General features: G+C 40.6%; 4 protein-coding genes, 1 long non-coding RNA gene and 1 pseudogene across 10 annotated transcripts; 4 read left to right on the top strand and 2 right to left on the bottom strand.

Moving 5' to 3' along the window:
* Positions 1 to 14,307: 14,307 nt before the first annotated feature.
* On the top strand, positions 14,308 to 24,108 carry LOC119867936. Of its 2 annotated transcripts, none has more exons than XR_005385233.1 (4): positions 14,308 to 14,932; positions 18,129 to 18,302; positions 22,050 to 22,147; positions 23,534 to 24,108. It is a non-coding gene; the product is annotated as an uncharacterized LOC119867936 (long non-coding RNA). The 2 variants fall into 2 exon arrangements; XR_005385232.1 differs by having other exon boundaries at positions 18,118 to 18,302.
* A 43,104-nt stretch (positions 24,109 to 67,212) lies between these two features.
* On the bottom strand, positions 67,213 to 150,049 carry CDK15 (cyclin dependent kinase 15). Of its 3 annotated transcripts, none has more exons than XM_038585378.1 (14): positions 149,386 to 150,049; positions 148,552 to 148,701; positions 148,244 to 148,341; positions 141,365 to 141,444; positions 130,492 to 130,586; positions 129,683 to 129,745; positions 124,563 to 124,686; positions 122,210 to 122,330; positions 108,987 to 109,080; positions 104,270 to 104,333; positions 89,421 to 89,469; positions 81,983 to 82,122; positions 71,362 to 71,504; positions 67,213 to 68,900 (listed from the first exon to the last, which is right to left on the bottom strand). In XM_038585378.1, exons 1-13 carry the CDS (start codon positions 149,515 to 149,517, stop codon positions 71,395 to 71,397), a joined length of 1,320 nt encoding a protein of 439 aa, XP_038441306.1. In that variant the 5' UTR covers positions 149,518 to 150,049; the 3' UTR covers positions 67,213 to 68,900; positions 71,362 to 71,394. The 3 variants fall into 3 exon arrangements, with proteins under 3 accessions (XP_038441306.1, XP_038441307.1, XP_038441308.1); XM_038585379.1 differs by having other exon boundaries at positions 148,244 to 148,338; positions 149,386 to 150,047; XM_038585380.1 differs by having other exon boundaries at positions 149,295 to 149,431.
* A 16,377-nt stretch (positions 150,050 to 166,426) lies between these two features.
* Positions 166,427 to 167,603, bottom strand: LOC100856135 (non-histone chromosomal protein HMG-17-like). Its single transcript, XM_038585100.1, has one exon. The coding sequence runs from the start codon at positions 167,511 to 167,513 to the stop codon at positions 167,241 to 167,243; it is 273 nt and encodes a 90-aa protein (XP_038441028.1). The 5' UTR covers positions 167,514 to 167,603; the 3' UTR covers positions 166,427 to 167,240.
* Positions 167,604 to 173,376: 5,773 nt separating this feature from the next.
* On the top strand, positions 173,377 to 243,169 carry ALS2 (alsin Rho guanine nucleotide exchange factor ALS2). Of its 3 annotated transcripts, none has more exons than XM_038585377.1 (34): positions 173,377 to 173,512; positions 186,210 to 186,289; positions 187,451 to 187,605; positions 190,443 to 191,377; positions 194,453 to 194,810; positions 197,250 to 197,418; positions 198,260 to 198,356; positions 200,203 to 200,280; positions 202,974 to 203,156; positions 205,244 to 205,415; positions 207,399 to 207,579; positions 210,053 to 210,118; positions 214,675 to 214,837; positions 218,497 to 218,628; positions 219,055 to 219,183; positions 219,539 to 219,609; positions 220,018 to 220,084; positions 220,426 to 220,628; positions 220,736 to 220,801; positions 221,862 to 221,960; positions 222,533 to 222,697; positions 223,818 to 223,929; positions 224,138 to 224,215; positions 227,679 to 227,812; positions 228,708 to 228,872; positions 232,744 to 232,861; positions 233,636 to 233,793; positions 235,851 to 235,973; positions 236,930 to 237,106; positions 237,955 to 238,000; positions 238,207 to 238,268; positions 239,061 to 239,210; positions 239,424 to 239,520; positions 241,521 to 243,169. In XM_038585377.1, the coding sequence occupies exons 2-34, from the start codon at positions 186,270 to 186,272 to the stop codon at positions 241,557 to 241,559; spliced, it is 4,968 nt and encodes a 1,655-aa protein (XP_038441305.1). In that variant the 5' UTR covers positions 173,377 to 173,512; positions 186,210 to 186,269; the 3' UTR covers positions 241,560 to 243,169. The 3 variants fall into 3 exon arrangements, with proteins under 3 accessions (XP_038441305.1, XP_038441303.1, XP_038441304.1); XM_038585375.1 differs by having other exon boundaries at positions 173,378 to 173,512; positions 228,705 to 228,872; XM_038585376.1 differs by lacking the exon at positions 173,377 to 173,512 and adding an exon at positions 173,918 to 173,959 and having other exon boundaries at positions 228,705 to 228,872.
* On the top strand, positions 181,386 to 181,583 carry LOC119867973 (annotated as a pseudogene).
* An 11,683-nt stretch (positions 243,170 to 254,852) lies between the features above and the next one.
* MPP4 (membrane palmitoylated protein 4) lies at positions 254,853 to 287,468 on the top strand. The gene is made up of 19 exons (XM_038585900.1): positions 254,853 to 254,960; positions 257,024 to 257,104; positions 258,265 to 258,396; positions 259,531 to 259,612; positions 260,740 to 260,825; positions 262,352 to 262,423; positions 262,859 to 263,055; positions 264,243 to 264,307; positions 266,783 to 266,800; positions 269,509 to 269,547; positions 271,547 to 271,567; positions 274,546 to 274,560; positions 276,259 to 276,300; positions 278,310 to 278,483; positions 279,851 to 279,931; positions 283,770 to 283,863; positions 284,253 to 284,361; positions 285,300 to 285,434; positions 286,640 to 287,468. The coding sequence occupies exons 1-19, from the start codon at positions 254,853 to 254,855 to the stop codon at positions 286,829 to 286,831; spliced, it is 1,743 nt and encodes a 580-aa protein (XP_038441828.1). The 3' UTR covers positions 286,832 to 287,468.
* Positions 287,469 to 288,358: the final 890 nt, after the last annotated feature.

Below are 288,358 nucleotides of genomic sequence, written 5' to 3'. Positions count from 1 at the left end.
AACCTTGCCTCCCTGCTCAGCAGGAGTGCCCACGCCAAATGGTCCAACAGAGCAGAGCTGGCTCCCCTCCTTCCTTCCTGAAGACTCTGCTGTCAGCCTTTCATTTCCTGTTCGCCATGCCTGGATTCTGGCCTTCATCTCTGGGTTGCCCAGAAGAAGCTCCAAGCCCATGCAGCCCCTCTCTCACTCATGCCAGAAGGGACTAAAGCAGAGTAGGAGTTTTTATATGAAGGAATACAACTCAACAATGACAAAGACCACGCTACCCCTCCATTCAACTACACGAACCAGTGTCCCAGGCAAAATGTTACATAAAAAGAAGCCAGATGCCAGAGTATGTACTGATTGCACTCATGTGGGGTCTTAGAATAGGCAAAATTATCTATGGTGACAGAAGTCAGAAGAGTTGTTCATTTTGGAGCTTGATGTTAACTTGGAAGGGGTACAAGCGAGCCTCCTAGAAATATGCTATGGTTGATGTGTGCGTGGGGGGCTACATATCTGTAAGCATCTACAAAAATTCATCAAACTATCTAAGGTTTGTGCACTTTATTTTTTTTAAGATTTTATTTATTTATTCATGAGACACACACACACACACACACACACACACACACACACACAGGCAGAGACACAGGCAGGGGGAGAAGCAGGCTCCATGCAGGGAGCCTGACATGGGACTCAATCCTGGGACTCCAGGATCACGCCCTGGGCCAAAGGAAGGTGCTAAACTGCTGAACCACCCAGGGATCCCAGATTTGTGCACTTTAATATGCACAAATAAAAAAATTTTTAAAAAAGGACTTTAATATGCACAAATAAAAAAATCAATAAAAAAATCAAAAAGCATAAAGCAAACAAACAATAGGCTGTGAAACAGGGTAGGCATTGCCTTCCACCACCATCTTGAATCACTTGTCCTGACTTTTCTCAACTTCAAGATGAGTATGAGCATATTTCAGAGATTACTGTTCTAGGCAATCTCTTTATTTTTTTTTATTTTTTATTTTTAAAAGATTTTATTTACCCATTCATGATAGAGAGAGGGGCAGAGACAGGCAGAGGGAGAAGCAGGCTCCACGCAGGAGCCCGATGCGGGACTCAATCCTGGGACTCCAGGATAACGCCCCGGGCCAAAGGCAGGCGCCAAACCGCTGAGCCACCCAGGGATCCCCAGGCAATCTCTTTAAATGTACTTTTCTTGGGGTGCCTCTGTGGCTCATTCAGTTAAGCATCAGATTCTTGGTTTCAGCTCCAGTCGTGATCTCAGGGTCATGAGATCCAGCCCCATGTCAGGAGGCTCTGTGCTCAGCGAGAAGTCTACTGGAGATTCTCCCTCTCCCTCTGCCCCTCCTCCCTGCACTCTCTCTCTCTCTCTCTCAAAATAAATTAATTTAAAAAATAATAATAAATTTACTTTCTTAAGAGTTCTGACTTTCCAGGAACACCTGGGTGGCTTTGTTGGTTAAGTGTCTGACTTCAGCTCAGGTCATGATATCAGGGTCCTGGGGTGGAGCCTCATGTTGGGGTCTGTGCTCAGTGTGGAGTCCTCTTAGGTTTCTCTCTCCATTTCCCCCACTCCCAAGCTGCGTGTGGTCCCTCTCTCTCCCTCTCTCTCTCTCTCTCTCTCAAATAAATAAAATCTTAAAAAAAAAAAAAAAGAGTTCTGACTTTCCAGGCAGCATACTCTTCAAAGGAGTCCTTTTGTACTGCTGGATGTGTGAGGCGGGCCTCTAGGAGTGAATCCAAGTGAGGAACGCACAAATCCTGTCTTCTAAATTGTCACTCCCTCCTCTAGCCTGGGCAGAAAATTGTAGTGCAAGGAGAGGAGTCCTGGGTATCTCTTGTGAGGGGGAATTTGTGGGTTCCTGGTTATAAGAACAGCTACTTGTGGGGGACGCTTGGGCATTCTCAATTCTCAAATCCTTGATCATTGCTAATTCACAGACTTCTCACTCACTAGGTTTTCTTTTCTTTTCTTTCTTTTTTTTTTTTCTTTTGAGAGAGAGTTACTGAGCAGGTGCAAGCCATATTGCTACACGGAGTATACATCTGGCTTCCCCTCCTTGGCCAGCTTTTGGTGGGGCCAACAAGAGCGAGACAGACGGGCAGCTATTAGAGTTGGGGTGGTTATGGAGAGAGTGCAAGAGGCTCAAGTGATCGTTCCCAGGCATTCATTTCTCTTGAGTAATTGGGTGCTCCGTGATTAGGAGGGAGAGAGGGGGATCTGTCATTAACTTGTGTTTCCCAATAGCTGACCCTCTCACGGCTGCCGCAGAGGTGTTGGGAGGGCAGCGGAGTTTCAGGTGAGTTCCTGCCAACTGTTCTCTTGGCTGATCCTGTGGGGCAGAAGAAGACTGTAACAACCTCTTCTTCAAAGCTAGAATCCAACTAACTCTGCCTCAGAAAAGTGCTGACACACAGCCCGGATGCGATCAGACACATTTCTCCCATTTTCTGCTGCTCTCGGTGAAAGCTACTGGTGTTTGATGAGCGGAAACAAGCCGCCCTGCTGAGATTTCCTGCCAGTGCCAAGTGTTTCTGCCAAGAGTGCTGAGCCTCGCCATGGTGAAGAGGTATCTTTGTGCGGTCGGGCTCCATGAGACGGCCTCCCTGCAGGCTGGTAGGGCTGGTGGCGTTTCCTGACCTCTGTGTAGACGCCGGGGCTAGAGCGGAGGTGTGCATGTGCTCGCACGTGCCCATAACACACACACATCACGAGCTCCCAGGCTTGGGTGGAGGGTGGAGAGTCTGACCCTTTCAGTGCTGCCCTAAAGATTTGCTTGGAAATACTTTCCTTACCTGTCACATACTTTGCTTGGAAAACCTAAGGCCTGGGAAAAGAATAATTCCCCATCGAACTGTATCTTCCCTTTATTTTGGGGGTTTATTTTCCTTTATTTCTGAAGAACCAACCCGCAAGACTCCTACAACCATTTCTTTCGCGGCATTTCTTCTATCGATAATTCTGTGCGGTTTTCTGTTGGAGACAGGAGATGCTATTCATTATCTTTACAGTTCTGTGGATAACCCAGAGGCCTCCTGCTGTCTGTGGCAAAATGAAAACCAAAGCAAAAGAGCCCATGGATGGGGCTGGACACACCCTCCACTCGCATAGTTGGTGGCACATTAATAACTGTGCTAATTGCACCCACAGTGGTCCCAGCAACAGAAATTTCTCTGGTGCACCCCGGGCAAAGCCTACTAGTGCAGTGATAAAATGCTGTACAATTGCAGACTTTTCTGGGACTTCTAGGCTGAGTTGTTGCAAACCTCTTCCTGCCAGCCCTGTCCCTCCCCCACACAGAACTGCCTAGGTCCAAACTGCCCTGAACCACACTGACTTTTTCTTTTATCCCCTCTGATCCACTTTTCTTGAACAGCCATAAAGGGCTGCGAAAAGAAGACCTTAAACTCTTTTCCCTTCATTCTATCACTGTAGTATTATTTTATAATTCCTTTAGAATGGCCCAGGATGGCAGAGAGAAACAGGGAAGAGCTCTGCCCTTTATCTTGGCATCACAGGAATTTCCCTGTGGAACTTGGCTTATGCCAAAGCCCAAACGAAGAGGACAAAGGCCAAGCCACACAGCAGCAGCACCACTCCCAAACTTCCCAGAAGTTACCATGGATAGAAACTGGAATCCCCATTGGTTTTTCTTTCTAAAACATAACTTTCACTAAATACTATGAGTTGGCCACTGCTAAGACAATGGACCTGTCCAAGCATCTTGTCTAGGAATCAAGGGGAGAAAGACACTGTGGGGCCCAAGAACAGATGAATTGCCCCTGAGAATGGAAAACAAATGAGCCGAGGTACAAATGGATGGAAAAACAAAAGGAAGAGATTCCCTGAACAATGCTGACCATTGAAGGGAAGGGGGCCGTGGACGGAGGCCCAGGTCGTGGGACCAGCTGAGGAGTGGTGGGGAAGGCTAGGGTAGCTGTCAACACACAACGGAGGAGCAGTGTCTTCTCACCCTTGCCTCGTCATCCATGAAAACGCTGTGCTCCTCTTTCTTGCCTAAACCAGTATCTGCCTGTTGTTAGAAGGTTTTGTAGCCCTAAAATAGATAGTGATGCCAGTTTGCCTCCTGCCCCACCTGCTCCCTCTCCAGCTGGCTTGCGTCATGTGTTTACAACGGGTACAGGTATTTTCTGATATTGGGCACCAGGGAGGCCTGTGGTGATTTTTCAGTGGAACATAGGGACTCCAATGGAACTTGACCTCTTTGTCTCTGTGGACAGGTTTATAATGGAGCCAGCGGGGACACAATGGTCCTGGCCTCCCGCACCCCCCAGCAGGCGTGGTTGAGGGTGTTTCTTTCTCTCTAGAATACATGATCACCTTGCCCCTGGGGCACATTCACAAAAGTCATTATGTGGGGATGTTTCTGTAGATGTTGAGGAACGGGGGAATGCAGGGAGGAGTCTCTTCCACCTGGAAGCCACTAAGACTCAGTCCTCTTGCAGAGAAGTGGAGCCCAGATGGGGCAAGATTTGGAGGATCCCCTCCTTACCACCACAAGATTAGCCCTGCTGTCCACTAACAGTTTCTGGAAAGTTAGCCCGGCCTATGGTGTCTTCCTTTTGTGGTGGTTGTGGACTTGGGATTCTTGTTCTGTAGTTAATGCAGACTCTCTGGGAAGACTCATGTCTGGGACAGGAGTTCATTAGAGATAAGGTCAAGGCTTCTCATTTATGGCCAGAATGATTGGAGGTCTGAGATGGAGGAGACTATAGAGAGCTCCTGATTCCAACATCTTATGTCACTTGAAAAAACAAGGCCCCGAGAGGAGGGTAAGTGAATGATCGGGCCATGGTCATACAAGGGGTCTCAGAATCCGGAGTAGGGCCCAAGTGTCCCTTCCAGGGTACCATGTAAATCCCCATGTAGTGGGGCAGTTGTTGAGGAGGCTGGCATCAAGCTGCACCCTGTCTATAATGCGGGTGGAGACTAATGGTTTATTCTTGCTTATGTGCATATAAAGTGACAAATGCCTTTTTTTTTTTTTTTAATAAAGAAATAGCTGTCCATCCAGGGAGAATTAGACCTAGCCTCAGAAGGTTAGACTAGAGCCTGACAAAATTAGAGCAAACTTGTCAAAGGGCAGTTAGTTTACTCAGCTAGTTCTTATTGTGTGGCTGTAGCTAATACCCACTATGTAGGATTAGCTTTCTTTTTCCCTTAATGGGATTAATTTTCTCCCTGAAGGCAGAATGAGCTTCCCTCATTTTACCACAAACCTTTTCTTCCCAGGCTTCCATATGCATTTTTTCCCCCTCATGATCATTCCTTCTCCACAGAAGAGGCCACTGGGGCCCAGAGAGGTGACTTTCCCAAGGTAATAGCAAGAAGCAGCGTCAAAATTCAAATCCAGCTCTGTCAGACTCTACCACGTGGGTGTTCTCTGTGACATTTCTTTGTGGTCCTGCTGCCTTAGGCTACAGAGGCATTGGGAGGCCAGGCAGGAGACAAGAAACCTGAAGCAAGGAGTCCTGGAGGTTCCACATACCAGTGCCAAATGGCAACCTGGGCGTTCCCTGCTATGTGACCCAGCTTCCCTTTAATGCTGAGCCATCCCCAGTGTTTCTTCCAGGTCCCCTGGGACACCTTCTCACCTCCACTTGTCTCCCCCATATGTTGTTACTCTGTCCAGGCCTCAAAGTACTCTTAGGAGAAAACAACTTTTCATTATAACCAAATGGGTTAAGTTTGGTTCTGTATGCTCATTATACAAGCTCATCCCCAAGTGACCCAACTCCTGGGTATTTAAAAATACACAAGTGGACACACACACACACACACACACACACTCCAAAATGGCATCTCTGCTCAGAAATAACAAAAAATAAGAGACACAGCAGTGTTGGGAGCAAATTTTGCTAATTCCTACCCCATCGGAGGAGCAAGAAGTTTTCTACACACAGAGAATGGGAAACTGCATTTCAGAAAAACTGAGCGTTCAAAGAAAACCAAGGGAGCATAGGGCAGTGTGAACAAGGGAGTTAGTATCAAGAAAAGGAGAAAATAGAGGTGTGAAAGGGAAAGATAGTGTTAGAAGGATGGGAATAAGTGGAGGAAAGCCAGTGAATGTTTATGTCTCCTCAAGTTAAATCAGCATCTGTGATCCTAAGTGTGGACAGGATGACTGGGATCCGGAAAGCAACTCTTAAATGTTCCTCTTTGGAAAGATGATGGTTATGGATGAAATATCTTAGTAATGAGTCATGAGCAAGAAAATCTGAGAGAAATCCCTTCTAAGGCAAGAGCAGCTGGGTCCTACAGCCATCATCACTTTTTGGTTAAAAGTTAATCGAAGTGTTGGCTGGAGTCCCATGTGGAGAAAGACCAGCAGTGAGCTGGTGCAGCTTAGGGGCCTGGTTGGCTGTTCCTCAGTCTATGTGCAGGAAGGCTGTGGGGCTGGGGTGCCTGGGTAGCTCTGTCAGTTAAGCACCTGCCTTCGGCTCAGGTCATGATCTCAGGGTCTTGGGATTGTGCCTGGAATTGGGCTCCCAGCTCGGCGGGAAGTCTGCTTCTCCCTCTGCCCCTCCCCCCTCAAATAAATAAATAAAATCTTAAAAAAAAAAAAAAAAAAAAGGAAGACTGTAGGGTTGAGGAGGGGCAACATGACTGTGGGCCTGGAGGGGAACAGAGATACAAAGTGTAACACATACACACAGACGCTGACTTTTCCAAAATCTATAGCCATTTAAATTGGTAGAATGATTAGAAGTTTGCAAAATACTTTTATATCATTTCACTTAAAAACCTTACCATAGGGCAGCCCAGGTGGCTCAGCAGTTTAGCGCCGCCTTCAGCCCAGGGCGTGACCCTGGAGACTCAGGATGGAGGCCCACGTCGGGCTTCCTGCATGGAGCCTGCTTCTCCCTCGGCCTGTGTCTCTGTCTCTGTCTCTCTCTGTCTCTCATGAATAAATAAATAAAGTCTTAAGAAACAAAAACAAAAAAACCTTACCTAGGGGCAGGGCAAGTGTGGGAAGGGAAGGAGCATTTTTTAGTTGAGGAAATAGGGCTCGGGTCGCTAGAGTGACACCCAGCTCACATAGTTTGGAAGAGTTGGGGACCAGGGTGGAACTGGAGATTTCAAGTCCACCCCACTTTAGACTAATATAGGTTTTCTCCTGGAGCTGGAGCTACAGAGCTCTTCTCCCTGCAAATGGATACCTAAAGGAAATTGAGTTTCTGTTAGTAAGGAAGAAAGGGACAGATGGTGATGAATTGGCAGCCAACAGATGCCCAGCACATATTCAATCAGTCCTATACTGAGGTCGTCAGGCTGTTTCTAGTTTTTTGCTTGCACACACAACACTGCAATAAATACTCTTGCACACGTGTTATCGCCCTCAGGTGCTCTCACTTCTGTGGGTTAGGTTTCCGGGAGGGGGACAGCTGGGACCAAGGGCATGTACATTTGAAGTTTCATTAGGCACTGCTTGATTCTTGACAGAATGATGTAGCATTCACGCTCCCCAGCAATGAGTGGGAAAGCCAGTCTCCCCACATCTCCAGCTTCTAACTTATTTTCCCACCCTTTTGGGCATCATTTGCTGATTGCCAATCAGACATGCTTATAGTGGCCCACTGAGTTACTATTAGCTAATTGCCTTCAGACACTTGACTTCTAAAAGACATCTGTTGTTTAAAAAAATTTTTTTTATAGATTGTAACTTATTTTATTATCTATTATTAAAAAAATCTGTAAATTCCAGGATAGTTAGCTTACAGTGTTATATTAGTTTCAGGTGTACAATATAGTGATTCAATCATTCTATACATTACTCAGTGCTCATCATGGTAATTATGCTCTTAATCCCCTTCATCTATTTTGCCCTCACCGCCCCCACCGCCCCTCTGGCAGCCATCAGTTTGTTCTTTATAGTTAAGAGTCTGGTTTTTGGTTTGTCTCTTTTTTTTGTTTGTTTGGTTTCTTAAATTCCACATATGAGTAAAATCATACAGTATTTGTCCTCCTCTGACTGACTTACTTCACTTAGCATCATACTCTCTAGATCCATCCATGTTGCAAATGGTAAGATTTCATTCTTATTTATGCCTGAGTAATATTCCATTGTGTATGTATGCCACATCTTTATCCATTCAGCTATTGATAGATACTTGGGCAGCTTCTACATTGGCTATTGTAAATAGTGCTCCAATAAACTTAGGGGTTCATAAATCATTTCAAATCAATATTTTCATATTCTTTGAGTACATACCCAAAGTAGTGGAATAACTGGATCATATAGGAAGTCCATTTTTAATTTTTTGAGGAACCTCTATACTCTTTTCCTTAGTGGCTGCACCAGTTTGCATTCCCAACAACAGGAGGACACAAGGGTTCCTTTTTCTCCACATCAAAAGACATCTGTTCTTTTTTTTTTTTTTTAAGATTTATTTATTTATTTATTCATGAGAGATAGAGAGAGAGAGTGAGACATGGAGACATAGGCAGAGGGAGAAGCAGGCTCCCTGTAGGGAGCCTGATGTGGGACTTGATCCCAGATCCAGGGATCATGCCCTGAGCCAAAGGCAGATGCCCAACCGCTGGGCCAGCCAGGTGTCCCAAAAGACATATGTTCTTAAACAACAAATGAAACTGGCCTGGAGTTGTGAGATTTCACCAAAGCTGCAACTGCCATAATCTCTGGAACTTGAGTTTAGATTCTCAATCTGCTGTTGAGGTGGTTCTTTCTCTTCATTTACTGGTATACACACTATAATGTGGCTTATCCTTGCTCTGTGGTCCTAAGCCACTTCTTAAAACATTCCCCCTATTTCTTGCATTTACCCTTAGAATATCTTGGAAAGTTTTTGTTTTCTTTCTGTTTTTGCCTTTGACCAGTTCAGAGAGAGATGCCAGGCCACTGCCATGCTGGTCACACCTGTCTGGCCAGGAGCAGCTGGCCTCAATAGTAATTGCCTCAATGTTGGGGGAATTAGTTTAAGAGAAAAGACTGAAGTTTAGACACATATCTATGTTGCCAATTCAAAGCCTATCTTGTAGGCCATGGCTAACGGTCCTTTTCAGCAAGATGATACAGCTTCTACGTGTCATTATGCCTTTGTTCCACACAGCAAGTGACAATGACAACTGCCTGGTAAACCACAAGCCATTCAAGATCCCAACACAGTTCTCCAATATCCTTTGCCTCAGCACCACAGCCTGTATTTGCATGCTTATGTTAACAGTGGATTTCTTTATCACTGGTATTCTTGTTCCAGGGATCAGTTCTTGGATGCAGAACATATCACATTTTCTGGGATCATATTAAGAATCTGAGTTTAAGAAATTCCTGGCAATGTTTGCAAGGCTGTTTATTCCAAGCGTGTTGTTGTTGTTGTTGTTTTAATGAATGTAAATGCACCAACTGCTGGAAATTTATGTCTGAATGGGCATAGATTACAGTGTCATCAACATTTTACCATCTGTTAATTCAAGTAGAACAAAAACTTTGCTTTTCAAATATGCACACTTATGCCTTTCATCCAAGTTTCCCTCTTCCTAGCTATCTCACTTGTGGAGCTCGCTTCATGAACTTGAGGGTCTTAAATTTTATGCACAAATCAGATTTTGGTAATTTAAGTACTTTCACTATATCTTTATTGAGTTCCTCCTCTGTGTGAAGCCCTCAGCAGGTTATAGTGAATCACAAGAACTTTCTAGGTACAAGAATCCTGCCACTGAAATCTTAGGAAAACCAACACCTATTCCATGTAACTTGGCGGGGGCGGGGGTTGAGAGTTGGTTGTGGCACTAAAATAGAATAGATTTTCTTTAAATCTTGCCTCTAACTGCATGACCTTGGGCAAGTTCCTTTCCTTTTCTGTGCTTTGGGGTAATAATTGTACTTAACTCATGGGTTGTGAGGATTAGATGAGATAATCAACATAAAGTTCTTAGGATAGAATAGTATCTATAGTCAGTGCACAATACCAATTGTTATCATTTTTTTTGTTATCATTTTTGAAGAGAAGGTAGTTTTGCATAGAGGATATTTCCTTCCTCTGGTTTAACTGTGCTCATTGGCGGGAAAGAAGATCAGAAAGAAGGCAAGTAGAGCCCAGAGAGGTGTCCAAGTGTATGTGTGTATGTGTGTTGAAAATGTAGACCAAAGGGGGGTATTAGACTGTATAAACTATAAAGAGCCAACAGTGGTGAGGAAGTGGGGATATGGATGGTGAGTGAGCAGACCATGTTAAGAGAGCACCATGCTCAGTGTCTTGGGAGGAGAAAACTGAAATGTGGTCTAGCTACAGGTATAATACTGGAGAAGAAAGGTCATCAGTGTGGAGGAGAGCATAGAAGAGGGTTGGCAAGGGACTGAACAGGTTTTTTTGTTTTTTGTTTTTAGATTTATTTATTTATTTATTTATTTATTTATTTATTTATTTATTTATTTATTTATTTATTCATGAGAGACACATACAGAGAGAGGCAGAGACACAGGCAGAGGGAGAAGCAGGCTCCATGCAGGGAGCCCGACGCAGGACTCAATCCCACAACTCCAGGATCATGCCCTGGGCTGAAGGCAGGTGCTAAACCACTGAGCCACCCAGGGATCCGCTGAACAGGTTATTGACATGAAAGTTGAGGGCACCAAGGATGACAACAGGGAAAAGAGAAAATGTGAACCAGGAAGAATCAGAGACCTGGAGAAGGTGGTGTGACCGGATGATGAGGATTTGGCATGACTGACCGTACAGACTTTTTTCTTTTTTTTTTATAAGATTTTATTTATTTATTCTTGAGAGACAGAGAGAGGCAGAGACACCGGCAGAGGGAGAAGCAGGCTCCATGCAGGGAGCCCGATGTGTGACTCGATCCCGGGACTCTAGGATCACACCCTGGGCCAAAGGCAGGCACTAAACCACTGAGCCACCCAGGCGTCCCACGACCACACAGACTTGATGTGCTTTTCCTTCCTCTGTGTGTTGAGGACTCTGGCAAAGGAAAGGCAGTGAGAGGCAGGATGTTGATTAGTGTAAGCAGGTTGCATAAGATGAGGGAAAAATCCAGAATAAATGGACAATGAAGTGGTTTCTACAGGGTACTGTGGAAAGGTGGGGAGTCAAGAGATTTCCCCCCCTGAGAAAAAACAAGTGGGAGATGAAACACAGCTGGCTGGGCATGAAGATTTGTGTGGGGTGGAGATGCTGTGGGGGTTCACACACATGCAGTCAGCATAGGTGGAGGAGCTGAGACATAGTAAAGGGAGAGGTAGTTTATTATTTATTTAAGATTCACCTATCTTTATTTTAAGATTTTATTTATTTATTTGAGAGAGCAAGCATACATGAGTGGGAGGGAGGGGCAGAAAGGGAGGGGGAAGCAGACTCTCCATGGGGCAGGGAGCCCCAAGCAGGACTTGATCACAAGACCCTGGGATCATGACCCGAGCCCAACGTAGACACTTAACCAACTGAGCCACCCAGGCCCACCCCCCCTTTTAAGATTTTAATTATTTATTTGAGAAACAGCACCTTTCTTTATTTTAGAGTGAGATATGGGTGGGAGGAGAAGGGAGGGAAGGAGAGGCAGGGAGAGGGTCCTCAAGTAGACTCCCTGTTGGGTGGGAGCCCTGAGATCATGACCTAGAGGGGGCCGCTCAGCCGACTGAGCCTCCCAGGCGCCCTGGGGAGAGGTAGTTTAAAAATCTCTCTCCTTGGAGAGTCTATGGCTCTGCCACAACAGGCATGAACAGCACAAAAAATATAATATAATATAATATAATATAATATAATATAATATAATATAATATAATATAATATAATATAATATAATATAAAATAAAATAATTAAATTAAATTAAATTAAATTAAATTGAAAAGAAAGAAAGAGGAAATGAATCTACTGGATTACTTTCAACTCCAAGGAGGAGAGGAGTGTTTTGTTCCCTGGAGGTCTGTGCAGCCGACCCAGCCTCTCCCTCCCCACAGCCGTGACCCCCACGCCACCCGCCCTGTGTGGCCCTGCAAGCCAGGGGCTCCCCGATGTGGGACCCACCTGGCCGAGGCTCAGGCAGTCCTGGCACCAGCAGGGATGCGAGCTCATCATATCATTAGAAGAAGAAAGGTAGGGATCCTTGGGTGGCTCAGCGGTTGAGCGTCTGCCTCCGGCTCCGGGCGTGATCCTGGAGTCCTGTGATTGAGTCCCGCATCGGGCTCCTTGCATGGAGCCTGCCTCTCTCTGTGTCTCTCATAAATAAATAAATAAATTAATTAAAAAAAAAAAAAAGAAGAAGAAGAAGAACAGTAAACAGGGATAGGGGAGGTGAGCAGGCCTCTGTGCTTGCTGCCTCCCTCGCGTCTCTCCCGGCTCCCCGCTCCCCTCCTCTCGGCCTGTCCACGTCCACGGCTGGCTGTGGGCCAGCGCCTCCCCCGGGCCCTCCCGCTGCTCTTTCCCCAGCATCTGAATCGGAATCTGCAGGGCTTCCAAGGGCCTTTAGCCAAAGATAAAATCGTCCTTCCTGATCTTGATTTTCACACTCTTCCTTCCCGAGTCCTCTGTTTTCTCTGGCTCGGTTTAACTCTCGCTCTTCTAGGGCCCAGTCTGGGAAGCTGCTCTCTGAACCCGCGGTGCCTTCTCTCCCTCTGAGTCATCGCCTGTCTTGTGGCACCTGCCGGGAAGGTACTCTGGCTTCACCCCCCAACCGGCCTCGCCCCCCAGAGACGCCAGAAAGCACATCAGTTGCTCGCCTGTTTCTGGTGCCTTCAAAACCGAATTGGCGACACCCTTCAGCTCCCTTCACTGCTGGCTCCACAGAGACACAGCCTCTCTCCTCTGTGTTGTATAACTGCCAACTCCTCAGTGTTTCTGGGTTTCTCTTGTCAGTGGCCAGTTAGGCCCTCGCTTCCAGGTTACTCTCTTAGGGAGGCGTTCTGTTTCTTATACAAATCAAGCCATTTAAAATGTTTAACTGCCCCCCCAACATTTTTTTTTAATTTTTTATTTATTTATGATAGTCACACAGAGAGAGAGAGAGAGAGAGGCAGAGACACAGGCAGAGGGAGAAGCAGGCTCCATGCACTGGGAGCCAGACGTGGGACTCGATCCTGGGTCTCCAGGATCGCGCCCTGGGCCAAAGACAGGCGCCAAACCGCTACACCACCCAGGGATCCCCCCCCAACATTTTTATATCTTCCTGCCTTGCTTTATTATTATTTTTTCTTAGCATTTTCTTCTTCTGAAGAAGAAATTAGATATTAGGGTCTTATTTTACTACATATTTTTCATTTATTTACTTGTTTATCACCTGTCTCCTCCACTGGAATACAATATCTGTGAAGACAAAAGATTTTCTCCATGTGGTTGTCTGTGGCACTTCCAGTGTCTAGAAGAGTCCCTGGTCCTCGTAGGCATTCAGGAAATGTTTACTGGATTTACTGGATGGATGGATGAATGGATGATCACACCCATGCCTTCTCCCAGGATGGGGCCCTCCTACCTGTTTGCTTAAGTTTTGTCTCTGGACCCTCCTCTGGGGTTAATGGGTTTGTAAATTTGACTCACTAACTGGCAGGGCAACTGAGGACTTGGTGCAGAAAGGGGTCTGAGGCCCAAGAGGAGCCCCTCTGAGGGATGAGGAAAAGCAGGCCCAATATTACTTGGGAGCAGCTACTGCTCTGAGAAACAAACTGGGTGCTGCTAGGATGAGACTGGGTCCTGGGGCAAGTATCCTCATCTAAAGAGAGAGCCGTCAACCTGTCTGGGAGGGGCCATTTGGTTCATGAACTGTCATATGTTGGCTTTAATTTTTAAAAATATTTTATGTATTTATCTGAGAGAACAGGGAGCAGCAGGCAGAGGGAGAAGGAGAAGCAGACTCCCCACTGAGCAGAGAGCTCGATGTAAGGGCTCCATCCCAGGACCCTGGGATCATTACCTGAGCCAAAGGCAGATGCTTAACTGACTAAGCCACCCAGGTACCCTGGCTTTAATATATTTTTTTAGATTTATTTATTTATTTGAGAAAGAGAGTGAACACCAGAGGAGGGGCAGAGGGAGAGGGAGAGAGAATTTCAAGCAGACTCCCCGCTGAGGCATGGAGCCCCACACAGGGCTCAATCTCATGACCCTGAGATCTTGACCTGAGCCAAAATCAAGAGTCAGTTGCTTAACCGGCTGAGCCACTCAGGCATGTTGCCTTTAATTTTAATAATGTTCAAGGGCCAGAGTTTTTTAAAAGATTTTATTTATTTTTTGAGAGAGAGAATGAGGGAGAGAGGGACAGGCAGGGGTAGGAGCACAGGGAGAGGGACACTCAGATTCCCTGCTAAGCAAGAAGCCTGACTTGGGACTTGATCCCAGGACCCTGAGATCATAACCTGAGCCAATGGCAAACACCTAACCTACTGAACCACCCAGTCACCCCCAGTCACCCCCAGGGTCCAGAATCTTCATTTCAGGGGCAGATAAGTTGCAGATGGCTTGGTTTAGCTTCTTCTGGCCTCTGGAAGCCCACCTGGCTCAGGCTTGGACCTTTGTGGAACCAGTGACAGTGTGGGTTAGGCTGAGAAGGAACCAGCTGGAAAGCATGTGTACTGCAAGGGTTGGGGCTGGGAGGGACAGGCGAGTAAGTATGGTTGCAGGCTGGGAGCCAGATGGGACTCATTATTCAACAGTTCAGGCTGAATCCAGGATGAGGGTGGAGCAAGCAGTTGATAGAGAAGCAGACTAGGGCCTGGCACAGCACCGTAGCATGAATTAGAAAAAGGCGTTGCGCTGTGTGTGTTAGAAGAAGACAACAGGAAAGGATGTCCCCTCACAACTGCTGCGGGTACCCTGGTAGGGACAGGAGAAAGCCAGCCAACCCCCAGGACAAGTCAAGGACCTGGTGCGAGATTACCCAGCTGGAAGACACTGAGCCCGGAGGATGAGAACTCTGGTCCATCAAGGAATGGAGTCCAGGTGAGGAGCCTGGTCATGGCAGAGCGAGGCTGGGCCCAGTTACCAGGTAAAAAGGCACCAGAAACCCAATTCGTGGGAATTGATGTATGCCCAAGTATGTCAGCAGTGGGAATAACTCTAGGGTAATGAAGAGATCCCAAATCCCTGCCCGCACACAGATGGCTCTCCGCACGGGAGAGCTGCCGCCACAGCCGCAGGCAGCCAACAGGCGGGGACAGCAGTCCTGGCTTCTAGATTTGTCCTGCAAAGATCCACTTGCGTGGTTGACTGTAGTTTGGTGACTCTGCGAGTGCAGTCCCAGGATTAGCAGAATCCTGTCATCTGGGAACTTGGTAGCCGCAAATTCTCAAGTCGGCCCCAGACCTACTGAATTAGTAACTCTGGGGGCGGGGCCCAGAATCTGTTATTTCAACAAACCTCCCAGATGATTCCGATACACTCTAGTTTGAGGATGCTCCTACAGCAGGAGAGCTCAAGCTCCTGTTTGAGAGGCTGAGGGAGTAGGAGACTACCAGGTCTTTGCAAGACCAGTAAGGCAGACGTTTATGGGAAATGTCTCCCCTGCAAAACAAAGGCAAAGATTCTGGGTTGAGGCTTGGAGAACAAACTTGTGGCTGGAATTTCTTCCCCCTTAAATAGCTCCGGGGGAGCTTTTCCGTAGCCCTGATTCTAAGCCCAAGGTATCCTTCCTTAGAGGGAGAGGCTTAGTATTGAAGGCTACCAAATAACTATTATTTATTTTGTTGGGCATGATAATAGTATTGTGGTTGTATAAGACATGTCTTTATTTCTTTTGGAGATGCAGATTGAAGTGTCTAGGATTTAAATGACATGCGATCTTGGATTTGCTTTAAAATAAAACATTTCAGCAAAGGTGCAAAAGGAAAAAGCAAATGTGGCAAAATCCTGTTAATTGTTGAGTCTAGGTGAGGTATATAGGGGGGTTGATTATATTACTATCTCTACTTCTTTACATATTTGATATTTTTCATTATAAAAAGCACAAAGATCTAATGTAAAATATGACGATGATAGTCGATAACACTCTATCATGTGATTGAAATTTGAGTAGAGAGTGGAACTTAAATGTTCTCATTAAAAAAAGATAAATATGTGATGGGGCACCTGGGTGGCTCAGCTGGTTAAGCGTCTGACTCTTGATTTCATTTCGGATCATGATCTCAGGGTTGTAAGATCAAGCCCCTCGTTGGGTTCTACTTTCAGTGGGGAATCTGCTTGAGCTTCTGTCTCTCCCTCTTCCTCTGCCCCTCTCCCCAGTTGTGTGCACTCTTCCTCAAGTAAATATGTGAGATGATGGATATGTTAGTTAACTAGCAGGGGGAAAATCTTCTCATAGTTTATTTGGATACCAAATTGCCATAATGTACACTCTAAATACTTTACGATTTTGTCAATCATACCCCAGTAAAGCTGAATTAAAAAAAAAAAATCATGAAATAGGGACACCTGGGTGGCTCGTTGGTTAAACACCTGCCTTTGGCTCAGGGTGTGATCCTGGAGTCCTGGGATCGAGTCCCACATCAGGCTTCCTGTATGGGGCCTGCTTCTTCCTCTGCATATGTCTCTTCCTCTCTCTGTGTGTTTCTCATGAATAAATAAAATAAAATAGCATGAAATAAGCTAAGAGGCAAACAATTGTTAAATGCCCAGCTGAAACCAACCTCATTTTCCTCAGCTGGCTACGGCCTTAGGTCGGGTGCACTAGAGAGGCCTGTCTTCTGGAGTGCAGTACAGTAGCAAACCGTCAGCCTCTGCTGCCCACTCAGCCTCTTAAACCCAGAGGCCCCTGCCCTGCTTGTGCTCCAAATCCCAGCCTGAAGCTTTCACAGCAGCACGGAGTGGCTCAAACCTGCACACACCTGTGGGAACCAGAAATGGCCTAGCTTGAGCTCAATATTAGGGGAAAGGGAAGTTCTGCATCATTAAATTACTTAGGCCCCAGGGAGGTGGTCAAGTGTTGCAGAAGGAAAGGAAAGGAGACCTGTCTCCCAGCTCCTCACCCAGCTGCTGGTAGCAGGGGTTGCCTCCCCTCAGGAGAATGCTGGCCGGGCTCAGCCTGTCTTTTGGGACTTTTCTGAGGGTTGCTTAGTCTTTCATTCCATGCCATTTAGTACTTATTTATTTATTTATTTGAGACAGAGAAAGAGGGATAGCACAAGCAGGAGGGGCAGAGGGCGAGGGAGAGAGAGAATCCTAAGTAGATTCCACGCCAAGCACAGAGCCTGACACAGGCCTCCATCCCAGGACCCTGAGATCATGACCTGAGCTGAAACCAAGAGTGAGACGCTTAACTGACCGGACCACCCAGGTGCCCCGGGCCCTTTAGGATTTTAACATGTAGGGCTTTGTTGTTGTTGCACCATACAAAGTGGACTGCCTTATTTTCCTCATTCTCTAATTTCTCCTTAGGGATTTCTTGGTGGGTAATTCAGAGGCCTGGAGGGAGCTCCAGAAATTGAGCAAAAGCTCAACATTGGGTCCTCCCATAAGAATTTCTACTGTCTTCTGGAAGAGCCCATCTTGTTACTGTTGACTGGGAGAGTTCATTTCCTTCCATAGACTGCCTGTGCTACAAGCAGAGCGTGAGCTTTATCCCAGTTCTTCAAGTCTCTCACGGGCACAATAAATCTCACAGAGCATTTATCTTTATAGATTGACCCTAGAAACCTCCAGGCTGAGAGACTATTTTCCATCTTGATGTCCTGGGCCGCTTCAGCATTTGCTCATGGAGTAGAACATCCATGCTGGTTTGACGGGGGAAAGCTCTTTATTTTCCCATTAAAAAAAAATTAAGGATCTTCTTTCATTATGGAGGTCAGGGAACAGACCACAGTTAATTACATTGGCTGCATTTTTGCATTCTCTGAGCATTTTAGAGTTCCCATTGCTAATTGCCCATGATGTTTTGGTAAAATAGGCCACAGGTTCACCCCTTCGTCCCAGAAAAAGAAATAGGAGCATGAGATTAGTCAACAGAACAAGGATGCCAGGAGTTCTTAGGCAGGGATGTCTGGGGGCTCACATTCCTTTGTGTAGTTCTTCGTTTGCTTATTTTATATTATTATATTTAGTAATCTCTACACCCAATGAATGCTCTTCCTACTGAACCATCCAGGCAAACCTGTGCCTTATTTGTGCCTTATTTGACACAATTTTTTATTGAGTTTCCACACAGGTCGGTCTCTGTGCTAGCCCTCAAGATGCCCAGGTGAGAAGATGTGGACTCTGCCCTCAAGTTGTTCCCAGCTGAGAGAAAACGGAGAAGCCAACACTCAGGATGTGCTGGGATGGAGCTGGCTGTGGAGTGGGTGGGTAGACAGGACTCCCACCACACCTCCCTGGGAGAAGGGTATGTAGGATACCACCTGGGCTCTGAGCTCTGCTTTTACTAGTTTCTTAACCTCTGTTTCTCCCTCTGTAAACTGGGGATAAAGCAATGGTGACCGGATAGGCGTGATGGGAGGATGAAATGACATCATGCAGGTAAAGTGACTTTGTATTATTATTAATTAATTACTGTATTTACTACCTTGTGTCTTGTTCTGTGTGCATGATTTCAGAACTTACTAGTTTGTAAACTCCTTGAAGACCACCATCCCAATCCAACCATGTCATCCTTCTAAAAAACCCTGTAGGCTCCTCCTTGTCTTCCTAATTAAGTACAAATGTCCCTCACAGACCTCTGAAATATAGTAACAATGACTAACGTTAACTGAGTACTTACTGAGTGTCAGGTGATTTCTAAGCACTTTCACATGCTTGTTTCATCCTCTTTCCTCCTTTCGTGTATTAAAATCTTAAATTTCCAATATGCACCAAACTTTCTACAGAAGCGGGTTAAGGGAAAAGTCCTTAACAGGGGAGTTTGAGAATCACCTTGGGCCACCCCCTACCCCAACATTAAAGGACCTGGCTCAATTATTCTCCTGTATCCATTTGAATGGCAGTTAATACTGGAAAGAATTTGGCTTCAGTGGCCCCATTGCCCCAGGCGGGTTCAGATAAGAGATTATAATTGTTATGGAGCCAGCCTAGTCCCCAAGATTGAAGCAGAGATAATTCTTTGCTCTTTAACATGAAGCTGGAGTCCTTTGGAGACAAACTGGAGAAAGAGGAGTGAGGAGCAGGGGAGAAGAGAGACCTGTTTAATCTCTTTATTTTCAGGAAAACAATCCTTTTAATGATTTGCCCCTTTAATTTATAAAACAAACACAGCTGTGTCTTGATGCCCTTTATCTAATTTCAAAGGTGCTAACCTTTCAGCACGGGGCTCCAGAGGGGCATCCCAACGGGGAGACTCATAGAGGTCCCACCACGAGCTCAGAAATGCTGCCAGGAGTTGAGAAGCAGGGGCTGGGAAACCCATCCACCCCAGCACCAAGGCCCCTCTCACTGATAGCCAGTGAGTGTGCACCAGAGCTGGCACGTCTGTTTGCAAAAGGATTCAGACTCAAACCCACAGTCCTTGGTCATAAAAACTCCTCACATCTCAGTAGGACAGGGCAGACAATAAGCCACTGTCCCCACAGTGTCCTTTATATGCCCATAAACCAGGGCTCTGGGGTTCAGGGGCTCTCCAACACATAGGATGATGCCTGGCACTTAGTAGGCCTCATGAAAGATTCAATCAAAAGGCATGTATGTTGGGGCATCTGGCTGGCTCAGTTGGGAGACCATGTGACTCTTGATCCTAGGGTTGTGAGTTCAGCCACATTGGGTGTAGAGATTACTTAAAAATAAACTTTAAAAAAAACAGGCATATGTGTTAAGTGCAATGTGGAATCATGGATTGGACATTGGAACAGTAAAAGACATTGGTGGAAAAATGGGTGGCATTTAAATCAAGTCTGTATTTTAGTTAATATCAATGGCTAACATTTTAATGTTTTTTTAAAAGATTTTATTTATTTATTCATGAGAGACACAGAGAGAGGCAGAGACACAGGCAGAGGGAGAAGCAGGGAGCCCGATGCAGGACTTGATCCCAGGACCTGAAGGCCACACCCTGAGCTGAAGGCAGGCGCCCAACCACTGAGCCCCCCAAGCCTCCCAATTTTATTGGTTTTAACCAATGTACTGTGGTTATGTAAGATATTAACATTAGATGTTCCTGTGTGGCTCAGTCAGTTAAGTGTCTGACTCTTGATTTTGGCTCAGGTCGTGATCTCAGGGTTGTGAGATGGAGCCCTACATCGGGCTCAGTGCTCAGCACAGGGTCTGCTTGAGATTCTCCCTCTTAACCCTCCCCTCACCCGCACCTACTCAAGAGTGTGGTCATGTGCTCTTAAATAAACAAATAAATAAATAAATAAAATCTTTAAAAAATGATGTTAACATTAGTAGAAACTGGGTATACAAGTAAAGGGTGTACAGGAACTCTCCATACTATCCTTGCAACATTTCTATAATATTCCAGAATGAAAAATTTGTCATTAAAAAAATTTTAAGTTTAGAAAAAAGACAGTTATGGAAGCACATGAAGAAATAAAACCTGACATAAAGATAATATGATCCCCGTGAAGCTTTAATAAAAAACATGTATTATCAGAGTTGCTGTGGGAATTCAATAAAAGAATAAATAACTTCTCAACTTCTACGGAGATACCCCAAATGATCCAGAGAGACAGGTTCCTATTTCAGGATCCTACGTCAAGGATGAACTCTTTGACGATTTTACCTTTAAAATCCTAAATATTTCAATTCTTTTCTGTATTTGTTTTATATAAAGTAGTGATTCTGTCCCCACAATTTCAAGTAAAAATAGATATTTGGGGAAGCCTTTCCAGTTAATTTTGTGGTTTTAGGTACCCCTTGGTTATACACTTGCGCATCCCGGAAGTATGCAGCCCTGTGATGATATTGAACTTAAGTGAAGCCCCATGTTCCAGGAAACAGCAACAACTGAGAAATCCCTTCCCCACCCTATGCCCTGGAAATGGCTAACTGCAAAGGATCACCCTGTCTGCCCTCGAATATTTCAAGATAATTCTTCTGCTTGACTCCTGTAAGACTTAGGGTTGACTCCCTTGTCTACCTGCCTGTAAAACCTCAGGCCTCTTCCTTTTCTTTGATATATTCCTCATTAATAAGCTTTCTCCCTGTTTCAGTAGCCTGAATAAAATCATCTTAAGTGTTCCCTGCAGTTTTTGGATGCCTCTTTGAAAAATTAGAGATGTATGAGACAGCCTATCTCAGTGGTTGGTTAATAGTAGGATGGGATGCCCAACTCAGGCCTTCCTTTACCTGCTGAAGCATCCTTCCCTCTTTATCCCCTTGCATCATATTCTGGGACTGGCAGTGTCCTGAGAGCAGGGACCCCTGAAGCTGAATTATCTCTCCAGGACCTAGCAAAGTGTGTGGCATGCACTAGGCCCCTAATCATTGTGTTTCAAATGAATGTGTGATCTAAATTCTTACCTTCTTCTAGAAGTTTGAAGAGTGATGTTTCTAAAATTCTTCAAAAAAGACTTCCAGCTAGACTGTAAATCAGCACACTTTATACTGTCTCTGGCCCATGGGAAAGAAAATGGGCTGACACAATTCTAGTGAACAAGTTTTCTCTGGAATTCTCAGGGACTTGAGAGCAATATGATACCCTGTTTGGGACTCAGGAGGTCTGTTTCCTCTGGCTTGCGTGGGATAGGGGCCATCTGAAAGTTGTGTGCTGGCTGCTGGATGAGTTTATAATACAGGGATAGGAAACACAAACTCAGAAGCCAGACTTCCAGGGTATGAGAGCCACCTCTGCCACCTTACTAGCTGTGTGAGCTTGGGCAAGTTATTTATCCCTCATGAGCCTCAGTTTCCTCCTCTGGAAAATGGGGATAATGATAATATACTTATCTATTGGGTGGTGTGTGTGTGTAAGTGCTTGGAAAAATATCTGACACTTGAAAAGTCTGTACAAATGTTAGCTTTTATTATTATATTTTATATGGAGACAAAGCAAAATGACCTCCCCTATGTATCTTTTTTTTTTTTTTTTAACTTCTCTGTTTTCTCCTAGAAACATGCAGAAAGCCAGTAGAGCCTTGGCTCCAGAACCAACCAGCAGAGAAAGTATCTCCCCTGACTTGGGATATCTTCTATCTCACAGGGAGAAGACACTTTGAAAGTTCCTCACAGACCTGTCTATTGATGTTCTTGGTTCTACTCTTCAGATCTCAGCCAGTAATCAATCAGGAGTCCCCACTGGTAAGAAGGATCACCTGTGAGGAAACTCCGCCCTCTAATCCTCTCATCTTTCTCTGCTGTGGCTGGGGGAGCATCCACCTCCCCAAGACCAGGCTTTCTCTCCTCTCTTATAAAAGTCAGTGCCCCTCTGGACCAACATTCCCTTTGGTTTATGTCAGCATCAGACTCAAATTCTCCAGAAGAAATTGAATAAACACAGGGACCCAGGATGTAATCCAAGAAGAGAAGTTTCTATTTTAACTAAGAGCTCCTGCCCCAAACCAAATTGCCTTCTGTGGCAAGGCCATTTATAGTTGGGACCAGGAGGGGTAGTTAACAAGCATGAGAGAAAATGTCTTAGACTTGCTTTTATATGTGAAAGGGATAGAATAAGTGGCTAGAATGAGACAAGTGTCCTGTAAGGAATGATATATTTATGAGGCACCCATTTGCTTCCAAAAATGACTTTAGGATGTTTAATATTAAGTAAATATGTACAAGAAAATCATATGTAAAAAGATACTTATACATAGATAACCATAGAGATATGGGAAATGATGATACATATAAATAGAAGAAAAGCCAAATATATACATAGATATGGTAGATGGAGATAAAACAAAAGAACCATCTATGCTAATATATTTGTTGCGATTGACATATTAAGTAAATATGGCTCTGGAATTTCTTGCAGCCAACACAAAAAAGGAAATACAATGGGATATATAACTTTCATCTGGTAAAAATGTGTGAAATAATGGGATTGCCAAGACCCACAAAGAGATATTAGGGAGAACAAATTTCTATGTTGCCAAATAATCCTACTAAAATAATTCGGAAAAAAAAATAAAAAAATAAAAGAATTCGGGTCAGAAACACCTCTGTTTGTACCTTCTTGTCACATTGGTTTTTGTGTTTATAGTTGATAAAGTACCAGATATACTATGTCTCAGAGTTAGAAGTGGCCAAGATGAGAGGTGAACAGCATCGAAAAGGATAAAAACCTGAAGGCATCCCTCACAGGCCAAACACTGAAGATATTAGCAGAAACATATCATCTTTCTAGAACGGCTTCAGCAATTTGTCCATTTAAGCAAATAATAAAGTCCTTGAGATGGCTTTGAATTCCATGAAGGATCCATTTCCAAAGACATGGATATCTCAATGTAGGCTCAGAAATGCATCCTTTGCCCAAAGAGAATACAGAGCCAGTGTAAAGTACTGTCCCCTGAGCTGAACAAGCCTTAAAAGACTGGTAAATGTTTTTTCTTTGCAAAAAAGTGAGAAGGGACACCAAAAGGAATTCTTCTAAAATAACAACTTATGCAGGCCAGGAGTATAACCGATACGGAGGTCAGCCTGACTCACATCTACACAATTCTCTTTTGACCTCTGCTCACCTCCTAGGTAGACCTAGATCCTGCCTATGTTCTCAAGAACCATGGCCACTGGCAACTGAAATACAGCTTAAGTGCTTGCTAATGGAGGAGCCCACCCCCCTTGGCCCAGACCCTCCCCCACCCCGGTGGGGCTACAGCGCTGAGAATCTATGAAGAAAGGCCAGCTTGCCCGCTCACCTCAGTTTGGGGGGGGAAAGAGGTAAAGAACATTATCAGGTCAATTGAAGAGAGGATTGTATTAATACTAAATTTACTGAAGTTGATTAATATACTGTGGTTATGTAAGGGAATATTTTTGTTCTTAGTACATACACACTGATGTATTTAGGGGTAAAGAGCCATGATGTACCATTTTCTTTCCAAAGATTCAGAAAAATGTTTTATATAACATATGGATATTTGTAAACACTTATTTACATATATGTCTACATATATAAAGAGAGAGAGCAAATGATGAAACAAATGGGCAAAATGTTAATAGGTGGATCTAAGCAAGATGTAGGTATTCTGTGTCCAATTTATATTTCTGCAACTTTTCTGTGTATTTGAAATTATTTTCAAATAAAAATTCTTAAAATTTTATGTTCTTAGATTAACAACTCTTGAGGCTTTGTTACATAAACTGCCTTCTCTCCTTTTGATTTTTTTAAAAAGATTATTTATTTATTTATTTATTCATGAGAGACAGAGAGAGAAGCAGGCTCCATGCAGGGAGCTGATGTGGGACTTGATCCTAGGACTCTATGATCACACCCTGGGCCAAAGGCAGGCGCTAAACCGCTGAGCCACCCAGGGATTCCCTCCTTTTGACCTTCAAACGTCCTGAGAGAGGAGTCAGCCCTCCCTACCTCATTTCCCTGCCTGTAGGTCCTACCTCAATCCAGCAGGACTGTCCTCAGCCCACAACTCTCACTTCCCTGTCACACCTTTGGTCCCACCCCCAATGTGCCTCCACCCCACCCTGTAGTCTCTCAATAATCCAGATCCTTATCCTTTGTGAAGTGACCTCTCTATAGCATGCACTGTCATTGTCGACCATCCCTTCTACTTAGAACTCTTTCCAGAGCTTCTGCCCCATGATGCTCTGATGATGTCCCCTCACTCATTCCCTGGACCCAGTTCCAGTAAATGGAGGCTGCCTCAAGATTTGGTTTTGGGTTCTCTCTTCTCTTTTCACTTTCTCTCCCTTCTTTTTCAGCACTTGAACCGGAAGTGTGAAGATGGCAGTAGGAATGACTTCCAGAATCCTATCTTTAATCTTACTGTTCTCCCAGACTTCAGAACTCCATGTCCAACTGCCTTCATCTCAGCCCATACTCTTCCCTTTCGACTCAGTCCATTCTAAGGTTATTTTGTAGATCATTCAGACTCATGACCCCAACATTTTTTCTGTATCCCCTTGTCCCATGTCGGATCTTATTGGTCATTCTCCTCTGTAGTAAATCTCTAACCTCACCCTTCTTTTCCATAGCCTCTTCTCTGATCTAGTCAGGCCCTTATCATTTCTGTTTTCACTGTTAGAAAAGCCTGTAACTATTCTACTCACCTCTTATCCCTACATTTTTGACCTGCTAAGAATCTGTATTTCTAAATCTCTGATTGGATCACTCCTATGGAGACATCCTTTCATGGCTTCCCAATACCAACAAAATAAAATCCAAATATTTTAGCATTCAAAGTCCTCCATTAATTAAGGACACCTGGGTGGCTCAGCGGTTGAAACGTCTGCCTTTCGCTCAGCGCATGATCCCGGAGTCCCCAGATCGACTCCCATGCATGGAGCCTGCTTCTCCCTCTTCCTATGTCTCTGCCTCTCTCTCTCTCTGTGTCTTTCATGAATAAATAAATAAAATCTTTAAACAAAACAAAGTCCTCCAGTATTTAAATACACTCTGTCATTCTAACCTTGTCTTAAAGCACTACACACTCCATGCTGCTGGGCTGGTCACTGTGCCTTGAATCCCCTTTGCTTCTTCCTTTGCTTATAATGCCCAACCTTCCTATCATCCAAAACCAAACCCCAATGCTGCCTGTATTAAAGAGTTCTCTGGGTCCTCCCAAGTAGAGATAATCTCTCCCTCTTCTGGGTTTCCTTGTCTGGTTTTATCTCTGGTGTTTCTATTCTCCATGTGTCTTCATCACCCAAACCCACCTTCAACAGACTGCTCCCAAGGTAGGCTCCACACCTCTTACCTTTGGCACCTCACTCATTGTGGAGGCAATCAGTCTATGTCTATGCCTTGTCAGAAACCTCTGCAGACTTAGAATCTACGTTTGAGAAGTAAAAACTTTCTCCAGCCTTTTCCCCTTGTTGATTAGAACATCTCAAGTTTGGGGATCATATTTGCTTTTCTGGGAGTCTGGGATTTGAAGGTAGAGACTTTAAGGAGGTAATTAAGGTCAAGTGAGATCATATAGATGGGGCCCTGGTCCAATTATGCCTCTTCTTATACGAAGAGAAAGAGCCTCTCTCTCCCTCCCTACACAGAAGAAAGGCCACATGAGCACAAAGTAAGAAGGTGACCATCTACCAGCTGAGAAAAGGATCTTTACCAGAAACCAACTCTAATGGCACCTTGATCCTGAATTTCTAGCTTCCAGATCTGTAAGAAAATAAATGTCTGTTGTCTAACCCACCCACCCCCCACACACTCCCCAGGCTATGGTGTTTTTTTCTTTTTTTTTTTTTGACAGCCTGGACAGACTTGACAGACTCAGGGGAATATAAAAGGGTAAGGAAGCAGAATTGGGTAGGGAGAGCCTTGGAACATCACAGACCTGGCCAAGTCTTAGCCAACCCAACAGGGAGCTCTGCAGCAGAGGCTGCCTGTGAGGGGAGTCCCAACTTAGCAGAGTCCGCCAGGTCCTAGTATTCCTGGGTGCTCAGTCACTGCCTGAGTTGGCCTCAGAGCTGAGGTGGGGCCTGAAGGCTCTAACACCTGGAGACTGTCGGCTCATGCACTCCTTGCAGCTCAAAGGCAAGTTGTCTCTTGAGGGGGAGCTCTGGGAGGCACCCTCACAGCTGCTGCCGATGCGCGCTGGTGAGGTAGACTGGCTGGAGTCCAGCAGGTGGGGAGGCATTGTTGTCTCCTCTGCCCCCAGAGCCGCTGATCCTAAGCTCACAGGTCTTCTGAATATGGTGCTCCAGGTGCTTTAGGAAGAAAGTGTGGAGGGGCCCAGGGCTCCCTAATCACGCTGGTGGCATGCTGGTGGCATGTGTAGAGAGGAAAGGGACATTTTCAAACTGCGTGAGCTCTCTGTAGAGTGTAGCCCAGGCTCCTGGCTCTGGCACTGTCCCCCAACCCGTTAATGATAGGGCCCCGAGTCTGGTTCTCTGGCTTATTTGGAAATGTTTCATTCAACTGACAAGGCCCTGTCCCTTTGTCATCTGCCTGCTGCCTTAGGGCTACAGCCAAGAGACAGACTACCCCTCCCCAACTGTGCTGTGCTGGAAATCACTGAATCCTTGATGCTACTGCCTCCTTAAGAAAGAAAGAAATGGGAGTCTCCTCTTGCCACTCACCCTCCCCTCACCGTCCCATTCTTTCTCCCAAACCCAGACTGGTGAGAAACTGCTGAGAAACAACATCCACAATTAAGTACGAGGTCACGTTTAGTTCAGCACCATTGGCTGCTTAATTGGCTGATTCTATTGCTGCTCCCCTCATCTGCCAACACAGCCTCTAACGAGCTGCTTGCAGGGCAATTAATCCTCAGGTTCCTGAGACCCGGCTGATGTAAGGATCTATTCCCTTCCTGGGCATCCATTTATCTATGAACCTGTTGGGTGGGGGTCGGGGAGTAGGTTCTCATCCAGAGGTGCTGCGTTAAACTTAGTGGGATCCAGGGGCCCAGTCATCTCAAGGAGGAGGTGCCAGGATCCAGGAAGGAAGCTCTAGCCTTTCTCTAGGGCCCAGAGAAGGTAGGCCCGACTGTCCCTCTTAACCTGCTGGAGTCTTCCCTGCAATCTGGCAAAGGGAACAGAGAGGCAGTAAAGTTCAATGGTTAGAGAATGCACAGTTGTGCAGGACCTGGCAGTTTTGAAACCTGGCTCTGTCTCTTATTAGCCATGTGATCTTGAGAAAGTTATAGTTACTAATCTTTTCTGGGCCTCAGATTCTTTCCATGTTAAAATGGGATAACAACAACAACTCTTATTATACTGTCACCTACAAATAAGGATTACATAATGTTGTATATGTAAAGCGCTTAGCACAGTGCCTGGTGCTGATCATCAGGGCCATAATGAGACCGGAGAAGCGAATGAAATCATACAGCCAAAGACAGATGTTTTCAATCCTCAGTTGGCAGAGGGAGCTGTAAATGATGGGCAATGGGACGATGACATGTCCCTCAGTGGGGATGAGAGGCAGCTGTGAAGTCAACCAAGTTTGAGCAGAGTTGGAACTTGGATTTTTATGGAGCCAATTACCCACACGAGGGAAGGCATCCATGGGTGCTCCAGTATGGGATGTGCCCTGCTCCCAAGTTGACTCACTTACTGTCTGTGGCCATTAGAAGGCAGGCATGTATGCTGGCATCATGATTGTCATTATCAGGATCCAAATTTGGAGCACAATTTGCATACATTTCTGTGCATTAGTGCATTTGATCCTCAGATCAACGCTGTGAGGTTCATTGGGGTTCACATTTCCAGATGAGAGAATTAAGGCTCAGAGAGGTTGTCACTTGCCTCATTTGGCCACAGGGCTGGATGCAGAAGTGTTCTGGAGTCCATTTTTTTCTGTTTTTGAGCCCAGCACCGCATTATGCTGCCATGATAACAATCCCCACTACGTTGCCAAGGACATGGGTTGCTTGAGACCCTTCCAAACATTGCTAGGAGAGGTTGTCAATGTGGGACTTAACTCTGCCTATAAATGTGCTGCCCACTTGGGCCAAGCCACATGGCCAGGAAAAGGAAGTGGCAGTCCTGCTACAGACTGTGTATGTTGCAACAAAATTCATAGGTTGAAACCTATTCCCAACGTGATGGTATTTGGAGGTGGGGCCTTTGGGAGATGATTAGGTCATGAGGGTGGAGTTCTTATGATGGGATTAGTGGCCTTGCAAAAGAGACCCCAGAGAGCTCCTGTCCTCTTCTTCCCTGTGAGGACATAGTGAAAAGCCAAATAGACGACCAGCTATGAACCAGGAAGTGGGCCCTTGCTAGACACCAAATCTGCTGGTGCCTTGATCTTGGACTTCCCTACCTCCAGAACTATGAGAAATAAATTTCTGTTGTTTATAAGCCACCAGTCTATTTTGTTATAGTTTCTGTTCCACCAGGTGTGGTTAGGAGAAAGACAAATCCCAAAGAGAAATAATGTGTTTTTAGATGTTGGGAAAATGTTCTTTGAAAAATAGGAAAGATACCCTTTTCCTTTTTGTTTAAATTCTGCTGAGGAGACCAAAGCCCTAGGAGATCATCACCATTCTAGTCCAGCCTACCAGAGTTAGAAGGGATCATTTAGATGTGAGTGGTGAGTGGAAATGGTGGCCAGATGCTTAGTGCAGGTGATGGGGGTACTCTGGTTTGCTGGGAGGGGTGCTCAGTGGCCCCACCTTGCCCATGACCCCCTTTACTTTGTTCACCTGATTTAGCAAGGACTACTATGCTTATCTGATTCTTATTCTCTAGGAAACTTGAGACATGGGGCCTGAATTCTCAATTTAGGCAGCAGGGTTGAGTTTATCCCTCCAACAGATCTCAAAAGCAATTGTCTTGATTTAAAAAAAGAAAAAGTTTATTTAAAGAAGTTATTGAGATACAAGGGAAATGAGAGAATAGGAGTAGAGCTATTTGAAATGTCTGGATGTCTAAGGAATGTGCCTGTTCTGGAGAATTCAGCTTTTTTCACTGTGTCTAAGGAGGATGAGGGTAGAGGTGGAAGGGCCTTTGAGAAGGGTCAATAAAATTATCACAGATCATAGAAATTCAAGATAATCTCATGCCATCATTTCTTTTCAATTTCCTCCTCAAAAAATTTTCCAGGGTTGGTAAGTTGCTAAACTGGCTGATTTAAGTTCTATTTTTTCTTTTCTTTTCTTTCTTTCTTTCTTTTTTTTTTACCCTATCTTTTCAGGCAGGCTTGTTAATGAGCAGGGGGATGGCTAAAAGGCAGAGAAGAGAAAGGAGGAGTCCTGATAATCCACAAACTAGATAATTGGCCTGTGATTAATCAAGGGCAATATTTCAGCACTACTTCTTTTAGGGGAAGCACAGAGAGGGAACAGAGGGAAGAGCTGACATCTAAAAGCTCTGTCGCCTTAATGAAGATGAAATCTGTTCATTGGAGTGTTAAGGAGTATGTGATATCATAAGTACCCAATTAAGGAAGCCCTTGCAAGATTATTCATTTCAAGGAAGTATTAAGAAGGGTAGAAAATTTGTTCATTTAAGATCAAAACAACAACAACAAAACTCTATCAGTCTTACAGACATTTCATAGACATTTTGGTTGGTTCCCCAGTATCTATCCATTCTCCCCTTCCCTTCTTAGTAACATCCCCAGTTTCTCGCTGGGACTTGTCTTTCTTCCCCTTAGCTATGTGCACCTAGATGATTCCACCTCCAGTCCTAGATAGGGAGTGTGCGATCTGCTTTCAACCATCAGTGCGTTACATTTCTCTTGGCCTTCTTGGTTGGCTCTCAGTTGGGAACATAATCCTTGTCAGAACATTAAGGCCAATAAGACTGAGTTTGGGGTACTAGCAGCCCTCTTGGGGGGTGATGAGGAGAAAATATCATGTGGGAAGAATCTGAAGAGGAAATGAAGATGAGAAATGAGAGGGAAAGAAGGTCTGGTTGCATCGTTTAAGGCACTAGAACAAGCCTCCCTAGAAGCCAGCCCTACTCCTAGACTTTTCAGTTAAATGGAGCCAATAAAATGCCTTGGTAATTTGAGCTGATTTGGATTGGATTTTCTGTTATTTGCAACTGAAAGCATCCTCTCTGAAATAACAACAGACCACAAGGGACACAAAGTCAGCATCATCTCTGGGCAAGGACAAGAAGAGAGGAATATCCAGTAAGAACCCAACAGAGCCTGTCTGTTACACCCCAGGTACAGAGCAGCTGATGTAGGCCCAAGTTTTAGGTCCTGTTCTTGCCTCTCACAGAGCCTGAGGTGATAGAAGTTAGTCCATGCTAAACTTTGGATCAAGTTTAGCAGAACTGTTCCCGCCATAGCCTATATCCCTAAACTGGCATTAACCAACACTCATCCTTGGTGTGCAGGGTGTGTTGGGGCCCAAAGGAAACTTATTTATTTACACCTCCAGGAAAACTCTCCGATTGCAAACCAGTGGTTTCCCCTTGGCATGAAGAATCTTGATTCCTCTTCCCTCTGTTCTGACAAGTCACCAACAAGGCCAAGCCTTAATTCCTCCTTGGTAAAATAAAATTATTCTCATTGTGGTTGTGCACAATCCTCTGTTCCAGTTGTCCTTGCCTGTGGTGAGTGATGGGCCTTTTTTTTTTTTTTTTAAAGATTTTATTTATTTATTCATGAGAGACACACAGAGAGAGGCAGAGACATAGGCAGAGGGAGAAGCAGCCTCCCCGTGGGGAACCCGATGTGGGGCTCCATCCCAGGACCCTGGGATCACGCTCTGAGCTGAAGGCAGACGCTCAACCACTGAGCCACCCAGGTACCCCAACACGGTGGCTTCAAATAGCACACATGCACTGTCTCAGTCTCCAGGTCAGACGTGCCACAGCTCGTCTCCATCCCAGCTTCTGTGGGCTAGATTCAAGGTGTTGGCTCTTAACTGGGAGGCTATGGGGAGGACTGTCTTCCAAGCTCACTCATCCATGCCCTTGGATGAATTTGGTCTCCTGTGGCTGAGGATTGAGGGTCCTTTTCCTTGCTGGCAGTCAGCAGGGGCCACCTTTTTGCCCCCCCCCCCCGCCCCCCCGCGCCCCCCCCTCCCGTCCTCGCGCCTGGGTCCCTACATGCGGGAACCAGCAACACACCAAACCCTCCTCACATTGGAGGCTGATTCCTCTTGGGGGGAGGGGGGAGGGGAGCCGATCTCTCTGATCCCAATCAAAGAAAGTTGTCTGCATCATCCAGAATAATCTCCACATGGGCTCACTGCTTAGTCAACTTAATGCCATCTGCAAAGGCCCATCTGTCAGGTAAAGTAACATTTCATAGGCATAGCCCCAGAGATTTGGGTGTGGGCATTGGGGGCTGTACTATTCTGGCTGGTAGAGCTTCTCTGCTTCTCTACAGGAAACCTGTAGACATCGCACAATAAATAATTAGGTGTGGGGACCATCATCATAGATGGGAGCCCTGGGTTCTAAGAAACTGGGAAGAGGCCCATTGCCCAGCCTCAGTGAGCAGGTGTGGGGAAAGAGAGGAATATCAGGAAAGACTTCCCAGAAGAAAAATGAGATTATCCAATGGAACCTAAAAATGAGTGAAAGTGAACGGAAGTGTCACCATCAGAGACTCTTAGAATGACATGTTCGGGAGAGGCCAGAAGCTACAATGAACTCCAACGAAGTTGGTCTAAGATGTGGACAGCGTAGCAGGAGCCAGCCTAGTGATGGGCTTTTTAGAGGGAAATGCCCACATAACTTGTCTTGTGAGTGTTCCTGGCTTGTAAGTGACCTGAGGCAGGAGGTCATTCTTTCCCCTTGGCACAGGACCTAATACTGGGAGGTGCTAATTCATTTAGTGAATGAATGGATGGATGGATGAATGGACTCCTTGGAACTACAGCCATAGCAACTGCCTCATCTAATCTCTTACTTTGGAAGATTCCTAAGGAAGGAGTACGCAAGGTCGGGTGTACAACTGAATATCCCTGGGGAACTGCTGACCAACTGTGTGACATTGGGCAAGTGAAGTCTCTGAGCTCAATGTCTTCATCAGAAAATGAAATGCTAGCATCTTTGCTTTGAGGGTTAAGTAAGAGAATACGTGAACAGTGAAGCACACGTAGGTGCTCGATAGAGGACAGTGTCCTTCCACCATCCCTGCTGTGAACACTCCTAGCATTGCCCAAAGATGTGGTGCTCAGGCTGTGGGAATATCTCCTCAGACCTGCACTGATGCTCCTCTCTGTCATTCAGGAGTCCCTCTGCCATAATGGGAGACCTTGCAGCTGAAGCATCCCCCTGACCTCCACGGGAACTTTTTGAGTTTCCTATTACTACTGACACAAATGGCTACACACTTAGTGGCTTAAAACAACATACATTTATAATCTTTTGGCACTTACTGGAGGCCAGAAGTCTGAGATCAGTTTCACTGGATGAAAGTCAAGGTGCTAGCAGGACCGGTTCCTTTAGGGAGCTCTAGAGGAGACTCTTCCTTTGCCTTTTTCAGTTTCTCTTGGCTGCCTTGTCATTTGGCCTGTGGTCCCTTCCTCCAATCTGCTTCCGTCATCATATCACCTTCTCGTCTGGAGTCAAATCTCCCTCTGCCTCCCTCTGATAAGGACACCTGTGATTACATTTGGGGCCCACCCAGATAATCCAGGATAATCTCCCCATCGCAAGATCCTTAATTTAATCACACCTGCCAAGTCCTTTTTGCCATATGAGGTAACATTCACAGGCTCCAGGGATTAAGATCTCGATATCTTTGGGGGCTGTTATTCATCTCCCACAGGAATCAAATCCTGGGAGCGCCTGGTTGGTCCAGGCTGTACTCCGGGGCTTGCTTCTTTCTCTCTGGGTGATAGCTGTGCTAGTAGGAGAGCCAAAATACACTTCTCAAAGGGCTCCATGGCTGCCCTGAAGGTTGTGTTTTCTTTGCTGGTGAACTCATTCTGCTAACCATCGTCATTTGTCAAAGGCAGCAGGCAATAAAAGTCCTGGCCACATTCATCTTGCCCTTCTCCTCCCCCTCCAGGATGCAGGTCCATGCGAGCTACTGTCCCCCTGCAGCCCCCCAAAATACCTCTGCGGATGATCAGTTGTTGGACCTGGCTCTGCTCCAGGCTGCCAGCCCATCTGCTCCTGAGGGGCAGGTCAGAGCTCTCTCCAAGATTTCAAAAACATTGTTCTACTCGTTGGGTGGGACTGGCAGTGTCCTGAGCCTGTGGTAGGTGTCCACACTCCAGGAAATCTTTCTCACACAGGCCTGGGCTGGGCCTCACGGAGGAAGGACACTCCTGTCAGTGAAAACAAAGTAAAGCTGCAGGCCCTGCTCGGTGGGACTTTGTTCTGCTAAATCCTTCAGGCCACAGGTCTCTGCCCTGCCTCCCCTCTGTTGGGACATTCTGGTGTGGCTTTGCAAGAGCCATACAGCTGGTTTCCAGGAGGTGTGAGAAATGGCTCCAGGGGACCATCCTCCCCCAAGGGTAGGCTAAAGGGACAGCAAATTCTCCTCGGTACTGAAGGTGGGAGATAGTTCTTGTCACCATTAGGATTAAACTGAGATGTTGCTCTGGCTGTTATTTCTGAGTAACTATTTGGACTAAAATATTAATTTTTAATAGCAAGAAGGATATACCTGTTATGGCCACCTCAAAATAAAACAGACCTAGGAAAGAATAACCCCAGATGCTGGGAAATGGCATTTTAAAAATTCTATTTCTCATGGATGCATATAAATCTGTGTGCTTTAGCCAATGTCCTCATCTGAGCAGAAATGAACATGTTTTACTAATTCAGATTAATTGGGTGGGAGGCTTAAGTGAGATGTCTGAATTACTGACTTTTTAAACAGAGATACAGTTTTATTATTTTCAAGAGCTTTCAGTAACGAAGCTAACAAGATGTTACCTAGGAGACATATTTACAGATTTATTCTTGAAGTAAAAAAGGCTCCAATTTAGAATTCAGCTATTGGGAGGGCAACATTGGTAAATTGAAGTTCTTACTGCAGGTGGGGATGTGTTGGTGTGTTTTGATCTACAGTAAACATGAACTTGTTTTGTTTTAATCATCCTAGACACTGGTGCTGCAGATTGAGGCCCTGCCACTGGGCACACACATGCCGTACTATATAATTCTGTACCACAGAACAGCCGATGGCGTATTAGAGCAGAAAGAGACCTCTGCAGTCATCTGGTCCACCACTGTCTCTCAATCCATGAGGAGCTTGAAGGCCAGAGATGTGAGGTGACATATCCAGCAGGAGCCTACCTGGAGTGGGTGCAAGAACCAGAATCGGCATGTGAATTTCCTGCTCCCAGGTCAATTCTCTATCTTCCTTGACTACTACCTCTCAGGCATCCACAGCCACATTAAGGAAGGGGAGATAGGAAGGGGTGAGAGAGAAGGGATGAGGCACAGATTCTGATAAGACAATGAATCATCTGACTGCAAATTCTAACTGGATTTGGAGCGTGGCGCTGTTTATGTTTGCTCCTCTCTGCTGGGAAGCAGACCCGGGAGCCCCAGTAGTTGCCATTTACACAGTGCTTGCTCTTTGCCAAACATTTCTAAACACTTTACATGTATTAACTCATTAAATCCTTAGAACAGCCTCATGAAAGGGTGCTTGGCTGGCTCAGTTGGTGGAGCATGTGACTCTTGATCTCAGGGTTGTGAGTTTGAATCCCATGTTATGTGTAGAGATTACCTAAAAAAATAAAATCTTTTAAAAAATTTATTTATTTAAAGATTTTATTTATTAATTCACCAGAGACACAGAGAGAGAGGCAGAGACATAGGCAGGGGCAAAAGCAGTCTCCCTGCAGGGACCCCGATGTGGAACTTGATCCTGAGACTGGGATCAGGCCCTCAACCGAAGGCAGACACTCAACCACTGAGCCACCCAGGCGTCCCATATTTACTTATTTTTTTAAAAAAAAAGATTTTATTTACTTATTCATGACAGACACAGAGAGAGAGAGGCAGAGACATAGGCAGAGGGAAAAGCAGGCTCCATGCAAAGAGCCCGGTGTGGGACTTGATCCCGGAACTCGGGGATCACGCTCTGAGCTGAAGGCAGACACTCAATGGCTGAACCACCCAGGCATCCCAAAATCTTTTTTTAAAAAATGACTTTATTTATTTGAGAGAGAGAGAGCACAAGCAGGAGGAGCAGAAGATGGAGAAGCAGGATCCTCACTGAGCAGGGAGCCTGATCTGGGGCTTGATTCCATGGCCCTGGGACCATGACCTGAGCTGAAGGCAGATGCTTAACCAACTGAGCCAACCAGGTGCACCCCCCATCCCCAAATAAAATCTTAAAAAAAAACAAAAAAACAAAAACAGCCCTATGAAGTACTGTTATTAACCCCTTCACATCTGTGAGCAAACTGAGACAGTGAGAGATTACATAACTCAGCCAAGGTCATAAGTGACGAAGCCAGGACTCGAATCCAAGCTATCTAACTTCAGAGCCCTCTCCCACCGAGCCCTGCTCTACCCTAGCCATTTTGCTCTACTCTAGAGCCTCTCAATATGTGCTACAAAATACTGGCCTTTCAGCTACTGCATATCCAGCCAAGGTCTGGAGTGGCTGGAGTCACCTGGCTGGTGGCAAATAACCTTATCTATTTATCCCAGATTGTTATCTTTGTGTTATCATTATATTGCATTGTTGTATCCGAGTGCCACGTATGAGATGTTGGGAGACACGGCTCTATCCTGTAATATAGTCTTGATGGATGATTCAATTGCTTATTGTTCATGCTGTCTGGCTAGCTCAGGATGAAATAAGGTCATAGGCTTACCCGTGCAGGCTGGTGATTCAGTACCCCCAGCCTCCACTCACTCATCTGGGAGCCATCTCATAAACATAAGGGAGAGAGGACGAGAAAGTACGTCTGGATTTGTGTAAACCCATCGCCTCCCAGAAAGGCTGTGGAGCACATGACCCCTGGGTCAGCAACCTGAGTCAGCAACCTCATCTGCATACATGAAGGACAGGATATTCCAATCCATGGAGGAGAAAGCTTCAAAGTTCAGGATCACAGAATGTCCTTATTTCTCTGTTTCTTGGGTGTCATTTCCATTTCTTTAAACTCCTCTCTCTGTCACATAGGGGCACCTGAATTTTGTACCAATATTGCAATGGTATGTTCTTTGAAGAAGAACTACCTGTTCTGGAGATGTTGGGGTTAGAGGAGTCAGCAATTATGAGCTTATGAGATAATAACATGTGTGTTTAGTATGATGGCAAATTATAACATAGAAAAAAATTTTAAGATTCAGAGTAAACTATTTTCCCATATAAACTTACTGCCTCAGGAAAACTGTGGTTAAAATTATAAATTACCAGGAAACTTCAAATTTCCCCCTGGAGAGTCAAAATAGAAATACAAGAAGGGGCATTGTTGAAATCATCCCAAATTGGAAGCAATGATTATTCAATTAAAAATAAGTGTAGTTACACTTTCTGTTTATATGGTGTCTTCTAGCAGTTTTTAGCCACAAGGCTCAAAGGGAAATCTAGTAATCCTACACCTCAATCTTCTCATCTTCATGATGGGTATGCTTCCCTACCCAGCGGCTAACCTCTTTCCTACAGCTCTCCAAAGAAGTAGCTTCCTCTCCTCTTTCATATGAATCTGCTTCAGCTTCTTGTGGCCTTCATGGTTAGAAGGTTCCTTCTAATGCTAATCCTGAATTTTCCTGCTAGGATTTAAACCCACAATTTCTTGCTAGTCCTAGGGGGAGATGACAGACATAGTTAACCCTTTATATCCTTAGAGACTATATAACTAGGTCAATCCCTGACTTCTCCCTCCACCTACAAAGACAGCTAGCATTTGCTTCTCCTTGCTTCCATACGGGAGGGAGTTGTCTCTGGGTTTTCTCCAAACCCACATCATAGCGGAGTTCTAGGGTCCACACCCGAATGCAACGTGGTAGTGGACGGGGTGGTCTCTGTGGGTTCTTCCAGTCTCCATGATTTACTGCTTCAACTGCAGAGTCAAGGGTTGGCCAGTGCCTAGTGTTATGGGAGGATAAACTTGTAGTTGCTTCATTCCATACACACCCAGGAAGTGCAGGGTCTGCAGGAAAGAGTAGAAAATCCACCATTCTAAAAGGGAAAGACTGATCTGGATACCAGTACATGCTGGCCTGGGATCCTGGGCAACTTAGTTAAGCCTTCTGGATCTCTCAGCATCCTCATCTGTGTAAGGGAAAATGGTACCTAACTCATACAACCTCACAGGATGTCGTTAAGAACAAATGAGATGCGATGTGGATGTTATTGAAAAGATTATGGTTCCTTTAGCTCAGCCGGGAAAGGTTAACTCACTCCCTTTGGCCAGATCCCAGTGGCTGAGCCAGCTGGAAAAGAAGATTGGGTTAAGTCTGGAACACAGAAGCCCAACCACTGGGCTACGTCCTATTGAGTTAAAGATCTCTGACAAGTTTACAATTGTGTGATGCCTCCCCTTTATTTCATGTGGCCGTGTGTGTGACAAGTCTACATAGGAAGGAAAGGCAGTCATCCAGGGCATTTAGGTAATTCACCACACGAGACCTGAAAGTCTCTGTTACAGTAAATCCTCTGGGTGAAGGCTAGTCAACAGAAGCCCCCCCGCCCCCCCCATCCAAATACAAATATTTTATCTGGGAGAGGTAACCCACTGATAGCTGTTTCTACATTGTCACAGGTAATTAAGCTAATTCCCTAGCAGATAGCCCTGGGACATGGGGCATGGTAACTGTTTAGGGGGCATGAGGGTGCTTACCCTCAGAGTGCTGGGTAGCAGGAAGTTTGGAGAGGGAGAATGAATGTTGAACTTCAGTCCCAGATTCATCATTTGTAATTGTGTGACTTTGGGTTCCTTAACCCCTCAGGGCCTTAGCTTTCTCTGGAAAAAATGATACTACACATACACCCTACAATGTGGATTGAATAGAGCGTGGGTGTTTGTGCTTTATAAACCAGGAAGGAAAATGCAAAGTTTGGTTGCTGTCGTTACCATGACCTCCATCTGGTGTCCCAGGATCCAGGGCCCATGAGAAACAAGAGTAAGTTATAAGCTAATCACTGTGCTAAGGGACTCTAGGTGTGTCTGGCATGGTGTGCGCAGGGCGGTCCGTGAAGGGCACCAGACACCAGGGTCAACATGACTATGATCATTTCATTATGGACCCCCCCTGGTTGCCAGGCACTGTGCTAATCACCTATCCACCTTCCTTTGAGCCCTCATAACAATCCAGTATTATTAGTATTTGTGTTTTTTGATGAGAAAACAAGCTCAAAGAGGGCAAACCATGGGCCAAGTTCACACAGCTAGTGAGGCATGAAAATAAGACTCAAACGTGGGCTCCAAGGCCCATGCTCTTTGTATTCATTCCCCTATACATCTTTTCAGATTATGCACCCCAAAACCTTCATCAGCAAAGCACCCCTGATTTAAACAGGAGACAGTTTTTTGTTTGTTTGTTTTTCTGTTTTTTTGGTTTTTTTTTAGGGCTCTTTGCAGGTGGACTTGATTTGAAGTTGCATCAAACCAGCAGCTGTGGTTGCTGCAGCTCTGGCTTTAGCTTGATGATGTTTCCTTTGGCCAGAAACGCTAAGTCACCTCCAAATTCAAAGCTTTCGGCAAACGACGGCAAGGCACAGCCAAGGAACTGGACCTCTGATTTCCACGACAAGTAGGAGGAGGTCCTGTTAGCCAGTAGAGCCCTTGCTGTGTTGCCGCATGGACATATATACACAGCGATATGAACTGGAGTAGGATGGAAACGGTCCCCTGTTGGCAGTCACCCCAAAGCACTGGAGAGATCGGTAATCATCCCAGCTGGTGTAATACTGAATTGCTTCAAAACCAACTTGTAACTGATGCCAAGTAAAAGCACTGGGTGCCCATTAAAATACGCTATAATCGGAGAAATAAAGTACATTTGAAATCCTCAAGCAGGAGATGGGCAGATCCCGGCCCCGTTGCCACCCTGCCAACAGAGGCAGCAGCCTGACCCCGCCGTCACTCTGGCCTTCCCCGGATGTGCACTGGGAGGGCTGGGAATGGCAAATGAGAAGTGACCATCCTATGTTTGATGTCACCCCGAAGCGCCTGTTCCTCATTTGGGGCATTAGTGGTTGCAACAGAAGTAGTAATATTTCAACAACAGTGGTGATTAGTTACAGAAGGAGCCAAGTGGCTGCTCATTTCCATGTAAAAAGCACGCGGGGCCCTTGGGGCACCCGGGGCAGTGCTGTCCCCTGTCAACCGGGTGTGTCTTCCCTGCCTGGAGCCCAAGGGGCAGCAGCAGTCACACTTCGACACAAACCCCTTCAAGCTCAAAGTGTTTCGGGGCAGCCCGGGTGGCTCAGCGGTTGAGCGTCTGCCTTGAGCCCAGGGCGTGACCCTGGAGACCGGGGATCGAGTCCCACGTCAGGCTCCCTGCATGGAGCCTGCTTCTCCCTCTGCCTGTGTCTCTGCCTCTCTCTCTCTCTGTGTGTCTCTTGTGAATAAATAAAAAAATCTTAAAACAAACTCAAAGTGTTTTGTTTGTTTGTTTTTTTTTTAAACTCAAAGTGTTTTAAATCAGCCTGCAAGAGAGAAGAAAGTGGCAGCAAGGGGAACACAGCAGCCAGCGAGTGGGGGTGGCCAAGGCCCCCCAGAGGGAATTGGCCCTGTAGGCCACGGGCTCCAGCTCCCCGCTCCCCTACTGAGAAGGTGGCAGCAGGGAGGGGGCGAGGAGGGGGAGACACAAGCAAGCAGTTGGAAGCCCGCACCCCTATTTGCAGATCCTGGGGGCTCAGGCCAGCCTCGACTTGCTGCCACTGCTTCCTAACTCTGCTGGGCTGGGCTGGGCTGGGCTGGTGTGACCCGGGAAGGGGAAGAGGGTATGATCTGTTTCAATCGCATAATTCTTCACCCACAGGAAATGGAGAGCCTGCGGGTTTCCTCTTGGGGCCCCCCGAACCAGAAGGCCAACCTTGTAGGTGTGCAGTTTCACACCCCGGCGTCTACCGTCGGGGGACCAGCGGGGCAGACGGCAAGGAAAACATCCAGGCCTCCGGCGGGGGTCGCCTCCCGCTCCGTGGGAGGGTTGGGGACCAGCCAGTGCGGGAGGGCTCTTCCTGGTGGCAGGAGCCAAGAACAAATGTGGGTGAAGTAGATGAGGTTTAATTTAGGAAGGGAAGGGCCGTAACTGTCTCTGCAGTAACCACAAGGTACAGACTCTGGGAAAGATGACTGTCTGCAGGTCCTTATTTAAAGATCCGTGTGTACCCAGGAGTATTAAAGTATTAATAATGTAAACAGGACCTTTTTTTTTTTTTTTTTTTTTTTTTGCTTTGGTGCTAAGATTTTTGGCCTAAAAATCACTTTCATGTTGGAGGTCTTTCTGAAGTTATCCCGTTGAACTCGAGGGTGAAAACAACATTTTTTTAGTTTCCTAATCTCTAAGCTCCCTCTTTTCCTAAAGCTCGGATCATGCCCGTGCTATAGTTTCTGCACATTTTTCTCAATCATTCAACAGTCTTTATTGATCTAATAGACACCTCCAAGCCCATCGAGTGTCAAAGCCGAGGGTGTCTACATTGACACCAAGTGACCCCTGTGCTCCAAGCGATGAGATAAAAACAATGTACACAAGGTAAATGCTGAGATGACCCCAAGTCTGGCAAGACCCAAGCTCCCTTCTCTGACCCCCAGGTGCTTTCTCTGTGACATTCTTAGTGACTTCTCACATTTCGTCTCATTTACGTTCTAATGTTTTATAATATTAATGCCCATTGCTAACATTGAGTGGTCACCTGTGCAGGCCTCCCACTGAGCCGATTACTTACATTTTTTCTCTTTATGTTTTCTTGGTAAGCTAGTACTACTCTCCCATTTTTCAAGTGAGGAAATAGAGGCTCAGTGGCATCAACTGACTGGCTTGAAGGCACATGGCTCATAGTTTGGTGAGGCCTGCACTCAATCCTCCTTGGCACCTACTCTCCAAATCCCATGCACTTTTTACTGCACAAATACCCCTCTGTAGCAACTCTGTGAAGCAGGTATTGTTCATCTTGTTAGCCAATAGGGAAAAGCTGAGGCTGAGAAAGTCCAAAGGATTGATGGCCCAAAGCTTTACCCCTGGGAAATAGCAAAGCTGGAACTGGAACTTGGGTTTTTTGACTCCAAAGTCAGTGCTCTTTCACTGACCCTTGCAGCAGCCCTGGGTCGCTGGCAAATTAAGAAAGGAGAGAAGGGTGAGTTTGTAGTTCCTCCAGAGACTCTGCCCTTGGGCTGTCACTACTTATGCCCTGAACTCAGGTACCTGGGCCTTCTTAGCCCTTGGCTGAGCAAGCTAAGTCATAGGACCCTCTAAGGCACCTCTAAGGCTCAAAACCACTTTTTAGTTCAATTTACCCACAAGCATTAACCTTGGTTTGGCTCTAGTATTTATTTCTTAGGGTCCCTCCAGAGTCCTTTCCTTTTTTTTTTTTTTTGAAGATTTTATTTATTTATTCAAAAGAGACACAGAGAGAAAGAGGCAGAGACATAGGCAGAGGAAGAAGCAGGCTGCTCACGGTGAGCCTGATACGGAACTTGATCTCAGGACCCAGGGATCAGGACCTGAGCCAAAGGCAGATGCTCAACCACTCAGCCACCCATGTACCCCACTTCCTGGATCCCTTTCCATTAAGATTCCCCTTCAAAGTCCCACTTCTCCTGGGGGCCTTCTTTCTCTCTTTGGCTCAGATTACTCTACTTGAAACCATCTTATCAAGTTGGCTGTTGCCCCTTCACTTTTCTTTTTTTTTTTTCCCCCTTTACTTTTCTGCCCTCAGTCATCCATGAGATTCTCTGCTGGACGTGGCCTCTGCACACTGCAGAAGGCCCCAGCTCCCCTGTGAAGACCTGCATCTCTGGTGAAGTAGATAAGCCAGTGGCATTCCCCCCTGCACATGCTCTGGCCTGTCCCCTACTCCTGTTACTAGCACTCTGGGTTCACCATCCTCCTGAAAAGGGTTGGAGGTGGTGATAGGGTTAACACAATCCAACTCTTACCTGGGAGGGAGACCTGGCACTGGTTATAAACCCCCTCACTGCTAGGGCAGCCCTGTTCTCCATCATTCCTTGCTCCCTCTCCCTAATAAAATGACCCATTGAAACCAGATTTTTCTTATTAACAAGCTTCCTACTAAATGGCTTCAGCTGTGCTTGTTGATTTATAGGGCTTAGAAAGCAGTGCTCAGCTGTGCCCCTCCCTGTTGGTCCAAGGGCCTGACCGAATCATCTTGTCCTGGTGACACTGTGGGAGGGCAGAAGCCATTCTCCAAGTGGCAGCTCCAGAAGAGCCTTGGTTTTTTATTCCTTAATATTTTAATTTTGGAAATATTCAAACACACAAAATTAGAGAAAATAATATAATGGAGCCCCTTGAACTCTCATCTTGCCAATCTCGTTTTATCTCTTCCCTGTTTCCAAACTGCCCCCACCGTCAGCTAGATTCTTTTCAAGTAAATCCAAAACATTTTATCAATTCACCCATTCCAGTATTTTTTAAGAGATAAAGTCTATCTGGTCTTTTAACATAACCACAATACCATAGTCATATCTAAAAATATTGATAATTCCATACTATTATCAAATATTCATTCAGCATTCAGATTTTCTTGATTGTCTCATAATTTTAAAATATTTGATCACTTAAGTCAGGATCTAATCAATGTTCCCAGGTGCATTTGGTTAATGTGACTCATGTTTCTTTTTAATCTGTAACGTTTCCTCTCCTTTCTCTTTTGTTTTTTTCAGGGTGTCTTGATGTAGACAAGTTCCTCAAACCTGTGTACACGGTGCCATCTCCAATAAGGAGATCCTAAAAGCATGGGTTATTTATTCCCTTGGGTATGACCCTCTGCTCACTATCCCTCTGAACATCTTAAAAACGTTAAGTCATCTTATCCCAATACTGCTTGCAATAATGGGAGCCCCAAGTACTGAGCAGTTACCAACCCATTCACCCCAATAATAACTCCTATTAGCACATACAACCCACTAAGACCGGTCCTTTACTATCCCTATTTTCCAAATAAGGAAATAGAGAGATAGAAGAATCAGTGGATTGGGCTTTGACCAGGCTGTCTGAAGGGTACACCCACTCGTCTAACCATGGAGAGCCCATGCGCTGTGGTGCCAGGTTTTATTTCCCACCAGGGACTTTGCTGGGCTTTCAGGCTCCTCTCAGGCAGCACCAGCTGTAAAAGATGTGTCTTGATCTGTAGGATGTGCTTGCAGTTCTGGGAAAGGTGTTGGGGCAAGGAGGCAGCAGAGAGAGCCAACACGGAGCTCGGGATCTTCTGTGGATTCCCTTTGTCCAAGCTGGGCCTGTGCTCATCGCCATGGATTCCCAGAGGGAGGCTGTGAAAGGTCTCTCCACCTCCTCTCTTTCACAAGTCCACACAAACCCTCATTACCACACACTCTCAAGCCCACACAAATACCGCATCCACATGCCCTCAGACCCACACCACTCACCTCCCAGACCAGCCCCCACAGGGCTCATTCCTACAAGCACATACTTGCCTGCACACACACCTCATTGTGCTGAGTAAACACAGACCCTGGAGGTGGTGGGGGAGGGAAGGTGGGCTGGTGTTTTCTGAGAGGCAGCCAGAACTGACGGCTACCTAACTTTATTTATTTTTAAAGATTTCACTTATTTATGAGAGACAGAGAGAGAAAGGGAGAGAGGCAGAGACACAGGGAGAAGCAGGCTCCATGAAGGGAGCCCAACGCAGGACTTGATCCTGGGATTCCAAGATCACGCCCTGGGCCGCAGGCAGGCGCCACACTGCTGAGCCACCCAGGGATCCCCACTACCTGACTTTAAAAGATAGAAAGGTTGCCTATCTATTGTCTATTATCTATGTATCATCTTTATTTTTTTAAGTTTATTTATTTAGTAATCTCTAAATCCAATGTGGGGCTTGAACTCACGACCCCAAGATCAAGAGTCTCAGGCTCTTCCAACTGAGCCAGCCAGGTGCCCCTCTAGCTATCATCCCTAATGGATCTTCTTTAGTTTGGGAAGATGCAAAGGCTTTGGAACTCCTGTTTCTCTGCAAGTCCAGGGAGTACGGAAGGAGCTTAAGGATGAGTGAAGCCAGGGTGGGGAGGCTGGAGTGGGGTGCAGAGCTGGCCAGTTAAATAGGGATAAACCAAATTCCCCCCATCTGAAGGTGGGGAGCTCTCATCTGTGCTTTTAAGAGATAGAAAAACACCAACTGCTAGCTAGATAATCCAATTTCCTTTCCTCCTCCCTCTGAAGGGGACTGCCCTGGCCCTCCCGCTTCAACTTCACGCTGGGTCTCAGTCTGGCTGGAACTCTTTACCCCTCCAGCAGAATTCATATCAAAGCCTCAGCCCCCCAGGGTTCATTAGGAGGCATTTATTTCTGCATATTCTTGGAGAGCAAGAGGGAGGATAACTTGATTCGCAATGCAAATTGCTTGGCCGCAATTTCAACTCTCCCTCCCTTCTCACAGGGAGGTTTTGCAGGTCATTAAAAATATATGATTGCCTCCAAAATAGCAGTGACAGCCGCTCTGCTGGGCAGGGCCAGGTGCTGGTGCCCGAGGGCCACTGAACGCATGTTCCAGCCCCTGTGCTCCAGATGGCGGAGATGGTGGCCCGGTTCCGAGGCTAATCTGGGTACTCAGACCTACTCCGTCTCCAGTTCACTTCTGCCTTCGACTGCTGTTGGGCATCAGACTCTTCCTTTTTCCATCACTGAGCTCTTGGTTTCCTCCTCCCTAAAAATGGGGATAAAGGAGGAACTGGACCTAGAGCAGCTGGCATATAGTGGGTGGGCAGTCAGCTCTGTAGGCTAGGCCCTTCCCACTCCAGACTTGCTGGCTGCCTCAGTGACACCTTTCTTTATCCCATCGCCCTCCTCAACCTCAGCTTCTGGGACCCAATCATCAAGGGAGTATGGCCCGATCTTCTGTTCATGATGAGGGTCTCACTTGGTGTTTCCTTCCCTGTATTACTTCGGGAAGTCAGAAGCCCCCCAAAATGTAGGCCTTTACCTTCAACCTAACGGATCCCATAGACGTTGATCCAGTGTTCGAGGGAGGGAGGATCTAAGGGACGTGCGTGTTGATCAAAGCCAATATCTCTATATAAAACCAAGAAAAGATTTTAGGCCAGGCAGGAAGGAAACTACTTCTTCATGAGTCTGAGACACTAACCTGGGATTTCCCCTGGGAGGATGGAGATCCCTTTCATCTTAGCCCCACTGAGTGCCATGAGGCTCCAATCCTGAACTGCAGGAATAAAACATGTCCTGCTAACATACAGATATAGCTAGTTTTTATATTGGAAACCACAAGAAGGAAGTTTCCCTGGGGCTCAGCCCATATCAGAAATCCAAACCCAAGTCAGCCTGTGCTTACAGAATATACCTCACTGTCAAGGGACTCTAACCCCAGTCACAATCCTCCAACTCAGCCTTAGCTAGCTTACCTTACCCTGGGTAGGGTAACAGGACCTGCTGGCCTTGTAAGGAAACTCCCAACCTCCTCCCCAGTCATGCCCTATTTCCACGATGCCTCTGTTGCCTCTAACATATGGTAAAACTCGCGCTCGCCCCAAATCCCTTGGGAAGAGTGCTCACTCCACTGCTTGTTAGGCACCGCGCTCCTCCAACCCACGGATTGTTTTCCCTTGAATAAAAGACATCAACCTCATTACTGCATGGTTTTAGTTTCGCCATTTCACAACGATAAACACACAACCCTTGAGGAGCACAGATTGCTGTGTGCGATTGTAGAGGAATGTCATATATTTTGAAGGTTTAAAGTTACCTTTAAATTTAGATTTTAAAAGGTATCTGGAAAAACAGTTTGGCAGTTCCTCAAAATGTTAAACAGAGTGAGCATATAGCCCAGCAATTCTACCTCTAGGTCCATACCCTGAAGAAATGAAAACATAGGGCCACATAAAAACCTGTATATAAATGTTCATAGCAGCATTATTCATAAAAGCTAAAATGTGAAAACAACCCAAATGTCTCTCAAAGAATAAATGGATAAATAAAATGTGATGTCTCTCTCTCATATGCATGCACACACATGCACACGCACACACACACACACACACACACACACACACATCCCTGCCTGTATTCGTGGTTCAGTTTTAGCAGTTTGATGAAAAATGCAGGAATCTTTTCCACAGAAGGGGTCTGGAGCCAGGCTCACCCCAGGAGTCTGGGAAGAGAGGTCCCTTCTTCCAGCTTCACTTCCTGCTGTTCTCTGATGACATTTCTCCAAATCCACCTTATGCTTCAGCATCTTCAACTTTGCCATTCTGGAAGCCTTCTGTGCCTTTGTGCATCTTGACCATGGACTGCCTGTCTCCTGCTTCTCTGCCCATTGGCTCCCGCATTGCCTTCCAGAACCTTCCCTTTCCCTGGAGGCAGTTGAATTTGTTTCCTCCATGGGCGGTAGGAGAGTTTGTGACTTTAAGCCTGCTGGATGGAGTTCCTCAGGCACAGAGACCGTGGCTCACTGGCTTGAATCCTGACAATGCCGGACATTGAATACAGGTGTTCAAGGGATGATGGAAAGAAAAAAAGAAGGTACAGGGATAGAAGGAAAAGGAAATCACTTTCATATTATTTCTATTCTTATATGATAACACTTAAAAAGAATAAAGGAATTAGTTGCAAAAGGTCTCTGAGATCTTTAAGGTAATTTTTTGCTGGTATATAATTTAATTCATTAATAGTGTAGAAAAGGAGAAATTCAGACATATTTTACATTCTGATGAAATTCAAATAAATTTGAGAATTTAAAAAATGGTTATCTTTTATGGTCAATATTCATTTCTTGCCTATAGAAAAATCCTATTTCTCCCCCAGAATGACTCTGGGGTTTGATTGAACTAAGGACTGAATATGGAGCTCCTTTTCTCTTTGTTCAAGTGGAAAGCACACACACAGTCATTCCCTTTCAAATCAGAAGGAGCTTAACTTCTTTACTTTGGTCCAAACCCGTCCTGCTCTACACTCCCTGTGTACAAATGCATCAAGTTTGTGGACTTCAAAGGGCGTTCCACATGATAGCTGCAGATATGGGGGTTCAGGAGGTGGGAACGGCCCCCTCTTTATTAGTTAGCATTTACCAAGACTTTATAATCATTAACTAGTTAACCCTGATGAAGTAATTCCTGCAGGCATTGATGGGAATTGGCTGAACATAGCAGGAAAGAAATTGACCCTGTTGACTTGGTTACACTATCCCTGTCCCTAAATCGACCCTTTATGAGGCACTTTACAGAACTGGGGACAGTATGGTGCAGAGGAAAAAACATTGAACTGATTCTTGTTCCAACTCTGATAATTAACCAGCTGTGTGACCCGGACTGTAGCCTCAGCTGTTGTATGGCTGGCTTTAATTAGAGAAAGCAAATAGGAAGCATAAGTGCCACCATTGATACCCTCCTGTCACCAGGGCAGACATTGCTAATCAATCCCAGCCCTTTCTCTGAGCCGGGACGGAGCTCCATGATCCCACATACCCGAAACCGATCAGCCTGAAGTAAGCTGTGAGTCACAGCTTACTTACAATGCCTGGACGAGATGGTCGCTTTACTGACCCTTCCAAGGCTAACATTCAATAATTTTAAGTATTATAGCTATTCATTTTGTTGTGGCAACCACCACCAACAGACTCCATAAAATTGTGCTATTCTATTCCAAGGATCACACAGAACTTCCCTCCTCAAAACACTCCTAAGAAACAGGAAAATAAACGTTCTATTCCAACCATCCCAGAGATCGAGGCGGCCTAAAACAAAGGGGGTGGCCTGGATACTCTAAGACAAGCTCCAAGCAGGCCTGAAAGCAAAAGCAGCCACAACAAACACTTCCTACTTCTTCCCTCAGGATTAAGGGCCAGGAGCCAGTCCTTCAATCCAAAGGGGAATTCCTATAGGAGTTAATGAGAATTTGGCGTTAAAATGAATAGGTTCCTCTCATACACTGGTGGTGGGAATGTGAAATGGTGCCACTGCTTTGAAAGACAGTCTGGCAGTTTCTCAAAATGTTAAACATAGAGAGATACCATATGACCCAGCAATCCTACTCCAAAGTATATACCCAAGAGAAATAAAAACATGTGTCCACATAAAACTTATACATGAATCTTCATAGTAGCATTGTTCATAGACAAAAAGTAGAAACAATCCCACAAAGGTTTTAGATATACATATATACATACACATATGCATATGTGATAGCCAAATAACTGTCGTCTGATCTTAAATTTACATATTTAATAAACACATATATTTACCAACATGTATATAATGTATTATATTATATAACTGTGATGATATTCACATATATTCTAGTATTCCCCAGCAACTTAAAGAGTCTCACTGTGTATTCCTACTGTCTTCCCACTCTGCCCCCCTCATTTCCATATAACTTAGCACAATTCCAAGAAGCAGAGTTCATTCTCTCCGCTGAAGGATGAGAAAAAGAAGGCTTAGTAGGTTAAAGGCACAGCCCCAAGTCCCTGTAGCTAGTAGATGACATTCCTAAATCAAGTCTCATGTTCTCTACCCACTGCATCTGCAGGAGAGGGTGTCAGGGGTGGGTGAGAAGAGTCTGTGAGAAATCAGTAGGACAGCTACAAGTTGCGCAGAGCCAGAAAGCTGCGTAAATCATTTAGGAACAAATAGGAGCTGATCCTCATTCCCCCGCTGAAAATATCAGAGCATGCTAGTGTAAGTGTTCCAATGAAGCATCTCCGCTTCATACAATTCCAGGGCTTGAAACCTTATATGCGGTAAGCAAGGTCTGATGGAAAAGCAGCCTTCTGGGGTATATATACAGAATAAGTAATGGCCCCATAAAACATGGATTTCTTTAATCTACTGAGGGAGTACCCCTGACAAGACACCACGAGGGCACAGCTGTGTTTACTCCAGGGTCACCTAGTGTTATTTATAATAAATGCTTTCGCTTTTGCACTCTGGTGACCACCTTCTCCTTTCCAGGATATGAAATATGTTGCCACAGAACCAGACATTGTTAATGGACCCACGCAGCTATGAACACCCCCAGCCAGTCCTCGATTTTATAGCATCCATCACAGGACACCAGGATTCTTATTAAAGCAGAGAGCTTTTATGGCATTTTTCAGAGCACCATATTTTCTAGATCCAACCTGCAGGGAGAATGCTACAATGACTGATCTTGCGTTACAGGCCGCTAGACAGGGTCTGGGTCACGGCTGCGAGGGAAGAAAATCATCAAACGGTATTTCCTACCTGTTGTCCCGTGTTGCTGCGGTGCTAGGGGCCATGCAAGGTAAAGCAGACCGACCTGAGGCTTTTCCCCTGGGAGCTGCCACTGGGGAAGAGAACACTGAGGCACATGTAAAATTATGACCCATTTCACCACGTACAATGCAGAGCAAAAATATAATTAACTTTGATTTACAGTGTGTAGTACAAACCTTGATCTACTCCACCCTCTGGGCCACCAGAAGTTCTTTCTCATTTCAACCCTGTTTAATATCTTATCATTTGGTCTCAGGCCCCTTTTCCTATTTAGGAAGCAGAGTTTACCGAACATAATCTTATCTTTCTTTGAGGGCCAAGAATCTTGCGGTGTCAGATTGATGTTTGTAAACGTTAATTCGCTTCCTGGGAACTTGCTCCATGTGGCCTGTGGTGGGCTAGAGATGAAGTGGCTTGGCTTTGATGTCAAAACCCGACTCTCCCTTCATGAGCTGGGTGGTCTGGGACTGGTCGCGTCTGAGCTTCTGAGCCTTGGTGTCCTCATCTGTAAAATGCCACTAACAGTGGTTATTTGCTGGAATTGGAGAGGATGAGTGCGAAGCCCTTAAGCATAGTAGTTGCTAAGTAAGAAGCATTGCACAAGTAACAGCTCTTCTTGTTATCCATTGTATCAAGACAAGATGGAATAGAGATGGATCTCAGATCTCACATATCCTGGAAATATTGGTTGCTTGCCGGGAATACCATAGAGCCTACACAGATCCTTTCCTCAGGCCTGGCCTTATCAGTCCTCCCCCTGTTGGGAGTATCAGCTGCTGATGACTCACAGTTGTGTTCCTAGAGGGGCATTGTCCTCCACCGCTAGGAACGCCCTGACCCTAGATCCTTATCCCTTCCAGACTGGATAATGTGGAAACACGAGTTCAGCCCATTGCCTCAGTTTGGGACAATTCTGAAGGGCTGCCCCAGCTCCAGGGTTACCTATGGGATCTGTCAAGTCCTCAGATCCAGCTGCACTGCAGGCCAGCGTCTCCCTCTGCTGTGACCCAGACACTTTACAGGTCTACCCCCCCCCCCCCCAAGCTCTTCCTAAGAAACCAGTGGCCTCCAACTTTCCATGTCAGGATCGGTTTCGAGAGAACCCAATCTGAACCTTTAAAAGCCAATTGTTAATTTAGACTTTTCTAGAGATTTAGATACTTCTCCTGAAAGCGATAAGCAGAAACAGTGTCAGTGAATTGTATTTTCAGGTTATTTAGGCCCTAGCTAACTGTATTTTCCATTGCTGCTGTAGCAATTCACATAATCATAAATGTAATGGCTTGAGACAACACAAATTTTTTATCTTAAATTCTGTAGTTCATAAGTCTAAAATGGGTCTCTATGGGCTAAAATCAAGGTTTCAGTAAGATTGCATTCCATTTTGGAGGCTTTGGGGAAGAATCTGTTTCCTTGCTCTTTCTGGCTTCGTAGAAGCAACCCATTCTCCTTGGCTCATGGCCAACTTCCTCTGTCTTCAAAGCCAGCAGTAGTGTGTCCCGTTCTATATCACATCACTCTGACCTCCTCTTCTGCCTTCAGTTCCACATCACATTGCTCTAAGCTCCTCTTCTGTTGCACACTTTTGAAGACCTTATGATAACATTAGGCCTTCCTGGGTAATCCAGGATAATCTCCCTGTTTTAAGGTTAGCTAATTAGTAATGTTAGTTCTATCCATAACTTTAATTCCCCTTTGCCATATGCTATAACATATTCACAGATTCCTGAATTAGGATGCAGACTTCGGGGGGGGGGCATTATTTTACCTATTGCACTAATCAAATTTTTACTGTTTTGATAAGACAAATGGGAACTCGACCAAAGTAAGTGAAGATGGACTTACTTGGACAAGTACAATGTGTATACATTTTGTCATCTGGGATATTTCAGGGTTGTGAACATCTGGGAAACGCAGTATGGTTGGGGGAGGAAGCTTTCAGAGAAGCAGAGCAGCAGTGTAGGCATAGCTAAAATGACAAGAGTCTAAAGAAACCAAAGTTGGATTACTGTGGAAAGTAGGTCTGTGCTTTGAATCAATTTGAAAGGAGGGATTTAAGTAGGGTCTGAAATAGTGACTAACCCCAATTAGAATGTTTGGGTTGGGGTAGCCACCCTGACTCATCAAGAGAAAGGCTGTGGAAGGATAGTCCCACACGTCTGACATTGAATTGACCATCAAATGGAAGGCCACGTAAAAATCACATGGAGAAATTTTGTCAAAAATTATCCAGCACTGCCCCCAAATTAGATGTGACACCTGATTTCTAGCAACTGACAGGCATTTAAGTTCAGGGTAGCTCCATGAATGAGAGAATTGCTGACTTCCTACCAAAAAAAATCCTGTACCAATACTTTCATTTGTCCCCTCAGAACCCAAAACTCTCTCTCTCTAGCTGCCAACTGCATTTCTAGGGTAGGGCTCAGCATTGCAGAGCAGAGTACTGGTTCAGGGTGTCTGCAGGAGTATCCCTGTTAGGTGGGGGTTCCTTTCCTCAAGGAACTCTTTTGCTCATGTTCATAATCCACTGAATACAAGTTTAGAAGTCCAGGAAAGACACAATTGAAAAGGACTCAGTGACCTGATGAATTTCCCCCGCCTTAACAGAATTGAGTGTCTGGGGCTTCCAGGAAAGTTTCTTGTGAATGTATATGAGGAAATTTAAGGTATGTTTTAAATAAACATACCAGAGCTTATGCATCCCACATGAGTCTCCCCTTCAAAGCAGTCTCCTTGGAAGACGAATCACTTATTCCAAAAATACTGTTAAAAATGCTCTGGTTCGTTTCTTTTTTAAACACTTAAGTGCATTCTTTGGAGTGTCTTGATGGAGGCAAATATTTATGTTTTAAAGGTGGATTTGATTTTTAACAACAGCCAAAATTCATTTAGATCAAAGACTGGGGAATAAGGTGAATAATTGAGTTTAAGTAATACCATGTTAGATTAAAAGATGAGGTGGATATAATTGAATAAGACTAGTTTTCTCGTGAGGGTTGTGGATGGTTCTGAGGGCCAGAGTAGGAACAATGGCAGCATTGATGGGATAAGCTGTCACCTTTCAAAACAATAAAAAAAAATTATACATAGTTGAGGGTAGCAACTTTGGAGATTTTTTTATTACTTTATTTTTTTTTAATTTTATTTATTTATTCATGAGAGATACAGAGAGAGAGAGGCAGAGACACAGGCAGAGGGAGAAGCAAGCTCCATGTAGGGAGCCTGATGTGGGACTCGAACCTGGGTCTCCAGATCACACCTTAGGCTGAAGGCGGCACTAAACCGCTGAGCCACCAGGGCTGCCCAAGTTTATTACTTTAGAGAGACATTGTGTATCTTCGTGACTAGAAGCATAGGTTCTAGAGTCAATCCAGGAACCAAAGTTCAGCTCCGTCATTTTTCAGCTGTGTGACCTCAAGCAAGTCACTCAAACTCTCTGAACTTCATTTCTTCATCTGAATAGGACAATTACAATATTAACTACCTCAGAGGATGGCTACAGGGAATAAATAAGGTCACATATGTAAAACACCAGGTGATATATATGAAGTACGTAGTCTACTGCATGATATATAGTAGTGCTCAATAGTTAGTGGCTATTCTCGTTTTCATGGACACACAGTCTACATAAAATGCATATGCTTATTCATCCCTAGGTGGGAACAAATCTGTAATTTAAAAAAATTTTAATTAATTAATTAATTTATTTATTTTTACAAATCTGTACTTTTGATTGTATTTATGGTGTGGTAATAATACTAGTAACCCTCATTTATCGAATACCTTTGGTGGGTCAGACCCTTTCAAAGTCTCAGTATAACCCCCTTAGAATAGGTCCTATGATTGGACCTATTTTTACAGATGAGGAAATTGAGGCCTAATGAAGTGAAATGATTTGCCCCAAAGTATTTAGCTCCAATGCTGTGAAGTCAGACATTCTGACTCTCATACTGGCACGTGTAACCCTTTCTCACATAGCTGCTTATGAAGGCCAGTTGGACAGCTTCACAGGGACATGAGGACAGCAAGAGTAGGGGTTTAGCCATGGATTTTGGAAACACATGGGCTGAATTTGGATTTGAAAGCAGCTTGCCTGCTCATCGCTTATCTGTCATGTAGCCCCCCACATTTTTTCCGCAATAAAGTAGGGCAAATGAAGAGATGCTGCAGGAGCACCATCTAGCCCAGAGTCACTGCTCAGGGAAACGGGCTATAATTAAATGTGAATGAAAAGCTCAATTAATAGAACATTCTGCACAGAGTGGCTTTGGGCCCACATCCCGCTGCCCTTGAGATCCGCATGCCTCCCAGGGGGAGAGCAGGGCTGCTGTTCTGAAAGCCTTTGGTGATAGCCTAAGTATGAAAAACAGCCTTACTGATAGTGGAAAATTCTCCTGAAAGTAGGCAAAGTGTTTCCATCAGATTACGGCCAAATTCCAGGGGGGGTGGAGGAGGTGACAGACAAAACCACTTAGTGTTCCTACGCGGCCCACAAGTTGACACTCTGATCAAGCACTTTTTCTAACACGTGTTCCTGGAGAGCAGCCCTGTTATCTGTTGTCTGCTGACCCCCACTCCTGCCTGGGGCCACCCCCCAATAGTGCTTTTTTACATAGCAGCAATAAGGAAAACATAGCATTGTTAGTGTCTGGCTGGTCTAGAGCATTTATTCATCGTTCATCATTCGTTCATTCATTCTTCTGCGTGAGAGAAGTCAGCAGCCAGTATTCCAGTTAAGAAGACTGTTTTGGGCAGAATTGTGTCCCCTCTACAAAATTCATATATTAAAGTCCTATCCCCAAGACCTCAGAATGTGACTGTATTTGGAGGTAATGTTTTTAAATAGGTGATTAAGTTAAATGAGGGTGAGGCCTAGTGTCCTTTCAGTAAGAGGGCATTAGTGCACAGATAGCACATACCAAGGGATGACCATGTGAGGACACAGTAAAAAGGTGTTATCTGTAAGCCAAGGAGAGGCCTCAGAAGAAATCAACCCTGCACCCAATTTGATCTTGGACTACCTGCTTCCATAATGTGAGAAAATAACTAAAGCCATCCGGTCTGTGGTATTTTGTCATGGAAACCCTAGCAAACTGATAAAGTCCTAAGTTTCATTTCTGGGCTTGCACACAAGGATTAGGGGAGAGTGTGGGTGCCTCCTAGGAAGGGCGTTACATGGAGGTGCTTCCTGTAGATCAGGGCATGGAGGCTGAGTGGTATGGGACATTTGTCATAAAGCCCCCTGGATATTCCTGCCACACATCTGTGACCAACACTCCGGCTATCACAATTATACCACCAGAGCAGCCTTCTTAACATCCAAGTCCAGTCACTCTGGTTCATCCCAGAAACTCCACACTAGATGGCCTTAAAAGCTAAAAGTAGCTTTCAGACTGCTTGGGAATGACTCCGGTTTTGGGGACACATCTATTGAGGTGATTTTTATTTTTTATTTTATTTTTTAAAAAGAGTTATTTATTTATTTGAGAGAGAGAGAGAGAGAGCATGTAAAGGGAGAGGGAGAGGCAGACTCCCCACTGAGCAGGGAGTCTGAGGCAGGGCTCGATCCCAGGACCCCAGGATCATGACCTGATCCCAGGACACCAGAAGGCAGACACTTAACCGACGGAGCCACCCAGGCACCCCAATTGAGGCGATTTTTAAAAAGAGGCTTATTTCTGCAATTATATCTGCTTAACACTTTAATCCGTTTTATTATTGCTTAAATAAACACTTGTTAAATGACCCAAATTGTGTTTTATGCTTGCCTTTTGAAGAGACAGTAACATAAATTCAAATACATACTGGGTAAGGATGGTTTAATTTAATTTAATTTAATTTAATTTAATTTAATTTAATTTAATTTAATATATAGTCTGGAATCGACAATACTCAAAGGTGCCACCTGTGATTTTTTTTCTCTAAAATTTTTCTCAACTTCCCAGTTTCTCATTGTGTGGAAAATCAGGTGCTATCCTAGTTCACTCAGCAAGGCACTGTTAGGACCAACTTCTACAAATATGGACTTGAATTCCTACTTGGTCAGCATTGATTCATAACCTAGAAATTCTGTATTAAGTATTGAAGTGAAAATAGCTTTCTTGGGATGCCTGGGTGGCTCAGGGGTTGAGTATCTGCCTTCTGCTCAGGGCATGATCCCTGGGTCCTAGATCAAGGTCCCACATCGGGCTCCCTGTGGGGAGCCTGCTTCTCCCTCTGCCTATGTCTCTGCCTCTCTCTCTCTGTCTCTCATGAATAAATAAATAAAATGCTTAACAAAAAATAAAAATAAAATAGCTTTCCTGGTTGGATATCTCCATATCCTCACCTGTAAATAAGAAATTTTAAAGATGATTTCTAAATATCTTCCCACCTGCCAAAATTGTTGGATTCCATTTGGTAAGATGGGCAAATATGTGAGCCTATGATCCCCATACAGCCCCCTTCCAACCCAAATATTATTTATTTCATTCATTAGCTTAATAAATGCTGTTGAGTGAGTGATTGAATTAATGATTACCTACTGTGTTCCAGCCCCAGAGAACACACAGATAAATATGACAGTGCCTCCTCACACACTGAAGGCGGAGACCCATGAATAAACACATGGGCTGCTCAGTTCAACTTTGTTTTCAGTTAATTTTACAGTTTTACTTATTATGATAATAAAAATTTTAATTAATTTAGTGCCCACTCTGTGTCAGGCATGCTGCTGAGTGTTAGATGATGAATCCTCATGCTCATTCTACAAAGCAGGTATTATTTTTTTTTTAATTTAAATTCAATTAATTGACATATCATGTATTACTGTTTTCAGAGATAGAGGTCAATGACTCATCAGTCTTTTTTTTTTTTAATATTTTATTTTTTATTTGAGAGAGAGAGCACAAGCAGGGGGAATGGCAGAGGGAGAGGGAGAAGTGGGCTCTCCACTGAGCAGGAAGCCGGATGTGGGCCTCCATCCCAGGACCCTGGGATCATGACCCAAGCCAAAGGCAGACACCCAACCAACTGAGCCACCCAGCCAGGCGCCCCAGTGATTCATCACTCTTATGTAATAGTGAGTGCTCATTATATTGCATGCCCTCCTTAATGTCCATTACCCAGTTACCCCATCCCCCTTCCTGTGACCCTTAGTTTGTTTCCTTTTTTTTTTTTTTTTAAGATTTGATTTATTTATTCACGAGAGACAGAAAGAAAGAGAGAGAGACACACACACACACACACACAGGCAGAGAGAGAAGCTGTTCCCCTTAGACAACCCATTGCAGGACTCAATCCCAGAACTCTGGGACCACGCTCTGAGCCAAAGGCAGGAGCTCAACCGCTGGGCCACCCAGGCATCCCCCCTTAGCTTGTTTCCTATGATTAAGAGTCTCTTATGGTTTGTCTCCCTCTGATTGATTTTTGTCTTGTTTTATTTTTTCCTCTTTTCCTCTATGATTCTGTTTTGTTTCTTAAATTCCACATATGAGTGAGATTATATGATAATTGTCTTTCTCTGACTAACTTACTTAGCATAATACCCTCTAGTTCCATCCGTGCTGTTGCAAATCCCAAGACCCCATTTTTTTGATGGCTGAGTGGTATTCCCGTGTAGATACCATATCTTCTTTATCCATTCATCTATCAATGGACATCTGGGCTCTTTCCATTGTTCGGCTACTGTGGACATTGCCAGAGCAAGTATTATTGACACTGTCTTAAAGATTAGCAAATGAAGGCCAGCAAGTAACAGAGCTTAGGTCTGGTTGACCCCTTGTCATATATATATATAAATCAAGCTATACGAGCTTTACTGTTTCTGGAATGAAAAGCAGAATGGTGCTATGCTTTGATCTCAATGAAAGATAGCAAGTGGGGATCCCTGGGTGGCTCAGTGGTTTAGCGCCGCCTTCAACCCAGGGTATGATCCTGGATACCTGGGATTGAGTCCTACATCGGGCTGCCTGCATGGAGCCTGCTTCTTCCTCTGCCTGTGTCTTTGTCTCTCTCTGTCTCTCATGAATAAATAAATAAATTCTAAAAAAAAAAAAAAAGATAGCAAGTGTTGTTGATTATATTTTCAATTTGGGCATTTAACCAATGTTTATTGTACATCTTCTCAATGTCTATCTAGACACTGGGGATAAAATTAAAAAGCTAAGCATTCTTCTGACCTGCTCCTTATGCAGTTTTAGTAAATGAGGAGGAAGTGTCAACTCATAATTACAATCCTGTGTAATAGATATAATAGCAAAGGAGTGCTTTGGGATCCCAGGGTGGAGAGCAACTAACGGTGGGCTGGAGAAGTCAGGGAAGGACTTAGGAGCTGAGTCTTAAAGATGAATAGGAATCCACCAGGCAGAAGGTAGAAGGATATTGCAAGCAGAGGGAACAGAATGTGCAAAATTTTAGGGCTATGCAGAATGATGAGAAATTCTGTGTGGCTGAGTGTAGAGACTGGAGGATGATGGAACCAGCTAGAGAGGTCTGTCAGGGCCATATGAAGCATCCTTTCCAGAATTACCCTATGACTGATGGAGATTTTTCCAGGGGGACACTGATGGTATAACAAGAGAACCCTGGCTCCAGTGTGGAGCAGTGATTATCAGCCTGGGCTGCATATCAGAATAACATGGGGAGCTTTAAAAAATCCTGATGCCTAATGTTACACACCAGATCAAACAAGAATTCCCAGCAAGGGGACCCAGGCAATGGTATTTAAAAAAGAACTCTCCAGGTAAATCCAATTCAGCTAACGTTGAGAACTACTGGTGTGGAGAAGTCTCTAGAGAAGAAAGGATTGGTGGCTGAAAGGCCAGTTAGGGGACTACCAGGCAAGGTCTGGAGAGTACCACCAGAGCAGTGGTTCTTAAACTTCAGTGTATCAGAATCCCCTGTAAGGCTTCTTAAAATGTAGACTTTCTGGGCCCATCTTCAGCTTCCAATTATGAAGATCCAGGATGGGGCCTGAAAGTTTGCATTTCTAACCTTTTCCCAGGTGATGCTGATGCTCTTACTTGAGAACCACAGGTCTGTGGCCTGGCAGTGAAGATGGAGATGGAGAGGGGAAAACAGATTAGAAGATATTTTGGAGGTGAGTAAGAGGGGGATCAGGGAACTGGGCGGATGGTGATGCTATTAAATGGGAATGGAGAGGACCTGTTCGCTTTGTTTACGATATGGGGGAGAAGACATTTGCACATATAGGACTTGATCTAGTTGTTAGAATCCTTTACATGAAGACTCCTAGTTGGCACCTGGCAATACTTTTCTATGAGGAAGATGTGAGGCATTCTGAGACAAATCAGGACCTCAGATTTAGCCTAATTCAAGATAGATATGGGACTGATTACCATATACAGCTTGAGAATATATATTACTTCTATTGGAGCCATTTCTTTCTGATGACAGTATGTTTAATCCGTGAAGGACTATGATGATGTTTTGTTAGCCACTCCACAAAAAAAGATCCACAGTATACATCAGGCCTTAAACTTGGTTGGTAAGCCTATGTATATCCAAATGTTTAAAAAGCTTCCACTGGTGTTTTCCATTTATTTTCATACATGAATTTGTAAAGCAAATATAACCTTTATTTCATTATCATTTTGATAGTTAATATATTTTCTTCTTATTTGTGAGAAGAGTCCGAAGGTCTTTGGCTGAGCCTCAGTTTCTTCAGTGGTAACAAGGGGGGCAGGACTTCAAGGACCCTTCCAACTCCCACATTCCATGAGTTTGCCTTTGACTCTCTGTCAGCTTTGCCAGAAGGATCTCCAGGAGCTGGTAACACTGGGAAAGTTTTTTTTTTGCCCATTTTAACTTAACTTTTTGAGAGTACATTTCTATCAAAAAATAGGCCCTATTGTCAAAACTATGTCTTAAAGGTATTTCCAAACTTGTTTCTTATTCCTCAGTTGACAAGTGCTGTCACAGGGCTCCATCACTCTTGGACTAACAGCTACCAATAAACAGAAAATTATTTCCAACCAGCTAACATGCTGTTTACTTTCCAGAAAAATTGCACTTTCCAATCTGACAGTTGATCAAGGGGTATCCCGCTGCTGTCAGCAGGGAGAAATGTTTAAACACAGAGATGGGAGTTTAAACATTTTCTCATTATCACAGAATAAGGGGAAAAAAACACACAAATAAATAAATAAGTAAAAATGGCATCCAGACTCTCTAACCCCCTGCTGGGAGCGTAATGAAGCTGTGTCATGTGACCAGAAGGAGTGGGCTTTTATCTCTGGCCCCAGTACCGTTACTCAAGTGACACCTGTCACATGACCCAACTTCGGTCTTTTATCTGCCTTCCCCAGCCACCCTTTTGGGGAATTGTCTTTTCTAGAGATGTGTGGCCCTCTGCGGCCATTGTAGTGGGCTCTGTTAGTACTATTAGCCTGGCCTTTTGCATTTCCTGCCTTAAATCCCCTAGATCTTCCCTCACATATTGTTTAAACATAATAAATTACAAAATGCAAAACTAAATTACAAAATGCAAATTACAAAACTTAAAAAAAGATAAATCTCAGAGGACAAAAAAAAATCAGTGCCACTATTTAATACAGGTTTGCAGGAATTGAAATTTGGAAAGAAAAACATTTATATTTAAAACATCTATCTTTATTTTTGAATGTTTATTAGAGCAAGAGGCTAATAAAACTATATTCTACTTCATTAAAAAAGTGCCTGCAACTTTAACTAGCCAGGCTCACCACAGTGAACCATACATAGTCACAACCAATCAGAACCAGGTATGGTCACCTTCCCCCCCCCCCCCAACTTTATTCTAAACCCCAACTAACCCTTTTATTCTTTAACTTGATTTCTTATTGCCCTCCTAGATTCCTGCCTTACCTTGTTAACTAGAATCCCCTGGCCTTGGCACCTTTAATTTCCCTGGTCCTTTTTTCTTCTATTTTACTATGGCTACTACCAGCATGTAACTACTACTACCACCACAACCACCACCATGACCGCAACCTCCACCACCTCCACAATTACCACCACTACCAGTACTGCTACTACTAGTTACTTTTTATAGTGCTTGCTATCTGCCAAGTATTCTGTAAAGTATCCAAAATACTTGAAATGTATTAACTCATTTAATCGTCCCAGTCAACTCAATGAGGCTGATACTATTACCATCCCCATCTTACAAAGAAGATGGGCAGCACTGAAGCAAAGGCTTGATGTAGGTAAGGGAGTTGCTGTGTGATTGTTTGGGACAAGGGAGGATCCAGGCAGAAGTCCAAGGAGGGAGCATGCTTCTTGTGTTTAGATTATCCACAGATGTTTCCAAATTCTTTCTTTTTTCTTCAGCCCTTCCATACTTTAGCTAGTATTCCATCTTTTCCATCCTTTCATGATAATTTCTGAAAGATATTCTCTGTTTCTACTTTCTTATCACTCACTCTTTAACCCACTCACTGTATTTTCCATCACCACCATATCATAAAAACTGTTCCCTTATAGGTCACTGATGACCAGTATGCACCACCATCCATGGCCTGCCTTAGTTTACAGCCCCCTCACATTTTTCTCTGAAGGCCATTCAGTCTTAGAATATTCTCCTTAACTTTTGTCACCCAGAATGATTCTTGTTTTTTGCTCCATCCCTCCAACCCACAAAATCTAGCCACTAATGCTTTGTCTCCTTTGGTGCTTCTTCTTTTTGTATATGTTCTCTCGGGCAGTCACATCTTTGAGACTTTAAGGACATTATTGTGTGGGTGATGCCCACATATAGCCAGTCCTCATTTCCTGGTCTCAGGTCAGCAGTTATGATTGTCTGATGCATACTTCAAACTTAAGATGTACAAAATGAACACATAACTAATTACCTATTAATTATATAACAAGTTATTCAGGCCCCATACTGGAAAGCTTATAGCCAGTCTTCACTCCCCACACACCCTGCTCCCTGTGCTCCACAATCAACTGCTGCTTCTCTGTTCAACCGTGGTTCCCACTTCTCCACTTAGGAGAAAGCTGTGACCATTCAGGAATTCACATCTCAGGAAAGGTGATCCCAGCTTCAGATCAGGAGTGATTCCTGCCCATTCTAAAGCAGTTCATCAATAACCCTTGCTAGTAATTTAGGAGTAGAGATGTGACAGTCTGATCACTAAGATGTGAATACAAAAGTGCTTTCTTTGAAAAAGAAACAGACAGGAAGAGATGCCCTCTTCTATAACTGTTATACCTCCATGTGATTCCTGAAACTGTGGCAGCATCTGGTGATAATGATTGGAACAGTCTGAGAATAAGGCAATGAAGGACATTGAAGATTCAGTGAAAAAAGATGGAAAGAACTTGGGTTGTTGATGTCATTGACATTAATCAATCTTGGAACCACTTACTTATAATATTTCATATTATATGAAATAATATCCTCATGGATTTAACCATTGAATTTATTATACTAATAATCAATAATAATAAATTTATTAATCGATTTATTCTTTCAATTCTTTCCCTTTCAATTAAAAAAATATCCTATCCCTTCTGTATTTCCCTCACACAGGGCTATCTTATTTATGTTTATTTATTTATTTTTAATTGAAGTATAATTAGCATGCAGTGTTATACTTGAGTTATCTTGTTTTCACCCCTTTGATTGCCTGCTCAGCAAAGTCTCACTTCTAGACAGGGATTGACTGCCATCTCCTCCATGATAGGACAGTTGGATATGTTGTCACTGGATCTTATATTTATCTCCATCTAATTCTCCATTAAGACTATAAAATCTGGGATCCCTGGGTGGCGCAGCGGTTTGGCGCCTGCCTTTGGCCCAGGGCGCGATCCTGGAGACCTGGGATCGAATCCCACATCGGGCTCCGGTGCATGGAGCCTGCTTCTCCCTCTGCCTGTGTCTCTGCCTCTCTCTCTCTCTCTGTGACTATCATGAATAAATAAATAAAATCTTAAAAAAAAAAGACTATAAAATCCTTGGGGGAACTTTACTTTTTGTATTTCTAGGGTCTAGTTGGTTGTTGAATGAGTAGATGGGAGAATTATTTTATATTTGGATTCAGTTTGGGGGTCCTACAAAGTTTTTCTTATAATATTCAATGAGCTCTTACAATAGAAACAATTGTTTACAAGGATGTTCATAAGCTTGAATGAATTATTACTGAGCATCTAGGATCTTATACCAGGTGCCCATTAACCTACTTAGAGGATGGATTAAAAACTACTGTGAGAATTCATTTATGAAAAGTCTCAAGAGTAACAAGGAGGTGTCAATCCTCTGCTAATGTACCTATAGGAAAAGACCTCTGAGCCTGCTAGTTCTGGTAGTTCTAACTACCCAGAGTGATTTATTTTCTTCCAGAAGATAATCTCCACTGGACACTGCCAGAGATTTTTAGAAAGGTGACACTTTTTGAGAATAACTCCAGGGTGGTATTAGATGCATACTTAAAGTATCAAGAAAAGTAAGAAGATATCATTACCAACTCTCATTAAAGTGCTACTACTGTATGTCATCACTGTTCAACAAAGCTTTCTGCAATGATATATATGTTCTATAGCTGCATTGTGCATTATGGTAGTTACTAGCCATGTGTGGCTCTTGATTTCTTGAAGTGGTTAGTGTGGCTGAAGAACTGAATTTTTAACTTAATTAAATTTAAATTTATACATAAATAGTCACATATAGCTTGTAACTATCATGTTGGACAGTGACCCAGTACTAGTCAGGATATGCTAGGTTATACTGAGATAACAAATATTACAAATATTAGTGGCTTAAAACAAAGTTTTCTTTCTCTTTCTCATTATATATTCATCATATGTCATCTGGGACTCTGTTCTATGTCTCCTCATTCTGGGGCCACCCTGAATACTGCTAGTCACTGTAACAGAAGGAAAAATAAAAAGATCTGGAGGGTCTTGCACTGGCAATGAAATTAATGCATGGCTCAGAAATGATACATATCCCTTCTACTCATAATTCACTGGTGAGCACTAATCATACAGCCTTATCCACTTATCAGAGAGCCAGGAAGTACCATCCAATTATGAGCCTGGGAGACAGAAATATTAGGTGAGTAAGCATTAGTGACTGAGTAAGAATCCTTAAAATAACTAACACATCAAATTGAATTATAAATTATGTATTTAAAGGTCAGGTGTCTGTCTATACAAAAGAAACAACAAAAACATGGGAAGAAAAAATATGCATAAACACCAGGAATGCTCCTTTTACAAAATTAAGGAGAAAGACTGGAATGATGTTTTGTTGTTTTATATATAATTTTTATTAAGTTTTTGAATAGGCAGATCCACTAATTAAAGGAGAAAAAGAATAAAGCACAAGCATGATTTATTTTCCATTATAATTAAAAGGAATAGTTTTGTCAATTTCTACTTTAAAAAAATCTTTAAGATTATTTATTTATTTAACGAGAGAGAGAGAGAGAGAGAGAGAGAGACAGGGAGAGAGAGCCCAGGCAATGTGGAAGGACAGATACAGAGGAAGAGGGAGAAGCAGACTCCCCACTGAGTAGAAAGCCTGCCAGTAGGGCCAATCCCAGGACCCTAAGATCATAACCTGAGCTGAAGGCAGATGCTTAACTGAACCACCCAGATGTCCCTTAAAAAAATCTTTTTTTTTTTTTTAAGATTTTATTTATTTATTCATCAGAGAGAGAGAGAGAGAGAGAGAGAGAGGGGCAGAGACACAAGCAGAGGGAGAAACAGGCTCCATGCTGGAGCCCGATATGGGACTCAACCCCGGGTCTCCAGGATCACACCCTGGGCTGACGGGGGTGCTAAACCGCTGAGCCACAGGGCTGCCCTCCTTAAAAAAAATCTTTAAAAAAACCAAAAGTCTACCTGTTCTTGCAATAATATGATCTTACTATAATTCCATGTATAGTCCACAGCTGTTCAAAAGTCTTTATTCAACCATCTTGGGATTGAATGGGACCCTAGAAATCAGTTATTTTAATCTGCAACATGAGGATCCCTCCTACAGCTTTCTATATCTTCTGGGGTCAGAGAAAGTCCACTACTGTCATGGGAACTCATTCCATTGGTCGACAAGTGAAATTGTTCAAGGATTCTTCTTATTGTATCAAAAATAGCATGTCTGAGCTTTCCGTGTATTCACCTTAGCTCCACAGCCACCCAGTAGAGGGCCAGCCTCTTTGCTCTGTGAGAACCCTCAGTCCTCTGGAGAGAGTTTCTTTGCTCCCTGGGTTTTCTCTTTTTGGGCTCTTCCTCCTTGTGCCTTGGTCTCCATGCCCTCCTCTCTCCGAGTAGGCCTTCTTAGAGCATGCAGCACAGAGTTGCCATTAGGGGTGGGGAAAAACACAGACTTTGGGGACAAAGAGTCTGATCATTAAATCTACTTAAATTTGGTTCTGTGTTCTTCCTTGCAAAATAATTACACCTACCTTCTAGTCTTATGAAGAGGATTAAACAGAGTTAGATCTGTAAACTAATAGATGCACAGTAAATATTTACTTCAATATAATTTTTCTTTTTTTTAAGCTTTATTTTATTTTATTTATTCATGAGAGACACAGAAAGAGAGAGGCAGAAACACAGGCAGAGGGAGAAGCAGGCTCCATGCAGGGAGCCCAATGTGGGAGTCAATCCCAGGACTCCGAGATCACGCCCTGGGCCCAAGGCAGGCGCTAAACTGCTGAGCCACCCAGGTACCCCCGATTTTTCTATTAAAGTGGGATGGGGGCAGCCCGGGTGGCCCAGCAGTTTAGCGCCGCCTTCAGCCTAGGGTGTGATCCTGGAGACCCAGGATCGAGTCCCACGTCAGGCTCCCTGTGTGGAGCCTGCTTCTCCCTCTGCCTGTGTCTCTGCCTCTCTCTCTGTGTCTCTCATGAATAAATAAATAAAATCTTTTTGTTTTAAAGTAGGATGGGTAGATAAGTGATAATTTAGATGGGACCTAATCAATGTAAACTATTTCCTTTCTCTGGGACACCATCTTATTATCTCATTTATATCACCTAAAAGTATTGGTATTATCTTTCATGGGCAGCCAGACACATTGTACTTAAAAAGTACCAATTTCCATTAAACCACAGCCTTACCTAAGTTGTTGACATTTTAAATCTAAAGTGTAAGAAATTAAATCAGATAAAATTTTATAGGAATAAATGTTGTACTGGTTTGTTCATTAGCTTTTAGGGTTTTTTGTTTGTTTTTAATAGACTTTGTTTTTTAGAGCAATTTTAGGTTTACAGCAACATTTAGAAGTTACAGAGACTCTCCCCTCCCCCCAAAAAGCTAGCGACTTCTCATATACCCCCTTATCCCCACACATGCATAGCCTCCCCCTACCAGGATGGTACATTTGTTATAATTTTTTTTTTACAATTTTTTTTTTTACTTTTGTTATAATTGATGAACCTGCATTGATACATTATTATCATCCTAAACCCAGAGTTTACGTTAGGATTTGTTCTTGGTGTTGTGCATTCTACAGGTTTGGACAAATTATAATCACATGTATCTACTATCATAGTATCATACTTAGTTTCACTTCCTTAAAAATCCTCTGCATTCTATTCATCCCTCCCTCCTAAACTCCTGGCAACCACTGACATTTTTACCATCTTCATAGTTTTGCCTCTTCCAGAATGTCATATAGCCATAATCATATAGTATGTAGTTTTGTTTTTTTTTAAGATACTATTTATTTATTTGAGAAAGCGAGCGAGCACAAGTGGGTGGAGGGGCAGAGGGAGAGGGAGAAACAGGCTCCCCACTGAGCAGGGAGCTGGCTGGGCTCCATTCCAGGACCCTGGGATCATGACCCAAGGCAGATGCTTAATTGACTGAGCCACCCAGGTGGCCCCAGTATGTAGTCTTTTCAATTGGCTTCTTTCACTTAGTAATATTCATTTGAGGCTCCTTCGTGTCTTTTCATAGCTTGATAGCTCTTTCTTTCTTTTTTTTTTTTTTTTTTTTTTTTTGGTGTGTGCTGAATAATATTCTGTTGTACCACAGTTTGTTTATCCACTCTCTCACTGGAGGACATCTTGGTTGTGTCCAAGTTATGTAGGTTTTTGTGCAGACATGTTTTCAACTCCTTTGTGTAAATACCAAGGAGCATGAGATGATGGTTGGATCATGTGGTAAGAGTATATTTAGTTTTGTAAGAAACTGCCGAACTGTCTTCCAAAGTGGCTGTACCATTTTGCATTCTAACCAGCAATGAGCAAGAGTTCCTGTTGCTCCACCTCCTTGCTGGTATTTGGTGTTGTCAGTGTTCTGGAACTTGGCCATTCTAATAGGTATATAGTTATACATACACGTTAACTTTTTTAAATTTAAATTTTTATTTTTGCTTTAAAGATTTTATTTATTTATTCATGAGAGATAGATTGAGAGAGAGAGAGGCAGAGACATAGACAGAGGGAGAAGCAGGCTCCTCATAGGGAGCTCGATGTGGGACTCTATCCTGGGACTCCAGGATCACACCCTGAGCTGAAGGCAGATGCTCAAACACTGCGCAACCCAAGTGTCCCTAAATTTAAATTTTTTAAAAAAGACTTTATTAATTTGAGAGAGAGCAAGCACGAGTGGGTGGAGGGGCAGTGGGAGAAGGGTGGAGGGAGAAGGTGAGGGATAAGTTCCAACTGAACCACCCAGGTGCCCCTGTGCATCAGCTTTTAGCAAGGTCTCAGTCTTTTGAATCACAATCCAATGCTAAATATCAGCTGTGTCTTCAAGATTTGTGTATTTTACAGATCTGATAGGTATGTGATTTTTGGAAAGATCACACACATTGGAGACAGCCAGACCTAATTTGCGTCTTAACTCTGGTATGGATGAGTTATTTAACTTCGTTGAGTCTCAGTTTCCTCTTTTGTAAGACAGAAGTAATAATAATAATTACTTATATTAGTGAGTTACATGAATAAATTCTGTACTTTCTCTGATTTTATTCAAGTGATTAATACAAATATTTGACCAGAATGGGGCTTAAGACTGTACCTTGTACCACACCACTACTGGCTTTTCCCTAAGTTGAAAAACCATTTTCACTGAGCACATATATTTTTCCCATAATCCAGCCCACACAGTTTCATATTCCAGTTGTATTTGGAGAAGTTTAGTTAAATACCTTACTAAAATCAAATAGTAAGGTAGATTTTTTGGGGCCACTTGTATGCAGTTTTTCTCTTTCCATCTCAGACTTTGCATCCATAGGTATTATTATTCTTTTAATTCTTTTTTAATTAGTTCTTCCTCGTTCTTCTAAAGGATATATAGAAGTCTCTGATTTCTAGGTTACTACATTTCCTGAGTAGATGATCCCTGGGTGAAGTAATTTGAGTTTCCCTGGCTTCTTTTAGAAGGAGTCATTGTAGAAAATGATACATGTGTTAGCTGAGACAGATCTCTCCTTTTATCTGAGGGTTGTGTGTGTGCACACATGCATGTGTGTCTGATGGTGCAGCAGGGCTTGAATTACATCTTTGGAACTCTTTGTTCTCATCTATCTATTCAGTATCTCACCATCAAATCAGAGCTTAGGTTCCTCATCACTTTTGCTATCATCACTGATAAGCGGGATTCAGTAGAAGCAGATAGCCAAAAAATTTAAATCAAAGCAGGAGTTCAACCCAAACTTCTAAAACCCAGCAAGAGTGGAGTAGTAGTGTGTTTTGATAATCCAGTTAATGAAGAAAGAAGCGCCCCCTAGGAAATCTTAACAAAGAGTCTTAAGCAAGTCCTTTTGTTGACAACTTTATCCAAGAAACCATCTTCCCTGAGACTCTTCTGAACTTTAGACTAATCCTCTCCTTGCCACAGAAGTCCTTTTGTTGGGGGAAATTGTAAGTGAACACAGGAGGGACAGGCCTTGTAAGCACCAGCTCTGTCTCCAGATTCTTTTAATTGTTAGCCTTTCATCTGGCCTGTAGTCCTTCTGACCCATGGATCTCTCTTTCAGATCACAAAATAGATGAACATATTCAGAAATCCTCTTCTCAGACAATTTCAGCCTATTGTCTAATTTTTGAGCCAATCAATGTTAAATGCTACGCAGACAACAACAGCAATAATTATTCATTGCTTTTTCTTCAAATATCATGTCTGTTACCTTGTACCTCGTATCTACAATATTCCAGATCACAGGTGATGGTATGAAAACTCTGGTCCATTGTGCAGTTAGATTTGAAGCTTCTTACTATGGCAAAGCAAATTAAAACTGAAACAGCAGTCATGTAGCCCTAAAAGCAAATGAAAAATAAACAAAATCAAAATATATGAGTCAGATTGAGTAAGGAAAACCTATTCAACATTAGTACACAGTTATTGGTGGAATTATATAGAGAGATGGAAAAGGTAATAAATTATAACAGAGACTGTGTCTTACCCCTGGTACTAAGAACCAAAAGAGCTTTAAAAAATAATAAAAATCCATCTCCAGATATACAAGCTGCAGTTATACCATATCATACCCCATTGTTCAAAACATGCCAAGCTTTGAAGTAATATGCGTATAGTGCCTGGCACACAATATGTACCCAGGAAATTTAGTTCCCTTCTATTTCTCTATTGTAGATATCATTGTACATTTTTTTTTCCCATTCCTGAAACTGACATTTTGAGGATCTTATAAGAGTTTTAATTTTGAGGCATTGCTGCCAGTTACAAGTCCTAATATCCCAATTTACATTTTGAATCTCCTGAAAAGTGAATATTTTAACATAAATTCAATTTAGTGGAAAAGGTTTACAGGCCCCAAGTGTCCATATGATTACCTTTAGTCTAACTACAGCACACCCAGATTTTGCTGATCCCAAGCCATTTATTAAACAGTTTAATTGCTCTAGATTCTCCCTATTGTGATTCATCTCCTACGGGTTTTATCTCCTTACATTAATACCAAGGGCCTAGGGATATCAACGAGGTTACTCCAATAGAGGCTAAATCTGCTTCCTCCCTCTCTCAATTGCTGGCACAGGCGCCAAGTTTGACATACTGCATTTAATTGACCTTCCCTGGTGACCATTTTTTATCTGTAGGTAACAATCCTTTGTGGAAAGTCTCTGAAGATCAGGGAGGCAGGGTTATCGCCTCACTTTCTGATTGCTTAGTAAAATAAAATAATGACAATACCAGAAGTAATAGTAATGCTAATGGAACACCACCATCTGAGACCACTTCCATTAATGTCTTTGATACTTTTATGAAGGGTAAATCCTGCACTTTATAGAATGTAGCTTAGATATACCCTATGCTTATAACTAGTGGGGTTTCAAGTGACATAATTACACAGCAAAATCTCTGCTTTAGGAAATATTGTTTCCTAAATATTGCTTTAGGAAATCCCAGGGGCTTGGGAAATACCATATTATTGTGTTGCCTATTGTAAAATTGTGTGTTGTCAAAATATACAAACTTGGATATTGCATAAAGTGCTCTGAGGAACAGCTATAATTCTAAAGTTCCCTGACTTTTCCAAATTTCTAAATACAGTGATTTTAGAAAATCCAGAAGGCAAACAACTCTGATATGTACATGCCTTTATCAATAGACAAAGAGAGATCCAAGAGAAAGTGGTAAAGAACTGAATCCTGTCATGTGGATGAGGTTACAAGGGGGCAGGTGTGGGGAGCATGTCAGTAGTTACCATCTAGGCCCCAACAGTTCTGTTAGGAAGCATGGCCAAGTTGTGGTTGCCAAATGGGTGGTCAAATCACAGTCTAACACTTGTGGCTTGGGATGTAGCTAGGTCACCTAAAGGGCCAGTTGATTGGCTGGCTTTGTGTGTGGGTCCCACCTTGTTTCCTCTATCTGGATTACTGTCCCCTCTCCCCACTGTGGAAGGCCCAGTATGGAAAGTGCTCTTGTAACATCTAGGGGTGCCTATACTTTAATGGCTTTTGAGGTTGTTCCACCTGGCTTCCTGTGCCTCCCAGAACTCCTTTTAGGGTGTGGTCATGTCAGAAGAATCCTCCATACCACCCTTCCTCCTAAAGATGACCTTAGAAGGCTGGGCTACCCTGGGCTGATTGAGGAGAGTAGCTGTGTCTGAGACACTGTGGATGGTTCCCCCATCAGGTCCTTGTGTTCCCCAAACTCACTGAGAGAACTCCCTGGAATCAACTGTGCAGAAGGGGTAGCCTAAGAAGCCGGGAGCAGGCAGGACTAGATTCTCACAGGCATCTAAAATCATCTCCTGGGTGGGGCCAGGCCCTCTCTGGTACTTGGGGGCAGGCCAGGTATAATTTGCACCACCATGGTGACCAACCATCCAGGTTTACCCAGGGCTGTGCCAATTTTAGCACCGAATGTCACACATCCCAGGACACTCCTCAGTCTTGAGCAAATGGGGATGGGCTTGGAGCTCTGATTTGTCCTATCAGCTGATGGAGAGAACTACACAGTTTAGGGAATGTAACATGCCAGTGTGGTACTTTATTGCACATGTACCAGTTAAAGGCTTTATAATGACCCATAAGTTTTGTCTTAGGAGTCTTCTCCTCTGGGAGTGAGAGAGACAGGTGATGCACATTACCATCCTCCTTTCACAGCCTAGAGGCTAGGCCACCTGTCCCTAGAGTGGGAATAACGAGAAAGACACAGCACAGAGGTGCTCTGAATCTGTGAATAATGTCCTCTCCACTTGGCAGTGATGGATTTTCAGTTCTATTCATAAGGAGGCTCACTGTTGGGACCACTTACCTGAAAGGATGTTGGTGATGTCGCTCCTTCTTTTCACCAGCATTTGCTAAACTGGGCTGGGTGGTGACCTTTCCGGTAGGAGACCAAAAGGTCACACATCTCTGGCTTTAGCCTCACTCCTGAAACTGTAAACAAAGACTCCTCTGTAGGGAAGAAAAGAGAGAAGCACAAACATATTATTTCCTGGAATGTTTCATGGTGTATTTTTAATGTCTGTTGTAATATTTGTCACCTGCAGAGACATCAAAACACAACCAATAATTTATACTGGCTCATGGGCAACTCGCTTTACTGAATCTACCAATAGTTGTCAAGTGCTTTTTTTTTTAATTTTTATTTATTTATGATAGTCACACACACACACACAGGCAGAGACACAGGCAGAGGGAGAAGCAGGCTCCACGCACCGGGAGCCTGACGTGGGACTCGATCCCGGGTCTCCAGGATCGCGCCCTGGGCCAAAGGCAGGCGCCAAACCGCTGCGCCACCCAGGGATCCCTGTCAAGTGCTTCTTATTTGATTCAATTCAACACACATTTATCAAATGAGCACTTGGGTAAGGTGTTATACTGTTGAAGATTCAAAAGCAGGAACAGGACTGGGGATATACACACTAACCAGGGCTGAAGGTGAGGTGCAAGTAAAGAATTAGGATGGCCTCTCTCCTGTGTCCCCCAGGGAGCACAGGAAACGCATGGACAAGTGGCCTTTGAGCCATGAAGGAAGACTATCCTTTCAACAGTCAAGAAATTCTAGGGAGGATATTGCTGGCTGGTGGCGGGGGTGGGGGGGCAGCATGAGCTAAGGCAAGGTGGAAGGAAAGTGTCTGAGAGAATTGCAAAGTAATCTTGCACAGTTAGAGCAAGACAGACTAGTAGATGAAGTAGGAAAAATGAGTCGGAACCAGATAGTGAAGGGAGTAAATATCAAGCCAAGGAGTCTGGACAGTAGTCCCAGCGATGGCAGGCAATGAGCATCATGCTGGGGCTAGATGTGCTTTGGAAACTTTAGAATCCTGGTGCATTACTTACATTAGGCAATCTATTTAAATAGACCCTATGGTACAACTTTTGTAAATTAAAAGAAATTGAAATATATATACATAAATACATAAATATATAAATGTATACGTATATAAACATACACACGTACATATATAAATATATATATAGTGTATGTATGTGTGTATACACACACACACTACCTTTGCCCTCTGATTTATGTATTGGGTTAGTTCAGTTTGCTGGCAGTTTGGTTGTTAAGTGAGTGTTATTCTTGGGTGCTTACTATGCTAAAGTTATAGGTCAAATCCTTCCAAGGTTAACATTTTAAGGAGCTCATCTGCAAAATGGGGATAGTAAAACCTCCTGGCAGATTTCTGTAAGTTTAAAGGAGATAATATGGGAAACATCGCAGGTTGTTCTTGATACACTGTATTTTTAATAAGCAGCAGCCTTTGTTCCAAGCCATCAGCATAGATACCACCTGGGAAAAACAGCAAGAGGCAACAGCCACATTGTCACCAAAGCACATCCGCAAACCTACATCGGACATCCTTTCATTTGGGCATTGCTTTTCCAAGGCTCACAATCTGTGCCAACCCTGGCTGCCGTAAATATTACACAATTTAACAAAAAGAGAAGCTTCTAGCTTTGGCACACCAAAAACATAAAATGCCTTAATATTGTTTGCTGGAGGGTGCTCACACCCAAAGAGAAGAAAAAACCTGCAGGACCATCTCTGCCTTTATAGGCCTACATATCTGCCTTGGATGCCATGAGTAGTCTTGTGTCCTTGCGTCCAAGGCCATGAGTCCTTGCGTTTAGATCGACACACTTGCTAGGCTATAAAGGGGGGACATCAAGTTTTGTTGGTTGCATAATACATTCTCACAGGTACATTATAATACACAATTTCACATTTTTTTTCTAGTTCCTGTCATAGCATAAATAAACAGCTAAAATAGTGTGGGAACTTCACAGATTACTCTTAAATCAACTCAAACCCAAACCACTTTGGGAATTTCCATCAGGGAGAAGTGTCCTCTTGCCTTGGGGACAGTGGCATGAAGATTTCCCTCAGGCCTCCTTGTCCCTCAAAAGCAGCAGCACCTCAAAAGCCAGGGAGGAGGGAGGAGGGAAAAGGAGAGGGGGGAGGGGAAAGAAGGGGAGATGAGGAGGAAGGAGGAGGAATTGGTGGCTGAGAAAGAAGGGAGAAAAGGGAATTGGAGTGGTGTGAGAGAGGGAGAGGGAAAGTTGGGGACACAGAGAGACACACAGAAATAGTCCAGTGAAACAGTGTTGGGAGGGGAACCAGTTAATCAGAGGGATTCCAGTTTGGCCTGGAACTGCCCAACTCTCCTTTGGACTCATAAGAAAAGAAAACAAAAACAAGAAAAAGAAAAAAAAAAGGAAGAAAGAAAGAAAAAGAAGGAAGAAAGCAGCCGAGCGGTTCTCCTGCAGCGATCCACAGATGCAAAACCTTCCATTCGACTGACTCCTCATTAGCTTACTGAATCTGACAGCATAATTATCACAGCTGCTTCACACTTAGAATAAATAAATACGAAAGTGGGTGTTTAAAATTTTTTGAGAAGGGAAATTCAGTCATCTAGACAGTCAGTAGGACAAGTTTATTTAAAACTTTTAGATTCTTCTGTATTTAGATCATTTCGGAACGAGATAATGAGAGAGTTGTCTTTCAGGCTAATTGAGTTCCTAAGCTCCTGGCTGTTGGCTGTCACCCCTTTCAAACTTTAACTTTCCTTCCTTTAGAAATCCGATCCTGGTGTCTCCATTTACTCTTCCTGGGCTGATAACCCGGGGAAGGCTGGGCGCACGGCGCTGCAGAAAGTGACTTAATGGGATTGAGGGGCTAAACAACCCTTCAGAGGAAACAAGATAATCGAATCTCTTTTACTTGCCTGTAATGGCTAAAAGAGAAAGCGCGAGTTGAAGAGAAAGCTTGGAAATGGAACCAGAGTTTCAAAATGTCTTGTCATTTCCCCGTCACGTGGCTTTTGCACGCCCCTTACACACCAGTGTAATCAGTGCATCAGCTGGAGTCGCTCGGTGCAGGGCATTGAGCGTGGGCCCCGCGCCACCTTAGCTCCTGGGTCTGCCTGTATATGGGCTTCGGGTCTTCAAAGGCCACAGGACCCCACGGTGCCACTTGCAGCTGGGGGTGCTAACTCACGGAGTGCACTTAAAGCTCTGACTGGGGGCGCAGCACATATGCATTTCCGATTAAAGCAGATGATCGCTCCTTTTAAAATTAATTAGTGCCTATTTATCTTTTCCTCTCCCTCCCACCTCTCATTCTCCTAGGACCGCATTTATGTGAACCCTTGCATTCAGTGAGTTAAAAGATTTCTAAAATAAACATTCTGTCAATCTGGGGTAAAGGAGACTAATGTTAACCCATTGTGTAGCCTGAGAGATGGAGGTTTCTGAAGGCCAATAAGGCACACCATGTTGGAAAAACTGGAGAATGCAGGTCCTTTAACTCTCCTTCCAGGGCCTGGGCTCCCCTACCATTTGCCCTACCTCATTCTTTTAAACAATAGATGCAATATAACGTCGAAGTTAAAGAAAACTTTGAAAAAGAAACAAAAGTCACCCGGGATCCCCCTAAGCTCCCAAAGCATTTTTATTTTCGTATGCTATCTTTCAGTTTTGTTGATTTGCAAAATACATTTTCACAGGTAGATTCCAATATGCAGTCTTGGATCCTGCTCTCTTTTAGCTCATTTCCTAATAGCATAAATATATCCATATTACCTCACACCCTTGGGAATTATTCTAAATGGCTACATAGGACTATATGCAGTCAGTATAACAACATGATCCAACCTGTTCTCTAGTGTTGAATATTTAGATTCTTTGTTTTTATTTTATAAGTTTGAAAATAAAATTATAGACAACACTGCAATGAACATTTTTATGCATCTAGGGTTCTTTTTTTTTTTTTTCCTGTTCAATTGTTTCTTTGAATAATTTCCAGAAACCAATGGATAGGGTTGAAGGTTGTCACCATTTTTATGGCTCCTGATATGTATGCCATAAGGCTTTGCGAAGGTTACTCCATCTTACAACACCATCAGCGGAAAATCATTTTACCGCAATCTCACTAATACTGGGAGTCATTAGGCTGAGGGGAAAAAAATAACTTCTTATGAGTTAGTTGTATATATTTAATTACTAGTAAGGCTGTCTTTTTGTTCCATGTGTTGGTACTTTTTTTTGTTTTCCTTATGTAAAATGCTATTTTAAACCTTTGCCCAATTTTTTGTTGGACTCCTGAAATTACCTTATAAAACTGAATGAGTTATAGTAAAACAAGTAAAGAACCACTATTGATTAAGAAATCTTAAAATCCAAAGGTGACTGTGTATTACAAAACAAAACAAAACAAAACAAAAACAAAAAGAAAAGAAAAAGAAAGGGAACATAAACCAAGACAAGATGACATTACGGATTAAGGAAGAAGGCAGTGGTATCTCTATTAAATCTCTATTAAATCAAATTGGGGGTGTCTGGGTGGCTCAGTCAGTTAAGCTATTCATTCTTGGTTTCTGTTCAGGTCATGATCTCATGGGTCATGATCTCATGGGTGGGGGGAGGATGGAGTACCAGCTGGGCTCCCCAGTCAGCAGGGAGTCTGCTTGAAGATTCTCTCCCTCTGCTCCTTCCCCTACTCGTGCACTTGTGTGTGTGCTCTCTTTCTCTAAAACAAATAAGTAAATCTTAAAAAAAAAAAAATGAGCCTTCTTAATTCTGAGATATTAAATATATTACCTGGGGGCAAGTGCAATCTTTCTTGGGAAGGCTCTAAAACAAACATAGATAGAACATGAAACAATAGAAAGGTCACAGGACTGGGGGTACAGACCTTGGTTCTAATCCTAGTTTTGCTACTAAGTTCCCATGTAATCTTTAGTAAGCAGCAACGAGTAGTGGGAAGGGTGGCATAGGAGTCTGATTTGAAGTCAAACCTGGGCTCTCCCACTTACTAGTTCTATGGCTTTGAGCAATTTCCTTAGCCTCTCTCAGTCCCAATTTTCTAATATGCAATATGAAGATAATAACTCCAGCCTCATAAGTTAGTCTACAAATTGAGAATTTGTGTAAAGCACACAGATGCCCAATAAATGGCAGCCACTATTCTTCCTGAGGTGTCAGGGACTCCATCTATATAATGAAGTTATGGAATAGCAAGTCTCTGAGATCTCACACTCAAAGGGTCAGTGACTTCTTCCTTTAACTCTTTCCAGGATCTTCCCTGATGTTCTGGAATCCCTTGAGGACATCTTTGGGCATAGAAGGTGAGGAAGTTATGGAGGACATGTCCTAACTTCTTGTTTCTTATTGTCCTGCTTAAGTACTGAATAATGGAGGATTTAAAAGGTTGGAGAGGGTGGTCTGAATTAGGTTACAAACTCCTAGAGGCAGAAAAGAGAGGCTTGGAGCAGAACCTTCCTTCCCTCCCATCCCCTGAAACCTGGCCTCTAGAATGACAAAATATTCTGGTTAAATTTTAAATAGATTAGACAATAAAAGCAAAACAGAATAAATTTGAAATCATCAGCATACAAAGAATGACACTAAATTTCACTAGTATATGGTAAAGAATATTTAAATTGGGGCAGATGGCTGGCTTTGTCTTTGGAGCATGTAACTCTTGATCTTGGGATTGTGAGTTTGAGCCCTACTTGGGGATAGAGTTTACCTTAAAAAAAAAAAAAAAAGAATAAGAATGTTTAAATTATTGCAAGAAGCCATACAATAACGAGTAAAAACCATGATGGAATATGAGTCAGGACTGTGCCCCTATTAATAAAAAGAGGACAACTTCACTATAATGTTAGATGGTATTAAGAGGAGGATGACATTCCTCTCCAACCATCCAGACCCCATCATCTTTGAAGGCCTACTCACAAAGCCATCCTAGAAGCCCATAGCTGGAGTTCCTTTCACCTTCTTTGAACACCCAGAGCACTTCACACTTGAACTGTGGCTGTTTATATATTTGTCTCATTTCCTTATGGACTATAAGCTCTTTGAGGACAGACTGCCTGAGTAATTCATTTTTGTATCACTCAGTATCTTACTAATGATCCTCAGTAAATTTTTAATGAATGAACTGGAACAGAATTCTCCCACTAACATTAGAAATCTGAGTCTACATGGGTCCATAGTCTCAGGGGTAAGCAAAATAATTGGAACAGGTTCAGAATAGAATGAGGAAACAAAAATGATTAAAGAGTGAAGAGAAACAGAATCTATATTGGGGGGAAGGGAAGTCAAAAGAATTCAGTGTCCAGAAGTGAGTTTTGGAAAGTGTTATCAAACGATCTTCCAATATATTAAAGAGATCATTAAAAGAAGGCCTGAAAGTCCCTTATTGGAGCAAAACAAACAAACAAAAAATCACTCTGATTTTAATGGGACAATAGGGATAAGGCCTACTGAAGAACTTCTGGGTATAGATACTAGGGTGGTGTGATGTATGGGAGAGGCAAGTGCCATGCCTTCCATGCCTGCAAATTAGAAAGCATTTGATGATGAGAAAGACTCTGGTAAGTTGTTTTTGCAAAATTACTTGTGAAACAATTGTAAGCTTTCAAGTTTTAGGATTATTATTATTATTATTTTTTTTTTTTGTAAGATGCTGCAACCTGTTTTAAGGGAGAAGGGGGATTTAGTCCAGGAAGAAATGGGAGAGACTCAAGTCTGGATTCAGAAAGCAAAATGGGACCAGCCCACAGAGAAGAGAGACAGCCTTTGATGCCCTGACCATCAAGGACCAGGGCTTAAGGACCAGACTCTTAAATCACATGGCATTTACTGCTCCAGATTAAAAAAAAAAAAAAAAAAAAATTGTGGATCAGCATCTGTGGTTCAAAATGGCTAGCTTCCAAAATCAGTCTTAACTTTCCAAGGGTAACATTTGGAAAGCTCCCTGCAAGAACAGAGTGGAGCCAGTTTCTAGAAAGGGCAGCTTAATGATTTTCTACTCCCCCCAACCCCCAAATCATTAAACAGTGTTCCTTTCCCAGAGCCCAAGTTCATGCTGAGGGCAAAGGGAATTAAACGAAGAAGCTGAACCTGCAGCTAAGATTAGAGAGTTGCCAAGGACCTAATTTTAGGTCCTCATTGCCCCAGCTGACACTGCGCTGCTGGCTCAGCCACAGGGACCATGAGTGTGGCTGTGAGCTGGTGACCGAGAGGGGAGCGCATCCCCCTGGCCATCTGCAAAAGCAATTAGCTTGCTGTTGGGTGTGTTTTGAGAGAGACTCCCAATAATTTCTCCATCAACAAATGTTTCTTCAGGTGTTCAAGAGTCAATGAGGGAAAATGTCAGCTCTTGGCAGAAGTTCCCACATGCTTGCCATTCTAATATTCATGCTTCTCCCCTCAAGAGTGTGCTCCAAAAGCAAACTAATCTTGGAAACCCTGAATTTTCATGGCAAGTAACCTCCTGCTCTCCTCTGGCTGTGAGCTTATTGCCACAACCTGGAGAAAGTGTTGTACGGGATTCTCAGCTTTGGGAAAATAGGCAAGGATAGATGGGATCAATTCTTGCATGTCGTGGGGAATCTCTCTGCCACTCCTCCCCCGGGATTTAGGCTGTCCCTCCACACTTCACATATTTCCCAGCCACAGGTTTCATGCTCAGATTGTCTTCTTCAGAGGGCAGACAATAAGAGCTGGCATCTCCCAGATCAAAGGGGAAACAGAATATATTTTAAAGTGACAACTTTGTTATCCTGCAACCAGAATAAAACCAGAATAATAAAATGATATAAATATGAGCTCCTAAATGATTCCATACTGCAATGCCATCAGAGAGCAAAATTTCCTGCATAATTACGGCAGGGAAACTCTCTTTACAAACCACTCACAAGAGTATGTGTTCTTTTGGCACAATTCTTGTGCCTGGGGCAGCCAACCACCGAGATGGTGATTCTGTGTCCCTGCAGGTTGGGGACTGTGATAACTGTCCGGTGCTCTCTCTGCAAAGGAGGCTCTTAATAAAGGCTAATTGCCGCGGGCAATGAAAAAGCAAGCTGGCACTGCCAGGCCAAGGGAGTGCATCCCTTAGAGAGGTGTTCTCAGCGAGGGCCCCAGTTGTCAAGGTGCATAGACTGGCCCCAGCTGCTCTCCGGCTTCCTCTGTTTTTTTTTCTCTCCTATTTTCTTCATAGCTTTGCTTGCCCTGTCTACTTGTCCCGCGTCCTATCTGTCGGTCTGTCTCGAAGCCTATTTCTGCGCCCCCTCCCACATGCACACATACATACACACACCCACCGGCCCCCCCTTCCCTGTCTCTTGGCGCTGGCCCTTTCATCTTCTCCCTCGGGGATTCGAGATGTCGCTGCAGGAAGTGCTTGTCGGCCGAGGCAGCAGCAGCAGAGCCCTGTGGCTTTGACAAACCTCATTTAATTGGGAGGAAGCCAGGAGAATTTGAAAGAACTGAAACATCCACGAAACTCCTTTTATCAGGCATAATTTAAACTCTGCATGGAAAAACCCCTATATGTATAAAGAAAAGTCAACTTCCCTCCTGCTGTGAGCATTCCTCGGCTCCCCCCCAGCACAGGCAGGCTCCTGCAAGATTCCATCTTTTCATTTTTCTAAAAGTGTCAAAGTAGATTTGGGCTCTGTGGCTGGGTGAACAGAGAAGGAATACAGATGGGTCTCTCTCTCACACCCGCACATGGGTGTGCGTGCTCGCCCACATGCACACGCGTACAGAGGTGCACCCTGTTGGTGCTGCTGCTTCAGATGGCCAGGGAGAACCAAAACCCAAGTTTCTAACAACACAACAGTTTGGACAGTGACTGTTTCTTGCTAATTACTTTTTATCAGGTAAAACTCATGCCTAGGAAACGTTGAAGGTCCCCAGTGGTTCTCAGTATGTAGAGTAATAGATCCTGGAGGAGGGCCAATGAGGGAGGTTTCTTTAAGTGGAGCGAAGGGAGTGTGAGTGTGTACGAGTGTGAGAACGTGAGACTGTATGTGTGTGCACATGCACTCCTGAACACGTACGTTTGCCTGAAGTGGTAGTTAGAAGTCCCAGGCCCGAGAGAAGAAAGCTTAAGAGGGATCTAGGCGCTTGGCCTGGGAACACTGTACCTGGAAGGGAGTAGGGGAGAGGGGGGTGCAGGGGGAGCTGAGGTACAAAGGGATAAGAATTGTAGGTTGCCCCTCCCCTCCTTCCAGATTCCAATCCAGATTCACCTCCAGTCCAATCTATCTTATTTGAGTTATTCCAGTTCCTCCAAAGAATTGCCTTTAGCATATACATATTCTCTCAACATCTGTAGCTGATTATGCAGAGACTCCAGCTGTTTAGATATGATTTGTGCTAATATGTGTACAAGGGTGCCCTGTTTCCTCTTCCTCACCCTCTTTTCCTCCCACGCTGTAGGATCCTTGAGGTCAAGGACAAGCCTCTTTATTCCCTCAATTTTTATAGCACTTAATATGTTCTTGACACTTAATGGCAACTTAATAAATCCTAATGACTAACTCTTCCTACAGGGTTAAGTAAGACATTAACCCCAGTTGTATGATTATGGTTATTTTTGGAGATCCTAAATAACTCATTTTAATAATAAAATGCCTCAAGAAGCCCCAAACTAAGAGCTTTGGGCTGTGGCAGGACAATGTCCTAGATAGAGTGGAGCCACGTTTGCAGACCCTGGAGACTTTGGCCAGACTGTATGTCTAGGCCTCCTGGGCAGCAGCTCCCCACTCCGTCCTCATTGTCACCCCTGCCTGCCATCCTGGTCCCTCACCCCTGTCTGAGCCCCTACACCTTCCTTATTAGCTTTCTTTTCTCCTGCTTTGGGCTTCTAAAAATTGTTTTCAGTTGAATGGTGATCATTTCCAAAGAAACCCCAACTAAGGACGGTCCCCCCCAAAACAGCCAGGCCACGACCACACTGCCCACATCCTCCGCCTAGCCCTTCCTGGCCACATTCTGAGAAACTTGAGGAGAGCTCCAGCCACATGATCCCTCAGCAGATTTCAGATTTGGAGGATGACTTCAGGCCCAGGCAGCAAGGCTGATTTCAGGGTAACTTGCGTTTCTTGTGGGCGACAGGCCTGGGAGGATGCTCCCCTCCCCCAGGGCCCCACCGGGCACTTCCTTCAGCAGCATCAAATTACCAATCAAGACAGGCCAGCTCTCCTCTTGTGACATCCCCATGTCACCTATCATCTTACTCTCTACGGGGAGAGAGAGAAGGGGGCTGTTGCAAACTTTGGTTTTGCTTCTCCTGGCAGATGCTGGGGAAAACAAACAACACAGAGGCAACTTTCATCTCATCCAGTTTCTAAGAGTGTATATGTGAAATGTTTGGATCATTAGACGGAGGTCTGTGTCACCTCAACCCACCAGCGCTTTTGAGTTTTAGAGACTCGGAAAACTCAGGCAAGATTGAGTCCCCTTTTGCTTCTTCCAGGCAATTTGATCTCTAAGCTCATTTCTGGTTGCAAATTCTATCATTTTCCAGTGCTTGGAGAAAACTCTTAGACCCTGAGACTTACGTGTGTGCTCGTACACACACATGCACACACACACACACACACACACACACACGCTCCCTCACTCACCATCAGGAAGCTGGTGCAGCTGAGATGGCAAGGCACTGAAGTAGTCATGAACCAGTGCTTCCTGGGCAGAGACGCGGTCTCTAGGAAAGCCTTTTAGCATTTGGGAGGCCAGGTCTTCAGCTTCGGGAACCCTGCCCAACCTGGAAAAGTGGAAGAGGAAAACAGTTTCTCCAGAGGCCTCCCTTCTGAAAAATAAAGAGGAAGAGAAGAAAAGTAGAGTAGGAGATGAAAAGTAGGAAAGGAGATGGCTAGAAGAGCGTTTCCCGTAGGATTTTCCTGGGATTTGTAAAGTCAACGGCAAGTGGAAAAATCACACCACACTGGAACTCTTACCTATCCGCAGTATGCTCTCATTCGGCCTTCCCCACAGGCTCCGGGGACCATGTATATACACATAAAGGACCAGAAATATAATTATAGAAGCAGAAATGTGTAATTAAGAATGCTGCCTTGAGGGACCCCGCCCACCAAGCAGAAAAGCCCAGTTGGATATATGTTCCAAGGGCTGCAAGCATAGAGTCCTGGAGGGGAAGGAGGGAGAGAGGCAGTTTTGGAAGTTGAAGCTTGGGTTGAAAACACTTTTACTTACAAGTGTTTCTGAAGCTCAGCCCCCAGGGTATTACCCAAGAAGCTCTCTTGGTTCCTCCTGAGATGGAGCATAGAAAGAGATAACCAAGGGCCCAAATAACAGTAAGGACAAATCCTCAAGTTGATCTGTGCCGAACTGTAAATTTGGAGATGACCAAAGCTATTAGTTGAGCAACTACCACGTGCTAGTAGGTGGTTGGCTCTGGAAGATGAAGGGGAGACTCTGCTTTCTCACAGCTTAGTCTAGTGGAGGAGTCGGACATTAACCAAATTATCATTAGAGATGTGTAAGTACCTGGGAAGAAAAGGCCCAGAAAAGAAAGACCTAGAGTGGGAAGAGCTGGTCAGGGGAGGCTTCCCTGAGGAGGCAGTATTGGAGCTGAGAGCCAAGGAGTTAGGGCAGGGGAGGGGCAGGCAGTGTAGGCTGAGATCTCTGGTGCTCATACAGACCCTGGAGATGAGAGGGAGAAGAGCAGTTTAAGGAGAGGAAGAAAGGCCAGTTGGCTGGGCTTGGACCAAGGAAGGGAGGGAACAGACATGAAACTGGGAGGGTGGCAGGGGCTGATCCTGCAGGACTTGTTAGTCTTAATTTTCCATTTACTTATAATGTTTTTTAAAGATTTTATTTATTTCTTAGAGCGAGCACATGAGTGGGGGGGGGGGGGGAGTAGTAGCAGAGGGAGAGGGAGGCAGGCTCCCTGCTGAGCAGAGAGCTAGACAAGGGTCTCCATCCCAGGACCCCGGATCACGACCTGAGCCAAAGGCAGACGCCCAACCAACTGAGCCACCCAGGTGCCCCATTTATTTATAATGTTTGGAAGTCTTTGCTAATCTGGTGTCAATCATTTAAGTACACCCATCTCTAGAGCCCATGGTCAGGTTTACAAGCGGAAAGTCACGAGACAGAAAACTGCAGATTCCAGGAGACAATTAACCGCAGGACCAACATTCAGAATTAAATAGCATGGCCATGAAATCCCCAATTAAGCAAAAATAGATGGGCTCATTTAATGTCGAATATACATACCAACCTGAATCGACAAAAAACTGATACCCTCCCCTTCCCTGATGCCATGATGCAGTGATGCTGGAAGTCCTCACCCAGAGATGTAAGTTGCCTAATTTTTGCATAAGATTTACCTAGGAAACGTTCAGGTATCTGATTCCCATGACATAAAACTGTTTCTACAAACAGATAACTTTACCTCAAACTCAGCAGTAATTGCTTCATAGACTTAAGACAGAGGAAGATTTGCAAATCCCCAGTCCTTGCCAATTTCCAGGCTAGTTAAAAGAGAAGGCAACCTGGGGCGGAGGCCTGCTCATTAGCTTGTGGCCTGAGAAAAGGCCGGAGGGTATTTTCTCCAACTGGGGTGCCCTGCCCAGGCACAGGTTTTCAGGGCCAATGAGATGGGGGTTTGGAGTGAGGAAAGTGGTGCAGATCAGTAGGGGCTCATATCAGTCTGGAGGGACATTCAAGGCCAATCTTGGAAAAAAAAATTTTATCTAGTCCACCCTCACTATAGGGGGTGGGGTGAAGCGTGTGCCAAAATTGTGCCTGGAACCCACCACTCTATGAAACCCCAGGGGGTGGGTGAGTGGATAGGTGTTGATGGTGGAGTGGGGGAGGCAATGCATCTCTCAGCTTCTGCCTCCACAGTACCCCCCACCTCCCCAGTCAGCAGTTGGTTCTCTCCACACATTCCTACCTATTGGCGGGGCTTAGGAGCTGCAATCTCATTGGATTAAGGAAGGTTAAGGGACCTATTTTGAACTGGTGTTAGCATGGCACGCATACTCCTTGTATTTAGACCATGTTATGTTGGTTGGCTGGGAAAGCCAGGGAAGAACTAGCAAGGACTCCTATAAGGAGAACTGGCCGTTTCTACCAGGCAAATGCAAGAAAGCAGAGTAGGTACTCATCAGCAATATGAAAACTTCTTTTTTAGGATTTTCCTTTCAACTAACCCAATTCTTCCCACAAGGTTGTATCAAAGCTTTTAGTGGTGCCAGCATTTGTTCCAGGCTTGTGGCCTCCAGGCTACAATTGCTGACCACCCATTCCTCCAGCAAATTCCTCCCATGAGCCAAGTTCATTTCGGTCTTCCTAGGATAAGCCAAGTCTGTGCCCTCCTGAATACGAGCCTTTACTAGCAGCACTCGTAGTGGGACCACCCAATCCGGACAAGAGTCCTGACGATCTCTACCTTGTGATTGGCATATTGTACTCTTATTTGGGATCTGAGGGAAGAGCCTCAAGAGTACAAATATTGCTTCTTTGGGCACAAAATGTTAATTTACTTCCATGTTTATATTGTTCTGCTTCTGCTATCAATAATCTTGATTACTATCCACTGCTTTTATCATCACATTTCTACAATTTGCCACCTTCTCTAACTCTTGCTAGAACAATCCTTTACTGGTTATAATCACTACCTTAGAAATGAAAGTTGGCATGAAAAGTGACATTAACGAATGTTAATATGCCCTCCAGCACCTTTCCACATCGGCTAAATGTTAACAAACACCATGTGGTAGAGGGAAACAAAACCGAAAAAAGAGAAACCATAAGAGACTCTTAATGGTAGAGAGTAAACCAAGGATTGATGCAGGGAGGGAGGTGGGGGATGGGCTAAATGGGGGATGAGTGTTAAGGAGAGCTCTTGTAATGATGAGCACTGGGTGCTGTGTGTAAGTGATGAACCATTGAATTCTCCTGAAACCAATATTATACTATATGTTAACTAACTAGAATTTAATAAAAATCTGAAAAAAAAAAACCCCAAAGAAATATTATGTGTTAGGCTTGTGATGTTAAATACCAAACGTGACAGGAATATCTTGCAGTTAGGAGAACCTACCCACCCAATTAATGAGAGTCTGTTAATAAAGACAAAAAAATCCTCTGATGATCCCCTCCTTCTAGTAACATTTCTAGAAGCAAGAAGTGTTCCATTGCCAACATAATACATATTTATTGTAGAATGCTTAGAAAAGATCCTGGGGCACCTGAGTGGCTCAGTTGGTTAAGCATCTGCCTTCAGCTCAGGTCATGATTCTGGGGTCCTGGGATCAAGCCCTCATTGGGCTCCCTGCTCAGCAGGGAATCTGCTTCCCCCTCTCCCGCTGCTGTTCGCCCTGCTTGTGCTTTGTATCTCTCTCTCTCTCTCAAATATATAAATAAAATCTTTTAAAATAAGAACACTTAGAAAAAAACAGAGAAGGAAAATTAAAACTATCTCATCACTCTGAGATAACCCCCTTCACTCAAAGATAATCACTATTGCTTTGTTGTTCAGTTTTTCTTCTTTAGTCCTTTAAGTGGATATATCTTTTGTTTTACTGAAAAAAAAATGAGATCATACTCTATATGCTGAAATAACCTACTCTTTCCACTTGACTATCTTGATCATCTTCCCAGGACTTTGAACAACCTTCTTGGATATAATTTTAGTAGCTGCCTAGCATTCTGTTATGTGAGCATACCATAATTTTCAAAGCCAGACCTTTATCAAAGTTGTTTCCTTTTTGTTTGGGTGTGAGAAGCTACCATTAATTAATGCTGTGACTGACATCCTCAATGAGGAATCTTTGTGTATCTGTGCAATGATTTCTTTAGTGTAAATTATGAGAATTGAAATCCCCAGGTTGAGGGACATACAACACATTCAGGTTTTAGATTAATAATACTAGCTCGTTGTACCAGTTTCCATTTCCAGCAGTAGTCTGGGAAAGTTCCTGTTTCTGTGTGCACAGAAAACAAATTCATTCCAGCCGGCCTGAATTGCCATAGACCTCGTGGCTTATAAAAGTTGCAAAAAGAAACAAAATTGTAAATCAATCCTAACAGGAAGTCCTGGGTGTGAGGACATCCACATTTAATTTTAGAAGTCCAGAATAGAAACACAAACAATAAGAAAAAATGAAAATCAGACTTTGTGGTTATGTGACATTCCATCCACTGGCCTTCACATGACCCATCTAAAATCTGGTGGTTTGGGGCACCTGGGTGGCTCAGTCAGTTAGGCATCTGCCTTTGGCTTGGGTCGTGATCCTGGGGTCTTGGAATCAAGCCCCATGTCAGGCTCCCTGCTCAGCAGAGAGTCTGCTTTTCCTATTCCCTCTGTAGCTCCCCCTGCTTGTGCGTGTGCGCGCTCTCTCTCTCTCAAATAAATAAAATCTTCAAAAAAATAAATAAATAAATAAATAAATCTGGTGGTTCTCCGGGGCCTAAGGCAATAACCTTGATTTCTCAGCACAGCCCGGCTCTGAGTATAAAAATCTCCACTGCCATTCTTGTCATTTACTCTCGGAAGAGTCTTATCTGTTTGCAGTGCAACGCTGGCCATGAGTTCCCTGGGCTCTTGGCTGTTTTCCCTTAGATCCATAGAAAGAGGAAAAAGGGCAGGGATAGAACGGGCACTGTTTTGGTTTTTTTTTTCAATTCTTCAATTTGTTTTTATTTTGAAGTAATTTTGAGCTTACAGAAGAATTGCAGGAATAGTACACAGAGTTATATGTTTACCAGCTTCCCCTAATGTTAGCATTCTACACAACCATAGTCAAATGATCAAAGCTGAGCAATTAATATTGGCACAACACTATTAACTAAGCTGCAGGCATTATTCTAAAATATCATTGGTTTTTTTTTTTTTTCAATAATGACCTTTTTGTTGTTGTTCCAGGAGAGGGAGTATTTTTTTAATGCTGCCAGTTTAGGACACAGGAAAGCAGGCACCCACAGTAAGAAATACGTCTTATACTTGGAAGCAACAACATCAAAGAAGCCGTCTATAATTTTCTAATCAGTCTAACAAGTGAATGTGTACTTACTAGGCCCATGTCAGTTGGGTCACCATCAAACCCCAGGCTATGCCCTCAAGGTGTACTTATGGCCCATGCACCGTCCTGTCACTTGTAGAAAACTTGAAGAAAAGCCACCGATACCACAGCTCCTCTTTACCCATCACACTTGCAACCCAATTCAGCTGACAAAGTCACAGAGACTTGTGTACCCGATAAATCTGGGTTCCACCTTACGTAGCCTGGTGACTGGGGCCAAGTTACTTCACTTCTTAGAGCTTCAGTTTCCACTTCTTGGAACTGGGGCTTCGGTTTGTGAGGAATAAATGAAATAATACACAGTGAACATTCCACCTAGTGTTAGCTCAATGACAAAGTCCTCAGATCAGAGCCAAGAATTTTCTCGTGTGATAATCCATATCTGTGTCATCCAACAGACCTTTGTATGATGAAGAAAATATTCTAGTCCTGCCCCCTCCAATACGTTAGCCACTACTCACATGTGGCTCTTGGGCCCTGGAAATGTGACTAGTGCAATTGAACTATATTTAAATTTAAATTTTAATTATTTTAAATAGCCACACGTAGCTAGTGGTTACTGTGTCAGGCAGCACATCTCTAGACATTACTCCTTGATTTGAAGATGTGAGCAAAGAGAAGTGCCAAGTCTGAGCTAAGGCAAAGGGATAGCTGGGGGGAGGCAATGGGCAGAGGTGATGGGTCTCATGTGTGATCAGAAAAGTCAGAGGGCTATTCAGTGAATCCAAATCCTGCTCAGCCTAGAAGGAAGGACTGGTATGGTGATAGCAGGAGGCTCTGGCACTTTCTTCAACTGTGCAACAGGGCCAAGGCAGCCACAAAGGGTATTAAGATGGTTTGCAGGTTTGGAGTTACCATTTGTTTTGGAAGCCAATAGTGAAATGGAAGAAAGCCTTAGGGCAGTACTAAAAATCCAAATATCTCTGGGGAGGGGGGGCGGTGGGGGAGCCGACTGTGCTGGCAAGAGAAAGTTTGCACATCTTGAATGTGAAATGATAAACAGCGGTTCCCTGGAACCTGTCTCCAAAACAAGGGGGGGTGTTCAGGTGACCTGTGAGCTTGCCAGGAAGAGTAGAGATTCTCCCCTCCCAAGGAGGCCTGTCCCTCCCAACAAGGGATCCTTGGTAGCCCACCACTCTGTTTCTGACCTCTGGTATTCACTCTACATGGAGGCTTTTTAAAGCCCATGGACAGTAAGCATGAAAAATACCAAACGAAATTTGGTTGGGGTAAACCCTAGCACATTTTCAGGGAAGAACAGCGTTCAGATGTTCAGTTGGGATCTCTTCCCCTCTCCCCACCTGCGAGAGCAAAGCGTGTTTTTCTTTGACATTTGAGCTGCTTCCCCTGTCTCTGATGGTTTCCTCACTGCCCTTTTTGCCTCCTCACTGAAGCAAAAAGAACAGAGCCTCGGCTAATTACTCTCAGATCAAATAATACTGGTTATTGTAATTGGTCATTGTCCGAAAACACTGAGTTCTTCTTCGCCTCGAGGTTGCCTGGCACGGCTTAGTTAGCTAACTATTCCGGGAATGTCTCTATTATCTGTTTTACTTTGTAAAAGAAACTAGGGATTTGTTGAAAGCTGGTAATAAAAGTCTGCCCTGGTCTGGGCTGGGACTGCGTGGAGAGGGCCTGGGAAAGCATGACCTCCATGAATCAAGTTGCCCCCCCCCCTCCAATAGCCACTCAATGATGTTATTTGGTTTCTCTGTGTTGGAGAATAATAAACCCACTAGGTTTTCTTGCAGGCCAACACTCCCTCATTCTCAGGGCCTCGGGCATGGTTGAGGGGGCACAAAACAATTTTAATGACCAAACTCACTGAAAGTAAAATGGTTCATAGAGAAAAACTAACAGACTCACAGGTGGCTGGCTCTCCCAGAGGCTTCTTCCTGGGCCTTACGGCCCCCAGAGATTGAGGTGTTCAGGGGCTGTGCATTCAGTGGACCAAGGTCCAGGGGACGTTGGCCCTGTTGAAAGAGCAGCTTTCCAAGGTGGTGCTTACCTGTTCCAGACATTCTGAAGGCTTCGTGGCTTGGGCAATGGGAACCATTCTGGAAAGCATACATACACAGACACATTAAAAACCAAAAACAACCCTAAAGCCCTATTGCCAAAATATTAAAATTCTACGTGTTCTTCTTGGCTTGGGCAAGGAGAGTTCAGGCATCATTTAGGCCGAGTGAACAATATTTAAGGTGTCACTCTTGAATTTTTGTGATTCTGTGGAAGGACACTATTATGGGTTGAATTGTGTCCCCTAAAATGAATACATCAAGGTCCTAACCCCAAGTATCTCAGAATTTGACCTTATATGGAAATAGATCATTGCAGTTATAATTAGTTAAGATGGGGTCAATGGAGTGGGCCCTAATCCAATATGACTGGTGTCCTCAAGAAAGGGAAATTTGGACATAGAGACAGACACGTTTAAGAGAAAATGACGTAAAAGGACCCAAGGAAAAGACAGTCATCTGCGAGCCAAGGAGCGAGGCCTGGAACAGATGCTTCCCTTAGGGCCCTAAAGGAAGAAGGGAACAATCCTGCCAACACCTCAATTTTATTTATTTTTATATCTTTTTAAGACTTATTTATTGACAGCACAAGCAGGGGGAGCAGGAGAAGCAGGTTCCCTGCTAAACAGGGAGCCTGACTTGGGGCTTCATCCCAGGACCCTGGGGTCATGACCTGAGCAGAGCACAGACGTTAACCTACTGAGTCACCCAGGCACCCCAACACCTCAATTTTAGATCTAGCCTCCAGCACTGTGAGAAAACAGATTTCTGTCACTTAAGCCACTCAGTTTGTAGTACTTTGTTATGGCAGCCCTAGCAAACAAATACAGTCACAATATTCACTAAAGTCAATAAATATTTATTTAACATCTACTGTGTGCAGAACATGTACCAAGTGCTGGGGAGAATTCAAAAGAAATCAACAGAAACCTCCCCATCCTTGCAGAGCCCACAATTTGAGAGAACAAAGCACACATGGGTGCACACAACATGCATGAAAAGTCACATGATGAGCGATGGGGCTGTCTCAAAGGCTCAAGCATGGTAAAAAGTAATGGTACTAATTTTATATTTCACTTGCAGTAAAAATGGAAGTGAATTCTGTCTTGAATAATCCAAAGTGGATGATGATAAGATTTGTCATTTTTTGGAGCATTCTTTGCAACGTTTACATGTGAACACATGTGTTTCTATTATTCTTGGTATTGACACTATTTAACCCTAAATAAAACCACCATAAAAAGGGACAATTTCTCATTCATTCAAGAAGTACTAAGTGAATGCTTACTCTATGTAAGAGCGATAAGAGGAGCTGCAGGGCTATAAGCTGATGCTCCTTATCAGATCCCTCTATTTCCTGCTCCAGAAAAAAGTATTTCAACTCTCATTTAAAATGATGTTTCTGCTTTATGCTTTTCTTGGGCCGGAAATGTGTTTTGTTTTTAAAAGATCTCTTCTTTAGCTCCTACAGGAATGGAATACACCAATCCTGTTTATCCAACAAAGAATTTAATCACAGTTGGGAAAGAAAGTGATTTTGATAATACTGGTATATTCATGTCTGTATATGCATTAAAAGACCTGGAAGGCTGTCTGATAGTGATAATGGTTCTGGGGCTTACCCCTTTACTTTTATGCTTATTTTCTTAAATTTATTTTTTTTAAATAAAAAGACCACATTGTTCCGTTAAAAAAAAACATTTTTTTTGTAACTTCGAAGGTTCAATTAAAAATAGAATTTATAGTGCTAACACTTGTAGAGTGAAAGGAGTGATCAAAGAAAGTGATTTCAGTGGAGTTTTCAAGGTCAGGTGTAATCAAATGAGAATCACTCTGCTGGCAGTTTAAAGTCCCACGTGGACACAAAGGGAAGCGCTTGTCTATACGGCTTGTCTATACGGCTGAACTCTCTAGATAATTGTACCTAAATTCAAAGAATCAGTAAAGATAGATAAGAATATCTGGTATTTGTTTAGAATGTCTATTTCCAAACCACTTTCTGCTGCCAAAATAGGGTTCCTCCCTGGCCAAGCAAAATTAAAATGTTTCCCCTTAGTCATAAACCCAATTTCCAATCAACATAAGGAAATCCATTTCAATGCTCTCCCACGTTTTGTTTTTCCCCTCCTAGAGCCCTATGCACTGTGTTTGGGGAGCCTTTAGTATTTTAGTTTTTAAATTGAAATTCAGTTTGTCAACATAGAGTATAATACCCACTGCTCATCCCATCATGTGCCGTCTTTAATGCCCATCATCCGACTTTAATATTTTAAAAGGATTTCCAACTTTAGCTTTGTTCTCGTGGCACACGGATATGGAATTGGCTGAGTCAGGGCTCGAACACTGAACCTCGGGTTTGCAACTGCTGCTGTGGCATCCAGGAGCTCTTATGCAAGGTAGTTGAACCATGGCCAGCCTGTTTCCTCAGCCCAAGCTGGAGGTCATATTAGCCCCTCAAGGACAAAGTGATTCACTGAGTGCATAGATCTGTGAGATAATGAATGTAAAGTGCCTCCCTCTGCGCATGAAACAGAATAAATCCTATTCTCGTCCTTCCTTTGAGTGGTGGCAGGCAACTAGAAGCCCGAGTGGTTAGGACCCTGGAGCTGGGTTTTGAGTGCCCACCGAGGAGCTCACCTGCTGTGTAACCTGGGGGTGTGGCTTGACCTCACAGGACCAAGCACATCTCCTCCATCTACAGAAGGGAGAGGAGCATAGCTCCTGCTCTCTTGGGGGTTGTTGTGAGAATCAGAATAGTAAGGGTAAGGTTAGTATTTCTACACCCTTTGCCTCTTGTCTTTCTGCTTCGTCTCTGGTCTGATGTGTACCGTGTTTTCCTCTCTCCTCTCAGGTGTTCCTGCCTCTTTGTTCTCCTTCAGTAACTTGCAGTGTCATTGCACTGAAGTTCTAATGAGGTCCGAGCTCTGGTTCTTATAAGGCCACCTGATTTCTTGAGTCTTCGGTGTGGGTGGGAGGTGTGCTTCCTAGCTGTGTGCTGCACTAACACAAACGCAGGCCCAGGTTCACATCTCTCTCCTGCTGCCTGTGAGCTCTGAGATTTGGGGTCTCTGGTTAACTCAGAAGTTTCCAGATCTGTAAAATGGGAATACTTTTCCAGTTGCTTGGGAAGATTAGATGAAGTGAAGCACTTGGCATCTAGTAGGGGCTCAATAAATGTTAGTCTTATTCCTTTTTCTTCTTGTTTTCGCCTCTCATCTTGGAGAGGCAGCGTGGTCTAACACAGTGGTTCCCAGGCCAAGCTGCGGATTAGCATCACCTGGGAGAGTTCTGAACCTAAAGGAAGCCCTGGCTCCACCCCGCAGAGTCTGATTCGGTGAACCTGGGGACAGCCCAGCATTGGCCTGTCATTGTGTTGTTATCGTTGTTCTTAATAATCTCCAGATGTTTCTGGGGGTGGCGCTAAATGAGACAGAAGGTGCTGGTCTAGCAGGGAGGGGGCAGGGTCAACCACTCATCAGCGACTTCCACACACTTCTCTGAGGCTCATTGCCTCAATCAGGCTAGTTGTGAAAATTCAATTAATCAACGTATCTAAAAAATTGCAGAACATAGTGTTTGATGCGTACTTCTGTTTTTCAAGGAGGTGAAAGACGAAGCATGAGAAGCCTTCATATTTTCTTCCATTAAAGGGTGATCTGTAAGCGTTGTCCCAGGAGGCAACGTAATTATATTGAACTTGAGGTACCACGTCTTGCCAGATTGTACCTCTCTTCCCCCATCTGTTTTGTAACTACATTAACTGAGCTGGAGGGACTGATGTGTCCAGGGTATGGTCAGGTTGCTGTTCTGAAGCAGAGCCAAAGCCCAGTGCTTGTTTGTGGCCTGCCATCCCACTCTCCTGCCCATAACCTGACGCCGGATGACCTTGGCTCTCTCCCATCGATTTTTGCCAGTAGTTAAGCTGCAAGCAATCAATGAGGGAATGATCCACAGATAGGCATTTTACACCGCACCATTTCAAGAGGTCTTTGTTTCTCTGGCTTCAGTAGCCTCTAAAGCAATAGGGCTACGGGTAGCTTATTTCTTTCCCTTCTCTTTCCAAAAATGATGGTAAATCAATAGACCAAATTTTTCTCCATCTCCTTCTTCTGCAATTTTTTTAAAAAAAGTTCTCATTTAAATTCACTTAGAATTTGAGATAGGAAAAGTGAAGTATTTTACAAAAGGAAACTTGAAAAGCTGAACATATTAATGTCTGAACTAAATGGAATAAAATTAAAATGAGGGCAGAAGCGTTGCTACCATGATAAAATAACGCATTTTTTCATAAGTCTTGTGAAATAAAGCTTATTTCACTTGTGAAATAAGAAAGCTCATTTACAACAGATCCATGTCAACAGAGAATTGCTGGTTGATTGATAAAACATCACCAGAACCGTCTTGAGTCTTAGCTCAAGGTAAAACATTTTCTGGTTTCTATAGTCTTACCACAATCACCCTAAGGTTATCTTATAATGTGGCCTACTGAACTACACCTCTGGAATTTCCCAAGTACAATGCATTCTTGAGATACCATATATTTAAATAGTTGATAATGTTGTTAGCCTTATTTCACTATCTCAAGCTGTAACTTTAAAACTGCATTGCAAAAATCTGTAGCTCTTCTCCTACCTCTGCCTTAACCACACTCATGCCCTCACAGCCACTTACTTCCTTGGTCTTTGGCTCAAGGAGTCTAAACTTGGTTCTTCTGGTGCTTTACCAGGCTTTAGATTCTTTTTGGCCATGGTCATTAGGATGCTGAAAGCTGGTGCTCTCATGAAGTGTGCTCCTTGGCATTTGAACCTGGCATTCCAACTCATATTTGTAGCTTATCACTTTTCTAACCCTGCATATAAACTTTCTGCAGATTCTGGACATCTGTCCACCCCTATAAATGATGTTAGACCTATAGCTTTTTTCTTTTTTCTTTTCTTTCTTTTCTTTCTCTCTTTTTTCTTTCAAGATTTTATGAAGTAATCTCTACATCCAACGTGGGGCTTGAACTTACAACCCCAAGATCAACAGTCTTACGCTCTGTGGACTGAACCAGCCAGGCATCCTGAGCTATAGCTTGATCATGCTGTTTGGTGTGGATGGTGTTTGATGATATATCAGTTGACAATATTTACCACTTCCCTGTAGTCTCCACAAATGTTTAAGGGCTGCCACATGTGCTCAGCCCTGGGAATACAGACATGTCGCCCACTGAGCTTATGACCATGTGATTTTCATGGTATTCTGATTATTATCATCTCCTGGTCTTCTCCAGCTCCTCTGGCTCTTCTTCTCAGCCTCCAAAGACCCCTTTCCCTCTGCCTGACTCTTCAGTCCTGGTGCCTCAGGGTTCTATCATAGCCTTCTTTCTCTTCACACTCTCTGTTGGGTAACTGAATTCATACTGAGGCTTCAAAAACCACTTTAAATGGATTACTTCCAATTTTGTATTTTTACACTGGACTCTTATAATCATAGGCTTGTATTTCTGATTGCTTTTTAGATATCTCCATTTGGTGGTCCTCTAGATACGTAATCTCAAAATGTTCTGATCTCATTACTTTCTCCACAAATCTGTTTCTTCCCCCTTTCTGTTCTGTGCCAGTGATGGGGCCTCTCATTCACCCACTGGAGATCGATTTCTCCCTCACAACTCGAATCCCATTAGTTATAACCTCCCCTTGACTCTACCACCTAGATAGATGCTTGTTAGATCTGTCCCCTCCATTCCTTCTCCATTGCCACTGCTCTAGTTGAGACTTAATATTTGTCTCCTAGAATCTAAAGCATTGCCACATTGCTTCTGATCTCCTTGTTGCACACCCTATGTTTTAGTGATTGACTTTGCTGTGCATCGGGCAGACAGACTTGGGTTCAGTTATACCACCAATTTAATTCTACATATAGTGTCCTAAGCAATTTTTTTTTATTTATTTATTTATTTATTTATTTATTTATTTATTTATTTATTTATTTAAAATTTTATTTATTTATTCATAGAGACACAGCTAGAGAGAGAGAGGCAGAGACACAGCCAGAGGGAGAAGCAGGCTCCATGCAGGGAGCCCCACATGGGACTCGATCCCGGGTCTCTAGGATCATGCCCTGGGCTAAAGGCGGCACTAAACCGCTAAGCCACCGGGGCTGCCCCCTAAGCAATTTTTAAATTTAAGTCCTGCCATATCACTTCCCTGTTAAAAATTATCCAGTACCTTCTCTTTGCTTATTGGTCAAAGTCCAAATCCTTAGGATGATTACAAAGCACTTCCCAATCTGGTCCCCATCTACCCTTCCAGGTTAATCTCCAGCAATGTACCACCACAGAGCTAACATTCTAGCTTCCTTGAGCAATTTACCTGCTTGGTATAATACCAAATAAACCCCCTTTCCTGTTTCTTTGTGTCAAGTTCCTTTGTCTGGAATGTCTTGGCCTTCTTGTTTACCTGGAGAAAGCCCACTTAGTCATCTTTGAGACCCAGCTCTGTTTCTTTCAAACAGTCCCTAAACTCCCCAAACTAAGGGGGCTTTTTTTCCTAGGGTTCCCAGAGGTCCCTAAGGGATGCTGCTATAATAATACTTTCCAAATTGTATTATTTGTATTTTTCCCCTCTAGACTGTATTCTTTGAAGGCAGGTATCAATGTCTTCTTTATTTTTTAATCTCCTAGTTCCTTACACCTATCATTCATAAATATTTGTTAAATGAATGAAAAATTGATGCTTGGATAAAAAATAAGAGTGAAATAAATTCACTAAGCTTTATCCTTAAAATGTAAAAGTACCTCAAGAGAGTCTACTTGTGTGTCTTGCTCTATGCCTTACAGAGGTTGGTAGAACCAGGCACTGACCATGAAGGTGGGGAAGGAGCTTCCAGGTTGAGCCATTTCCATGATATTTAGGATCTTAATGCCCCTTTTCTTGAACTGGAAAGAAATCTAGCAGGATTTTACTTTAAAAAAATAGTTTTTTTTAAAGATTTTTGTTTATTTGAAGAAGAGAGAGACAGAGCGAGTCAGCAGGGGGAGAGAGAATCTCAAGTAGACTCTGCTTGAGCGCATGGAGCCTGAGGTGGAACTAGATCCCACAACCCTGAGATCATGACCTGAGCAGAAATCAAGAGTCAGATGTTTAACCCACTTAGACACGAGGTGCCCCCCCAAAATTTTTTTTACCTGCTTTCACTCATTTGTAATTTTTCCTAATCTTAACTATTTTAGGATGATCTAGTCCTCATCACTAAAAACTAATAATTGCCACCAAATAAATTAAAGATGAGAAAACTAAAAATAAATGTAGAAACTAGAAGAAACTATTAATGAAGATCAAAGTAGGCTGTGTATCTAAATGGATTTCACTGACTGATTTGGGGGACGGGTTAATAAAGATGTTAATAGTAACTCCCCAGGAGCTTTCTGCAGCCTTGCAGAAGTGCAATGGTAATGAGCCCAATCAGGGTTCGCACATTAGCTATAGCAAGCCAGGGCTGCTGGAGTCCCAGGATGGGGACTCTACTCACATTACATTCCAAAAACATGTCATCAAACTCACAGACTCTAAAACCAAGTCCACTTAGAAGGACATAATCATTTGGAAATGAACTTGAAAAGTGTTATTAACTGATTTCCAGTCTAGGGCATGTTTCATTATCATATCACCATCTGTGCCCTTTGGTAGCTGGAAAATAAGGTGGGATTCAGCTGTGAGGACCACTTTGCTATCCAATAGGTCTAGATATTCTGGAGCACCCCCTTCCTGGCTAGGTGACCCTAGGTGAGACACATCCCTTCCTGAGCCTTAGTAATCTCATCTGTAAAGTAGGGATGATAACATTGCCCCCATCCTACAGGGCTGTTGTGAGTCAAAGTAAAATAATGCATGTAAAGTGCCTAACTCAGAGCTAGTGCTCAATAAACGGTAGTTATTATTACCCCAAAATTGAATAATAACTTGTGTGTGCTTTCTTGGCCAAGTGGGCAGAACAAGGATTATCAGAGTCCTAGAGGGTGTGATTGGAAGTAGAATTGCATGTTTTCTAACTCCTGGTCACTGATTTCATTTAACAAATATTTATTGACTTACTATGTGCCAATTAGAGGGCATGTATAAAATACTAAAACCCTAGAAGTGGTCAAGTTTGCTCTGTAGAAATCTTTAGCACTCTCTACCATACCAAGCTTGGGGTGAGATTAACAAAGATAGCATTGATGCCTTCTGTGATTTAGTAGCCACCCATTATGTATCATGGAGACACTAAGGCTTCTGCTGGGGAAGAGCCCATGGCACAGTGGGCAGGCTTCAAGCAGCATTTTAAGTGGCGGATGGGGGGTTGCAGAATGGAGCCTTCACCAGAAGAGACAGCCTTCACAGGTGCTCACACTGACTTAGCTAGAAATTTGAAAACTGAGGGTCAGCTCTTAGGGAGTGTGAATTCAGGCAAAGTTTAGGCCTAAGCAAGCTAACACAGAAGTCAGTTCTGGCACGGGGAGGTGTGCCTAACATCTAGAGGGAAGTCAAGAATTTTAAGGGAGCTAAACTTTAAAAACAGGCATAACTTCATGGGGCACCTGGGTGGCTGAGTCAGTTAAGTGACCGGCTGATTCCGGCTCAGGTCATGATCTCATGGGTGGTGAGATGGAGCTCCTTGATCAGCGAAGAGTCTGTTTGAAGATTCTCTACCCTCCCCCTGCTCTCCCTCCCCCCAAATAAAATAAATCAATCTTAAAAAAAACAAAACAAAACAAAAAAAAACCAAGCATACCTTCAATTCTCATACACTTGCATTGAGTCTGAACCCTGACAAGTCACTGAACCACTGAATGAACTTCCACCCTGGGTGAAACTAGGATGGGAACTAACTTACTTTGTGCACCCATTGGAAGTTAGGAACCATGGCAGATAAGGTTCACTAATTTCGTTTATTTCCCAGAACCACCCTGCAAAATGAGACAGAGGGATGCAATATGCCCAATGGAAAGAGAACAAGGTTTGGACGTGGACGGACTCCTCTCCAAGCTAGGAAATACCTCTGGGCCAACCTGGGAGAAAACCTGCTTTCTCATGAATAAAACCGAGCTACTCTCCGCAGCATGGACCCTGGCAGGCGGTTATAAGAAGTAGCAATTATGTGTGTTCTGTGCCTGGTGCACGGGAATGCTTTTAAAATGATAGGATTGCTCCCATTTTGCAGATTAGGGAACCTCCTCAAGTGCCCCAGGTAGTACAAGGTGGAGCTCAGACTCGCTATTTGTGAGGAGTTGTTGTCCATAATTAAAACCTCTTTTATCAGTAGCTTCCCCGAGTTCAGTCCCGAGTAACTCCCTCGGCTAACAGCTCATGTGACAAAGTGGATGTTGATGCAGATCTTACATTGTGTTCACAGCAAACACACAAAGACTTGCTCAGAACCCCTTGAGCCCAAGGCGTCGTAGCTCTTTGTCATCCCAATAGGGACAAGGATCATTTTAGATTGCAATCCTCACCTGTCCCATAGTGGTGTCAGATGAAGTGAAGCTCTCACACCGGATTTCAGGTCAAAATAAAACATTCCAAGGGTAAGGTTAGATTGCTGCAATGTAATGCTGTCTGCGGTCTGTATTCCAGGCCTGTTATTTCTTGCTTCCACCTGGTGGTCAAAAGTTGAAAAAGCAGGCGTCCTGAGGATAACTGGGTGTCCGCAGGATCCATTTGACTATATGGTTTATAGTCATCTGATTCTGGGTCCCTGCAGGGCTTTTAGCACTGCTTTCCTGCCTTTTGATTTCCACTAAGTTCCTCCAGTGGAAAATCTTTCCATGTGCAGGGTTTTTTCCTGGGGCTGAAAGAACCAGGATAATCCCGGATGCTTCCCTGCAGCTGAGCTCATGTCACAAATCAGGCATGATTTTCAGCAGATATTTCTTTAAAAGTTTGAAGGCCTCTGTGGACTCTATTCCCTTCTCAATGGGAATAAGCATCAAAGAGACAGGAATAAAATGCTTTGCACGCACATCAGGAACTAATTGCCAATTTGGCAAATGCATTGACTAATGTCATGCACTGTTATTTCTAAATCCTCTCCTGTCCTTGACCCCCAGTATCTAGATGTAAACTTGGAACCATTAGTGGAGAAGGATAAAGTCTTCTGGTGCCTCAAATGGAATTGAGAGGGATTTAAACTCAGCGCTTTTGAGTGTAGTGAAATGAACCCAGCAGTACATTAATACTAGGATTTGAGCTCACACAGCATGAGCGCTTTCAAAACCCGTGTTTAAGGAAGCAAACAGAGCCACGACAGACCCTTTCATTGGAGCAAAAGGAGTTGGATGAAACAATCAATGACACATTAAAAACCACAACTGGGCTGCAATCATGTGGGCACAAAAAAAAGTTTTTCTTTATCACAGGATCTTTGCATCTAATGAGATGGTGACTGGACAACCTCCAGAGGAGTAAGGACTCCGTTTACTTTCACTGAGAAACGTCTAAATATTTAGTTGGTTCTCCTAAAAGCCTTACATGATTCTGTAGCAAACTGGTCCCTAAGGTATGATCTTATTAGCTCTATATTGCCATTGGAAAAAATCTATTTAAAGGGAATTTAGAAAAGAAAAGAAGGAAAGTATTGCCACTGAAAGTACAAACGTTAGCTTATTTTTTTCTCTCTTTCAAAATTAACTTTTTTTTTTTTTATGTCCTCCAAATACTTAGTTTAGGACCAACACCCTGCCATTTAATACTTTCTCTTAATTGATTCTAAGTGGTTCTCTACTTCTTATAGAGGCTCTATTCCTATCGGTTTAGTTGGATTTGAAGCCCTTGAGGCTCAAAAGGGGAGGGACTCTTGAGTGACTTTTGGGGGGGTGGGGGCAGGAAGGGAAGCTAAGAGGACCAGGGAACTTTGTAAAATTGTCTGTGGGGGTCCACTCTTTAAATCCACACTACTGTCTTGTATGAGCAGATTGTAGCCAAGACCAATACCCAGTTTGCTCGAAGTTGCTGGGATCCTCTCTGCCATAAACCTAGTATACCCCAGATAGGGCATCAACTGGGGCTTTAACCTTTCCAAGACTTTCTGATAGTAGAATTCCCTCCAGCATGTTGCTCTTTATTACTGCTTCCTATGGACTCTTATTAAGGATGACCAAAACGCACGCAGCACCCCCCCACCCCGCCCCCGCTGGAGGCCAGCACAGCCCCAGTTCACCGCCAGTTTGATTAATGTGTCTTGGCTAATTGTGTGAAAGATGGCAGGCCTTTAGCAAGTGTGACCAGTTTATTGTTCAGCCAATCACAGGCGCCTCAGTTAGCATGTGAAAAGGGGGTGTTTTGCCGGGGGAGGGTGAGTGTTCTGGCGGCTGAGTCAAAGGCAGAGCATTTTGGGGGGTCACAGAGCAACACCCACTTCTTTGAGGGGATGTTACTATGCTCTACTAAACCTGTAAACCTCTTACTCAAAGCACTTTTTTTCTCCTCCCTCTTTTTTCAAGATCTTTTTTTCCCATGGTGCAAGCAGGCAAGCCACTGGCTACTCTGCAGATGGAGTTCACGTTCCAGGGTTTTTAATATTTCACTTTTATATTTCTGTTAGAGAATGATCCTGCTGAGAGTCTGGGAATCTGTGCTCGTCAGAACCCCCTTACTGACACTTGGATATATTGCTCTGAAAGCTATCCCAGGAGAAAAGATTAAACAAAAAAAAAAGCCTACTTTTCAAAGCCTACTTCTCAATCTGCCCACATCAAAATAAGACAACTGGCCCTTTGAAGTAGAGGACACAGAGTTCTCAGCCAGCTTGCTTAAAATGGGGAGGGGTGGAGGGAAGGAAGGAAGAAGGAAGGAAAGAAGGAAGGAAAGAAAAAGAAAAGAAAGGAAAAGAAAAGAAAAAAGAAAAAGAAAGGAAGCCTAGTGTCTAAAATTGCATATCTCTCTTCCCTTGCCCAGATTTAATCAGGCACAAGATTCTAAATTGATGGCTAGAAAACCTACAACCCTTGCTCATCAGTACCCCAAGAAAACAGGTAATTGGCCAGAGAAACCTATCCAGGTGGGGTCACCACCAGGTATTTTTTTAAACCTACACAGACAGAAACTGTGTTGTTCTCCTAGACACAGTCCAGACGAGGTCTGGGAAAGGATAGAGTATGCATAGATGGACACTGGATTTTTTTTTTTTTTTTTTTTTTTGAGTTCTGAGCTCTCAGCTCTCTCAAATTATTATATGGCTGAATTCAAAGTTTGGGGAATCTTCCTACTAGAATGAAAAGGAAAGAAATGGGATCCCTGGGTGGCGCAGCGGTTTGGCGCCTGCCTTTGGCCCAGGGCGCGATCCTGGAGATCCAGGATCGAATCCCACATCAGGCTCCCGGTGCATGGAGCCTGCTTCTCCCTCTGCCTATGTCTCTGCCTCTCTCTCTCTCTCTCTCTCTCTCTCTCTGTGACTATCATAAATAAATAAAAATTAAAAAAAAAAAAAAAAAAAAAAAGAAAAGGAAAGAAATGGAAATATCATCCAATATGGTGTTACTGTTCTCCTCTGTGATACTTTTCTGGCTCCCATCCCCTATTCTGTTCTCTTAATCACTGGAGTTAAAGTGGGTGGAAGCACCAATGGCAGCTCAGTGATGGGGGTGGCTTAAAAGGGCTTCTTGTTGTCATAGGGGATGGTCCTGGAACACAGATGATGACCCTTTTAAAAAATAGTTCTTATGATTGAGTTATCAGTAGTACTGACTCCATGCTGAAGATATGCTGGACTTCTAAGATTTACAAATACAGAATTAGATATCTTCCTTGTAGCTAAGGAAGGGTTACAACTCCCTTTCACAAGCTTAGCTTGGTCCACAGCTACATGCTGCTCAAACCCATGGAATTGAGGATCACAAATGATCACACCCCTCCATAAGGAGAGCTGGTGAAAGAGTGCAGATAAATGAATACAAACCCAAGTTCTCAGAGATCCAAGAATGTACCATATTCATCTGTGCAAACTCAACACACAATATAGTGCCTGGCAGATAGTAGGTGTTCAAAATTTTTTGACTTATTTGAATTAAATCAAATCCCTACTAGAAAAACAATGCAAAGTATGAACCCTATTGATGTTGGGCCCAGAGAATTCTCTTCATAAATAAAAAATTGCACATTACTTTGAAATGACAGCAAAATGAAAAATGCAACATATTTCTCGCTGTTTTATTGGGACCCAGTTATCTTATTTAGTACAGAATCTGGCAGGGAAACATTTTGAACAAGTTTCTATCATTACTGTTCTCACCGAGGCGTTCTCTGTTAAGGATCACTGCTTATTTGCTTGAACCGACCTGAAACCCAAATGTTTGAAGTCTGGAAGAACAGCAAATGCTCACCAGAGCAGCTTTGTATTGACACCACCCCAATTGTTTCCCGTGACCCTAAACTTCTGTTTGCATCCATGGTAGGAAGCTGAGGGGTTCCATTTTCACCTGGAGAGCAGAGTGGGTATGGAGAGGTATAGATAGGCAAGGTGGGGAAAATAGAACCAGGTTCTCCTAGAAACCACAGTAACTGGAGATAGAGTTATGACAGACTGGACCATGGTCTCTACAATAGCCTGTTCTTTTTTCTCTCTGTTTCAGGCCACAAGGAAAAGGCACTATTCCAAGCCTTGTGTGGCCAGAGTGGCATTTTTCTCAGGTGCTAAACTCTAGCAAAATAGTTGGAAATGGTAAACTATTTGTAAATGTTAATCTAAGGCTGTTTGGCAGTGCATATGATCATTCATAAGGCAGCTGAAATGATTTTAGCTTGCTGTAGGGTTTTCACAATCCTGGTCGGTTTAAGTTGTCTGATCCTTATGTATAGCTATTTGAGCAAAAGTATTATATGCTGGAGAAAAGAAGAAAAAATATCCTTGGTCTCTTATGTCTTTTGTTATCCTCTTTAATTGCCTTTGTAATCTCCCTACAATTTCTTGCTCTCATGAGACCCTTCTAAGATGATCTCATACCAAAGTTAGAAATGACAACAATTTGGGGAAACTCCATATTTAGTGATGGGTCTGCATCAGAATATAAAGACTAGAATATCTAACTTGAGCCATAGTTATCCCAATTTTGCCCTTATCTGTACACATTTCCTTCCCCTTTAGTCCTTCCAGCAAGAGTCCAGCTTTGGTATGGCCATCACTTGCTTCCCCAGCCTCTGATACAGCCCTTCATCCTGTAGCTCATTTCTTGTCTCCTTCCTTCTGTCTCAACATCCTTGAAGTGACTACTGGGTAATATGATCTCTCTGGCATGGCCTTGAGACCACTTCTCAAAGACTTCCCCAATGGGCAAGTCCACCTCCAACACTTCCAAATCCATTCCCAGGAGCCAGTCATGGAAGACCAAATGGGTGATGAGAACGACCAAGTGTTAGGTCCAGAGACAATGGATGACCTCTTCTGTAATATGGAGATATCTTACCTGGCCTGTGCGAGGCCTAATGAGCCTCTATTTCCCCTCTGTTGCATTAGCTTTCTTTTTATATTTTATGAGGTACAATAACCTAGCAAACAAAGCCAATAATAGTCATGGGGCTCAACAATGAGACATTCTTTTGAGCCATTGGATATTTGGAAATGGATGTGGAATCTACAATAATAGTCATTCCAAATTCTTAAGCTTGCTACTGGTATTGTACAGAGTTGAAGAACTGATCTAACTAACCTCAACTACTATTTCAGAGTTCTTTTCATAAAAGGATTAGCAGGGAATATATGATTCTAAAAATTCATCTAGACTTATCTTCACTGTTGAGTTAACAATAAAAGGAGGGCACTCTGTGTGGCAAATGCCTTCATGTTGCTAATTTTCAGAGCATTCAGAAGCTCAAATCAATATTACCTGGATTGTAGTTAGGTAGCTTGGAAACTCCAGGCCAGGTATCCTCTGTAGGGACTCCCAACACCTATGTGAAGCCAAAGAAAGACAAAGAAAGATGAGGCAGGAGACATGAAGAACAGATCAGGGAGGAATAGGGAATAATTCATTTTATACATCACGTTTTGCCAGCTGACGCACGCAGGAAAGAAACTTTAGTGTCACCCATATTTGTAGTTTCATGGGCCAAACTGTTATGTATTCTTAAAATCCTGTGATGATTAATTTTATGTGCCAACTTGACTGGGCATAGCGATGCACAGATAGCTAGTAAAATATTATTTTGGGTTGTGTCTTTGAGGCTACTTCTGGAAGAGATTAGTATTTGAATCAGTAGACTGTGTAAAGAGATATGCCCTTTCCAGTGTGGGTGGGCATCACCCAGTTGATTGAGGGACTGTATCGGACAAAAAGGTGGAAGAAGGGCAAATTCTGTCTCTCTCTTCTTGAGCTGGGACATCCATCTTCTCCTGCCCTCACACATTGGAGCTTCTGGTTCTCTGGCCTTCAGACTCTGGGACTTATACCAGCATCCCCTTAGGTTTCAGGCCTTTGGGGAATTATACCACCAGCTTTCCTGGTTTTCCATCTTGTGGACAGCATATCTCACCCTCCATTATCACATGAGCCAATTCCCATAATATATCTCCTTTTGTGTATCTCTATACATCCTGCTGGTTGTGTTTCTCAGGAGCATCCAAATATAGGTCCTGAGACTGTCTTCACTAACTCAATTATTATTATTTTATTATTATTATTATTATTTTTTAAGATTTTATTTATTTATGAGAGAGAGAGAGAGAGACAGGCAGAGGGAGAAGCAGGCTCCATGCAGGGAGCCCAATGTGGGACTCAATCCCAGGTCTCCAGGATTATGGTCCAGACTCAAGGCGGTGCTAAACCGCTGAGCCACCTGGGCTGCCCTGAGCCACTGTGCTGCCCCTCAATTATTATTCTAAGGTAGATCATACAGCCTTGCTTAAAGTCATATTCTCATCACTAAATATTTATGGTGTGGTCACCGTATAGCAGGATTCTATTCTGGGAGTCGGGGATATAAAGAGACAGGAGTGATCTTCCCTTTGCCTTACATTGGATGAAACACACACACAGACAAGAACATCGCCTGAATTATGCCTCAGCATGATCATTCAGCTGTTCCCCAATGTGCTCAAATTAAAAAGGATTCAGATTACTGACCTTTAGACAGTGGAATGTTGGCTAAAAATGATCCCAAACCTAACTCTAGTCCTTCCTACAGAATTCATCTCCTCTTGTTTTCTTGGTGGCCTGTCAGTCTGGAATATGGTATTTGGCTTTGGTGGATTGTAAAAGTAACAGCATCACTTGAAAAAGAGCTCACTTATGCTTTGGTTTACCAAATTGAAGCTCCAGTTTGTAATTAATATGAAAATAAAAGTCTTTTGGAGTACAAAGTCAAAACACTTCAGATCTGGGATAGTGCTTTTACTGTGAGTTCTTTTATAGGCATCATTTTACCATTCTTTTGCTATAACCATAAAAGCCAAATGTCAGTTATATCTGGGAGCTAGAATAACATTGTTCCTGTGAAATATTAGGGAAATACCAGTAACTTTCACTACACCACTATTCAATGTAACTCTTCTTAGAAGCATATCTCAACATAGGTCTTTTTAGAAGCATCTCTCATAGAAAGAATCTAATAAATCCATTTGCAAAATGCTGGATATAGTTGCCAGCCCAATTGTTATGGCAGGAAGTCAATTGCCTAACAATGATTAATAATCAATGAAGAATCTAGAATCTTAATATCTACCAGCTTGCTGACTAGGACTCTGGCTGAGAGGTACATTTTGCAGTGCCTGCTAAGATCTCCTTAAACAAAAGATACTGAAGTGCTATTTTCTCTCATACAATAAAAAAAATCATGCCACCCAGGAAAATCTTTCTTTGATCCATTCCCTAAACAAACTGAAAAGCTACTGAGAGGATTATAGGCTTTTTCTATCAACCACCCTGAGCCTGAGAGAACACGAAGAATCCTGGAATCCATTTTGAAAAACCAACTGGACTAATTCTTCTTTTGTGGGAGAGGCCCAGAGGATGGGAAGCTGATTCTTCTTTTTTAACCTGCCATCTTCTGTATTTGCACAGATGTGCATGTAAACAAGTGATTCACATGCACCCATATGTCTTCTGGTGACTGGCAAAGCACAATGAAAAGAGAGCAGAGACAATGAAGAAAAAGCACCAAAGGAAATAACTAGCAACTACATCCATATTTTCTCTAAGGTGATAGTTACTAGAATTATTGGTTACTTTGTATTATGTTTAATTAAAGCCAACAAAATGGATACCAACCAAACATTTTTAAGTATTATACTAAAAACTTTAAGCCTGAGATTTTAAAAATTTAAATAAAAAGTCAATATCCTTTATGTGGAAATTTGATGCTCAGTTTCTATTTGAAAGTTATTGAATTTGTTTTCACTTGAGAAAATTACTAAATGTCCACTTGACTGTCTGGGAAACTGAAAACCAAAAATTGTTGACTTACTCCCTCCCTGAAGGCTCTTAAAAGGCAGCTAGTGAATGCTATGTTTGAAATCATAGTGGGCTGCACAGGGCTGTTTTCTCCCTTTGTTGGAATGGAAACTGAAGGCATTTTGATTAATGGATTTGAAGTCTGCACAGTTTATTTTATTCTGATTTTAGAACTGCATTTGGGATTCTTTGCTAAAAACACTTATTACAAGAATTAGATTTCTAAAAAAAATGATCAGAAAGAGGTGACAATTATTCAGATGAAAACACACACACACGCTCATACACACATGCACACACAGGCATTTTAGAAAGATGGTAAAGATCCAGGATTTCTCATCATGTCTTCATTCCTAAGAGTGAGATCTCAGGATAAATGTAAAGAACAGTTGTGATTAAAGGCTGGGAGAGTAGAATGGACCGGTTGCTTTCAAAGAGGCAATTCCTATGTCAAATATCATGGAACCCAAAATAGCTTTCCTATTTTCATCTGTGTAGACGCTTAATGAAACACTAATTCAGGATCTGTCTGTAATGTTGAAGTTTCTACCCTCCTTGAACTGTAGTAGTGTAAAAGATAACACACCGCAGAATGTGGTGACTGTTCTCACTTTGTCCTCAGAGTTGGAACTGTAGTTGAGATAACAAAATTCTGTCTCTGCCTCAAAATTGTAAAGCAGTTCCAGAGAAGACAAATTTCCTCCCCTACACATAAAACCCCCACTCTGGCTCTATCTCTCAAGAAACCCTTTATCATACACTTTTAGCAAGAATGCTCCAGAAGCCTGCGTGAAGGAAGAAAACTTGAAAGAGAGGACCCAGGACAACAACAGTATAGCTTAAAGCACTTTGACACACACTACAACATGAATGAACCTTTAAAATATAAGTGAAACAAGCCAGACACAGAGGACAAATACTATGTGATTCCACTGACAGGAGATACGCAGGATAGGCAAATTCATAGAGACAATTGAGAGCTTACTAGGTGCTGAGAGGAAGGAGGATGGTGAGTTAATGCTTAATGGGCACAGACTTCTGTTTCAGGTGATGAAAAGGTTTTGGAACTGGATGGTGGTGATGGTTGCACAACAAGGTGAGTGCACTTAATGTATCATATGCTTAAAAATGGTTAGACAGTGGGACACCTGGGTGGCTCAGTGGTTGAGCATCTGCCTTTGGCTCCAGTCATGATCCCGGGGTCCTGTGATTGAGTCCCACATCGGGCTCCCTGAAGGGGGCCTGCTTCTCCCTCTGTTTATGCCATGCCTCTCTCTCTCTGTCTCTCATGAATAAATAAATAAAATCTTTTAAAAAATGGTTAGACTGTAAATTTTATGTATATTTTACCACAATGGAAAAAAATCACCAAGAAAAGAAGAATATACAGATGACTACGGTACATAGCATATAAGCTACAAGAGACGAAAGAATGAAGCACATCGTGGTGCAAATGAGGTAGGGATAAATGTCAAGAAATGGAAGCACATACAAAAGCACCTTCACACCCTAGGAATGTGGTTTAGGAAGAGCGGGATACATGGTGTACTTCTCTCACACTGACACGGTAAGCCTTTGTTTCATCAGAGTTCTGTGGAAATTTAGTGTCTTCAGTGGACAAGGACCCAGGGCCAAATATATGATAGAATTACAGAGGGGTTCCTGGGTGGCTCAGTGGTTTAGCGCCTGCCTTTGGCCCAGGGCTTGATCCTGGAGACTTGGGATCGAGTCCCACATCAGGCTCCCTGCATGGAGCCTGCTTCCCCCTCTGCCTGTGTCTTTGCCTCTCTCTCTTTCTCTCTCTGTGTGTGTCTCTCATGAATAAATAAATAAAATCTTAAAAAAAAAAAAAGAATTACAGCTGAGGGTGGCAAGGCAGGGGATGTGCTTAAGTAGCGACAGTGGAAATTGCCCTGGGAGGCTGAGAAAATCCTAACTGGGGGCAGGTGGGTTCAGGGGCTGCTCCAGGACCACAGGGGATTTCCTGACCGCACCTTCATTCCCAAGGTGCTTTTATACTTGTGGCAAATATCAGTTTCCACAACCTTAATATGTGGCATAAAATCTCAACCCAGATGGACTTTAGGGTCTCTAAAACAAATTTGGTTCAAAGTTTGAAATGCAGGTATTTCTTCTTCCTAAGAGGAATTCTTACCTCCCAGATCTTCTCCAGCTGTTCAAGGATGTTGGAAACCCCAGGAAACAAAGGTTGACCCTCGAACATTTCAATAAAGATGCAGCCTGCACCCCTAGCAAAGGAAACAAGAGTCAGCCTGACACTTTCAAGGGAACCACACATGCGAAAGTGAACTACTAGTATTTCTCCTTCCAGTAAATATTTTGGGGAGTTAAATATGGTGCTATTAAAAGTCTTGGAAAAGAAAAAAGAAAAAGAAAAGAACAACCTGCAGCTTTAGTTAAAATGATATGCAATCATTTAGGAACGCAGTAAAGATAGCAAACGGTTCAGCTCATTCAAGTTCGTTATCCATTTTATGGGAGGAGGCAAAAGTACTGAATCTTCAAACTGAATACTATCTTTTTTTTTTTTTTTTGAATACTTTCTTTCACAGAATCTAAGATGCTATTATTTTAAGAGGCACCATTAGTATAAGTAACTATTAGGAGAAAAAACTCCTACAAGTTAAACCGTGACACAATCAGAATGTTTCTTTAGCAGCTATTGAGAGGGCTGTTATACATTTAATTAGATTATTTTATTATATATCATACTAGTGTATGTAAAAAATGGAATGCTAAAGTGAAATAAATTGGTTTGGGTACTCCTAAAACTTTTTTACATTCAGCATTTGACTCAGACTCTTTGATGTCTGTTTTTATCCATGGGATCATCCTCTATATCAGGAGTTTGATGATGCAGCATTTCTTAAAATAATCTATAAGAAAACTAAGAGTCATCGGTGCTGGGCTTCTAAGCTGACCTTGAAATTATATAGAGTTAACCTACTTTTGACTCCTGCTTAAAGAATGCTACTAAACATGTCTGATTCACTGCCTCTCCACAACCATTTGGTTCCTAATTGAAAAAGAAGGGGAAAAAAAACCCTCTCCTGTCTGCAAGACTTTCTTCCAAGTCACAGATGCCCATTCTGCAACTCTTGATGCTGGCATTTGATGTTCACATATGTGCAGTGGTAGCTGCGGTCATAACTGCAGCCTGCCTGATGGCTTTGGTAAGACGCTACCAACTATAAGGTACATCCTGACTTAGCAGAGACTGTATATCTCCCAATAGATGAAATAGGGTGAAATATAAAATTTATTTCCTAGGTAGTCAAACTGGAGGGTAATTCCTAGGGACAGCAAGGGGTAAGATTTATTTTCCTAATAATATGTTTTTATTCATATAAGTATTTTTTCATATAGGTCTTTTGAGAGATAAAAATGTTTCAGGTGATTGGTCACAGTGATTATCCTCATGGTCCTATCCTTTGACTCCAAATTCTTTTCACTGTAACACATAATTTTGCAAACTCCCTTATCCATCTTGACATTTTCTTGTGTGGCATGGTAAAGAAGCATAGTTAAGCCAAACAAACTTATTATCAAGATCATTTTAAATATGGTCTTTGATATTATATATTTATTACATGCTATAAATTTTCATTTTTTTTTTAAAGATTTTTTTTTTAATTTTTATTTATTTATGATAGTCACACAGAGAGAGAGAGAGAGGCAGAGACAAAGGCAGAGGGAGAAGCAGGCTCCATGCAGGGAGCCCGACGTGGGATTCGATCCCGGGTCTCCAGGATCGTGCCCTGGGCCAAAGGCAGGCGCTAAACCGCTGCGCCACTCAGGGATCCCAATTTTCATTTTTTTTCATCTGGTTACAGACACATGCTTTTTAATTCCTTTTAAATTGCTTGTGTAGGAGAAAACAGATTTCTTGGTAAACAAGTTTAAGAATAATTTTTATCTTGTATCTGGTTTGAGGATAGAATTTATATTAAAAAGAAAATTAAGTCAGTTAAGCATCTGCCTTCAGCTCAGGTCATGATCTGAGGGTCTCGGGGTCAAGCCCTGAGTTGGGCTCCATGCTCATCACTTACAGAGGAGTCTGCTTCTCCCTCTCCCTTTGCCCCTCCCCTCTGTTCATGCTCTCTCTAATAAATAAATAAACAAATAAAAAATAAATAAAAGAAAAAATGGGCAATTGAAATGTCATTGTCTCTTATCATGTCAAAAAAGTTAAAAATTGTTTTCATGACCTAGTATTTGGCTTGCATTTAAAATAAGCAACTGGCTTATTTTTAGAACTTTGCACATATATAAATAAAATATATCACATTATTGGCAATTTTGAAAAAGCCAATTTGGATACAATGGCCACCATATTTACTTTTTAATGATTTTTCATGTATAAGAGACACCTTGATATGTGATATAAGAATTTTGATCAGACAAATATAACTTAAGAATCTGGTAAATAGCATCTTGAGGTGAATTTTTGAGAATTATTGCCATTTAATGCTCCTCATTAATTTGCATTTTAAAATCCATTTTTTTTTTTGGGCAGCCCAGGTGGCTCAGTGGTTTAGCACCGCCTTTGGCCCAGGACATGATCCTGGAGACCTGGGATCAAGTCCCACGTCGGGCTCCCTGCGTGGAGCCTGCTTCTCCCTCTGCCTGTGTCCCTGCCTCTCTCTCTCTCTCTCTTTCTCTGTGTCTCTCATGAATAAATAAATAAAATCTTAAAAAAAATAAAATCCTTTTTTTTGGGTTTCTTATCTTTAAAGCAACAGCTATAAAAGGTATGAGTTAAACAATACATGCAGGAGATTAAAAGTAATAGTAATAAAATGGTAAAAAAAAGCATCCTGATTGCTAGCAATGGTCAATTATGAGATAAGTCAACTAGGAAACTGAGTTGGTGAATACTACGAAATGGTCTCCATCCATGGCCCCTGATGCTTTCTCTACACATGCTTGAAAGGTCTTAAACCATTTTATTTTGAGATGAAAAAATGTGTGTGTGTATATAAAACATATATGTAATTGTATATGAACTCATATGAAATAAAGATGGAAATGTACTGGCTTTTGAGCTAACCCTCCATCCAGTACCCTAACACTTTCCAGAAACGCCAGGGACTCACAAGCCACTAAAAGGCCAGATAGTATTTTAAACAAGGTTTAAAACCAAGGGCATTGCCAGGTTTAAACCTGTAGTCCACTTTATTCCTCCCCTCAAAAGGTTTTCATTGCTTGAAAAAAGCTTGTTTTTTCGTACTAGTGGCTGTAGGGAAGTTAGAAGGAAGTCCTTTCTTTAGCAACTTCTTAGTCCTTTGTCTTCTACTCTACTAGTAGTTTACAAAACTATGTAAACTACTGGAGAAAGCTGGACATTAAGGCCATTATGCAAGTAGTACACTGGAGTTTGTGTTACAAAATAATATGCTAATATTGGCTGAAATTCTCCATCTGCATTTGTATGGTTGGTGCCTTACATTCTCTTGAGTCTTTTTATTTATTTTATTTTTATTTTAAAAGATTTCATTTATTCATCTGACAGAGTTAGAGAGCATAAGCAGAGGGAGTGGGAGAGGGAGAAGCAAGCTCCCTGCTGACCAGGGAGCCCAATGTGATCCTGGGACCATGACATGAGCCAAAGGCAGATGCTTAACCAGCTGAGCCACCCCGGTGCCCCTTGAGTCTTTCTTTTTAAGTTTCACCTCAGGGTAGATTAAAACCTTTCTCACCTAACAGATAAAGTCTAAGGATACTTATTTATATATTATATAAATATATATATAATACACACACACACACACACACATAGAAAGACTATGTGTGCATCTGTGTGCACACACACCCCTGGGTGCCCATGTGCTCACTTAGGACACTTGCAAGACAAACAAAATTCCTAAATCAATTATATTTCAATACCTGAAATATCCATAAGTACTATAAATATCAATGCATTAGTAAGAAAATAAATCTGTGTATCTTAAGTTTGAAAAACCAAAGATACTTTCCAGGGGTAGTAAGCATTGTTCTTTAAAAACTACACAACACATCTTCCTATTTTTTTTTCACTTGTTCTTCAGAGCTATTATATTTTTTAATTTGCTTTGTAAACAAGTTGAGTGGCTATTGTCTATTTTGTCCACCACCAACCTAACCTTAAGCAAATGTTTGAAATACTCTGAACATTTAGGTCTAGATGGGAAACCAGCTCCTATTTCTTCTTACTCATTTGCTTTGTTCTTAAATCTTCATCTTGTGGCTCTTCTTACCTCTTCTTCTTACCCTTCCTATCTTTAGGCTTCTCAGAAGATTTCTGCTTTGTGGAGATACCCTTGGGGCACCCCATGTAGATGAAGGAGAACTTCCTACACAGGGTTAAAAAGACCTGATGGCATCAACCAGTGGAACCCTTCCAGAAAGGAGAGATGCACTGGGTCATTTTATTGCTCCAACTGGGTTTCTTCAGTCAGGTTAAAGGAAACAGTTTATATGTTTTCTGCTTTTTCTGGCTTTCTTCCTAACCTTTTCTTTATTCTGAGCATGAACAAATTCTTCCATAAGAGAGGAAAAGATTCTTCAAATTCCTTAGGCAATCTCTGGGGTAATCAACCATCTCAGGAGTTTTAGGTTTTTCAGAGGTGTAAGGAGCACACAAAAATGTTGTTGGGAGAAATGAATCAGTATTTCATTTTTCACTGTTGAAATTAATTCAGAACAACATAATGTATGACAGTGACATGACATTTCCATTTGCTTTTCCTTGAGCCACTCTTTATATTTGGAAGTTTGCAGCAGGGAATCTGCAATCTCTCAGGCAGGAACAACTTTTCATAGTCTTAAAACCAGCAGCTGCCTCAAGTCAGTTTTGAATAGTATACTTTGTGTGCCAAAATAAATCCTTCTTTAAAATCCAGTGTGCCCTGACATGGATGAACCTTGAAAGCATTATGCTAAGTGAAATAAACCAGACACAGGAAGAAAATATTGTATGATTGCACTTATATGAAGTACTTAGTAGAGTTAGATTCACATAGACAGAAAGTAGACTAGTGGTTCGCAGGGGCTGGGGGGAAAGGAATAATAGGGAGTCTTTGTTTACTGGGTATAGAGTTTTAGCTTGAAATGATGAGAAGTTTTGGAGATGGATAATGGTGATGGTTATACTATAATGTGAATATACTAAGTGCTACATTTTAAAATGTAGCATTTAAAATGGAGGTGTCTATTAAAATGTCTATTAAAATGGAGTCAGTCTATTAAACTTCTGACTCTTAATTTTGGCTAAGGTCATTATTTCAGGGTCAGCATCGAACTCTATGGTCAGTGGGGAGTCTGCTTGAGGGTTGTCTCCCTCTCCCACTCCCCTCACTCATATTCTTTCTCTCTCTAAAACAAATGAATACATCTTAATAAAATGGTTAAAATGGTAAATTTTATGTATTTTGGCATAATACAAAAAAAGTAAAAACAAAAACAAAATGGTATAATTATCCTAAAACATTCTCACTGAAGTTTCTAATAGAATCTTTTAAGGTCTAAAAGGTGGCAGAAGGAAGGAAAAAATGATGATGGGAGATGAGAGAGTGTTGGTATTTTTTTTTAAGATTTTATTTATTTATTCATGAGAGACACAGAGAGAGAGAGAGAGAGAGAGGCAGAGACATAGGCAGAGGGAGAAGCAGGATCCCCACTGGGGAGCCTTATGTGGGACTCAATTCCTGGACCCTGGGATCACGACCTGATCCCAAGACAGATGCTCAACTGCTGAGCCACCCAGGCATCCCAAGAGCGTTGATTTTAAGTGCTGGGAATAACCAATACATCCTACTTGTGTATTTTCCATAATCTGTTTACTCTGGGCCCCCACTGACCCTGAAGCCACCAGGGCTCACTGTGAACGAGAGGCTCTGGCACTCTATGGTATCATTAGTTTCTTTAAGACAAAGGCTTTAATGCTCCCCCGTGGTCACCTGCCTCCTAAAATGCACTCAGTTTCAGGCACCTTGGTGGTTCAGTTGGTTAAGCAACTGACTCTTGATTTTAGCTCAGGTCATGATTTCAGGGTCGTGAGATTGAGCCCAGCTTTGGGTTCCATGCTGGGTGTGGAATCTGCTTAAGATTCTCTCTCTCCTTCTCCCACTGCCTCTCTACTCCAATAAATAGATAGATAAATAAATAAATAGATTTTAAAAATGCACCCAGTTTGTATCCTAAGGGGTTTTGTGGCCTAGCAAAATTGGATGTTTCCCTTTTCCTTTGGAAATCTCCCTACTTCCTTCCTCTTTTACCACCCTGAAAAGAAAAAAAAAAAAAAAATGGGGGAGAGCAATCACAATGTAAACACTCAAGAGCTAATAATTATGTAGAGAGAGAACAAATAATAGTAAACTCAATGAAAGATGCCTATTGCTCTATTTTTACATTACTTTTTGAGTTTTACAAAACAATAATAATAAAAAGAACAAATAACAGATAAGAGTAATGACAATGATTTTAACTCATAATTGAATTTCTACTCTGTGTTATCATTTCTGATTAAATTCATGAAACATTTACCAATGAAATAACATACATTTTTGTGTATTTTGTATATGTAAGGGATACATAGCTTAGGATAGACATAAAGAACTGGTAGGTGAGCCGAAGAAATTCTCCAGAATGCAGCACAGAACGTTAAGGAGACAGGAAATATGAAAGAGAGGTAAGAACTGTGGATAATAGAAAGACATGGTCTGATAGTCTTTCCTTAGAGCTCCAGAAAGAGAGATGGGAATAGAGGCCACATTCAAAGATGAAATGACCAACTAAATAAACAATTCATAACAGGGAGAAGCACAATATATACTCAGCAAGGTGAGTGAAAAGAAACCCGCACCAGACACCTTAAAGTGAAAACTCTACAATATTAAAGGCAAAAAAATTCTTTAAAACATCTAGATAAAATGAGAGATCACCTGCGCTTGTAAGACAAGGCTAAAAGCTAACTTTTCAACCATTAGGCTAAATGCAAACTTCACAATAGCATCAATGGAAGACAATCAGGGGGATGATATCTTCAAAGTTCTAAGAAAAAATAAGCATCAATCTTGAATTACATCCCCAGTAAGCCTACCTTTCAACAATGAGAGTTTATCTTAAGACACAAAAACAGAATTTGCCATTGATACTAAAGAATATTCTAAGAGATTTACCCTAAAAGAAAGGAAAATTATTCCAAAAGTAAGATCTAATGTGCACAAAGTAATAATGAACAGTTTTAAATTTATTTGCACTTAATGAAAATAGCTGTAAAGAACATAAAGCAAAAATGAATGGAATTATGACAAATCAACAATGTCGTGAGCAATTTCAACACACCTTTGATTGATAAACAGAAAAATAATATGAAGATTTGGACGACACAATTAACCTTGAATTTTTGAATGTATGTAAAACCTGTACCCAACAATTCAGGAATCTGTATTCTTCTCAAACACATGTGAAATATTTGCAAACACTGATCACATACTAGGGCAGTGCTTCTTATGCTATCTTTGGTGAAACACCAGCTTTTTCTCAATTTTGGTGATGACTTAATTTTGAAGATTTCAAACTTAAAGAAGAGTTGCAAGAATAGTAGAAAGAACTCTCTTAAACAGATTCACAATTGCCAACGTTTTGCCACTTTTATTTTTTTCTGTTTTTTTCTGAGGCAGTAGAGAGTAAGTTGCAGATCGTAATTCTTCACCCCTAAGTACTTCATTATTTTCTAAGAGCAAAAACATTATTTTACATAATAGTGCAATAATCAAAATCAAGAAATTTAACATTGATCCAACACTACTATCTAATCCATAGTCCATATTTAAATTTCACCTTTTGTCCAACTTAGTTCCATTTGCCCCAGGATCCAATCTAGGACTATGCGTTGCGTTTATTTGCATGTCTCTTTAGTTTCTTTACTCTGGAACAATTCCTCAGTCTATCTTTGCCTTTCAAAACCTTAACCCAGTAGGGGATCAAACTATGCCACCCCACAATATGCCACTCTGGGATAAAAATTATTTTGAGCTGAAGGCAATTGAGAAAAAGCAAACATATAATGAGCTTTCTTCTTCTCTCTATCTGCCTGAAAGTAGTGCATGAATTCTCCTTGTGAGGCTGTCCGTCCCATAATTTACTGCCCCTAAAGAGTCCAGAAACCCCTTTCTTTTTTGTTATCACTTACCTATAAATTTACCATCCTTTGTCAGAATGGTATAAAAGCCTCCAAGACTAACTGCTTCTTTGGGTGTTTTCTTTTCCTTCTATAAAGCCCCTTCCCCTATGTCATATAAAACTTTTAACATCAAATAAAATTTATATGCTTTTCTCCCAATAATGTGTTGTCAGTTTATAGGCTCATCCACAGACTCTAAGAGGATAGAGGGACATTTTCCTCTCCCTATAAACCTTTAAAAGAGGACAGGCTAGTTATGTGGCAGAAGGTCCCTCAAACAGAGTTACTTTATCTGATGTTTGATTTTTTATAGGGAAATCACATAGGTGATGCTGTACCCTTCTCCGTGTCTTATATTAGGAGACACCCCGGGATCCCTGGGTGGCGCAGCGGTTTGGCGCCTGCCTTTGGCCCAGGGCGCGATCCTGGAGACCCGGGATCGAATCCCATGTCGGGCTCCCGGTGCATGGAGCCTGCTTCTCCCTCTGCCTGTGTCTCTGCCTCATTCTCTCTCTCTCTGTGACTATCACAAATAAATAAAAATTTAAAAAAAATTAAAAAAAAAAAAAGGAGACACCCCGTGTCAGTCAGTGACATTATTGATAATATGAACTCTAATCATTTGGTGAAGGTGGTGTCTGCCAAGTTTCTCTACTGAAAAGTTACTATTTTTTTCCTTTGTAATTGATAAGTAATTTGTGGTGAGGTACTTTGAGACTATGTAAATTTTTTATTCCTCATCAAGTTTGTGCTCTAATTGGGCACTGTTGATTCTTGCTTGAACCAATCACAACTATATTGCATAATAGTGGTTTTCTAAGTCCACATTTCTTCTCCAGTTATTAGCTGGCATGTTACTGCAAGGACGTGCTTCCTTGCTTATCCAGCTAGCTGGCTAACCTTAGTATTGACTTAGACATTCTTATTTTATGCAGTGGGTTATAATCCATTATATACATTATTTGCTTTGATTGTAAATCAAATTGTACTCAAGTTGTACATCTTTGACCAGTTGGCATTTCTTCAAGTTGCTTCCCTTTTGGTCTATTCCTGTCATTTTGTGACCACTTAATAAAAAAAAAAAAAATGTTCTGGCTTAGATGTTCCTGGCTCATCTTATACTTTCCCTGCCCTATCCTTAAACTTGGCCATTTCTCCAAAATGTCTGAGTTCTTTTAAGTGGGGAATGGTACCAGGAAATCAAGATCTGAGTGGCAGACCAACACTTATATAAGATACAAAACTTAATTTCTTCAGAAATAATGCACCTAGCAGAACCAAATGCAAATCTTCCCTGAGGGAGTCCACCTCATTCAAGGCTTCAAAAAAAATCTCACAAATGAAATTTCAGGGATCCCTGGGTGGCTCAGCAGTTTAGCGCCTGCCTTTGGCCCAGGGCGCGATCCTGGAGTCCCGGGATCGAGTCCCATGTCAGGCTCCCATCATGGAGCCTGCTTCTCCCTCCTCCTGTGTCTCTGTCTCTGTCTCTCTCTATGTCTATCATAAACAAATAAATAAATCTTAAAAGCACACACACACACACAAATGAAATTTCAAATTTCAAAGTAAATTAGCGTATCACTATAAAAAATAACCAAACACGCATGGAAAAAGAGATACCATATGCAAGAACCAAAAGAAACAATAAACAATAGAAATAGGCTTACAAGGACCTTTGTTCTAGATATGTAAGAGCTTAGAAAATTATAAACTACAAAAAGGCATTAAAGACAAACCACATTTAAAAATTGGAAAACAGTATTACAAAGGTGTTAGTTATACTCAGAGAGTTCTACAATTCCAATGCAATTCTAATGAAAATCCCATGAGGATATTTCATGAAATTTGAAACAATGAATCTAAAAAATATATGAAAAATCATGGGGCACCTGGCAGGCTCAGTTGGTAGAGCATGCAACCATTGATCTCAAGGTTGTGAGTTTGAGTCCCACAGTGGTGTAGAGATTACACAAAAATAAAATCTTAAAAAATAAAATGAATATGAAGAATCAAAGGGGAAAAATAGCCAAGGCACTCCTGAGGAAGGAGACGAAATAGGTGGGGACACTTGTGCTACTAGATATCAAACATTATTATAAAGCTGTAGAAGTTAATATTGTGGGACAATGGTTCAAGGACAGAGAAACTGACCCCAGCAGAACAGAAGAGAGCCCAGACACAGACCTCTGCATTTCTGGAAATTTGATATATGAGAGATTTGGCATTACAGATCACCGAAGAAATTGGGTGAGACAATTGGCTGGCACAGACAAAAATCAATTTCCAGTGTATTAAAGATTTAAAATGAAAGGACAAACTTTACAACTTTTAAAAGAATGTATTGGAAAATATCATTCTGACCTCAAGGAGGGAAGAATTTTTTAAACAAGAAACAAAAGGGCTAACCCTAAATGAAAAGATTGATAAGATCAACAATATTAAAATTAAGAACTTTTGTTCAAAAAGACAACATAAAGATATGAAAGCATAAGCCATGAACTGGGGAGGCTTCTTGCAACACATATAACTGATAAAAGGTTGGGGCACCTGGGTGGCTCAGTGGTTGAGCGTCTGTCTTTGGCTCAGGTCATGATCCCAGGGTCCTGGGATTGAGTTCCATGTTAGGGGAACTCCCGGAGGGGACCCTGCTTCTCCCTCTGCCTGTGTCTCTCCCTCTCTCTCTCTGTGTCTCTCATGGATAAATAAATAAAATCTTAAAAAGAAACCTGATAAAAGGTTAGTATTCAGAATAGAAGAACACGTATAAACCAAGAAAGAAAGAAAGAGAAAGAAGGAAAGAAAGGGAGGGAGCGCAGAGGGAGACAGAGACAAAAGAAAATAAGCAAAAGACACAAGAAGGTATTCATAGAAGAGAAACACAAATGGCTAATAATCCATGAAAAGATGTCCAATCTCACTGGTAATTAGAAAAATGCACATTTAGATCACAACATGACACCATTCTACCCACTTGATTATAAAGTCGGTGCAGATGTAGATAAGGGGCTGTAACGCAGGGCTGGTGTATAAACTGCTACAACTACTGAGGAAAGTAACTCAGCACTATTTCAAGGCATTGAACATTCATATACCCTGTGACACTGCAAATCCACTGAGTATTCTAAAAAATCTTTAAATATAAGTACCAAGTATATTTATAACAGCAAAGGCAAACAAAACAAAAAACCAAACTAAACATTTGAAATGTCCATCAAAGGAAATAAAGCATAGCTATATAGATCAACATGAATGATCTTAGAAACATCTTGAGTAGAAAAAAGCAAGGCACAGCAGGCTAAAAACAATATAATACCATTTTTACAAAAACTCAAAAGCAGGTAAAACAAAACAATATCTTTAGAACACATAAAAATGTAAAATAATTATTTTTAATTATTTTTAAAAGAGGTAAGAGAATGACAATAAGAAAAAAATTCAGGTAAGAAGCCCATCTGGTGGAGGGGTAGGTTGATGGGAGAAGGGCACATATAAATGTGACGGTGTGTTCTAGTTATTACACTAGGTAGTAGGCCCATGAAGTCCATTTTATTATGCTTCTTAATCTACATCAGGTTTCCCAATCTTAACACTGTTGACATTTGGGGCTGGATAAATCTTTGTTCTGGGGAGCTGTCCTGTGCATCATAGGAGCATCCCAAGCCTCTACCCACTAGATGCCAGTAGCACACCCAGCTGTGTGTTCAGCTGTGACAATAAAAAATAGCTTCAGACATTGCCAAATGTCCCTGGGGAGCAAAATTGGCCTTGGTTGAGAATTACTGATGTATATATATATATGGTACATTTTTTTTTTCATGTGTGCGTTTTGTTTTGCTTTTAAGTAGGCTCCATACTCAATGTGGAGCCCAGTGTGGGGTTAGAACTCATGACTGTGAGATCAATCCCTGAGCTGAGATCAAGAGTCAGACACCTAACCGACTGAGCCACCCAGGAGCCCCTATATGGTATATATTTTTTGAATGTTTTAAATGTTCCATAATAAAACAAAGTTTAAAAGTGATGAGTAGAAGTTTCACTCAGCCTGTAAGCACAACTAGGAAGTAATTATTAAGTGCTGAGAAAACCAGAGCCTGCTGCAGGGCCTTTGAAGTGACAGCGTAGAGTAGTGAGAGCTGACAGTTTCAGGAGGATTTTGACTAGCTGGTGATATTTCTAGAAATGGTACTGGGTATTGGGAAATCAATGACTCCAGATACACTGGAGGAATATTTCTGCAATGTTTCTCAATTTTTTGGGAAATCAAAAAGCTTAGTTTAGCCTTTTAGAATACTACTTAATTTTTTAAACATCTATTATTGATTTTTTTAAAGAAAAACAAGACCTTTTGTTTATATAAGACCTTCTAAGGAACTGAAGGAAGTCCATATATTTTGTTACCTTTGAGGGGTTGGCTCTTTTTGCAAAGTCACACAAATTTAACTGTGGCCCCAGATAACTGGAACATTTCCAGAAATAATGTAACATATCATCGCTTCTCTAGGATGATGAGTGATCCCACACTCACTCACTATTGCACCCTATTAATCCAAGAGCTTCCCCAATGATGTGGTTCTACTTGGAAACACCTGTCTGATTCTTATACTTACACTATAGCCCCCTTTAATCCCTCATGGAGAGAGTTTATTTCCCTCATTTTAAAAATGGAGAAACACAGACACATAAAGGATACATACTTTTCAAGATAGCATAATCCAGAGTAATTAATTAGAAACAGAATTGGTGCAAAAATCGGGTTTACTGAATTGTGGTCTGCGTGCCTTTTTCCCTAAGCTCTGAACTGTGCTTGGGCATGTGTGAGCATTAGTGTGTAGAAGTGTATATGTGTGTGTGTGTATCTGTGGTTGGGGAGATGTGTGTGTTTCTCTGAGGACAAGGGGGAAAGACAAAGGACTGGAGAACCAGAAGGAGAGGCATGGTAGAAAGAATATCAGATTCAGAATATGCCTTTGGCCAGAACTCTCTGAGTCTCAGTTTTTTTAACCATAAAAACTCGCAGAATGATTGCAAAAGTCAAATGAGATGTGTATTTGAAAGAAAGCACTTTATGTTTCTGTATATAAATGTGATTGTCATTATTAGTACTATTATTTAAAATGTAAGACAGATGATAAAGGAATCTGCATCGGTAAAATGACCCACATTTTCTTCCTTTTCTTGGCCCTGGCTCTTACCATATGTCCAGTTCAGAGGAATATTCAGTGGCTCCCAGCAAGGCATCCGGAGGCCGGTACCAGAGGGTCACAACTTCTGAAGAGTATGTCTGGCTGGGAATGGACTTCGCCCGGGCAAGACCTGACCGAGGAGGAAAAACACAGAACTCACTGTCCTAGGACATCCCGCAGAGCCAGGAAGAGATGCTTGCTACCACAGAGTCAGTAACTAGCAGAATAAGAAACATTTAGGGATCCCTGGGTGGCGCAGCGGTTTAGCGCCTGTCTTTGGCCCAGGGCGCGATCCTGGAGACCCGGGATCGAATCCCACATCGGGCTCCCGGTGCATGGAGCCTGCTTCTCCCTCTGCCTGTGTCTCTGCCTCTCTCTCTCTCTCCGTGACTATCATAAATAAATAAAAAAAAAAATTAAAAAAAAAAAAAAGAAACATTTAAAAAATAAGACACAAATTTTGGGGGCTTTTTTTTTTTTTTTTTTAATTTTTATTTATTTATGATAGTCACAGAGAGAGAGAGAGAGAGAGGCAGAGACTCAGGCAGAGGGAGAAGCAGGCTCCATGCACTGGGAGCCCGATGTGGGATTCGATCCCGGGTCTCCAGGATCGCGCCCTGGGCCAAAGGCAGGCGCCAAACCGCTGCGCCACCCAGGGATCCCCAATTTTGGGGGCTTTTAATAGAGCTACTCAACTCTCTTGACCCTTGTGACCTCCTTGTCAAGTGAATTTCTCAAGTTTGGGTCTATTTTGCAGCTAGATGTGGCCTCCTGGCAGCTAAGTATAGGGAGGTGAGTAAATTCTTCCCTATATGATAAAAACAGAACCGATGTGGGAACTTCCAGATCATGCCCTTTTGGGGGGATTAAGCCTTCTTTGAGCCCCTTTCCTTTTCCTCGAGGCTATAATGAGAAGAAGGTGACAGCCGTCTTTAGACATGTAGTTGGGGCAAAACCCTAAGGTTGGCGGGGACCCCATGACGGAGGGACATGGGTCAGGACGCCACGGGGCCACCATACAAGCTCCAACTACTTAGGTCAGCTTGTTATATGAGACAAAGTTAAACTTCTAACATGTTTACGATCTCTATAATTTAGGGTTTCTGTAATAGCAATAGGACTCAATGCACAACTAATACGGTCGCCCTCCATTTTTGCAGACCAGGAATCCCCAGTTTAATAAAACACAGGGTAGGGACTGCTAATCCAAATTAATTAGTTTGGTAGGACCTTGGACACATTGCTCTCATGTTCTGCAATATAAGAGTACTTTTTTTTTTTAGAGAGGGGGGAGGGGCAGAGGGAGAGGAAGAAAGAGAATCTTAAGTGGGCTCCTTGCTAGGCATGGAGCCCAACATGGGGCTTGATCTCAAGACCCTGAGATCATGACCTGAGCTGAAATCAAGAGTTGAACACTCAGCTGACTGAGCCACCCAGGAGCCCCTGTCGGTACTTCTGTCAACTACCTAATCTCACAGAATCACGTGATCTAGAACTGGGGGAAAACCCTCAGTAGATGAGTTCTCTGTTATGGCAAATTGACAAATGAATATCTGTTGAATGCTTACTTATCCAGATGAAAGCTACTATGTCAGAAGAAAGTACTGCAGCTGTAGTGCAGCCATTTGATTGATAACTGGCCAACAGATAAGAGTGGTACCCCAGCTCCAGCTTTTCAACAAATATTAACTGAGCATCTACTGTGGTGTTTTTATGGTTAAAAACTTGCTTACACTGATAAGCAAAATGGACTCAGGCTGCCTTCATAATTCTTATAGTCTAGTGGAAGAGACAAAATCACCACACAACATATGTGTGTATATAATTATAAACTGTAATAAGTGCTAATATGGAAAGATACAGTGATACCCCAGGGAAATCTGCATCACTTTGATGGGAATAAAAACCTCAGGTACTCCTGCAGTGACAGCTCTGTTGATAGGTGAGCAGGAACAAGTGCCATGGAGCCTCTGTTCCAGCAGGGGTCCATTCTATAATGTGGGGTTTACCTCTTTATCCTGGATCTATTCTGATAAAATTTTTATATCCACTCAGATATAGGAAAACCTACTAGGTAGAGTTCACTCTATACACGTCTCTATAAAGATTGGCAGTGGGGCAGTGGAGATGCCCAAGTTTTCGGGTCTGATTAGACTGGGGCTTGATGGAATTCTAGGAAGCTCCCAATCTTGCCCTGTTTCTTGCCCAACACACTTCCTATATGGTAGTTTGACATCCTCACAAAGCATCATGTTCCACGGGCCTCCACTTTTCAAAGACCGGGCCTAGTCAATGCTTTAAACATGTGCACACAAAAGCATCATTGTTCAGAGCCCAGAAGGAGACTCGAGGGGAAACTTACCAAAATCAGCCAGTTTGAGCTCTCCCAGGTGACTGATGAGTAAGTTCTGAGGTTTCAGGTCCCTGTGAAGAACGTGTTGGTGGTGGATGTACGCCAGGCCCCGCAAAAGTTGAAACATGAAAAGCTGGAAGGAATGAACACCTTATCTAAGCAGATTTGAGCCACTATGTGTTGATTTCTCCTCTAAATCAAAAACAGTCATCTGAAAGAATATAGTAAAAGTGTCTCTTCAGAGACCAAAAAAAAAAAAAAAAAAAAAATTTTACATTCAGAGAAGGGAAAAAAAAGACAAGAAAAGTCAAATAAGTAGACCATGTCCTAAAAACAAAGGGAATCTGCCTTTTCCTGACATCTCCTTTCTTTGATACTGGAGGAATTACCCTTCCTTAAAAATCTAAAGGGAAACTTTGAAGTTTCCTTTGGAACACTAGTTATTGATTTAGATGTGAAAGATTTAATTTTTTTCCCACCAATGAACTTGGCATATGAGATCAAAGTTGACCTGGAAATGATATTCTAAGGTTTACAACTGCTTAAGTTTTCCAGGCTCTCTGATATGAAACCCTTTTCAAAACATAACACAAGGAGACCAGACTGGGAAATATATCTTTAGATGGTATTAGGAAATAAAGGAACCATTATCTTTTTAAACCTATTTTTAAAGCCTGAAGTTCAAAGTTGGAAACAAACTATAGTACAGTCGTTTGACTAAGAGGAAAGAGAGATCCCCCCTCCCCCCCAAAAATACACCAAAAAAAGAAAAAGAGAATAAGGAATAAAGAGTATATAAAAGAAAGAAGAAGGAAAAATATATTCTGGGCCCAAATATTTTAAATGTTGTGTGTGGTTATAAGGCATAGAAACTGAAGACATTACTAGGTTCTCACCAATGTAGAAGCTGAAGGAAAAAAAAGAATACTTAGCATTCCAATGTCTTTTGCTCTTTTCCAGTGCCACTGGCAATTGAGAACTGAAACACCAACATTAGTGTTTACAAAGACCCATGCCAACTGAGAACAAGTTCTGGCAGTTTAGAAAAGAAAAGCCCAGCCCCAGCATTCCTGGAGACACAGACACCTAGCCGATGCAGAGCTGTGCAGATAAACCCACTTTTTCCATCACATCTTGGAAATTAGGAACTGCAGAGATGCTGGGACCTGTACTGGCCTAACAATGACTAGGAGACATTGGAGCCAAGCTGAGGGAGGCATGGTCTGACCGGGGCAGGGGCCTGGGTTAGGGTGGGGGTTGCCCACCATGGCACAGCTGTGGCCATGTATTTCCATGCAGGTCCCACATTGGGCTCACAAGTCATTTAAGAATGTTAAAGATTTCTTGAGACTCCTACTTCACTGGTTCTATGAGCTTTCCCAGTGTTCTCCACACACTCTTCATTTTACCATTCATTCATCAAACCACTAAGCTACCAAAATATGAAATTCCTATACCAATGTTTAAACCTTCTAATCAGCTATAAATATAAATGTTTCTGGAAAAGACAATATAAAGAACCCACAAAAATTGCAGGGAAAAGAGATAAGAGGCTATATTACGTGCTTACAGGTATGTTTTTCAACAGGAAAATACTAAGGAAGGAGGGAGCACAAGACAACTGAGGGCCAGAGACAGAAAGGAAGAAGGGGAAACATTTATTAGAAGCCAAGCACCTTTTATAATCCTCAAAGTAACCCTCGAGGGAGATATGCTTGTCTTTGATTCACAGATAAGTAAAATTGGGCTCAAGGAAACTTTAAAAACATGTCAAGAGACCATCAGGGCCGAAACTCAAACTCAGACCTGCCTAACTCCTCTACATCATTCTGAGAAACCAAAGAAAAGAAAATGAAACCATGACAGGGAAAGGGAGTCAGCTGGCTGAGTCAGAGGCAGAGCTTCTGAGTGGGCCAGCCTGAAAATGCAGTTCATGTTGGCGAGTAGACTGCTCTCGCTAATTAGTCACGCCCGCGTCCCACCTTCTTGCCCTTCCGTCCCTTTCCTGCCTGGCTCCACATATATGTCCACAAACATTCATAAATGGTAACGCAGTACAGTATTAATGGATGGCATTTTATAACCACACTTCTTAAAACTACAGTCTGCCCCGACTAACCTCGCCACCCACTCACTCTTGAATCCTTTGCAACCTGTATTCTCCTTTCACACTGCCAATGCTTCACCAACAACAGAACACAATCCAATGGCATTTTCTCAGTCAACATCAAGCCAGATTGTGGGTGATTCTTTCCAGAGAGGCTTCCCATACCCCAGGGGTTAGTCCTGTTTTCAACACAGTGAGGCTCTTGGGAACAAAGTAATTTCACTGGGCTAGTGCCATCTGGGCCGGAGTGAGCATTTTCACTGCTGCCTCTGCTCTGGGGAACTCATCCCTATTTCCATTTGCTTTGACTGGAAAACTTCTTTGCGCTTCCACATACCCCTAATAAATCCCTCTATTTATTAGTGTATCCCTCGCAAATCCACAAAGTAGTCAAGTATGACTGCAGTCAAATGTAGTTTTCAAGACAGTCTCCACCACGCCGTCCCTGAGACTGTCTCTTCCCTTGACCTTCCCATGAGAGTGTAGTTTTTCTGAAACCTCTATAGTCTGAAAAGCTGCTTCCTTTTGTCTCTTGTCCTGTTCCTCTTTCAACCCCTACAGGCAAAAGTTCTATAATCAGTTCTTTTATCTTTGTGTATTTGCTCTTTTGGTTATCTACTCTCTTGTCTTCAACTACAGACATCCTGTACCAATTACCCCCAAGTCTGTATTTCCAGCATCTATCTTCCTCCTGGGCACTAATCACCTCTCTGATTGTCTACTGTTCATTTCCCTTTCGATTTCCATCTCAGCTAACAGCTCACCATGTCTAAAACAGGACTCTTCCTCCTCCCCTCCAAATCAACTTCTTCTATTTCTGTTACTAGAGCTATAATTACTCTGGTCAATCAACCCAGAAGAAGAAACCCAGAAGGTGAGGCCTCACCCTAGACTTCCTGAATCAGATGCCCAGGTCATTTGTCTGCTTGTTGAAGTTTGAGAAGCACTGGGCTAGCCCACATCAATAAACTCCTAACTGGAACCCCCTACTCTTTAATCCATCCCACAGACCACAGTTACATAAATTTCCTTCAGATCATGTTATTCCCTCTCAACTCAAACCCTTTTAATGGCCCTCCTGTCTAAGAAATATAGTCCACGTCTTAGAAAATAAGGCTTCCAGCCACCTAGCCAATCTATTTTTTCCAGACTTATGTACCCCCATCTCACTTGGTGTTATTCACAAATGTCCTGTAATAGTATTGGTTCATATTTCTTATCTCTTGTTTTTGGTTGTAAGGTCCTTGAGGGTAGGAGTTTTGTCTTCTATGTTTTTTTATCCCTCTAAGCCTTCGGCACAGTGCCCAGTATAAGAGTCACTCAAGCCTGAAAGTGTTTGTTCTCAGTTATTCTTTCTCTGAGTGTTCTTCTACTTAATCAATAGCCCTAGATCCTTGACTCTTCTGCTCTCTCCTAAGTTATCAGCAACCTGCTTATCTTCACCTCCTTGCTTCAGATTAGACTCAGTTTAGAAGCCTGACCATGACTTTAACCTCTCTCGACAATCTCCTCAACTCTGAATCAATCCAACTTCTACTTTGTCTATTCCTCTGTCTGAATTGCTCAGTGCTGCCATTAAAAAGGAAATCCCATGATCATGCAGAAAATTTAATGGTTTTCATTTTCACCAAGAGTCCTTAACACACTACTAGACATTCTTTCTTAGTTTGCCTGGTTAGATCTCTATCCCATCTCCACTAGCTATTTTAAAAGGTTTTTACTCTCCCCAACCCCCTGTCCTCAATCTTCTTTTCCTCTTTGTTTCCAAGACAGGATTAGGTCCCCTTATTATGAGTTCTCCTAGTATTTCTAGTTAACATGGCTATAGCCCTGGTCACTTTGCTTCTTACTACGTATTTAACACCATATATCAGGATCCCTGGGTGGCGCAGAGGTTTGGCGCCTGCCTTTGGCCCAGGGCGCGATCCTGGAGACCCGGGATCGAGTCCCACGTCGGGCTCCCGGTGCATGGAGCCTGCTTCTCCCTCTGCCTGTGTCTCTGCCTCTCTCTCTGTGTGACTATCATAAATTAAAAAACAAACAAAAAAACCCCACCATATATCTTACTGGACTTTAAGCTTATTGACAATAAAAAACACAACTTATTCATTATTGAAACCTCAGAACTTAATATAATACCAAGCATTCAATCATTCTTGAATGAATAAATGAATAAAAGAATATAAATGTTAATTAAATGAATGAGTACAGCATATAGAAATTTCGTATAGGTTATATCAAGGACCAATCAATTAATTAATGCCAGTAAAAGCCATAGAGAATGAAAAGTACGAAATGCAAGTGGTTTCTAACATCCACAGCACACACAGAATTATAGCGAGTTAAAGAGTTTATTATTATTTCTATTCCCGTGACTGGGAAATGGAACTTGGTCCCATTTATAACAGGATCTGATAGAACAGGTAACTAATTTAGACCTAACAAAGGTAGTTTGTTTGCTGATTCTGATGGGGAACTATAAGTACAACACAAACTTTATCCCAGACTACAATAGTCTGCCATGAAGGATGTATTTATTTTACTATGGCTTAGCTTCACTTCTTTCCTTTAAATGCAATTCTTTTTTAATTGGTTTGTACTTCTGAAGACACGTTTGCATGATGGCAATGGCTGACAAGTTTAGGCTGCCTGGAAATGGCTACACATTGCTCTATATCTTGAGGGGAACCTTTTTCCCCCCATGATTTTATTTACTTATTTTGAGAGAAAGAGAAAACTGCAAACAGCTGGAGGGGCAGAGGCAGAGGGAGAGAATCTCAAGCAGACTCCCTGCTGCGCACAGAGCCTGACGAGGGACTTGATCCCCACAACTGTGAGATCAAGACCTGAGAAATACCCAGGTGCCCCAGGGAGAAACTTTAAAAAAAAAAACTTCTCCGGAATATCAATAATATGCATCTTCTTATTTAGTATCATGGGACTTTGCTTTGTGATGACGATGTGTTTCAAAATTCTGCTGCGGGCAAGCCAGACGGGAGTCCTGACCCCTCGAAGTACTCACCCTGACATTGTGAGGATGAAGCCCTCCTGGGTGTTGACACATGTACTGGGCCAGGTCTGTGTGCTACAGATAATGGTGGAAAGAATGACATTAGTGGAACTTCAACAGTGTCCTAAAGTGGACCACAGATGTTAGAGGTATTACAAACTTCAGAATTTTTGAGAATAAGGTACAAAAGGTACATAACCGGGGTTCCTGAGATCTCACTACTCCTGAGGTCAAACACCGTGCATCCTTCTAAATGGCTGTTCTAAGAAGGAAGCTTGTTTCTCATCACAAAAAGATGCTTATTTTAAATGACTGCCACTAAACACAGCGATACAGGCATATTTCACCCTCCTTGAGGGCGAGTCAAGTATAGATGCATTAGGATTTCATCCTGCTAGTATCTGAATGTTTTTTTCATTTCAAAAATATGAAAATGAGTTATTACTTAGTAAACTTGTATACAATTTTTAAAAGCCTTATGATTTACGTCTTTATTGTCAATGAAAAAATGGGGTCTGCTCAGATGGTGATTAAAAATAGATAAAAAAATAACTGCAAAAGTTTTATTTAGGAGGCAAACTCAACGTGCTTATTTATTATTGCCTGTAAGGGGGACAAAAGACAGCAAATACAGTGTGTAAGGAAGCAGGACTAAAGAAGGAGTGTAAGAACAATAGGCTCTAGTAATCATAATAATGAAAATTTCCATGACACTTTCCACATTGCAATGAAAGTTTTATCATGCCATAAAATATTAACAGATTCATTATACAAGCACCAGGCTTTTCCCTCATGCTTTAGAAAATGCTGGGGCAACTCACCATGTATTCAAAAACGAATGTCAGTGTCTCTTTGGTGTGGATTATGTCATGCAGGAGCACGATATTGGCATGTTTCAAACCCTTCAAGAGAGAAGCTAGAAAAATTAAACAAAATGTTAATTCAATCATTGATAATGAAAGTACTGCTTTAAGGATATCAAGCAGTATTTATTTTTTAAACATTTCAGATCATTCTGGTTTTTTATTGCTGGGGAAAAACTCTGGTGAAATAATATTTAAAATTACAAAGAAGGGATCCCTGGGTGGCTTAGCGGTTTGGCACCTGCCTTCGGCCCAGGGCGTGATATTGGGGTCCCGGGATCGAGTTCCGCATCAGGCTCCCTACACAGAGCCTGTTTCTCTCTCTGCCTGTGTCTCTGCCTCTCTCTCTCTCTCTCTCTCTCTCTGTCTCTTAAGAATAAAGAAATAAAATCTTTAAATAAATAAATAAATAAAATTACAAAGGACCTTCATTATTTGTCAAATGGCAAGTCATTGTATTTACATAACTTATTTTTCTAACTGGCTAGAGCAGTTGCAAAAAAAAAATATGTTTCCATTTATCTAATCAATTTCATCAAAGCACTCAGAGCACTTTGCAAGTGCTTCCCTCTGGGAATCTTATCTCTGCTTCAGAGTTACAGAAGAGGAGGCCTGGAGAGATAAAGGCCATTGCAGGAGCAGGAAATGGAGTGGTCTGCCTTCTAGAGTCAAACTTTGCAACATGTGACCATTCTCTAAAATTCAAAGTGTCACAGAGGGTCAGCAGGGCCCACGGATGCGATTAGTGGAAGGCAGGGATAAGAGTATGGGATGAAGAATTGTTGAAACATGTTAGAGAGTGGAGAGGATTTCTTAAAGGGAGAATGCAAACCTCTGTGGAAAGCAGAAAATGCAAACTTGAAAAGAGGACAGAACCAAACTTGGGGAGCCCAGGGGAGTATGAGTGGTGAGGTGTGAGGACTGTCTTTTGCATCTTTAATAACAGATTATTATTAGGTCACTAAAGGCAGCCTTAAAAAGGAGAAGTCACCACAAAAGGCCACTAAGTGGCTGAGAAGGAATCTGAAAGGGTATCTTTGGGGGCTTCAGGAATACAAAGACCTCCTAGCTTCACATGGGTGGAGCCAGAAAAGGCATAATAAGGAGATGATGAGCCTCAGCTCAGGACAGCCCTGCATGAATAAATAGTGTCCTTAAGACTCACGGGAAAGGAAAAGTTAAGCATAAACACTCAAATCAATGCCCTGCAGGGTGTGCTTGCATGTCCTGAATCTCTTACACCAACTCTTTCTCAGAATTCCGTAAGATTAAAACCAAGCTCAAATCCTACCCTCAAATTTTGGAACAAATTACTTCTTTCAGGAATCTGCCCCTGTTGTAATGATCCTCTGTTGTTTTGCCTTCCTGATCACCATTTTCCTTTCTAGTGGGATTTTGCTCTGGGAAACCAACCCTCTACTCACTCAGTCCCTGCTATTCTGGTGGGGCTGACCCACCCACCCTTACTCAAGGCAGAATGTGTCACCCAGGCCTGGCCAGTCAGAGCGCAGCACTCTCTAGCTCTAGCAACCCCTGAGGAGACAGGCACAAAATTCTATCTCGCTGGTGCCATCCAGAAAGAAGTGCTTTCCTTTCCAGGGTGAAAAGAAGGTTGAGCTTGTAGGGTTTTACCCGGGGCTGCTCTGGCCAGATTATCAACACCTGGTGAGAGCATGTCTGGGACTAAAATTAAGGTGCATGAAAACAGTGTTGGGGATGGAGAGGCATGGAATTCTGGTGACATCATCTATGTCCTGCTAGCCCATAGTTATCGGAACTATCAGCCAGCGAATTTCCTTCTTTACTTAACATCAATTTGAGCCGGGAACCTCTAATCATCAAGAGCCCTATTAGACCTGCTAACTCCACTTTGCTCTAATAACTAATACTCTCACTTGACTTTTTGCCCCCTGAATCCTTATGAGCTAAATTTATTATTTCACTTTTATAAATATGTTGCTTTGTCAATGTAGTAAACAGTTTCACAGGCATCTGTTTAATGTCCCTGGCCCCAGACTGAAGGCTACATGGGAACAGAGGGAGTGACTTTCCCTCTCTTTTGGATGCCGCCGCACCACCTAGTATAACACTCAGCCAGGAGCAAGCACTTAATTTGTCAAATATATTTATTGAATGTCTTAACAGAGAACTGATTGTGGAGCCAGAGGCCCTAATGTGAATCCTTGTCCTGTTACTTTCTATCCGACCGAGCTCAGGAGAGTATCTCAACCCCAGTCTCAATTCACTCCTTCTGAAAGAGATAATGCCTTTTCTTTTCTTTTTTTTTTTAATTTTTTAAAAAAAATGTTATTTATTTATTCATGAGAGACACACAGAGAGAGGCAGAGACCTAGGTAGAGGGAGAAGTAGGCTCCCCGTGAGGAGCCTAATGTGGGACTCCATCCCAGGACCCCGGGATCAGGACCTGAGCCAAAGGCAGAGCCTAACCACTGAGCCACCCAGGTGCCCCGAGATAATGCCTTTTCTGACTTGACTTCACAGGGTTGACATGAGGATGGAATCAGATGTTATTTGTGGAACCCTTGAAAAATGTAAAGCATCACACGGTTGCAAACTAGAATTAATACCCTAGCCATCAGCTTCTTGCCCCTCTCTTTTACCTTGAGCTCCACTAAACCCCACCCCCAGATTAATATCTTTAAATTTTGTCTATGTTACATTCCTGCTAGAGTTTTCTGTACCTTCGATATTTATAACAATATTCAATATTTATAACAATCTGACCATCAGTTGAGAATGCTGTATTTTGTTTATTTTTGAAAGATTTTATTTATTTGTTCATGAGAGAGGCAGAGACATAGGCAGAGGGAGAAGCAGGCTCCCTGTGGGAGCCCGATGTGGGACTCGATCCTAGGACCCCGAGACCACCACCTGAGCCAAAGACAGACCCTCAACCACTGAGCCACCCAGGTGCTCCTATATTTTTATGAATTATGTTCATTTTCTCTGTACACAGACACACACACACACACTCATGCATGCATTTCAAAGCATGTACCAAAACTAGATTTTAAAGGACATAGTAAAGCAGCAATTGCTAAGAATATTGTTAAGATATTTTCATTTTATTTTAATACAATTCTGTTCTTACTTAAATTTGACGTTACTAAAACTCATGATGCTTATTTTTCTTTTAAAAGATTTATTTATTTTAAAGATTTTATTTATTTGACACAGAGGGAGAGAGAGAGAGAAAGAATAAGCAGGGGGAGCAGCAGGCAGAGGAAGAGGGAGAAGCAGACTCCTTGCTGAGCAGAGAGCCTGAGATGAGGCTTAATCCCAGGAACCTGGGATCACGACCTGAGCCCAAGGCAGATGCTTAACTGACTGAGCCACCCAAGTGTCCCTATTTATTTATTTATTTATTTATTTATTTATTTATTTATTTATTTTAATTTTTTTATTTTATTATTTTTTTTAAAGATTTTATTTATTCATTCATAGAGACAGAGAGAGGCAGAGACACAGGCAGAGGGAGAAGCAGGCATCATACAGAGAGCCTGACGTGGGACTCGATCCATGGTCTCTAGGATCACACCCTGGGCTGCAGGCGGTGCTAAACGGCTACGCCATGAGGGCTGCCCCCTATTTATTTATTTTAGAGAGAGAGTGAGTGCGGGTGGTGGTGGTGGTGGTGGTAGGGTTGTGGGGGGGGGGCAGGAGGGGCAGAAGGAGAGAATCTTAAGCAGACTCCCTGCTGAGTGCATAACCCAAAGTAGGGTTCAATCTCACCACCCTGAGGTCATGACCTGAGTCAAAACCAAGAGTCAGACGCTTAATTGTTGAGCCACCCAGGGGCCCCTTGTGACGCTTACTTTTAAAATCATGCTAGCATGTTTTCTTAATCATGATGGCTTCCTACTATCATTTGCTAAAAAGCTCAAGGAACAATATCTACTTAGGATGAGGCTCACTGCTAACAACAGTGGGTATAAAATATTTTATATAGTTTTCTTGATAATTTCTATCTTATAGGAGTAGGAAAAGTGTCCGATTTACCATTTCTCTATTGTTCACTTATAGTGTTAGTTTTATCTTCAATTCACAATTTCTTTACAGAAATCCCTTCAAACTCCTCTCAATTCTTTTTCTCACACCCTTGTCCAATTCAGCACATCTGTTTGGCAATACATTCAAAACATGTCCAGAATCCCTCCCTTCTTGCCATCTCCCTGCTACCATCCCGGGCCAAGCCATCATCCTATCTTCCTGAATTAGCGCAAATACCTTCTAGCTAGTCTCTGCCTGCCTTCTCCCTCCTTCCCTGCAGTCTGTGGCGCAGGGCGATCCTCCTCAGATGGAAGTCTCTCTTGGTTCCCAACTCCTCAGTGGTCTCTCATCTCACCCAGAGTAAGACCCAAAGTATTCACAATGGCCTGTCAAGTCCTCATTACCTCCCTGCCCTCATCAACTCATTCTCCTATCCTTGCTCGATCGGCTCTAGCACACTGGCCTCTTAGCTGTTCTCTGGATACTTCCAAATACATTTCTTCCCGGAGTCTTACATTTGTCCTTCTCTCTGACTAGAACCCTCATCGCACTCCCTGCATGTTTCCTCCTTTCAAGTCTCTGCTCAAACCACACACATAAAGTCTGAGCTTCCATGGCCCTTCTCAGTGAGATAGCAGCCCCCAACCCCTGACCTACAATAATGATCCTCTGGCCCTGTGCCCTGCTTTTGTTCTTCTCTATAGCACTTACCACTTGTTACCCCCTAACATATATTTATTTGTTCATTTTCTATCTCCACCCTTAAAAACATAAACTACTGAAAGCAGGGATTTCTGTCTTTTTTTGCTTATTGCTATATCTTTAGTGTATAAAACAATGTTTGGTATATTATAAGTATTCAATAAATATTTACTATTGAATTAGTGTCACTTATCACCCAATATCATTTCTGTACACCTATAATTGGCAGGCATAGTGTGTTTCTGTGAAAGAGGCTTTCTTTTTGTTGTCTTCCTCATCACATAAATGTTGTTATTGCCATGTCTACTACTGCTTTTTTGACACCCCAGAACTACAGAAATACTTTTATGGAAACTTTGACTTTTGGTAAGTAATAATTAGGCAATTTACATGAAAAAGTAGATGATGTTTAAAACATTTATCATGTGGTATTGGTATATTGTTGAGTTCATCTACCAAAGGGATTTAAAATGCTTTCAGCCTCAGATGTATGGGTCTCAAACCCAAGATGAAAAGGTCTTTCTTCTCATTTCAAGCCCACCCATAAACTTCACAGTAGGATATGGTGTGTTCTGCAGACTAACAAACTGAAGGATACAAAAGCTGACTGAGAAGGGGAAAGATCCTAAAATCAGGGCATTCTGATTCCCATAAAATTATTGTTTTTATAATTCACATATTCTAAGTATATCTATTTTTGTTTTCCTTCAAAGAAAAGACACACAGATAAATTGGGGGGTCTTTAAAGCTCCAGACAAGTGGAATCACAATGGAATTTCTTTGAGTGCTTCCAAAATACTTTGGTGATCATGGTGATGATGATGATGATAGCTCATCAAGCATTTATCACATGCCAGGCATTGTTGTAGGAATTCTGCATATATTAACTTGGTATGAGAACACTCAGAAAGTCAAAGAGAAAATCTGAAGAACAAAGCATAATCCCAAATATCAGCTCACCACTGAACATTATTCAGCTCATTTAAAAAATTTAAAAAGTATTTCTTTCTTTAAGTGTCCAAAAGTAGTATGACCCACTAGTTGAACATTAAATGGCATTTAATTTGATTCTCATGTATGTAAGATATTTAATAATTTTAAGAATTATTTTCATTTTGCAATGATGTGAGAATATTTTGTTTCTTGGCTTTGTTAAGTTTCATTGGGATTTATGGCTTAGTGAAGTTTTAGGAAAATTGATGCTTTCCAAGTGCAATGGGTCGTGATGTTTTGATGTTACTCTTCGGTGTACTGCTTTAGTTTATGTATATGTGCTGCCGAAGCAAGCACTGCTTTAGTTTATGTAGAAGGTGACAATGACAAGGAAGAACAAGGCTGGCTCTCAAAGTCCTAGGGAATAGCTACACATAGTGAATGGCTGGTTGTGAGCTTTAGAAGGCATGGATTGTCCCTGTCTCCAGCAGCTAGCACAGGCCTGGCATGTGGTGCTCAATAAGTGCTTGTGAATTAATGAAGACCAAACTGTTGTAATTGAGTTTATGTAGGAGTTAATAATGGAGTCAATTTCCATCCCCAACCTCCACTGGATGTTGAATTAAAAAGACATTACATTCCTTCTGGCCTGGGCATCACAAGTCAAGTAAGTGAGTCGAGTTATTCGTTCTAAGAAAAGAAATCTAGATAATGTTAAGATGTTAGCTAAGTAGTTATCTGAAAAGAAATCTAGATAAATTTAAATAAATGTTAAGACAAATGTTAGATAACTACTTACCTGATTTCTTTGCAATTGTAATCTGATCACATATCATCATCCTGACATCATTTTGTTTTATAAAAATGTAACTATGCATATGAAAATGTGCTATGTCTGTGATGTGATTTGATTGCATTCAATGGAGGACTTCTTGTCAACCAGGACTCCTGCAGTCTATTTGCAGTAACAGGCAAGTCAGCGGTTCTTATCAGTATTTTCTACCTCATTGTATGACCTTGGGGAGTTTCCTTAGTCTATTTTTGGCTCAGTTTTCTCATATATGGACTGGGAATAATTACTTTGTAATGTTTTCTATTAGAGAATGATCTTAAAAGATCCTCAGCTAAAACTGTTTCTAATTTAAACACTGCAGTTACTGGTGCTATAAAGTACATGATAGAATCAGAATTGACAAATATACAGTCTTATTTTCTCTAAAATATTTCTTCTGCATTTTACCTAATATTTATACAAAATGTATCATAAAAACCAGATTTTATTTTTATTTTGCTAAAGGAGAAAAGCTTGAGTTATGGATTTCTAAATTTATCATAATAAAGTAGGATTAGAATAGAATGGATTTTAATATCTAACTATTCTGGTTACTAGTTCTGAGGCCCTCAGACAAGTTACTTAACCTCTGTGAGGCTCAGATTCCTTCACCTGTACAACAAAGATAACATTCTTTATCTCCTAGAGTTGATGTAAAGTGTTTTAAAAAAAGATAATGGGGGAAAAGGGTAGAAAAGATTACTCATGTGCCTCGTCGCATAAAAGTTTATATTAATGCTTCCTAGACAAATGCTGCTAATGGACTGAAAGTCTTTGGTTTGAACCAAAAGTTTCTATTTTTTAATTTTTATTTTTTTAAAGATTTTATTTATTTATATATTTATTTATTTATTTATTTATTTATTTATTTATTTATTTATTTATTTATTCATGAGACAGAGAGAGAGAGAAAGGCAGAGACACAGGCAGAGGGAGAAGCAGGCTCCATGAAGGGAACCCAACATGGGACTTGATCCCGGGTCTCCAGGATCATGCCCTGGGCGGAAGGCGGCACTAAACTGCTGAGCCACCCAGGCTACCATAGTTTCTATTTTTTGAAAGATATTTAAAATAATGCACATTATTAAGATAAGGTAATGATACACCGTTTCATAAAACTAGGGAATGTGCTCTTATATAAAAGCTTAAAATATTCACCTGTTCAAATGAAAGTATTTTCTCCTGGTTGTAAATATAAACAGTTAAAATATAAATCTAGAGCCACTTGTGGAAGATTTTTTTCAAGTTGTTATGAAGGCAGCTAACCTCTTTAATTAGCAAAGGAATGAGGCTAGGGAACATTGTATTATGTGCCCACTATGTATCTAGCAGCCATCTGAATGCCTAGCCATAGTAGGTGCTCAATAAATATTTGTAGAATATACAAACATACACTCATAGGGAGTGTATAAATTTTTGAATTACAGATACTTGGTTTGAATCATGATTGTACATTGGAGTAATAATAATATCTATCTCTAAAGGTTGTTAAAAGGATTGAAAGAGGCAACACATGAAAAGTACCTGGCATGGGTATTAAGATATGTTTCCCTTAGTGTTGTTCAAACTTTTGCTAAATTCATAATATTACATGTTAAGATCAAATAGTATTCCAAATGACCAGATTAATGAACCACCACATGTATTCTACTTATACAGAGAGAGGCCATACATGTAGTAAAATCCTACTCAGTAAATCTTTGGCTGATATCCCATCAGAACAGCCAAACTGTTCAGGAAAAGTAATTCCTGCTTCAAGGCTTTTAAAAAAAAAAATCTGCATTACTTGTTCAGTTTTTCTGCATGTGGCTTTCGGTTGCCTTTTTAGCTAGTGACCCTGGATTTTAACTAATGAACTCCAGCTGTTCTTATTTTGCCTTCCATCCCTTCTCATTTAACCTCCTGTCTCCCTGGTCTCACATCCTTAAAGTTCTTACAGGAAAAATGGGACAGTGCCAAAGTTTTCAAATGAGGCCTCATCTCTTCTTCAGGGGAGAGGCCTTCTCTAACAAGGGCTCCCAGCTTTTTCAATGTTGGAAAAAGAAACATTCATTGTTGGAAAATGGATGCCTAACAACCTCCAATGTGTCAAAAATCCTCTTGTGGTTTTTAATATTATACAAGCAAAGCGTTCAGTAAGGTAAGTCCATAAAACAAACCCAGAAAGTCCACAGTTGAATACTAAATGTAATTGCAAACACCTGTGATGGAGAGGCAATTCCTCAGTAAATATGCAATAAAAGAAACATCTACCACACGGAACAATACAGACCCAGCTTTTCTGAACCATGCTGAGAACCATCTGTGAGCAAAACTGGCAAAATTTTTCATTGTTAAGTCAAATGTCAACCTGAAAAACTTGGCTGTGGGCAAAATCTGAAGCAAAGGCAGGCCTGAAGTAATAGGCAAACTCAATGCACAAAGGCAATGCCATGAAAATGCAGTGAAGCTGGGCCAGAGACTCTCCCATTATATTGGTGACCTGGGGATTTCTATTATGTTCAGAAATACTATTCAACCTATCCACACATCTCTTTCTAAATCTGATCATACTTTCATGGGGACCACTAATAAGTACATTAGTAAATGCAGCTTCCATTATATTAAACACTTGAAACCATGCTTTCCTCCAGAATGCACCTGATCCTACCAAGATGAATACCCGTCTAACCTGACAGCCATTTGGCCCCTCTACTCAAATTCAAAATGACATATTTCCCAGGGGCTCTGAAAGACTTTTGTAAATGGTATCAAATTCAGTTTTAAACTCATTTTCTAAATTGCTTTTTCCATGCCTGTTTGCATAACCCATCCTTCCTAGCTCAGTTCAAAATTTGACTCCATTAGCCACACTGAGATGTACTGTTTCTCACCTTAATTTACATCTTTCTTTTTTCTCTTTCTTTCTTTCTTTCTTTTTTTTTTTTTTTTTTTTTTTACCTCCATATAACCTTTGTAACTTGCATCATCTGCTCTGTTAAAACTGAAAATGATACAGAGCCAAGATCAGGGCTTTTCCTTCTCATCCTTCACAAGGACCAGCAATATACTGTGCATATAGTATGTGTCCCTTAAAAAGGGAAGCTAAAGTAGTTAAAAGGGGAGAAAATAAAAGAGAAGAGTCATTTCTGTTTTTTTTTTTTTTGCTAAAATGGACAGCAATCCTATCATCATTATTTTAAATGGCTCATGTGAAAGGTTAATGAATTGTATTTTTATTGATTTATTTTCATTATATTGTCTTCTTGATTTTTGTGTTTTGTTTTTTTTAAACATGGGGCCTGAACTAACAAACCTGAGATTAAGACCAGAGCCTAAATCTAGAGTCAGATGCTTAACCAGCTGAGCCACCCAGGTGCTCCCTTCTTGATTTTTATATTATAAATTATTAATTATCTTTATAGTGAACAAGACATCACTAAAGGAAAGGAACAAGAATGGAATAATAATAGCCAATATTTGTTGAACTCTGAAAATGTGGTAAGTGCTTTATATGCATATTTTCATAACAACTCAAAAAAAAGAGGTACCATTATTCTCTTTCTGCAATAAATTCAGTCCTCTTTCTGGGGTCTAAAATAGATAATCTACCCATGGGCACACCATAGTAATTGGTAGATTTAGGGTTCAAACTCAAGTCCATTGGACACCAGATTCCTTACCCACTTGCTATACTGCCCCAGGATACAGAGAACACACAGGGACAACACTAAAAAATTCATGCCTTGGGCACCTGGGTGGCTCAGTTGTTTAAGCATTTGTCCTGCAGCTTAGGTTGTGATCCCAGGATCCTGGGATCAAGCCCGCATCAGGCTCTCTGCTCAGGGGGGAGTCTGCTTCTCCCTCTGCCTTTCGCCCCTGCTTGTGCTCTCTCTTTCTCAAATAAATAAATAAAAATCTTTAAAAATTAAAAAAAAATCATGCTTTCCCAAAGAGTTTTTCAAATGCTATCTAAACAATTTATGATTTTCAGGTAAATTACCTACTGGGAATTTGTGTGGTTATATCATTTTTTCTCTTTTATATGGATTTGTCTGGGGTTATATAGATATAGCCTTAGCACTTTTTAGCATGGGACCAAACACACAGAGGGTATTTAGGGAATACTCATTGAGTTCATAGTCTTGGGCAACTAATATAATAGTTCTGAATCTTAATTTCCTCAGGAATAAATAATAAAATGACAGTATATATATATACTCTGAAAACTATTATGAAGAATACAGTTGCAGTTATACTATTACTTCTAGAAATATCAAAAGCTAGATGCTGAATGGATGGATAGACTCAATGGAATTTTTTTTTATCACCAAATCAAGGACTTGTACAACGGATCTCTTGGTTCTCACTTACCTTCCCGAATAGCCGTAAATGGGACTCCTTCCTCTGCATTCATGCTGATGACTTTTAGAGCTACTAGTTGTCCATTTATCCTAGAAGAGTCGGGGTGGGGTGTGGGGGAAGGTCATACATTCGTTGAGATATTCATGCAGCAGTTTATACTAAGGATAGTTTAACAAAAGTAGCTTTTCCTTCCAAATATATTCCAGCATATGAATCCACAATTTTCTCAAAATACACAGTTTAAAAAGCCATATGTATGTATACCAAAAAAATTTTTTTTTTCTTTTTACCAAAGTGATACAGGCTCATTACAGAAACTTTGGAGAATACAGAAAAGTACAGAATCCTGCCCCCACCAAATCCATCCTCATAATATTCGATGTGTTTTACTCTTTTCATTTCCCTTTGTGTGCTTTAAGCCATCCTTATTTTCCATCTGCATTATTGTAGTGACCTCCTAAGGGTTTCTCTGCTTGTATGTCTACTAGACCCCCTAACGGTTTCTCTGCTTGTATGTCTACTAGACCCCTACTGTCTACTCTCAACAGACTAGCCCAGGGCACCCTTTTTAAGGGAAAGTCAGAAAAAATCACTTCTCTGCTCAAAACCCACGATTATCTTCACATTTCACTCTGAATAAAAACCAATTTTTTACAACCAGCTCTTAGGTGCCCCCTGATATACCCAGCCCCACCACTACCTCTCTCTCTTAATCTCCTCCTGCTGTCCCCTTATTCATTGTTTTGTTCACTGATATAAAGTGAAGTTCTGGAGAACTGAGATTTTAATGCAAGTATAAATATATTATTTTTAATACAGTGGGATTTATATCATATTAGCAGTAACCTGCTTTTCCTCCATCCAATTTTTCTTTTATCCATTCTTCTACTATGTGATATTTAATAATAATATGATATTTCACCATATAAATATACTACAGTGTGTTTTTATTTATTTTTTATTTTTTAAAAATATTTTATGCATTCATGAGAGACACAGAGAAAGTCAGAGAGGCAGAGACACAAGCAGAGGGAGAAGCAGACTCCATGCAGGGAGCCCGATGCAGGACTCGATCCCGGGTCTCCAGGATCAGGCCCTGGGCTGAAGGCAGTGCTAAACCGCTGAGCCACCCAGCCTGCCCTACAGTGTGTTTTTAGATGATTTTAAGTGGTTTGTTTTGATCATTATAAAAATACAGTCACAGTCGTGTTTGTAGATCAATAGCCCCTATTCTTTTCTTAGGGTAGAGTTGGAATTGCTAAGTCAGAGTAAGCTGTGCCCAAGTTTTTATTATTTTGAACACATGTTCCCAAATTATGCCACAGAGTGATCACACCACTAACTGAGAGTGGCCATTCCAGCACTTTCTTGACAACACTGGGCAGGCTTTTTGTTTTCTTTTTTAGAACAGTTTTAGATTTACAGAAAAATTGAGAACGTGGTACAGAGAGTTCTCACATACCCCCCTCATCCAGTTTCTTCTACTATTACTATATTGGTATGATACATTTGTTATAATTAATGAACTAGTATGGATACATTATTATTAACTAGAGCTTAGAGTTTATTAAGAATTCTTTAGCCTTTGCAGTAAAATTGTATTGTTTATTGTGGGTTGCATTGTACACTGGTAAAATTTGGGGGCAGTGCCACATGACGATACACAGGAAAAGCCATGAAAGTACCAGACCCAGGAATTTTTTCCCAATAAGCTTATTTGATAATGATTTTTAAAAATCCGAATGCATGTAAGATATTATCTACTATGTTATAATAGGACAAAATAGAAATAGCTGAAATTAGAACATTAGAAGAAAATGTGCGGTACATCAGTACAATAGGATATTTTGAATTCATGACACAGCTTAAGTTAAGAGACATGTAGAAAGTGGAAAATATTCATAATAAAATGAACAATATAATACAAAATAGCAAGCATACCATGTTTGTGACTTTAAATAATTTGTGTGCAAGTAGAAGATGAAATGTGCATGTGTAATTGCTGTGCTAGAGTGATGGATTATAGATGATTGTTAAGTTTTAAAAATTTACTTGCTGTTATAAATTCCTTTTTTTTTCTTTTCTACAGCATTTATAAGTTTGTTATGGTTTTCCCATTTGATTTCAAACTGCTTTCTTTTTATCTCTTTTAAAATCAATATCACATAAAAAAATAAATATCACAGTAGATATGTATGAGTTTATTAAACCAGTTAATTTATCTATCTTAGTCTTTTTTGAAATTGAGATATAATTGGCATACAGCAAGGTGCCTGGGTGGCTCAGTCGGTTTAGCATCTGCCTTCGGCTCAGGTCATGATCCCAGGGTCCTAGGATGGAGCCCCATGTCAGGCTCCCTGCTCTGAGGGGAGTCTGCTTCTCCCTCTCTCTCTGCCTCTTTCCCCTGCTCTTTCTCATTCTCACTCTCTCAAATAAATAAATAAATTAAAAAAAAAAGAATAATTGACATATAGCATTTGTAGGCTAAAGGTATTCAATGTGTTGCTTTGATACATTTATATGTTACAGTAGGATTATCAGGATTTCTTTAGTTTTGACCTAATGTCCTTTCTCTGTTTCAGGATCCCATCGAAGACACCGCATTATATACAGTTGTCATGTCTCTTTAGCCTCTGTTGGCTGTGACAGATTTTCAGACTTTCCTTGTTTTTAATGACCTTGACAGTTTTGAGGAGTAGTGGTAAAGAATTTTGTAGGATACCTCTCTGTTGGAATGTTTCTGATGTTTTTCTTTTTCTTTTCTTCTCTTTTCTTTCTTTCTTTCTTTCTTTCTTTCTTTCTTTCTTTCTTTCTTTCTTTCTTCTTTTTGATGTTTTTCTTTTGATTAGACTGAGGTCATGGTTTTTGAGAGGGTAAAGAATCATTTTCATCACATTATGTTAAGGGTACATACTATCCTCAGAATGTATGTCTTTTGACCTTAATCACCAGCTGAGGTAGTGTCTGTCAGTTTTCTTCACTGTAGTTATTCTTCTTCCACTCTCTTCCCATTGTACTTTTGGAAGAATGTCATTATGAGTAGCCCACACTTCAGGTGTGGGGATTGATGCTCCACCTCTTACAGGGTGGGTTATTTACATAAATTATTTAAATTATTCTGCACAGGAAATTTGTCTCTTCTCTCTCATGTATTAATTTACTGAGCCATTCATTTATATTAGCATAGATTCATAGATATTTATTTTACACTTTGGGTTAAAAACCAAAGTTTTCCAGTTTTGTCCTTTGGGAGTCCTTTCAATTGGCTCCTGCATCCCTCTGACATACCCCCATAAATATGGGGTTTGATTCTTGGGCTCATACATCTATCTTCATTTTTTTTCCTATTTAATTTGCTTAAAAAAGGATGATCACATTTTAATTTTGATTTCTTCAACTAATTGTGGACCCAAATTTTCTCAAGTTTATTGGTCTTTTCCGTTCTTTTGTGATTTGCCTATTTGCCTAGCTTATTATTGAAATATTTTGCATATGCTTTTGACCAATTTATTTGGTCTACTTTAATATGTCTTGAAAATTCTGAACTTTAAAATTTTTATGAAGTTCCATATTTTCCAAAATGTTTCACAAAGAGCAGTATACTTCTGTGAAAGTCTCCCCACCCACCAAAACAGTTTTTTGGTCAAATATGTTTAGAAAATGCTTTATACTTTAAAATTTTTCTTAATATTTCTTTTTTTTTCCTTTTTTTTCTTTCTTAATATTTCTTAAACAGTCATGTTATACATTAACATTTTAAAGATGCTGAGAGCACTTATAATAAAGAATCACATTTTTAAATTTTGTTTTAGTGTTCCCTGCAACAGTTTGACAATGGCAAGTGTTTCAATGAAACATCTACTAAGGCCTCTCAGAACTAGGACTCCCTAGAACATTCATGGGTAGAAGAGACACCATGGATACTTCTAATCTTCTTTTAAAGGTTCTGACTTCAACTTCAGTATTATGTATAGACAGATCTTTCCAGCCCAAAGGTTACACAGAATTCCTTTACTTACTCTTCTAATTCTTACCTTTTCTTTTTCATTTAGCTCTTTAATCTACTAGGAATCCATATTATGTATTTACTTTTTCCAAGTTGCTAATGATTATCCCAGCTTTGTTTATTGGACTATCTTCTTTCTCTGATGATCTGAATGGTTACCATGATTATATATTAGATCTTACTAATACTTGGGTTTGTGATTGTTTTGGACTTAAAAAAAATCATACTTCTTTAATTTGTCTTTTCTTTTACCACACTGTTTCAATTATTATAGCTTTTGAACATATTTATAATATATTAAAACTTGAAATTAAATAATCACTGACACCTTTTCACTATTAGATTTTCTAACCCAAATAGTCTGTGCTTATAATGGTCTCTGGAATAATCCACAAGATCTTATATACCTGATACTGCATTTGCAGCTCTCCCCTGTCCTCATCTCTTTCTCCTCTTCCCTCCAATGTCCTGCCTATTTCTGCCTCAGGGATTTACTTGCTGTTCCCTCTGCATGAGGCTCTCTTCCACTATTCATGCACACAGCTCATGCCTCACCTTTATCAGAGTCTGTGCCCTTCTCATCCCACTATTTAAAATAGCCACCCACCACCCTCTGGCATACCTATCCTACTTCACTGTTCTATTCTTTTCCAAAGCACTTTTCATTCTTTGACAAACTCAGTCTATCATTAATTTGTTTATTGCCTACCTTATCCTGACTAGTATGTACATTCCATAAGAGTAGAGGGTTTTGTCTTCTTTGTTCTCCAATGAATCTTTATTGACTGAAATAGTGCCTGGCACATACCATGTACTTAATAAATATTAGTAGAATGAATGAATGCCTGTCTAGCTCTTTCTCAGATCTTTATGTCCCTTAGTAAACCCTTGCTCATTTTTTGATACTAATGATTTTATTGTTGATATTGTAAGAGTAACTTCCCTTACTATATTTTCTATTAAATGGTTCTTGCTAATACATAAGACAACTTTTGATAAGTGTATTTTGGCTTTATAACTGATCACCTTACCATTCTATCTTACTGCTTCTACTGGTTTCTGAGGTGATTCTCCTGGGTTTTTCAGGTAGACAATTTTGTAATCCATAGAAGTGTTATTTGGTCTTTTTTTTTTTTGTCATTGCATTGGCTAGAATATTTACAATAATCTTTAACAGTAAAGATAATGAGCATTCTCACCCTGAGCATTCTCACCCTATCTCTAACTTAATGAGGATATCTCTAGTATTTAACAAAAAAGGTATGTGGATTATTGATTTGAAATATTTTACATCATAATGAGGAATTATTATTCTATCCCTATTTTGCTCAGAGCTTTAAAAACTTGCAACTGATGTTGAAATTACTTGGCACCTATCTCTATGATATTTTTAAACGATAAATGTAATGCCTTTATGGTAAGGAATAAAGTGAAAAGTTTGAGTAATCTCTTTCCCTACCACATTTTCAACCACTAGAAGTAACTGCTTTTCACAATCTCTTGTGCATTTTTCCTGACTCCTCTATGCACGTATAAATTTATACATGAATGGTACATTGGGGTGTTTTTCTCCAAGTGAGAATATAGGGTATATATTGTTCTGTAACTTTCTTTTTATCTTTTAAAATACTGGACATCTTTCATATTTGTATGTCTACCTTATATTTTAGTTGGCTGCACACTATTTCACTGCATGTTGATTATTTAGCCAGTCCTCCATTAATGAAGTGACCAGGTTTTTACTTTTTCTATTATAAATTTTGCTGCAGTGAATATACTTGTACATATATCTCTATGCATTTAAACATGTATTTCCAACATATTTTTTATCTTATTACTCAGGTGAGTTCCTCGAAGGAAATATTTCATATTCTTAATTCCTAAGATAGTCTATGGAATTCAATTAACAATATATTTAAAATGATACTTTATAGTTTCAACATGTATAAATAATAACATGATTGCTAGTATAAATAATACATAGCCTTGCAATATTTATATTACATTTTTTAAATAAACATTTAAACACCGCTGAGGGACACCTGGGTAGCTCAGTGATTGAGTGTCTGCCTTCAGCACAGGTTGTGATCCCAGGGTCCTGGGACCAATCCTCTTATCAGGCTCCCTGAGAGGAGCCTGCCTCTCCCTCTGCCTATGTCTCTGCCTCTCTCTGTGTGTCTCTCATGAATAAAATAAATAAAATCTTAAAAAAAGAAATAAACACTATTGAGACATTATTTTTTTCCACTGGAGTAACATAAATTAAAGAAATCAGACCTCTGACTTTCCCACCTTGACTAAAAAGCAATGAAGTTTGTGGATCTTTCACATATGTTTAGCAAATTTCGTTAGCCAAAATGGGCACCTGGCTTCTGGATTAGCATTATTTTTATCCTCCAGCCATCTTGTATATTTTGCAAGTGTACACATCCCAGGACTAATCATTTTTTGCATATATCCTACATTGTAGAAGCCAACTTTGGTTTCTTCCAAGAAGGTAAAAAAAGGAATGAAGGAGCAAACTCAGGGTTGCCATTACAACCTTCGGCCATTGTGTTTTAGAGAGAAATATGAAAAACCCTTTAGAGATTGCATTTGTGAAGAGTGGTGCTTGTTCTTTGGGTCAGTTGTAGAAAAATTATACTTTGAATTCAATAAAGGAGAGGAAAAGCTGATAAACATCTCAGGGGGCTGATTTTAATTAGGGCAAGAGAAATTTATTTTTCTTGCAAGGCTATTTAAATCATCTCGTCTCTTTGTGTTGACCATAGTATCTTGCACAGGTCCTGAACTTCTGCCGTGTGTCACCTGGCTCTATAATTTTAAATCAAAGGGGGTGGGATCCTCATCTGCAGAGTTTTTCCCAGCTATGAGTCACGTACCTGCTAATCCCCTTGTAAACTGTAGCATAAGAACCTTCACCCAGCTTCTCCAAGTTCAGGTAAGATGAGGCTGCCCCAAAAGGGAGGCTCTTCTTCTGCTTGAGGGGTTTGGGGAGGGGTGAGAGATGGGAGAGAGAGAAAGAACACTTTTCTTTTTTAAGGTGACTTTTATCCCCCAGAGAAATTAGACATTATTGCCAGAGTATACCTGGGAAGGCCCTCTTAGTAACTGCCCTGGAAGTAAGGGCCAACATCCCCAGACAAGTACATATTAAATTCTTCTTCATCCACATCAGCTGTTCACTCACCCACTGAAAACCCTGCCTCAGATCCTCTTCCTGAAAAGAATCACTGTTACTCCGTGGCCTTTTACTCTTGCACTTCCGGGCATGCACAGCCTGAAGTCCCTTGGGGTGAAATGAAGTCATGGAACATGATGCTTCTTTTAGGTCTGTTAGCTAAAGAAAAAGGAAAGTACATGAATAAAATTTATGCAAAGTCAAGACTCAGTGGCTAGCATAAACTGTTTTTTTCTTCATTTGTCTGATTGTCACTCTTCAGATGTTTTTCTAAGCCTCCTACACCCCCCAAAAGCAAGTCCTTTCTTGAAAGCCAGATCCTTAAAAAAGACCATAATGATATCAACTGCAGAAACTCTACATTCTTTCTTCACTTAAAAATACGTCTTAAACACTTCAGTTAATTTAAATCTCTTTGATGGATGGTTTCCAATTTTTCTGTTAGCTCAGCCTTTTTTTTTTTCTTCTCATGTCCTCTTAATTTATCTTTTTTGGGGAATCATCAAGATTTTGAATCCATAGCATACCAATACTGCAGCCTGCTTTCTGAGGCTCAGCTCTGTAATACAGTACTTGAGAGATTACAAGAGAATAATTACTTTCTCAACTTTAAGTCAGCGGAGTTTTGTGCGGCCCAAAGCATCTGATTATTTTTCCCTTTTGGTTTACAAGAACATCCCCAAATTTGATAACAACAGCCATAAATTCTCTGTGACTTTAATAGGATTTTCCTTTTATGGGTTTAGACCTACCGCAGAAAAATCTGACCCTGCTTCAGAAAGGGAGTGTCTGAACTCCTTAGTTTCTCAGCAGAGGGAGAGGCTCCTCCTGCGATGCAAATACCTGGATCGCAGCCTCCGCCGCCGGCCCAGGCTCCGGCACCGTCCCCCGGCCGCTGTGCGCATCGCCTCCCTCCCCGCAGCGGTGGCAGCTGCAGCCAGGCCGGGCAGTCCTTGTACACAGCTCCTGACCCATAATCTTCTAGGTTCAAGGAGAAAACCCGCGCTGGAACCTCTCCCCTCTGCCTCTCCTGTCCTCCTCCACTCCCTCTCTGCCAGAGGTCAGCACCGCTGGAGCTTTCATATGACTCACATGAGGGCTCTGAGCAGAGCAGCCTCATGACTTCAGCAGTTTTTCCTGATCCGTGCAAGAAACTACATCGGAGAGGTGGCCGCCTGCATTCTTATGTGCACAACTGGAAGCAGGACAGCTCATATTGGATGGGATCGATGTTGGCACAAAGTTCTTATTCCAGGCACAGGGTAGTGCCCTTGCCAGACAGGGCTTTTATGAGTTCACACTGCCTAACCATGTCAATGATAATGATAGTCATTAGGCTTCCCTAGAGCTGGAGTGGACGCTTCAGTATTTTCTCCCTGCCTTTCATCTGAAAGCATTTTTTCTTCTCAGACTTTACATTTGCAATCTAGCCAACTTTTTAGTAGTCAAAGAAACCACAGAATCATAGAACGGGAAGATATCTTCATCTCTTTGTCTCCAAGCAAGTGTGCAGTATCTAACAGTCCCAGAGCAATAGTCCTTGGTTCCTTGATTCAAAAAAGATGTAGTGAGCACCTGTGTTTTTACTACACAGGTAATGATGTTACCCAATGGTGAGAGAGGGGTTTGCATGAAATATCTTTTCTTTCTCTCTTCCTCTCACTCTCCCGTTCCTTCCTGCCACATCAATATAATTAATGTTTACCGTAGGGATAGCATGACATGTCAAGGAACTAGCTTGAGCTACTTTGCAGTCTTTGAGCAGAACCTTTTCTCTCATACATTCCTAATATTATTGCCACTATAATGTACTAATCAGAGTGAGACAGAATGTCGGATACACACATACACAAACACGTACAATCAATATCATTAAGGGAAAAATTTAATCATGTCTATTACTACAACAATATTTATGTACATTTGATATCTGAACCTCAAGAGTTTAAAAAAAAAACCTTTCAGGGAATTTAATGATGAGTAGGTATTGAAGTTTTATTTCGAAATTGCCATAAGAGAAGAGATGTAAAACAGGCCAATTTAAAGATTCATTTAAAATAGAGACATTTAGGGATGCCTGTGTGGCTCAGCAGTTGGCTCTGGGTGTGATCCTGGAGCCCTGGGATTGAGTCCCATGTCCGGCTCCCTGCAAGGAGCCTGCTTCTCCCTCTGCCTATGTCTCTGCCTCTCTGTGTCTCTGTGTCTCCCATGAATAAATAAAATAAAAAATAATAATAAGTTAGAGACATTTAGTAAAAAAAAAAAGAAGTGACCAGTTAACTAATACAAAAAAAATTATTTGGTTAAAAACTATTTAACTTTTGACCAACAATCTATGGAAAGTGAAATAAGTTAATTTCCTGGAATATTTAATTCTATTAGAATTTATCATAATTTGATATAATACATTTTATGAGAAATGCTGACTTTTGCCTAAAAGGAAGTTGTGAATTGTATCATACAAAACCCAGATCAGATCTGAGACAGTTTTACTTTATCACCCTCTAATTATCATAAGTTTTAGATTTTTTAAATGGCTAGCATTTTTATTTGCTGGGAGGTTATTCATCTAAGTTACAAGTTGCTTAAAGAGAATAGCCTAATGTTTTTAAGGTTTAAAACACTATGTTTAGATACTAGATGGGCTAGTCAGGGAAATTGTGAAATACCCTTCAGAATTTTCAAAATAAAATAATTTATTGTCCGGTGAAAGTCAAGGAAAAATATTATGTGACTTCTTGAGATATTTTCTAGCTCTATGCCCAAAACAAATTTTTTTTTATCAAATATTCCCAAGTAAGGACAGAAGATTCAGATGATTTCATTTTTTTCTCCAAATTTTTATTTAAATTCCAGTTAGTTAACATGTAGTGTTATATTGGTTTCTGATGTAGAATTTAGTGATTTATCGCTTACATATGACATGCAGTGCTCATCACAAGTGGATTTCATCTTGTATTGTGAATCAGACCCAGTTTATACACAACTCCTGGTTGGCTGGACCTACCTCAACTTCATGGCTGAAGAAGCCTACTATGCTGTGTTGAAGTGTGACCATTGTTACTGCTACCTCCCCTGTCACCAAAAGCCCCCACACATAAGGGTGACTGACAAGGAGAGACCCTCATGCCTGGCCACCAGCCTGCCAGGGCCAGGTAACACAAGTAAGAAATGAGGAAGTTGTGCGGAGTGCACTTCCACTGCTATGATACCAGCAATGTCTGTGGGGGAAAGGAGGCCAGCTCAGAACATACTCCATGCGCTTGCTCTCCTTCCTTCTCTGCTTTGCTTCCCATTCCCCTCGCTTCTACTTCCCTGGGATTGCACATGACTCCTCACCCTCAAAATTATTAAGTGTTAGCATATTACCTTTTGCTTCAGGCTCTATTTCCAGGGGATCTGTGTTAAAACAAATTGTAGCCATTTTTTAGCTAACAGTAAAATGACAGATTATAGACAATTTGAGGCTACAGTCTTCCACCCTACATTGTTGGAGTCCTTTTTCCTTTTTCAGTGGGTATTCAAACTACTATGTTTAGTTGGGAATTTACACATTTTCCAATGTTTGCATTCTGACTCAAATTAGCCAGATAATTAGGAATTATGGTTTAATTATAACCAATCTAGAATATGTAGGTTATTACAAGCATTCAACAGACAATAACATGAGGAATAAAGTAAAGTTGTCAGAAACATTAAAGATAAACATCCACACAATGGAGTAACGTGCAGCTATAAAAAAGAGAGAGCTCTATATAACAATAGGCAGTGATCATCAAAACATGTTAAATGGAGAAATCAAAATGCTTTTGTGTGTTACCTTTTGTGGCAAAGAAATGGGGAGAAATAAATTGTAGTCAGTAATTTTACTAATATTGCTATTCTGAAACTGTTATTGGTGTATTTTAGGATTAAACAAATAAATAATTATGGTAATGTCATCAGAGCTAAACTTTTTAGCATAAGAAAAATACACATAAATATCAAACAAATCAAGTAAAAATCATGTTATTTTTTTCTTTTAAAGTAATCTCTATACTCAATGTGGGGCTTGAACTCACAAACTCTGAGATTAAGAGTCACATGCTCTATTCACGAAGCTTGCCAGGCACCCCAAAATCATGTTATCTTAAGTTTGATTTGGGAATATCAATGTGAACTTTTAATTTTTTTCCTTAAAAAAAGCTCTGTCAGCCAAAAGACCTAGAAACAATGATGACTCAATAGTAATGAGCAACCCTAGTACTCAGTTTGTGATCTCTAAATACCATTTTCTGTTGAAAAGAACCAAGCATCCATGGAGAAATAGTGGTTGGATATCCAGAACATGAAATCTAAGAAGTTATCAAGAAAGATGTCTTGAACTGATGGTTACCAGAAAAAAAGGTGGGTGAAGGTTTGGGTTAAATGGGTGACGGGGATTAAGGCATGCACTTGTGATGAGCACTGGATGATATGTGGAAGTGATGAATCACTATGTTGTACACTTGAAGCTAATATTACTGGATGTTAACTAACTGGACCTTAAATAAAAAAATTTAAAGAGAGAAAGCTGTCCCAGGCTCATCTTACATCAAGGAGAGTCATGCCAAAAGAATGTAGGGGCCACCTTGAAGGGACTCCCATTTGGCTTAAGATGAGACAATGTGAGTATCAGAAAGAATAATAACTGCAATGGATTTAAACACACTAAATACATAAAATCCATAAATTTATCTAAACAAAAGTGTCACTGAGTGGTTCTTAGTGTACCATTTCATGACTCTGAATATTTATAAAGAGAACAAATCAAGCATATTTTGTCTTTTATATACAAATTGTTTTTCCAGGGTTATCAGATAATTAATGAGGGGGAAATTCTTCTTTATAGAAGAATTCCTGCTAATAAAGAAGAAATGATAAAAGTAGAAAATTCACTGTTATGCAATAATAGAGGTAAGCAATAATCATCAACAGAGGCTAAATCATCAGGTAAGATTGATAAGGTACTTTGTAATGAAGGGTCAGGTTGACACCTCTGAGTCTACTGACCAGCCTTAGCGCCACTAAATTTGGGATACCCAGACACTATGTACTAGGAAGTGTACAGCATCACCTGTGATGTAGTTTTGGCTAAAGAAAAAAATTTAACCTGAATCTAATCAAGTGTCTAAGGTTTGAAAACAAATTATAAAAAATACAGGGGACAGAGAAATTAAACACTACCACAATAAAGCAAACAGCCAAATCAGAAAGGACAAACAACTTGGTTTCTCTAACAAATCAATGGCATACAAAAACTGAATTATAAAATCTTAAGAGACAACAAACAGGCAATATGTAGACCTCATTTGGATCCTTGATTTGAACAAATCAGCTAGAAAATGACATTTCTTTCTTCCCTAGCTTTATTGAGGTATAACTGACAAAAATGCATAGAAATTGCATATATTTAAGGTGTACAAGGAGACACCCCTTATACACCTCATGTAGTTTTCTTCTTCTTCTTCTTCTTCTTCTTCTTCTTCTTCTTCTTCTTCTTCTTCTTCTTCTTTTCTTCTTTCTTCTTTCTTCTTTTTTTTTGTAAGAACACTTAAGATCTCTCCTGGGGAAAATTTTAAAAAGATCTACTCTCCTAGCAAATCTCAAGTACACAGTACAGTGTTGTTAACTGTTGCCATCTTGCTGTACATGAGATCAAGAACTTACCCATCCTGAGTATCTGAAACTTCGTGGCCTTCGTGGCCTTCCCTGTTGCTTCCAACCCCAGCCCCTGGTAACCACTGTGAAACAACAATTCTGAAATAACATGGAAATTTAAATATGGTATTATTTAATCTTAAGAATTTATTTTTAGCTTTGCGTGGTGAATATGTTTTAAAAACAATCCTACAGTTAGAAATGTCTATTGAAGTATTTATGGGTAGAATGACATAATTTCCCTGCTCTAAAATATTCTAGAAAAATAATGGTGAGGGTGAAAACACAAAATTGGTAAAATGTTGATGGTTGTGTAAGCTACCATTTTTGTGTGTTTAAGAATTTTCTAAAAAGTAGAAAGAGAGCAATATTTCAAAAAACACATTCACATGAAATCTATACATTTTGATTATTATTTATGGTGATTTATTTTTTATTATTTATTATGTTTATAATATAAGTGCATATATGTATTATTATATATTATTTATTAATTATTATTATTCCTGCCTACTTCCAACAAGGCAGCGAAGGCTTTACATAAAAGTACAGAAATAATAATAGTAATAGCAACAACCCATCAGTGCTTGCTCTGTGCTGGACTCCATGCTGATCCTCCAACCCCATGACAGTGAGTATGTACATTATTATCTCCACTTGATCATGCAATAACTGAGTCTTGGAGAGTTTAAGTAACTTTCTCAAGGTTACTAAACTAGCAAAGGGTAGAAAATTTTATAAATCTCCTCGGAATACCAAATTTCCCAAATTTTATTTAGTGAGGATTTGTACAAAGAGCATAAAATCTCAGTTTCATTGCTTTCCTCATTAATTATTAGGTCTAAATCTAAATTAGTTATTATATTCAGTATGAATCAGTAAGAGAAAAATGGCTCTAGAACACGACATCATCTTTGCTCCAAGTAAAAGCTATAGAGGGGCACCTGGGTGGTTTGGTCATTTAAGCGCCGGACTCTTAATTTTGGCTTAGCTCAAGATCTCAGGGTGGTGACACAGAGCCCCATGTCAGGCTCTGTGCTGGGCATGGAGCCTGCTTGGGAGCCTGTCTTAATCTCTGCTTCTCCACCCCTTACCACCACCCCCCCTCCAGCCCCCAAGCTAGCATGTGCTCTCTCTCTCTCAAAAAAAAAAACAAAAAAAACTATAGAGTAGGATTCTTAAATCACATATCTTCCTTCTTGCTGGAGTAGTTTAACTTGAAACTTTTATATGCTGAGAGTGCTGTCTTCTGACAATAAACAGAACTGCAAGCATATGGTACCTGGGTTTCCTTTGTTCCTTTACATGTAGCTATGGTCTTTATTCACATTATGTTACTATTGCATATTAGCGTGCTATTTGTTCATGTGTACTTAGTTTCCACAGTGAAGTCGATGGCATAAATTCCAGTGTTACCTTTTATTTCTAACACCTCCAAGAAAGAGTAAGGTTCAAAACTGATGAGTTATTGAGAAAGTATGTGGAGCGCAGTGACCACATTTCCAAATTACACAGATTCTTATTGATTTAGAAGACAATTTCTAGGGGCAGCCCAGGTGGCTCAGCAGTTTAGCGCTGCCTTCAGCCCAGGGCCTGATCCTGGAGACCCGGGATTGAGTCCCGCATCGGGCTCCCTGCATGGAGCCTGCTTCTCCCTCTGCCTGTGTCTCTGCCTCTCTCTCTCTCTCTCTGTATCGCTCATTAATAAATAAATAAAATCTTTAAAAAAAAAAAAAAGACAATTTCTAGAGCCCTGGAAATTTCTGCTCAGAAATGTCAAATGCCCCATTACCAGTTTTCTAGCTTAAGTTCTGTGCTACTACTGGCTCTGAAATTAGATTCCGGCCTCTCATTCAGGCTCTCCTCACACCCTTGCCTTTGCTCCTGAAAGAGTTTACCCATTGTGGATCAAAACTGAGAACTACGGATGAAACACTCCATAATGCTGATATCATATGTGTAGATCCACATTCTTAAAACTACTGGAAAGCAATGACAGGTTAGAAGAGACATTTCATGAAAGGTACAGAAATCTAATTGCAAGGTGTTCTTGTGACAGGATGACTTAGCTTGTGAGCAATGCAATTATTTGAACACTAGACCTAAAAAAAAGACTAACTGTCTAAAATTGTAGGAATCCTTGGGAAATCTATAGATGCTTCTACAGATCAGATATTTTCTCTCTCTTGTTCTTTGCATTTGTATGATTGCTTGTTTGTTTTTAATTTCTTGAGTTTGAATGCAAATTCCAGAAATGACCTATATTGATGATTTGGTGCCCACTGAAATGGGAGGCATCAATTTCATATTTAACTTTCCACTTTCAATATAGTAGTATGATTTTTAAAAAGAGTAATTTAATGTTTTGTTTTAAAGATTTTATGTATCTGTGTGTGTGTGTGTGAGAGAGAGAGAGAGAGGGTGGGGGGCAGAGCTAGAGCACAAGCCAGAGGAGGGGCAGAGGCAGAGGGAGAAGCAGGCTCCTCACTGAGCAGGGAGCCAGATATGGGGCTTGATCTCAGGACCCTGGGATCATGATCTGAGCTGAAGGCAGACGCTTAACAGACTGAGCCACCCAGGCATCGCTTAATGATCTTTTTATAAAAAATAGATTTGTATAAATTATAGCATAATCAGGTCCCATAGCAAGGCAACTTGTCACATGTTTAGTCCAAGTCCTCGGTCCATAGGTAGAAAAAAAATGACAATAATAATAAGCCACCACATGGGTGGTGTATTTGTATTTACTCATAATAATTCTGTTGCCAGAAGTATTAAATAATTTGCTCATGGCCACACAAGCAAGAAGTGGTGGAACCAGGATTTGAACCAAGGCAGAGCAGCTCCCAAATATATATTTTTAACCTATTTGATCATTTTCCTCCTTGATACAATTTAAAAATAGCAAGATAATCAGTTGTACCAAAGAATCTCCGTAACTGTGCTGATCCTCTCTTCTTTACTTAGGCATTAACACCATTTTTAAATCCTTTCTCACCAAGCACTTATGATACATTATCTCATTGAATTCTGTGACGTAGATAATTATTTTCCAAACCTTCATTGAGGAAACTAGGGATTGTCCAAAGTTTCTCAGAGTCTAAGTGTTGGGATCAGAAGTTAAACCCACCAGTATCGACTCTAGGGTCTATGTTCTTAACCATGTCTCAATAGAATGATTATCTAAGTGCTGTGAACATTCTCTCCCCGGACACACAAGGGGTCCATCAATTTAACATACTACTCTCCTGCGTGCGGAAGGAAAGTTTGCTTCTCAGTATTCAGAATGATATCCTAAGCCACATGAAAGAACTTCTGTGACAGGAATCATACATTTCTGAAAGTAGTGATGGGATGAACATCCTCCACCTGCTGTCTTCTACTCCACACATTTCTTTCTAGCAGCCCTCATAGTCAGTGTACAGTTAGAGCAATTAGTCCACTACAGAAGTGTTAGAAGCTAGTGACTAAAGAATAAAGGGTACCCACGGGCATTGTATGTGAACCTAAAAACAAAGTATGATTTTATAAATAAAAAGATACAGCAGGGATCCCTGGGTGGCGCAGCGGTTTGGCGCCTGCCTTTGGCCCAGGGCGCGATCCTGGAGACCCGGTATCGAATCCCACGTCGGGCTCCCGGTGCATGGAGCCTGCTTCTCCCTCTGCCTGTGTCTCTGCCTCTCTCTCTCTCTCTCTCTCTCTCTCTGTGTGACTATCATAAATAAATAAAAATTAAAAAAAAAAAAAGATACAGCATTAAAAGTTTTTTAAAAATGAATAATGGTACCTTGTACAACCTGACATTGTTTCTGTGGCATGCATTATAAATACTCCCATAACCTTCCTTAACATTGCCCTAAACTTTTTTGCTCTGTCAGAGTAAAGGAATCTAGCCTGGAAATCCATCCTTTTTCATGCTGAACTGTAGTACACACCCTACTACAAAAAGCAGCAGAGTTTAGATCTGTTTGAAGAGTCTCCTGCCAGTTACTATTACTTTAAAATATGCATATATTGGGGATATTTAAATATAAATAGGCACAACGTACAAAAACCTGACTTGTACATTTCTGATCCCCACAAACTCTGTGGCCAACCCTCTGAGACTTCTCCCTGTCTCTTTCCCAGGATGCCTGACCCGGTTTCTGTCCCTCAGTCCACAAAGCAGCCAGTCTTGTACCCACAGCACCACTCGGTGGCCAGGAAGCAGAATTAGCCAAATCAGTTTTTCTTCCTTCTCCTTTATCCTCAAGAGAATGACCCTCTCAAACCACAAATCTCTCCTTCCACCACACACTCACCCCAATTTTCTTTAGACTTTGCCACTCACAGCCAAAGTGATTCCACCTCAGGCAATCTCTTTCTCACATTTACACAATCCTTTTTAAAAAATCTTTTTTCTTCTTGTCCAGTTACTTCTTAGGTTGGTTTTTTTTTTTTTCCTTTCCCTCCAACTGCATTTATCATACACATAAAAATAACAGTTACAAGGTATGGGCAAACCAAACTTGGCCCCAAGGCCCTGAAACTTAGAGGGTTTAGCCACATTAGAAAAAAAAAAAAAAGTGGGCAGCCCGGGTGGCTCAGTGGTTTGGTGCCTTTGGCCCAGGTCGTGATCCTGGAGACCTGGGTTTGAGTTCCACATCAGGGTCCCTGCATGGAGCCTGCTTCCCCTTCTGCCTGTGTCTCTGCCTCTCTCTCTCTGTGTCTCTATGAATAAATAAATAAATAATCTTAAAAAATAATAATCTTTAAAAAAAAGTATTTTTAAAACCTGTCAGAATAGATTAGGCCTCTTCCTCTCAGAAATACTGTGCCCTCCCCAGCTCCCAGTCCCCAAGAGCCAGTTGGCTCCTAGCCATGCCAGAGCCTTCAGTGACAGCTAGGGAAAAGTTGCTGGAGGCCCAAAGTAAGAAAAGCAGATTAAAAAAAGAGAGAGAGAGAGAGAGAGAGAGAGAAAGAAATGAAAGGGAGGAAAGGAGGAGAGGACAAAAGGAAGGCAGAAAAGTGTAACATGGGGGTTGCTGCTTGTGGGGGCTTCCTTCCTCACTGCTCCCCACCAGTGCCGGGATTGGGATGAGGCATCAGGGAGCATCAAAAAACCCCATAAAAACCCAGTAATCAAGACAAATCAAAATAATAAATCATCTTAATGCTATATTTTAAAAGATAAAAAATTAAATAAAAAAGAATGCAAGAAGAAAAGAAGAAGGAGAAGGAGGAGGAAGAGGAGAGAGGAGATGAGAGAGAATAAGAAGACGAATAAGATCCATCAGCAAATGCTCCTCCTAAAAGCACGCCCTGAAGAAAAGAAGTAAGAAAAAAGCTCTCCTAGCCCCGAAGCAGCTCACCCACCTCAAATCCCCTCCTCCTCCCCTCCCCCTCCCCTACGCCTCCCCTCCCTCCTCCTCCCCTCCTCTCCCTCATCCCCTCCTCCCCTCTCCTCCTCCCCCCTCACTCCTCCTCCTCCTCCTCCTCTCCCCGCCTCCTCCTCCTCCCCTCCTCCTCTCCCCTCTCCTTCCTCCCTCCTCCTCCTCCTCCGTCTCCTCCTCCTCTCCTCCTCCTCCTCCTCCTCCCCTCCCCCCTCCCCTCCTCCCCCTCCTCCTACTCCTCCCCTCCCCCCTCTCCCTCCTCCTCCTCCCCTCCTCCTCCGTCCTCCCCCTCATCTCCTCCTCCTCCCCCTCCTCCGCCTCCCCCCCCTCCTCCTCCTCCTCTCCTCCTCCCCCCCCCCCCGCCTCCTCACTCCTCTCACCTCCCCCTCCTCCTCCTCCTCCCTCCTCCCCCTCCTCCTCCGCCTCCTCCTCCTCCCCCCCTCCGCCTCCCCTCTCCCCTCCTCCTCCCTCCTCACCTCCCATCCTCCTCTCCTCCTCCCCTCACTCCCTCCTCCCCTCCTCCTCCTCCTCCTCCTCCCCCCTCCCTCCCCCCTCCCTCCCCTCTTGCTCCGCCTCCTCCTCCTGCCCCTCCCCGCTCGCTCCCCCCCCTCCCCTCCTCCCTCCTCTCCCCCTCCTCCCCTCCTCTCCCCCTCCTCCTCCCCTCCTTCCTCCCCTCCGCTCCTCCCCTCTCTCCCCTCTCCTCCTCCTCCCCCTCCTCCTCCTCCCCCCTCCTCCTCCTCCTCCTCCTCCTCCTCCTCCTCCTCCTCCTCCCCCTCCTCCTCCTCCCCTCCTCTCCTCCTCCCCCCTCCTCTCCTCCCCCCTCCGCCTCCTCCTCCTCCCCTCGCTCCGCCTCCTCCTCCCTCCCCTCCTCCTCCTCCTCCTCCTCCTCCTCCCTCCTCCTCCGCCTCCTCCTCCCTCCTCCTCCCTCCTCCTCCCCCCTCTCCTCCGCCTCTCCTCCTCTCCTCCTCCTCCTCCTCCTCCTCCTCCCCTCCTCTTCCTCTCCTCCTCCTCTTCCTCCTCCCCTCCTCCTCCTCCTCCCCCTCCTCCCTCCTCCTCCCCTCCTCCCCTCCTCACTCCGCCTCCTCCCCTCCCTCCTCCCTCCCCTCTCCTCCTCCTCCTCCTCCCTCCTCCTCCTCCGCCCCCTCCTCCTCCTCCTCCCCTCCTCCTCCTCCTCCCCTCCTCCTTCCGCCGCCTCCTCCTCCTCCTCCTCCCTCCTCCTCCCCTCCTCCTCCCTCCGCACCCTCCTCCTCCTCCTCCCCTCCTCCTCCTCATCCTCCTCCTCCTCCTCCGCCCCGCCTCCCCTCCTCCGCCTCCGCCTCCCCTTCCTCCTCCTCGCTCCTCCGCCCTCCCTCCCCTCCCCTCTCCTCCTCCCCTCCTCCTCCTCCTCCGCCCCCTCCTCCTCCTCCTCATGCCCCTCCTCCGCCTCCGCCCCCCTCCTCCTGCCTCCTCCCTCCTCCCCCGTCCCCCTCCCCCGCCTCCCCCTCCCTCTCCTCCGCCTCCTCCTCCTCCTCCCCGTCCTCCTCCTCCTCCTCCTCCTCCTCCGCTCCTCCTCCCCCCCTCCCCTCCCTGCCTCCTCCCTCGCTCCTCCGCTCCCCTCCTTCCTCCCCCTCCTCCTCCCTCCCTCCTCTCCCCTCCCCTCCTCCTCCCCTCCCCCCTCCTCCTCCTCCTCCTCCTCCTCCTCCTCCTCCCTTCCTCCTCCTCCCCTCCCCCTCCTCCTCCCCTCCCCTCCCTCCCCGCCTCCGCTCCTCCCTCCTCCTCCCTCCCCCTCCTCCTCCGCCTCCTCCCTCCCCCTCCTCCTCACTCCCTCCCCCCTCCTCCTCCGTCCCGCCCTCCTCCTCCCTCCCCCTCCCCCCTCCTCCTCCTCCCGCTCCTCCTCCCCTCCTGCCCCTCCTCCTCCTCCTCCCCCCTCCTCCTCCGCCTCCTCCGTCCCCCTAATCCTCATCAAAGAGAAGAAGAAGAAGCTCACAGTCAGCAAAGTGCAGCATCAACCGGTCAAGAAAGACAAGCTGCTCAGGTGTGTGACAGTCGCGCATCGCTGCGCGGGGACCCAGGTGTCCAACCGATTCCGATTTGCGCTCGTGGGGCCCTCGGTCGCCCGGCGGAGCCGCGCGGGGCCGGGGGTGAAGGGTGACCCGGGGGTCGGGCAGCTGGACAGCGCGGCCGTTCACAGATGGATGTTTTTTCCAAATCTTAGGGCTTTTATCAACTTACCCCGATTGATTCAAAATAGGGGAGGATTCTGCCATCCGTGTCGGTGTAAGGAGGCAGCAGGTTCCCGCAGTGGCGCAGGGCGCTCCCTCCCGCACCCGCACCCGCACCCGCACCCGCTCCCGAGCTCCGAAACTTCCCCCCAACTCACCATCATCGGCTCTTAAGACCTGCTCCCCAAGTACCAGCGTTCATGGAAAACTTCCCGCTCCATTCCAAGGGGTTTTCCTTCTTGTTTTTAAAATCATAAAGTATTGCAAAATTATTGCTCTCAGCTGTATTGTTTCACTGCAAATGCACCTTATTTGAACAACAGCATAAATCAAATAACGTTTGTGGATTGCTCAGGGACTATCCCAGTTTCTACGGCAAAACATGTTCTGAGTTGCAAACCACACCCTTGAAAATAAATATTTTGAGACACTGTTGTTTGTAGGTTGGAACCTAAATGTTTTTCGTTAAGTGTATTTAAATAATTTACATGTTATACATTATTAGGCACTCAAAAAAGAGGGCCTTTGGCCCAAACTACTGCTCTTATTTTTAGTCAAAAAAAAAAAAAAAAGTGACTTGTAATGCCCAGCTTGAGATCATGAGGCATCAAAAAACCCACAAAAAACCAGTAATCAAGACAAATCAAAATAATAAATGCCCCGTATCCATGATGCGTCAGTGGAACAGGTTTTGTCAACAGAAATAGACAAGGAAAGAAGGAGAGAGAAGTGTAACATTATTAGGCACATATTACATGAAAGCAACTCAGATACAGAAGGCTATTTAAGTAAAGGTATTTACATTTTATTATAATACGCTTTAATGGTTATTTACATGTCAGAATATAGAACTTATGAATACACTCTCAGCCACGCTTATATAGCCATGTGCTTCCATTCTAAAAATAGCACATTAGCATCTGCTTACCTACATCTGGTGATTAGTCATTCAATCCACTAATTATTCTTGGTATGAGATGAGTAGAAGCATTTCTATTTGAATCATTTTCCTAATTACAATATGTCATCAGCAGGTCTTTGCTTCTCATTTGGGTCATTATCTTTGTTCACGAAGTTCAGCCACATAGTAAAGTGCTCCCAGATGTCAACAAAATTTGAGTGCCCCTTATCTAAAATATTCAGCCATTTAGAATCTCAGCATCCATCTCTAAAACTAAGGTCTAAGTTATCTTTAACTACTCTTTTTATCTGGAGAGAAACCTAATTTAAATCAGTAAGAATAAAAAGAGTAATACACACAGAGCCTCTATTTTAATGGTTAAGTAGATTATATACACAGACAAAAACTCTCTGTTATATTTTTCAAATTCATCTTGGATCACTTCTGATCCACACAGGTCCCCTACATTCTTCAGCCTGACTTCTAACAACCAGTCTCTATCCTGCCCTGCCCATCTCTGTCCTCCAGTCATCCACCTATTTTTCAAAGTGTTCACACCTGTAGCCTCGCTGTCTAACAAACCTTCCCTGCTGTTGTGACTGAACTTTCCAGTGTTTCTCATCTGTCGTATTCCTCCCTCCCCTGGACCTGCTCCTCCTTCAAGTCCTGCCTGACTGGTACAACTCTGCGTTGAACCTTTCCTTGCTTCATTGATCCCTCTCCTACCCCCGACCCCCCAATCTCTCTCAGGGCCGAACTTCTGGATCACTGATTGTCTGAAGTGTGCATTCTAATCATTATTTTGATTGCTTTCCTAACAAGTTGGTAAGTACATTTTTTGAAGGCATGAACTGTACCTTATACTCCATTCAGATGGGCTATTAATTAAATAATAGCATTTATATATGTACGTGTGAGTACAGTCCCACTCCCACATATATACACATATGTGCATAGAGTAGGAGCCGAGAACCAGGGTTTACTTGTTCATTTTGACTCCACTCTGAGGTACGTCCTTGTATACTGTCATCCCATGAGTCTTACTCTCAATTGCTGTTTTTTTTTCTTTTTTTTAGGATTTTATTTATTTATTCATGAAAGACAGAGAGAGGGGGAAGCAGACGGAGATGCAGGGAGCTTGATGTGGGATTCAATCCCAGGACCCTGGAATCATAACCTGAGCCGAAGGCAGATGTTTAACCAACTGAGCCATGCAGGAGTTTTCTCAGTTAGTTAATAGTGGCTTATTTTCAGTTTCAAATAGTGGCTTTTACTAACCCTGCAACTTCTCTTCTGTCAAGCTTTATCATCTCTTTTTTGAATTCTGATTTTTACCTGGCCCCTGAACTCTCTATTCTACACCTTTATCCAGTAGGAGTTGAAACAGGAGAGAGATAGGATTTGGAGTTTGAAGATCTAGATTTGGAGACCTGGGTTTGAGATCCTCACTCACTTAGAATGGTTGGATTAACTTGGAAAAGTCAGTGGACCCCAGTTTCTTCATCTGTATTTTAGGAATAATTACACCAATCATGGGGTGTTTTGAGGATAAAATACACATGAAGCATTTTCCGAATAGTACATTATAAAATATATTGTATTGCAATGTTATTAAAATTTGCCCACATATCATTACTTTCCACAAGCTGCATCACCGCCACTACACACACACACACACACACACACACACACACGCACGTGCGCGCATACATCCACCAACAGATACACATTCATACAAGGACCTATTGATTGCCCCAGGGCAGGTAAAACATTGCTTCAATCTTTTTGCCCTTTGAGCCCAGAGATATGGTTGTCTTCTGTAACTTTTAAGGATAGTATAGTGGGAGAATCACTTTTCAGTTCCTCCCGGTGGCCAATCAGAGGATAAGAACTAGAACCAATGTCAGTCAGGGTAGCTGGCAGAAGGGGCAAGTATTCATGTCTATATCAAATGAACTGCATTTCAACAAATTTTTTGTTTGTTTGCTTGCTTGTTTTGCAAGAGAGAGAGAGAGAGCTCGAGACAATAAGAGAGCACAAGTGCAGGAGGGGCAGGATGAGAGAGAATTTTTTTTTTAAGATTTTATTTATTTATTCATGAGAGACAGAGAGAGAGAGAGAGAGGCAGAGACACAGGCAGAGGGAGAACCAGGCTCCATGCTGGGAGCCCGATGCAGGACTCAATCCTGGGTCTCCAGGATCAGGCCCTGGGCTGAAGGTGGTACTAAACCACTGAGCCATCTGGGCTGCCCCTCGCACCCCCCCACCCCGCTTTTTAAAAGGTTTTATTTAGAGAGAATCTTAAGCAGGCTCCATGCCCAATGTGGAGCCTTATCTCACAACCCTGAGATCAGGACCTGAGCTGAAATCAAGAGTCAGATGCACTAACCTACTGAGCCATCTGTGTGCCCCCAACAAATTGTTAAATTGCTAGATCTCAATAAATAATTCTATTAAACAATTACTGAAGTGCAAGATGCTGTGCTATTCTCTAGGGAATTTACAAATGAGAAAAACATCGGGAGCTTAGACTCTAACAAGAGAGAAATACAGTTTTGCAAATTAGTATAATACATGCCATGCTAAAAGAGTTTATATTTATAAACAGATTCAACTCAGATTGTGTGCTGACAGTATTAAGTCTATGACAAGCTATAGAAAGACATATCTAAATATCTTTCTTTCTTTGCAAGGTCACATTTTCTTTTTTAAAAAGGTTTTATTTATTTATTCATGAGAGACACACAGAGGCAGAGACATAGGCAGAGGGAGAAGCAGGCTCGCTGTGGGGAGCCTGATGTGGGACTTGATCCCTGGACTCCAGGATCACGACCTGAGGCAAAGGCAGACGCTCAACCACTGAGCTACCCAGGTGACCCGCAAGGTCACATTTTCTGCAATAGGAAATCTAGGTTTGCCATATCAACCATTTGGGGTTTTTTAATGCGTGGGCTTTGGGTATCTACTCTATACCTTAACTTCACACCCCCCTCCAGCTACTGCCCAAAGTTTTTATTCCATTTCACAGCAAAACTTCTTGGGGCTGTCTCTACTTCTTTACCTCTTATTCTCTCTTTAACTCACCTCCAGTAAAGCTTCTGTGACTCCATTGAATCTGTTCTTGCCAAGTCTCCAGAGATTCCATCTTATCAAAACCAAAGGCTCATTAGACCTAATCTCTGCTGTTTAACAACATTCAACACCATTTATCATGCCACTCTTCTTGAAAGCCTCTTTGATTTCTGTGAAGTGGGCCCTTCTCTAGGTTTTTTCCTACTTCTGTGGGGACTACTCTGCAATTGTCTTTCCTGCCTCCTCCTCTGCTCAACTTCCAAGTTTGGGCAACCCCAGGCTCAGTCTTTATCTCCACTTTCTTATCTCCACTTTCCTCCCAGATTATTTCATCTAATCCTTTTAGCTCTGAATGGCTCCTGTGTGCAAACGACTCTCAAATCTCTATCTCCAGCCCCGATTTCTCCCTAGACACCAACTGCCAATTTGACATTTCCACTTGGATGCCAAAAAGATATCCCCAAGTCATATGCCAAAAACAGACCCCTGAACCATGCCAAGCTGGTTCTTAGTCTTCTCCAGTTCAGAAAATGGAATAACCATGAATCCGTTGTTCAAGAAAGAACCCAGACAGCATATGAATCAAATATCATGTCTAATCCATCATTAAATTATGTCAATTGTGCTTCCAGAGGATATTTCAAATCTACGTAATTCTCTTTTTTTTTTTTCCAAGCCAAACTGTATCCAGCTTTATTAAAGATACTTTTCATAAACAATCATGGTATTTCAGGCAGGACATGGGCGGATGATCGTTAACAGTATACAAAAACTTTCAAACTCCCTTCTTCAATGGACTACCAAAATCAGAAAGCCACTATAAAACCCAATGAAGTCTTCATGTGATGCTCTGAACAGGGAAAGTTTAGAGTGAGGTTGACAGTTCACATTTAGCATGTTGTTTAACAACTTTTCACAAGCGGACCCTGACTTTCAGGAAATGAAATGAAAATGGCAGAATTATCAATCTGAAGATCCACAAGCTAAAAAAAGGAACTCTTTTGAGGGACGCCATCTCAGTGGTGACACCGTAAAGTCCAGATTGCCTGACATACTGGGAACCATTTCATGGGATCAGGTTCCAACAGGTCTCTGGGTTTAAGGGAGTCGTCTATGTTGAAGGCAGAGAGGGAGAGGAGGACATAAAAAAATGAATTTTAGTTTTTCCACACCACCAAGGTGGCTCATGTGTGTCAACATCAAGGAATCCTTCCTCCTGGGAGCCAAGAGGAAGTTTCTCAAAACTAGAAGGGGAAGGTGTTTTTCCCTCTTGTTATCAATCTAGCTTCGGAGATATTCTATTAGTGACATATGCCCTTCCCCCAAAACAACAATGAAGTGTTCCGTGTGCTAACAACATAGCTTAAAAAAAAAAGTAAAACAAAATTCTGCATTTTTATAAAACTTGATAAAAAATAGTATTTCAAACTGTACAGTCACCAGAAGTACACAGTTATCAAAAATGCACACACTTCACTTGGCATCTCCAGCACCTTCGGCTTTCTGTGCCTGGTCTGTTTTGGCATCTCCATTTTCTGCAGGGTTATTTCCATCCTTGCCAGCATCAGCTTTCCCCTTTTTCCCTTTGGGTACCTTCTCTCCCTTCTTTGCAGGGGCATTTTTGGGCTTGGGCTCTGGCTTCGGAGGAGCAGGTTTAGCAGATAACCTTGCAGATCTTCTCTGTGGCTCATCCTTCACCTTGGCTTTATCTCCTTTAGCATCCCCTTCAGCCTTTCTCTTGGGCATGGTGGCGAGGGCGGCGGGACGTAAGCGCTGGACGTGGGGATGCGGCGGCACGCGGGCCTTGGCCGGTCCGGGGGTCGTTCTCGCCTCTTCTTCACACTGCTCCAAATCTACGTAATTCTCAATTCATACTACAATAACCCTAGTCCAAGGCATCATCATCTCTCCTCTGACTCAATACAATACAATACTCAATGTTTGGTCTCCCTGCTTCTATTCTTACTCTCCTGTAATATATTCAGTTAGAATGAACTTAAGCAAAAATATTAATATTACTAAGTCTCACTCAACCTTTGAGTAAATTTCTTTTTAATAGTCAGTGTAATGAAGCAACGTACACATAAAGCACTACATAGAATGAACTTTCAAATGACTCCTCCACTTAAAACTTGATGATTTCCCCTGCATTTGGAGTAAAAACGAAACTGATATCTAGGCCTCCCAGCTCCTACATAATCACTACAACCTCATTTGCTACCATTCTTCCCTCTCACACACTCTGCTAGATAGTTTTGCCTTCTTTCTGTTTTTCAAACACAAGTATTACTCCCACTCAGAGAACCCAGCAGGATTCGGAACTAGATCCTTCCTATCTTTTCAATCTCTAAATAGAGGAGTGTCCCAGGGCTCAGGCCTCAGACTACTTCACTTTTCCATCAGCAAGTTTCAAAGCCCTGACCTTTCTACTTAACACAAGACTCCTATAGACAACTGCCTACTTGACATCTCCACTCAGTTGCCTAATAGCCATATAAACTATAACATGCTCAAATATGAATACTTGATACCACACAATAGGAAGCTAACTCCTTTTGCCTTCTCCATTGCCACTCCAGGCCAAGCCGTCATTTGTTTGCCTCAACTATTGTAATGGCCTCTTTCTGATCTCTGCTTCTACCTAACTAAGCTCTTTACTCTGTACAGAGCCAAAGAGTTGTCTCTTTAAAACAGAAGCCAGGGGCACCTGGGTGGCTCAGTTTAAGCTCCTGCTTTCTGCTTGGATAGAGCCCTGCATTGAGCTCCTTGGTCAGCAGGGAGCCTGCTTCTCTCTCTCCCTCTGCCTTCCCTTCCTCCTGTTTGTGCTCGCTGGCTCTCTCTCTCTTAAAATATTTTATTTATTTATTCATGAGAGACACAGAGAGAGAGAGGCAGAGACATAGGCAGAGAGAGAGAAGCAGGCTCCATGCAGGGAGCCCGATGCGGAACTGGATCCCTGGACCCCGGAATCACGACATGACCCAAAGGTGCCCCTAAATAAATAACATCTTAAAAACACACAAAAAACCATAAGCCAGCTTACAACAATGGCCGCAGATGGCTCTGTAGTGATTGCCCATATCACTCAGATAAGCCCAAAGTCCTGTCCATGACCCAAAGGATCTGTCCCTACTATCAAATAATTATCTACCTTATCTTATCTATTACCTTTCAACCTTTTTTCATTCAGTTCTAGCCTCATTCAGTTTTTTTCAAACTCTTTCAGCTCCAGCCACACTGCCCTCCTAGCCTTTGCAAGTGACTTGTTCCTTTTGCCTGAAGGGCCAGGTATCTACAAGCTCACCCTCACTTCCTTACAGATCTGTTCAGATAAGTCCCTTTAGAAGAGAGAGTTTTCCTGCTTACTTTATATAAAATCACACTCTTCTGTGTGAAATACCTGTCTATTCTCTTACCTTTCTTTCTTGTTTGTGAAAACAACAGCTACAACATTAATATGCACTTACGCATATTTGTCTTTCTCTGACATTTCCCTAAGCACAATACTCTCTAGTTCTACCCACATTGTTCATTCTTTTTGATGGCTGAGTAATATTTTACACACACACACACACACACACACACATACCACACACATCCCACATCTTCTTTATCCATTCATCTGTTGATGGACATCTGGGCTCTTTCCATAATTTGGCTATTTATAGACACTGCTGCTACAAACATTGGAGTGCATGTGTCCCTTCAAATCACTACTTTGTGTCCTTTGGATAAATACCTAGTAGTGTAATTACTGGGTCATAAAATAGTTCTATTTTAACTTTTTTTTTATAAATTTATTTTTTATTGGTGTGCAATTTGCCAACTTATAGAATAACACCCAGGGCTCATTATTTTTAACTTTTTGAGGAAACTCCATACTGTTTTCCAGAGTGGCTGCACCAGCTTGCATTCCCATCAACAGTGCAAGAGGATTCCCTGTTCTCTGCATCCTTGCCAACATCTTTTGTTCCCTGAGTTGTTAATTTTAGCTATTCTAAGTGGTGTGAGGTAGTATTTCACTGTGGTTTTGATTTGTATTTCCCTGATGATGAGTGATGTTGAGCATTTTTTCATGTGTCTGGGGCCATTTGTCTGTCTTCTTTGGATAAATGTCTGTTCATGTCTTCTGCCCATTACTTGACTGGATTTTTAGTGTTTTGAGTGTCGAGTCTGATAGCTCTTTATATTTTGGATACTAGCCCTTTATCTGATATTTACAAATACCTTCTCACATTCCATAGGATGCCTTTTAGTTTTATTGACTGTTTCCATTTTTTGCCTCTTTATAGCCCAGTCAGTCACCACAATATTGTTTTTTAGCTCTCACTCTTCCCACTTGTTTCAGGCATTGCTGCATAACCAATCACCCCAAAACTTAGTGGTTAAAAGCAACAATTTATTATTTGGGGGGAATTTGGGTCAGGAATTCAGACAGGGCTTGCCTAGGCTGTTTTCTGTTCCTCTTAGCACTGGCTGGTATCACTCAACTGCATTCAGCCAGTAACTGGATTGGCCTGGAAGGTCCCAGAAGGCTCTGCTTATGTTTTGGCACTTAATGCTCTTCCATGTGGCCTAACTCTTCATGTTGTCTTTTATCAACCTGTAGTATACTTGAAGCTTCTTTAGAGCATGGCAGCTGGCTTCTCAGAGGGGATGTGGAAATCTCCAGATCTTTCTAAGGCCTTGATTCAGCAGCCCCAGAACTTCATTTCTGCCACAATCTTTTAGTTAAAAAAAAAAAAAAATCACAAACCTAGCTCATACTCAGATGAAGAGGAAATAGACTCCATGTCTTGATGTCAAGAGTGGCATTTGTATACATGGAGGGAAGAATTGATGGCTGCCACCTCTGGAGACTATCTTCACACTACCAGAGTGCATGTTTCATTAGAGCAGAGACCCTTGTCTGTTTTGTTCATTATCATGTTTGTCTAGTGCCTAGAAAAGTGTTTGGCAAATAATAAGCATGCAATAAATACTTATTCAGTCCAAGAATTTAAGGGACAGGTTAAACAAAGAGTCTGAAAAGGCAAAGGAAAGGTCTGAAGGAATAGGGGGAAAACCCAGAAGGAGTGTGTCCCATAAGTCAAGGAGGAAACATGGGAAAGGAAGACTGAAAATAAGTTTTTTCACATTTAAAAGTTTTTTAAATAAGTAAAAAAGTATATTAAAACCAGATTTGTAAAGTTATGTTTATTTTTTTAAAGATTTTATTTATTTATTCATAAGAGATACACAGAGAGAGAAAGAGGCAGAGATACAGGCAGAGGGAGAAGCAGGCTCCATGCAGGGAGCCTGACATGGGACTCGATCCCGGGCCTGCAGGATCATGCCCTGGGCTGAAGGCAGGCGCTAAACCGCTGAGCCACCCGGGCTGCCCAAGTTATAAGTTTAAACAACGCAATATGCCATAGAGTGAAAAGTGAGTTTTCCTCCCACGGTTCCTAATTCTCTTCCCCAGGGTCAGTCACCTTTTAACATATCCTTTCAGAGCTCACATATGTAAACACAAAGACAAGGATATATATTTCTCTCTCTCAAACACACATTGTAACATACAATTGGTAGAATATAATAAACATGACTCAGCATTTACCTTTTTTTTTCTTTTAAGAACTAACTTCTAGAGCATTCCATATCAATACATTTATTCTTTCTTTCTAGTTGCACAGAATGGTTCATTCCATTCTCAGTCTATCTCACTAGGTTCCAAAATTAGGTGACTACTAGTTTCATTAGACCTGAAAAAGAGATTGCAGATTGAGATGAGAAAGATTGGGAGGTCAGAAAGTAGAGGGAGAGGGATGCCTGGGTGGCTCAGGGGTTGACCATCTGCCTTCAGCTCAGGTCATGACCCCGGAGTCCCAGGATCAAGTCCTATGCCGGGCTCCCTGCATGGAGCCTGTTTCTCCCTCTGCCTGTGTCTCTGCCTCTCTCTGTGTGTGTCTTTCATGAATAAATAAATAAAATCTTAAAAAATTAGGCTGCAAACTAAAAGAACAGAAGAAAAAGACATTAAAGAGGCAAAAGGCAGGAACAGGCTTATATCCCGAGGAGTAGGAGTAATAAAAGCAAAGATTGAAAATAAACAAAAGGGAAGGGATAAGTAATGGAGCAAATCCCCTAGGGGATTGGAAGGGATCCTGAATTCAGGTGGAGGGATAAATTTTGAGAGCGCAGAACAGCTCTTCTAAAGAGAAAGAGGGAGAAGGAAAGGAAGGCTAGGGCGGGTAGCTTTTGTAAGAGTGGCTGGTGGGAGTCAGGGAAATGTATCCCAAGTGGTAGCGCTTTTTCCCCAGAAAAGTAGGAGGCAGTTTTAAAATTTTTATTTTAAAAACTGTCTACTGGGCAGGCCGGGTGGCTCAGGGGTTCAGCGCCTGCCTTTGGCCCAGAGCGTGACCCTGGAGACTCGGGATCGGGTCCCACGTCGGGCTCTCGGGCTCCCTGCACGGAGCCTGCTTCTCCCTCTGCCTCTCTCTGTGTCTCTCACTAATAAATAAAATGTTTAAAAAAACAAACAAAAGCCTGTCTACCAAGGGAGGGTGGGGTGGGTAGGAAGAGTTCAGTTACCAATGTGTGTAGGTTGTGAATAACAGGCGATGGGAAAAGTAGGAATTCCCAGTAGTTGTGTATTAAAGGGCTGTTTGCAGGCTTAGCAAGATTGCCTGGCCGCCTGCAAGTCCTTTGCACCTGTGGTTTGCGTTGCTGCCAATTCTCGAGGTTCCGTCGTCCGAAGCACTGGTGCAAGAGTGGACAAAGTTGGCTGAATTGTTGCGGACCCAACGATTTTGCATTTGCAGGTGGGTGGAGAATCAAGGAAGCGATGGGGCTCAGGGTGAACGGGATACACCCATTTGTGCACAGGAACTTCACACCTTGCCTGCATCTCTGTCTCTCGTGGCCTGAATAGAGGCCCAGGGATGGCCCGGTTCCTACCAGCACGGAGCTCGCACCCACCCTGCGCCGAGGGTGGCGGCTCCGGAAAATCCTCCCGGGAGGACTCTCCGGCTGCGAGCCCGGTCGAGGAGGGGCTGTGGCTGCGCCCAGCAGACTGTCGCGAAACTGCGCGCCGAACACGTAAACTAGTTTTACGCAGATTGTACGCTGGGCAACCCTATGGGGAATCTCAAGAGGTACCGATGCATTTCCTCCAACCACATCCCACCTTTTGGGGTTGCAACCAAGTCAAAACAGTGGGGGCACTAGGACCCACGGGCGCCGCTCGGCGATGACGTCATTCGCGGGGGGCAGAAGCGACTACCGGTAGCGTAGACTCCACAGACGCAGTTTGCAGACCATTTAGCCTTTTCCCCGAATGGGTAGCGAACTTATCCTTCTGACTTCCGCAGTCTGGGGTGGCAGCAGAACGCCTGCAGCTCGCAATTACTTTCATCGCCACCCGTTACCATGGAAGCTCTCGGGTAGTTAGGCCCCGGCGACTCCGTGTTACGTCACCGCCCAAGCGCGTTTTAGGGCTGGTGGCTCCGCCCCGTCCTGAGGGAGGGGCAGCACCGCGGAGGACCGAGCCCGCAGCGCCGGAGGCCTCCCGGATAATTTTGATCGCTATCAGACGCCGTCGGCGTGTGGCCCCGCCTACTCGGGGTATCCCCGCCCGCCCTCACGCGAGCTCGCCGCCCCGCCGCCCGAGGCCCCGCCCCCCGTGAATCAGCTGATCTCGGGGACCCGCTGGGCTGAGGCGCTCGCGCCGGGTGCAGACCGCGGTGCTGCCGGTGGAGCGTCAGGTGAGCGCGGGCGCGTCTCTGGGCGGCCCTCGGCCTCGCAGGGCTGGCCCGCCCGGCTCTTCGGTGTGCGGGAGGCCGGGGGCGGAGGGAGGGGCGGAGGCGCGGGCCGAGGCCCGGGAGCGCGCCTGGGGACCCGCGGAGACGGCGCCCGCGTCTTCCAAAAAGCCTGCGTCCGACCGACAGATCGACGGACGGACGGACGGACGGACGGCGCCTGCCCGCCCACGGGCACCGACGCGGCCCCCTGTCCCGCGCCGGCTCTCCCCTCGGCTCCTCTGCTCCGGCCCCAGCCGGGGCGCTGCTGCACGGGCTCCGCGGCGGGAAATTGTTGGGCGCCCCCCCCGCCTCCCCCCTCGCTGCCTTTGCTCCCCGCGCTCCCGAGGAGGTATTGAGGGGCCCCCCCGGGGCGCCCCGCGCACGACCCGGAGCCCCTGGCCCTGAGCCTCGGTGAGTGCCCCAGCATGCGGACCGCGGGGGCGGGGGGGGCCTGGCCTGGGGGTTTCGGTGGCTTGAAAGGGCGGTCGCAGAAGGAGAAAAGGACCTCGATACCGAGAGTTCGTAGTTTAACCAAGTCCTCTGGCGTGCCAGGTGAGCCATTGGGAGGGGAGAAGTTCTTGATGAGGAGCGAAGGCGGGAGAGGAGCAGAGCTCGGTCATTAGGAAGTGGTCCTGCCCCCCGGGGTTGGCTGGTCCGTGGGGTAACTGGGGCCGCTCTGGGGACGAGCACCCACAGGTCGGCGCCAGCGCCGCGCACTCCTGCTCGGGGCTCGGGGCTCGGGGCTCGGGGCTCGGGCGGCGAGGGCACAGGAAAGCACCCGGCCGGAGCGGCGCATCCAGGACGGAGGAGGAAAGAACTGTTAAGCGCAGACACACAGCTTTTAGTCTCTTGCCTTTGGGCTTGTTGGTGGCTGCAGATGTTCTTTGAAAGGCTCTAAAGAGTAAGATTGTGGGACGTGTGTTCATTCCGGACAGGTATCAAGTCACCGAGGTTATGGGTCCAGCTTTTCTCCCTAGTTCATACATGACTATGAATGATTCGGAGTGACCACTGGACCTTTGAGTTCTTGAGCACCTAAAGAATTTAAAGCAGTGAAAAATTTGCTTTGGGGGCAGCCCGGGTGGCTCAGCGGTTGAGCGCGCCTTGGACCCGGGGCGTGACCCTGGAGACCCGGGATCGAGTCCCCCGTCGGGCTCCCTGCGTGGAGCCTGCTTCTCCCTCTGCCTGTGTCTCTGCCTCTCTCTCTCTCTCTCTGTCTCTGTTTCTCATGAATAAATAAAATCCTTAAAAAAATAAAAAAAAATAAAAATTTGCTTTTGTAGTATACTGCCGTATTTTAATTTTAAGAACATAAGCTTAGGCTTCGGATTTGGACAGACCTTACATCACATCTACTTATTCTTTGACTTGGAGAAAGTTGCTTAACTTCTCTAAATTATTTTCTGATTTCTAGACTCAAGATTGAAGTACTTTCCTGATAACAGCACCTTTACATTGAATGGTTCATCTATTTATTGCCGTGCCTGGCGGTGGTAGATATTCATTCAGTACATGTTACCTATTTTTATGATTATTTCTTCTTCTCCTGTCTCATGTCCCACACTGACTCCCTGTTTTCTAAATGGGAAAGAGAACTGAATATTTTTTAGAAAAGAACTATAATGCACTTTTTAAATTCAAGGGATAGTATCCAGATAGTTTTTTGATACATTGACTTAATACTTACGGAAAATAGTTTCTCGGTTGGTTCGTAGTAACTTTGGTATTCAATAAAGGGGTATTTTAATGTGGAAGAGATGCTTTTAGAATCTATACCGAGTTTAAATTTATTGCTTAGTTTATTAAGTATGGGTAGTATTGGCATATTTAGGGTTCATAGTTATAGCAAAAAGATTCAAAGCTGTTTCACAATATTATTATTTGAAAAGATAACGATCCAGAAAATAAAGTACCAAATGGGTCATTTTGGGGGCGGTTTGAGTTGCATCAGGTAAGCCTCTTATTTTTTTAAGTATAGTGAAGCAATGTGAACTGGAATAGCTCTTCTGTCCAGATTTCAGCCCTCAGAGTTTAGGTTGTCTTTTGAGACACTTAACTTTGGGCATTTTGACTGTTAAAGATACAGAGTGTGTTAAGAACTTCACTGAGAACGGATTTCAGTTTTGTGTGATTAGATGGAAAAAGGACTATTAATCTTCTACCTTTTTATGAAAAACATGGGTTTAATGCAGTACTGCTGGGTCCATTTTAAAGGTATTTCCAAAGAATATGATTGACTTGTAAAAAAAACTTTTCATGATTTTGTATTAATATGACACTAGGTAAGGTATGAGTTAAAAAACTACGAAGGAAGGTGAAGACTGGTGATTTTTGAGGTGGTGTAAAAGAAGGCCCGCTTTTATGTAGTATGAGATTGAGCCCCTTTCTCAGACTCAGAGTGCTGTGAGGATTTTACTTCTAGATGATTTAGCCTTTTCATAACTTTGTAGAATTAAACCTAGCACATACTCCAACTGTATTAGAGATTTTACTTGCAGTGCTTTTTAAAAAAATTTTATTTATTCATGAGAGACACGCACACAGAAGCAGAGACACAGGCAGAGGGAGAAGCAGGCTCCCTGAAAGGAGTGGAATCTGGGATTCAATCCCTGACCGCAGAATCGTGCCCTGAGCCCAAGGCAGACGTTCCTGCCTTTTTTTTTTTTTTTTTAAACCCAGTTTTTTTTTTCTTGTCACTCTTCTCTGTTGATAATTAGATAATTCGGTCATCAGTAATAAATAGTAGGTTTTGTAGGTTATCAGTCCTTAAGAAAATGCACAGTAACCACAAATTTTAACAGACTTTGACATGGTTCTTTGAGTCTTACATTTATTTTCTTCTATAAATGTCATGGTACTGTCTTTACATTATGTCTTGATGTTTGCTGCTGCATCGCACAATTGGTAAATTAGCTGAGAAATTGGTAAAGTAGCTGAACTAATTGATCCACATGAGTAGGCAAAAATATTTAAATCAGTGAAATAATGAGAACTTGTTTGGGCTCTCATAGAATTGCTCTTTAATAGAGACTTCTTTTTTGAATAAAAAATGTACAGTTCTCTCAACTCCTATGAGGAAAAGGCTGGGGCTGTTTTGTAGAGTTTCACTTGGCCACCAGTGAATTATGCTCACAGAGATCAGCTTTAGTCTCGTTGATTTCACAAATTAATCAACTCCTGGTTTCCTTTTACATATAATTTAAATAAAATTTATTAAATAAAAATTACTGTATAAAAAAAATGAATTTTGTTCTTTATAGTCCTCATTACTGTCTATATATATATATATACATATATATATATATATATATATATACACACTTGTTTTTTCTTTTGTTCTTTATTTCACATGATCTTCCTATTAGGAAGGTGGTGGTTAGACCCAATAATGACATCTAGATGGATAACTTTGATTACAGGGTTATTCTGCAACCTAAATTTTTGTTGAGCTGAATTCTTAACTAAGGGCAATTGCTCAAGCAAATATGCAACAAAGATGATTATAGCAACTCTTAAAATAGCAATAAAGTAGAAGAATCCAGCTGTACTTTAGTAGGGAAATGGATAAACTATGGTTTATTCATGCAATGAAATACTATCCCCTAGTGAAAATAGGAACTAGATCTATACTTATCAATGTGGATACATCTCAAGAGCATAATATTGAGTGAAGAAGCAAGTTGCCAAAGAATGTCTATGATATGATGCATTTATGTAGTTTTATTTATTTATTTATTTATTTAAAGATTTCACTTATTTATTCATGAGAGATACAGAGAGGCAGAGACACAGGCAGAGGGAGAAGCAGGCTCCTCGAAGGGAGCCTGATGCAGGACTCGATCGCAGGACTCGATCCCAGGACCCCAGGATCACATCCTGAGTGGCAGGCAGACACTCAAATACTCAGCCACCCAGGTGTCCGCATTTATGTAGTTTTAAAAGAATATAGCTTATATTGCTTATGGGTACATATGTATCTAATGAAAATACATAAAAATATAAGAACTTTTATGGAAATGAAACACATTAACTTTATAAATAGTGGCTAACTCTGGGAGATAGGTTTGGATGGAGCTTTTTCAGAAATATGTGTAACTTTCCATTTTAAAAACAGCTGAAGCAGGATCCCTGTGTGGCGCAGCGGTTTGGCGCCTGCCTTTGACCCAGGGTGCGATCCCGGAGACCTGGGATCGAATCCCACGTCGGGCTCCCGGTGCATGGAGCCTGCTTCTCCCTCTGCCTGTGTCTCTGCCTCTCTCTCTCTGTGTGACTATCATAAAAAAATAAATAAATAAATAAAAATAAAATAAAAACAGCTGAAGCAAATTTGTTAACATGTTAAAACTTAACGGGTAGGTACATGGATTTGTTCATTATTTACTTTTACAGATTTCTGTGTAATTAAGATAGTTTGTGAAACTAACACTTGAAATTTTTAAATTTTGATTCCATTCTAATTTAACTTTTATATAATTAAACAACAAATTTAAAAATAAAATTTTTATTTATAATTAGGGCTCTCTTCCAGTGTGCTTTATTTTACTTTCTAGTCTTAAAGTAGTTGGCTCTGGGAAAATAATTCTTTTCTTTCTGCAATAGGAAAAGAATGTACCAGTGCAGCTCCACAATGTAAAGCTTTTCTAAGGAGAGGAGACAGACGAATTATTTAGTCAGTTTTACTTTACTGTTTGAGTCGTGCACCTGGGAAAATGCTTTCTTAACTGAGGAATACTCCTTGAAAGTCTGCAGAGGAATTAAAATTCTAGAGACCCTTGGGGAATGCAAACATGACCTCAAAGGATAGGGGAACAGAGTATATCATAGAGTCCTAGAAGGGATTTGGATGGAGTGACTCAGATACAGAATTACCACAGATGCCATGTGGTCATTAACACTTTTTAAAGTTTGGCTTGGTTACATTTTATTACAGTGTGGTAAAACTGAATTTATACTGTGACTGCAGGTGTCCTAGTTATTGCTCAAAGAAAATCTAATTCTCTGTTAAATAGGTATTAATAAGTAAACATGGTGAGCTGTGTTATATGGTTTGAATAGTAAATAGTAAATAGTTAAATAGTAAATTTAACAGCTGATCCTTAATATAACCACAGTATTTAAATGAGTTAAATAATCTTTCATTCCTAATCAAGAATACTTGTTACTAGCACTTTCAAAAGAAGTGAAACTTGTATCTCTAGAACACTATTTTTTAGCATGTATACTCCCTGTTTAGTTATGTGGCCCTGTGATGACCTTAAACACTTCTCTTCAAGAATTCTTGAACTCTAGGTCAGTATTTAAGGGGCTAGTCAGCTCCCATAGTAGTATCAGGCATTGCCTTCTGTGTTGCACTTAGGGCTGAGAGGGTTGGGATTTGAAGTGGCTTTGTCACTTTGATGGTTGGTTTGTCAAGGCTATAGTGCCAGGTGAGTGTTCCTCAACCTTCATTAGTGGTTGGTAAAGGCTTTGGTGGTGGGATATCCAGGAAGTAACAGTTGTTAGTATATTGATTAGTTGGTAAGTCAGGTGTTTGAGTCATAAGTTGCCTTGATCCATGTATAAATATATTGACTCTCTAAAAGAAAATATTCATTGAGCATTTACTATGTGTAAAATACCATAGTGTCTTAAATTATTGTTTACTGTGTTCATAGTATAAGCTCGGATTTATGACTTTAAAAAAATTTTTGAAGATATTTATTTGAGAGAGAAAGGGAGAGAGCTTGTGTGTGTGTGTGTATGAGAGGGAGAGAGAGATTGAGAGAGAGAGAGAATCCACAGACTCCTTGCTGAGTGGGAAGCTGACTGGGGGGCTTGATCCGAGGCCCCTGAGGTCATGACAGGAGCCAAAACCAAGAGTCGGCCACTCAACCAACTGAGCTACCTAGGTGCCCCTGGTTACACATTTTTATACAATGAAGCCTATACAAACTTTAAAGAAAGTAAGTGCCTGCAATTTTAAAATTTTGCAGTGGATACAAAATGCAATACAACTTACTATTCCATTGTCCTTTTATCTTAATGTCTTGTCATTCTAATTTATAGTCATCATTACTCTTACAGCTATAATTATTGCAGTTGTTTTAATCAATATACCTATTTTAAACTAGTGAGACCAGAGAATAAGACTGGAAGTGCTCAGCTTTTCTGGCTTTTTCTATGCTTTGAGGGTGCTGTCTATAGAGAGTTCTCATGCTAGTCAGAAAGACAGAACATGATAGCGTGTAAACTTAAGGACAGAAATTCACTTATTTATGTTGGCCTAGGCTATACAGATATTTATTGAGTATCTGTTATATATCAGGACTATGTTAAGCAGCTGGGCTATAATAGAGAATAAGATATTTTTGGTTTTCATATAAATTTTAGACCGGCATATCTACACCTTAATAGGTGAAAAAATACATGTAGTGTTAGTTTTTTAAATTTCAGCATTTGAAAGTTACTGTACTTAACATATTACAAATTCATCTTTCACTAAATCATTAAAAGAAAAGGACTTAATCCAGAAAATAAAGTTTACTAGAGACGAACAAATAGAATCTTACATGATTTAATTTTCTTTGTGCATGTGAGAGAATAGTCCACTAGCACATTTCTTTTCCACATTAAATTTTAAAAAGTTTTTATTCTGCTTTGTCCTAAAAGGATTTAAGGCAGTTTACAAAAATGTATAATATAGCAAGATAAAATAAACAAATGACTGGAGCTAGAAGTGAGATTAGAATACACAGTGCACGTATACTGTGAAGTGCTAGTCACAGATGCCATTATGTGAGACTCTTACTCTTGCCACCCCTGTCTATATCTGTAGCTGTATCTGTGTATCTGTAATCTAGATCTGTCTCCTTATTAAAATGTAGACCCTTCCTCTTGTGAAAGATCAGTCCCAAAACACGTGTTCCAGATGCCGTCCTCTCACTTTGTCCAGGACTTTCGTTCTTCCCTCTGTATCCTTGCCTCCAGGGTTGGTGTTTTGTCAATGCAAACATGTTCAGCTATCTCTCATCTACCCTATCCTGCATATACAAAAAACACACCCTTTATCTTCACATTCTTCTTTGGTTATTGCTCCACTTCTCTGTCATTTTGACAATGTTTTCAAAAGAATTCTTTACACGAACTTAATTGTCTTGTGCTCACCTCCCATTTGTAGTCAACCTACTCCAACCTGGTTTTCAGTCCCGACCACCACTGAAACTGACCTCGCTCAGAATTGATATATGTTGGCATGCCCACTGGATACTTTTCGGCTCCCATCCTATCAGATCCTGGCTGCATTGACCTAATTGATGAGGCCTTTCTCCTGGAAATGCTGCTTTGTTTTTATGTGCCCACATAGACTTATGTTTCTTCCACTTCTCAGGTCACTTCTCACTCCGTTGTTATTGCTTGTTCCTCATCCTAACCAACCTCTAGGTGCAGGAACCCCTTTCAGCTTGGTCCCATTCCTTTCCTTTCTCTTAATACACACCCAGTGGTGGGACGCCTGAGTGGCTCAGCAGTTGAGTGTCTACCTTCAGCTTAGGGTGTGATCCCAGGGTACAGGACCGAGTCCCTCATCAGGCTCCTTGTGGGGAACCTGCTTCTCTCTCTGCCTATTTCTCTGGCTCTCCCTTTGTGTGTCTCAGGAATCTTAAAAAAACAAAAAACAAAAAACACGCAGTGGTATGCATTGTCTTGATTTCACATGTTATCCATATGCCTTCCCAAGTTCATATTAATAGCTGAGACATTTTTTCTGAACTTTATACTCCTATATTCTAGGTCCTCTAGGATTTCTCACTGACATCTGTTTTAGGACAATGCACCTCTCTCATTTATTTACCTCTCTCTCAGCTTTGCGCAGTGGCAGTATCGTAGCCAATGAGGTTTATCCGAGGCGCGATTATTGCTATTTACCTCTCTCTCCTATCAAATTGGCAGCCTTGTATGAAATTAAATTGGCTGCCTTCTTCCACTGAGAACATGAGACAAGTGAGTATTTGCAGGCAGGATACTCCTTGCAAAATTAATTTGGGCATTGTATATATATTTGCCATAAAATAGATATAAGACTTTTGAGACAGATGTAAATTTTATCATCATTGGAATACATTGTTAAAGCGCCTACAGAATGTCTTATAAGCCATGCAACTTTCTAGAATACTCTTCAAAATGAAGTTGATGTTAAAAGTACATAAAAGAAACTAAAGGAGGTATATAAGATAGTTAAAAGTTGGGGACTCCTACCAAAAATGATCATTGTTTTAGGGTACAAGTTCCTGGGGTGCCTGGGTGACTTAGTGGGTTAAGCATCTGACTCTTGATGTCGGCTCAGGTTATGATCTTGGGGTCCTGGGATTAAGCTCCATGTTGGACTTGGCACACATCAGATAGTCTCCGTCAGGATTATCTCTCTCTCCTTCTGTCCTCCCTGCTCAAGCTCGCTCTCTCTCTCTCAAATAAATAAATAAATAAATAAATCTTAAAAAAAAAAAAAAAGTAGAATACCAGTTCCTAGTGCCTTCCTTGAAGCCCTTGAGGCAATGTATGTTTTAGAATTCAGAATTTTTTGATCTTTAAAATGATGTGGATATGGGCAGCCCTGGTGGCGCCGCGGTTTAGTGCTGCCTGCAGCCCAGGGTGTGATCCTGGAGACCCGGGATCGAGTCTCGTGTCTGGCTCCCTGCATGGAGCCTGCTTCTCTCTATTAAATGTAGCAGGAGGGTATGTTTCTAATGGGATCTAAAAGTGGAGTCAAATTGTTAAGAACCAAGGTTTACTTTTTGTTTTAAAGGGCCATCTGAGAATTTAATTGCTTTACATTTCAGCATAAAGGAGATAATTTGAAGTGTAGAATGGCATACTTTAAAATGAATCTAGCTTTGTCTGTGATTCATAGAACTTAATAGCTGGAGGGGATGCTTGAGTCTATTTTGCTCATTTTACAGATGTCTGATTCCTGGAAAGGCCATACATGGCAAAAGAGGACCCCACATTTTTGACTGTACACCATCACACAGTTTCTTTCCTTTTTTTTTTAAATATTTTATTTATTCATGAGAGACACACACAGAGAGAGAGAGAGAGCGCGCGCGAGAGAGAGCGGCAGGGACACAGGCAGAGGGAGAGGCAGGCTCCATGCAGGAAGCCCAATGTGGGACTCGATCCCGGCTCTCCAAGATCACGCCCTGGGCTGAAGGCTGCGCTAAACCGCTGAGCCACGGGGGCTGCTCCTTAGTTTCTTTATCAGAGCTAGTTAATATGACAAAGGCCTGTGAAGGAAAGTTACTGTAACAGAAGAAAAGCAGCAGAATTTAGGGAATTCTGTCTCCCAAAGGAACGTAGAGTGAGAATTTTAAAGTTCACCTGGAGAGAAAATCCCCAGAAGAAACCCCGTGATTAGACAATTTTATATATAAAAATGTGAAGCAATGAGATAGCATAAGGAAATTTAAGTGCTATTTGAGTGCTTGAGGAAAATCTGAAAGATTTCCTTGCTAGAGGATCATAAAAGTATTAGAAAAACAAAAATTTCAGTTTACTTTTTCTTATGGATACATAATTGAGAAAGAATGTTAGGTTAAATAGAGTTGGTAAGTGCCACTTATATTTAAGTATGATAAAACTATAACACAAGCTTCCCACATTTAGCTGTAGTATTCTTTTTTAGTTATGTTTCCTTAGCAGTCATTTCTCTTTTTTTCATTGCTGTTTGAGTCTTAGGCAGACCTGTCTTCTGGGAAGAAGTCAACCATATTAAATACCATTAAAACAAAATAAGATAGATTTGTAAATACTGAAACAGAAAGATATCTGAATTAGTATATTAGATTTCTATTGCTATTTAACCAATTGCTACAAATTTAGTGGCTTAAAATAACACAAATTTATTGATTTGCAGTTCTTTAGGTTAAAAGTAGGACACAAGTTTCACTGGGCTAAAATCAGGGTATCCGCAGGGTTGCATTCTTTTCTGGAGGCTCTAGGAGAAAATCTGTTTCTTTGCCTTTTCCAACTTCTAGAGGCCATCCACATTCTTTGGCTTATGCTCCCCACCTTCCCATCTTCAAAGCAAGCAGTCTCTGACTATGCTTCCATCAGCACATCTCTTTATCTGAGACTCCTGCATTCCTCTTCTACTTTTTAATTTTTTAATATTTTTAAAGATTTTATTTATTCATTCATGAGATACACAGAGAGAGGGAGAGAGAGACAGAGATACAGGCAGAGGGAGAAGCAGGCTCCATGCAGGGAGCCCGACGTGGGACTCGATCCCGGGTCTCTAGGATCACGCCCTGGGCCGAAGGCAGGCGCCAAACCGCTGAGCCACCCAGGGATCCCCCCTTTTCTACTTTTTTTTTTTTTAAATTAATTTATTCATGATAGAGAGAGGCAGAGACACAGGCAGAGGGAGAAGCAGGCTCCATGCAGGGAGCCCGATGCAAGACTCAATCCCAGGACTCCAGGATCACGCCCTGGGCCAAAGGCAGGGAGCCCTGAGCCACCCAGGGATCCTCCCCCCCCTTCTACTTTTAAAGATGCTTGTGATAACCACTCAGATAACCAGGATAATCTCCCTATCTTAAGGTTAGTTGACTAGCAACTTTAATTCCCCTTTGCCATTAACCTAACCTGTTCACAGGTTATGGACATTAGAACATGGGCATCTTTGGGGACCATTATTCTGCCTAGCATATATAGTAAGTAACACAAGAAAGTTGCAAAAATAGTATGTATGGTTTTAATTCCATTTGGATTTGAAAAAAAAATGTGTAGTGAAAAATATGGCAAAAGATGAAATCTACTTTAAGAAAACTCTGTATTCAAAAAATGTGATTGACAGCTTTGTTCCTTCTCCAAAAGGGTTCTGAACCCTTTTGATTGTCAGGCAGTAGGATAAAATTCAATTTACATTCAATGAAACAGTGACGGGAAGCAAAGTGTGTTTGTGTACTTACACACCCTCCCAGAGGAGTTCTCTGGTTTCTGCTGAGTATTGTTTAACTTTAATCAAGGGAACAGTTTGTTATTCCTTGATCTCTGGTGGATAAACACAGATTAGATCTGGCTTCAGAATTTCTCTGTATACCATGAACTGTACATTTTCCTAAGGTTAATCACACACAAGGCATAGTACCACTTAATAATCATATTTATTATTCAAAAATAATCTTTTATTACATTAATAGCATTTATGAAATCTATTCATGTATATGTTTTATTTACATGGTACCTTTCATCCAACTTTGAATGATTCAAATTCTTTCTAAGCTAAGCATTAGGTAGGGTATAATTTCCTCCAGATACACAGATGGCAAACGGTAAGAATTCACAGGTGAACCGGGGGTAAACAGATGGATCTTACATCACTCCTGCTGGTATGGGCTGTTTTCAGAGGACAGTGACCATGTCATATCCTTTGCAGAAAAATCATAAATTTGGCCTGAGAATTTTTTATGGTCGACACAAATAAAACTTAATTGCCTTTTTTTATTTTCATGAGTTTTGGTGCACTTAAAAATATGAATTTGTAGTTGAAATACTTTGAGTGTTTCAGTCTGCTTGTTTATATTTCTGTCTCTTTATTAAACATTGAGTTTCTAAACTGATGGGTTATGATATTTGTACCATAATTTCATGTAGCACTTTATTATTACATGGTGGGTTTTGTTTTGGTTTTTTTAGATTTTATTTATTCATGAGAGAGACAGAGAGAGAGGCAGAGTCATAGGCAGAGGGAAAAGCAGGCTCCCTATGGGGAGCCTGATATGGGACTCGATCCCAGGACCCTGGGATTGACTGAGCCAAAGGCAGACACTCAACCACTGAGACACTCAAATGCCCGTAAATGGTGGATTTTGAAATCTATTTTAAAACCCAAATTTCTTTCTTTCAGCCTTTCATATTATGGTTTCAAATCAAGGTTGATTGGGGAAAATACTGCTAGTTCCAATAAATAGAAAACTTTCAAATTTTAATGATGTAATTTTTTGTGTGCATTGTCGAAAAATGTAAATTAAAACCACTTGAACCGGATACATTATTGAAGAGATTTTAGAATATTTTTCTGCTTTAATTGGTATTTACGTGTTTGTGTTCCAGAAGCATTTTAAAAGTAACCTTAGGGATGCCTGGGTGGCTCAGCAGTTAAGCATCTGCCTTTAGCTCAGGGTGTGATCCTGGAATCCAGGGATTGAGTTCCACATCAGGCTCCCTGCGTGGAGCCTGCTCCTCCCTCTGCCTGTGTCTCTGCCTCTATGTCTCTCATGAATAAATAAATAAAATCTTTAAAAAAAAAAAACAGTGACCTTAAGATGTATGAAATGAGTATTTAACAAAAAGAATTTTCAGATTGAACTTCCTTCTTTATAATAAAAAAACACAATCTGTTGCCTGACAAAGTACAGCTTAATTTTAAGTAGTCTTGTCTTCCTTTGACATTGCATTTGATGGTCAGCAGGCATTTTTATAAGCTCAGTGGACAGGCTCAGTCTAGATATTCGACTTTGGCAGGCGGGATGTGAAATAGTTGAAATAGTTTCACTGCATATTTATCGTCCAATGAATGTGCACTTGTTAGAGGGCTGCCTTTTTTTTTTTTCTTCCAAATCTAAGGAATGAAGTAGCACAATATTCTTTCCTTGCTCTTTGTGATTACCTGTGTTTTGCCATTTAGGTCTTTACATACCTTTTGTAAAGAAGAAATGATTTGGTGATGGAGTGCTCCCCCTGACCGATGGACTCAAAGAAGAGAAGGTAAAACCATTTCTTCTTCTCCCTTACTCTTCTGGGAAAACACAATAAGTAATTCCATATATGCGTAGCTTCTCTTCAGTTTAATTTTCTCGTTCATGATTATTTAATAGGGATAGTGACATTTATGTTGATTGGCAAAGAGAGAAAGATATTAAATCTGATTAGTGATAAGCTTTGTTGCTAGTTTCTTATGCTTATAAAAAGGCACAAGGTGTTACCATTGCAAAGTCATTTTTTTTCTCTCAAATAATTTCAGGTCTTCACACGTAGCCTTATTAATTGTAATCCTCTTCTATCCTTAGAAAACAGGATTAAGTTTGTGGTTTTCCTTTCATAAAACCATAGTTATGCCTAATCTTAATTGAGAGGAATATCATTTAGCAAAAAGTAGAGAAATTTATAGGTATTATAAAATAAAAAAAAAAAAATTCTGTGCCTCATTAAAATTGGCATCAGTGTTCTAGAGAAAGGAAAGTATCATCGGTGGCAACAGAGGGAAACTTGGTAGACAGGAAACCTAGTATATCTTACATGCCCTTTTCTTAGAAGGAGAGGCAGTTATGGTGTGGTCATTATTATGAAGTTGTGTGTCTTGTGTTCTTTGAACCAGAGTCATCACATGGATAGAATTCTTTGGCTGGAACATGAATAAAACATGGAAGATTTTATATTCCTGATAAAAATTTGATTCTTAAAAGTTTAAATAAAAATTATAGAACTTACTCAGTGTAAAGTAAAATATGGATCTCTATTCCTTCTTATAAAATACTTTTTTTAACACATTCAAAACTAAAATTTTAACATGTCCCAACTTGGGACATGTTATAACTTTATTATATAAACAAGGAGTTAATATATGGAGAAGATAAAATCTTAAAATTCTGTGCTATTAAATCTAAAACTTCAAAAAGTAGTATAGGTTTTGTTTGCTTCTTAGATAGAGATAAGTAATTTGTGAATTTAGATTGTCCTCAAGCCTTTTATGTAAATAGTTGTTTTATCTCTGCTCCTGTGTGCTAACCAAAGTATAAAAACAGGTGATAAACTATCGATCCAGTCACCCACGTGCTGGTAAAAAGTACAGATCTAATGAAATCAGTTAAGAACCCTCAAAATACAATTTTAATTGCAGGAACAAGCTATTTTTCTTAATGTTTATAGCTCAACAGAGGCAGAAGGATCCAAAGAAAGAGGCCTGGTCCATGTGTGGCAAGCAGGATCCTATTCTGTAACACCAGAGAGATTGCCAGGCTGGGGAGGAAAGACTGTTCTTCAGGCAGCCCTTGGAGTGAAGCATGGAGTTCTTCTGACTGAAGGTATTGAAAAGAATGGCTTAACAAATACTAACTGAAATGCTAACAGTACCTGGGTGTGTAAGATCAGGTAAGAGTTACTGGATACCAGGAATGCTTAATGAAGTTTGCTGGAGCTTATACTCTTTGTGTTTTCAAAATACATTTTTACTCCTTTTATCAAAAATCAGATTGGTTTTTAAATTTAAAATCTATCATAACTAGAATAAAAGAATCATAGTTTCTAAATTTTATAGTAATAAGTACATGAAAAATTAAGTTTTGAAAGATTACCTGTTCAGAAACTCTTTTGTTGTACCTTTGTTCATTAAATGTATCAGAATAATAATGCTAATAATAGCTAGTGTTTATTAAACAATTACAAGTGCCTGGCAGCACACTGAGTACTCTGTAACACTTCACTGAGTCTTCACAACCACCTTGTGAGGTGGGCTGCTGTTCATGTTCCCACTTCATAGATGAGGAAACTGAAGGTCAGGAGGTTAAATAATTTCCCCAAGCCCATAGAGCTATTGGAGTGTCCGTCAGGATTAAAATTCAGAGTCTGATTTCAAAGCCTGCTTTTTTTAAGCCACTTGGCTATACTGCCTCAGTACAGTTTTTCCCAGGCATAAACAGTAGCTCATAAGAACATGTAATAAAATAAATCGATAACAGAAGCATAAGCTATATTTTATAGAGAGAGTTGCTTTTAATTTAATAGCAATTTACCAACTCAGTGGCGAATTAGGTTTGAGCCAGGACTGCCATTAACTAATTTATAAATTTCTGTTCCATAAGCATTTATTAAGTATTCAATAATGCTTTGATATTTTCCTTGTAGGAGCTAAGGAAAGACAAATTCTAAGAAGCAAAGCTTAAATCTGACCTTGGTAATTCTGTGGGGTAAACATGGATTTCTTTCCAGCCTCTTTATTATTGTATATTTTATTATAATAATATAGAATAATATTCTTATAGTAATTACATAATAATAATAGTATAGTAATATTATTATTATTAGGCCAGAACTGGAAAAAGCATTATTGTAAAAATGTGAACCATATTTAGTCAATCCTTGCTCTACGGATTTCAAAATACATCATTCGCAGACATATATAAGTGGAATTCTGTTATTTTATTTACCCTTCAGTAAGATATTTAGGATCCCTTCATGAACATGACTTTAAACATCTAGAATCATACCTAAGATGGGATACCTGAGGGAAAGCATTTAAAAAATATATAATTGTTCATGTTTACACAGCATCCTGGTTTTAAGTATCAAAGCTACAAAAAAAAATCTCATCTCACATAAGTGTGTAGTTTGAAATGGCAAAAAGATCTCCAGTGCTATCTTTTCTACTGATGGAATGAATGCTCGAAAGTTTCAAGCTTGTCTCTTTGACTATCAGCTCATGATTCCGGGAGGACACTTCCCTGAATCACTATTTTTGAGGTACTCCAGGTGTAAAAAAGGGAGGAGTTGTCTAAATATCCATTTCTTTGTACTATTTCTCTCTCTAGTGGAATGATATTCATTGAAAGAGTTGGTGAGCTGTTGCAAGTGTATATTGCTGTATCCTTTGGGAAAAACGTTTAAAAGATCTTAACCAACGAGCTTATTTTCTCAGCGCTCTTTATCCAAACTGGGAATTCCCTAAGAAAAGCTCATGTCTTCCCTTTAGCCACTATTGTGTTCTTTCTTACATAGATGTTCTGGATAGTTCACTTGAGTTTATAAATATATTTGCTGTGTATAATAGGCCAAAGATAATGTATTTTTTTCATCATCAGCTCAGGTGCTTCTTTGTGGGGAAAAGACTACTAGAAATTTACTCCATTATTTATTACTTTTAAAAAAAGGAGTCGTCTCTGGTCATATGGAAAAGAAGGGGTAGTAGATGTGTCTGAGTGTTTTTTCAAAACTCATGTCCAAGTCTTTGTTCCATTTGAGTTTCATAGCTAGCTAGCACAGGCCATATGCATATGTCCTCAAACTGCCACAGTGGTGCAGTGAGATCATGACCTGGTAGGACACATGGACAGAAACAAGTCCTTATCTTTCATGTGCCCAACTCGTTGGCACCTTCCATCGTACTGCTAGAGCCACCCAGTTGCCCTTCATTCTAAAGCTAGCCAGTCATAGCTTTATTGGGTTTTTCGCTTTGTTGTTTCATTATGGTGATATGTTTCTTAAACAAATGACACTTCAGAAACCCTATATAGTACACAGTATGTATTATATATAACATTTAAAATTATACATAAAATTGTATACATCAGGAAGACAGCCATGTCTTGTTAACACTGGTGCTTTCTTACAACCTGGAAGTGTAAACGTGATTTCTTAGTTTTGGCCAAAATGAATCTCTAATATTTTTATGCTATTGCATAATCTTCTGCTGCTCTGACTTAAAAGAAGCAGTGAATGTTACAGATATTAGCAAATGTGTCTATTTTATCCTTTGCTCATTTTATCTTATCATGGTCATTATTTTGTCTTTGAACACCTGAAATCTGCTCCTGTAATAGCCTACAATGATAGCCATTAGTAGTGGATCCATGTAGGACTTGGCAGGATGAAGCTGAAGGAAAGGAGCAATAACCCTTCATTTGAAAGTGGCCTCCTGCAGTTGGTAGAAGTGGTCACTATTTTTCAGAATCTTAAAAGATGGTGTTTGTTAAAAGATGAATAAATGTGAGACATAATATGCTTGAACCAAAATCTTTACAACTGTGCTTTTGAAAATTAAAACAAAACCAGCCCTATTTTGTTAAATATAGAGGGACTAGAGATTTGCTGATAAGATTTCTAGTTAATTCACTAATTCCCTCCTTTTTTTTTTTTTAATCTTCAGATGGTGAGGTCTACAGCTTTGGGACTCTTCCCTGGAGAAGTGAACCGGCAGAGATTTGTCCGAGTTGCCCTATTCTAGAAAATGCCCTGATAGGGCAATTTGTCGTTACTGTGGCATCAGGGAGTTTCCACAATGGAGCAGTAACAGAAAGTGGTGTAGCATACATGTGGGGGGAGAACTCTGCAGGCCAGTGTGCAGTAGCTAACCAGCAGTATGTTCCGGAACCAAATCCTGTCAGCATTTCTGATTCTGAGACCAGTTCTTTGTTAGCAGTCAGGATTTTGCAGTTGGCATGTGGTGAGGAGCACACACTGGCATTATCAATAAGCAGAGAGATTTGGGCATGGGGTACCGGTTGTCAGTTGGGTCTCATTACCACTACCTTCCCGGTGACAAAGCCACAAAAGGTGGAACATCTTGCTGGGCGAGTAGTGCTACAAGTTGCCTGTGGTGCGTTCCACAGCTTAGCACTTGTACAGTGCCTCCCTTCCCAGGATCTGAAGCCAGTCCCAGAAAGATGCAACCAGTGCAGCCAACTCTTGATTACCATGACTGACAAAGAAGACCATGTGATTATATCAGACAGTCACTGTTGCCCATTAGGTGTGACACTGTCAGAATCCCAGGCAGAAAACCAGGCCAGCACTGCCATCAGCCCCTCCACTGAAACCCTTGACAATCAAGAAGTATTCGAGAACACGCTTGTAGAAAATGAGCTGCCTGTTGCTACTGATACAAACGTTGGAAATGTTCAGACCACGGGTGGTGATGCCATATCCTCCCAACAAGAAATCATGGGAACAACTGAAATTCCTTCTGCCCAAAATATACCATCATACCCTGATACTCAGGCAGTAAATGAGTACATGCAAAAACTGTCAGATCATTCAGTAAGAGACAACTCAGAGAACGGCAAAAAGCCAATGCCATCTCAGGTACCTGCTAAATTTTATAATATAAAGGTATTTCTGGTGTTACGAGTTTTTCTTTAGCAATTTTAAAATGCTTTAGGCTTGAGTTTGACTATAAATCTGTTTTATCATGTAATCCTAGATAAGAGAAAACCTGGATTAATTCAAAATTACTCCTTATGTTCAAATTCTGCCCTTGAAGATGTTGAAAGATGTTATACTGGGCTTCTTTTATCAATAGCAAAATCTCATTTTTTCTAGTACTTTTTTCCCATGGCTAAATGTTCTAAATTTTGGTGGGCTCCTGAATGCTGTTATTTTTTTCCTGAATACTTTTAATATAACTATATATTTGCAAAGATTTGTCTCACCTGTATTTGTACCACTCCGGATTCTTTAGAGAGTAGTCCTTTTTTTTTAATCAGGGAAGGTTGCTATGTGATAGATCCCTCAACGGGAGACAGACCTAAAAAATACCTCCTAGTGTTAAATATTGTTTAAAGTTTTTCCAGCTTGTACCTGTCGTCCTTACTGGGCTTTGTTGTGGGGCAGGGGCTTAATATTTTCTTCATCTTATTTAAGCTATTCTCATTTTGAAAACTTGTAGAGAAAAGCTGTTTGCCAGAAGCAGACAGTAAAGTTTGAGTCTCTCTGATTAAAACAAATTGTTTTAAAAGGATAATTTGTTTTTTTACTCTTCATGTAAGCCTTTCAGTTTTGCTTTTACCAACACTCTAAGATAAGAAAATGAAAAAACCAAAAACCTCTAATCATCAAAGAACTGTCCTGTGGTGTTTTTTCAGGTTTTTGAAACCACATACCTCTTGATACTTTATTCTTGTTTTTCACTCTGTCAGGATGAGAACATGGCTTAGAGGTATTTTTAGAAATAGTTTTTATTTCACAGTTAACTCATTGAACCTTGTGGATATCTGATTTTATTTTTCAATTAAGAATAAGCTGTTTGGAGAAAGATACTATTAGAATCTAAACAAAACAAAAATAATGATTTAATAGGAATGCACATAGAACATTCTTAGACTTGAACATGCCTATCAGAAATTTGGACTTTGACTTTTTTTTTTTTTTTAAATATTTATTTATGCTAGTCACAGAGAGAGAGAGAGAGAGAGAGGCAGAGACACAGGCAGAGGGAGAAGCAGGCTCCATGCACCGGGAGCCCGATGTGGGATTCGATCCCGGGTCTCCAGGATCGCGCCCTGGGCCAAAGGCAGGCGCCAAACCGCTGCACCACCCAGGGATCCCTGGACTTTGACTTTTTAGAAGTCAATTCTGCTAATTAAATTTGAAGTTAAAACTTCACTGTATACAGTTTTTTGATTAATAGATATTATTGAAATTACATTGTCCTGTGGATTTATTTTGTTAAACATGTAAATTTTTTGTTGCCTATGCTAATTTTGACAATGTCTGTCTATACTAAGTATAATTCAATTTTTCTAAATAATGTCTCAATCAGACATTTAATTCACTAGGAATTTATGTAGTCTAGGACAAAGTTTTTTTCCTCTGGCCAAAAATAACAAAGAGTATCTCATTTTTGTGAAATAAACCATAGTATTTGGCAATGAAGTATATATCTTATAATTGAATTTAATTATTGCTTAACTGGGACTCCTAAAATTATGTCTTTCATCAAAATTGCTGGCTATGTATTTTTGTTTTGTTGATTTATTTATTTTATGTATTGTTAAACAATTAAGTAGAACAGCCAGTAAGAACAATAATTTAAAGTTTATTGAAGGTAGAATTTTGTGACTTTCTTTTTATCTATTGGTAAGAACCCCCTAAAATATTCACCCATAAATATCATTCGCTGTTTCTATTATGAGCCTTTATACACAAAGGGTGAAAATAATGACGTTAGTTCTTAACAAGTTATCAGGAACTGTATTGCCAAGGGATTAATAGATTTGTATTTATCTTTTGCTTGATATGGTATATTTGTTTTGTTGAATATTTAATTAAAGACTCATTTGCTTCTCTGAATTTAGTATTTAATTCAACAAAATGTATTGAGTACCCACTACAGTTCAGGTAGTGTTTCCTGTGCAGGAAACAGGAGTTATTTCCTTTAAGAGAATCAGAAGTCAATGTCAAAAAACTTGTTTTGTTATGGCTTTCAATTCAGGACAAATTAAGGAATGTATATATACCCCTTGGGACCTTTGGACACCATAGGAAGGGAATTTTTCAAAATGACCTATGCTGATAAGCTAAAAGCTTTTTTTGTGTTTATAGTAGTTACATTTAATGACTTTCCTTTAAGTAAACAGTGGTGCTTGACTGCTCAGAGTGAGTTCCAACTGATTTTTTACTAAGATTTTAGAAAACTTCAGTTTGACTTTCAAATATAGCTATGAATGCCACAAAGAACATTGGTCCCAAATGTTTAATTATTAAACCTACCACATTTACTCTGTCATAATGAGAGCCAAGTAATCCTTCAGCTTACATGGCCTCTGAGTCATGGAGAATAACATTCATGAGGCAATGGAAACACTTCAGTTTAAGAACATAACTTGGGGGCAGACAGATCAGAGGTCTGTCTGTATATGCTATATCTAAATTACCATTTATAAAATATTTTAGGAAAAGCGTTTAAAAAAATTTTTTTTCCCGGTATTTCTTAGTATCAGTCTGTGTAAATCTTCCTAATAAGCAATCAATAATACTACTTTATTTATCTTATGTATCATTAGCCTTTTCAAGCTTATATCCCGGGCTGTCACAGTACACCTTGTTTTAAAGGCTAGGTTTTCCAGACCTTTCTTCCCCTCTCCCCTTCTGTGCTTAATTTTATTAAAGCAGCTGGGGGTTATTTTTGAATAGCATGGAAAAACACAATACTCAAAAGGAAATACTTCTGATAAGGAACTGTATTTTGAGTACTCATTTCCATATAATGTGTTAAATCCTGTACTAAAAGGGGACGCCTTTAAGTTGAAGATAAAGAGATCTTTGTTTTAGAATCTTAAATTTGTAAGTAGTGACGGTTTTTGTTAAACTTTATTTTTGTTGATTGCTTGTTGTATAAGGGATTATATTTTTATATACTTTTTTGTGTGTATATTTTAGCCTCTTGTAGAAGAAGCAGTTCCTAATCTTCACAGTCCACCAACCACAAGCACCTCAGCCCTAAACAGCCTAGTAGTCTCTTGTGCATCTGCTGTTGGTGTGAGAGTGGCTGCTACATATGAAGCTGGGGCCTTGTCTCTTAAGAAAGTTATGAACTTTTATAGTACGGCCCCTTGTGAACCTGGAACTCAGGCAGGCAGTAGTTCCATAGGCCCAGAAGGTCTGAAAGATAGCAGAGAAGAACAGGTTAAACAGGAATCAATGCAAGGAAAGAAAAGTTCAAGTCTCGTGGATATCCGAGAAGAGGAATCAGAGGGAGGCAGCCGAAGACTCTCCCTCCCTGGATTATTGTCCCAAGGTAAGGAAATAGCCAGGTGAATTGACTTTTGGTAAATCCAAAATGCTCCTGACATCATGTATTATATTATAATAAATTGGTAGCTTTCCTAATTGCTAACGCTGACATATTCAGATATCAAAATTTATTTAATTTTGGTCATGTAGATGGTTTTAAAAGAAAGTTACATGTTTTCCCTGCTTTAAAAATAACTGTAGAACCTAACTTTTCTGTGATGGTTGCTTCTGCTTCTGTACCTTACTATGAATCTTACTATATTGTTCTGGAATGTAGTAACAGCCTCCTTATATGATAGTTGGGGCCTGTAGTGATGAAGAGTGATGAAGTCATGGATGTGACCTTTGTTAATTAAGTGGGGGATTCACTGTATTTGGCCTGAAAGTGGAGATAATTTTAAACTTCAATAAAAGGAAAGTTCATTTCTGATACAATTAGCAACAAACTTCTTAGAATATTACGATTCTTACCCAGTTGGTTCTTCAACATTTCTCAGTTGGTTCAGGAATCTCAGTCATCTAGACTTTTGTTTCTCGAACTGTGACCTACAGACCAGAAACAACAGCAGTATCTGGGAATTTGTTAGAAATGCAGGATCTCCAGTTTCACTCCAAACACTGAATTGGAGTAGGTGTTGTATAACAAGATCCCCAGGTGACTGGTGTACACATTAAAGTTTGAGCAACATTGGATTTAGACCAGGAATTGGTAAACTTTTTCTGTAAAGAGCAAAAAGTAATATGATTTGTGGGCCATACAGTCTCTGTTATATAACTATTCAGCTTTGCCATTGTTGCTTAAAAGTAGCCATAAATAATACATAAATGAGCAAGGCTATATATATATATATTTTGTTCGAATATATATATATTCGAACAAAACTTTATTTACCGAAACAGTCAGTGGGCTGTATTTGACCTATGGTCTATGGTTACATCATTTTGTGCAAAGCTTTAAAATTAGGAATCCTACCTTGCACTTCTACTTAGTTATGGCACTGTTGTGCCACTGAGCACTTCCACTATTCTGCCTTCTAATTCTCATTGCCACTAGATTTTCAGCTTGCAAATAAAACCCTTAGTCCTTAGTGTGTGTATGTGTTAATAAGAAGAGAGCCTATGTATTCTTTTAAGTCTGAAGGAGAACTTTGTGCTAAAATTTTCTTATTCTGAAATGTCCTTTAGTATTTTCAGCATAAATATATTTGAGATCTCCTGGAACCACCAATGTGTGGAATATTGATTTTTGTCATGTCATTGGGGCATTGAAATGTACAATCCCACTAACAGACTTCTTTCCTTTGGTTAAATTTTACTTAGTTTTATGTGCACGCTTTTTCTTTCTCTCTTTTAAAATTATCTGAAATATGTCTTTTAGGGAACTTCAAGTAGGTTTATTTGAGTGTCTATATGAACAAATGGATGGCACGCTTACCAGAAAAGATACTGATTGTAGCTAGTGATGATCACCTTTTTGTGGCCCTCAAGTTAATGACCAACTCTGCACTTAGTGACATTTGATGATTTTCTTCAAAACATATCCTGCCACCAAATCAATGTACAAGATTTACATAGTATTGTATGCCATTATTATAATTTTGAATGCTATAAAAGATTTTTTAAAACATTGTTTAAGTCCTCTATAAAATAATTTGAAATAGGCAGGCAAAATTCATAAGTTTCTTAGTGCTTCCCATTCATAATCTTTTTTTCCCCACCATGGAAACTTGAAAATTGGGCAGCCCGGGTGGCCCAGTGGTTTAGCACTGCCTTCAGCACAGGGCGTGATCCTGGAGACCTGGGATCAAGTCCCACGTCGGGCTCCCTGCATGGTGCCTGCTTCTCCCTCTGCCTGTGTCTCTACTTTCTCTCTCTCTCTCTGTCTCATGAATAAATAAATAAAATCTTAAAAAAAACTAGAAAATTTTATATCTAAAATAAGTCCTTTATTATAATATTTACAATGTTTGAACATAGATCTTGACTTGGAAAGACTTAACTCTGCTTTGAAGTGAAAAAATTCTCAGCCCTAGTGCAGTATTTTGTTAAGCGTATTCTTTAGAATGCAAGTTCCATAGGATGTCATATAGACATTCTATATAACATAAGTGTTATACAGAAAGGGATTCTCTGGCCAAGTGCTTTGGAAATGGAGCGGAGTTAAACAAATCTAAATAGGCCTTTTAATTGCAGGACTTGTCAGGGCCTTTAGCATGCTAATGTGTGTGAATCTACAGGGCAGATAGTATGGAGGATAGAATGTAGTAGGCAGCATTTAGCAAACTCATCTCACTATTAAATCCCCGTTTTTCCAGAAAACCTATAGAATATGCTTCACAAATACCGTGTTAGTGTATTTCTTTGACAATCAACAATTGGTCAAAATGATATCTTTTTATCTCACCCATCTTATTCCTTCATTCCATCTCTGGCTTGTTTTCAGTTTCCCCCAGGCTCTTAAGAAAAGCTGCTCGGGTAAAAACTCGGACAGTGGTTCTGACACCCACATACAGCGGAGAAGCAGATGCACTCCTGCCTTCTCTTAGAACAGAAGTGTGGACCTGGGGGAAAGGGAAGGAAGGACAGCTGGGTCATGGTGATGTTCTGCCAAGGTGAGTGTTGCCTGTATTTACTGTTAGCAGTTGGCTTTAACACATAAATCTCTCTCCTGTGAAAGACTCTAAATCGTTAACATGGATTTAAAAAAACCAAACAGATCTGTCACATTAGTTTTGAATTTGTACCTGATAATAAAGGACTTAAGTATCTATGGTGTACGTTCCATCTCTTCTTTGATGTATATTCATCTTGGAACAGAGAGGGATGTTTGGGATAAGATTGTATTTTATTGAGACACTTAAATAGCTCAGTTGTTTTACTTTAATAAAAGAGCCAACTTTTTTTTTTTTTTTTTTTTACCTGAAAGGTGTCCTTCTGTGGCTGCCAAAATAACTGTAATAGCAATATTAAACCATTAATGCACATCAAGTAAAAACTGTTGCTTTGCATAAGAACTCATGATATAAAAAATTAGATATTTGTGAAGGTTTGTAATGGAATGATTATCTAAAACAGCCAGGTAATGCAAGTGTCTCTCATTTTAGCAAAGTGAAGACATTAAACGAACAGACAGACAAAAAGACTTCTCTCTCTGGTTATAGTTCATTGTGTCCTAAGAATACTCTCTGCCAAAATGAATCAGCAGGTTTTGATTCTTAACAGATTCTGAATTATGGTTGCTAATTAATGACTGGCTGACAAAGATTAAATTAATAATCATCCAAAATTTTTGATAATAGTAGTAAGTTGAATATATATTCAATATTTTTATTTTAATGATTTCTTTTGAAATGTTTATTTTTACTTCAAAGTACTTATTCTGTAATTTGAAAAAGATCATGATTTTTTTGAGCCTTCTTACATTGAGTTTGTATGTGTATGTTTTTCTTTAAGGCTTCAACCACTGTGTGTAAAATGTCTGGATGGTAAAGAAGTAATCTATCTGGAGGCAGGTGGTTACCATTCTCTTGCACTTACTGCGAAATCCCAGGTAGGAGACAAACTGTTAAAAGCTATCTTAATTTTGTGGAAGGTTAACATGACCAGATTGGACGTTCATTTATTGAGTGTTTGCTATGTGTCAGGCAATAAAACCATATCTTACTTGATCCTTCTAATATTTTACATTGCATTGTATTATTCCTGTTTTACAGATGAAGAAAGGGAGATTTAGAGAAATTATGTTAACTCGGTAAAGTCACACGTGGGATAGTAAATAGTACGTAGAGTCAACACTGATCTGCTTAATGAAGGTTTCCATAATGTGTTCATATTGAAAAATAAAATTCAAGATTTTCCAGAGTATTGATGATTTTTTTTTTGATATTAATGAATTTTCATTTGTTTTTTGCTGAAAAAAAATCTGTAAGTAAGATACTAAGAAAAGAAAACAAAAGGTATTTCTCTTAAAATGGGACCTCAGTGTGACCTTCAGAATCACTTAAAACCACACCCAGATACATAAAGCCTGCATACATTATACATCTAAATACATAAAGTAGTTGTTTTAAGGTTTTTTTTGTTAAGATTTAATTTTTGTACACACAGCTTGGGGCTGGAACTCACAACCCTGAGATCAGGAGTCACACACTATGGACTAAGCCAGCCAGGTGCCCCTAAGTTGTTTTTAAATATATTCACATAAAATAAACATAAAAATTGCTAACTTTTACATATATATATATATATATATATATATATATATATGGCAAAACAAAAAACGTACTTAGGGAAAAAAGCTGTTACAGTTACAACTAACTCTCTGACTCATTTCAGCTCAGGTCATGTTCTCAGGATTGTGAGATTGAGCCCTATGTCTGGCTCTGTGCTGGGTGTGGAGCCTGTTTAAGATTCTCTCTCTCTCCCTCTTCCTCTGACCCTCCCACTTGCTCACATGCTTTCTAATAAATAAATAATATAGCTCTGTACTTATTGACATTGAAAAATTTCAGGAAATAGCATTAAAGAAAAACATTAGGTCGCAAGACAAAAATTAGTATAGTCTCTTTTTTTTTTTTACATTTTGTGTCTACATTATATACAGTAGATATTAAAATTTCTAGAAGTATGTATGTGTGTGTTCCCAAAACAAAATAGCAGATGTCTCTAAGTGATCTGTTTATCAGTTGTTTTCACTTTCTTTTCATTTCTTTGTTCTGTGACAGTCTTGTATAGTAACCATGCATTGCTTTTAAAACCAGAAGAAACAAAACTACTTTCATTAATTGTGGTCACTGTCATCTAGTTTCTTTTGACTGTAGTGGAGCATAGGTACTTGCTGTGTTTCACCCACAATAACTCTTTGTATGTGAAAAGTGTTTTAGTCATTTCACAGTACTCCTATCTCTAGAAAGAGTCATGATCAATTTTTCTTTTTAGCACTTACCTTTCTTTTTTATCACTTTCTTTGTAAGAAGCAGTATAGGATAATTCCTGGGATTATATCCTGGCTCTGCCACTTAAAATTTGTGACTTCTCTGAGCCAGTTTTCTTACCTGTTAAGAAAGGATTGTCATGAGAATGAAACATTAATTAATACAAAGGAAGTGTTAAGAACAGTGCTTGGCAGATAGTAAACACCTGAGAAATGGTAGTTATTGTTAACTCTTGGACTCTATCTTCCTGTGTACTGTGATTATCTCTGGTCTTGTTTAAAATGAATTTTCTCAGTATCTTACTTTAAAGAATGTAAATAATGTATGTGTAACTATTGGTATATGTGTGTATGTATACACACATGTATACACATGTATGTCTATGTTGTTCTAGAAGTTCAGAAATGACATGCAAACTCAGATTCACAACTCTTAACCTATTTTCCTATGATTTTCTAATAGGTTTACTCATGGGGTAGCAATACCTTTGGTCAACTTGGACATTATGATTTTCCAACAACAGTTCCTCGTCTTGCAAAGGTATTTTTGAGAACTTGATTTTTATAGCAACTTCTTTCAGAATTTTAGGTTATTGCACTTTATATTTATTTCTCCATTTTGTGTTTGAAAAAATTAAGAGAATTCTATATTTTGATATACTTAAAAGTTTTTTTTTAAGCCATGAAGCTTCTTTTGTTCATTAAATATTCATAGTCCTTTGCCTTTATTTAAAAAATAAAAATGAAAGTTCTTTGTCTTAAAACAAATGTTTCTAGGACTATCATGTTGAGTTCTGAGTTTTATCCTACCAAATAATGCCTACTCTTTGACTTTTACATAACATTTGGTGGTAGTATTTTTTTTTTGTTTTCATTGTTTTTTTACATATATAGTCCTAGTAATAAAATCTCTTTGTAAATCTTTTCATTTTCTGTAGTGAAGCTAAAAGTATAGATGATTTCTTTGCTATTGTATGAATTGGTTTTAGTTTATGTAATGCTATTCAGAGATTGGTAGCTTCTAGTCCCCTTGATGCAGTTCTAGAAAACTGTTTCTCACTCCTTTTTTTCCTGCCCCCAACCCTCTGGATTCTCATCAGTAGTACTGGCTCCTGATAGAAATTTTGTAGTTTTTTAGAGGGTAGAAGGTGAGGAGTACACATGGCGCTAGCCTAACAGAATGGAGTATGGAGCTCATCATCTGTAGTTTGATTTTGGTATCAGAGTGTCCCAAGACATGCCTCCTCCACTGAGAGCAACAGAGACTAAAAAAAGATAGTTGCCTCAGGAACATGATTCATGTATAAACTCTGGACAATACATATTGTAGTAATTCATGTTTTCAGAGTGCACTGTGATCCATTACTTCATAAGACTTTTACATGCTTTTTTACATCCAGTGAACTTCATTTTACTGAGAGGGAAAGACTTAAATAAAACATTAGGCAACAGTTATTACTTTCTAGTCCCAATCTTAAATGTTTTCAGTACAGAGATTTCAGTGGTAAGGTATTCAATTACTAATATTATGTAACAAAATATATGGTAAATCATTGTCTCTTGTTTTTCACTTCAGTAAAGTAGAACATACATTTATTTTTTTTTTTCTTAAGATTTTTAATTTATTTATTCATGAGAGACAGAGGGGGGCGGGGCAGAGACACAGGCAGAGAGAGAAGAAGGCTCCCTGCAAGGAGCCCGATGTGGGACTTGATCCCGGATCCTGGGATCACACCCTGAACCGAAGGCAGAGACACTCAACTGCTGAGCCACTCAGGCATCCCAAACATTCATTTATTCTTACCAAGGAAAGTTCTGTGACATAGAATAGAGAAATCAAGTTTCTGTGTGACACTATATAGTCAGACAAGAGAGAATAAGATTTTAGTTTCATTACTTATTAACTGTACATACAAAAATTACAGTATCAGGATTTAGGTTTTTTTTTTTTTATTTGTGGGAAGGATAAGAAAAACATTCTGACATCATTTTAATTTGTGAATTAAAAGTCAGGGTAGAATGAGACCTGAATTAGTTTTGATTGAGACTAAGAGAAAAGACTCTTGTCTTCTGAAACATTTTAATCCATTCTTTGTAAAATTAGCAGGAAGCCAGTTATTTGGATAGCCTGAATTTGAGAAGATAATGTCATGCCAGGAAAGAATAACTATAAAGTAGTAGAGGCTTGCATCACACACAATCATCAAATCACCTAGGATTTGGAGTCTATCTAGACAAAATCTAACAGATAGGAGGGATTTTGCTTATCAGTATAGAAGTCACAGCTAAAGCTGGGGCTGGAGGTTGAGGCAGTAGTTTTCATAGCAGAACACTTTCTTCAAATGAAATCTTACATGTATCCCAAACATAAAACAGATAAACATGGAACTACTTTAGTTGAAGGATGGAGGGGAATGAGGGCAGAGCTTTGACACCTGCCTTTGCATGGTGCCTCCTGAATCATTACATGGAATCCTAAGGATTGAAAACCATTGGTTTAAGGCAGTGTTTCTTAAACTTTTGCACACATCAGCATCATTTGGAGAGCTTGTCAAACCAGATTATTTCATCCCCAGTAGGGCCTGGAGAGTTTGCATTTCTAACATGTTGTAGATGATTGCTGCTGCTGCAAAGACTGCTTGTTGAGAACCACTGGTCTAGGGGATCCCTGGAGACGGGCTTCTAAGGGGTCCTGGGAGTTGGTACAGTGAAGTCACATCAGAGAGGCAGCGAGTTCCAAGTGGGAAAACTGAATTTAGCACCCAGTGATTTAACTGGTTAGAATGGAATTTTGCCTTGTTCAATTTTTACTTTCCATCTTGATTTTTGTGCAGTCAAATGTGAATAGAAAAAGGTGAGTCCTAATTGTCCAAATAGGGCTCTAGAAGTTTCTGTGGCTCCTGATTGTAGTACAGGCTAAGCCCTGTAGAGACTTCCAAAAATAAGTATTAAAAAATTAGATCTATGTTTTTTCCTTTTTAAATCCCAGTTTTTCAGATTTTTTAAAGACAATCTAGTTCTAAATTTAAAAGCTGAACACAGGATTCCTTCTTATTTCTGCATGGGTCCTCAGTTGATCAGGTACATTACTGGGTAAGTTTGCCCTCTTGAGATATGAATGACTTTGCACCACACTGTTTAAAAAGTAAACTAACATTTCCATTCTGGTGGATCTGAATTTCTACTTAATTCTTTCTTTCATTTTGGACAGATGATATTTTGCTGTCGTTACAGGTGAGCAGTGAAAATGGAGTCTGGAGTGTCGCTGCCGGCCAGGATTATTCCCTGTTCTTAGTGGATACAGAAGACTTCCAGCCTGGGTTGTATTACAGTGGCCGACAGGACCCTGCGGAAGGTGACAACCTTCCAGAGAATCACAGTGGCACTAAGACTCCAGTACTTCTCTCCTGTAGTAAGGTGAACAGGAATTGGATCCTAAGGCCTTCTGTAACACATGAGCAGTCTTTTGTTTTTGTTATTATTTGTATATATGCCTGTTATTGTCTCTGACTACTGTATTTAAAAATTGCAAACCCTGCCCATCCCCCTTCACTCCTTATCTCATTTTCCTGACTTCTTTCTCTCTAACCGAGCCACCTAGGTGTCCCTGGAGTAGATGAGTTTTGTTTTGTTTTGTTTTGTTTTTAAGATTTTATTTATTTGTTCATGAGAGACACACAGAGAGAGAGAGAGAGAGAGGCAGAGACACAGGCAGAGGGAGAAGCAGGCTCCATGCAGGGAGCTCAATGTGGGACTGGATCCCGGGACTCCAGAATCATGCCCTGAACCGAAGGTAGACGCTCTGCCGCTGAGCCACCCAGGCGTCCCAGTAGATGAGTTTTTAATTGGAAATGGGAAATAAAAATTACATAGACCCAAGGTGGGTTCAAGGCAGACCTGACAGGCCACCAGCTGTGCACTGTTTCCAATTCCTTCCCTGGCTTCCTCTTTTAACTTTTCATTTTATTTATTGCTGTTTACTTCCGTCTTTTTCATTTGTTTATTTGAATTTCTTTGCTTTCCTACCTCCTGTCTCTTTTTCATAAACTTAAACCACTGGACTTTTCCTGATTTTCTTTTTTCTCATTAAAGTAACTCATCCTCATAGTGGTGTGTCGTAAGGGAATTAACCCTCAAAGCTAGTACATTCTGGATTTCTTATTCTTACTGGATACTATATCTTGGGGATTGCTTTTTTGTTTCATGTTTGTTTTTCTAGCTAAATGTTTTTCTAGCTTTGAATGTATAGGGCAAAATCTTTCTTGGTAAAGGCAACACTGGCCAAGACTTGGCTCTTGCCCTATATATAGCCTGTTCTTCCAGATGTACTCATCGACTCTTTGTAGATGTTGGCCCTGGCTCCACATTCCCCATGAAAGATTCCACAGTCCAGATAAATGATGAAATAGGCTGACGGGAGGAATGAGGCTCTATTTTGTATCGTTAGTTACCATGGATATTAGTAGTCTGTTTGGATTGCAGCTTGGTTGCCTTGTTTGTAGGGATCTGCATATACATTGATTATTTTGTTCAGTGGTATAATGGGTAAATGACAGAAAGTCCCTTTAAAGAAAATCCCTGTATGTTGTACTTTGAAGAGACAACTCCTAGACTCTTGATGTTCCAGTATATGGTGTAGAGATTCTCTCTGTTCTCATTAATCCCATTTCATAAAAAAGAGGGTCCTGAGACCTTTATCTCTGTCGTTTGGATCTTTGTATATTTAAGGTATCTGTAGTTCTAAACACATGTAACATGAAATAAAAGATATTGTGGCCATAAATAAAAGTAGAGTTGTATATAATAATACATAGGTCCAGATGCACATATATAACAATGTTGTACTGGTAAACCAGCTCTAAAGAAAGACAAAACAGGGGTCCCTGGGTGGCGCAGCGGTTTGGCGCCTACCTTTGGCCCAGGGCGCGATCCTGGAGACCCAGGATCGAATCCCACATCGGGCTCCCGGTGCATGGAGCCTGCTTCTCCCTCTGCCTGTGTCTCTGCGCCTCTCTCTCTCTCTCTGTGACTATCATAAATAAATAAAAATTAAAAAAAAAAAAAAAGAAAGACAAAACAAAACAATAAGCTCTGATCTGTAGTGTTTGCCATTTTGGGGGGTGATTTTACTATTGCCAATTTCAAACTACTAGTGGTTTATTATTTTTTTTAATTTATTATTATTTTTAAAGATTTTATTTATTCATGAGAGACACAGACAGAGAGGCAGAGACACAGCCGGAGGGAGAAGCAGGCTCTCTGCAGGAAGCCCAATGTGGGACTCGATCCTAGGACCTGGGATCACGCCTTGAGCCTAAGGCAGATGCTCAACCCTGAGCCACCCAGACGTCCCTCAAACTACTAGTGGTTTAATAACTAACTTGCAAAATTCCTGAATATCTATCATTTGGCTCCTGTAGCTAATATGAGCCAGCTTTAGCACCCAAATTATTGCTAGTAAATGGTATTTTATCTTTAATCTTTTTTCTTCTCCTCTGTTTCAGCTTGGATATATAAGTAGAGTGACAGCAGGAAAAGATAGCTATCTAGCTTTGGTGGACAAGAATGTTATGGGATATATTGCCAGTCTCCATGAGTTGGCTACCACGGAAAGACGGTTCTATGCAAAACTAAGTGACATCAAATCTCAGATTCTCAGGCCTCTTCTCAGTTTAGGTAAGTAGAACTTCTCCCCAGCCTCCTCAGTTATCAGGACTTTGATTTTATCTGTTCTTCCTGTGTCACAAATAAAAAAAAAACCTTGAGTTATGTGTTTGTTCCTTTCTTTTCATTCTCTTATTTTTGTACACAGCCAGTTAACAACTTACAAACTGTTTCCACTTTGTCAGTAACCCAGCTGCCCCTGAGTATTCTGCTCCCAGAGCTCTTTTTCCTTGTAGAAATAGGAAGTGGAGCTTTCAGAGTATTCATGGCAGAGAAGTAGAAACCGCTTTGGGAAAGTTGATCTAGGAGCTAGATTTCAAGACTCCTGGCCCCACTAGTCCTAAGATATCTTATGTTATACTACCTGAATTTTTTATTTTCTTTGTTCTGGTTACTAGAATTTTATCAGGTAGAAGTTCATTTGGATTTACAAGTAGTCTCTTAAACTGTAGACAAGAGTGTTCAGGGTTATGAACAATTCACAATACCATGAATTGGTTAAACCCGATTCCTTTTCTTAGCTGCAGTCAATAACAAAGAGGGATTGAAGATGAAGAGATAATACAGAGGAAATGGATTACAGTAGGTCTGCTGTCCAGATACACTAGATCCCTTGGGTTTCCAGGAGGTTAGATAGGAATACAAATGAAAGTGGGGGGGAATAGCTATTGAAAATCAGATTTCACTATTTCAAAAAGTTTTATAGGTTTGGCCCTGCACATAGAAAATGGAGAGGAAGTTTTTTTTCCTCTTTCCTGCATTCCTTGCCCACCCCCCGTGAGGACCTAGAATTCAGATCAATACTAGAATACTTAAATTCTGCCTTGCTAGTATGGCAGTTTTTCCACATTAGGTTGACACTGGCTTGTGTGGATCAGCCCATTTTTATAATAGGAAACCATTTATTTTTCAAATAACTAATTTATAGTCTTTCAGAATGTGACCCTTTGTAGGTTAGAGGCTGTCTGCATTTATTTATTTTTATTTATTCTATTTTGTCTTATTTTTTTATTTTTTTAAGTTTATTTTTCAGTGATTTCTACACCCAACATGGGGCTCAGACTCATGACTTGGAGATCAAGAGTCGCATGCTCTTCCGACTGAACCAGCCAGGCGCCCCAGTTTGTTTATTTTAGCTTTTAATATGTTTTGCCGTTTTAAATGTTGTAAAGTGCCTATTCTATGAATTCTCCTCTAGTGGGTGGGTCTAACACGACAGGAGATTGGCAGGGGAAAAGCAGCAATCCAAGCTGGAAGCTTCCTGAATTGCTCTGAAAGAGTGAAATTGTCCTTTTACCTGTCCTGATTTGTGATTTCCATGTTGTTCTTGCCTTGTCTGCTCATCAGCGTTACTGCTTCAAGGGAAGTCCTGGAAATTAGGAACTTTGGACTGGGAAAAAGCAAATAATCTCCTGGTGCCCCCTATAATTTTCAGAGCAATCTGGTCAGTCTGATTTGGGGATTGCCCTCTCTTCACTGAAGTGTTGGGCTTGTCCAGGGGTTAGTAGAGCAGAAATCAATACAAAAAGTTGAAAATGTTAACTAAAATATAACTACAAAAGTGAGTTTAATTCTTGGCTGTCACTTACCAGTTGTATGAAATTAGATAATTCACTTCCCTTCTTTTGGCTTCAGATTACTTAAAAATGGGAGGAGAGTTAGATTTGCTTAGTGGTTCTCAAATTGGGCTGGTTTCCAGAATTACTTGGAAAGCTTTTCTTCTGAATATATCCATCCTGTGATCTTAACTCTACCTTATCGAGTCAGAATCTATAGGATCCCTGTGCATGTATTTTTAACAAGTTTCTCAAATGACTGGATTCTATCTCTGAAGTTTCTTTGTTTAACATTGTGATTATTTGAGTTCCACAGTCAAGAGTATATCTCAACATGTTAAGTATTTTTGGAAAAGGGTAATTCATAATCTTGATCATAAAGTATTCAGGTAATGAGTCTTCAGATTATATCATCATCATCATCATCACTTTGTTACAGAAAATTTGGGTACTGCAAGCACAGTCCAGCTGTTGCAGGAGGTGGCAAGCCGATTCAGCAAGCTGTGTTACCTAATTGGTCAGCATGGAGCCTCACTGAGCAGCTTCCTTCATGGGATAAAGGAAGCCAGGAGTTTGGTCATTCTGAAGCATGCAAGTCTCTTCTTGGATAGTTATACAGAGCAAGTATCCAGTCCCGTGTCATGTTCAATCTCTGCAGGGTTATTCTGCCAAGGAGAACAGCTCCTTAATCAGAAGAGACTAGATTAGGGACAGTGATATAAGGTAATATAAATTGCAAAGCAGTATTTTAATCTTAAGCCAACTATAGTTCTGCATTGCTAAAATTTAGTTTTCTTTAAGTGGAAAAGAGGTTTAAAAATAATTCTATTTCTGTAGTCTAGCAGAATGATTGATAATGTACTTAATTTACGTAAAATATACTATAATCAATGTGGTTCTTTAGAGAACAATTTTGCTTAAGTAAATTATACTAAAATTAGAAGTAACGAAGCCAATTACTTTAAGACCAACTGCTAATGGTAAATATGGAGCTGTTCCACTGTCTTGTTTTTTATTGTTATGTAACTGGAGGATTTAAAGACCATACTATCTTCAAAATAAGAATATTTCCTTAATAAAATCTAGGATGAGTTATTCAGTGTTCTTTTGATGTTTTTCAAGTAACATATCCTACGTGTATTTAATTTAAATATTTTTCACTTTTTACTAATTTGTATTTTGATATTATGATGAGAGGCATAATTTGTTATTTTAATAAGTATTAAAATATCATTAATGCTATTGATCTGAAGTGAAAGTTTTATTCTTTATTAGTATCTTCATCCATCTAGCAAATATCTACTGAGTATCCACTAAATGCCAGGCACTGTGTAGAGCTCTAAGATCGTGCAGCCACAGTGGGAAGCCAGTGAAAAGAAGTTCATTTTCTTTTTCTTTTTTTTTTTTAAGATTTTATTTATTTATTCATGAGAGACAGAGCAGGAGAGAGAGAGGCAGAGGCAGAGTGAGAAGCATACTCCTTCAGAGCAGGGACCCCGATGTGAGGCTTGATCCCAGGATCCTGGGATCACAACCTGAGCTGAAGGCAGGCACTTTACCAACTGAGCCACCCAGGCACCCCAGGAGTTCATGTTCTATTGGTGTTTTGTTTAGGTTATTTTTAATATAAGTGATGGTGTTTATTATTAAAAATTATACAAATAGAAAGTCAAAAAGATATTTAAAGTTGTCCATAATCCTACCACTAGATATAACCATTATTAATCGTAGTGTACTTCTTTTCAGACTTACTTACGCAGATATTTGCATGTTATTTTAATTGTAAGCAAATTAAATATATTTGAAGCTGCTGAGAGGAAATACCCTAAAGTCTTTTAACTCATATTTCAGACATGAAAAATAACATTATTTGATACCAATTTACATTTGGGGTGGGGGGACAGAGGAAGAGCAAGAATCTTAACAGACTCTATGCCGAGCATGTAGCCCAATGCAGGGCTCAATCTCATGATTCTAAAATCATGACCTGAGCTGAATTCAAGAGTTGGCTGCTTAACCAACTGACTGAGCCACTCAGGCAACCTTAATTTTTTTTTTAACTAGATTTTGTTTCAGCTTTTACTACTATAATTCTTTTATGTCTTATTTATTTCACTTTTTTTTTTTTTTTTTTTGCTTTTTGTTCTCTGATATTTCAGACCTTAGAAATGCTTTCATTTTGGTATCTTGGACTGTTTTTTAATGTGATTTATTCACATAGGTTAGGCAAGTAAAAAATCTTGTGTTTATGAGTTTTAAAAGTTATTTTTAATTGTGGTAAAATACACATAACATCCAATTTACCATCAGGACCATTTTTAAGTGTACAGTACGTACCTTGGGCTATTTTTTATAGGAATTTGCCTTCTCTCCAAGTCGATTGATTACATTTTGCCATTCTGGGCATATGATAGAAATGTACATGACTCAAAATAGTATAACAAGACATTCTCTAGCAATAGATCAAAACTTAACCAACATTTCCTAATAGTTTCACCTGACTTCTTTAAACATATTTTCTTCCCTTCTCTATTGTTTATTTCTGAACACTTAATTTTCATTAAAAATCCAACAATTTTGGGCAGCCCAGGTGGCTCAGCGGTTTATGCCTCCTTCAGCCCAGGTCATGGTCCTGGAGACCCAGGATCAAGTCCTGCGTCCGGCTCCCTGCGTGGAGCCACCTTCTCCCTTTGCCTGTGTCTCTGCCTCTCTGTCTCTCTGTTTCTCATGAATAAATAAAATCTTTAGAAATCAACAATTTTAATTATATTTTCTCGAGCTTGTAAGTTGCCAAAGTAAAATATACCAAGCAAATTCTAGCACCTTCTGCATAATTTTAGTTGTATTTTAAATTTACAATTAAATCAACATCTTTACTAAAATGATTTCCCCCTCCTGATTATTGTGATTATCACATCACATAATCTGCCCTTCTTTTTAGTCAAGTCAGTTCATGAATGTTGACATCACAAAAGTTCTGAAACTTATTGGTGAGACACCAAGAAGTACCTGCTCCAAATGTTTCTTATGTAAATTTGTTCTTCAGAATTTTCATTTAACGCTAATGTGCATGTGTTTTCTCTTTTGCTCAAGGTATTGCACATCTATTACAAATTTCCTGGTTATGGGAGGATTCCAACTTCTTGCTAAGCCTGCCATGTAAGCAAATATATACCTTCCCATTATTACTCTTAACAACCAAAGATCGTATTTTATAGTGTTCTGTGTGTTTGAGTGCCCAGGAAAAGCTTGGCTTTAAATATTCATTAAATTCATTTTACCAAATGAATCAAAATGTAGACTTTCACTAAACTCTTAAAAAAGACAGATGTTATTGGCCCCCAGTTATCATTGGAAGTGTAGTATATGATATTGAAAAGATCACAAGATCTGGGTCCTTCTTTATTATCCCTGAGATGTTGGACAACTCTCTTTACCAAATTGAGGCTAATTTTTTTTCATCTGAAAAATGGGAATGCTTTTTCCCTGGTTGTGAGGAACAAATAACGTATATAATGGTATAGAGAAAAACACAAAGTGTTGTACCAATATAAAGATTTTGCATTTAGCTTCTGGATAATAAATATAAAAGCCCCTTATATGAGGCTAATCATTCTGAACCATGTAGATTCTCATCAAGTGTTGACCTAGAGACAAAGGCAAGTTTAAAACATTCAGTTTTATTTTATTTTAATTTTAATTTAATTTTATTTTTTTAAAGATTCTATTTATTTATTTATTTGTGAGGGACACAGAGAGGCAGAGACATAGGCAAAGGGAGAAGCAGCCCAATGTGGAACTCTGGACTTGATCCCAGGATGACGGGATCACGACCTGAGCCAAAGGCAATGCTCAACTGCTGAGCCACCCAGGTGCCCCTCAGTTATATTTTAATAGTAAACATATCAAATATGTATTCACAACCCAGATTTTATAGATGTTAATGTTTTTCCATGTTTGCTTTTGATCTTATATCCTAATAGAGTAATAACATCCTTGTCTCAGTTCTGATCTTAACGGGAATAGTTTTGGTATTTCTTCATTAAAGATAATTGCCTTAGGTTTTTGGTAAACATCATTTATAGAGTTAAAAGCTTCCCTTCTTAAAAAGGGTGGGGGAAGATTCCTTTCTATTCCTGAAAGTTGAAGAGTAATTGATTTTTTTAATGGTGACTATCCTTGAGTACCCAGGATAAATTCAGTGGTCTTAGTTTTTCAGTACATTGCTGGATTCGATTTGCTAATATTGTAAGATTTTTGCATCTAAATGAATGTGAGGTTTTCCTTCTCTTTTGAATTTGAAGTTTTGGTAAGAAAATTGCACTAGCAATTATAAAGTGAGTATGGGAACTTTATATTTTCTGGAATAGTTTGCATGAGATAGGGAATATCTGTACTTTGTGATTTTGTAGAATTTGTAAAAACGTATGGCTTTTGTGGGGGCATTTCTGTAGGGAGTTTTTAAACTACTGAATTTCTTTAATGAATAGATCTGTTCAGGTCTTTATTTCTTCTTATGGCTTTAATTATTTGTATTTTTCTGGAAAATTATTCATCGCATTCAAGTTGTCAAATTTATTAGCATGATATTGCTACCATTGTCTTTTTTTTTTTTTTTTTTGCTACCATTGTCTTAAGATGTTTTTACCTCCATAATAACTCTAGTGGTACCCCGTATTTTTCATTCCTCTTATTTGAGTCTTTTTTCTTTTTATCTTAGTCAATTTTGTCATCAGTTTACCCTTTTTAATTTTCTTTTCAAGATTAAGCCTTAGTTATTCCTTTGCTTTCTTTGTTTTCTGTTTCATTAACTTCTGACTTTTTAAAAACAATTTTAGGGCAGCCCGGGTGGCTCAGTGGTTTAGCGCCGCCTTCAGCCCAGGGCATGATCCTGGAGACCTAGGATGGAGTCCCATGTCGGGCTCCCTACATGGAGCTTGCTTCTCCCTCTACCTGTGTCTCTGCCTCTCTATCTCTGTGTCTGTCATGAATAAATAAATAAAATCTTAAAAAATAATTTTATATCTATATATTATATTGACTAAAAAAAGCTTATTTAGCCTTCAGTGTTAGTGAAATGCTAAATCTTGCCCCCCACCACCACCCCCCGGGAGAAAATGACTGCAGCCAAACCAGTAATTAAGTGAAGGAAAAAAATGAATGGTTATTTTTTTTTATGAAAGGTTATTTTTGCAAATAGTAATGCTTGAAGAAAAACAGGTTTATTGTAGGAAGATACAAAAGTAGGTGGAGATTTGTGGAAATATAAAAATGAGGAGGTGAAGGACAATGAAAGTTGCTGACCCTGATGCCTTATTTTGTTTTACTTTTTTGTTACCCTTCCACTAGTATTTCAGAGTTGAGTCCACAGTACTCAGGAATTGACTTGACTCCTTGTTAGAGCAGCTAAAGCAGATGACATAAGCAAAAGCCTCTTGCTAGAGCAATTAATGAACAATGAGTGACTTTAAGCTAAGGAAGCAATATGAAGTCTGGATTTGGGCATTTCCCAAGCTGTGGTTCATGAACCCCAGGGTTTTACATACTTAAAAAGCAATAATAACCTCTTTATAGCTTCTATTTACAAAGTCAGTATTTTAAATTATTTAGTATTTATTTAAAAGGAGAACTTCTAGAGTGTAGCTGGCGAGCCATCATGGCAGTAGGTCTTGGATGTTGATACCCAAGCTCTCATCACTCAGCTGGTTTATTATTTGGCTCCTTAACTCATGCTAGCCTAGTGGCTTGATCATCACGTAGGTTTGTAAAAAAAAATATTGTGGTAACATATACATACCATAGTATTTATCATTTTAAACATTCCTAAGTGTATAATTCTGTGGCACCAAGAACATTCATGTTGTATAAACCATTACCACTGTTTATACGCAAAACTTTTAAAAATCATCCCCAACAAAAACTCTTTCTCTACCCATTAAGCAGTAACTTCTTTCTTCTCCTAACCCTTGCTCCTGGTAACCTCTGTTCTACTTCTGTCTTTATGAATTTGCCTATTCTAGGTACCTTACATAAGTGAAATCATATAGTATTTGTCTTTCTGTATCTAGTTTATTTCCCTGAGTGTAATATTTTCAAGGTAGCATATACGAAAATTGCATAGCTGAATGCATTATCCCATTATATGTATAGTCTACATTTTGTTTATCCATTCATCTGTTGATGGACACTTGGGTTGTTTCTACCTTTAATGTATTAATGTTTGAGTAACAAATACAAATGTAACCATGTAAGGAAGAGCAGTATTGCCACTTTTAGATTAAAACTCCCACAAGAAGATAAGCAGAACATCCCTGGTTCAGTTTTCCTGAGAATATACAAGGGCCTTTTTGGGAAGGTCCACAGGCAAGGACATGAGTGAGTTCTGAAAAGTAATAGGACTTAAAAGAGTTGGAACATTTCTGGTGTAGTACCGCGTATCCAGAAGAAATGTGGTTATAGCAACTATGTGTTCAGCCTCTACTATTTCAATCTCTCAGGAGTAGGTTAAAGCAGAACACTTCTGTGGAGTTAAATGAGTGTCCTTAGCTGATCTCAGCAGTAGAACATGTAGGAGAAAATAGGAACATCCACACAAGCCAAATATAAATAAAAATCTGGGTCATGTTCCCCAGGGCACTCTCTCTCAGATCTTTTAATTGCATTATAAATCCAATTTGTGCTATTGAACTTTTGGGTTCCTGGAAATTATTACATATTTTCCATTCCAAGTTAGTATTTCATAATTTCTGAGTTAAATATTTCTTTATTCTGTAGTTTTCTAAGGAATTATAAAATGATTCATTCTTGCTTATAGTCTTGTGTGGCATTGTCTTATTTGAAGCCTTGTAGGTAAGAATTATAATGTAATGCTTTTTAAGTTCTCAGGGTATTACCTGGCATATAATTATTGTTTACGAAGGGACAGATAATTATTATTCTATCCCACCAACTCTTAATTACTTTCACATGTTTTTTCTTCTTTTACATTTTTTAAGTATTTTCGTCTGATCATAGACTCAGTGGGTTATTGATCACCATTAAGACTTGCAATAAAATTATAGTAATGAACTTATATAAAACTGAATATGAAAACTAAATGTTGGCTTCAGCTTAAAATGTTTTTGATGATCTCAGCATTGAAATCTTCACATAGGATTAGCTTTACTGTTTCCTGTTAATTGTAGTACTACAGCTTTTCATTACTCTCTTGTAATAAATTCTTATTAGGTGAAGGAAAGAAAGAAATGAGAAGTATTTTAATATTACATGCCAGTTGTGTTGGAGTGAAGAGCTTTGTTTCTCCAGATTTTTCTGTTTAGTACAGCTGATTAGAGCAATTAGTCTTGCCATTTATTGCTGTGACTTTTGGCTTGGAAATTAACAGGTAATGGTGTCAGCTGGATTCCAGTTATTCCCTGAAACTCTGGGATTCATGATTCATTTCCTAGAATTTAAGGCACGGTTTATGATTAACCATCTCTTACTATTGCTACCATATGCTACTTCTTTATATGCAGAAATCCTATTTTATAAACAAGGAAATTCTTTTAATTGTATGCCTTATTTCATTGCATTTATTGTCTACTTTCATAGCACCAAAAAAATGTGCATTCTGAAAAAAGTACTATCTATCTAGTGCAATATATCTATTGAATATCATGCATTTGTCAATATCAAAAAAACTAACAAAATCTCTTTTTGTCCTCTATCTCTAGTGATTTCCTAAATAAAAACCAGGAGCTATTACAAGATTTATCAGAAGTAAATGATGAAAACACCCAATTGATGGAAATACTGAATACTCTGTTTTTCTTGCCAATCAGACGACTTCATAATTATGCAAAAGTTTTGCTAAAGCTTGCTACTTGTTTTGAAGTGGTAAGCTCCCATAAATATCTCATTTGGACTCTTGGGAAGCCAAGGATTATAGTTGTTTGGATTATACTACCCCAAGATCTCAAACTCCACTAATTTACTGTTTATATGTTTCTAATTAAATTATTTTTCTTCAAGAAAATGAAAGTTTGTAGGTAAATCTACTTCTCTTTGCTTTTGATTTAGTTTTTTCTTGAATTTTATCAAGATTAGTTGTATTCATTTTATGAAAAAACTGTCTAAAGTTGAGACCCAGTTACGCTACTTACTTAATAATTGTCAAAGTTTATTGAATCATACTAGTATAAGTTACACAGAGCTCCTTCAAACCCTGGCTTTCTGTATAATGAGATATGTGTAAGGCGGTGGAGTTACCACCTGGCCAAGACTCATGATAGACTCATGCCAGGTATTCAGGTCACCTTAGCATATGCTATGAGAAATCACAGTGTTACAGGATTTTCTCAAATGTTAAGTGGTCCACTTTCTATATAAAATTAGTTAGGTGGAGTCCTAGAAAATTAGTACCATTCTGGGATATGAGTGTATGTACACTAGTCCTGAGACATTTACCTTTGAAATTGTACTAAAACATATAGTTCATTTTGTTTCCACTCTGAAGGGCTCCAGAGAAACCATAATAATTCTAGGGTCTCTCCTATTTTAGAATCTTTTAAATGATGGAACTTACCTCCTTATTTGGACAGATTGCAGTCTCCAGAGTGACCCAGGAACTGATGTGGGCTTTTTATATTTGATTTTACTGTGGTCTCATAGACCTTTTCTTTAGTCTGATTTCAATTTAACTCAAACTGGTGTAGTTTTAGCAATGAAGGTTTGAGCTATACAAATAACCCAATGAGACGGAAATGTCATCTCAGTGTCTCCTCAATCAAAGGTCTTCCCTCCTAGACCAACTTAGAACTTTCAGAGAATCTGATATTGCAGTGTTTCTAGTCTGAAGGGTCCTAATTCTGTGTAAAAAACAGACTCTTTAGCTTGGCATTTAAGGCCCATTATAGTATGATACCCTCTTTTGTTTCTAGCCTTACCTATTACCCTGTGTCTTACATGTTAGTTCAGATCCCTGGATATACATGTTTTTATTTCCTTCATGAGATACTCTACCGCCATCCTAATTATGGAAAAATTTCAAGGCCTGGGTCAAAAGTCATTTTATCATTAAAATGAAGCCCTCTCTGACTATACCATATTCCCTCCTCTTTTCATCTTTGAAAAATTAGTGACTCTTTTCTCTGCGCTTTGTTAGTATTGTCTTTCTCCATTATTCTCTTATCATGATCCCCAGGAGTGGGGATCAAAATCATCTGTGGAAATTTTTTCAAAATACATGGTCATGTTCCAAAACTAAATTGTTATGTACTAAGTCTCAGGTATATCTCAGACATCATATATACATATAAATTTCTCTAGATAAAAATAATACCTAATATTTACTAAATGCATTCCATGTGCCAGGTACTAAGCATGTTATATGTATTTATTTAACCCTCATGTCAACCCTGTGAAATAGATATTATTATGATCCCCTTTCTACAGATGAAAGAGTTGAGGCACGATTAAGAATTGGTCAAGCTAAAACTTATATTCAAGGGCTCCAGAGTCTGTTCTTTTAACCACTTTATATTGTCTTTTCTGATAGATAGCCTATTAACAAAACCCATTGCATTATTCGGGTATGTTGTATGTTTTTCTCTTTTCTGCCTTGTTTTAAGCTCCCAGAAGACAATGATTGTGCCTTACTTATTTTTTTATCCCTGACACTCAGCAGAATATTCTGTACATAGTACATTAAATGTTTTTTAATGAATGGAAAAAATGAGTATGAATCATTAAGAATTGTGGAATATAAAGTAATTACTCTTGAATGTGAGGGATCATCCTTTCGTTTCACCATCTACTCACTTTCCACCTAGCATAATAATAATAACCTGTTCCCTGGTTGGTTCTCCAGACTTGGTCCACAAATCTCTGGGGATTCTAAAGACCCTTTCAGAGGGCTCACAAAATCAGACTGTTTTCAGGACAATATTAAGACATTTGCTTTTCCATGGTATGTCTTTTGCACCAATTTGCAAAAGTAAAGATGGACAAACCTGCTGGCTCCTTAGCATGAATCAAGGCGGTGGCACCAAACTATACTCACAGTCATTGTGTTCTTTGCTGCCCTGCACTTGCAGTTAAAAAACAAAATAAGTAAAAATATGCTGGTTTAACTTAGAAATTATTTTGATGACACAGCAAAAGTTGTTAATTTTATTTAACTTCAACCACTGAGTATACATCTTTTTTTTTTTTTAGGTATAATTGACATGTTACATTATATTATTTTCAAGTGTTGAACCTAATAGATGTAATTATTGTGATATGATCACCCAGAATAAATCTTGTTATCATCCATCACCACACATAGAAGTATATATCTTTTTAATATTTGGTGTGATGGAATGGAAGTACACAAAGTAGCTCTGCCGCACACTAAAGTTGGAGGTTTTTCAAGAAAAAGCATAAGATTAGTATTGTTTGGGTTGAGAGCTACTTTTTTTTTTTAACTTGAAACAACAATTGACACATAACCATGTTTATTCATATTTGAGTATTAGGCAGATATTTTCTCAAAAATGAGTAAATGAACCTATATCACTTCAAAGAGAACAACTGACAGTATTTGTTGCCGATGATAAAATCTGAACTCTGAAGCAAAACAGTAAAATGTGGGAAACATGTATGTATCACTGTTGAGTTTGGTGGTTTCCCAGTACTTAACAATTTTTTCCTGATGAGATTGGTGATAATATTAACATGGAGCTTTTGATGGTGTATAATAAGATGTATCAACATTTGGAAGGTCTGTATAACTACATGAACCAGTATTTTTCCAGATATCTAATCCACATGCAGAGGTAAAAGATCTATTCAAAGTGTAAGATAGACTGGTGGATTTAATGTAATGGAGTACAAAAGTTTGATTAATGTAATTTCGGATTCCACATTTCAGCTACTTTTAAGAATCTACCACTTAAGAACTTTTGGTTTAGTTTCAAAGAATATTCACTATTATTTGAAATGGCTATTAGAATAATCCTCCCTTTCCAATTATGTATCCTTATATAGCAAGATTTTCTGCATATATTTCAACCAACAGATTATATGCAAGAGATTTGAAAAACTATAGAACCATGCTACTTTTCATATGAAGCATTTTGTTATTTGGAAAATAAAGTTATTTTTCATTTAAACTATTGTATTTGAAGTGAGTTAATAAGGATTTTATTTTTCAACTTTATTTTCTAATATGGTCAAATATCAATAGATAAACCCACATAAGTAAACATAGGCCAAACATTTGAGAATTCCTACCCTATCATGAGTTTCTCCTGCTTTCCTCACTGATAACTGCCAGTGTTTGTTTCTTTCCCCTGGAGTTATTCCTCTGTTTTATATGTACGTGTATATACTAGAATTTTTTGGAACCAATCTTCTTTCTGCTCAGCCCCCTCTAGTGCACCATGTCTGTTCTTCATTTGGATTTCTTCCCTAAATTTAATACTGTGTATATATACCACACTGAGGCTACAGATTCTGGACAATTGTTTTATATTCTTTTTCTCTCCCCTGCTCCCTTAATTATTGGCTTTCAGACATCTCCAGAATACCAGAAACTGCAGGATTCCAGTTCTTGTTATGAGTGTCTTGCTCTCCATCTCGGCAGGAAAAGGAAGGAAGCTGAATACACCCTGGGCTTCTGGAAGACCTTTCCTGGGAAAATGACGGTAAACCATGCCAATAGTCATTACCCCAGCAAACAGCAGGCATATCCATAACAACTGTCATAATTTTCTCTATTCCTCATTTGTTTATTTATTTATTTTCCTCATTTGTTTATGATAATGCTTTTAATGAGCCCTTTTCTAAGGGTGGTTTAAGGACCACACAATAGATGCTCTAAATCTCAACACCTACCCTCGTTTCTAGGAATCCTCCGAACACATACCACCTTTTGTTCACTTCTGTCTTTTTCTTAATTTCCTTTCAGCACTTTTATTAAATGCTCAGATCCTGTCTAACTTTAGTTTTAACACCAAGCTAAGCTATGAGCGACAAATTCTCCTAAACATGATTTGTTGCCTTTTTTCATTTTCTCTTTGCATGTTAAGATAATTCTCATGGTTCAGTTATGTATCTGTTTTCAATTCTAGGATTCCTTAAGGAAGCCAGAGCGTCGACTGCTCTGTGAAAGCAGTAACCGGGCCCTATCTCTGCAGCATGCTGGGAGGTTTTCTGTGAATTGGTTCATTCTCTTTAATGATGCCCTGGTCCATGCCCAGGTATGCCAGATTTCTAACCTTTACTTAGTTAATTAAACCATTAGTTTATGTTAAAAATATTGTGATTTTGCCAAAATTATTAAATAAAAGAGAATGTTTAGTTTACATTTGTGGTATGGATCAAATTTCAGGGAGCTTTTCTGGTTTCCAGATTGAAAGTGAATATGAGCCATGTGAAGGGTTCTCGTAGCAGAGATGGCAAGACCCACTGGGATTAGCTATGTTATGGGGACTGTGTGATTGAGATGGTGGCACCCATGTGGACTTAACCATTTGAAAGGGGTTATATATTGTAGTAGAGACCCTAGGGCCTACATGAGCTTTCTCAGATGTGTCTTCACGTTCTTTCTTTCAGTTCTCCACACATCATGTTTTCCCTTTGGCCACACTATGGGCAGAGCCACTTTCTGAAGAAGCTGGTGGTGTGTAAGTGTGTCCCCCTTCCCTGACCCTCACACTAATTTTCTCCCTGTGCTACGTAGGTAGTTTCCTTAGATGTGAAAAAAAGCTCAGGAGATCTCCCCATTCTGCATAATGAGGCTCATCTTCACAGCCTATAGATAGTAAAATGGACTGTTGTGAAGATCATGGCTGATCATGATAAGTGGTGGAGGGCTTCTTCATTGCTCACATCCACATTATTCAACACAGAGCAAAGAAACTCTGTGTCCTTTCTGTCTCCTACTCTGAGAACCAAACCTAGAACATGTCTACATTTATAATTAATTGACTTCTGCTCCTCTTGAAGTAAACAAGTTACTTTTCATATTTGAGGAGTGATACTATAATGACATGTTGTCATACCTACTGATATTTATTCTGTGACTGTTTTAGGAATGGCTTAAAGATAACTACACCTGAGGAGCAGTTCACTCTCATTTCATCAACACCCCAGGAAAAGGTTAGTCCATTATGATATATATATATATTTATTTTTTTGGCCTGGCTACTCATATCTCTTATGCTAGGAAAGAAAAGATAAAAATTGTTTTTGCTTGGCTAATGATCCATAATTATGTCTGGTAAGTATTAAACCAAGACTATGGATTTGGTTTGTTTTTTTAAAATGTGATATAGTTTTAAACGTACAGAAGGGAATTCCAAGAGCCAGTCAGCCTTAGTCAATAAGAAAAGCATTAGGAGACAGAAAAATTATTCACAGCAAGGAAAGCTATCAGGATTTAAAGCAGTGCTTGATGAGTTGTTGCCTTAGGCTTATTGACATTTACTTTTTGTTCCTAGACTAAGTGGCTTCGGGCTATAAGCCAAGCTGTGGATCAGGCTTTGAGGGGGACAGCTGATCTTCCACCTTATGGAAGTGGCAGCAGTATTCAGAGGCAGGAACCACCCATTTCACGCAGTGCCAAGTATACTTTCTATAAGGATCCTCGCCTAAAAGATGCAACCTATGATGGACGCTGGCTTTCAGGGAAGCCTCATGGCAGGTGAAAATGTTTAAAATTTATGTGTGGGATCTGATTCAATACTGAAAAAGTATTGGTTATCTGAAACATTCATTGATCTGTATTATTTTTTTGCTTATGCATTCCAGAGGGGTTTTGAAATGGCCTGATGGAAAGATGTATTCTGGCATGTTCAGGAATGGCTTGGAAGATGGGTAAGAAGATTGTGTAAAACATAAGAGTAAACTCAGCTTTAGCCCCTGATGACATTATTATGTATTGAGAGTTATTTTCCAAACAAACAGATTTTTGTTTTGTTTTTTAGAAATGCATGCAGTGTACTAGGGCTTGCAGTGCAGGTGTGTGATCATGAAGAGGGTTGGGAATGTAGGATGCAGCCCTGGTTTACCTAGAGTGAATCTTTTACCTTGATAACCTTGTGACCTCAAGTGACACAGCCCTTCTGTATGTTAAAATGGGACTGTTTTCTTTCCATTTCTCAGTGGTGAAGAACCTGGGGTAATATTGATGGTGAACTGGTGAGATAATAGTGTCCTTTTACACAAAGGACATAGAAAAATTTTCCTTTCAGTAGTGTTAAGTCATCTTTAATTTCTGTGATATGCTAAAGGAGAATTCTTCTAGACAATATATTATCCTAATGGTACTCAAGTGACGTTACTTTTGTATAAAGGTGTCATGTTTTCTAATACTGTAAAAATATTTGCATGATAAACTTACACCAACGAAGTATTTTGTGTCATTTTAGAGAAGTAATTTATTTTACTATATGAAAATTATTATATAAATTTGATAGATGATTTGTGTATGTGATGATGTAAATTTTTATGATGTCTTTTAATCTCCTTTTAATGGAATTTTAGAATGAGAGGAGACTTTAGATAATCTCATTTATTACCCTGCCATACATGGATGAGAGAGCTGGGTACTGGCACTTATCCAAGGTGATGTGGCTAATTAGTAGCAGAGAGGCTTAGGACACAAGTTTTCTGTTTTTCATTGAAGTTGGGGTGAAACATGTAATTGCTGTGAAGTGAGATTGAGGCCCCACTGCTCTAAATTTACCTGATAGCTTAGGTAATAGATACAGTTGAAACCAAGACCCCATGTGCCCCTTTCCTCCATAGGTAATCTTTTTCTGTTCTCCTTGTTAAAATGTTTATAAGTGCATATACATTTACTTTACTACTTTACTATAGGAAAGGTGAATATGTCCAGAATGCGTCTTCTCATGTCTTTTATTCTCCTTGGTAGATATGGAGAATACAGAATCCCAAACAAAGCATTGAACAAAGAAGACCATTATGTAGGCCATTGGAAAGAAGGAAAAATGTGCGGTCAAGGAGTCTATAGGTAATAACATTGGAAAGGTTGTTGGACTGCCATTGCTTTTTCAAAGAATCACATAAACTTAAATGTTTGTGTAATCAAAATTTTCAAGGAGCAAGTAAATTTAACTTACTCCCTTTATGACTAAAACTGTATAGAAAGTCTTCTTATAAAGGTAACTTTTACCTATCACAAGATGAAAGTATTAGGTTATTATTTAGTTTTCAACAAAACTATACAAACCTTAGAAACCATAGCTTTCTTATAGAATCTGCTAAATGTCTTTCTTATAAACTTCTATTTGTTAAACAGTATGGATAAAACCTATCTTTCAGAGATTACTCATTTTTTCATTTTCCCATGAGGGATTATTACACATTTTTCCACATGTTAACACAGAATACTATCCATGATGTCTTTAATTTTTAAGCTTCTTTCACTCAAATATGAAAAATTTTTATTGGTGAAAAATAATCATATAAATAAATAATTATAGCTACCGGTGAGACATGAGTATAATTTTGAATTTTTTGAACTTTGTAAAAGTGAGCATCAGAATTTAATGTGTGTGTGGTCTTCATTCTTTGTAACCACAGTTATGCCTCTGGTGAAGTGTTTGAAGGCTGTTTTCAAGATAACATGCGTCATGGTCATGGTCTCCTTCGAAGCGGAAAATTAACTTCCTCTTCTCCCAGTATGTTCATTGGCCAGTGGGTAATGGATAAGAAAGCAGGATATGGTGTCTTTGATGATATCACTAGGTACAGTATTCTTCTAATCTCAAAGTTGAGTGTGAGAGGACAAGGTTCCTATACTTCTCCAATAACTACAATGTTTTTATGAAGGCGAGGCATCTTACTTAGTATTGAGAAATTTTTTAATAAGAAGACATAGTATGGCATCATTTTATCCATTTGCTTATTAACCAAATAACACATTATTTCTTATAAGATCAGGATCTTTCAAAATTAACATTGGTACCATTTTCCTTAAAGCTCTACATGTACAAAGCTTTTAGTGTTTTAGAGGTTACCAAATCTATTATGAAAAGAAGAACTTTTAAAATAATCTGTAGATAATAGGAGTATAAAAGATCAGAGAGAGCCAGTGGAAATTCCGTTTTGGGGTCATAGGATAGTATCTAAATACCTTTCTGCTTAGGTCTTTCAGTTAGGTCAGGGACTTGTTACCATGCCAGCAACCTGGGAGTCAAGCTTAAATTCAATTAACTAAACCTTGGGGAGGAATATATTTCTTTTGCCTCCATGTTTGATTTAGCCTGATTTGCTTTCGAACTTAATATATACTTTTTTCCCCTTCATGTTATTTTCATAATGTGGGATTTTAAAATTCATATATTCAGATGTTATTACTAAACTCCATGATTATTTAATAAGCAGTTTATACTTTATTTTCTTTTAGTGGAGATTAGTAAGAGTTCTCTAAATTTGAGTTTGTGAAGAGTGAGACTTCATATGATAAACCTTTGTTTTTTTTTTTAAGTTAGTAAATTTTGGGGTAAGAAAAAAATATGCATAGATTTGAGTCTACCTATTACATTTAAAATGAAGTTATAGAGTTGAATTATTGGCATTCCTTTTTTCAGTTACCAAGGACATACATGGAATATGTATATACAGACCTATGTCAGGTAGTCTGTATTATTAAATTCCTGAGAGAACATTACTACTACTCTGTATTCAGATGTCTTTTGCTACCACATTGCTCCGTGTTTGAGGAGACAGAGTTAATTATTTTAATCAGAAAAATGGAACAGATACTAACCTATGAGTGATGCTTGGAATCTCCCATGTTACAATTGTCTTTTTCTATCTCATCCTTCTCAGTTTTTCATTTCATTTCTTCCCTATTTCTGTACAGAGGGGAAAAGTATATGGGAATGTGGCAAGATGACGTATGTCAAGGGAATGGTGTGGTAGTTACCCAATTTGGATTATACTATGAAGGCAACTTTCACCTTAATAAAATGATGGTGAGCAGAATATTTTGCATGTAGTTACTAGTGACTTTTTTAAACTCCCATGGTCTTACTTTTAAATGATCATTTTATTAATGTTCTACCTTCTTAGTACTATTTTGTGTTTTAAGATTATGTAAGGCTTTGAGTGAATATTGCTGTACATCTTTTAAGTTGCTTTGCATTTTATCTTTTGTGATTTTTATTTTGTTTCTTCACATAGGGAAATGGTGTTTTACTTTCTGAAGATGATACTATATATGAGGGAGAATTTTCAGATGACTGGACTCTTAGTGGAAAGGTTGGAAACTAACTTTCTTCTTCCTCTAATACAATCTACTAACTTTTTCTTGACCTTTAAAAAAAAAGCTACCTTATCATAAAATTCACCTGTTTTATGAGTACATTTCAGTGACATTTAGTAAATATAAAGAGTTGTACACCATCACCACAATCCAATTTTAGATCTTTCACATCATCCAGAAGATTTGTCACCATCTCTTGAGCATTTGCAGTCACTCCCCTTTTTTACCACTAGGCCCTGACAACCTCTAATGGACTTCATAACTCTGTAGATTTGCCTTTTCAGGTTCTTTCTTATAAATGGAATCATATAATATGTAGGCTTCTCTGGGGTTTCCTACACTTTAATGTTTTTGAGATTTTCCCATATTTTGGCCTATGTAGCACTTCATTCCTTCTGATTGCTGAATAGTATCCTAAAACCACATTTGGTTTATCCCTTCACCAGTTGATGAGCATGGTATTATTTCTGACTTCAGACTATTATGATTAATACTGCTGTAAACATTGGAATACAACTTTCTGTGTGAACATATGTTTTCATTTCTCTTGGGGAAGTATTTAGGAGTGCAATTGCTGGGTTATATGGTAAATTGATATTTAACATATCAAGAAACTACCAACTGTTCACCAGAGTGGCTATATCATTTTACATTATCATCAATGTATGAGCAATCTAATTTCTTTAAAACTTTGCCAGTATATTTTTTATTTTCTGGTTTTTTCTTTTTGTCATTCTAGTAAGTGTGAAATGATATCTCATGGTTTTAATTTACATTTTCCTAATTACACAGCATATTTTCATAATAAGAATTAATGATTCCTAGATTTTCTTTGGTAAAGCACCTCTTCAAATATTTTGACATTTTAAGAATTTGCTTATTTATAGTCTTACTATAAGACTATAAAGGGTTCTTTATAAGGGTTCTTTGTAAGGGTTCTTTATATATTCTGGATATAAGTCCTATATCAGATATAGGATTCACAAATACTTTCTTGCAGTCTGTGGCTTCTCATTCTATTTTCCTATTAGTGCTTTTTGAAGCCCAAAGCTTTTTAACAAAGTCCAGTACATCAGAAATATTTTTATGAATCAGCCTTTTGATGTCATATCTAAAAAATCTTTGCCTAACTCAAGGTTGTTAAGATTTTCTTCTTGGGGTACCTGAGTGGCTCAGTCGATTAAGCATTGGACTCTTGTGTTTTGGCTCAGGTCATGATCTCAGGGTAATGAGGTTGAGCCTCATGTTAGGCTTCATGATCAGCGCAGAGTCTGCTAGAAAGTCTCTCTCTCCCTCTGCCCCTCCCTCTGCTTGTGTGTGCACATGTGCACGCTCTCTCAAGTAAATAAAATCTTTTAGAAAATTTTTTTCTTCTAAAAGTTTTATAATTTTAGCTCTTATTTTTAGTTATGTGATTCATTTTGAGGTACTTTTGTTTTAAAGATTTTATTTATTTATTCATGAGAGACACATGAGAGAGAGTCAGAGACATAGGCAGAGGGAGAAGCAGGCTCCATGCAGGAGGCCTGATGTGGGACTCAATCCCAGGACTCCAGGACCACACCCTGAGCTGAAGGCAGACGCTGAACTACTGAGCCACCCAGGCGTCCCCAGTTTGAGGTACTTTTGTATATGGTATGGGTTAAAAATCTGAACTGATCGTTTTGCATGTGGGTATCCAATTGCCTGAGCAACTTTTCCCATTGAATTTTCTTGACACCTTTTTTAAAATTAATTCACCATAAAATGTGATTTTTTTTGACTACTGAATTGTATTCTAGTGATCTACTTGTCTCTCCTATGCCAGTACCACACTGTTTTGATTACTATAGATTTCTATTAAGTTGTGAAATCAGAAAGTGTAAGTCTTCCAGTTTTGTTATTTTTAAAAATATTTTGGCTATTCATATAAATTTTAGGACTGGTTTGTTAATATTTGCAAAAAGCCTACTAAGGTTTTGATAGGAATTGTGTTGAATTTATAGATCAATTTGGGGAGAAATGCCATTTTTAATAATCCTGAATCTTCCAATCCATGAACATGGAACATATCTCCATTTATTTAGATCTTCTTTAATTTCTGTCAACAACGTTTATAGTTTTCAGTGTGTATCTCTTGCATAGGTTTGGTTAAATTTGTTCCTAAGCGTTCTTTTTAATGCTATTGTAAAGAGAATTTTTTTTAATTTTAATTTTTGGATTGTTCATTGCAATTATATAAAAATACAATTGATTTATGTGTTTTGTTCTTGTATCCTGAAACCTTACTGAACTCATTTATTCTGCTAGGGGTTTGGTATGGGGGGTGTGTGTGTATTTCTTAAGATTTCTTTTTTTTTTTTTTTTAAGATTTATTTATTTATTTGACAGAGCACAAGTAGGCAGAGTGGCAGGCAGAGGGAGAGGGAGAAGAAGCAGGCTCCCTGCTGAGCAGAGAACCCAATGCAGGGCTCTGTCTCAGGACTCTGGGATCATTACTTGAGCTGAAGGCAGACGCTTAACCAACAGAGTCATCCAGGCGCCCCTATTTTTAGTTTTTAATTTAATTTCCTTGTATTGAGATTTCATTTCTTCTCAAGTCAGTTTGATAACTTGGTTCTTTCTAGGAATTTTTTTGTTGTATTGAAGTTATCAGATTTGTTGGTATAATGTTCTCTTAGTATTCCCTTGACCTTTTAAATTTCTTTAAGATTACTCTAATATTCCGGGCAGCCCGGGTGGCTCAGCGGTTTAGCACCGCCTTCAACCCAGGGCCTGATCCTGGAGACCTGGGATCAAGTCCCACGTTGGGCTCCCTGCATGGATCCTGCTTCTCCCTCTGTCCGTGACTCTGCCCCTCTCTCTCTCTCTCTCTCTCTCTCTTTGTCTCTCATGAATAAATAAATAAAATCTATTAAAAAAGATTAATATTCCGTTTCATTTTTTATTTTATAATTTTATATCTCCTTTTTTTCTTGATTAATCTAGTTAAATAACAATTTTGTGTATCTTTTCAGAGGCAGTTTTTGGTTTCGTTGATTTTTCTGTTTTAAAATCTCACTGATTTCTTCTGATGTTTATTATCTTCTTCCTTCTTGATTTGGGTTTATTTGCTCCTCGTTTTCTAATTTTGTAAGGTAGAATTTTAGATTACTGATTTGAGGGCTTTCTTATTTTCTAATATAGACATTTATAGTTATAAATTTGTCTCTGGGCACTAAATTGGATAAATTTGGATAAGTTGTGTGTTCATTTCATTCAGTTGATAATATTTTTTCAGTTATTTTTTTCTTTTATCTATGGATTATTTTTATTCAATCTTTTTTCACATGCATGTACACTTTTTTTTCTTTTTTTAGAGAATTGGGGACTGGTAAAGAGTTAAAATGGGAAAATATTAATCATTTGGTGCTTTTTTCTTTTGATTTTTAAATTGGAAATACTTCCTCTAAATTTGACATTTTCTTTAACTTTACCTAGGGAACACTGACTATGCCAAATGGAGATTACATTGAAGGTTATTTTAGTGGAGAATGGGGATCTGGTATAAAAATCACAGGAACCTACTTCAAGCCTAGTCTGTATGAGAGTGATAAAGACAGACCCAAAGTTTTGTGAGTAACCTGTGTTAATTGTGGATTAATTATTAAATGTTTTGAGCTGTCTTGCTTTTATCAAAGCTGATTAATATTTTAAATACGGAACAATTTTTTTAATGCAGAAGAAATTTTTAAAGTCATATTTTAACAAAGTGTAACTTCCTCGTATTGCCAACTGATGCTATTATAGATAGCTAAACCTATTCTCTTGGTTATAGCCTCAGATCATAGATGTTTAAAATAAAAGTTCTATGTGGGAGTGTAATTTTACGGTTAGTGATGCAGATATCCAAATTGATTGAAAGAGAGCATTCTTAAATGGAATCCCTATACAACTTGATTTTGAGAAGTAAAGACCAAGCACACACACACACGGAGAAGTGTATACTCTACATATGTGGAGAAGAAAACAAAATCTGTATCTCTAAGTGTATCTTGTTCTTCCTCCATGTTTTTGGCATATATCTATTTTCCTTTATTGATTCCAGCATTAGTTTTGCTTTGTATTTTGGTAGCTTCTCCAATTCTTTATTCTGTTGGATGCTTGATATATTTTTAGAACCCAGTATATAATGCATTTTATACTTATTATGAGATGTGCAAAGTACAGGAAGTCCTTGTTTTAACAGGAATCAATTTTACAAAATCAATTGTGTGAAAATGTAGAAAGCAGTCAATTCTAATGTGCCTCATACTTAACCATTTTTACACTTTAGTATCTGATCAACATTAAGTAGCTAAAAGTCAGTTCTTTAAAGTTTTCATTCAGTGTTTATAAAATAGAACCATTGCCAGCCTAGGCAGTTTTGTTACAGAACCATTCCTAGTTGTATAATAGAAAGTTTCTGTTCTTCAAGATTTTTGCACAAAAGAAGTGATTAATAAAAGCTTAATGTGACTTCATTAGCAGGAAGCTGGGAAACCTGGCAGTGTCTGCTGATGAAAAGTGGAAAGCAGTATTTGATGAATGTTGGCATCAACTGGGCTGTGAGAACCCAGGCCAAGGGGAAGTTTGGAAAGCATGGGACAATATTGCTGTGGCCCTGACCACCAATCGGCGCCAACACAGAGACAGGTGGGTGAATGCCTGCCTAGCGTAGGGCAGAGTATTATAGGAAGTTAAAACTTGAGAAGTAGTCAAGGCTTGCCGCATTTAACTTAAAAATAGAGTTTAAAAGTCATGATGTACTTCTGTTTCTGGGTAATATGGATAAAGTATGCCTCCCTTTATCTTCTACTGAACTCAACTATAAAATCCAGGGAGAATATATGAACAGCTGTTCTGCAAAGAAAATACCAGCTAGAGTATTGAGGAAGAACACCTGAATTCAGAGTATCATCAGACCAGTTATGAGTTGTTTTTTCCGTAGTGAGTTTTTTAACTTTTTAACTCAGCCTAAATTCAGTATAATCTAAAACCTTGAAGTCAGCACTGTGGTAAATAGAGCTTCAGGAATAACCCTCTGCTTCTGGCTCAAGATGCAAAAAAGAGACTCTTGAAGCTCAGATAGAGTAGAGGAGATACACTGTGTTCTTTCTCTTGTTTTCCTTCATTTTCTCATGTTCCAGCCTCCAGGTACTTCTGTAGCAGGGGTGACAGTGGCATTTGCTAGAGCAGCCAGGAACAGGAAAAACTCCTGGAGGAGTGGAAACTCCTTTCTGTCTTGGATCTTTAGGTTGTCATAGCCAAACCCCATTGCTTTTTTAGCCTCTCTATCCTCCCACCCCTCCATGTGACATGTTCACAGAAGTGGACAGTTTCTGACCTGAGGATCTAACAGGGGATCCAGGAAATGCAAGGGGAGGTAATAGAGAAGAACTCTAGAAAACAGCCATGTAAGGTTTATTATGAACCCCTGGGCTCAGCCTAGACTTGCACATGTGTGGGTTTGGTCCTAATTAGCATATCTAACCTAACACTTTGAGGACTGAGCTAATAGGTTGACTTCCACTCAGGTCCCAGACCGACCACTGAGGGATCTGCTCACAGACAGACCTAAATAGGACTGCAAAGGTTTTGCAAAGTGAACAGACATTGAAACCACAGCCCACAGAAAGCTGAAACAAATATCAGCCATTTCAGAGGCTCCCGAGAGTGCCGACATGTTCAGTTTTCCGCTAGAGGGACTCACAAGACTCAAAGTCATCCAGATAAGAGTTACTACAGCAACACAGTGAGGATCTACAGCCAGGGCATAAGAGAAGACACAGGCAGAGTCTGGAGGAATTCATGTGCAAGCTTCCCGTACTTTTTCCTTATCTGTGAGGGGTCCCACAGAGCACACTATCCCCCCAGCAGTAAAATACAGCCACACATATACAATCTTTCTGCCCAGGGAAGCCGATAAGGGACTATGTTTTTTATTGAGGGCTGGTCACATAGACACTCTGTGCTTAGCAACTACCAGAATTCCACAGTCCCAGAAGGAAAGCAGATATTGAGAATAAATCACATTGTTAGCCTACTCTGTGGACAGCAAAATACCCTTATTAGTTAAGGAATATTTCATATCACTATAGGGAACTTTTAGGAAGCAGATGTTTACTCTGCTATGCCTATCAATGTTTTTTTTCTTTTAATTCAATTAACATAGTGTATTATTAGTTTCAGATTTAGAGTTCAGGGATTCATCAGTTGCATATAACACCCAGTGCTCATTACATCACATCATGTGCCCTCCTTAGTGCCCATCATTCAGTTACCCCACTGCCCCACACACCCCTCCTCTAGCAATCCACAGTTTGTTCCTTGTAGTTAAGAGTCTCTTATGGTTTGTGTGTCTCCCTCTCTGATTTTGTCTTTCTTTTTTTTTTTTTTAAGATTTTATTTCTTTATTCATGAGAAACAGAGAGAGAGGCAGAGACACAGGCAGAAGGAGAAGCAGGCTCCATGCAGGGAGCCCAACATGGGACTCGATCCCAGGTCTCCAGGACTCGATGCCCTGGGCCGAAGGTGGTGCTAAACCACTGAGCCACCCAGGCTGCCCTCTGATTTTGTCTTATTTTATTTTTTCCCTCCTTTCCCCTAGCCTATCAATATTCTTCATAGGATATAAACAAGACCCAAAGTGTCATAATACTAAAAAATGTCCAGAATATAAACCTAAATTACTTGGCAATCAAAGAACCACCAACTCATTTTGTGAAAGACAATTAATAGATACCAATGACTTCCCAGCATAAATTTTAAATTTTTGACAAGAATTTTAAAGGAGCTATTATAAAAATGCTCAAATGAGCAATCACAAACACCCTTGGAACAACTATTAAAATTGAAAGTATCAGCAAAGAAAAAAGTTGTAAAGAAGATCCAAATCAAAATTTTAGAATTAAGAAATCTAATAACCAAAATAAAATCACTGGGTGAGCTCAGTAACAGAATAAGCAGACAGCAGAAGAGTCAGTGAACTTGAGAATAGAGTAATAGGCGTTATTAAACTGAATAATAAGAAGAAAATACATGGGGAGAAAATAAAGGAACAGAACTCTAAGGACCTGAGAGTTTAATATTTGTGTCCTTGGAATCCCAGAAGGAGAGGAGAAAAATTATGGGGATAAAAAAAGTATTTGAAGAAATAATGGTTGAAAGCTTGCCAAATGTGGTAAAAGACAAATGTGCAGATTCAAGAAACTGAGCAGACTGCATCCTGAAAAAAAGATACCTTTGTACAAACACCTCATAGTCAAATTGAAAGACAAAATCTGGAAAGCAACTAAAGAAAAAAGAGGCATTACATAGAGGGAAACTGCCCTTCAACTGCTTGCATATTTGTCATCAGCATCCTCTGGAGACTCAACTGCTTGCATATTTGTCATCAGCATCCTCTGGAGACCAAAAGGAAGTGGTACAACAATTTTGAAGTACTGAAAGAAAAATTACAGATGTACCTCTTCGTTTCCTTTTTTCTTTTTCTTTATTTTTCCCCCTGTTCTTTACTCTTCTCTACTTTTCTGCTTATTTATTTATTCTTTAATTTGACCAGTAACTCCCACAAGCATTGCTTGGCATTTGGACCCAAAGAACCTGATAATCCCTGCTGTATAAAAAGAAGTTTGTTTGTTTTTCTTCCCCCTATATTTAGGATAAACAGGAATTATCATGTTTCATTCATGAAGTTCATGATTTTTACCTTACAGCCTTTCTCTTAGTAGAAGAAAGGAAAACTCCTAGGATTGTTTAAAGCTATGGACTTTCCCTTGTGTGTGATGCAGATGGGCAGCCTTCACTGATAGAGCCTTTCAGTTTAAATATGGAGACTTTGGTCCTTTAGTTAATCTTGGTTAACTGTTGGGTGTTTTCCAAGAAATGGGAGTCAATGAACTTTTATATAATAAGACATGTTGCAACCACAGGGGTCTTATTTATCTACCATAATGTAATAATAACAATTGTGTACCATTGCTAATTGGTTATAATCTAATAACAATGCGAAAAATATCTGTTGCTTACTAAGCATGTGTTTTATCATGGCCTTTTCATCCAAAGCTTCCCTTTACCCACAAATGTGCTTACCTCACCATTGGTTGTAGTGTTCTCATTATCTCCTTATTTGAGCTCATTTCTCTTCTTCCTCTGCCCTTTTCGTGTGTTTTCATTTTTCCTTTGGCTTCCATTCTCTTCTGTTCCATTTTTCTCATCACTAACAAGCCTGCCACCAGTTTTCTCTTCAGGCTAACATTGTAGTATCTCCTTACACCATTGTTGATATTGAAGCAAAATCTTTGTTAATTAATTTTAGTTGGTATGAATTAACATTAAATGGCATTGGGATGACTGTTAGAAAAAATCTAATAGGTCAGTTACCAATTATGAGCTCATTTGGGCCAACATTGTGCTGGGTACTCCATTTCATCCTTACTTGATAACAGTATTTCATGCGCACATGACAGTTATCTTGCTTTCTTGATAGGAAATACATCATGGGCTTTCTTTTGTCTTGTTACAGTCCAGAGACATTAAGTCGTTCACAGACTCAGACACTAGAGAGTTTGGAATTCATTCCTCAGCATGTTGGTGCTTTCTCGGTAGAGAAATATGATGACATCAAGAAATATTTAATAAAGGTAGAGTCAGAATTACTATGGTCTTGTGAATTAATGATGCAGCTACTACAATATATCATTCATATTTGCTCACAGCTTATTGGTAGGTACTCTAATCTTATTTTTGTTTTCAGAGCATTGCTTTGGTTAATTCTCTGACTACTAAAGCACATTTCCACATGAATATTGCCCTATCATGATGATGGAACTTTTTAAGTTTTATAAAGTGCTCAAGGGGATTCTTAAGAACAAGGGTCAAAGTTTAAGATGGCTTTTTGTTAGCAATATTAATTAGCAAACTAGAGATTGTATAAATAAAGCATGGTGCCCTCGCCCCATGGTTATACTCTTTGCTTCCTTTCAAACCCTATCGTATTAGCTATAAAGTATGATATGCATTGACATGGGGTTGCAGGAAGCAGTATTAAGAGAAATCAAGGGAACTGAAGAGGGACCGTATTAGAGCATAACCAACTATCATTATTCAGTTTGCTCAAGGGTAATCTCTCCTATTTTTTAATGAAGTTTATAGTTTAATTATATTTATCACTGTATCCAAAGCTATTTTCCCAAGATGCTAAAAGGATTCTTTGATTTATATTAGGAACTCCTATTCAATATAATTTGGATGGACTCAACACTTTAAGAAAAACTATAAATATTTGAATTTTCCTGATCCAAAAGTTGACGCCTGCAGTTTTAAAATTATTTATCATTTATGAAATTGTTTTATTATTTATTGGTTGTTTCTGCTGTTAGTCATTGACTGACTTCATTGATCCTCTTCCTGTTCAGGCATGTGACACTCCTCTGCACCCCCTGGGCAGGCTTGTGGAGACACTGGTTGCAGTTTATAGAATGACATATGTGGGTGTAGGAGCCAATCGCCGGCTATTGCAGGAGGCTGTGAAAGAGATTAAATCTTACCTTAAGCGAATTTTCCAGCTGGTGAGGTAGGCGATCTTTCTCATTGAAGTCTGCAAGCTCTGGAGTACTGCTTTATTACTAATGCTTAGGGTGTCTTCATCCTGAATCTAGAGATTACAACTTTGTGAAGAATCATTCAGATTCCTCTTAATCACAGAAATTATTCCTCAAGAAAAGGATTTTGTGCCACAGATTCTTAAGTAGATTAAATAACAAAAACATGTGGATTTTTACTTTATGCAATAAACACAGCAAAGAAAACCATCAACAAAACAAAAAGGCAACCTATCACGTGGGAGAATGTATTGGCAAATGATATATCTGACAAGGAGTTAATAACCAAAATATATAAAGAACTTATATATTCAAAATTAAAAAAAAACAAACACTAGTAATCTGATTTAAAATGGACAGAGGACCAGAATAGACAACTACCCAAAGAAGAGATAGAGACGACTACCAGATACCTGAAAGAATGCTTAACATCATTAATCATCAAGGAACTGTGTGTATTCTCAGGCTTTCATTCTAGTGAGGATAGACTAAATAAAATATATAGTATGTCAGCTGATGGTAAGTGTGACAAAGGATAGGGCTGGAGATAAGAAGCTGCTATTTTAAACAGAAGGTTCAGGAGGCCTGACTAATAATAATAAGGTAATATCTGAGCAGAGACTTTGAAAGAAGTGAGAAAGCAAGCAAGTAGAACTTCTTTGGAAAGAGAATTTCAGGTAGAAAATTTGGAATTTGTGAAATTCAAGATCTTTCATTGAGCTTAAGCCAAGTAAATACTTTAATAAGATCATTATACAAAAATTCATGAATTTGTCCCAGAAAATTTCCTCAAATTATTAGCTTCAAAATTGATAGATGCACTCAGAAATGTCTCAGATTTTGAGAGGGCAGTGTAATCCACTAAAAAGACCACTGGCTGGGAGTGTTCCAGCTCTTGATATTCGTTAGATGAATATAATAAGTTTTCTTTCTGACCTTTCTAGTTTTCCCAACTATAAAATTAGGGGCAGAGGCAGGGGCAAGGTGTCTACAAAAATTAGAGAAGATTGCAAACCCCCTTTAAAGAGTCAAGGTTTGTGTCTAAAAATAAAGAGGACAATAAACTTGTTTGCATATAAGAGGTCAGAGATAAAATCTAGGGCAAATTCAAAACCTAGGGAAAAAATCCCTAGTAACTTAACAGCTTGATCATTGGGAAAAAATTTTTAGCAACTTGAATTTTTTAAAAAGACTTTATTTATTTATTTGAGAGAGAGAATGAGAGCAGGGAGAGGGGCAGTGAGAAAGGGAGATAGACAAGCAGACTCCTCACTCAGGGTGGAGCCCGAGGTGGGGCTCAATTTCACGACCCTGAGATCATGACTGAAGCTGAAACCAAGAGTCTGCTACTTAACCAATGGAGCCACCCAGACAGCCAGCAACTTTAATTTTTTTAAATTTTATTTTATTTATTTATTTATTTTTTAAATTTTTATTTATTTATGATAGTCACACAGAGAGAGAGAGAGAGGGGGGCAGAGACACAGGCAGAGGGAGAAGCAGGCTCCATGCACCGGGAGCCCGACATGGGATTCGATCCCGGGTGTCCAGGATCGCTCCCTGGGCCAAAGGCAGGCGCCAAACCGCTGCGCCACCCAGGGATCCCCTAATTTTTTTTTAAATTAAAATTTTACATTATTTAGATTTTCATTTTTTCTTAGTGTTGAATATTTAAGTAGTTTCCAACTAATATTTGTTTATGCTGTGAGAATAATGGTCTGTGCTTGAAAAGTCAATACAAATTGACTTCAGATGAGATTTGTCCGTAAGAAAAACATATGGATCAGAATTTCTCACTCTTTAATAACTGGACAGAAAAAAAAGCACATGAAGATTTTTTAGTGGTATTATTCATTAGCTACACTCTTAATTTTATCCTGTAAGAAGCATCACTTAAGAATCTTAGGGAACTAAAATGTTTAATTGATATAAAGTTTGATTTCATATAAATAGGTGAAATAATAGAAATACATTATTACTCTTTTTTAGCCATTCTAGAGGTATAATTGTATTTTATATTATTCCTTAGATTCTTATTTCCTGAGCTTCCTGAAGAGGGCAGCACAATTCCTCTTTCTGCTCCTCTGCCAACGGAAAGGAAATCCTTTTGCACTGGGAAGTCAGATTCCAGATCCGAATCACCAGAGCCAGGGTAAATGGAGTTGGGTAGAAATAGTGAAGAAAGAGAGTGGGTGATCCTATCCAAAGAATCCTAGGGAAAAGTTTTCTTAGATCTCAGTTTCCTTATTTTTAAGATAATATAATTGGACTAGGTGATCCCTGAGGTCCCTTTTAGGTTGTATTAAGTTGTATTAGCCAAACCCCATGGAAGTGCAGTCACAAATGAGTGGATGCAAAGGCAGCTGAGCAAAGTAACATCATGCTCATCTAGAATAACCACAGAGAATAATTTTCAAAATGGAAACCAACTATGTTTTCTGTTAGATTTTGAGTTAATGAAAAGTATTCACAGTTGGTCCAAGATAAAACTCTGGGGCCATAGGTAAGTTCTTCATGTTAGCTCCAAATATAAAAGTAGAATAATGCTATAACTGTCTTTTTTTTTTTTTTTTTTTTTTTTTTTTTTTAGAGAGAGAGAGCGCAAAAGAGCATGAGGGGGGGGTATGAGGGGAGGAAGAGAATCTTAAGCTGACTCCCCGCTAAGTGCAGTATCTTACAACCTTGAGATCATGACCTGAGCCGAATATCTGACTGAGCCACCCAGGCACCCCTGTTATAACATAACTGTGTTTTTACTCAAATGTCCCATCTTTACTTTCAGTTCTAGAAACTGAAGCTCTAGGATTCTGTTTCAACTTCTAGGATTCATTCAACTTGATTTTATTTTTATTTTAAAAGATTTTATTTATTCGAGAGAGAGAGAGAGAGAGAGAGAGAGAGAGAAAGAGAGTGTGAGCAGTGGGGAGGGGCGGAGGGAGAGGGAGAAGCGAACTCCCTGCTGAGCAGGGAGCCTGACATGAGGCTCCATCCCAGGACCCTGAGATTATGACTTGAGCCAAAGGCAGGTGCTTAACCAACTGAATCACCCAGCTGCCCTTCTGTATTCAACTTTAATATGACTGTTTTTCCTTCTCCAATATTTTGTAGTTATGTAGTAACAAGTTCTGGGTTACTGCTTCCTGTACTACTACCTCGGCTCTACCCACCACTGTTTATGCTCTATGCCCTGGATAATGATCGTGAGGAAGACATTTACTGGGAGTGTGTTCTACGACTAAATAAGCAGCCAGATATTGCTCTTCTCGGCTTCCTTGGGGTGCAGAGGTAAGTACAATAGTTACGAGTAAAATCAAATGGTTTTAATTTAAAATACAGCATTATCAAGAATTCAGTGTTTTAATATCTAATAGACTATATGATTTGCAGTTTATTCACTTATTTGTGTATCTGTTATTCAGCACAATGTTTAATCTTTGTTGAGAATTTTTGGAGTAGAGTGTAAAACTTGGTTATTCTTCTGAACATGTGTTTTATTTTTGAGTGTATAAAATGTGTGTTTGTATATATATAGATTAGCTATCCTATCTGATATTTTGTAGCTCTTTAAAACAAAATACATGTATTTACAGTTTCAAAAAATGAATTGTATTTAGTCTTCAATGTTCTTCCTTCCCTTCTCTCTCTTTCCTCCGTATCTGTAATTTCTAATGTGAAAGTTTTAGATGTGCCCTTTGTTGTAGAGCCTTGTCTCCTTATTCCAAGGGAACACATTATGCTTCCTTCTGGTGCCATGATAAAGCTGGTCACTCCAACACCCCAATAATTATATATGTGCTGTCAAAAAAAAGTGAACAAGCCTTAATCAGAAAGTAAATTTTTTCAGTGGAATAATGTAACAGTAAAAATAAGATAAAACTAAGTGAAGGAAAGACTTTGGCCAGTATTTGGAAATCTGTAATATATAGGGGTATTGTAATATACATTGATGGACCCTTAGGAACATGATAGAAACTCTTAAATGACTTCTGGAAGATTTATTAGAACTTCATCTGTGGAACAGTTATTTTAAATGGGGACAGGGAAGGCAAGATAGCCAGCCATCAACTGTTTTTATAGGGATTAATCTATCATAAGTAACAATTTGTATTAACAGTGTGTGGATTCCATTGTAGGAAATTTTGGCCAGTGACCTTGTCAATCCTTGGAGAGAATAAAAAGGTATAGTAGATTTTAGTTTCCTCAGCAAATATGCTTTCTTTGATGTAGGGTATTTGGGATAGCAAAAAAATTCCATTTTACTTTGGTAGAATAGTAGCCGAGTATGAGCTACTCAGAGAACCACACCCTGCCATCAGTATTGTGTATTTTTTACTGTTACTGTAGAAGACCACTTTCTTGGTGACCTTCATAAATTCTTTTTGTAGGTTCTGCCAACCACAAAAGATGCTTGTTTTGCCTCAGCTGTAGAATGTCTACAGCAGATCAGGTAATCTCTGATTTGTTGAAAAATCACATAAATCAAAGCAGTAGTTAGTCTGTTTAGATATTAATGAGATCTTCTCGTTACCTAAGCCCCCCTTCACTCCTAGAAGGTGTCACATTCAGCCTTTTTTGGATACACTTGGTTTACCATTTACGCTACAAGGCCATTGCATTTTCTTTTCTGTTCTTTTTTAAAAGATTTTATTTATTAGAGAGAGAGAGAGACACAACATGAGCTGGGGCAGGGGTTGGGGGTAGGGCAGAGTGAGAGGGAGAAGCAGACTCCCTACCGAGGAGGGAGCATGATGTGGGGCTCGATCCCAGGACCCTGAGATCATGACCTGAGCCGAAGGCAGACACTTAACTGGCTGAGTCACCCAGGCGCCCCAAGGCCATCGTATTTTCAAAAGAGGTGGAGAGCTTACCCAGAAATATGTCTATATAATCACATCTTTAGCCAAATGGAAATTAACCAAACTAAATTAGTTAAGAGCATATATTAGGAGAATAAGATCCTACATGGTTAAAGGGGGATAATCTATGATTTAGTGAATTCTCCCATATAAACTATGATAGTTAGAGGCATCTTTTCTCAAAGAACCAAGGGATTACTGTGGCCATCCCTTCTAGCAACTCATTATGCCTGATGTGTCTGACTTAAGGAGGGTTTATTGTCAAACAATTAATATTTAATATTAAACAGTTCTATTAAGAAAAGTTATAGGACTTATCTTCTTTTTTTTTTCTTTTTCTTTTTCTTTTTCTTTTTCTTTTTCTTTTTTTTTAATAACAACAGCACAACATTTACCCCATCAGACAAACTTAAGGTCATCCAGCAGACTTTTGAAGAGATCTCTCAGAGTGTCCTGGCATCACTTCAGGAAGACTTCCTGTGGTCCATGGATGACTTGTTTCCTGTTTTCTTATATGTGGTGCTACGGGCCAGGTGACCAAGCTTTTCAGACTTTATTAAGACTCATTATTTTAATAAGTGCTTTTACTGAACTGATGACAGTAATATGCTCCCTCACTAGAAAAAGCTGTTTCTATTTATCCATTCCACTATGGTGAGCTGTTCTTTATTATCCCACACATAGATTCAGAAGGAAGATGAACATATAAACAGAAATAACTCAGTTCCTTTTTCTCATTGGGACAGGATTAGGAATTTAGGCTCTGAGGTACACCTCATTGAAGATCTAATGGATCCATATTTACAGCATGGGGAACAGGGTATAATGTTCACCACCTTAAAGGTACGTATTTAGGCTTTTTTTTTTTTTTTAATCTTAAAATCTGTCCTTAACTTACCATATTATAAATCTATAATTAACCATTGTCTTCTTTATACAGAGGTTTAATGTAAACATTAAATGCCTTCAGAGTATGTACTGTTAATACTTTAAAATAATAAAAGTAGAATCAGTTATTCTTCAGAATACTAAAGCAAATTACTCTTCCCTATAAATTGATCATTCAAATTGTTACAAATGGTTATAAAGGTAGACCATCTATATTAATAACTCTAGAAGAGAAGCAGAAAGGATTCTTAGTGGCAAAAAAAAGTATCCAACACTAAAACTATGGAATGGAAATGAGGTAAAACACAGAAGGCAATATGTATTTAATGAATATGAACTACATCTTCTTCTTTCCCCATGTATTTACTGTATCCAGTATGTGACAAATGAGGTTCTGTAATTTGAGTACTCTCTAGGGATTATTGGAAGTAATTTTAGTTCTCCAACTTGATTTTTCTTGGAATTTTAGAATAATTCTGAAGTATATTGGAAGAACAACAAATAGAAAATGGCATAAACACTTCTGGAAAAAAGGGAGAATAGACCCGTTCTTCGAGTTAGTAAAATATTACAAAATTATAATAATTAAGATAGTATGTAACTGTCACAAGAATGGATGTAACCCCTAACGGAAGGGATAGTCCTCATAAAGGCCGTGTTGTGTTATAATAAAAATTTCACATGTGAAAATGAAAACATCAAACACAAAAATGGAAAAGAGAGGAATTACTTAATAAATGGTTAAAGTATTGAGATAGCTTATTAGCCATTTTGAAGGAGGATGAAATCAGGGTAGAATCATTTGCATTGCAAATTACAGATGCTTTGGGGTTTTTAAGTGTAGAAGAAAGGAAGAGAGAAGGAAAGGCAAATTAAAATGAGAAAAAAATCTAGAGTTTAATGTCAGGTTTCGGGCTTGGATTAGTTGTTTGAACTTTTTAACTGAAATAACCATTAACATTTTATATTAAATAGATGGAAAAGGGTGGAGGTACTGGGGGAAAACTTGGCCACCAGTGACTTACATTTTTAGTATTTCTGTTATATGAAGAGTATCTCTCAACATATTACCAAGGGAGAAATAATGGATATATGTAGGAAAATCCTCAACCTCACTGAAAATTATAGTCCTGCAGATTTAAGCAAGATGCCATTTTGTGCCTACTAAAATAGCGAAGAGCTTTTATCAGCACCACGCTCTAACCAACTGAGCTAACCAGCCAGTTGATAGCGAAGAGCTTTTAAAATTATACCCAGTGCCTGGTATGGTGAAATCAGGATTATTCCCATATTGCTGATAACGGATTAAATAGTAGTCACCTTTTTGGAAAACTATTGTTGTTAACATCAATATCAACAACATCAAAAATGTTCTTGGAGTTTGAGTAACCCTACTCCTGGAGACTTATCCTAAGGAATTAAAGAAAACATTATATATGGTTTGGCTGAGGTGTTCTCTGTAGTGTGAGTAACTTCCAAACCTGGATACATTCAGAATCATCTGGGAATGCTTCTTAAAAATTCGTTCTTGGAAATTCTGACTCACTGGGTCCAGAATGATGTTAACTCTTAATTTGTAGTTTCTTAAAACATACTAGATGATTCCGATTACAGTTTGTGTACCTTTATAATGCTCAGCATATTCTAAATGTCCACTCAGTAGTGGCTTAGCCGATTAAGGTATTTCTACTTAGTGAAGAATATTTAAAAACTTGGAAGAAGTTTGTTTATTTTAGAATTAGAAGAGAGCGTGCAAAATTTTCTGTCTACTAATTACAGCAAAATAGACATTGAGTAGGGGAACTGGAAGTAAACGGAAAAAATAAAGCAACTCACTGATTTTGTTAGAACTATCAGTATTAATCAGAGATTTCCTTTCTTAATCTCCTGTGCATTGCTATGTTTATGTAATGTCTTTCCAAGTAAATTTTAAATTGTTTTGAACTTTTTTTCAGGCATGTTACTACCAGATCCAGCGTGAGAAGCTTAACTAGGATGCATAACAGCTTGACAACTGGATTATCTGTAGGATGTTTTAGCACCATCTGGCGTCTTCCTGTAGTGGAGAAAAAGAGTGGTGTTGAAATTAGGACGTTGTGTTATTTTGGTGGTTATTTCTGAGCCTTACTAATGATGATAGCCCTGAGCCCAGAAAAAAAAAGACATTATGGTTTAAAGGGAGGGTTGAAAAGGAGATAGAATTCAATTAAACCAATCCCTTGCCTATGTTAAGTCCCCCAAATATCCCACATTTACTGTTTGGAAAAAGGACATCCCTTTCTACAGTAAAGAGTATGCCAGCTACATGAAGTTGTAAGGAGAGTTCTCAGTATAGCTTCTTACCTTAAAGAAGTTAATAAATTTTTTTGAGTTTCGGGTTTGCCTGCAGTTACCCCAGATCCCTTTGCAAAGAGCAGATTGTACTTGAAACTACAGTAGCCACACTCTGCCTTCCTGAATTCCTCGCAGTCATGTGTGCATCATGCTGCTTTGCTGAGGGAGGGGAAAGAGGACCTTCTAAAACTGCAGTTTTAACTTTTTCTAAGCTTTTCCACCAGGGTATTCATGATGGGAGAGGTTCTATGCGGTGACTACCATACCCTAACCCCAAACATGGAGTCTTCAGCCTCCTGCCTAGAAAGAACATAGGAGTTTTGTTCTTGGATTCCTTTCAGTGCTACAGAGTGAATACACTGGAATTCAAACACTGACTCTGAGCTGCTCTGGAACCCTATTGGTCCGTGCGCAAACGCTGTATTCCGAGGCCTGTGAATGTGAGCCTGAAGAGCTTTTGCATGTGGGCTGTATTTTGGAGCAGGACTAAATTCTGGGAACTATGGAAGCAAGGAACTGCATCCATCTTTGATATAGTGTTCTGGTTCTTCCCTGTACCTCGCACTGAACTCACGGAAGGGAAGAGAAAGGAAATAAGCTTTGGCTTTTCCATCTCAAAAGTATTGTAACACCTCAACATTTTAGTGTTTTGCTTTTTACCTTTTTTTTTTAATGTCCTATTGTAAATGGTTGGTTTACACTGTACAAGTAACACTAGTAGCTGTTTTGAATAACATAGGTGCTCTTCCTCATCTCATCTCCTACACACCACGGTGAGCATATGGAGTGTCCTCCAGATTTTGTTGACATCAGCAGATGTTAATCAATTTTAAAAAAGGATCATGGTTTCTGCTCTACTTTATAATCAAGACGTGTTTATTAAAATACTGTTTCGGAATGTTGGCTGTAATGCAACAGCAATTTTCATAATAAAAGACATTCATCTCTATAAGGTTGTTTTATGATTGCAAAGGAAATGACTTAGGGCAACCTAGAAATTTAAAAGAAACCCAGGCTGTTGTTTTTCTTTTTTTAAATTTATTTATTTAATTTATTTATTTTTATTTTTTTGCCCAAATTGTAATCCATGCCTCTTTGTATCGGCCCCAGAGGTCCCTGTAGGGTTTTAGAGATTTCTCTCTTTAAAATAAACAAATTCTATAATTATAGCACCTTTGCTAACAAAGAAATTGGCTTTCTGATCCTAGTACCCCAAGGACAGGAATCTTAAATCTTTATTATTTATTTGAATAAAAGGCATATTTTCATAGTCACTGGTTATTTATTTATTTTTCTCTCCTGAACAGATTCAGGGAAGGGAAGAGAGAATTTAAAATTCTTGTTGGAAATGCTACCCATTAGATAGCTACCTCCCAGTTATTATGTCTTCTCAAGAAGCCTTTCCATGTCACCACTGCTCTCTACCAGAAGGTGGCTGCCCGTTTTTTGTAAAGGAACCAACACTTGATTAATTTATGTTGAACACTTTGCATTTCCATTAGGGATTGTTTTGATTTTAGAATAAACACACAGATTACACATTGGGCTTTTAAAGGCAAATTTACTGAATGTTTTTGACCCCGTAGAGAGACCAGGATAGTTGTAGAAATGAACAAAGACTTGAGACCCATTGAGAAATTCTCAAATGATGATAGACTCTCAGTTCTAAGAAAAACATGTTTTAACCCATCCTTGTATTGGAGTTTTGAATGGAACTTTCCAGTTACTTTAGGCTCTTGATACCATATTTATACCTTTCGATAGCATCTTAAAACCATATATTTTCAAATTCTAAATCTCCAGGCCACTGTCTGTAAACAGAAATAGCTATCACTCATGCAACAGTTTACAGATCTTTCACGTGTGTGGTGAATGCTCATAGCAGCTCTGTGAGGAAAGTGTTAGCTCCACTGATTTTGTAGGTACGGAGTGGCTGGGATTTGCTCACTGTTAAGGAGTCGGGACTCTAACTTAGAGCTTCCTTAACTCTAATTCCAGGCCTCCTTCCTTCTTCTGCCAGAGATAGCACTTCATAGCTGGGTTATGCATTAAAAGATTGTAAGGTAGGGGTGCTTGGGTGGCTCAGTTCGTTCAACATAACAACTCTTGATTTCTGCTTGGGTCATGATCTCAGGGTTGTGAGATCCAGCCCTGCGTCTCAGCAGGGAGTCTACTTGAGACTCTCTATCCCTCTCCCTCTTCTCCTACCCTTGCTCACACACATGCTCCTGCTCGCTCTCAAATCTTTTTTCTTAAGATCATAAGATAAAAAATGAGTTGAAAATGAATTTTGTTAAAGGTTTTATTTATTCATGAGAGACACAGAGAGAGAGAGAGAGGCAGAGACACAGGCAGAGGGAGAAGCAGGCTCCATGCAGGGAGTTGACATGGGACTCGATCCTGGGTCTCCAGGATCACGTCCTGGACTGAAGGCGGTGCTAAACTGCTGAGCCACCCAGGCTGCCCGAAAACGAAAACTTTTAATAAAATTAGTATTTATGATAAAATATGGTGTGCTCAAAATGGTCACAGATGTACCACATTCCCAGCTTGCATCTTCATCAACAGTGGAAAGCAAAGGAAGGCCATCTGCTTAATTTTGAGTGAAGGAGCTTGATAAACCTCTAAGCATGGCCATTTGGTCTTTATTACACTCTGCCCTGCTGTGAGCAGTACCCTTTCATTTTATTCTGGGATATCTACTCCCCAGTGTGCTTCCCACCTACCCCTCGCTGCAATATACAGTTTTCAAATAAAGCAATTCCAATCTGAGGTAGAGAATGGGTAACTATTAGGTTCAAGACAGTCACTTCGTAGGGAACCTTCCAGAAGGAACTTTTTTACAGGTCTCATTATTAGCTGAAGGGTCTTCCATTCTCACCATAACATGAGACAGTAAGGTGAATTGCTTACTCTCTGGTATCTCACAATTTTGCATTTCATTAACAATGCTACTGTGGTGTAGGGTGTCATCATGGAATGGTCAATAAAAACATTTTGGTGTTAACTATGGTGGCATTTTGAAAGAAAATGCCACGGCAAAGGTTGTCTTTAGTCAACCTTTGAAAATTAGACTTCTCAGTGTAAGGAATACTTAAGATTTGTGACAGGGGAAGCTTACAAGTAACTTAGTGGTTAGGCTGGGTTAGGCTTCTGTGGATTAAATCAAAGAGGATGTGCAGAGATTTTAGAACAGTGAGGTGACTTTGGCAGCTAATAGCTCACTAGTATTTTCTACCAAACCTTTTCTCTGGATAGGAGCAGCATTGCATGTACGCAGTCTTGCAGGTAAGAGACTCTGCCAAATGATCCTCATTTACCAGAAGAGATCTATAAATGTCTGTGTTTCTGTCGGTTTTTAATAGCTACAAATAAAATTCCGGGTAATTTAATTCGAATCATTTAGTTTCATTGTAACCCAAGATATATGGAGAATTCTGTAATTTTGAAAGAACAGATTTTGCTTTGGGAAACCATTTCTTAAGTATGGAATAATGAGTTGTCACACAGACTGAGTAAAACTGAATATTTGTCCTAGTCCTGATCAATAGCATTTTGACCCAGAGGAAGCTGGGCCATTACTTACTAAGTTTTCAAGTGCTTTCTCAGGCTTTGTCTAATAGCATTGTTTTGAAAAAATGAGCTTAATAGGGGTAGGGGGTAGGTATGGCATCTAATAGTAATCACTACATTTTTTAAAATTCGTGGAAATACTGATTTTTAAAGTAATATTTAGGACAAATTCCTTAGGAGTCCATTAACACTAGTGCAGCTTCTCAGTTAATAAGAACTGGTGATCCTCTGTTACTTAATTAGTCCAGAATTGCATATGGTATTTATTTATTTGCAGCCTCAATCATGAATTCTCATTCTCATGACAGCAGAAATAGGTAAATTCTAACTGACAGAGTTTGTCCGGAAGTCACGAAAAGTCAGGAAGGAGGCGTTATAGTCATTTGCCAGGCACAAGCATTTTTCAGGGCTAGTTCTGGAAACAAGAGGAAAACTTTTGATTAACTTGTTAACTCTACCAAATACCCCCTTTGAATGTCAGATTCCTCATCTGAAAAACAAGTTATTTTTGATATCTCCAAGATCTCAGCCCTTGATTTCAAAGTTTGATAGAGAAGCAGGTTGAAGTCAATATAACCAGACTAGGGAAGAAAGGAAGGGCACAGGCCTCCGGAGTCCAGCTGCTCCCAGCTCAAGATTGAAGTCCCAGCAGCTCTTGAACTCCTTGGGGGAAGTTTCAGCCTTTTACTTCCATATTTTGGGCTCCCATTTTTCTGCCCCTTCTCAACAACTAGGAGACAGCCCAGCCCCACTGCAGGTGCTGAGGCTTCCTGAGTGAACCAGAAAGCACAAGATGCACTCTCCAGACCCTCTGCAGATGTGACCCGCACAGAAGCCGGACACTGAACAGATTAATGTGGAAGAGACTTGTGAAGCAGATTGTGAACTGAAGCATTGCAATACTTTTCAAAGCCAACTGGAGAGAGGGAAAACCATTATCTGAGGTTTCCTTCTTTCACTTTTTGGCTTACCTTGAGCTAATAGCAGGGACTCAGTGGCTTAAACAACAGATCTTCTTCTTCACGGTTCTGGTGGCTGGAAGCCCAATAGAGTGTGAGCATGCGGGTTCAGGTGCGGTCCTGCTTCCTAGCTTGAAGAGAGCTTTCTGCTCACCGTACCCTCACCTGGCAGAGAGATTGATGGAGAACAAGCTCTCTGATGTCTCTTCCTACAAGGGCATTAATGCCATCATGGAGGTCCCACCCTCAGGGCCTCATCTCAGCCTAATATCTCTCAAAAGTCCCATTTCCAAATGCTGGCAGCACAGTGGGGTTGGGACTTCAACTATCTGAGTTTGCAGGAACACAGTTCAGTCCACAGCAGATTTGTCCCAGGAAACTGACAACAACCATCGTTTTTAGAACTCACCTAAGTTGTGGAGATAAAAATTATTGTTTGTGCCTCCATGGGTGAGGAGCTTTTGGTCAACATGAGCTTTTTAGAACATAGGAATTAGTTATCTGCAACCCTGGAGTTAGCATTAGATTTATTGGAAACTATTTTAATGATTAAAACTCATTGTAGAAATCATCTATCTGTAAATCTCCCTCACAAATAAGTTCATCTCAGGAATGCGCAGTCTGGTGCCCCCAGCAGCTGCTGCATGGATGGGCTTAATTGCACACCCTGGCACCTGGGCATTAAGTGTGCAAGAATGGCGGCCCACCCTACTTACAATGCACAAGTGGCAGTTGGCTTGTTTAATCTGCACTTCCTCTCTAAGGATGTAATCTGGGAACCACCCTTGGGGCAGCTTGTCCAGCAGCTGCCTGAATATGATGACGTGTCAGACCCATCTGTTTGCTCTGACTTCTGTGGTGGCAGACGCTCCACCTCCCTTTTCAATTCCTTACCCTACACGTGCTCCTCTCTTGGGAGGAAGGTGAGTCATACATGCAAATGTTGTGCTAAATGATTCCACAGAGGCTCAAAAACTAGAACACGGGAAAAAGGCAGGGTTTAACCTAACTCTGTTGGGGCTGGGCAGGGTGGGTGGGTGGTGGTGGGCATGGCAAAAGCATGTGATACCAGGTTTCGGTAGGATCTAGCAAACCAGAATACTTCAGTGTGACTGAATGTGTATGGGAAAGTTGTCTAAAATTCTGTAACAGCTTTCCGTGTTGCCCTTCTCACTGGGAATTTAGAGACAACATAATACGGATCTGTCTTTTTCTAGATAGCCTCCCTGGTTCAACTCCACAATCTGTCTAAATTCTAAACAGCAGTCCTCAACCGTATCAGACACAATATCCCAGTCTCCAACAACTAACTTGCAATACTCCTTTAAAAAAAAAAAATCCCGATTTATCCTTTATTATCCTACTTTAACAAATGCTGTTGGTGCCCTGTACCCTTGGTTCTTACAATTTTGGTGCATTCCAGGCCAACTTCGAACTACCAGTACGTGCACTCACTAGCTGGAAGTGTGCATGTAGCAGGCTAGAAAGACTAGAAGTAATGTTCTCTTGCAAAAGCCCTCAACCTATGACCGGCAGCATTGGTGTATAAATACCCCCACTTTCTTGTCCCTTATTCCCCCAAGGGATTAAGCTCCATAGTGCCCACAGTGGTTACTTGCTTGACACATTTTCACTGGCTTTCCCTCCTTGCCTTGTTCTAATATTCCACTCTGCTATTGGTGTTTCTTGGGATCACTTTCCAAACAAATCATCCCACTAGAATCTTTGTCCTGTGTCTGATTCTGGGGAAACCCCAAATAACTACACTTACTTACAACTTCAAAAAAAATCCATCTGTATCATGCCCTAGTAATAATAAAAAGATGCTAAATAAATGTCATCAATCAGACACTGTATCTTTCAACATGTAAATATGAAATATCGCTACACCAAAAGATACAATGAAACAACATGTTTGCACCTATGAGAAAAATCCACCAGGGGTGCAGCAGCCTTGAATGCAAACACAGATACAGCCTGATAGTGGTGAGTTATAGTGATGCCTTAAATGATTTGTTTGGAAAGTGATCCCAGGAAACACCAGTAGCAGGGTAGGATATTAAAACAAGGCAAGGGAACAAGCCAGTGGAAGGTGTATCAAGCAAAACCGCCCCACCATTACTGACGTGATTTTCTGAAATAGTGAACAACTTGATAAAATCCAAGCAAAACAAAGCAAATTCAATTCTTAATTACCGTAGTAGCATTTCAGAAAATTCAATATATATTAAAACTATGCAAAAATACTTCATGTTTATAAATAAAGAAACGTTGGGTTCTAGGCTCTAATAATTATAAGTTGTTTTTTTTTTTTTTTAAGCAACATGGAAGTCCAGTGAGGTATTTTGAAGTATGCCAGGGCAAAAGGTGATTTTTCATTGCATAGGTAACTTCTGTGAAACTTCCACAAAGAGCAGTGAGCACGTTCCTTTTGCACTTGCTTTCTTAACCCCCATTTTGCTGATGGAAAAGTAGAGGTGATGGCTGGAGCTCCAGCCACCATTTTGGAGCAAGAAGATGAGAACCACACCACACCCCAGGGCGGCAGAGCAGCGAGCTGGAAGGAGCCCATTCTCTCAGCATTTCATGGAGCAAGGCTGCCCTACCCACCCTGAACTGTCTCTGCCTGCACACTTTTACAGAAGCAAGATCTAAACTGCTACCCTGTTCAGCCTCTATAATTTGGGATTTCTGTTTCTTGAAATTAATCCTTCCTAAAGCTTTCATGTAGAAAATAACCTCCAAGAGTGTGCCTCAAACATAACCATGACTCTTGCCATTGTGATCAGTGCCACGAAGGACTGTGGGTGCGGTGAGAGGGAACAGAGCATGTAAGTGGAGTCAGGCCAGGGAAGAGGCTCTTCTGAGCTCTGAAGGATGGTAAAATTACCTAGATGAGAAATAAATGTCACTTGTTAAAAAAGGAGAGTGGGTGAAGTGTTTCATGAAATAGCAACGACCTCTCGTAGGGGTGGTTAATTTAGAGAGTGGGCTCTACAGGGCAAATGTTTGATTTGGTTTGGGTCCCCGGGTGTAGCACAGTGCTTGATTTGTTCAATAAATGCTGTTGAAAACATATTCCAGTGTGTGAGAGTGGCAGGGCCGGCATGACTGAGAGAGCTGTGTGCTGTTTACTGGTCTGCTCCCAGGGCTGAATTCCACTGAAAGCTTGGGCAAGAAGGATACAGTCAGACAAAGAGCAGACCCACTGGACCAGGACATGAAGCCCTCTACAGCCACCAATCCGGAGAATGGTATGTGGTGCCAGGACTCCTCTCTAGACCAGAGAGGCCTTGTGACATCACTCTAGATATGAGACAAACTTTGGGACAGGGATTCTGATAGATTTATTGTTATTCTTTTTTTTTAATATTGTGATTCTTTTAAGGAAATTTTGTACACTTCAGAGTGTCCTACTACCTCTATTAGTGAGGAGTCTAAGCAATTTTCAAGTCAGGAAGGAAAGAAATTGGCACAGTGGATTCAGAACCACTTTTTTTTCTCTTATCCCACAATGTTTTATTCAAACTTGGAACTTCACAACTTCTTCACATTCAAAATATCGCTATAAGAAAGAGAATGCCTATGAAATCACGCAAAATATCCAACATTCACTAAAATCTGTTCAGTTTCTTTAATCACTGGAATCCTGAGATCTGCATTAAAAACCTATTGGCAGTTAGAGTTTGGGCTGTTTTTTTTTTAAATTAATTTATTATTTATTTGAGAAAGAGCATGAGGAAGCGGAGGGGCAGAGGTAGAGGGAGAATCTCAAGCAGACTTCCTGTGAGGATAGAGCCCAACTTGGGACTCAATGCCATGACCCTGAAATCATGACTGAGCTGAAACCAAGAGTCCAGGGGATCCCTGGGTGGCTCAGCGGTTTGGCGCCTGCCTTTGGTCCAGGCCATGATCCTGGAGTCCCGGGATCAAGTCCCATGTCAGTCTCCCGGCTTGGAGCCTGCTTCTCCCTCTGCCTGTGTCTCTGCCTCTGTCTCTCTCTCTCTCTCTCTCTCTCTCTGTGTCTATCATGAATAAATAAAAATCTTTAAAAAAATTTTTTTTAAATGAAACCAAGAGTCCAGTGCTTGACCACCAAGCCACCCAAGCGCCCTGGCAGTTAGAGTTTTTCAACAACACTTTCAATAAGAACTTTCAGAAAGGATGAAGACAAATGACTATGTTTGAATTAGAGAAGGAAAATCCAGAAAAGAACTGGATAATTTTGGGATAAACCAAAGGCTGATAATATTGAGGAAGGGAAAGCAATATTGCTGTATATACTATGATCTATTATTTCATCTAATATTAGAAGCAGCCCTGCAGGAAAGCCAGCATATTCTCATTTTGCCACAAGGAAACTGGGTTTCAGAAAGTTGGAGGACTCTCTGAAGTTCACACATTGATAGAACCAGAGCTTTGGGCCTGAAACCCATCCTCATTCCTCAGGAGCCGCCCTGGCACGTCCCAGCTGTCTGAGTTGCCTTTCACACTTACACCTGCCTTTCTTCACCTCCACCTGCCACCCCATCTCTGTCCTCTCCCTTTTCCAGGTCTCTCCCAGATCTTGAGGCTTGTGCTGCAAGAGCTGAATCTGTTCTACAGCCGAGACGTGAATGGAGTGTGTCTCCTATACGATCTTCTCCACTCCCCGTGGCTGCAGGCTCTGCTAAAGGTGAGCATCCGATGACCTGGAGGCCTTTGCCTTACTGTGGGAGCTGAAAACTGCTCACCCAACTCTACCACCAGTCAGTTGACAGGAAATTTCAACTTGATAAAAGTTCTCAGAAGGCAATTCTTTTCTGTGTTCTGAGAATTTCCCACATGGGTGTCGGGAAACTAGTAGGTGTCTGCAATTCATCTCATTTCTGACACTATCTGGGGATGACATCAGATCCTGTAGGTTAAGGGTTCAGTCTCAGGGGACTGCCGCCCCTTCCCCCCATGTCAGATTCCAGTCACAAGCCCAGGCAGCTATCTGTACATCTGACCAACTATATCATCTATAAACCTGACCAACTATACATCAGAGGTCCCCATGACCTCCTCCTTGGGTTTGATTAATTTGCCACAGCCCACAGAACTCAGAGAAACATTTTACTTGCTAGATTACCAGTTTATTATAAAAGGATGTAAGTCAGGGACAGCCAGATGGAAGAAATAAATAGGGCAAGGCATGTGGGTAGGTTGTGTGGAGCTTCCATGCCCCCTCCACCATCCCCTAGATTTCCACAAGTCCACAAACCAGAAGTTCTAACAAATCCAGTCCTTTGGGGATTTTCTGGAGGCTTCATTACATAGGCGTGGCTGATTAAATCATTACTTATTAGAGATTGATTCAACCTTCAGCCCCTCTCCCTCCCGGAGGTGGAGGTGGGGATAGAACTGAAAATTCCAACAGTCTAATTACATGGTTGGTTCTCCTGGCAGCCTGCCCTCAACTTTAGGTACATTCACCTCATTAACATAAAAAAGGGCATCTTTGTCACTTTCCTCACCTAGGAAATTCCAAGGATTTTAAGAACTCTGAGCCAGAATCAGGGCCAAATACATAATTCTTATTATAAACCCCAGTATCATAGCAGTCCTCAGAGAAGAGCTACACAAACCTCTCAGCTTACAAAGGCTGAATTCAGGTGGGAAAGAATATGGCAGTTCTTCTTTCCTCCCCCAGTTCAGTTTCTTTTGTTCAAAGGACCCTGGGATCACAAAGAGGCCACCACACATGGCCATTGGCAGCACCCTGAGCATTGGTCTATAAACATTTGTCCCTGAAGTGAAAACTCAGGACAAAAAAAAAAAAAAATGGTTTTAAAAAATTATTCCTGGGCTCCTGGGTGGCTCAGTTGAGCATCTCCCTTCAGCTCAGGTCATGATCTCAGGGTCCTGGGATTGAGCCCCCAGATTGGGTTCCCTGCTCAGTGGGGAGACTGCTTCTTCTTCCTCTGCCTGCTTCTCCCCCTGTTCATGTTCTCTCTCTGTCTCTCTGTCAAATAAATAAATAAAATATTTTTAAAAATTATTCCTCTTTGGTGTGCCTGGGTGGCTCAGTAGGTTGAGCGTCCAACTCTTGGTTTTGGCTCAGGTTGTGATCTCATGGGTCATGGGATCGAGCCATGCATTGGGCTCCCAGCTCAGCAGGGAGTCTGCTTGGAGAATCTTTAGCCCTTGCCCTTCTCCCCACTCCATCTCTCTCTCTCTCTCTCTCTCTCACTCAAATAAATAAATAAATCTTTAAAAAAATTATTCCTCTTTGTTTCTTAAAGTCAGGAAGTGAGATATCTACAGTTCTGTTTAGGTATCTTAAATTTTTCTTATCTTGAAGGTTTCTTCTTTTTTTAAAATTTGGCTAAAATTCCATGTGCTGTACAGTAACATCTACTATCTGATTATAGTTTTCTTAATGCTATTTTTTTAAATTTTTATTTATTTATGATAGTCACAGAGAGAGAGAGAGGCAGAGACATAGGCAGAGGGAGAAGCAGGCTCCATGCACCGAGAGCCCGACATGGGATTCGATCCCGGGTCTCCAGGATCGTGCCCTGGGCCAAAGGCAGGTGCTAAACCACTGCGCCACCCAGGGATCCCTCTTAATGCTATTTTTAAGAAAGATTCTTTCAAAGTTATTTTTTGGGATGTGGGTGTTTCCTTCAGCTAAGTGTGAAATGTGGCCGGTCTTTTGATGCATGTTAATACAATTCTTTAAAATAAGAGAAAGTGGCAACATCTTTAGCATGAACAGAGAGGTGCTCCTCACAGCACTTGTTTTGAAATTCTTGATTTCTTCATCTAGTCACCTACTTAGGTGACACTTAGGTTGTTTCCGTGTCACGACTCCTGGGAATAGTGCCACAGTGAACATGGGGGTGCAGATACCTCTTTGAGATTGTGATTTCTTTTCCTTTGAATACATACCTAGATGTGAAATATACAATGGGATAGTATTTACTCATGAAAAAGAAAGAAATCCTACCTTTTGTGACAACATGGATGGACTTCGAGGGCATCATGCTACGGGAAATAAGTGAGACACAGAAAGACAAATATATGTTTTCACTTGTAGGTGGAATCTAAAAAAGCAGAGCTCATAGAAACCAAGACTAGAAAGCAGCTGCCAGGGGCTGGGGCTGGGGGGAATGGGGAGATGTTGGTCAAAAGGTACAAACATTGCTTATGAAATGAATAACTTCTAGGGATATAATGTACAGCATGATGACTCTAGTTAATAACAATACTGCATTATAGACTAGAGAGTAGATCTTAAGTGTTCTTACACACACACATACGATCGTAATTATGTGAGGTGATGGGGGTGTTAAGTAACCCTATTGTAGTACTCATTTTGCAGTACATACATATATCAAATCAACATCCTGTGCATCTTAAACTCACACAGTGTGATCTGTCAATTAAAGCTCAAGAAAGCTGGGAAGAAAATGCCCCACCTGCTTCCTATCAGGCATGTTTTCCTCCTGGGATTAGCCAAAATGGGAGTTTTCTTGTCACTGAAAGGGATTCTCTTGCTTACCTGTGCAGACTGTGTGTCCCCTGCAAGCCCTGCCTCAATTCCTCAGCCTTCTCACTCCCAGGTCAACCTGGGCACTGGCACGGGTGGCACGAGGATGCACTGTCATCCTGGATCAGATGGAGGAAGGAGGGGGCCCTGCTGGCCTCTTGGGCCTCATTCTTCCATCTGTAAGAGAAAGCAGGTTCCTAAAATAAGAAGGGGGGTGCTGCAGAGCTAGGCATGCCTTGCTGTCCTCTGCCGATTCTAGATCCCAGTATGGAAAAATTCCTCAGGTCAGTAGATGTGAAGTTGAAATGTTTGTAAATGAACCTTTCCCAGAGGATTAAGGGAGGAAAAGGAAACAAAGAGAAGCAGGTATCATGCGCCTGGGCTCTTGTTCAGACCCTCTGCTGAACCGTGAGCCACACAGCACATGCTCTGGCAGTTGCCCAGCACCGAGGTTCTTTCAGGTTCTTACGCATCTCTGGCCCCAAATCCCTATTGATTGTGACCCTAGAAAAGCCATTTGTTAATTTAACAAGAGTAAACACTTGAATTTCTTTTTATCAGTGATGTTGGCCGGGGAGGATCAATTTCCAGTGGCAGCCAATACTCAAGCCCTTGAAGGATGGGAGCCACCAAACTTGAGTCCATCTCTTTTTTTTTTTTTTTAATTTAAATTCAATTTGCCAACATATAATAAATACATCATTAGTTTCAGATGTAGTTTTCAATAACTCATCGGTTGCGTGCAACACCCAGTGCTCATCACATCACGGGGCCATTCCTGTTGGACAGCGACAGACACCTTAGGAGAAGCCAGCACACAGCCACTCAGCCGCCCACGCCACGGCCCAGGCTGCCTCTCCCCTTGCAGAGCGTTCGCCCGGGACCTGAAGAGTCAGGTTATCAGGATGACACTCTCCCCCCGTCACTCTCTGCAGGTTTATGACTGTCTCCAGGAATTTAAAGAAAAGAAGCTCGTCCCTGCCACAACTCATGCACAGACGTTATCCTGTGAGGTAAGGTGGCTTTTAATCCATAGAATAGTGGGGTTTTAACGTGATGCCATTTCACTTGGGGTGCGAGTTTAAATGAATTAAAGGATCTAATGGCAAAGTTTGATGATGATTACATCTCATAAGTGTTTCTAATTGAGCTTTAATAGAAGAAAGAAAAGTGGTCAGTACTTCAAATTTAAACAAAAAAAAAAAACATTTTTTTAGCACGTGTCCATTTCTCTATTTTTTTTTTCTTTAAACCTTAGACTCATTTAATCCTCTGTAATCCAAGAGTAAATGTTGTTCTAGTAATGTTTCCCAAATTTATGTCTCTAGCTGGGCTCTTTGCCTCAACTCCAGACTCTCATATCCAACTGCCTCCTCTCCATCGTACTTAGATGCTTGCTTCAGGGACCCTCAAACTTAACATGGCCCTTGAGCTCCTGATCTTCCCCAAAACCAAGGCTACTCCCCTCCCAGCCTTTTTCATCTCAGTAATGACTTCTTTGTTCTTGCACTACTCAGACCAGACTCTTTGGGGCTATCTGTGACTTTCTCTTTCTCTCATACTTGACACCCAATCTGACAATGGATCCTGTCGGCTCCAGTTTCAAAATATATGCAGAATCTTATGAGCTCCACTCTGCCACCTAATAGAAACCATCATCATCTTATATACAGATAATTGCAATATAGCCTCCCACTGATCTGCTTCTACCCTTGCCCCCCTATAAACTATTTCAGTATAGCAACTGAAGACATCCTCTTGAAGGTGTGTCAAATCATGTCACTTTTCTGCGCAAACCCTTCCAATGACTTCCCATTTCAGAGTATACATCATAGTTCTTAAATAGCCAAACATAATGCAGTTCCCATTCCCTGTTTTACTTAATACTCACTGCCCTCCCCCTTATTCATTCTGTTCCAGTCAGATTAACCTCTTGTGGTTGCTTGAATCAGATATGCTCCTGCCACAGGCCCTTTGCGCTTGCTATGCTGTATGTCAGTAATGCCCTTGACCATATATCCACATGATTTGCTTCCTCATCTTCTGGTCTCCACTCAAATGTCACCTTCTCACTAAGGCTTTCTCTGGTCACCCTATCTAAAATTGCAACCCCTCAGAGCACTCCCTGTCCACCTTCCTGTTTTATTTATATTCTTAATTCTCCTTATCATCAAGTAAAAATGGGGATTTTTTTTTAAGAATGGGGATTTTTGTCTGCCACTGTATCTGTCATTGAAAACAGTGTCTAGCACATAGTAGATGTTCAATAGGTATTTGTTGAATGGATGAATAGTATAATCCATTTTATTACCATATTAGAAGAAATAGAAAAGAGAAAAAACTGTGCCCTCCATTCCAATAATCAATGATTCAAACTGTTCTCAGTTGTCCACAGAAAAATACATACATAATATTTTACTCAGTTGTCATTTCTAGGTAATGGAGGTAAAACTTAGTAAACTGCTTGTTTTCATTTGACTGTATGTAGTGGGGTTTGACTGTTGGGGTTTCATGGGGCTCAGTAAAGTCTTGAAAGGTTTTATGTCCTCTTAGAAAGCAAGTCTACACCCAAACAGAAGAGATCAGAATTAGAATGTTTAACACTTTTTTATAGCAACAAATATTAAAATTGGTAATCAAATAATAAGTCCTAAAATATAAATTACTATTCTCATTTTCCACATGATGAATGGAGCATCCCATGGGATGCACTTGAGCCTGAACTCAAACACCTTAAAGATCCACTTGTTTTAGTGCCTCTAGGGGGAGTTTACCTTAGTACATATGTTACAAAATTATGTCAGTTCTTCCTCCAAGACTGTGGTATGCCAGCACTGAGGCACTGAGGTGTAGACCTACCCAAATCTCCGATTCTACCTGCTGTAGTAAAGTTGAATGAATAAGGAAAGATCCTTGGCCCTGATCAACTTTAAAAATTAAAAAAGAGGGTTTCAATAACAGCTTTTCTTAGGTCAATATCATGCTAGTCAGTGTATCTGTTATTCAGCCTGGATGACGTTAATTAGGTGATGAAGATTTTTTAAAATTTTACCATATATGCTTTTTCACCAACCAGGTGGTGGGGATATTACGTGAAACTCCTAAATCCCCTGAGATCCAAGAGCTTAGACAAATCCTCCAGGATCCGCACTTTAAGGCAAGTGCTTGCTAAAATAGACAAGGTATGCCCATCTGGCATGTGGGCAATGTTGGAAAGAAGAAATGTGACAGGAAATGTACTTTCTGAATAGATATTCTATTACTGTCCATGGGTGACCAACAGATTGTTTCGAAAGATGTGGGATTCAGATGTGACTGGCTCTGTGTTGTTAGCCATGGAGCCAAGCCTGCCATATTTATGAGGAGACATCCAGAACTTTCCATAATGTCTTGTTTCCACCCTGCAAAGCCATAGTCCCTCTAAAATTCTGGGAGACAATCAGGGTGGTACACTTCCTTTCCAACTTGGAAATATTTTAAGTGTTGGATGAAGTATGTGAAGATGTTCTGAAAATATAGTCTAAAGATGATTAACTCAATGAGGGAGTATGTGAAGAACACTTGCTTGAAGAACATACGATTGTAGAACAGAAGCCTATCTCATAGTACTTTACAGAGTTTGAGTTCAGTTTATCAATAAGTGAGACCTTTAAGAGAATATCTGCATTAGGAGCAATGGGATTTACGAGTCAAATTTTCAGTTCACAAGATAACCTGAGAGAATTTCTCGGAGTTCCAGCGAAGTTCTGTCCATCAGTCTCAAGTTGGGCTATAGAATGACTATTTCCCCACCCAACGAAATAAAAATTTAACGTAATGGACCATTAGAGGGAACTCTCTGATCATACCCTAAATCAAGAAACTACTTTTTCTCATTCTGTCACTCATAGGCCCTTGGAAGTCACTGACAAACTAAACAAGCAGGATGTTTTGATTACTGTCTCCCATTCTGCCTTAATTAGGGAAAATATTACAAAAGTTATTCTGTAGTTCAAGCTTATAAAAGCACCATGGATTACATGGGTTTGCAGGAAATGAGAAAGTGACAAAATATATTTTAGCAGAAATGCAAGAATATATTATGTATCACTTAACCTCTCCATGCCTCGTTTCTTTATGAAATGGAGACAATAAATATACCTGTCTTATGGAGTTATCGTGAAGATGGAGTTAATCCACATAAAATGCTTAGCCCAGCATGTGTGTGTTGGTTGTTGTGGTGATGGTGATGGTGTCTTACAGAGTGTTAGTTCACTGTCTTCCAGATGGGTGTGTTCTGTGTGTGACCTTTATTCACCTTGCCTTCTCTGTTTCCAGGCCTTGCTCAGTGCCCATGACACTGTGGCTCAGAAAGATTTTGAACCCCTTCTCCCCCCACTGCCAGACAATATTCCTGAGAGTGAGGAAGCAATGAGGATTGTTTGTTTAGTGAAAAACCAACAGCCTTTGGTAAGGAAATCACTATATCTTCTCAGTTAGAATTATATCAGGGTTAATTGTGATCCAAGGGTTAGTTGTGAACTAAATTATCACTAGTAGTTACTTAATATAATGTTAAATATACTTGTCGGTGGTCACAGGTATAGTCTGAGGCATTCAGATAATGTGAGGGGATCCATGATAATGGCTAGAGCATGTCCTAACAATTTTTGCCTGTGGTTTCAAATACATTATATATTGTAATGCTTTCACTAGAAGGACTTTGGCTTAGTGTTTTTCTTTGTTGAAAAATCTGTGAGAAATAAGACTTTTATTTTATTTATTTTATTTTTTGAGAAAGTGTATGTGAGCATGAACCAGAGGAGGGGCAGCAGGAGAGGGAGAGAGAATCCCAAGCAGACTCCACGCTCATCAGGGAGCCCCATGCAGAGCCCAATGTGGGGCTTGATCTCATGACCCTGAAATCATGACCTGAGCTGAAATCAAGAGTCAGATGCTTGGGCCGCCTGGGTTGCTCAGTAGTTAAGTGTCTGCCTTTGGCTCGGGGCCTGATCCCAGGATCCTGGGATTGAGACCCACACTGAGCTCCTTGCATGGGCCTGCTTCTCCTCCTTCTGCCTGTGTCTCTGCCTCTCTTTCTGTGTCTCTCATGAATAAATAAATAAAATATTTTTTTAAAAAGAGTCAGGTGCTTAACCAACTAAGCCACCCCGGGGCCCCATATTTTATTTTATTATTTGGCTTTCTGATGTACGTAAATTTCACTAAATTCCAATGTGTTTATCTAAGTTGGGTTTTTTTTCTTTATTTACTGGAAGCTAAGTGAGGCATTAATTTGATTTTCTAAGATTAGTCTCTTTAATTAGGTTGCAATGGGTGAGAACTTTATCTTTGAAAGGATCTAACTAAAAAAATAAATAATAAAAAAAAGAAAGGATCTAAATATTCTTTTCTATTTATGTGGTTGGATAGAGACTTTGGTAGGCCAAGCTTGAATGAATGGCCTCCCCTTTCTGATGGCATGATAGGGCCCTGGCTGGTAAAAAGACCCTCTCCTGACCAGACCAGACCTATATTAAGGGAAGCTACCAGAAAAATGGTCATGTTAGGTAAAAGAGGGATTCTGCTGCACTCTCTCCCCAGGGAGCTACCATCAAGCGCCACGAGATGACAGGGGACATCCTGGTGGCCAGAGTCATCCACGGCGGGCTGGCTGAGAGGAGTGGTAAGCTGGAGCAACAGGGTACAAGCATGACCAGAGAAACAGGAAAACCTTAGTTATTTAGTCTTCTTTCCAGGGAAACCCCTGTCTTCCTAACCAAGGCCAGGGCTTCTATGCGTGACATTGCTTGGTTACTAGGAAGGAAGAAATAAATATCCTAGAAAATCCTCTCCCCCTCTTTCACTGAGGTCCTATATTAATGTTCTCTCGGAGAATGTTTGCATTCTCATGGTAACCTAACCGGCTGAGTATTATCATGCCATTCTGTAGAAAAGGAGACTGAGGCGGAAGGAAATTAGGTAACTGCTGTGCTCGAGGTTGGACAATTCGAGTCAGGATGCAAGCCCAGGTCAGCCAGCACTATATTCCCAACTCCCGCTCTTCCCTTGGTCCTTCTCCTTTCAACAGACATAACGAACCCAATTTCTTTCCTTTCTCTGCTGCATTTCTGGGCCTGCCGGCCCTCGTCCTCACTGCCCAGGGCCCTGGAGACCTGGCATGGGCTTCACACCCCAACATTCTTAGAGCAGTGGCCCCGAGGATCTCCTAGGTGCTAAGATCATCGGCCCTTCATTTGGCCTCAGTTTATTTTTACTTCTCTAGCACATTTGATGTTGACCCTAACTGTCTTGAAGTTTTCCTCGCCCTTGGTTTCTGCTTCACGGCGTCCTCCTGCTTATCATCTCCTCCCTCTGACAACTCCGCTGTTTGCGTCATGTTTCTTGGGGCTTGATTGCCACCCTCACGTTTCTCCACATTTCCTTTTGGAAGATTTCCTTTTCATTTATCATTTACTCACGACACTGACATCTTTACTTTTAGTGTTATCTTCATTTTACATCAGGCTACCAAAAATAAAAGTATCACCATCACTTCATACCCAGGAAAGAAGTGTAAAAATGCAATTCTCTGTGCTCTGGTGGGTGGACATTAATATAACCAGTCTGTATTATTATTATTATTATTATCATCATCATCATCATTATTATTATTACTATGGTTACTTCAGAGTTCATTTTTAAATGTTAGAGCATGCTTGGGTTAGTGAGTTTGCTAAAAATCCTCAGTGTAGACACCTCTGGTTTTTTGCCCATTTTCTTGTACTCTGTTTTGTGTTCCTGTCTGCCTAGGGTTGTTATATGCTGGAGACAAACTGGTGGAAGTGAATGGAGTTTCAGTTGAGGGACTGGAGCCTGAGCAAGTGATCCATATTCTGGTATCAGTCTTCTGTTTGCCTTCTCCGTGACTCAGTGCCATGCCGCAGCTGACCTGAGCCTGTCTGGCCCATGCTGTATGCACTATAATGGGAGGGGGGTTGGGTTCTTCTTGGCAGCTTCCTTTCTCCAGACCCCAGACCTTCCTGTTTCTGTGCAGCTCCACCTCCACTCCCCCACCCCGGTCTGGTTTCTGCTGGGAGACTTCTCTTGCCGCCCTGCTCTTTCAGACTCAGGAAGGCTGGCAGTCTCCCCAGCCCAGGTCCCTTGTTGCCTGGGTTGCTCCTTTGGAAACTGAGCCTGGGATGGACAGAGTGAGGCTTTGGAGGGGAGTCCGAACCTGAGAAAACTATCCTCATTCCCCTAACCTTTTTATACAGCTGGAATCTATTTAACATCTTCCTAGAGGCAGCTTTGGGGCAGGATAGATGTTGTAGGAGGCTAGCCTACGGAGAGGGGGATTTCCTTGCTTGCCCTGCCACTGTCCTTGGTGATTGAAACTGGGGATTTGTGACTAATTATGGTTTCTTTTAGGTCCCTATTCCCCCTTTTCAAACCTTTGCCTGAATCCCTGTCAAGTTGTCATAGCCATAGTGGTATGACCCTGCCATCTCCCCCATGCACACCCCAAGTGTGAGGCCTGAGGTGGATGACTATTTATCACATAGACTAGTGGTTCTCTGACCAGGTTTTAGGGGGGACTCTAAATTTTCATAGATATGCCTCAGGGACTGAGATAAGAGGTAGTATTATAAGGAGCATACCAAGCACCAAAATATTTTGCAAATGACCACTGCCAGAAGATGCTGCATGAGATAAGGACACTGCAAATGGAACTTTAAGTACTGCCAATCACCAACACATAGGCTCCACCTAAGCCACTTTGCTGCCAGCTGCAGAGCCAGGATGGTGGGATTGTGAAATTTCTAGGAGTGAGGACAGGTTTTGTTCATCTCTGGATGTCCAAAACCTGTCGTAGTGCATGTGGCAGGAGAATCTCACCCTCTCCATCAGGCTGAGAGGTTCTCTGTCTCCTCAAAAGCTTTGAGGCCCCCCATTCCCACCATTAGCTTGGAGCTCGTCAGTCCCTCAGAAGACTTGGGAGCCCTCACCTCCCCATCAGACTGGGCTGCCTGGTGCAGGAACAGGTGCTCAGGAAGTCATTACTGACTGGGGCTTACAGAGGGGAAGTCTGACCAAGGCCTCATCTCCTTCCCCAGTGTCTGTGGCAAGGAGACTATGGTAAATAAGGTTGCAAGATGGAGTGTTCCTGGAAGAGACTGGGCCTCAGGGTGGGGCTCAGTAGGCCAGGGACTCTGGAGCCCCACTGCAGGGCAGAAGCTGAGCTAAATTTCTTCCTAATTTCCACTTCTGCATAGTGATATTTAAATGTTGAACCCTTGTAAAAGTTCTGGTGGGGCATGTAACCCTTAAAGCTGGCCACACTGTGCTGTAACTCCATCTGTTGAATTCTAATAACCCAGTGAACCCTGAGACTTATTGTCCCCTCCCCTTTGACATTTTCCAGGCCATGTCTCGTGGCACAATAATGTTCAAGGTGGTTCCGGTGTCTGCCCCACCTGTTAATAGCCAGAAGATGGTAAGAATGCTGAGCCTTCATAATCACACATAGTAAATTCTCAAATAGCAATAATAGTGACTTAATATTTTGTGCCATTTCTCTATAATGTGTTGAACATTCTTTCAATACTGTGTTGCACATTTTTCAATACTGATGATGGGAGAGGCAAATGAGTAAATGAATACAGTAAAGGAGATGGGGTACAAGAAGTTAAAAAGTAACATCAAGAATGGGAAACGCTTGAGCAAAAACTTCTCAGCACTAAGAGCTTCTGTTGCCAAAGTCACCTTTTTCATGGACCTGAGGCTTAGTTAAAGAGGCAAGTTCTCCCTTTTGGAGAGTATGGGGAGAAAAGATAGCAACAATAGGTGGAGGAGTAGAGAAATGGTTTCAAGTCTTGACAACCCATGGACAAGGGTTCTTCTGATGGGGCCATTTTGCATCTACTGCCAGGTGTACGTTCGTGCCATGATTGAGTACTGGCCCCAAGAGGATCCCACCATCCCCTGCATGGATGCAGGGTTGCCTTTCCAGAAGGGCGACATCCTTCAGATTGTGGACCAGAACGATGCCCTCTGGTGGCAGGCCCGGAAAATTTCAGACCTTGGTACCTGTGCTGGCCTAATTCCTTCTAACCACCTTCTGAAGAGGTAAGAGGATTCAGGACTGAGCCATCAGGAAATAAAATGTTTTCTCGGTCTTCTGTTATTGCAGTTAGGATGAGGTAAAGGGAGACAAGCAGACGGACAAACACATATACTGGTCTATAAATCAAAGTCAACTTATCCATAAACCCTAAGCATCTTAAATACCAAGGGGATCAGAATAATAATATCAGCTAGAAAAAAGCAAAAAGCACTTGTGAAACTCAAACTTTAAAAGATAGTTCTAACTGCCTCTATTAATCATTTGAAGCCAAGTTGAAACCTCAGCTATTGAATCTGAACCCATGACCTTCACTTTTATGTTCTTGAGGTCCAAGGGAATGAGTAAAGATAGAAGATAAAAATAGGCCCAAGTCTCAGCCAATGTTAAGAAATCAAGAAGGAGAGGAACTAACAAAAAGAATTAAGAAGGAATAACCAATGAGGCAGGATGAAAATCAACCCTGTCAGCTGCTGTAGAGTGGACTGAAAAGTAACCATTGGATCTGCCAAAATGGCAGTCTTAGGTGATTTTGATAAAAAAAACAAAACAAAACAAACAAACAAACAAACAAAAAAAAAACAGTTGCTGTGGAGTAATGGGACCAAAATCCTAGTAGAATGAGATTTGAAGAAATTGATGGCATGAGACATTTTAGTACAAAACAGAGCAGAGCAATACAGAAATAGCTAGAAGGGAAAGTGGGGTGGTATGAGAGAACTTTTTGAGATAAGGCACATAATGCTGGTGAGAACAGTCCAGTGAGAGGGAACACTTTTATGATAGAGAAAAAAAGAGAAAAGAATTGCTATTGTCAATGTCCTCAAGCAGACAGAAGGAAGATGATCTAGTACAGTTGATTGTTGAACGACGCAGGGGTTAGAAGTGCTGAACTCCACGCGTTCAAAAATATGCATGTGACTTCTCAGCCCCCACTACTTAACTACTGATAGCCTACTGTTGGCCAATAACATAAATGGCAGATTCACACGTATTTTGTATGTTATATGTGCTATATACTGTATTCTTACAATGAAGTAAACTAGAGAAAAGGAAATATTAATAAGAAAAATCATAAGGAAGAGAAAATACATTTGCAGTACTGTACTATATTGAAAAAAAAAATCCACCGGGGTGAAACTGGGTTGTTGTTGTTTTTTTTTTTTCTCACGGTGTATTTCTTTGTGCATAGGAAGCAACGTGAGTTCTGGTGGTCTCAGCCATATCAGCCCCATGCCCACCTCAAACCCACCATATGTGAGTGTGCTAATATCTCAGCCCCAGTGTGTGCGTCGCAGGGAGGCCTGCTCCTTCTCTCCCAGGCCTGGCTCCCTGCCCAGGAGAGGATCTCTGAATGTCTCCCCCACCCCCTTGCCCAAATAACCTCCTGGCAGCCATCTGAGATCCTCCTCTGCGTGTTCATTCCTTTGGATGTAGAAGAGTTTTCAGTTTATGAAAATGCAAATGTTCCTGTGTTGGTGACACTTTTGGTGATGGCTCCCTAACTTGGGGTCCCCCAAGATCTCTACAGCTAGCATATAAGTTTTACATATGCTTGTGAACAAGGCTGCATGGCTGCACACAAACAGGGTCCTGGGATACAGCCCCACATCGTCAGGCTCTCTGCTCAGCAAGGAGTCTGCTTCTCCCTCTCCCTCTGCCTGCTGCTCCCCCAGCTTGTGTTTTCTCTCTGTCTTTCTCACTGTCTGTCAAATAAATAAATAAAATTTAAAAAGGAAGGAAGGAAGGAAGGAAGGAAGGAAGGAAGGAAGGAAGGAAGGAAGGAAGGAGAAAGAAAGAAAAAGAAAGAGAAGAAAGAAAGAAAGAAAGAAAGAGAAAGAGAGAGAGAAAGAGAGAAAGAAGAAAGAAAGAAAAAGAAATAAGAAAGACAGAAGAAGAAGAGCAGAACGCAAGAGAGAAAGAGCACAAGAGAACGAGAAAGAAAAAAGCACCACGACCCCCCCACCCTAAGCCAGAAAAACCGAAAGAAAGCCCCCCCCGCCCGCACGCAGAAAACCGAAAAAGAAAGAAAGAAAGAAAGAAAGAAAGAAAGAAAGAAAGAAAGAAAGAAAGAAAGAAGAAAGAAAAGAAAGACCCTCCTGCAGGCCCCTGGAAAGGAAGTAAGGAAGGAGACAGGGGACGAGGAGGTGGGAAAGGGACCTGAAGTCTACTGGACAACAGCGTCAGTGTCACAGATTAGTCTGTGACAAGTCCATCATCACTTTATTGCTAATTGTCTCAGCCCCCAAATTAGTTTTTCTTCTCTTTTTCTCTTGAAGACTTATGGTGACAACTATAGAGACAGTTTTGAAGGAAGAAAACTTTCTTAGGATCTCTTCACACTGGCCATGTTTTCATATCACCTTATGGATATGTATCTTTCAGTACTATGGTAGCAGCTGAAATGCCACTTTCTTTCTTTTTTTTTTTAATATTTTATTTATTTATTCATGAGAGACACAGAGAGAGAGGCAGAGACACAGGCAGAGGGAGAAGCAGGCTTCATGCAGGGAGCCCGACGCGGGACTCCATCCTGGGTCTCCACTTGATCCCGGGTCTCCAGGATCAGGCCCTGGGCTGAAGGCGGCGCTAAACTGCTGAGCCACCCGGGCTCCACTTTCTTTTTTAAATGTAACTTCTATGAGAATTTTCGTGATACGATCTTCATAGTGATCTTTTAGCTATTTCCCCTGTGTTTTGAAAAAGTTTTTTTTGTTGTTGTTGTTTTTTACCAAATCAGATGAAAGTTCTTCTCTAATCTGGTTTCCTATTTCTTTTCTCAAAGGCACATGGAAATGCTGATGAAGCTTTTAACCAGCATCTGATAACTAGTATCACCACGGGTTGATGCTTAATTTGCTTGTGTAGCCTGAGTGCGATTTACATTCGGCTTTTGGGAAAGTCCATCCCGATAAAGAATTGTCAGCCCCTATTACTGTACTCATACACCTCTAAGTCCAAGAACCTCGAGGATAGAGCCACCGACTTAAAGGGTCACCTCTCACAGGGTTGTTTCTGATGGAGCATGATCAGTTTCTAAACTATTAGATCATTTCTTTTTAACTGTTTTAGTTGGTGCTGCCATAAGTATTCTCTTGTATCTTTCTGCTTAATGTTACCCTAGCGAGAAATTAACCTCAGGAACAGGTTATTGAATCCAGAGGTATAAGCAATTTTATTTAACAAGACTTAATGAAAACTTTGCAGATAACTATTAAAAATATGTTTACTGAGGATGCATATACAGTTAAGTAGTCGCCTTTCTCTTTTCTTTCTTCCTTTTTCCCTCCTTTCTCTTTCTTTCTTCCTTCCTTTCTTCTCTTTCCTTCCCTCCTTCTTCCCTCCCTTCCTTTTATTCCAGTTAAAATTTGAGTTCCTAAAATATGCTGAACTAAGTGCATTAACTCAGAAATCAGTAGAATGCAACCCTTACAGAACTTTAGGGTGGGAAGAGAATAGATTTGCCAGAAGCAAGATCTCCATTTCCAACAAGATTCATAAATGTATTAGTTTCTCTAGGATATTCATTTTATCATTTTGTTACCAAAACTCTACCAAATTTCTATAGATTAACCCCAGAATATTAATTACTATAATTTTGGCACTTCACTTTTCTTACTAAAATTAATCTGAGAAACTATAGCATTAACCAATGTGTTCTCTCTTTCTCTCTCTCTCTCTCTCTTTTTTTTTTTTTTTTTTTTTTTGCTTCTATTATCTGTCTGTACCCAGCAATTTCTATGGAAGAAGGTAAGAAATCAGTATTTGAAAAAAAAAAATCATTTCCAAAGTCTTGTAGAAATTTTGTATATTTTTCTTAATTCACTTCAATCCAGTTCTGCTATTTATTAAGATCTTCCAAAAAAAAAAAAAGATCTTCCTAAATACCTGTAGTGTTCCAGTCACTAATATCTTAATTTGTAAAAAAAAAAAAAAAAAAAAAAAGATGTCCATCAAAAGAAAGCACACATAGTGTAATTGTCCTCACAGAGGAATAGGAGAAAAGAGGGATAACATTTATATGCAGCACGTGGTAAAAATTCAATAAAAGTTGTCAAACTGGTTTGCTGTTTTGTGTCAACTGTTTTACACACAGACTTAAAAATAACCCTGTAAGGAATTGTGATTGTTCCCATCTTATGGATGAAAATATTGAGGTCTGAAGAAGGTAAGAATATTGGGAGGTGTTGCAGGCAGTGTAGACTGGATTGAAACTTCTGTCTGAAGGGCCCTGCATCAAGGGCAAATGGAAGCTTCAGTTATTACTTATCTCCTTCTCCAAGCCCAGGCACCCAGGTGACTCGTTATGATGCCAAACACACACATTCCCAAAAGCAAGAAAGCAAGAGGCCATCTGCTTGTGGGGGCGGAGAGAAGTGAGAAGAGCAGTTCCCTAGCCATCCCCATATTTCAGTCCTGAAATTGGAAAGGGAACATGGGGAGGCCTTTGGAGAGCCTGGGTCTTTGTGGCCCTCTGGGTAACGAGCCACCATTTTAGTCTGCTCAGGCCGCCATCACTACCCAGACTGGGTGCCTTAAACAACAGTTACTTATTTTCTCACAGTTCTGACAGCCAGAAGTCCAAGATCAAGGTTCGGTGGGTCTGGTTCTTTCTGGCTTGCAGATGACTGTCTGTCCTTTTGGGTTAGGGCCCAAATCTTATGACCTCATTCAACCATAAAGGCACTGTCTCCAAATAAAACCATACTGGGGGTTAGAACTTCAACATATAAATTCAGGAGGAATACAAATCAATCCATGACACCTACCCTTGCCAATGATGTGGAATGTTGATTTTGAGACAGTAAAATCAGTGTCTGTCTTAGATCCCGGTGTTGCAAGTTAGAAGAATCAGGGCTACTTGTGTTGTTATTAGAAAATCACTCCTGTCCTCTGTAAATAGGAATAATAATTGTAGTTTTTCTTTGCTTAAAAAAAGCACATAAAACTTCTAGTTACATCTTAGGAACCAACAGACTCAATGATGTTATAAAATATTGACCTGAAAAATAATCTCTCATAATGGCAGCTATGTTACTTGTTTATCTGTCTCCTTATCTCTATAAAACAGTACTATTTTATAAAATTTTTCATATTGCATATGTTGCTTAAAAAACATTCGTTAAGGACATGGTCTGTAAGGAGGTGGTGATAAGTTTATTGTATGAATTGATAATGTAGCTTATTATACCAATAGTTATTTATACTTTTAGAATATGATAAGACTAATTTTTTAAACCACTATTTATTGTGGTGCCTGGGTGGTTCAATCAATTAAGCAACCAGTTCTTGATTTTGGCTCAGGTCATGATCTCATGATCCTGGGATTGAGCCCCATGTTGGGCTCTGTGCTCAGCTCGGAGTCTGCTTGAGATTCTCTCTCTACCTCCCCACTAAATAAATAAATAAATAAATAAATAAATAAATAAATAAATAAAATATTTTTTAAGACCCTTTAAACTACTGTTTGTTGATCACTTAGGAAGTGCTGGGCACTGTATTAGGGCACAAGATATACAGTGCTGAAAAAATTATTTCTTCAATACATAAATTCAAATCAACCATTGTGACTTTAAAAGGAAATTTCAGTTCTATTTAATAATTTATCAGGTAACTATTATGTGCAAGATACTGTACTAAGCTCTGTAAAGTAGAAATATTAACAAGTTCTGCTTTCAAGGAGCTATTGAGGAGGGCAAATAAGGCAATTACTCAAATGATTATATTACAAAGTAGAATAGATGTGCAGTAGTAGACAGTTCAAGGTAGTAGGAAGAAAATGCTATGCGGCTCATGGTAGAGATATTCATTTTAGTTAGTGTTTGAGATGGACCCTGAAGCATTACAGGCAAAGGGAATAGCATAAGCAAAGGTGCAGAGGAGGATTCATGGTGGATACTCTAGTGGGAGTATGAGATATGGGAAGGAAAGAAGTAGACAATAGCCTTCAAAGTTGGGTTTGGGTCATGTTGTAGAGGGTTTTGAATATTAGGATAGGTGGTTTTAACAATTACATTCTCTTATTCTCCTATGTAGACCCCAGCTAAAGGTAAAAATAGTTAACATTTATTGGGCACTTACCATCTGTCTAAGTTTTTCATACATTATCTCAATTTTCTCTTATATGGTGGATATTACTACCATCTCCATTTGTAGATAATCTTGAGATAAATTAATTGGCCCACCCAAAAAGCTGATGCTTTTAAAATTTTAACCATTTTATGTTATGTAGCCTTCTGTACCATAGATTTTCATTTAATACAGTGCAGTCCTAAAAAAAAAAATACAGTGCAGTCCTTTTTCTCTCTCCAAGTGAGCAAGCATGAGGAATAGTTGTAAGAGTAATGTTATTGTAAGATGGTTTGAGTTTTACTGACTTAAACTTATACATTGGGAATTTTGTTTGTGATACTAATACATTTTAAGTTCCATTTTCCCCTTTCTATCCTCTTTTATAGAAGATGACATGAAGATTGACGAGAAGTGTGTGGAAGCAGGTAACATTTCCTCTTGACAGATTTACCACCAGAAGGAATATGAATCACCTCAGCTATAGATTTTTTTAAAGTAGAGTTGACCAAACGGGGCCACAGTCCTTTCCTCTGGAAGAAATGTGTAAAATGAACCCTCTCACTGCATCCTTTTTCTGATTCTGGCACTTGGAAGGGAAGCCCAGTTGTGGGAATGCCTCCAGGCTCCAAACCAACCTTCTAGAAAGTGTTCTAGAAAGTAGTGTCTTGGAAGTGATCACAGGAACACTTAGTAACGCTCAGGTGTTAGGTTCAGTAACATTCAGATGGAGTGTCCGGAAGCCGCCATGCTCTTTGTGAAATACTATAAAATATTGAAATGCCAATTTTTAAAAAGCAGCAAATATTCTTTGTTATTGTGTGGTAACATCTTCTGATAGATTCTAGTGTAGGTAATTAGTAATGGGTTCCAAATTTTTGAGAAATATATGAAAACGTTTTACATTACTATACTTAATTTTTTTGGTAAATTGGGAAAAGATTTTCCAAATTTAGTGGCAGAACTAAGATTGGCTCAAGAATCACTAGGGTAATGTTGGGAGATTATTGGAAAGTCTTTAGTCAGATAGGTGAATTTATCTTGGCTTTCTGAGATAATCTGGTTTTTAGAAATTAAAGAACAATATAAACCTTTAAATAGTGGATATTTAAAAGATTCACATATACTTTCTAGAACAACTACAGAATAATGCTGACACAGTATTTATGTTATCAAGTACACATTCGGGTTTTTTTTGTTTGTTTTTTTTCTTTTTTTTTTTCACATTCTGTTTTTTTAAAACTCCCAGCAATACTCATTTCTTTCTATAATTTTTAATTTAAAAATTTTATTAGGTAATATGTTCACATACTTTGAAATTTAAAAACTGTAAAAGTATAGAGCTCCTTTCTTTCCCTACTCAGCTTTATTTCTTGAGGCAATAAATACTCTCACTTTCTTGCTGAACCTTCCAGACATACTCTGTTCATACAAAAGCAATGATGTGTATTTTTTTTCTCCCTTCCCCACCATCATGCTCACCATTTTTTAAAAAACACCCTTTAAAAAAAGGACTTTTTTGATGATATGCTATACACATTTTTCTGTTTTTGGCTTTTTTCCCTTAGCATTATATATGATTCCATCTTAGTACATAGAAAGCCTCTTCATTTGTTTTTAACAGCACGTTGGTTAAATAATTAATGTGCGTTTATACAATCACTTATTGGTAAACTTTCCAGCTACGCCCTATCTCTTCTATTACAAGCAGTGCCACAATGAATAGCTTTGTAAATACCTTATTTCATACATGGGTGAGTATACCCTAGAAGCAGTAAGGCCTGATCCAAGGATGCATGCATTGGTGATGTTGCTGTGTATTTTTAATTGCTCCCCACATACATTCTAGTTTCTTAATCTTTAATATCTCTTTAAAATGCTAATAACTGTTTTAACTGATGAGAAAGTTGGTTTATATGAAATCTTACATTGTCACCTAAAAAGCCTATCCAGTCACACCATTGATACCCGCATTCTCCTTGACATACCCCCACCCCTCAATGAGGCAGGGTACCTCCCTCCTCCATGTGCAAGCCTCTTCACAGCAAAGCTGTCCCCTGTCTGACATCCATTGGTGTTTCCTATGACCTTCTACCTTTCTCTTCCCTCTGAGCCTCTTTTAATTTTATTTATTCTCTTCTGTTTTATTTATTTTAAGCTCCCGCAGCACCCCTGCTTAATATCACAGCCCAACTCCCTGATGCCATATATCTCCTTTAGGGCTTTAGTGTGCCATAGAGACGCTAATGACTTGGCCTTGAGTCAGGAAAGAATTTTAGAAGTTGGTGTGTATGCAGAGGCACTGGGTCAGGGAATTAGACTGTTAAAATATAGACTCAGTACGGATAGTAATATAATGACACTTTTGAGTTTTTTTTGGGTTTTTTTTTGTTTTGTTTTGTTTTTTGTCTCCACGGGAAACCATAGATGAAGAAACATTTGAATCTGGTAAGTGAAAAATGAGTATTTGGTATTGATTTTTAAGGGTCTATTCCAAATTTTGGTATCGTTTAAACACACGTTTAGGGACCTTATACAATAATTGTTTATTAAATACTTCAACAGTATGGTTGTGAGATATTATTAGCTTCACCTTGACCAGTGTTCCTTATTAGACATTTTGGAGCTCTGTGGGAGCATGTTTTGGTTGTCACATTGATTTGGGGCACAACTGGCTTTTAACTGGTAGGAGTCAGGAATACTAGATGTCCTGGAGTGTGGAGACCATCCTGTGCAATATTTTCAATGTCCTGTCGGACAAAACACATTACAACTATAAATGAGTAGTTATTTAATACACAGTAGTGATGTACGTTTTCACAAGACATAACATGAAAAGCTCAGTTGTGTAGAAGAGAATCATTATGGAGAGAGACATTTGAATAGAATTAAAGACATTGCCTTGTAATTATTGAATCATTGATTCCACACCTTCTGTCTGCTTCAAACTGATAAGAAATAAACTGGAAAGTGAGGTATCTATACTGATTGATTTTTTAATTTTTCTTTAACATGTTATTTGTTACTATTGATGACATATGGTATCGTCAAGTGTGTGTCCCTCAGACTAAGGTTGACATCATGAGTAACAATATAGGTCTCAGGGTATTTTGCAACTTTTGGGGGCATGTTAACATTACTCCCCTGCTTCCAAAAATATATTTTCTCATTTTCTCCATTTTGTCAATCTGTAATTGCTTTGGTATATTATCCCTACTTCAAATAAGGCAATTTCCTCTTTCTTTTATATAGAAATAAACCTGGTCTGTTACAACTTATCAGAGCTCTTGTTATTCCCACATCTACTGTTTCTTTGCCCTCCTATTTTTCTATGCTTCACATAAGGGATATTTTCACTTCCTTTAATCCATGCTTCTTCAGTATAAGTAGCAACTTATAAGCATCTAACAGTTTCTTAGGTCTTCTAGAAAAGTCATGCCTGAGGATTTATATCTTGAAATATACATTTTTAAGATACAAATTAATTCCTTTTAGCTTTTTTCTTCATATTACAGTTAGAACATTGTACTGGGTTTAAAAATTAAGTGTGTAGTAGATTCTATCAATTTAATTTCATAAGAGTAGGGAGATTGCAATAAATATTGGTCATAAAAAAAGATGTCATTAAGACAGATGGAGTTGGGAACCATGCACTTAAATGACTTACCTACCATTTATGTTGTTTCTAAATTTCCTCTTTTCAGTTAGATAGTTGGTCTATTAGGGTACGTACACTTGGCTCTATGTTTGGGACTGGTTTAATTTTTAATTCCTCTGGATTATAGTTCTTCTTTAAAAAAAAAAAGATTTTATTTATTTGAGAGAGTAAGCACAAGCAGGGAGAGGGACAAGCAGACTCCATGCTGAGCACGGATCCTGACACGGGGTTTAATCTTAGGACCCTGAGATCATGACCTGAGCTGAAGGCAGATGCTTAACCGACGGAGCTACCTAGTCCTTTTTTGCTCTATGTTCAACTCCTAATTTTTCTGGAAGAGAGTCCATACACTAAAACTGTGGTTGAGGCTCAGAAGTATTTGGGGCATCTGTGAGGGGAGAGGCAGCATGGTGTAATGGTTAGAGCCAGGAACTGGAGCCAGAGTGTCCAAGTAGGAATCTTGCTCCATTACTCATTACCTGTGGCTTCTCCATCACTTCACCTCTCTGCCCTTCTCTTGCTCCATGTCTAAAGTGGGAAAAATAACTTCTATAAGTAAAGTGCTTAGAATATGTGACCCTGGGGTGCTCGCTAGCACTATTGTGAATCTTGCTCTGGACGAGCATGCAGCAGTTGTTTCTCTAATAACTACAGAGGAAAGTGTGCAGCTGCCTTAGTTACTGTGACCTGCCCCTTTTGGACTCCTCATAGTCAAAAGATTGAGTACTCTCAACTACATTTGAGCTCAGGTCACTTAGAAGGTCAATGAAGGAACAGTTAACACCCAGCTGGCAAGTTTTTTAAGTAAATAATTCTTGATATTTATTCATGATGCTTAATTCTTTTACTTAGAGCTCTTATTGGGTAGTTCAGTTTCTTCAGTTTTGGTCTCAACTCTTTCTCCAAATGCAGTATCATGTGACCTCCTTGAATTTCTCCAGGAGGTGATGATACAGTGTAATTAGGAATGTCATAAAAAGAATAGCAACAGAGAAGATGGATGTTTTAAGATATCTAGATAACAGGGGCGCCTGGGTGCTTAGTCGGTTAAGAATCTGTGTTTGGTTCAGGTCATGATCCTGGGGTCCTGGGATCCAGCCCCACATGGAGCCCTGCATGGGGCTCCCAGCTCAGTGGAGAGCCTGCCTCTCCCTCTCCCTCTGCCCTTCTTCCCCTTCATGCATGTTTCTCTCTCTCTCTCAGTTGCTTGCTCTCTCACTATCAAATAAATAAAATCTTAAAGAAAAGATAAATTCTTCTAAAAAATCTAGAAAAAAGTATGCTGTGTGTTCAGTTCCCCCTGTCTCCAGTGGGCCAGCTGGAGATGGACGTGTGTCACTGGACCCATGAGGGGTAAGGAATGAGGATATTGAGGCAGAATGCTGCTGAAGTGCCCGCTGGGCAGGACTGTGTATACAGCCTCTGTGAGAGGAGAATGGAGGCTCGCAGCACTTGCCTTCCTATGATTTCTGTCTCTCAAGCCTTATTTTGTAAGTCTTCCTAGATAAAAAGCCCTTGGGGAGAATATAGATAAGTAACTTGCAGAAAGTTATTTATTGTTCTCTGAGCAGCACAGTCTGGTTCTGTGAGTTCCTGGTCCCCTGTAGTATGTCATGCGTTTGTCTTGCCAGGCCTACCTGTGTTACAGCGTTCCCTAGGGTGACCTGAATGCCTCACCTTTGTCATTTGTCTTTGTTGGATGACCGACTTGATCTTCTCAAAGACTTAATGTTTTCATGTCTTTTTCTTCACTGACCCAAATCTCCAGAGGAACTTTCAGAAGGTAATTGTTTTCATTTCCTGGATAAGCCACATAGAGCTCTATTTAAGACGTTTCAGTACCTCATGCTTGACAGGATACCTTTTAAGATAAGACATATTTTAAGGGTGAAATCAGTGATAAGATATTCAATTTCATAGAAAAATATTTAAAAATGAACAATGAGGGGGGCAGCCCAGGTGGCTCAGCGGTTTAGCGCTGCCTTCAGCCCAGGGCGTGATCCTGGAGACCCAGGATCGAGTCCCACGTCAGGCTCCCTGCATGGAGCCTGTTTCTCCCTCTGCCTGTGTCTCTGCCTCTCTCTGTCTCTGTCTCTCTGTGTGTGTGTGTCTCTCATGAATAAATAAATAAAATCTTTAAAAAAAAAAAAAATGAACAATGAGGGGCAGCCCAGGTGGCGCAGCAGTTTAGCGCCGCCTTCAGCCTGGGGCGTGATCCTGGAGCCCCGGGATCGAGTCCCACGTCGGGCTCCCTGAATGGAGCCTACTTCTCCCTCTGCCTGTGTCTGCTTCTCTCTCTCTCTGTCTCTCGTGAATAAATAAATAAAATCTTTAAAAAAAATAAAATAAAATAAAAATGAACGATGAAAGTAGTTAAGAATTATGAATATATTCCTAAGTAAATGTTTCCATGAGAGACTCTTAATGATAGAGAACAACTGAAGATTACTGGAGGGGATGGACTAAATGGGTGATGGGTATTGAGGAGGACACTAGTAGTGATGAATCACAAAATTCTGCTCATGAAACCAATATTACACTGGATGTTAACTAACTAGAATTTAAATAAAAAATTGAAAAAGAAAAAAAACTGCTGACATTTCATTTAGAAAAATATACTTCACAGAAGATGGAATCAATATTGGTGTGTTTTCTTTAAAATCTATGTTTAAAAAAGGTTAAGAGGAAAAGATTGTATATGTTCATTTTATGAACAGTGGCTCTTCATACATTTCAATGATCAGAACAGAATTGCTAAGTGAAAGGAATATCTATTAGTAAAAAGTAATTTGAAAATGACATTTTTATAACTTTTTTTCCCTGGAGTTTGTAAGAATTTTTCTGAGACCCCAGGGGAAGCAGAGGAGGAATTTAAATAAGTTCTAGGTGCTTCAGAGCCACTGGGATCAGTATTCCTCACCCTTGTCTCTCAGATTCCTGGATAGTCAGTTACAATTAGCAGCAACAGAGCAAATACTAATTTTATACAGAATAAACCATTTTATCAGGGAGAAAATAAAAACTCACTTCTAACAAAGGAATTAATTGTAGGTCCTGCAGAATACCATTTCTACAAGTTTAAGCCAAAGCCAGTTCATCTGTTTCCTTTTAGAAGTCAGTTTTCTTTGGGTACTTTAAAAAATGTATACCTAATTTTTATTTATTTTTTTACTGTGACTCAATATCTTTCTTATAACTTTAAACAAGCCTAAAATAGCTTTTTGTTTCAATTATACTTGACAGAGTATAGTCAGTGTATTGATAAAATTCTGAAGTGCGTTTCCACATGGTTTGGTGCATGTGATAGACTGGAAAGTGCTTAGGACAGTCTTCAAATAAGCCATTCAAGATGAATTCAGCTGTGCTGACATCTGAAATGGTGTCACTTGCAGATTTGAAGATAATTTCATGCATCTGTTCTAAGTAAACTTCTCCTTCTCCTCCTTCGCTTATTCTGTTCCTGCCATTCTCTGTGTTCCAGACAAGGGGGAATTTGTTGGCTCTGGTCAGAAGTTCTTTATCGGTAGGTAATGATTAATAAGAGGTGGGTCTTTGTCACTTGTCAAGTTTTGTTCCTACCATCCTGACTCTTCTGAAAGTTTCCCTTGCTGATGCACATTTCCAAACTTATTCCTTATTTTGGTTTCCCTCTATCAGCCAATTCCTTTTTTGGGGTCAGTATTTTTCTATGTTGATGATTCATTATAATTCATCTGGTTTCCACTGGATATCTCTTAATTATCCATCAAAAACAAACCTTTTGTTTTCTTCCAAAATGTTGTATGACATATTTATCTTACTCTAAAGAGGCCAGTTCTCTGACTACTAAACTTAGTTTTGATGCCCACATTACTATAATCTGTCAACTTGGCAGAGTTTTCTGAAGAACCCACTTCAGGGCTCATGTAAACCCATGCCGGGATCCTCCAAGAGACAGTAGGGGAACAGCAGGGTCTATAAAGTGAAATATTGGCTCTTTGGGCCTGAATGAACATTGGAATCATTGAGAGAACTTTAAAAAAAAGCTGAGGCCACTTTTCTGTATCCCCTTGAGAATAACTCAACCCCAATGCCATTAAGGCTAAAAGAGTAGGCGTTTGCAAAAAGGTCGGGAAGAAGCAGCCTGGGGTGGGGCATCCCTGAGCAGTGTGAGGAGAACATTTGTGCAGGGGATGATGGTGGCCTGGAACATGTTGTCAGAGCCAGAGCAAAGTGAGGAGGACAGCTGCCATCACCTGGCCTCTGATACCTCACAGCCTCTACAAAACAGCCTTTTCACCTAGCTTGGGCTCTGACACTTTCTGCCAGGTTGCTGATACCATCCATACCTTGTCCTGCACAGGTGCTTTTGACAAATACAATAAGTAAGTGTATTGAGGACAATCAGTCACTGTTAGAGAAAGGAGTTACACATTGGAAAGGCTGGGGGTGGGTGGCTGGAATGAATCCTGTAGTGTTGAGCTGGCATTGTAGGTATTGGTATGAATACATGGTGTTCTAGTTCTATCTACAGGAAGGACATGGGAACAGCTCTTTTTTGAAAATGCCAGAAAGCCCTGTGATTTGGTGGGCAGATTAGGCAGGATTCTAGGAGTTCAGAAATCATGGTTAGTATCCAACTCTGCCACTGGATGACACAGTTGTGACCAGCCAGCTAACCTGTCTATGTCTTAGTGTATCCATCTGAAAAATGTGAGTAATCAGCCAACTCCACTGTTTCCATTCTGATCCTCCCTCACTTGGGGCACTGCAAGGGACTCCTAACTACTCTCCTGTGAGCCCATACTTTACATCCTCCCCACAGCAATGGAGGACTTCTTCAGAAACATAAACCACATCACACCCATTTCTCTACCACCCAGTGACTTCTCATCCCACTTGGACCACAATATAACACTCTGCTGGAGCTCCCTGCCACCTTCCCTGCCTCCTCTCCAACCCCATTTCCTACCATTCTCCCTACTGCTCACCACTCTGCTTCACTAGGGTCTCCTCAACAGTGTGCTTCCCCAACACTCCCAAAACACTCCTCTCTCTGCACCTTAGCAGTTGCTGTTCCCTTAGCCTGGGTTGCATTTCCCCCAGAAGCCTCCTCACTTAGCTCCATTACTTCATTTCCACCTCTGCTCAATGTCACTTTTCCCCACACACTGTAATTGAACTGCCTGCAACAAGAAGCACCCCCATCACTCTTTATCCAGCGACCCTTCCTCTAAGCACTTATTTTTGTAGATGTGTTTACTTCTGTCTCTCCTCCATGGAATGCAAATGTCAGGAGGAAGTAGGTTTGATGTAGTTGACCACTAGAACCCCAGCACCTGGCACATGATGGGCACTGGGTGCACCTTAGCAACCTGTGGGGCACTTTGCTACCTTTCCTTTGTGTTGCTTCCTATTCTCTGCCTTCAGACAGGCATGAGTATGTTAATTAACACTTGCTGATCACAGTCACCGCAGGCTCCATCAGGTATGGAAGGAAAAGTGCTCTCTCCTGCCTGGATGTGACGTCGTGTGCCTTCCTGCCCCTCCCAGCTGGCTTCCGCCGCAGCATGCGCCTTTGTCGCCGCAAGTCTCACCTGGGCCAACTGCGAGCTGCAGAGGTGTGCAAGGCTGGTGGCTGCCTCAGTGCACTGGCCGCCCCGTACGAGGAGGTGGTCAGGTACCAGCGATGCCCTTCAGACAAGCACCGTCTCATTGTGCTCGTGGGTACGTCCCTGTGTCTCTCTTCCATAGTGAAGTTCTTCCTCTAGATTCAGTTGTTTTGTGTTGGGAGTAGTGGCAAAAGTAGAATTCTTTAGGGACTCCCATATGAACATCTTTTTTAAAAATCCTGTTTTATTTGTATGTGTTTATAAATAAAACTTTGTTGTCTCTTGCTTTTATTGTCTATGGTTGAATGTGGTATGCCCTGGTATATCCGTACTGGGGTAATAACAGGTTGTATTATGATGAAGCTTTTTTTTTTTTTAAACCTGTTTAGAGTTTGTTCTATAAGCATAGATGAGTATGCCCCCAGATGCATTATCAATCAGTATCAGACATAAAAATCCTTAAAATCTCTTTCCCTAAGAAATTTGTAATCACCTTCTTTCGAAAAGTGTTCAACACCTTTTGGACTGTAGCTATGGTGCTAAAGAATGGCAAATATAGTACTGGGGTGCCCTGCTTTTGTGACCAAGAGCTCTGCCAAGCTGGGTCCCTGCAGCAGTAATAACTTCGATCTTGCTGCCATCTCTGTGTATTCCAATTGTGATCAAGGGAGAGGGGAGATGGGCCCTGTAGAGCAGAACAACATTCCTTACAGCCAGGACCAGCTTTGCAAGGCTTGGGGCAAAATCAAAATACAAGAGCTTCTTAAAAAATGATTGACATTTCACGGAGCCTGGGTGATACAGTTGGTTAAGCCTCTGACTCTTGGTTTCAGCTCAGGTCCTGATCTCAGGGTTGTGAGATCGAGGACCTGTGAGCCCCTGCCTTGGGCTCTGCACTGGGCATGGAGCCTGCTTAAGATTCTCTCTCCCTCTTCCTCTGTCCCTCCCAATCATGTGTTCTCTCACTCTCAAATAAATAAATAAATCTTTAAAAATTAACATTTCAAGATGGCAAAAAAAGAGCATGAAACCAAGTGTAGATCCTAAGCATGGGACGTATATAACTGCATGGAGTCAGCCCTGACTTCAGTTGCCCATGAGGCATTGACTCACTACCTATTAGGATATGTGCTCAAATTCTGTAAGACACAGAACCCGTAATTCTAGGGGCTGATTTCTGGGTTGTGATGTGATAGATACTTCATCTGACAGGAAAAGTAGGTTGTGTCAGGTTATCTGAAATGAGGCCAGCGAATTCTCATAGTACCCAACATGAGACTTGGTGTTTCTGGGATGTTGAAGAAGTGTGGGCCACTCTGTGGGTCACCAGAAAAATTCCTAAGAGCTTTCTGGAATTGTTTCAGTTTGTGAGAAGAGAAGATATGTAATTTCCCTAATTTCTCTCAAATTTCTTCAACAGAAGAACTGAAATGATTACATCACCACATCTAATGATTTCTGTATGTGGCTTTTTGTGTTTAGGACCTTCTGGCGTTGGAGTCAATGAACTGAGAAGACAACTTATTGAACTTAATCCTAACCATTTCCAAAGTGCTGTGCCACGTACGTGTAGTTGCTCTTTCCTAGCAGTTGATGTTTTGGTCAAACTGTCTTTGCGTCCACAGGTGCACTGATCTCACTTAACTATGCCATACCATATTTGCTGTAAAAAGATGAAACACAAGGGATAGTCCTTATATAATATTTATAAATTGATTCATTGGCATGTGGCTGGCTAGGCTTTTAAAAAGTTACTGTTTCTTTTCCATTTCTTAGCAGTCATATAGATGATCCTTCAGGAAAACTAATATTTAGTAATAATAGCTAAGTAATAATAATACTATCTTCCTGGCACTGTGCTTGGCTCTTTAAATACCTTATCTTATTTTTAAAATTTTAATATATGCAGATATAATTTTATATAAATCTGTAAGTATGATTATACCATCCATGGCAGGAAAGAGCATTTGCATGTGGGTGCTTCCCCTTCACTTCAATGCAAGACAGGAACTTAGAGAGACCACTTAAGAACTTAGTATGTGTTCTGTGCAGTTTGGGGGACAGAATTATACTTGAAAAATCTAAAAATTTAGAGGAGTGGCCAAGGGCTGCAGTTTGGGAAGCAGCTGCTCTTTTAGAAATCACAGATGACTAACTGGGATAGAGATGAATTTGAGATACCCAGTGGTAGTGGTGGTGGTGGTAGGGTTTGCAGAATAACCCATGCATCCTCTAGGGGAACAGAGACAAATTTAAATATCTGCCAAGTCGAAAAGAAACCTGTAGTATCCAGCATCACCATCAACATCAGTAAGTAAGAATTTTCCTGCTCTTTCTTCTCCTTTCTGCATTCTAGCCTTGGGCAGTTGTAAAACTGGGAGGGAACTACTACTCTTCAATGAAAGAGAAGAGAAGTGAATCCTACTCCCTTTCCTGACTTGTGGCTTCTCTAACTGCAGCTTCCATGGCTATAGCAAGTCTGAGCCAAGAGAAGCCTAAAATGGAAATGAAATTCATAATTTTGATTATTACATAGGAATGGAATTTTAGTTATTAGATTGAGACTGTGTTTTGTGGCACGAATGATGGTGCGTTATTTATTTTAAACTAAGCATAATCGGATGAGTTGTGGTAACTGCTATATTTTCATCCAGGACCAGGGGAAGGTCTTGTCCCACAGAAGGCAGTAGATGACAGGAAAATGTTGCTTTATGATTACATACCATAAGTCATGCTTTCCAAACACTATTTACATATGTAAGAATGGACATTGATCTCCAACACAAAAACTACAAAAGAAATCACCATTTTTCAATAATCTGGATAAAAATCAAATTCCCACAGAACATAGAAGAACTGTAAGAAGTATGGCTAGCAATCATTCAAAGTGAGAAAATGTTGCCCATATTTTGCTTTTTAAATTGAGTGAATAGTTTTAAGACGAATACCTCTAGTTATTAACCAGTTCACAGATTTTTAGCCTACCATATAAAATAAAGTCCAACAGAAGCCACAGAGAAGGAGTCATCTTAGGTTTATATTTACATAATTTATTTATATATTTTTAAAGATTTAATTTATTTATTTGAGATAGCAGGAGAAAGCACAAGCAGGAGGAGGGGCAAAGAGGGAAGCAGGCTCCCCGCTGAGCAGGATGCCCAATGGTGGGGCTCCATCCTAGGATCCTGGGATCATAACCTGAGCTGAAGGCAGACACTTAACTGACTGAGCCACCCAGGTGACCCTTTATATAATTTATTATAATGTGACAACTATAGTATTTTACTGGAATTTTTTTTCAATGCAAAGCTGTAGGAGAAGTGGCATAAGTGTAGGAACTCTAAGGATCTGTGGAGAGGCTTGAATAAAGAAAAAACAGGAGCGTCTGGGTGGCTCAGTTGGTTGAGCGTCTGACTCCTGGTTTTGGCTCAGGTTGTGGTCTTGGGGTCATAAGATCAAACCCTGCATGGGCTCTGCACTCAGTATGGAGTCTGCTTGAGATTCTTTCCCTCACCTTTTCCCTCTGCCTCTCTTTCCCACTTGTACATGCACGCATGAATGTGTGTGTGCCCTCTCTCTAAAATGAATAAATAAAAAATATTAAAAAATAAAATAAAATAAAATAAAATGAATATAAATAAAATCCTTTAAAGAAGAGAGAGAAAACAAAAATAACCCTCAGATGACATTTGCTTTTTGGGTGTCTTAAATGTTCATTACTCCTTTTATCATTTAGGGCTTATTTCAAACTCCTACTTGGTCATTTCCATGCATCGATATTATCAAGAATTCATCTATTTCATTCTTAAACTTTGGCAAATGCAAATATACCATTTTTTAAATGAACACAGAGGATTTGTGGTAATGCAGATTAAGGAGCTTGCAGCTTTGCAATATATACATAGGACACGGGGTTGGAACTGTGTTTTATTTATCGTTGTGTTCTAAGAACCTAACATATCTGGAGCAGAAGCGCTTGGTACATGTTAGTTGAATAAATGGATGAGCAGGTAATGAATCACTTTTAGTTACTCAGTGAGCCCCTGTGTTCTTTACCAAGTACTATTTAAGTAGGAGAACCTATAAGCAAAGAATAGCACTGAATCCAGACTCCACCAATCTTTCCCTTCTGGAGATCCCCCAAATTAATCACCATCTCACTTGGCTATCAATACATTTGGACAAGACTGTAGACTGTCATGGGATTTCTCCATTTCAAATCAGAGACAACCGGGTGCGGCAGAAAATATTAGTCTAGGAGGAGTCAGAACAGCTAGGTTCTTGTTTTCAACTTTGCTTTCCATTAGTCTGTGTACAAGAGCAAGTCAGTTACTCTTCAAAATCTTCAGTTACTGGGGTGCATGGGTGGCTCCATCGGTTTTCTGCCTTCGGCTCAGGTCATGATCTCAGGGTCCTGGGATCAAGCCCCATGCCAGGCTCTCTGCTCAGTGAGGAGTCTGCTTCTATACCTCCCCTCACCTCCGACCCCCACCCCCGGTGCTCTCCTTCCCTCTTTCAAACAAATAAATAAAATCTTGGGCAGCCCGGGTGGCTCAGCAGTTTAGCGCCAGCTTCAGCCCAGGGCCTGATCCTGGAGACCTAGGATCGAGTCCCATGTCAGGCTCTCTGCCTCTCTCTCTCTCTTTGTGTGTGTGTCTCATGAATGAATACATGAATGAATGAATAAATAAATAAATAAAATTTAAATAAATAAGTAAATACAATCTCTAAAAAAATCTTTAGTTACTGATCAGTAAACTATGGATAATATCATTTCATCTGGCTAGGCTGTGAGGAATGAAATGGGATCTTGGAAAATGCATTATCTAAATATAAGATCTGCTACCTGGGGGCTTCAGGCATCTTGGGGCTCACACATAATCCACTCATGCTTGTTTTGAAGTAAGAGCTGGTACATGCTTAGGGCCTCCCCACCCTGGCTTAACACCTTATACATTCAGGTTCATACTATGAGCACTTGAAAAGGGTTTATAGTTGAACTGATTTTGAGATGAGAACTTCTTTCTTTTTTTAAAGATTTTATTTATTTGAGAGAGAGAGAGAGCAGAACACAAGCTGGGGGAGGGGCAAAGGGAGAGGGAGAGGGAGGAGCAGACACCATGCTGAGCAGGGAGCTTGAAGTGGGACTTGATTCCAGGACCCTGGGATCATGACCTGAGCCAAAGGCAGACACTTAACCGACGGAGCCACCCATGTACCCTGAGAACTTCTTTCTTATCATCAATTCAGGATCCCTCTTTTTGGTTCTATCATTTTATTTATCTGTTTCTGTATTCATTTATTTGTATTGATGGGACATCTTTATCCAAATGCATATTGGTACCAAATCAAAACATTTTGTAGATTCTAAAACCTTCTTTAAAATTCCATTTTTTGATAGATACTACTCGTTCCAAAAAGAGTTATGAAATGGATGGACGTGAGTATCACTATGTGTCAAAGGAAACATTTGAAAGCCTTGTGTATAGTCACAGGTAAGCTAGACATTCAGAATCTGATTCTGACGTTTGGTTATTTTACCTTCAAAATAGATACACGATTTTTATGCATTATCAAAAGCTCCTAGGGTAATTCCTTTTGTTTTTGAAGAGTTAAGCAAGGAAATGTAAATTGATATACTAGCACACTAACTCATTGGGTTTGGAGAGGGAGCAGAATTGAATTGCAAATTTTAGAGACTTTGGAGAAATAGTTAAGTTCTAGATTCCCCTAATACTTTTTTCTCCTATCTTCCACTAATTCTTCTTGTGCTAGCACAGTCCACATATTTACCTTCTATCTTGTTGGAATTTATCTTCATATAATTACTACTAATATTTTACTTGTAGAAAGAGTTCTTGTTTTCCTTGTGGCACCCTTGCAGGATGCTCGAGTATGGTGAGTACAAAGGCCACCTGTATGGCACCAGTGTGGATGCTGTTCAAACAGTCCTTGATGAAGGAAAGATCTGTGTCATGGACTTAGAGCCCCAGGTAAGTCTGTGGTGGAACATTTCCCATCTCCCCAAAGTAATGAGTGACTGTCATGCATTTTGTGCACATGCTGTAGGTCGTATTTGAGAGATTTTATTCTGTTAGCATTTTTAGGGATAAGACCATTTACCATATCTAATGGCCAGGATCTTATGTAAAGGAACAATTGCCAATATCTTGTCTTTAGTTAGGAGTCTTGCTTCTCAGATACAAAAAGTGAAATGAGCTGGTGGCTATAAAGAAAACTTAGCAAGAATCCTGCTTTGACCTTGATCACAAGGCATCAAGGAAATTTGTGGAGGGAATAAGATGTTGCTTTACACAAGGAGATGAGGTTCCTATATTCTCGTATCTATAGCTACCTCTATGAGACCATATGTGGAATGAGGCAGGGGTGAGCAAGTTAAGATAAGGAACACATGATGTATAGGCTCCATTTTTTGATCCTCGTATTTTGTTTTTTTTTTTGGTAGTCATTTTAAAATATACCACGTGTGCTAAAGAGAATCAAGGGATAAGACAATTGTTCTTACTTGAGTCAAGGCTGGTGATCAGTGTGAAGATGTCAGTAGTATCCAGTATAAGATAATAATAAGAGGAAAGGGAAGTGAGGATGAGGAAACTGATCCACTTTTAGGATTTGTCCCACGAGATGATGTATAAAATCCTATTCTCAGATTTCAGAAGGGTGTTATGACTAATAAGAGGAAGAGCCACAGTTTAAACTTAATTTTGGTTCTAGAACCCCATCTCTTAATTATTAAAATGTTTCATTTTTAGAGTTGAGGACTGGGGGGGGGGGCAAAGGAGAATAAATAAAAATAAATTATCTAAAAATAATTGGTGATTTCTGATCTTAGAAATGTTGAGAACATTCACATTGACTCTAGGAAATTAAGACTTCTGTTTTTAAATATGCACCTAATTTTTCTGTGTAGGGTATTCAAGTAGCTCGAACCCAGGAACTGAAGCCCTATGTCATATTTATAAAGCCATCTAATATGAGTTGTATGAAGCAATCTCGGAAAAATGCCAAGATGATTACAGACTACTTCGTGGACATGAAGTTCAAGGTAAGATACAGAGGAAATAGACGAATTTATTTTTTTCCTAGTAAAAAATCAGTGTTGTTTCCACAACATCCCTATGTTAAGGAATGGGATTTTTGTTAAATAATGCCCTTATGATTTATCCTTTTTACTGGACATGATTTATAGATATTAAAATAAAGTTTAATAAATGCTATAATGCTGTTCTTATTTTTTTCTTTTTTCTAATCTAGCTTAAAAGAAAAAAAGAACTCAAGCCAAGTTTGCAAAGCCACACAAAAAAATTGGTTGTGCCTAAAACTGACATTTACATTTTATTATTTATCATATGAAAAAGTTTGAGGGCAGCCTTGGTGGCTCAGTGGTTTAGCGCCGCCTTCAGCCCAGGGCCTGATCCTGGAGACCCGGGATCGAGTCCCACATCGAGCTCCCTGCATGGAGCCTACTTCTCCCTCTGCCTGTGTCTCTGCCTCTCTCTCTCTCTGTGTGTCTGTCATGAATAAACAAATAAAATCTTTAAAAAAAAAGAAAAGAAAAAGGAAAAGTTTTAGAATTTACTTTTAAAATGTGGTGAATATATCTTATCTGTAATATGAATTTTCTATAAAAATATATCTCTAAATGCAAACATTATATATTAATGATGATGGAAATTATAGAGGGGCTGAGACAGGTGGAATTAATTCGTGAACTTTTCCTAGAGTACGCATTATTTTTTTCCAGTTTTAAAAATTAAATCCACCTTAGCTAGGTCATACCATCCTCATGTTAGAAGTGGCAAAATAATGTCATTCTTATCAGTATTTAATTTCAAGAACAGTGTTTTATCTTATAAAATTTCATTTGAAATTTTCATATGTTTTATTTATATTTAACTGTAAATTTTGTTTTCTTTCTTTTTTCTTTCTCTTTCTTTTTTGTTTTGTTTGGTTATACACAGTTGAAGGCTTCAAGTGCTTAGATTTTAGAGTAAGATAATTTAAGGCCATATGGGAAGTTGAGGGGATTGTTTTGGCTACCATTATTTAGTTCTGCAAAACCTTGACCAGGGAAACATTAAGATTAAAGATAAAAACATACATTGTGTGGTTTAGAATAGAATAGAATTTATCTGACATGAGCGTTTTTATATAAAATTTATAATGTATGTAACAGCAAAACAAACTGCATATGATTTCTGTTTATCTCATTAAGTCTGTGCTATCCATATTTTTCTATTTCTCATAAAGGATGAAGATCTACAAGAAATGGAGGATTTAGCTCAAAAAATGGAGACACAGTTTGGCCAGTTTTTTGATCATGTGATTGTGAATGACAACTTGCAAGATGCATGTGCCCAGTTGCTGTCTGCAGTTCAGAAGGCTCAGGAGGAGCCTCAATGGGTACCAGCAACATGGGTTTCCTCTGATACTGAGTCTTAAGGAGGCCACCAGCTTAATGCTGGAGCTTTAAGAATATTCAACTATTACAGAGCTCTGGAATAACAGCTGCAATAAAAAACAGCAGTATTTGCCCCATTTTAATGTATGCAACTTTAAATGTGGTACAGTTTATTAATTAATCTAATTTGAAAAAAAATTGCATCATATGTATGTAGAGTTACCTCCTTAGCTTTGAAGAAAAAAAATGTTTTGTTTTTAATGTTTTCCTTTATGTCATATAAGAATACAAACAATGTCAAGCCACTGAGTAGGAGAACCTTTCTGAGATTTCTTATGGTCTTTGTACAGTTCAGATAAAAGAGCTTCCCTAAATAAAATAAGTAGTATTTCATTTCAGAAACTGTATTTAACCTCAAGAAACTTCTGTTTTATGAAACCAGCTTTTACAAAAAGTGAAAAAGTCAGTACTTTTTCACTGACTCAGCAAGAAAAAAGGGTTAATGTACATGTTTCACATTTAACATGAAAGTTTACAGAAATGGTCCTGCCCTCATCATTTATACATCAGTCTACAAGGAAAAAAAATATTCTTCAGATCAGAGCTGTAACAATTAATTTGCCTAAAAGCCAATATCTACATCATGTCTAAATTCGGAAAGGGCAATTGACTTTAGTCCTAGAGACCCATAGATGAGAAAACCGTAAGATGAGGATGCTATTCCAAGAAGTCTTATTTTTCTTTCTTCCCTAAGTCTTAAGACTTCCAGTCAGCCGTGCTGCCCCTGTATGTCTATCTTCTACATTATTCTCTAATGTTCCCCATCCCCACACCATCCGTCTACTCCCCCAATCTCTTTCTTAAATATAAAACCAAGTATGTACATCAAAGTATTTGTAGCTCTTTTTAACTTAGTGATTATCTTCAAAACAAAAAAACAAAAAAACAAAAAAGAAAAAAATTAAACCCAACCTCCCTCCCCCCCCCCCAAAAAATCCCACCAAAGAAAATTAAGTCATTTTTAATGGTACATGAACTTGGATTTGATCTTATGTTGTGTTTTTTCTTTTTGAGAAAAAAAATTCCCCAAACTTGCTGTACAGAGATGGAGGATAAGCAAGTGGCAAACATTTTGAGAACTGCCTGTATCACTACACAGACAGACAGACACACACACACAACTAGAAGAAATCTGATATTTGTCTGGGCCCGGAGGTGGGGGTGGGGGTGGGGGTGGGGGCGGGGCATCTCTGCGCCCTACAAGGGCGGTGCACGGGATGCGCCTCTGCACCCCGTCCCCTCTATTCATGCCCAAAGCGGGGTTTACACAATTTTAACGGGTGTAGGATTCCAAACTGAATGACAGTTAACTTGGCTTCCCATACGCCACACAAGAAACCAAAGTCACGCAATAAACAAGATACAAGAGTAAGAAGTTAAAGAACCAAATACCCAGTCGGTAAGTGCCTGGTAGGGGTCCGCTCTGGGTGCCTACTACGTCCCTGCAGTACAGGGGTCTCTAGTTTGTTCAGAGATCCGTCGGAAGAAGCCGTGTCTGGAGAATCTGA

The sequence above is a fragment of the Canis lupus genome, chromosome 37 (assembly GCF_011100685.1).
Source record: "Canis lupus familiaris isolate Mischka breed German Shepherd chromosome 37, alternate assembly UU_Cfam_GSD_1.0, whole genome shotgun sequence".
Taxonomy (NCBI): domain Eukaryota; kingdom Metazoa; phylum Chordata; class Mammalia; order Carnivora; family Canidae; genus Canis; species Canis lupus.
The sequence above is the reverse complement of the archived record's forward strand: the minus strand, read 5'-3'. Positions and strand labels throughout refer to the sequence as shown.

Bases quoted from the DNA above. Each gene is read 5' to 3' on its own strand.
- CDK15 (XM_038585378.1), bottom strand. From the start codon at position 149,517: ATGGGTCAGGAGCTGTGTACAAGGACTGCCCGGCCTGGCTGCAGCTGC. The intron at 122,331-124,562 runs GTAAGTTTCCCC...CTCCTCGGTCAG, and splicing joins GCTCAAACTGGCTGATTTTG to GTCTTGCCCGGGCGAAGTCC. The intron at 104,334-108,986 runs GTAAGAATTCCT...GGCTTCACATAG, and splicing joins AGCTGGAGAAGATCTGGGAG to GTGTTGGGAGTCCCTACAGA.
- LOC100856135 (XM_038585100.1), bottom strand. From the start codon at position 167,513: ATGCCCAAGAGAAAGGCTGAAGGGGATGCTAAAGGAGATAAAGCCAAG.
- MPP4 (XM_038585900.1), top strand. From the start codon at position 254,853: ATGACACTCTCCCCCCGTCACTCTCTGCAGGTTTATGACTGTCTCCAG. The intron at 258,397-259,530 runs GTAAGGAAATCA...CTCTCTCCCCAG, and splicing joins TGAAAAACCAACAGCCTTTG to GGAGCTACCATCAAGCGCCA. The intron at 263,056-264,242 runs GTAAGAGGATTC...CTTTGTGCATAG, and splicing joins TCTAACCACCTTCTGAAGAG to GAAGCAACGTGAGTTCTGGT.
- ALS2 (XM_038585375.1), top strand. From the start codon at position 186,270: ATGGACTCAAAGAAGAGAAG. The intron at 197,419-198,259 runs GTGAGTGTTGCC...TTTTTCTTTAAG, and splicing joins CATGGTGATGTTCTGCCAAG to GCTTCAACCACTGTGTGTAA. The intron at 214,838-218,496 runs GTAAGCTCCCAT...ATTGGCTTTCAG, and splicing joins TTGCTACTTGTTTTGAAGTG to ACATCTCCAGAATACCAGAA.